Source organism: Pangasianodon hypophthalmus, chromosome 20 (genome assembly GCF_027358585.1).
Source record: "Pangasianodon hypophthalmus isolate fPanHyp1 chromosome 20, fPanHyp1.pri, whole genome shotgun sequence".
Lineage (NCBI taxonomy): Eukaryota > Metazoa > Chordata > Actinopteri > Siluriformes > Pangasiidae > Pangasianodon > Pangasianodon hypophthalmus.
The window spans coordinates 16,576,408-16,789,698 of NC_069729.1; the positions used below are offsets into that span (position 1 = coordinate 16,576,408).

General features: G+C 38.8%; 6 protein-coding genes across 14 annotated transcripts; 1 reads left to right on the forward strand and 5 right to left on the reverse strand.

Annotated features, from left to right (window-relative positions):
• Positions 1-1,889: 1,889 nt before the first annotated feature.
• Positions 1,890-21,818, reverse strand: lmcd1 (LIM and cysteine-rich domains 1). Its single transcript, XM_026932819.3, has 6 exons — positions 21,677-21,818; positions 14,583-14,671; positions 13,831-14,086; positions 10,448-10,783; positions 6,225-6,440; positions 1,890-5,363 (listed from the first exon to the last, which is right to left on the reverse strand). Exons 1-6 carry the CDS (start codon positions 21,701-21,703, stop codon positions 5,238-5,240), a joined length of 1,050 nt encoding a protein of 349 aa, XP_026788620.3. The 5' UTR covers positions 21,704-21,818; the 3' UTR covers positions 1,890-5,237.
• Positions 21,819-25,343: 3,525 nt separating this feature from the next.
• Positions 25,344-37,094, reverse strand: gmppb (GDP-mannose pyrophosphorylase B). 2 transcript variants are annotated; one of them, XM_026932948.3, is made up of 10 exons: positions 36,965-37,094; positions 35,750-35,969; positions 34,467-34,547; positions 34,000-34,048; positions 32,462-32,604; positions 31,386-31,544; positions 31,004-31,082; positions 29,780-29,907; positions 29,401-29,583; positions 25,344-27,101 (listed from the first exon to the last, which is right to left on the reverse strand). In XM_026932948.3, exons 2-10 carry the CDS (start codon positions 35,876-35,878, stop codon positions 26,970-26,972), a joined length of 1,083 nt encoding a protein of 360 aa, XP_026788749.1. In that variant the 5' UTR covers positions 35,879-35,969; positions 36,965-37,094; the 3' UTR covers positions 25,344-26,969. The 2 variants fall into 2 exon arrangements, with proteins under 2 accessions (XP_026788749.1, XP_026788748.1); XM_026932947.3 differs by having other exon boundaries at positions 36,828-37,039.
• Positions 37,095-40,674: 3,580 nt separating this feature from the next.
• On the reverse strand, positions 40,675-75,923 carry ip6k1 (inositol hexakisphosphate kinase 1). 4 transcript variants are annotated; one of them, XM_026932703.3, is made up of 6 exons: positions 74,905-75,923; positions 54,681-55,122; positions 50,963-51,167; positions 48,041-48,222; positions 45,846-46,021; positions 40,675-43,403 (listed from the first exon to the last, which is right to left on the reverse strand). In XM_026932703.3, the coding sequence occupies exons 2-6, from the start codon at positions 54,928-54,930 to the stop codon at positions 42,939-42,941; spliced, it is 1,278 nt and encodes a 425-aa protein (XP_026788504.1). In that variant the 5' UTR covers positions 54,931-55,122; positions 74,905-75,923; the 3' UTR covers positions 40,675-42,938. The 4 variants fall into 4 exon arrangements, with proteins under 4 accessions (XP_026788504.1, XP_026788505.1, XP_053083044.1 ...); XM_026932704.3 differs by having other exon boundaries at positions 66,911-75,923; XM_053227069.1 differs by lacking the exons at positions 54,681-55,122; positions 74,905-75,923 and adding an exon at positions 51,335-53,663.
• A 1,710-nt stretch (positions 75,924-77,633) lies between these two features.
• Positions 77,634-92,379, forward strand: ccdc66 (coiled-coil domain containing 66). Of its 2 annotated transcripts, none has more exons than XM_026932620.3 (19): positions 77,634-77,826; positions 79,148-79,206; positions 79,302-79,339; positions 79,424-79,778; positions 79,856-79,943; positions 82,033-82,139; positions 82,334-82,446; positions 85,191-85,313; positions 85,584-85,715; positions 85,927-86,150; positions 86,740-86,824; positions 87,479-87,640; positions 88,865-89,018; positions 89,108-89,200; positions 89,975-90,420; positions 90,508-90,545; positions 90,820-91,028; positions 91,689-91,810; positions 91,898-92,379. In XM_026932620.3, the coding sequence occupies exons 1-19, from the start codon at positions 77,816-77,818 to the stop codon at positions 91,991-91,993; spliced, it is 2,655 nt and encodes an 884-aa protein (XP_026788421.1). In that variant the 5' UTR covers positions 77,634-77,815; the 3' UTR covers positions 91,994-92,379. The 2 variants fall into 2 exon arrangements, with proteins under 2 accessions (XP_026788421.1, XP_026788423.1); XM_026932622.3 differs by having other exon boundaries at positions 90,823-91,028.
• An 837-nt stretch (positions 92,380-93,216) lies between these two features.
• On the reverse strand, positions 93,217-117,855 carry tasora (transcription activation suppressor a). The gene is made up of 23 exons (XM_026932619.3): positions 117,421-117,855; positions 110,235-110,380; positions 109,375-109,461; positions 107,761-107,833; positions 107,589-107,680; positions 107,372-107,503; positions 107,034-107,167; positions 106,904-106,935; positions 106,631-106,736; positions 105,446-105,549; positions 104,826-104,932; positions 104,528-104,600; positions 104,353-104,427; positions 102,776-103,384; positions 101,196-101,581; positions 100,647-100,773; positions 98,428-99,419; positions 97,323-97,445; positions 96,112-96,271; positions 95,862-95,970; positions 95,168-95,346; positions 94,853-95,005; positions 93,217-94,671 (listed from the first exon to the last, which is right to left on the reverse strand). Exons 1-23 carry the CDS (start codon positions 117,683-117,685, stop codon positions 93,491-93,493), a joined length of 5,445 nt encoding a protein of 1,814 aa, XP_026788420.3. The 5' UTR covers positions 117,686-117,855; the 3' UTR covers positions 93,217-93,490.
• Positions 117,856-122,879: 5,024 nt separating this feature from the next.
• On the reverse strand, positions 122,880-213,091 carry arhgef3 (Rho guanine nucleotide exchange factor (GEF) 3). Of its 4 annotated transcripts, XM_026932691.3 has the most exons (13): positions 212,845-213,091; positions 212,708-212,757; positions 191,930-191,996; positions 172,536-172,598; positions 138,074-138,181; positions 135,956-136,126; positions 134,893-134,955; positions 134,253-134,349; positions 134,044-134,120; positions 128,937-129,194; positions 128,017-128,187; positions 125,661-125,847; positions 122,880-124,604 (listed from the first exon to the last, which is right to left on the reverse strand). In XM_026932691.3, exons 2-13 carry the CDS (start codon positions 212,740-212,742, stop codon positions 124,321-124,323), a joined length of 1,581 nt encoding a protein of 526 aa, XP_026788492.1. In that variant the 5' UTR covers positions 212,743-212,757; positions 212,845-213,091; the 3' UTR covers positions 122,880-124,320. The 4 variants fall into 4 exon arrangements, with proteins under 4 accessions (XP_026788492.1, XP_026788494.1, XP_026788495.1 ...); XM_026932693.3 differs by lacking the exons at positions 191,930-191,996; positions 212,708-212,757; positions 212,845-213,091 and adding an exon at positions 176,745-176,943; XM_026932694.3 differs by lacking the exons at positions 172,536-172,598; positions 191,930-191,996; positions 212,708-212,757; positions 212,845-213,091 and adding an exon at positions 146,565-147,247.
• Between the last annotated feature and the right edge of the window lie 200 nt (positions 213,092-213,291).

Consider the following 213,291-nt stretch of genomic DNA (forward strand, 5'->3'; position numbering starts at 1 on the left):
CTATTGATAGATTTTAGCCTCCCATCTAATCTAACCAGACACCGCTGATGCTACCACCACCAGGTTTTAAATTAACGATGACGTTACCTGGCTGATGTGCAGTGTTTGATTTAAGCTAGCATTCAATCCAGAAACTTTGGAGTGATTTCAAATTGACATTTTGCAACTTTTTAATACTCAAGTATATATATTTTCCAGACAGGGCTTCTTCCATAAACATGCTTCTTTGTCAAACAACATAAATGCACCATCAGAGGTATGACAGCATGTCCATGAGGTCTGAATATGTTCCTTAAATGGGGTTTACAGCTACACTCCATTCATTTCCACAGGCGAGAGATACATACTAAAAGTGAAAAAGACTACCACTGAACAATGAAGATGATGTTCATAGCTCAAAAATTGTAACCACTAAACTCTTGACAGTTGGCATCACTGATAAGTGCCTTTCTTGTTCAATGATCTCATTTCCCAAATTTCCCCTTTGGGGATCAACAAAGTACATCCATCCAACCATCCATGCAACCATCCATGCATCCATCCATCCATCCATCCATCCATCTTTGATAGCTAGCTAGCTAATTTAGTGTATTCAGTGAGGCTTAGTTTTATATTTTATATTTTATGATGGACTGAACTATTTTCTGAGGCTCTGATGTACTCTCATTGCCGTTGAGATGTTTTTTTACCCGTCCAAAGATTTATGCGTCTCCATAATCAGAGCAATGACTTGTTTTGAATGGTGTTTTGCTCTGCGCGCAACATCAACCATAAAGTTGGACCTCACAGAGAGACAGATATTTATTCTCACGAAGTAACAGATGATTTCTCTCCAATTTCCTAAACAGGTGTTTGGGATCCTGAATAAATTGAGTGAGTTGGCAAGATGATCCATTGCACCTGATCAAAGTTAGAATTGTAATTACAAAAAAACTTTTGCAAGGCTCAGTTAATGAAATGCCAAGCTTTTTTTGGTGCTCTCTCAAACATAATAAAACACCATTTTATTTTCCGCCAGTCTGTTTAGTTACTCAGCAGGCTGGACAAGTTTGCTAATGAAAGGTCTAGATGGGTGTGTGCATGTCTGCTGAGGACAAAACATCTGGAGAAGGAACATGTTCAAGCAGGCACTGACAGAAACGATCACGCAGATACGCTTTTTATATATGTTTATCTTAATAAAAACATCTGTCAGGAAGTTGTCTGATCATAGACAAGATGAGGTCAGTAAACTAACTTGTAACTTATCTTCAGAAATAAAGTAATTACACTACAGCACTGATGATTCTCCATTTTGATTGGTTAGAAGATGTTAATGATTACAGCAGCTTTGACCGTACTGCCTACAATGTTTATAATAATGTGTTCATTATAATAGCGTTTCTATAGTAACAACTCATTCACAAACATTATGGTGAAGCTTTCGACAAGGAAAGGTTTATTTAGCAATTATGGAAGGAGTCTCCAGTGTTAGTGTTTTGTAACAACCACACAGGAAAGTCAGACACAGGAAAGTCTTTAGGATGGAGGGATTTGTGCTTTGAGGTTCCTCAGTAACGAGGCAAAGTGTTTTGGCTTATTAAAGAAAGAGGGAAAAAAAGTAAGGCTGGTGTGGGAATGACTGGTTATAGCGTCTTTAACATAAATGATACCAGGAACTTTCATGGACGTTTCATAACATTAAATGTAACTATAATAAAAAAGTATTAATAAAAATTATGATGTCATTTTTTAATAAACAGGGTGTGCTGCTATAGGAAAGTAATCAATGACTTAATTATTTAACTGCTATATAATTAGTAAATTAATGAAATTGAAAAACAAAATACAGTACATACATTAAATAGTAAATCGTGTATGAAACATAAAGAAAAACAATAAAGCCAAAATATATGTTGTGGTATTTATTCCTAGGTCAAGGAAATACATTTAAATATGAAGGCATTATTGTCAACCAGGTCAACTCGTTAGGAAAAAGACTCCTTAAAGAATCTTTAATAAGTCGAGTGCAAAAGTTTGTATACCCTTAGGACAAGATATATAAAGACAAAAAAAATTAATTCATAGCAAATAAATATTCAGATAGTGTAAGATAAAATATTAACAGTGAAAACATACAAAATTATACCAGTTCAAAATTTAAATTGTCCTTTTTGAATATGATACAAATATTCTTTAATAATTTGGATGTTTTCTCTATCTTTTATATCCTCGAATCAGCTTTTGGATCCACTCAGAAGTAGGTGTAGTATGGAACTCTGTAGATAAATTGTGAAATAGTTTTTATTTTTTCCCCATTCAAAAGCCATGAGGGGATGCAAACTTTTGTACTCGGCTGATATGAACAAAAAACGTTCTCAGAAAAAAAACTGTTGCATAAAAGCTTTGCATAGCATAATGCCGTTTTAAAACAAACAACACAAATCATTGCATCAATCATTATTACTTGGCAATGGACACAAACATCGCTTTCAGAATAGAATATACATGAATAGAATCTTTAAAAAGATTCATATCAGATATCAAAACTGAGATTTATACTTAAACAGTCAAAAACAAAAGATTTGATAATTGCATACAGAATAAAGCAGAACTTTGCTTAGCGTCCTTTATCCATTTTCCACTCTAAGGTCAGCCTTCCAGTTGATTTATTCAAAGTAAGCATGTCAACGTAATATCAAAATAATTCATCACCAGTTTATGATACTAATGTTCTCAAAAATATGCAACTACTCCCCTTTCCACTAGTAATAAAATCATTTAAAAGGTAATAAACTGATTCTACCTCCGGTATATCATACCTGAAACATCTCGTCCTCCTTTTACAATTTATAATCTGAACATTCCGTTTCTAAATATCAATTTGTACCTTTTTAACGACCAAACACATCATACAAATACACATCATCTTCATAAATTACAAGCACCAAACACTTTCTCCTTTTTCCTAAATCCAATGAGAAGACATTAAACCAAAAGGTAAGTTTTCACATCATTAATAAATACGAACACAAACAATCTTTGATAGCTAAACCTCTCTAGTTTCAAAGATCTTCCGTTCCGAGATGCCCTCAGGGATTGTGCACTAGATCACTGTGAAAGAAAAATAATCACACAACGTCGCCTCTTCGCGTCTACACTTTGTTTCTCTCTCCAAACGCATTAATCTTAACCATACGAAACTTAATATTCATAATAAAATAAGCACATTTACAGGAACTGGCACGTTTTCACATATAAGGCATTTATTTTCTCTCTAAAGCTTAACTGAAACATCTGTATAAACATTTAAAACAACGGCGAAATGATACAGGGTTACATTACTGCCAGAAATCCAAAACCGCTCAGGCTTGGACGCAATTCCAGTCCAGGACTGCTGTTTGTGGCTGGTGTTGCAGAAATCTAATGATTGTGATGGATTTTATATCTCAGAGAGAAATCAACATCATAGGCAGGGAAATAAAGAAGATTTCCTTCAACACACACAGAGTTTTACATTTGAAAGAAAATAGTTTAAACTATTGAAAATGTTCTATATTTTAAAGTTGCCACTTTATATTAAGCGTCCTTAAGTACTATATACTTGATGATGTACTTAAAGCTGTCCTATGTTGACCGTGGTTGTTGGTGCCAGATGGTGTGGTTTGAGTATTTCAGAAACTGCTGATCTCCAGAGATTTTTATGTCTATACAGTCTATACACTTTAAACAGACCAGCCACAACTGTGGTGAGCAGAAAAGCGTCTCAGAACACACAGCACATCACACACTGAGGCAGATGAGCTACAACAGCAGCACCATCGGGTTCCGAACAGGAATCTGAGGCTACAGTGGGCACGGCTGCACCGAAACTGGAACATAACGTGGCCACCTCAAGGATCTACATGTTAGCTGTTCTGAGATGCTTTTCAGCTCACTACGATTGTAAAGAGTGGTTATTTAAGTGACCATAGACGTCCTGTTACTTTAAACTAGTCTGGCCATTCTTTTCTTACCTCTCCTCTGACATGATTGTCTCACTGCATAACTGCATGAATGAGCACATGTACAGGTGTTCCTAATAAAGTGGCCAGTGAGTGTGTATTCAATCTCCTGTGTCCAAACATTTGACTATGTTATTACATTGAAGTAAATAAATCTAATACAAGTACTTCAATGTAATCATTTACACTTACATAAAGTCTTAGATAATTATTTATATAATACTTAAGGACACTTAATATGAAGCAGGGCCAGACACAGCGCTTTATACAATCTAACACTCTCCCATTGTTACAGGAATCCCAGCTCAGGCCGTAAGTGTCAGGGCTATGAAATATTTACAAACACACTTGCATGAAACGCCCTCACGCATTGGCCACGTTCACTCCATGAACTCTTATCCACGTGCTTATACGAGACAGGATCTGTTTTATCTCTGACAGCACCAGCAAATGGCGGCTTGTGAAACTCCAGACAACTCAGCTGGCAGAGAGGAAGCTGGAACCTTTCACTCTGTCCAGAACCACGGCCTCGCACCATCCGTCTTTAAAACAGTTAGCACTAATCGTTTTCTACGTCTCGCTCCCTGTTGCTGTTTCGTTGCTGTATCGGAAATTTCGATCTCGTCTGTCATTTCAAATGTGTCTGTCACCCAGTGAAGAAAAACAGTGTCACTTTATGTTTTGAACTCACAGTCTAATCACTGCTGGTTGTTTCTGACAAACCTCCAGCTCATCTGTGAGTCATCCATGCGCTCTCATGAGCTGCTTTAACCAGACGTATGATGCAAACAGGTCTCAGCCCTAAAGGTCCGTCCTGTTCATCACATCAGCTCTGGTTCTCAGCCAAGTTGCACCCATGACTGCATTATATAATGACATGAAGCATTAGTGCAGTATGGATTTTCTCTAAACAGACAGGCGTGGGTCGTTCTGTTTACTAATCCTCAGTAACTAAAACCGCTTTGGAGCTTTGGGTAAAAAAAACAAAAAACACCATTTTATGATAATACACTTGATGTCTGCTAATGAAAGGTTCACTCTCTTTACACATACACTTTTTTACTTAGATATAACTGCCTCCACTGTCTAAATTAATGGTGTGACGTCATTTCTATTCCTATTTAGAATTCATATATAGTAGGGAGATACAGTCTGGATGGCACATCAGGTCTGAAAAATTGGCAAAAACAATGTAGTATATCCAAACTGGCCTTCTGCTTCCACTCAGCAGGTTGGTTTAGTGGCTCGATGCTTTCACTTTTGGGTTTTTTTGGTGCAGCCACACTGAACGCGGAGATTCTGGCCACACTGCCAGCAGCAGAAATGCTCCTTATGCCAGGCCTGGCCACTTTCCTGATGGCATGTCTCTGAGAAGATCAGCTATATGAGTGCGAGAGAAAAGGGAGGACATGGGTTAGCGCTTCACATTTTTTCTCAGATTTCTAATCTAAGGTTAAAGGTCTTCAAGGCCCACTGTCCTTATCTCAATCTGCAACATGTGCGTAAACAGGACAGCCTGTCTTATAATGATAAACAATTGGAGTCAAATGGAGGCCAAACAGCTTCTCATTCTAGCCCAAATATGGTGACAAAAACTTCACAAATTAAAAATTCCTCACATTTAGTTGCTTGTATGAATGTGTTTTCAGGCACGTAACAATCCTATCACTTCAAAATATATATTAGAAAAGTACAATGTTGCTTTGGAATAAATTTGCAAAATTTCTTTATTTAAGGCTTCCATTCATGTTTTCTCATACTGGAAATTAATCGGAACAGACTGACTCAGCTGGTTCGCTTTTCCTAAAATGGCATAAAGTCATAAAGCATGTATAGATTGAAAGGAAGTGAGGTCAATTAGGGAGGAAGAGGGAGGTTTTTCATTGTTTTTTATTGCAAATGCTATTCACCTCGTGGGCAGCAGGGGGGTTCTAAAAAATTACAAACTGCTCCTTTAATTTTTTTTAATCTTTCCAAACACATAAATAACTGTGTTTTAGGGGAATCATATTATATATTTTAAGCATTTTCCAATCAAATAACTGTACTAGTAGTCAATAAATCAAAAACACATTGTTACCTTATATTTTTAAATATGGCCATATATAGCAATAATCACAATATCGCTAAAATTAAGTCATATAACCCCAGCACTGTATTATGAGTAAATACTGCTATCGGTAAAGCCAACATTAGTGTGATTAAATTTCTAATCTGCGTGAGAGAAGTCTGTGTGATTACCTCATCGCAGCCTGGACAGCGTGGCTTCAGACTCTGGCAGTAATGCCGGCCACAGAGCAGTGTCTCTTTCCTCCAGAAGTACACCAGATCAACCAGCGCCTCGCCACACTCCGCACACACAAAGCAGGTAGGGTGCCAGAGCCGCTCGTATCCCGCTCTCTCTGCGTACACGACGGGACTGTCCAGAGCTGCCAACTGCCCGCAACCGCTACAGTGCTGCAGAGGACAAAATAAGAAAAAGTAAAGAGATGAATAGCTTAAATGGGATAAAACTGCAACTAGAAAATAGGTGTACATGTACAATTCGAGAACATATAAGTAAATAAAATGTACAGAACAGCAGCCCAGGAAGAGCACAGAAGAAAACACAAATGAAAGAATGAAATGGTTCATGGGTTAATCAGCATTATTTCTATTCAACAGTCCCACTTGGCTCTGTAGAAGTGCTGTTAAACTGTATGTTTAAAAGGTTAAATTAGGTCCTCTTTCCAAATTTCCTGGGAGATAATCAAAGCCACATTGTCAGGCTAAAATCCCACAGGCCCCAAACAGAGCATTCCTGTTATGATAAAAACACAAATCAAGCACAGATGTTCTTCTAGATTTAATTATTTTCAGATCCGAAATGACCCTCCTCCTTAAAACAATCCTTCCTCAAATAAAAGTACGAAGGAAGAAGATTAGAACAAAGGCTTTAGGCACTGGTGAGGTTTTATATATATAATATATGACAAATTAACAGAAACCTGATATTTCTGTTATGCTGTGGGGAGAATTTATATTTCTATGATCCACTTATCCCCTTAGGCCTGGTTTATACTTCTGCGTTAATGTGCATTTGCTTCTTGCGACACAGTGAGGGGGTTTATGGGATTGTGTGGGGCGCAGACACATTTTTACACTCTTGTATGTGGTCCTACAATGAGCTAACTGTGTGTCGTGTGTATGTACAGCTCTGTGCATGAACCGGCCTTCGGGTGAGTGCTGGTTGGTTGGCGGTGGATGTGGCCGGTTGCATATCCAGAAACACTGTGATGAAACTATCCGGCGGGTTTAATCAAGGAATTCAGAGTAATATTGTTCCATATAGATCTATAATAATATTTTAAACAGTAGTGTTTAAACAGTAAAACAATAAAATAGGGGTAAACAATAAATCACATCCAGTACTTTTGGTCTTTTAGAGTTTTGAAGATGTGCTTGTGTTCCACAACCAAAATGTATCATGTGTTTGATTTGTGCTTCACACATGGGGAAGTGATTATGGTATAATGGACTTGTTTACAGAAAAACAGAAAATATCATTAAAAAAAAAATTATACTGTGCCGTGTGACTGTAAAGTGCTTTAATACGAACTGTAGCTCATTATGAAGGCCAATTTAATCCTGCAGGATCACACACTTTACTAACTTTCCCTTCTAACCCATCTCAACTCAAAATCTAAAGCAGCCAGCATTTTGTGATTGACTGAATTATGGATTCAAACTAGTTGCTCAAATGCAAGAGTCGCATGATGCTGCTGAATACACACAAGTGAAAACACTTCAGAAATGATTTCAGCGAGAATAACTGATCACACAAGGTTTCTTTTTTCAACCAGCACACCCATAGTTGCCTTCTATTTATTATTCCTACTGTGAAACATTGAACTCTCCTTCACTTTTTCAGTTTCCAAGACTGTTTTCTATTTCTCGCTCTTTCATAATTCTGTAAATTGACTCATGCAGTACTACCCCCTAGTGGACCTGCTCACGTTACACCCTATGTGAGCATTCGTGCACAACATACACATACAACATAAACATACACTCTCTGAGAAGTATATCTCAGCCCTTTGAGGAAGGGGGCACTGCAAATCAATTCAAAGTTTGTCTGACTGAACACCTTTATCCTATGATGAAATATTTTTTATCCTGATGTGAGTGATCTCTTCCAGGATGACCCCACCCACATCCACAGGGCACAGGGACTCACTGAATGGTTTGATGAGGATAAAAATGAGGTAAGTCATATGTTACGGCCTTCGCAGTCATCAGATCTCAATCATCCAGTACAGTTCCACAGACTTGCAGCTGTGCATTGAAGCTGTTCGGGTGGCTTGTGATGAGTCAACACAATCACTGAATTGCACTCAATGTCAGTTCTGGCATAACACTCCAACTAGCAGCTCAGCTGAGTTTTTGAACAAGTGTTCACTTGCTGATTGGCTTTTCGTGAGAAAAGATTGGCTCAGGATCTTGAAATCTCAGATTTCTATTTTTTTTAACAAAAAAAAAAAGCTTTGTCCAAAAAACACTTGGCAATTTCTGGAAATCCAAGAGTAGCAGTGCTCTCTTATGGTCAGAGGACCTCAGAGAACCCCCACACCTCTGCCTTCATTTACATCAAATGAGACTGAGCAAAGACAAAATTACGGTGACAAGACTGAACCCGCACTCGTTCATCCAGTGTGCCGTTTGCATGTGTTTTGAATAACAGTCGATCTACACAGGAAACTTCAATTAACCTTAAACGTTTTATTCATTCGCTCCATCATAAACCATGACCTCACAGACATGTAATTCCCTAAAGCAAAGAATCTGGGCATATGCAGGAAATGAATAGGAATGCCATGTAGCATTTTAGATCCGAAAGAAAGAACCACTGAGATTTTTACAGGCCTATAAATGTGCCCTAGCACAGCAAACCTAAGACCCACACTAATTTAGACAAGAACTGTAAATGGTAAATCACCGTCCTCCGTCTGTGCCAAAAAAAAAACCCAGCTTTTAAGAGACATTCTGTTCTCTTTATTCATTCAACTCAGTCATGTTTAATGAACCCTAGTCACTGTAAAGATCAAACTGTAGATCACTTTAGGTGCAGACTTTGGGCATGCTCTGCTGTGCTAAGCTAATACTCCTAAGCTAGAGAAGTAGCTCCATGATTGAATGTTAAATCTTTGCAAATAAATCTCAGTTTTAGGCTAAATTATCGCCTCAAAGTTTACAGTTCAAATCCCAGGACTGTCATTAAAATCAGTGGTGGGTGCTTGAGCAACTGTACACACACCCAACTACGCAGCTGTATTCTTGGATCATATCCTATATCGATTATAAGGCACAATGTCTGCCAGAACATGCTGAGCAAATCCTATTTTGGAATAAAAAAAAAAAATTGAGAAGTACAGCAATAAAGAAGAATGATTATGTCACTAAGTCATTATGCATAAGTCATGAACACTGAGATAAAATTTGGGTTAAGTCAGTTCCAGGCAAGCCCTGCATTTTTGTAATAAGATTACAACAATTAGGGATGGAGGACTTATTTGCATCAGTTCTCTGGGCACTATTTAGAAGTTAGTTTTTCTCTAAAGCAGAGATTTGCTTACTCAGCAGCAGGCTTCATAGCATAAGACACGCTAACAGATTTTTCCGTCATTTAGCTTTGGAGTAACATTTAGTTTATATACAAGTAAATGCAAAACAGGTGGCAAGTTAGTGTGCTTCTACACTCTATACCTTAACGTCCTGGCATGGTCAACCTGGCTTCATGTTCTGTTTTGTTTTACTTTCTTCAATACAAAATAGCTCTTAGCAAACCAAGACAAGACCAGTTTGCTTCAGCTAGCATGGAAGTGTGTCTGCTTCATATAAGGTAGAAGTGCTACGTGGATAATCATCCAACTACACATCACAGCAAAGGTCTAGTCCACGGTTTAAACTAATTTTAAAATATAAAGTTTGTTAACTGACTTTGGGCTCCTCGTCAGAGCACGGCTACTTATGTGCTCCATGTGTTTTTTTTTTCCTCTAGTATGTGGCCTTGAGGTGTAACACAAGCTTTGCATTCAGAATGACAGCCTAGCCATTCTTTTATTGTTTCTGTATTAAAGTGTCTAGCTACATACATATTTTAATTCCCAGAGCACCATAGTAAATGGCATAAGTCAAGTCCAGATCATAGGGCTTTGAAAAACACTGGCTGTAAATGTTCTTGGAATGTCTTGGGATGCTGACACTAGAAGTTTAACGACAGAGAGAGAGAGAGAGAGAGAGAGAGAGAGATTGATGAAGATAAATGATAAATGTTGGGAAACTTGCTGTCCAAGAATCTTGAACAAATTAAGACTTTTCCAGCCTTTCTAAAATGAAGAACTTGCATTTGTTTTTCCTACTTGGCACAAAGGAAAGAATAAAAGAAACAGTCTGCAAATGTGTGTGTGAATATCAGTCAAACTTACATATTCACTCTTCTTGCCGTTCTCTTCCAGTGTGCCGTTGGTGGTGGGCTCTGGGTTTGGCTGTTCTTTCCCATCCTTCTGTTTTCCACCGTTGTCTTTGGACATTCCTCCCTCTCCTGGCAGCGCTACCTCCCCCACTCCCAATGCCTCCTCCTTATAACTTTTCACAAACTGAGCCATGGCTTTGACTTCAGCCTCTGACAAGCTGTGACACTGTGACGGGTCCTGATCATAAGCAGGGAGTTGCCTCATCAACTGCCTGCGCCTGTACAGCGCCCCCTCTGTGCCCGCCATGGGCCGCCTTTCCTCCGGGAGAAGCTCCATATACTGCATGGCCTGGTGCGCAAACAAAAAATATCATGAATTAGGCTACAATTAAAATTAAAATGGAAAAGCTCATGAAAAACTCATCATCTTTCAATTCTGGATTTGTAAAAGCCCAACAAAACAAGTCCTACAGAACTCCCATAAGATTAAGCTAGTAATATTAGCTAGTAATGTTAACATTTACACATCATTAACATTCCCAAAAGGAGGACTAATATGAAATGTTTTAGACAGGCTAGCTATTCATACAGGAGAACCAATGGCCCTTCTTTCCCTGCTCTCTCTCTCCCAACCACCCAGGCTCACGGTAACACTGCCTCATTGTTAAACCCTCATTAAGTTTGCATTCAACAGCAGGAATTTAATATAAACTTTAAGAGCCATTAAACAGCCATTATATGACAAATAAAAAAATCAACTTCTTGGTAGTCCCAAGATTTTGGAAAAAAAAAATGTTTCAACGGCCAAATATGGAAACTTGAGGAAGCATAGGACAGCCACTCTACCTTTTAGTCCTGTAACATGGACATACAAATCTTTCACTGGGTCTAAAAAAATCTTATATATAAATTGACAAGGGCGAATGATGGGTTGAGCAAAATCCAGCCTGAAGAGAACTCGGAGGAGGAAGAGAGGAGGAGGAGTTTGACTGTCACAAATCCCCACTCTCAGTGTGAAGTGTGATTTTGTTTTTCATTCTCTATGTGCGGTTGTTTATTTTATGACCATGTGCCTTTGCTTTGGTTCCAGTCCTGTCCCTGCCCCTGTCTTATCATTGGTTTGCTTCCCTTATGTTTGCACCTGTTCTGTGTTCAGCTCTTAATTAGTTCAGTTATTTATATCCGGTTGTCTCCTTTCCTCTTAGCGAAGTCTTGCCAATCGTATTGTGCATTTCTGATCATTTTTTGATATTGCCTACATGTGTATGGACGCCTGCATTAAACTTTAACTGCGATTCTTGAATTGCCTATAATAAAGCCCGCATTGAGTATACACACTTGCGTCCTGCCTTTAACTGCAGGATACATTGACCAATTGGAGATTTAATTTTTCTTCCAATATTATGCCATGTGATTGATTTTCATTTTCATTCTCCTCCTCAAAATCTAAGTATGGTCACCAATACATAATTAGATAAGAACAGTTGGGTACAATGTAGGTTAAGATAATTCCATGCTAGTTCAGCAATCTCTTACAAAGAACAGTTGGACAAAAAAAATTACAATTAATTCATTTAATTATCCCTTGCCACTAGGTAAAAACCATTATTTATCTAAGAGAAGCAAATTTTGCTTACTCAGTAGCAGGCTTTTTAGCATAGTACATGCCAACAGCCTGCTCTGTGGCCTAGCTGTGGAGGAACACTTTAGTGGAGGAAATTTAGCAGTTGCCTCAAAATAAGTGGATAATTTGCATCCCTTTAGCCAGTTGGACATCTACACACAAACATTTGGTTTCTATATGTTAATTCAAAACAGGTGGTAATTCACTGTGCTTTTCTACGCTTTATACTAAACTCCTGAGACCATGGCCTGTGCCACAGTTGTCCTCTGGCATCGTAAACTTCTAAGGCCGTCTTTAAAGCAACCACAGATATTCCTGAACCCACTAAAAGAAAACATGCCCACTCTGTATAGAGACTGTTTAAGAAGAACAATAGTGCTACAGTTCTTTACTGCCTTTAAGTACTTTAGAAGACAGCTGTAACGAACTTGGAGAGACAATCCTAATTACTGCAACAAAAGCCACGGCACAGCACGAAGTAAGACAAAAGTCACCCTTTAGCAGTCATTAAGGCAGGCCTGGTTCAAATTCACACTCTGTAAACCATTGGAAAAACATGTTGATAGAACTTTTGGTCCTGTATAGACCTTCTCATCTGTCTTGAATAGGCAAACCATAATTCCAAGCGCCACTGCAGTGAACCTGCCAAACTCACTCTAGAGTACCCTAATATACACTGGGTTTCAGGAAAAGACAGGGGTACTTAGATGGCTGAAAAAACAGTCGGCCATTCCCCCGAGAGATGAAAGTTCTTTGCTTCGGCACACAGCGTACACGCTTCCTGGCAGGCCAGAGCGGAATAGTAAAGCTGAAGGCTTATTTCCAGATCTCCACCCCACCCAACAACAAAAACCGCATACGCTGCCTCTGGCAGGACTAATCACTGCATGAAAGTCAAGTGGAACACCAGAGAAGTCTGGCCAGGGCAAATTAGAGCCCTGTATAAGAATAGGAACAGTGACATCCAGCAATTGTGATAGAGAAAAGGTCAGGCTCATTCCTGCTTCGTAGACTGCCAGATTATTCCACTGATCAGCAGTTATCATTCTGTTCCCCTGATACCAAACAACTACCATTCATTCTTGTCTAGTGATACCAAACAACTGCTTCTACAGCCAGAGGATGAAGTTTTTAAGGGTTCACTACAAACAGTTGGAGCTTCAAATATCAGATACACACTATTAGATTTCTTCCTTCGACTGATGAGATGTAGGAACTTGAAAAGACCGGATAATCACATAATGCAATCTGTTGGAACACAATGAGGTTTATTTTCCACCCACATTCTTGACATTAATATCAGTGATTCTTCTTTTAATCCTCTTTGCAATGCTTTTACTATGAACTTCAAAAGAAAGGTTCATGTTTACCAGGAGCACCAGAGCTTTAAAGTAAAAAGAAGCCTAAATCTATGAGTGCTTTCAAATGAGGTTACTGTTGGTCTTGTGGGAACACAATATGAAGTCCAAAGAATGAATGTACCAAGATTTCTGCCAATCATAAAGCTCATCTTTCCCATACAGATTTTATTAGAACTATGTGGCTACACTTGAATGGTCTCTTTGAGTCTGTGCAACCTAACCATATAACTTGGCAGATTCATACACTCATATAAAAGAGTTCCTCAAGGGTTCTTTGGCTAGTTAACGCTTCTTAGATTTCTAAAAGGGTTTGACTTGGAGCCCTCTCCGTTACATATCTAGGTTCTCTCCACTCTCCCTTGGTGTAACTCTTAATCTGTATCAATATGAAACATTCTGGTGATTTCTCACCAGTTTTTGAGTCAGGCCAGGTGGGGCCCAGTCATAGGTGATGGTGTTGAAGGTGGGGTCTTTGCGAGACACCACAGGGTTGGTGATGATCATGCGGTTGCGTTTGTAGACCCTCAGGCCATCTCCACCTTTCACTTTGGTAGTCAGGTGGGCATACTTGGAGTTCGCCAACAATCGGCCCATTTTATAGTCATCGTCAAGGTCCGAGCTGGGTGCGTGGTCTTCTTGGCTGCAGTGACACTGAGTGCAAGCTTTTCTAAAGGAAGAAAAATATGGAAATTGTTAGTATTGTAACAAAAACGCATGTGAACATGTGACTGCTGAGAAAACAGAAATCTACTTGGGCTCTTTGGTTTGATAATGGATGTTTAGAAAAAAAATCAGTCATGATTTGTTGCTGTGAATTCCTATTTCATGGGCCTGGAAAGTACACTACTATCATGGACCAATCAACAAAATGCATTTTAATTGTGAACAGCTTACATAATGTGCACTTAGCAGAGCTCAGTGTATATCATATCAAGTGCAAAGCCCTTTTAAAAACAATACAGCAAGCTTCGACTCGTCTGCCTATTTGCTGCAAATCATCTTCAAGCTCAAGGAAATGTAAACAGAGACGCCCACAATGGCTAGCAACACGCTTGTGGTGAAGCAAGCGGAGCATTCCGCAAACATCAAGGGAAAAAGAGAATGGAGGGTTAGGGAGCCATGTCCTCATTTTCTTTACGTTTTTAGCAGAGAGAATAAATCACCTCCAGGAATGTGGCTGGAATCCAGAGCAGATCCCTTTACATGTCAGACACGCCGCACCCCTTCCCGCTGGCGGCTGCCCCACCGACATCTGGGAGAAAAAAGACAGAGGCAAAAAAGAGAGAGAGAAAAAGAGAGTGAGTATTTAGAGAATAAAGAGAAGGGTGTTCAGTGATCATAGACTTTCAGGGTTTCTATCACTAGCATTAAGATTATGGAGATACTGATATTAATCAGACTTTAATCATGGTTAATCAGACTTTTGAATATTTAGCTCACCTTTTTATGGTGTACATATTAATTCTCCACATATAACTGAAATAATCAATTTCATCAGTTTGAATTAAAAGATGAGCTCCATCTTTTATATGACACTTTTTTCTTCTATGAATGTTATGAGTTATGAGAGTGTGGAGTGAGAGCCTATAACCACTGGTGTTTCCTCTGAGTAGAAGAGGGTAATAATTTTCCACCACAATATGTTTAGAAAATCTAAATAGCAGACATAATGGGGGGCTCTATATTTCTTTCACACTGTCCATGCAGCAGTTTTCTTTGTACAGTGCTACTTTAATTTCAGTCTGAGTAAACCACCAATATGTAGACCTTTATAAGCTGTTGTAATGGCAATGTAGACTTCGGTTTGATGGACCTTAAAGGAGCAGTTTGTAATTTTTAGAGCCATCGGTTGCCTGCAAGGTGAACTACAATTTCTCCCAACCAACTTCACCTTGTACATATGAAACTACATATGCCTTATAGGTGATGTTCAGGCTCATTTCAGGGCCAGAAAACGTGGAATGTAAACCAAAACCTAAAACAAAGAATACAGCAATGCAGCACAGCAAATCACAAATGGTATCACGGTATGTTTGGAATTCCATGATTATGGGTACACTTCTAAAGATTACAAACTGCACCTTTAATAACAATGCCCCAACATAGACATGCAATAACACAGATTCACACTGGTGCAGACATACACACAGAATCTGTCTCCAAAGGAAAACACTGTGTGTCTCCCATGACTATGACATTGTGCATTAGCTAGCCAGTAAGGAATGGCTAAAGTACCCAAACATGGTACAAGTACACACTTGTCCCATTCACCTCTACAAATGTAATTACATGATCTACAGCACAGGTCTCTGAGAACTATACAACTTCTCTGGAACACTATGCCATCTCTTACTTGTCCTACATTTTAAACCAGTGTTTATCAACTCTAGTCTTAAAAGGTCCAGTAGAGTTTAGTGATTTCTCTGCTCAGAGAAAGATCTGTAAATACTTGGTTTAGTATGTGTGTTAGGGTAATCAGTAAACTGGGCTGGACTCCAGCACTGCAGGACTGGAGTTGATGACCCGTGCCCCAAACAAACAAGCTTTTTCCACAGATTACAAAATCAGGCCTTAAGGGTGTTTACTTGTAAATAGGACCTATCCCAGTGGCACTCAAGAGCGACAATGCAAGACTTATCCATTATTTGGTGTTTAAATTTAGCTTTTTTATTATTTTAACTAGACCTACAAGGCTAATGATGCTAACAAGTAAAAGAAGCCACCAGTTCTACATTGTGCAAATTGCATGTCTAAATAATCGCCATCTTAAATCCCTTTGTCAAGTTTTTCGGTATATCAAACAGACTTGCCAAGAAACATATAGCACTACCAAAGAACAGTAGTCAGAGTCAATTTTTTTTTCTTAGGAGCAGATTTAGCTAGGAAGTGTGGCCCAAAGCTTGAAGATAGAAGTGATTCAAATACTAGTTTTCTAAAATACAGACTTATTCTGATATTTTATGAAAGTTTATGTACAAATGGTTTTACTGACCCAAAAGCATCTTTTAAGGTGAGTGCAATGCTTAAACCAGTAGGTAAAGGTTTCTCTAGCTATATTAACTTGCAGCACCAGTGCAAATCTAAACGACTATAAACATGTCTTGGCTGATTGAATACATTTTGGGATAAGTAGGGAATTTTGTATATTTTTGGCACTTCCTTTATGGGTCTCGCTCAGCACTGACACTCTGGCAGTCCGTGGAATTGAACTCACAAACTTCTGGTTATAAGCACAGACCCTTAACTGCTAAGCTATGCCAAAAATAGCAACTATGTGCTAGAATGACACTCCATTGTCCGGAAAAGGCAAGTATGTGAGAGGACAGGTATGAGAGATATAATGAGGACATAGGAATGGGAGATATGTAGCAACAGCAGCTTAGAACATTGTCTCTCTCAGAGTCCATTTGTCAAATGGTCACTCAGTCAACATGGACCAAAGCCCACAGTCAACACATCACACCATAGCTATAAGATTTACAGTGCAGACACTGCGACTTAAGCCATGTGATGAAGTGTTAGGTAAAAAAAAAAAATAACATCAAAAATAGAAAGTGAACAAAACAACACTGCTTGTAACCATGGCACTAAAGCCCTGTCAAAAAGGCAGACATATTTATCTCATGATTCCAGCATCCTCATGCAACAAGTCAGTGTTACTAACTCGTATTGCACCCCCTCGACACACTCTGAGCCCCTGACATCTACTAACGAGTGACTCCTGAATAGCTATGTTGTTTAGTTCAGAGGTTCAGGTTTCCACTAAAGTACACAGGTCAAGTGGCCATTCATCACCCAGAAGTACAACAAAGAAGCTAAATGACTCCTGACTCAATCTCTGTATACAAAATAATCCAATAACAAAGTCATTAGTCATTGCTCACAAATGCAATTTATAAAGTCCGGAATGAACCTCACAAACAATACTCCATGCAGGCAATTCATACTGAATGTGTCATTTAAATAAAAGCCATACACTTGTCCATCACTCGTCACGCTGTTATCTTCCTTTAAAAATTACATCCCCATTTTAATAACTGAAGATTTATCATCCAAATGCACATGCAACATTCATTTATCAATGCACAGATATTTTGAACAATAGGACCAGTGCTACAATTTGTTCATACTGCATAAAGGTCAAGGTCAGAAAATTACAGCAGGGCAATATCACAACTTCATCATACACTTTAGTGTTTTAGATTCATAATTATTTGTCTGTCAGTAGGAATGTTTTCTTTTTGTTGATATTAGATATATTTCTTAGGAGAACCTGGATCCAAGCAAAAACCCTCCTCCATCTTCAATTTGTCAACTCTTCATGCAAGCAAATTTTGTTATTTAGGTCTTCCAACACACAATTAAGCCATATCCCAAATGTCTCCATATTCATTATAGTGAATTATGTCATAAATGAAAGGCTTTTATGCAGACCCCAAAGGTTATAATGCCACGAATTTAAGAAACATGTCTTTCAATAGACTTTAAGTTGACTAAAAGTAGAACATTTAACTATGTAAATATCAAAATCCAAATAGTATTAGAACACTGAAATTCATTCTGCCAACCACAATTGCTTGTATCTCAAATGTTCCACATACAGTTCAGCCATAAACCTCTCAATATCCACTGTTAAAGCCGCAGTGTGTGCATGGCAAACAGTCTGCTAACAGGCAAATGTTGTTCCAGACAGTAGAAAATTAAACAGAGAGAAAGCCAGAGTCAGAAGGTTGATGTTTTAGCCTAAGAGAAGTCATGCTGAAGCCCAGAGCGCTTTCAGAGAGCGGAAAGCACACAAATATGGGGATTAATGGGATATAAGCAACAAGCCGAATGAGGCAGGAGAATTAGCAAATCATTGACTTGAAAAACAAAAATGGAAATACATCATAATGCAAAATATCTCAAACGAAATGTAAAAAAACACACTATAAAATCCTGAAACAGAAAAACGCACCAAAATAAAGTATAGCATTTTGTATTTTGAAGACCCAGAAATATATTCTGTAAAGGCAACATGACATCAGCCACTTCAAGTTGAAAGTAACGTTAGCTGGTGATTGATAGCTAACACTAATAATAGCCATATCCTTCAGAAACATCGTAAATATTAGGGGTGTAAATCACAAGTTTCATGATGATAAGATCTAATATCGATTCTTTTAGCCAGTGATTCGATATTTGCCGATACCTCAATGACTGCCGCGATGCGATTTCGATTTGATCGATTCAGGGACCTGAGATCGATATTAAACAGTGTGTCTATTTCACACAATCAGAAACATTTCTATTAATTCACAGATGCAACCAAAATATATTTTGAAAAATTTATTGAGTTTTTTTCTACTACGAAATGCTACATATTTTGTGCAAATAAGGACCTGAGATGAACTTAAACTTTGACGGAAGTCCTAAATAAAGGTCCATATTAAAAATTACACATGCATCGACGTTTACGCATTGCATCAATACATCGGATCATTGATTATTTGATCGATACATCGATCTATATCGATGGATTGTTACACCCCTAATAAATATCCATTCATTTATACTGTTCCTTTGGTTCTGAAGTATTACTGAAGGAACAGTGAAGGTTCATCTGCTGTTAGCTTAACATAGCTACACAAGCTTAACATAGCTACAAGATCATAGCTGCTTTGCCACTGCACTAGCTAACTGCTTTGCTAGAATTCAATATGCTAGCTATTAAAAATGCATGATGAATAATGTATCACACATTTTACATGTAAAATCTGTTCAACGACCAGTAACAGTCATGGTAATAACATGTAATAACATGTTTGAAAGAACACATTACTAACTTTTGATTTTATCAGTCATGGACTTTTCACAAACAGAATATGCTAATCATTAAAAAGTTGATGCTAGCATGGAGTTCCAGCCATAAAGAAGCTCTGGTGCGAACATCTGCACTGAAATTCATTAAAAATGGAAAGGTGAAGTTGAGACAAACTAACATGATAAGGGAATATTTATTTATTCGATCCACTGTAAGTTCCCTTAATCATAAAACTCTGCAGGTTCCATTCACATGTCAGTCGTTTGCTGAGATAATGTTATTATACCAGCATAATGTTTGTATTAATCACACTTAGACAGATTTATGACTATTGTGTGCAGCTCTCTTCAGCGTCAGTACTTTTGTATTTGTATCTCCCTTCAGCTCTCTCAGTCCTACAGCTATTCTGCACCGTATGTGGTCTATTGTTGGAAACTTAGTAGAAGAAGTCATGTTACTGTCAGCTCTGTTAACAGCTCTGTACTTGGACTGGATCTCACATGTACCTTCCCTTTGAAAAAATAATTAAAAGCAATACATAAATGTAATACAACATTCTGCTTGAGAACACAGTGGCCACAAACTTAATTTAACCAACATCCAGAAGGAAGCCAGACAATGAAATTCACATTCACAGACATGGATCCAGCAGGACTTACTCATCCTGCCAGTTCATACAATCCTGCAAGTACGTTTTCAACCCTTCCTGCTGTTTCAGATTATTTCTCTTTTGTGCGTGTGTGTGTGTTTTCCCTGGACATAGTTCCAGAGCATTCTTTTGGATATCTAGCCTACTTTGCAACTAAAATTGACCCCAATGAGCCTGCTAGCTAAATCAAACATATCTTCATATCTTCATATCTGTATACAGTAGACCTATTTCATATGAATAGATTTTATTTTTATTACATTTTGTTGCCAACAGGCTGTTCCTGAAATGCACTATTTTAATCTTGCAATTCAGCTAGTTATCTAGTTATATATTTGTTAATTTGTTCCCCAGTTTAAGAGTTTTGAGTTAAAAATTGATTGAGTTATTGGTGCTCAGAGTTTGTGACTATTAACTGACTTAAAAAAAAAAAAAAAACAGCTAAGAAAATGCTAGGATTCATATTTCATTTAAAACCTTACCAGAAGCAAAACAAAATATATGCAGAGCTAATTGAGAAAATTGATATAGAAAACTTTATATGTTTAAAGGCTAGACCTATTATGTTAAAATACACTCTTAGGACACACCCAAATATATTGAAATTGGTTTTAATCACATTTGTGTTATATGATATCAATGCTGAGGACTCCATAAAACAACATATAAAAATGAATGTTACTGTTCCCACACTGTTGGCACCCATGAAGGAATGAGGGGTCCCTATACCTTAAATCCCAATTTATTTCACCATTACGCCAGCAAATAAACACTGTAAGTCCTTTCATGACCCACAGTAAGGAGCTGAATAAAGCTTAAGATTCTTTAAGACTCTTCACTACACATGCACTGAGTTCAGGAACTCTAAATTGGTCTGCGAAATGTGAATGCTCAGCATTTTTTTCTGCTGGAAACAGCGTCCAAACAGAAGGCTGAGACACACTGCGGTCAGTGTCCACTTTCAACTCGTCGACACACAATGAACAGGAGGAAAAAGTCAGAAAGGTGCTGCTGAAAAGTAGGAAACTATTTTAATTGGCCTGTCAAGAGACGCAGGCGAAAGTGAAGTGACCAGCACTGAATAGCCACACACCAGACTCATTAAGGTTGGCTGGACATGTATAAGGAGTAGGAAATCATTCAATGTCGATCTGATGAAGTACATAAAGGCAAGTGAAAACTGTGGAGCTGAAGCAGTTATAAATGCAGATAAATTGGAGATGTGAAATTAGGAGTCAATGTTATTGGTATGTGTACTCTACTGCTTGTAATATTACTATATGACATGATAATTCTAATTCAAGTGTGAGCCAGAACATTATATAACAACACTTATATAACACAATTAAGAAATATGCACCGAGATAGTTTTGTACCATAAATACACACACACATATACATATATACATATATATATATATATATATATATATATATATATATATATATATATATATATATATACATATATATATATATATATGTATATATATATGTGTGTGTGTGTGTGTGTGTTATTGTGGATATACAATATACATATTGTTTATCCATCTGCCTGCACTCAAAACTCTGCTTCTAGCATTTTCATCACTGTATAAAACTTCAAGAACAACCCTATTGAACTTATTGTATTTATACAACTTTTACCTAAATTAATGCTGAGAATCAAAAGTTTACCTACATTTGTAACCCTATATAACAAACCTATTCTTATTAGCTTAGATCTCATTTTTCAGGATGTCTAAAACATTAAGGAAACTTGCACAGCAAAATTAAAAAAAAAATGGAAAATATCAGATTCTCACCTTCTGCATCCCAGAAATCATATCCATTTTGGTGAAATTTTAATATTTCTAAAGTCCAAACAATTTCAACGCAATGAAGCCTCGGCGCTCCAGACAGCTCTGTCTCTCCATGTGGTTCACAAAGCTCTATTTAAACTGAATGGGGTCTGCTGGGAATCCCTCGCGCACTCCGCCCACCAATCACAGCAAACAGAACGCCGGCCAGCCAATCAGTGACGCCGCCGACTTCCGGTTTTGAACTTGGGCTCCATCCTAAAATTGCATACTACCTTACTAAACAGTGAGTGAAAATAGTACGCCAGCACTGCGTCCCTTACCTTTGCTAGGTTTTCCAGAGAAACTAAATAGCCTTCTACTGTACTAAATAGTGTGTTAAAATAGTACGCGAGCTCTGGTAACCATGGTAACCTATAGACGCGTATTATTACATACTATTTAGTATGGTAGTAGGCTTCAGTGATAGATATTTAGGCCAAGCCCATCCTCCAGGATGAAAAAAGAGAAAGCCATGACATCAGCCGTGGCCATGAATGTACGATATAAGCGTGGAAGAATGTACGACTCACATTCTTTTGTCATCAGTTACCTCCTGAACTGAGGGGAGGATGTTTCCTGTGTTCCGACTCAACACTTTCTTTTTGCCTTTTTAGGGAAGCGGCCAGGCAGAATGCATTAAAAGCGTCTATTACAGGGGAAATGAGGCCACTTGATTTATTTTTAGTATCACAAAATTCAAGATGAATCGGAAGTCAGCTGCAGGTTACGAGCCAGTGGTCTAGACTGCATAATAGATGAGAATTATTCAGAGGTCTGATACTTGGGTTGCCAAATTGGCAAATAAACTCCAGTGATTTGCAGCTCGTCAGAGTTTATTATAAAAGTAAAGGAAGAAAACACATTGGGGTGTGCTGTTATAGGAAAATAATCAGTGACAGGGCAGTATGATGTGTCTCGAGTTACTTTTACCACCCTGAAGTTGATTATTTTCCGATTAAAACATATCCCAATGTATGTAATTCTGTTTTGACAATAATTTTTCATTAAGTAATCTGCATGCCATGCTTTTTAGCCGTTTATAGTTACATTTAATTTTGTGGAATGCCTGCAAGTTCCTGTTATCACTTAAATTATAGCGGCTATAAACAGTGAACCACTTTTCTCTCTCTCTCTCTCTCTCTCTCTCTCTCTCTCTTTCTCTCTCTTTCACTCTCTCTCTCAAAGATATAAGATAAAAAACACAGCTTATCACATTACAGTGAAACTGGAAAGTGTCAACTCTTTCCTGAAGAAATGACTGAAAAAATACTTAGTGTTATAAAATGCTGACACTAGAGACTCCTCCATAAATATTAAATAAACCTCTCATTACAGCGTCACTGTATCAACATGGAATATAAATTTTTATTCTATTTATTATTAGCCTTCGACTATGAGAGTGAGTGAGTTGTTCTTATAGAAATGATAGCTTATCAGTATACAGGTGTAGAAGAGGAAAGGTAAGCGTGATAAAAGGATGTTCAGTATGCACATCTAAATAAAAGTCCTGGGATGAGTGTAGAATAGTCTTTATGATTACAGCAACAGTGCTTAGGTAGAAATCTACAGTATCCAGGTGAGATTATCCACTGACACAAAGACAGTTAAAGGCATAAACTGGGCAAGTGGAGCTATAAGTGATGAAATGAAATTTAAAAATACCATAGGATACATTTAAATTAGTAAAATTTATTCATAATTTCTGGAATAGATAGGACTTGACATGAACTGATTTTTTCTGCATTCACTAGGACATACTTGAGTCACAAGTCAATGAACAAGATGTTCAGGTTCGAGTCGTGAGTCATAAATTCACAGTCAAGTCACGGATCAGTATTAGTGACTCAAACGTGACTTGGGTAGCAAGTCTGAGAAAACATCAGTAGCGTAAACATGCCAGAAAGTGTGAAATGATAAATTGTGCTTAGGAAAAAGTGACTCTTGTTGTCCAAGACATCCGGTTCATAACATCACAGTGTTTAGCTACACAGTCAAGTTTTGGTTATTTATATAAATTACAGTAAGTCACACTGTGTCCTAAACCATCATCAGTTCTCTGTCATATCCCTGAAGAACCTGATGTGCTTTGAGGCAGATATTTACAGAAAAGATTTTGGGTTTTGCTCCAGTGTAAATATGATTTTTTGCAGAAACATTAACTAAAGGGAAATCCTTAAACAAGATTGCAAAACTGACTTATTTCCATCCAAATCACATTTCAACACCCTACCCAATTTATTGTTTATGGGAGGAAAAAAAAGTTGACCAAGATTGCTGTGCTAGGAAAATAATCAACAGTAGGGTGGCATGATGCATTATACCATTCCAAAGTTCATTATTTTCCAATAACAGCATGTTCCAACGTAAATCAATAAAATGCATCATTTTTTTATTTACTGAAGTAGATCATACCTTTAATGTAACTAGAAACAGATTAAATGTTGTCTCTGCTAAACAAGTTCGTTTCCCTTTTATCACTTATTTTACAGCAGCTATAAACAGTCGTTCCCTCACCAGCCTCTCTTTTTTCCACTCTTGAAGTTAAAAAGACAAATAACAATAACAAGCACAGTGTAAATCCTCTGTCCTGAAGACTTTGCCGTGTCGGGAAACTTAAAGTTACAGCTTTAGCTCTGACTGTTACACTGGAGACTCCTTACAAAAATTCAAAATAAACATCATACAGAAAACTTCACTATATAAGCAATCATACTTTTTTTTAACTGCTTTGGTGCAGCATCTCTGTGTAAGTCGTTACTATTGAAACTATACTGTATTAGAATGAGCACATTAATATAAACCTGGAATTACTGTCCAAGCTGCTGTTATAGACAATTAATCAACAGTCTCTGACCAATCACAACTGAGAATTTAACAGCACTGTGTTATAAACTAAAATAAATGTTGTATACGAGTTAAAGGCTGATATTTGCAGCCTGATGTGTTTAAAAATAGCCCACTTGGGTGGGAATCCGCTCTGTCTGGCAACACTGGCTGTGAATTTCTGTTAATGCTTATATAGACTCCTGTGGTTAACCAATAACTGGCCAGATTTTTCAGATGAGGCATTACACAGAAGCATTGAAGCTCAAAAGGAGGAATTTAGTTTCACCAAAACTGATAAAAAGCTTTTCTATAGCTAATTTAATAACCTCATAAGTTTCAAACAGCCATTCTTTGGCTACTACATGTTAGTAAGTGAGCCAGGAGTGATTAAAATCAATGGGCAAGTCCTAAATGACTGGTCTATTGGACACACAGTGCACTACCTAGGGTGCAGAGGTTATTATTTCATTCCGTTATGTAGTAAATGCGGCGCCATTTGGGATTTAGCTACTGATTTATGTAAATGTCAATATTATTGGCCATTTTTCAGACTTTCTCAGGATGTGGGTCCAATAAGGCTTCCATCCAAATGGTCTCAGGATTTGACTAATACACTGCTCTCTGCTTAGTGGCTTTTATAGGACTCTTGACTGCTTTTAACACAACATGGCACAGCAGAGTGCAGACACATTTCCAGGCTTATGAGGTGCATGTTGATGTATTTTACCCTGATGAAGACTTAATACCCAACATGTGGCAATATGAAAAAGATCATTATCTGACAGAGAAAGAAAGACCAGAGTGATTGCTCATATTGTTTATATTAATTCTGATTTTAAAAAATGCCATTAAAAGTGTTCATATTGTCTGGGCTGACATTTTAGTGGTAGCACTGAAGTACTTCATGGTCAGTTCAAATTAACATGATACATTCCAGTATTTGTTCAGTTTCATGTTCACTACAATCTCTCCAACAGAGTGCATACATGATTTATAACGTGGAAATAACTGAACCGTGATGAGCTCAGATAAAATTACTGCATGATTTTCCTTTTTTACTGTGGCTTCATCTGCTTCTCTTACTCCACATTAAAGGAATATTCTTTTTTAAACATTTTTTTAACCTAATCTCTACCTACTATATCTGCACATTTCTATATTTATTATAATTTATTTGTCCATTCTTTTTCCACAGCATTTTAATTCTTTTTAAAGCACTTTGCTTTCGTTGCAGTTTAAAAAATACTATATGATGAAAGCTTAATTTGTTTTTATTAATATTCCCTGTTTATTTTACCGTCACTTATAATGGATGTCTAAGGGCAGTTGTTGAATTGTGTCAATAAAAGTTTTATGCAAAACATCCTGTCAGAGTCAGGACTACTTTATCAGAGGGAAGCAATCTGAATTACCTTTTACTTTATTGCTTCAATGACAGAAAGTCCTCTTATGTCTGTCTCGTCCTAAGACTTTTACTCGGCATTTAATAGTTTGTAGGTCTGTATTCACGTTATACACTATAAGTCCTGTGTGTCCTGCACAGAGCCCTGACCTCAACCCCACTGAACACCTTAGGGATGAACTGGAACACCGAATGCACCCCAGGCCTCCTTGCCGGATATCAATACCTGACTTCTTGCACTCTTGTGGCTGAATGAGCACAAATCCCCACAACCACAGTCCAAATTCTAGTCGAAACCCTTCCCAGAAGAGTGGAAATTATTATAACTGCAAAAGAAGGACAACTCATTTTGGAATGCGATGTTCAATACTTGGGTGTCCACATACTTTTGGCCATTTAGTGTGTAGTCGCATGCCCTTAGACTTCCATTATAAGAGAATTTTGAGTAAACAGGTTCTTTTCCTAATACAGAGAAATGTGTTAGAACTCTTATATGTGGTAAACACATATACACTACATGCAGTGGATAGAGATTAGGTTGAAATACGCCTGAATATTCCTTTAACCTGGGTTACATGGATACTATGGCAACGAGTTGCAAGCTTTACTCAGCTCAATATGTACTATATGTACTGTATAGTACCATACATATACATTGCACAGACAAGCCTATTATTAACCAAAACATCTGTAAGGAAAAAGACAAATGAAGGAATAAGTTGCATAAGGGACACCAGCTCTCCCATTTTTAAGGCAATGTGACATTTGATCCAACCTTTGCCTGTTCATACAAGTCCTGTATCATACGCACAGGGCTGATCCAGAAGAACACTAGACAAACCTTCATCTCGACAGTTAAATACAGGAACTTCACCGCCCATCCTTTACAATACTTACAACATTGACCCTCTAGGACCCTCCCGTTTTGTTTTGGGTATTCTGTCCACACTAAAATTCCAAGCAACACCCCAAACCGTTAGTGCTCTCCACACACTCGGGCACAGAGAAGTACAAGAACGTATGTGCTTTCTACATGATGATGCGAGGCTCAGGCACAGAGTCTGTGATGGACTTGTGGGGCAGAACGTTAGCACCGTTGATGTAGAGCTCGTCGCTGACGATCACGTCCTCGCCCAGAACAGTCACGTTCTCCATCCGCACCTGAAAGAGGAACAGGACAGAATGGAGTCTCAACCAAGTTCTTCGCTTCTTAAATAATGTTAAAGCTGTCACTGAATGATCGAGCATGTTTACATGTACAATATAATCTATTAACTGAAAGGAAAACAAGTCCGATGACATGTTTATAAGTACATGCAGCAGAGAAAACTCCAGGTCTAATACTTTATGTAGTTATGTGTTGATTTCAAATGATTCAGCTCTTTGAACGGATTCTTTCAGGTGAAAGGAAACTCATATATATGAACCGATTTTTATTTCCTTTTTTGGATGCCAATTTACACCAGGTTCAGTGCTCAATATATACTCACTATACTCCCATGTTAATCAACATGAGCTTTCTTTGTCCCACAATCTTTATATCTACCCACTCCTGTCTGTCACTTCTTTTGATTTTTTTTTTTTTTTGGGGACTCACTGAACCTCAACTTTTATCTTGTAGCCCATCAACCTGCCAAAGATGAACCCACCATGACATAAAACCCAAATTTGCTGTACTTTTTTTCAATCTTGTGGTCTGTGGTGTTTAATACTTGTGTAGCTCTTTTCATTCCACTTCAGAAAGAATCAGACTACCAATATGCACACTGTTTTAATTAAATCTATCAAATTTCTTGTATCCGCTTTTATCCAGTATCAGACGTCATAGTATCTGTATAATACATGATCACTTAAATTAGATTTTTAGTGTGCATGTACGTTCCTTTACTCCACATGTATGTAGCAACCTGGATTTAATGCTACTGTCAGGTCAGTGAACAAGGTCAGCTTCCACAAACACCTCTTCATCTGGCTCACAGCCTGTTAAAAACAGTTATGTCACATGGCTTAATCCATAACTGTCTTAAAATAGAAGCTGAAGTGATAACACATGAATGGGACGCTAACATTAGCATGAGGCAGGTGCAATGCATAATTTAAACACAATAAAGGACAAGTTAAGACCATCAGGTGTGTGCTGCTCCTACTCACATCTAAGTTGACATTAAAGTCCCAGTGGGGGATCATCTAAAATATTAACAATAAAAACCCAACAGAATTCACTGATCTGACTGATCCTTATAAGCATGGCTCACTATTATAATAAGCAGGCTTGACTGACAGCTCTATGTCCAAGCCTCTCAGCGTGCTACACCAAACAGGACTACACACAAACATAGAGAATCAGGATTGTTCAACATTACTGGAACACCTGTACACCTGCACATTCATGCAGTTATTTAATCAAGCTATAAAATGATACAGATACAGGTCAAGAGCTTCATCAGCAAGGTGTTTCAGCCTGCAGACCCTCCGTGCACAGGATGTTTTTTGTTTCTCGCACCATTCTCTGTAAACTCTAGAGACTGTTGTGTGCTGAAAATCCCAGGAAATCAGCAGTTTCTGAACTACTCAAACCAGCCCATCTGGTACCAACAACCATGCCACAGTTAAAGTCACAGAGATCACACTTTTTCCCCATTCTGATGTTTGATGTGAACATTAACTGAAGCTCTTGACCTGTATCTGCATGATTTTACACATTTCGTTGCTGCTACGTGATTGGCTGATTACGTAACTGCATAAATGAGCAGGTGTACAGGTGTTCCTATTAAAATGGACAGTGAGTGTATATCTCATCCTCAGAAGCTCCACCCACAAGCCTCGGAGTGACTGATATTTTTTGTCCACTTTTCTGGCCACAAGCTTCAGAATGCTGATGGCTGAAATTTGATTGGCTTTCGCTCCCTGTGGAAGACACTTGCAAACTCTCAAAACTGAAAAAGTCAATGGACTCCTTTCTTATTTTTTTAAAAAAATGTGCTCATTTGTATTTACTGGCAAGTAAACGAGAATCTCATGTGTTTGCTTTGGGCAACACTAACAACAACATTGCTAATAAGCAGCTCCTTTATTTTCAATGAGACCACAGTCCCATCCTCTTGTTTCTGTTGGCTCACAAAACTGAGGCTCATGAATTCACAGGTCAAATGTCACCTAGATAAAGTTGGAGTTAAACAAAAGTTAAAGGCTTCCCCGTCTTGTGTCCTTTCCCCTTAACTCCCACATCGCAAATGCTACGACTAAACTGTAGATGTTGGCAAGAGATATTAGCAGAGTAATAGAGCATAGATACACCCTGCTTTGTAGGAGAACCTTGAACCTTTAGACATGATGCGTAGGTGCATTTTCCGAGATGGCATTAGTCATTAGATGGCATTGGTTGGTTAAAAAAAAGCAATCAATCCCCATAGACTCTGATAACAGTAGGGAGCTACAGAGTTACAGCACGAGTTCTCACCCATTGTCCTACAGAAGAGCTCCAGCCCACGATGCATGACTCAAGCCAGGAGTGTGAGCGGATGTGAGCTCCCCTCAGCACGGTGCAGCGTTTGATCCTCACGCCGTCCTCCAACACCACACCAGCGCCAATGGTCACATTAGGCCCAATTGTGCAGTTCTCCCCGATCACTGCCGTTGGGTCCTGTACAATAAAGTGTTCATTTAAAAACCCCTCAGTGGTGTTGTTTTGTTCAAAATGTAAAATGTTTGGATCAGACTAGAATAGAACAATGAGGCCATGCTGCCACCTAGTGGACATAAGACATAGTTTGTTTACAGATTAAAATCTGCACTAAAGAAAAAGACCACTTGCAGTCTGTAGTGTGTACTTTTCTTACCACTAAGACGTTGCCGAGGAAGCCGGGTCCAGTGCGGAGCCTCTCAGGAGCGTTCTGCCTGACAGACTGCAGGTACATGCACATGCCAGTCAGGAAGTCTTTAGGCTGACCAATGTCCATCCAGAACCCTGGCCCACACACACACACACACACACACACACACACACACACACACACGCAAGAGCAGGTTAACCAGATTAATCATGTGTGTGAAGTGCTTCAGTCATCCAGGTCATGATGAATATCTCAGTGACAGGATGATGTAACCTTGAAACTGTTTCACTACTAGACATTAAAATGAATTAGGGTTTGATCTTGGTATAGATAAAATAAACCTTTACATTAAGCCTTGTCTAAAGCAACGAAAAAAGTGGAATGAACAACTTTTTTTTTTTTTGTATTAATGGAATAAAACTTTAATTTGCACCATTTTACTCTTACACTAAATCAACCAAGATTCGTTAGTCCGTTAGTTTAGCACTGAAGGTACAAGGCTAACAGATAAAAGAAGCTTATAACCATCAGTACAAGCATTTAGATGTTGCTAAACCATCACAACCTCCTTTTACAATATATTGGGGTGTTTGTAATCTCAAACTGACAAGCTCATGTCATTCCTGACACTGGATGATGTATAGTTATGTATAAAAACCGAGAAATGACAACGTTTGGTATCCCTCCATACCTGTATCAGACTCAGGTAGAAGACATGGGCCTTAGTTTGAAGGCAAGACTGTACAGTAGAAGCGATTTAGATGATAATTTGGCTTCAGTTGGATTTATAAATTTGGTTTAATACAGACCTTTCTTCTATGTAATGGGCCTGTTTAAGTACAGATGCTGTTACTGAGCCAAACAATGCCCTTTGAGGTGCAGTGTGTATAATGCTAAACTGGGGGCCATACGCTTTTATTACTATTATTAGATTATTTAGATTATTATTATTATTGTTAGATTATTTAGATTATTATTTAGCCTCACATTAGTCATCAGGTGTGCTGCCTCTATGACAGTTTATAAATTGAAATTTTCATAAACTGAAAATATCCGTTTATAAATCAGAAAGATTTGTTTTCTTACTAGTGATTTCTGCTCTGTTTTGTCTTTATTTGTCTTACATTTAGGCAATATGTCAGGGCTGAAGGACTACACTTGGGTTAAGGGTTAAGGAGAACTGTGTAGATGGATGTTAGATAGATGTTAAGAGGGTGTGGGCTGATGTACCTTGAAGCTCCATGGCATAAAGCTGTCCCTCCTCAGCCATGACCGGGAAAATCTCCTTCTCAATAGAGGTGGGTCGCAACTGTGGGAAACCGCAGATAGTGAAATAAATAAGGAATAAGACACAGGATGTGCTGTTAAAGGAAAAGAATCAATGAGGGAGTAGTGTGATCTGTAACCACTAAGAGATTGATCATTTTCCAATCAAAGCATATTTTATTCTTCTTTTATATAAATGAATTCGTTCATTAAACACTTATCTTGCAGCTGGGACTGCTGTTAAAGCTACTTTTACAGAAAATTAATCAACACCTTCTGACCAATCAGATTTGATCATTTAACAGCACTGTGGTATAAAGTAACCTGAGCTGGGTTGCAGCCTGACCTGTATTCTCCTCAGCATGCTCGGGCTGAAGATGTACATTCCAGCGTTGATTTTGTTGGAGACGAAAACCTGCGGCTTCTCGACAAAGCGGTGAATGCGTCCGGTCTCCCCCTCGTACACCACCACACCGTACTTCGACGGCTCCTCTACTTTAGTTACCTGTAACATTAGCCATCATTTCATTTCAGAGTTACGGACAACTGATTAACTCAGAGTTAGACTCAAAGAATGAATTAAGATATTCACGTACAGAATACAGTTATACAGTAGCAGTTCGACAGTGCTATTTACCATAAAGTATACAGTATTAATATGTTCATCTAACATTCATACATAAATTATATATATATAAAGGAAATAACCAGTAAATCTATGTGAAAATAAGTAAATGCAAATATAAATTTAAAAAATTAAATAAATAAATAAATAAATGAACGAATAGGTAAATAAATAAATAAATAAATAACAGATTTATTTATTTTAATGTTTTAATGGAAAGGTCAGCCTCAGTGGCGAGGATTATCTGTTAAAATTTTCAGCACATGGTATGGCTCACAGAACATCTTATTCTGATGTGTGTTAGGGGAGGAAACAGTCCTTCCTACAGGTATGTCCAACTGGCTAATGTTTTTTGTCCACTTTGCTACATCATAGTTTTCACAACATTTAAAAAAAATGTGATCTTTTGTTGTATGATATTGTTGATTTTGTTGTTCTAGCTGTATGTTAGCAGAACTAAATATTCATTTCCAGTATCATGAAGTATTGATATGATCTTCTGCTACATCGCTCACTCACCACAACATGCGGACTCATCATTATTCAAACTCACAATCTCCCAACCAGGGTGAAACTATAGACAAGTGCACCTACTGAAGGTCAAAGTCAATTTTTGCCTCTGAGCATGTTAATTTGAAAATGATGCACTCTTTAAATCTGTGAGCTAATGTTTCAAATGTTCCTACCCAGCCTATGTACTGCTTAGCCACAGATGTCTCACTTCTTTGGGATTTCACCGATTTTGTTTCATTATGTGAAATTCAAACCTCTGAAATTCAGAGCAACATGTGACTTACGACAATGGTGCCCTCTTTGCCGTGGTTCTTGTGGAATTTAAGCATGTCCTCGAAGGGGAAGTCACAGATCACGTCACTGTTGAGCACAAAAAACGGCTCGTCGCTGTCCGTCAGCAGTTCACGAGCCAGAGCGAGAGGACCAGCTGAATGAGAACAGATACAAAAATGGTCAGTAAAACTTGTGCTCAGGGATGCACTGATCTCAATTATTTCCCCCCATTTTCAATATCAGAGATCGGGGGATTGGCTAGTACCAGATACTGACATCCTCATAACAACCTATCAGAGTTTCTACAAGCTTCTGGTGAGGCTTTTTATTCCTGCCATGTCCAATAAATATCTAGAAATCTAAAACTACATATCTTACATGCACATTATTATGAAGTAATGAAAAATTTCTTGTAGACGAATAAAATTCTTTAAAGTCTATGAAATTCTTAATCATAATCTGAAATTATGATTAGCCTAAATTCTATTATTCATATGTAGCCCTGATATAAGTAGCAGAAATATTTTTATACCACAGTGCTGTTGAATTGATTTTCTATAACAGCAGCTCTTAGAGAAGCTCCAGCTGCAAGACAAATCACAGATTTATATTAACATGCTCATTCTAGTCCATTATCGCTAACTTACTCAAGGACCTGCACGGTGGATGCTCCACATAAGCGGATTAAAAATGTGTTGGTATTTAATTGTTGATATGGTGAAGCTTTCTGTAAGGAGACGTTTATTAAACATTTATGGAAGGAGTCTCCAGTGTCAGTGCGTTTTTCACCACGTGAGTCTTCGGGACAGAGGACGTTCCAGTTTCACAGTAAATTGTGAAGCTGTGTTTTATGTCTTATTCAAGAAAGAGAGGCTAGTGAGGGAGTGAATACTTATAGGTGCTGTAACATAACAGGAACAGACTTGTTTCACAGATGTTCCACAATATTAAATATAACTATAAAATGGTAAAAATGTACAATATTCATTTTTCGATTAATAAATAAAGGAAAAGTTAGCTAATTGTTGTTGTATAAGTGCAATAAAACATTTCAGGAAGTGATATTACTGGAAAACAATCAACGTTGGGATGGTAACAGTAACTCCACCTACTGAATTTTCCTATGAAAGCATGTCCTTACTTATTTCATATTAGTTGAATTTAGAATGAAATTAGAACTGAAATTAGAATTTCTCCTAGAATAAATTTAATTGCAGATATTTTGAATTGAAGTTTATACTAAGTCATAACATTAAATTTGACTTTTACCCTGAAATAGCTTTCCACAGATGTGATGTTGAAATGCTGTCAGACAAGTCGTGTCCTGTGTTTATGGGAAACGTTTGTGTCACTCAAAATCACACACATTCACTGAATAAAACATCACTGAAATGATAATATATCAAAACAGATCCATTACTGATCTACAGGTTCAGGCCAACAGTGGCTCGGGTAGTGATACTCTCATACTGCTACTCGGATCTCACTTCTGCCCATAACAGCAAGTATTAAATGCAGGTTTTAGGCCCATAAGAGAGAACTGACCCACCTGTCCCCAGCGGCTCCTTCTCATGGGAAAGGGAGATTTTTATTCCAAGCTGTGGAGGACAGAACAGCATGTTTTGAGATTGTGATTTCCATACCTTGTTAACCTGAACAGTATGGACTCTTGTATATTAATAGAATCAATAGCAAAGCCATTTGTTTCATATTGCATTTAAGCAGATTTATATATTTGCATTTAAATATATTTATATATTTAGTTCAAATTATTTTCTCTTTGGTTTATTTCACTACGTCAAACTGCGTTTATTTCCACTTTCTTATTTGCATTTTGTCAGAATTGCCTGTAAAGCATTTTGCAATCTTTTAAAACAGACAGATACATAAATATATATCAAATATTAATTATTAGAAAACATACATTTATTTAATTTTTTTTCTTAATTTAAAGCAGCTTTTCAATTTCCTGCATACCTAAATTGCCTAACCATGAGACCAAACAAAGTGTCTTACTCTCTGTTCCTGTGCCCTCATCTCTCTTTCCAGAAGATCGGACATGTAGCTGACGGCCAGAATGACATGACGGACACCGGCCTGTGCACACACGCAAGAGAGACAAACATGCAGAAATTAATATGATCATGTGACCAACGCAGAGCGTTTGATCTCTTAGTAAAGACAATGTAGGAATCAACCAGAGAAAGAGGCTGTGCAAAGTAAACATTCTATTCAAGTTTCCCGATGATTCTAGAAATCAGGAAAATATAGATAAACAGTTCTCATAAACTTTAGTCAATATTCTAGGGTCTCAAGGCCCACAGATCTGCACAATTTCAGGTTTTCTCTACTCGCAACACACCTGATCCAACTTACAGAGGGCTCCATAATCAGTGCATGGGTTAGATCAGGTGTGTCGGGAGCAGGAAAAACCTTGAAACTCTGACAGAGCTGCGCAAAGCCAATCCAGACTCGTGTTCGGATGCTACTGACACACATGGTGGTTTAACCCTTGGGTCATTATTAGCCTGGACAAATCTCTCAAATGCTGCTGTAGCATTGAGCTACAAGGAGAACTCTGTTACTGGACATGAGCTTCCATGCTGCACATTCTCAGTTTCACAATCAATGATTTCAGCTCCCAGGTCATCCATGTGAGTGGATTTTAAGAACTGGTACACCTTGGTTGTTTAATATGACACCCATATTTATTATTTTGCACATTTAATGCACTGACTGATTTATTTTCATCATTAACAGTGTAGCCTAAAATGTATTGAAGCTGAAAATGTAAACTGTAGTCTGTGTATGGCTGTTAATAGTTCTGCAACCCCTATTGGTCACATGGGGTAGTGATGTCGATTGACAAATGTGAAAATATGAAAAATCGCATGCTGTGTGAAATTTCAATTGACTGTCACAGAAAGTACATCTTCAGTGACTGTCAGCATGATGCAATTTGCATTCTATGCATTTTGCAAGACAATAAGGCCATCATGTAACCTCTATAACCAATCCAGATAGCAGACAGGCTAAATATATGGTTGAGTTTATGAACATACAAATCAGTGGGAAACTCTAAGCAGCCATGATTGAAGATTACTTGATATTGCAAATGTCCCAGATAAACTTAACTACATCTGATGTACATTTTGGACCAACCATCACATCAAGGCTGAAATTTGTGCATCACTGTCAGTCCAGGGAAGTATGGCGTGGTGTGGGACGACTATTATTTGGCATTAGAAGCCATGTATATGACAAAAAGCACAGTTTTGTGTTGTAAGACTTGCACTGACCTTGACCAAGGCTTCCACCTGATGGAGCAGGATGGGTTTGTTGCAGAACTCCACCAGCGGCTTGGGCACACTGAGCGTGAGAGGCCGTAATCTTGTGCCGTAGCCTCCGACAAGGATCAGAGCTTTCATGATGGACGGGTAGAAAAAAATGTAGCGGTCAACTGCAGTCTGAATGAGCCTTGATGCACAGCAGCATCAGGTACAACAGGTATAACTGCACCTGTGATGGAGCAATAGGGGTGAGTCAGCAGTACATACATCCCACCAAGCCTTTTCACACAAACACTGCATAAGAAGCTCATTTCGTTTTGTAGTTGCCAGTATATTCAGAAAATATTTAAAATGGCTAATCAGAATCCAAAGAATTATACAAGTATTCTTGTTTATTACTTGTATACTCCTACTTATTCTAGTAGGAGTATACAAGTAATATGACTCTCGTTGTGCTTATAGACATTAAACATTATAAAATAAGATAACAAAGACAAGAAATTAGATAACATTGGTAATATAACAAGTTTGCTATGAAATAAAGTGGATACTATATATATACATAACTATTGCACTGTATGTGGAAAAAAATAATTGTACTATGAGTATTTTCATAAATCAGTAGATGAATTCCAAATGTAGTCAAAAACCCTACATTAGTGCACTACTCATAATGGCTTATACGCACTATGTAGTGCACTACACATAAAAATTAATCAATTTGGGATTCATCCTGCGACTTCTTCGTGAACAGTGTATTAAAATGCAGTTTCGCTGATTGGCGACTAAAACAAGAAGTGATACTGATAATTAATTACCAAATATAGACCAAAATGTTACTTAAAATACCAATTAAGTCCATTTTATATGAAATTAAGAATAAACAGTAACTTAATACTTTGCTAGTCAGTCCCTGAAAGGATCTTTCTTAGCATCCTGCAATGCTAAGCTGCTAAACTCAGTGCCTAGCTATAAACAAACAGGTATTACGACTTTATCCAAAACCGTTTGGATGGCAGTTTTATTATTTTATTAACTACAGAGGTGTTATAAATTAAGCCATGAGACAGAGAAGCATCTCACTCACCGACTCAGTCTAATGTTACTACTCGCTAAACTTATAGATCTCGTCAGATCTTCAGCTCTGTGAAGTTTTATTAATTCAAAGCGGATGATCTGCTGAACCCAAGACACACCCGGATCTCTGTCAAACTTCCTACCAACCTTAAACAGGTTTTTATTCAATGAATAAGCGCCGAGTTTCTTCCAGGATCCTGTCAAGTGGGCGTGGTCATGTGACGTCAACTCCTCGTAGCAGGTCGTTGGTCGCTGGAGTGTACCATTATCTGAGAGGGGAACTCTTCATTCATTCATAACACTAATTTGTGAATTATTATTTTAGATTTTCTTTGCAAAGAAATCAAACATTTAATATTACTTAAGGTTATATGCAATAGGCATACATAATATTCTGTTTCTCATGTGAAGATTCTGATATTGAGTACGCTGGGAATATTATGATTTTGTGTGATGTGTATATATTATATACATAAATGCATTTTTTTATAATCCATAAATTTAATATTTTTTAAATAGACATTTATGATGCTTTTATGAATGTCAAAATGTCGTTTATTTCTTTATAGATTGTATCTCTATCATCTTTATTTACTGAACTTATTTTACTTACAATGTTATACAAAGTTCTATACAAATATCTATACAAAGTTGCACAGTTTGTATAGATTTTAAAGAATATTTCTATTTTAATAAAGATTAATAAAGTTAATCTTATCTTGTCTTAACTTACCGTGTCTTTGCAAATTGAAAACAACAAAGACTCCTTGGTGAATTGACATTTTGTATTCAAGTATAAAAGGATGCCAGGTAATAATAACTAGGTCTTTGAAATTTAAAATGTTTTATTATTCTGAGTAAAGATCTCCTATGCATTTAACAGGAAAAGTATACTATTCCATAAATAAATAAATAAATAAATAAAAGCCCTTATAATATGCATATCAATTCATACCCCCTCCTCCTTTCCATAATGGTATGATCCACAGCCCTGATTTGGCCGCGCCCCATTCGTCCTTCTTCTTGACCAATCACGGCAGAACAACGTGGCCAGGAAGTAAAAACACAGCGGCTCCGTCCTGGAAAACGCTACTATGTTAAAAGTCATCTTGAATCAGTGTAACCTGCTCTCGCATACTACAGTGTTTACTCTATAGCGCGCTAGGATGCGGTTTAGGACAGAGCCAACGCTGTCAATGCGCTGCTCGCAGCAGATTTATTTCATGAACTTTATCCAACTATTCAAATAAGCGCGTTAGGCAAAAAATATACCATCATATTTATTTATCAGAGATTTTTTTAAGCCTTCCACAAAAATGTAGTTTTAAGACACATTAACCATTAAACATTAATTTAAGGAAAAACAGAAAAACAGTCAGGTCCATAAGTGTTTATTTGCTGTGACACAATTTTCGTAATTTTGCCTCTATACACCACCACAGTGGATTTAAAATAAAGCAATCAAAATGTGATTGAAGTGTAGACTTTCAGCTTTAATTCAAGGGGTTTAACAATAATATTGCATTAACTGTTTAGGAATTGCAGCCATTTTTTACTGTCATTCCATTTTCACAGGGTCAAACGTTATTGGACAAACTAACCTAATCATGAACATTAGGATTATTTTTAAATACTTGGAAGCAAATCCTTTGTAGTCAATGACTGCCTGAAGTCTGGAACCCATGGACATCACCAAATGCAGAGTTTCCTCCCTAGAGACGCTTTGCCAGGCCTTTACGCCAGCTGCCTTCAGTAAGTGAAAAGCAGCTCAGTTGGGTTGAGCTCATCAGACATTTAAGAACAATCCATTTCCAGGCTCTTGGGTTGCTTCTGCAGTGTGTTTTGGGTCATTATTTATCTGTACTGTGAAGTGCTGTCCTATCAGTTTTGCAGCATTTGACTGAATCTGAGCAGAAAGTATTCAGAATTCATCTTGCTACTTCTATCAGCAGTCACATCATCAATAAACCCCAGTGACCCAGTTCCACTGGCAGCCATACATGCCCATGCCATAACACTGCCTCCACCATGTTTGACAGATGATGTGGTTTGCCTTCCTTTTCTACCTTCCTTTCCTTCTCCATACTCTCATCATACTGGTACAAGTTAATCTTGCAGAACTGGTCAGGCTTTCTTTTTTAGTCTAATCTGGTCTTTCTGTTCTTGAGTGTTACCAGCGGTTTGCATCTTGAGATAAACCCTCTGTATTTACATTCCTGAAGGTGTCTCTTGATTGTAGACTTTGACAATGATACACCTACCTCCTCCAGAGTGTTCTTGACTTGGCTAGATGTTGTGAAGGGGTTTTTCTTCAACAAGGAAAGAATTCTGTGATCATCCACTTTAGTTGTCTTCCATGGTCATCCAGGCCTTTTGGTGTTGCTGAGGTTGCCAGTGCATTCCTTCTTTTTAATGATGTACCAAATTGTTGATTTGGCCACTCCTAAAGTTTCTGCTATCTCTGATAGGTCTGATTTGTTTTTGTCAGCCTAATGATGGCCTCCTTCACTTGCATCGATAGCTCTTTAGACCGCATATTGAGAGTTCCCATGAACAGCTACCAAATACAAATTCAGCACTTGGAATGAACTCCAGACCTTTTATCTGCTTAGTCTGTCATGAAATAATGAGGAAACAGGTCACACTTGGCCATGAAACCGCTTATCAGTCAATTGTCCAATTGCTTTTGAGCCTGCGAAAATGGCTGTAATTCCTAAATGGTTAATGCTATATTTTTTGTTAAACCTCTTGATTTAAAGCTGAAAGTCTACACTTCAATAACATCTTGATTGCCTTATTTCAAATCCATTGTGGTGGTGTACAGAGGCAAAATTACCAAAATTGTCACTGTTAAAATACTTATGGGCCTGACTGTAAATTAAAAAGAAAGAAAAAAAAAGCCATAGTGACTGGCATAATTTTTAATCCATTTATTTAATGACAAATCGTGATTATTTACATTAATAACTAATATAAATAGAAATAATTATGTAGCTATAACTGAATAATAGCTATAACCCCTCTGATAGAGATTAATAAGCAGTTCCATGGCTGTCATAGCATTTTAAATAAAAGAATTAAATAAAATGAGATCTCACTGCAAAAACTTTACACAACTTAAAACTCCAATAAATTAAAACTGATATTGTTACAGAAGGCTATATAGTTTCCACATTTGCCAGCAAAAAATCTTGATGTATAAAAGCTCAGTCTTCAACATAAACTTTACTTTTTAATTTGGTTGAATTCTTTGGTTGAATGTGTTATTTCACCAAGAAACAATGTGAAGTCTTCTGTAAGGAGATGTTTGTTTAACATTTATGGACAGGTGTGTCGACAGTTTGTAACAGTCCGGACTGACTAACCTATCATATGCAGATGTTCCCCAACATTAAACAGAACTATAAACGGATAAAAAGTGTCATTTCTAATTTATAAAGAATAATGTAATCGTCAGCAAATTGCTGTGGTATAACAGGAATAAAACACTTAGGAGAATAACTGGGGTGGTAAAATAACTCCGCTTTGCATCAGACTGCATCACACCACCCCACTGATTATCTACAAGAGCATACTCGAGTGTTTTATTCCTTACATAATGTGTTTTAGGGCACAGATCAGCGAATTTTATAGAACTGGGTGTAAACAGAGCCTCCTGTAACATTTGCCATGTTGGTTTAATTATCAGTCACTCCTACTCCTTCACACTGACACTATTAATAGTCTTGCCACAGTATTTCAAGACTAAATAGTATCAGTCTTTAAACATGCTCATTAGTTACTGTTTTTGAAATAAGATTTTTGATCAGTCTTCATTTTCTTATCAATGCAACGAAAAAAATGAGACAAAACAACAATTTTCTTAAATAAATGATTTATATAACTCACATTCAAAGATGTCATTTTTTTTTCTTAAAAAAATATCCATCCATGCAACAACAACAAAGGGAGGAATACATACTTTTTGGGGGATAATTTTTCAGCAAATTTTTTTTTTCTCTACTCGTACAATCTCACATCTATGGAGAGACTAAGAACATCCACCACAGAGGAGACCTGTTTTTGTTTTCTTCCCGACACGAAAGACAGCAACTTCAATTTTCCGCTAGTCGTGTGAGCGTTTCTTTCTCCTGCCCTGGCACAGAACAGACTTCCTGTTACACTAAAGAAGCCAGGAATCACACCCATCAAGCAGCAGCGTAATGATTTATGACCGCTTTTTAAACTTTCATATCCTGGTCAGCTCTCGAACACTGAAAGGCTGGACAAACATAAACCCTGGGTAAGTATTTACACACATGTATGTGTCGGAGAGCTGATCTAGATTTTGTAACAATGATCACAAAGCACAAACAGGACAGAACTCTAGACTTGTCTGTAAATCCTGGTTTGTTTTTTTCTTACTGCTCTTTGTTAAGTTTAAGTGTCTGCACAGCAAAACGGTCAGTTTTATTATATTATCACACTCGCAGTATTTATGCTTTGCGCTTGGACAACTGATTACAGTTTCAGTGTGCATTTCCCTTTACATGGTGATGTGCATGAAAATACAAAGAAAGAATGCTGAGTACATTCTCAACTCCGAGAGGAGAGGACGGAGCAGAAATGGTGGCCATTCCTGTGACATCCAGAGCAAGACAAATAATCTAATCTAGTCTAGACTCAGTAGTGAAGACCACTCTTGACTCTCGATTACAATACAAAGAGGCGGCACCGCTATAAAGGTCGAGGGTCACAATATCACAGCAATACTACACTGATAATATCAATACAGTAATGCATGTGTAGGACAACGCATTGCATCAGGTTACACAGAGACAACGATCTAGATAAAGGGGAGTCTGTGGTGTGCCAGAGAAAAGAAAAAGAAACTACTGATCACCAAAAAATACGATGGCTATAGTTCCATCTACACACACACTACACCCTAACCAAGTGGTGACGAGAAAGGGGACACGACGAGCAAAATGGGAAGAGAAGGTGGAGTCTCTAAATGTGTTGCTACATGTGCTGATGGACAGTTTACTCTGAATGTGTGAATAATTTATAAACAGTCCTAAAACCAGGAATAAAATGGCAGGAGAGGGTGGAGGGAGGAACTGAAGAACCATGCTGGATGTTTTTAGAACACAATCCAAATCTACAGTGCAAAAAATAGGAAGGATCTCTTTCAGCATAACCATATTTGAGAGAAATAAGAGAAAAAGAAGGTGTCTACGGATATACACACTGTCCCACAGACTACCCTAGGACTGGCAGTACTACCATAAACCATAAACCATAAAAGAAAGGACTTCAATACAAAAAAAAAAAAAAAAAGAAAGAAAAAGCAAAAAAATAAATGAATAAAATGCCAAAATGCAAGGCTGGCTCTAACTGAAGTGGATAACTGCAGAAATGATAACATTATTTTTTTTTTAAATAAAAAAATATATATTAAAAAGCATGTGACCTCAAACAGGATTTTGTTTGCACAGCTAGGCTGTGGATGGTATTTGATAGTACAAGGTGAGAATCACCTTTTTATTTTTATCAAGGGGGGCTGGTAAGCCTTCCACCCTTATTTTACAGTAAAGCTTTCATAACTGCTCCCTTTTCTGAGCCCCTGTAGGAATACTGCAGTAGGGATTTATTCCCCAAACATTACTATCCTCCACACACACACGTGTACACACACGCACGCGCCCTCCACCAACCCAACAATGTAAAGAGGACCTGACCCTGGACTTGCCCTGAGCTGTGGCTGCTTACTCTTATCTGACTGCAAAACCTCAAATGGCCACACGGTGGCGACGAATCCACAGGACGCGCAAAATGATCCCAGCTCCTGCTTCATGGAGCCATTCCTACCATATCTGTCCTTTCTGAAGGGGGGCACGAGCAAAGACCCAGCCAGAGGTCACCTCCAATTCCCACCCCATGAAAAGCTTCGTAATACCCTCGTGCTCTGAGTGCTGAGACGCAGAGGCCGTGTCTCCCTGCTTGCAGCTTGTCTTAATGTGTCACCATTTACAGAAATGTCAGTTTTGTCACTGCCACCATAGAGACAATACAGAAATAACTGAGGATGAGGGAGGAAGTGGGGTTCATAAGAAAAACTCAGAGGTGAAAGATGTTTTGGCTACTGGTTCTCCTCGCGGATCCCTTCGAGGATGTTGATGAGGCTCTCTAGTCCAAACATGTAGCCTCGGTCTGGCCCGTCGTGCACCGTCTGGTCATCCCGGAACCCTTTGAAGGTGCTGTGGGCAAAGTCTATCATGCGCACATCGATGCTTGCAGGGGGCGGGTCCAGGGGCAGAGACTGGCACCCTGCCGTGTCCTTCTCAGAGGATGCCTCGGCCCGCTCGGGCTCCCTGCCTTCGTAGATGATGAGCAGAGAGCTGGAGTAGAAGCGGTAGGAGGCTTGGCGCTCGAGCACAGCTTTGAGGCTGCGCAGCTTGCTCAAGATGGGCTCGAAAAGGTCCCGGCGCAGATCGGCACCATTGTGCATGAACTGGTAGAGCGCGTGGCGGAAGCCCTCAATTGACAGACCTCGGCCGTAGTACTTGTTGCGGCACAGATAGTGGCCTGTGTCCATCTGGTACACCTGGGACAAAAAGAAAGACAAAAGGAATAAGGCTCCAGTTCTCAAATACGAGTATTCACGTTTTATTTACTTACTACATTCAAATGCTTTTAAATATTAATGCCGTTCTAATTTTACTAAACCACTAACAGGATATGCAGGTCTAACTAGCAGTTGCACAACACTAAGCATTTATACTGCATAAAAAAACAGAAGGTGAAATGTGTCACTTTCATAAGCAAAGAACAACAACAAAATGATCCTTTCATAGGTTTATTGTAGATATCAGCATTTCAAGGTTTGTTTAATGGTTTTATTTATTCACCCCAAGTTCTGCTTTTTTTGCAGATGATATTAAGCTATATTCCTCATTTCTTCTTGTCCTTGTGCAGGAATAATCTTATTTAAGCCCCTTTAAGACAGAATTAGGCTGCCAACCCAATTCATTATGCATGCTCATTATGTAGGATATTGCATAACAAACGGCAAGGTGAAACCTACGTAGTACATTATATGCCCATTTCATTCACTGAAAACGAGAGACTAAAATAAGTGCCTGCTGGAGTTAACCATCTATGTGCAATATCATCACTGTTCGGACAGTTTAATTATTAAACAATATGTTTAATTATTATTGAATAAAATCACATATTTATTAACTTTTTAAATTACATTTTTCTACATAAAAATGCCCTATAAAAATACATCTAAGAAATAAAACATAGTATCTTATATTTTCCCCTCAAAATACAAATAATCCAAATATATAGAATAATTCAAATATATATTTAAACTGTGATATTCCTCCTCACAGCTCTAATTGACGGCTGCCAAATTTATAGGGTTGATGGTCTTTTTTTAAACCAGCCCTCATCACGACACAGTCGTCTTGGAGGTCAATTTCAGTGTTCCAACGTCACGGCTGTGTACACATTCATCAATCAACACGGTGGCGCAAAGCAAGGCATTAATTTGCGCTGGTTGTTTTTGTTCCAGGTCTTTCACTGCGGATAGAGTTATCGGAGTTAGACACTGTATCAGTCGGAGGAAAACAGTTATTCCCAGCTAGATAGAAGTGGACAGCTATAATGGGAACCACTTCACTCAGCCATGCAGCTTCATTCCTCACTTCACAGCCCCTTGTCATGGCTCTAGAATTAGAAAGCAGGAAAGCCATTAATGAAAGCCACTTCCTGCTTGGACGCCTGACCAAAGTGTACTCAAACAAGGCAGTGGGTATAACGTTAAAAGCTGTGTATGCACATTAAACAGGATGCACATTCTCTGTGCTGCTACCTAGAGACCGCCTGAAAATTAATGGTACATACATGAACAAAATCATAGTAGACACTCAAAAGCTCTGAACATAGATGCAAATACCACATTATACTGCTGACTAAAGCTGCAGTGTAAATATTCTCATGTTCCCAACATTCTTGTAATAGTTCAGTCAGTGTTGTGTCAGGCCACATACAATATACGTCAGCTAAGATACGTCAAAAAGTCATTACGCCCTAGTATTAGGCATCAAATAAGTCCGAGTTCACTGTGACAGCCTGGAGCCACAGCCAATCCATATACAGAGTGCGACAGTATTAGCATGTAAACAAAGCAAACAAGACTGAGAGCCTGAATGATTCTGATACTGTAAGAGGAAGGATTCAGGACTGATGGAGTTTTAGCTTTTTTCTTGCTGAACAGATATCTGTTCTCTAATTTGATAGGTAGCTAATGGACCGAGGATTATAGCTGATTTTATCCTCTTAGAGTTTGTATTGTAACGCAGTTCGGAACTGTTGAGTTTGAGAACTCGTGAAAGCCAGTAGTGACTAACAGGAGGTGTTTGTGAGTTTCTCCACATTTTAATATTGCAAACTTGAGTGTGCGTGATTCAAGCCCTCAGCTTGCAAGAGCTGTGTCAATTTAAACTCTAGCGAAGTTTGTAGCTAGCGTACCAACACTATCCACTTTGTGCAAAACAGCCTGGAGATTAGACGACAAAATACACAAAGAAAACAGAAACCAAAACTATCACATTAGGTGACTTGTTCGACTAGTTTATGTTTGGGCTCGTATGATACTAAAAAAAGAACAGTTTCACCACAGCAGGTGATGCATGAGCACTGCAGCTGGATCAGGCAGTCATAGTGAGAGCTAACATTCTGTACCTTAAAAAATTAACTCAACAGTGAGCAGAGTAATCAGGCCAAATTTTCCATCTCTTTTAATTAGAAGGTTAAGTGAAGACATGCACAGAAGAAGCAAAACCAGGTGCAGGAATACTTGTTCATGCAAATGTAGAATGCTGCTGGGACATCTACACAGTTACATCACGTTGCATGAGACGAAAGTTTACAGTCTGATTTTTGCATTGGCCAACAACCTAAAAGGCATTTTCTCAAAACAGACAAGCAAATACTTGGTGCAAACTGAAAGAAACCATGCACATATGGTCGTCTTTACCTGCATCCCACACACACGCACGCCCAGAGTGGCAGAGGTGCTCTGCTCACACTTCTTCATCTGACGAGCGGCCTTCTCCTCAGAGGCGTCGTCGCCGTGCTGCCGCGTGCCCATCTTCAGGTCCAGGATGCAGGGGCAGCTGAAGTGATGTACTACGTTCTCGAGGAGTAGAAATTCTGAAGAGAAGCTCAGTCAAGGAACACTTCCAATGGGGAGGTCCATAATAACAAGCACTAACAGACTCTGTTTTTGTCTGCATATTTAAAGCAAGGAATGACACCATTTAAGATCTGAAACACAGAACAACCTCTCTTATTGGACCTTTTCTTCTTTTCTTTTTTTTTTTTTTGCCAATACTGCAAATTCATTTGTTTTATGTTAACTAGTCAAATTTACAGCTTGCTAAAGTACCTGCTGCTGCATTTTTTTTTAACTACTCGAACGTAATACGTTTAACTTCTACCACACTGCTGCTAAATTCTCGATTCTGGCTCGTCAGATCATGTCGATTAATTTTCTTGATAGTGTTTCTATAGTAACAACTCGCACAGGGATAATGCACAAACTTTAAAAAAAACAGTGTAATTGCTTTTGTTTAATCAGCATTTTTGTAAGAAGTCTCCAGTGTCAGTGCTACTTGTAATCTTTAATAAATAAGAAATTGCTATAGTATAAGAAATATAAAACACTTTGGGACATGCTGTTATAGGAAAACAATCAGCTTCAGGGTGATAACAGTAACTCTGCTTTGTGCCTGGCCGCAAAATATCATCCTGTAGTTGGTTTTATTTCCTATACCAAATTATCCTCATGATCACAATCAATAGAAGTTTTTTGCTACAATATTTATTATGTATATTTTAATTTCACTCAGCCTCAGCTACCAAACTGGATTTAGTAAAACTTTTTGTGTGTATGAAGGCATTACTGAGAAATCTGATCTTGATTCTTAATATGTCACAGAGCTTTGCAGCAGGATAGAGCCATTGCTAACCCAGTGCTCCAATAGCCTAGAGCTTCATTTAGAAAAGAGAACAAACCGACACCCATTTTGGACAGCAAGTCTATTGTGTCAGATTTCTGGGGCGTGCTGAATAAATTAAGTTGCCTACTGCTAAATCCCAAGTGGCGCCTTCTGACTAAGTACAGGAAATTAGCAAAATGCAGAGTGATTACCTCGGTCAATTTCAGCGCTAGTAAAATCTAAACAAGACAGACATGAGTGAGCCAAGCGGAAAATCTAATCTGGACAGTCTCTAGTTTCTGCAGCTGTATGGGAGATTATTTTTGCTTCAGGGATAAAGTCAACTAGACAATGATGGGAGACCACCAGAAACACCTGAACTTGGATCCCTGAGCTCGCAGCCAAGTTCACTGACAGAGACAGAGAGCTCAAGCTCGAGAGTTTTTTTTTTTTTCTCGTCCCATTTTCTTTGTGATTACATTCAGTGGGACATGAGGGCACGATATTTCGGAGAAAAACAGAATAATCTCTCACAATATCTTTACCCTGATTTTAACCTCTGGAACATAGTTTGTTATGGAAACTACTGTGACACGATTCAGCACGAAAACAAGCCCAACCAAACAAAAGTTTCACCTTCAGCTGTATGTCCTCACCCCTTTTTTTTTTTCAACACAGCAGTGTGTCAGGGAACCAGTGAACCCTTTCAAGAAGCGGCTCTTGTAGCCAGCTGTGTTCAGAGTCAAACTATTATGTACTCAGTTGTGAGAGTTTACTACTGAACAGCATAAAATTAAAAAACAACCATGTAGAATTTTACAAGTTACAAGTGCCTCTGGTTTCGAGAATATATTTCATGGGCCAAAGTTAAATCCTTCAGCACATATATGCATGATAAAAAGCCAACAATTATGCGCAAGAGATGTTGTCATTTAAGTGCTGCTAAATGTAGGTGCATTAAAATAAACACCCCCACATAGTTCACACCTTATTTTAATAACAGTCACGTGAATAACTTTGTTCAAGTCGTTGTCGTGGTGACAAAATAATGCCGCCAGCCCCAAGCCCCTGACATTACTATTGCTTAGCTTGAGACGAGCAGCATTTTGGTTTGATTTTTCCAGACAAGATCAGATCTTTTATCATGGAATGGTTTCTTCTCACTTAACCAACCTGAACCATACCTGCCTCATAAGGAAAGACTGTTATAGCACACAGCAAAGCAGGATACTGTAGAGCTTCCTCTCCTTGGATTCAGAGCGCATGCGGCTGAGCTGCTGCTTGTGGCAGCGCAGGCTCCAGGGGTTGTGGCTGATCTTTTCTGAGCTCAGGCCACTGTTGCCATCCAGCATTTGGAAGGGCACGTCAGAGCAGATCTGCAAGTCCAAACGTGGACTCTTCAGCTCTTGCAGACTGACGACACAGAAAAGAGAAACTTGGTTATTCACAGCACAAGCTTGCTGTAGGCACAAGGTTAAGACATCAGCTAACTGAGTCACTGAATATCATGTTGCCTTAGTGACCATGTTGGATTTCATTGAAGACACTAAGCATTCGAACGAGGAATGAACAAGATGTTCAGTCAACTCTAATAAGCTTGATTTTAAATTGAAAAAATTATAAAACAAACTCCCAGTTATTTGCAGTGCAGTTCATATGCCAAGAGTATACTGATCCTCTTACTTTCTGGGTAACAAAAAAGCCCAAATTCCCATTTAAGGCATTTCAATTACACTTTATTACAGACAAACACAGGAGAGAAATATTTTCAGCTCAAATGTTCAATGTGTGTAGATTAGGGCTGTTCAAACACTAAGAAATCAGTGTTTGATAATATATAATAACCATAATTACTGAATACATACACTAAATGACCAAAAGTATGTGGACACCTGACCATCACACCCATATGTGGTTCTTCCCCAAACTGTGGCCACAAAGTTGGAAGCACAGAATTATCTAGAACATCTTTGTATGCTGTAGCTTTTCGACTTCCCTTCACTGGAACCAAGAGGCCCAAACCTGTTCCAGCATGACAATGCTCCTGTGCACAAAATGAGGTCAATGAAGACATGGTTTACAAAGGTTGGAGTGGAACAACTCGAGCAGCCTGCACAGAGCCCTGACCTCAACCCCACTGAACACCTTTGGGATGAACTGGAACGCCAACTGCACCCCAGACCTTTCCCTATATCAGTGCCTGACCTCAATAATGCTCTTGTGGCTGAATGATCACAAATCCCCACAGTCACGCTCCAAAATCTAGTGGAAAGCCTTCCCAGAAGAGTGGAGCTTATTATAACAGCAAAGGGGGATTAAATATGGAATGGGATGTTCAAAAAAAAATAAATAAATAAATAAATAATCACATATATGATGGTCAGATGTCCACATGCTTTTATATATAATGTATTACATATTCAAAGGCAAACATCTACATTATGTGTCACTTTTAGTTGCTCAGTATAAATCTGTAAACACCTGTAATACTCTAGATGTGGTATTCCTCAATTTCTAGCACACACTTACTGAATCACTCTTTCTGTTGCCAAATCTTGATCCATATTTCATGATGCATATAGTGCATTATGTAGGTTCTACAAAGCCATTAAGTTACAGCCTTTACAGTGAGCATAAATTAGACTGGGATTTGACCTATCTGTGGTGAAAGGGTTTGAAGAATGATTACTGTGTGAAGACGAGGTAAAGTGGGCAGATTTTTAGAGGGACCTCAGATTGAGTATGTAAAAACAACCTAAACATACAAACACATTAAAACATAATATGTTAAAAATAAACAAACATGATTTTTTATGACTAAAAAATGGCACTGCCTCATTATGATCTACTTTACTTAAAAAAGCAACATTTTTCACCCTCCATGGTATGTGCAATAGGAATGCAGTGTTTCCTTACTGCTAATATTTGCTCTCTGTGGCAATATTATAGTCTCAATAATACTCAGATGCATTTGAATAGTAATCTTTTAAATAATTAATATTTTGATGCAGTTTCATGTTTATAGCTCTATAACAGACTTGGTCCATAATGCTACTGTTACTACAGAGTAGGATTGTACGATTTAATTGTCTCTACACGATATTAGCCTGCCATGATATCCAGTGATGTTTTTCACTGATTGTATTATATTACCAGTCCTGACAATGTTAATGCATTTGGCATTGGAGCTATGCAATTTAACATCTGAGTACACTAGTATGATATATACAATTCAAAAATAGGCCAAAACAGCAGTATTTTCTGGAATAACTTTGTAGAAGTGTTTTGAATGCTCCAACATTAACTGATCCCACCTTCCCCCATCTCCCTTCCCCCTTTCCCCATCTCACATGCTCTCGACTCGGGTGCCCTCGTTTTCTGTCAAGGTAAATAGTGAATGTTGTGAGTTCATTAATGTAAAACAAAATCTATCAATCTATCTATGTGTTCAGCTAAGCCAACATTAGACATAAGTAGTTAATAAATATGTATGTAATATAGTTTTCTGTATTAAACTGCAGAAAATAGTCAAACATCTCTTTCAGTTTTCAGCCAAAAAACAAATAAATAGGGCAAAAAAATTGACCTAAAAAGCTTAAATAGGCCTACAGCGAAGTGTCAAATGTAACACTTTACAAATAATGTTAATAAAGGTGATAATTAGAAAGTGATTAAACATGCGGCTATCAGTTTTGGATGATTAAATCACGAACAAATACATATCACACATGCCTACAACATAGGGTGAAAAACCTGTCTGAATAGGCAGAACAATGACTTGGTTTTGTGTTATATTATTTTGATCATACTTGATCCATATTATATCACAAAACTAATTGCCTGACAGTATAATATAACCACTTAGCATAAGCAGTATGAAGTAATCAAATTATTATTAGCAGTGACTGCATACAATGCTTATTTCTTAATTAAAATGGTTTCTCTGTGTACTATACCCTGTAAGTTCATACCATTTTGAAAGAACAGTCTCAGCTCTGTGCATGTTCACAGACTATATCGATTTACAGTACATTCGTACTGCTCTACCCTGCAGTGAAAAGTGCAGTAAAATCACAGCACCACAACGAAGGTATGGTTGAACTGTCCACATTTAGCCCATATTCTGCTTCCTAGTGACAATATAAAGGCTTACGTGTCATTGGTGTCACTTTCGTGGGCCGCTCTTTCCTCTTTATGGTCACTGCTGGAGCGATGCAGGCTGCGGCGCGAGTGTTTCCGCCGCGGTTGGTCCCTCTCAGGCAGCTCTTCGTGGTCCAGTCCTTCGCTCTCCACATAAGGGTACGCCACTAGGTTAATGTAGCCATCCATGTCGCCCTCAAAACACACCAGGACCACTCCTGCATCAAAGATTCAATAACGTTAAATTATAAAAACAAACATGTGAAACCTTAAATATATGACCTTAAAGCAACAATGATTATTCAATCCAAATCTACCAAACAATTTTAGCACATTTTTTGAAAATCCAAAGATCACTGACCAAATTAAAATAAGACATGCTGACCGCTTTATTAATCTGCGGCTATACAACACCAAAAAGAAAACTAAAAATCTGGGTAAACTCTTAGAAAACTAAGGATATGAGCATTTCCCATGGTGATACAATACAAATTCTAAATATTTAAGACCTAATAATGCTATGGGTTTCAGAAAGAATGACATCCTCCCAGCATAGTCTATGTGACTAACTGGCTGTAAAGCGGTTTGCGTCAGTAGACGGAAAGGAGAGAGGCCCGGGTGTGGAGTGCGATAGGGAGGGAGTGAGAAAGAACAGAAGGTGCTACGAGGGAACAGACCATGCATCATCCAACTGACTCGCAGCTACTGGATGGCCTTTTTAGCTCTGTGATCCCTCCTTGGTGATGTCATCCCAGTTATTGGAGCTAATGAATGAAGACAGTGCTGATGTCAGAGCTTAGCAGCCTATATCAGGGACAGCCTGAGTGTGTGTGTATGTTACACTAGCAACCGCATCTGTTTATGAGACAGCGAAATAAAGCTCCCGTAGCACTGTGCTAATACGGGAAGGGTTCAGTTTAATGGGCATTAAGGATTTAGTATTGGCTTGCTTCTCAGAGGCCTTAAAGACACAGAGTCCCTGGTACTGTTTTTTCTCAGACGCAACTTATGAACTTAAACTTCACACATGCAGCCCACCACTCATATGGTTTATTTTAAGTACTGTGGGGATCAAAGGTCCAAGCCTTTCCACATTACAAAAACAAATCCAAGGATGAATGTGACACATGGTTCAAATTCTTGCTTTGAAGCACTGAATAATTTTGGAGTTTTCATCACCTCTTGTGGACGCTTTTAGAAATATAGATTAGTGCACAACTCTCTTCTATATACAGTGGCCAGAAACAGCATAATAAATAGGCCAAAATATATGTAGCATGTTTTTTCTTTGGCCACATTTCCATAACAAGGTTGATACTGACAAATGTCAGACAAAACACATACCAAAAAATACCCAAACTGACTCCATGATTGGATGCTTTTAAATGAAAACCAGCAGCCCCCAAACAAAACCGAAAACACCCAAACCTACCCACTTCCAAATCATGATAAACCTCAAAAGGACATCATTAAAAATGAGTTACACAGACAATTTGTGGCTTTAAGCTACAAAGCTTTTTGCTTTCAACCGAGTGTTTGCATACTTCTTATAGGATCCAATGACGTGGGAAGAAACATTGATTAAAAGGCAACGAATGAACTTAAATGACACGATTATAGATTTATTATAGAAAAATGGACAACTAATTGAAGTTTACAAAAAATTATATTTTTAATCTAATGTGTAAATAATAGGCTAGCAACATGATTAGCCTTTAACTCTGATACTTTTAATAGCATCCTTCTCTCCGTCATCATCATTAGAGGATTAAAGTTGGTCACATGTCAATCTGATGCTACTAAACTGAATCTAAACGTATCGTGTCGTAGAGTCAGTGGTATCGTCAAATATCAAATGGTTGCCTTCCCGAAATCGGATCATACCATGTCGAAGCCTGAGGTCTACACCCCTCTGCTTCACTATCAGGATCATGTTTCCATGACATGAACAACCATGTCTTGGAGAGAGAGAAGAACAAAAGAAAAAACGTTTTATGATCAAATGCAGAAGAAATCGGGAGTATGGCTGTCACTGTCATCAGACTGGCTGTAGCACTGGAGCAACACTTCAGCCATTGTTTGCACCACTGTTGTCCCTGCTCTCACTACAACCTCTGTTTATCTATTTATAGCTCTTTACACCATTTTACACATACCTCTAAGGTTTACAGGCGATTCTTCCAAGCGTGCCATCATGCATGAACAATGTTGAGCCTGTAGCCCCCAGAGCTGGCCCTATTTTTAAATCGGCTGTGTGGCCACCCACTGCAAGGGACAAATTCTCACGAATGGAAAAAAGCGTGAGCTGCAGTCTTACTCAAGCATGGACTGAAATAGGTGCCAAGAGTTTAAGATGTATGTATTTATTTACTCCAATCAGTGCACGAGGTGAGAGTTACTTCATGAGGAAGGCATGTTGTGTATCTAACACGGTAACGTCGGGGTAGAGGGGAGACACAAGCCAGGTGCTAAATGGGCTTTCAGAGACAAGCTTTGAGCAATGTCACGTACGCTTCCGTGTTAAGGACAAACAATTGGCACGGAGGAGGTTTACAAATCCAATAACACAATGAATCCAGGTGCAGAAAGTAATGGCCTGGATTTAGTTTGAACACAAACAGGGATAACCTATTATCATTGTGAAGAAGTGAGTTTGAAACGAATTAAACACTATGACACTAGAAAACTGGAGGGTAAAATGTAAAGTACATATGTCTGGGTTTCATTCCTTTTTTTTTTTTTTTTTTTTTTTTTTTTTTTTTTTTTTTTTTAAAGCCACATCACAGTAGAGCTAATTTCAATTTTCATAATATCTGTTTCAAATAACGGGAAAATAAATCCACATTAATATTTAGGATCCTGTGGTGCATGTTTTGTCGGGCTTAGTTTAGTTTTGGCTAAATGACCCTTGTGTCAAATGCTAATATAGGAAAATAGATCTAAATAAATGTGTTATTTATGGCATACTCAGTTTTTATGTGAAAATGCATCAATATTCTCTTTAAATATAACAAATAGAAGTGATATTGTAAGCAGTTAATTTACAACAGGAATTCATTCTTTTTCTGGTCAATCTTAAAATGGTATGGTCCTATTGGCCATGTTCAACAATACATGTGCAACACTGTGGTTACTCTTCATGTAGTGAGCATACACAGTAAGTATGCAGTCATTTGGAATTTTCACCTCCATGAGACTTATTTTTAATGCTTTTATTAGATACAATGATGCACCACATTAAGCTGTCACAAGGATGATGCTGCACATGAACATCTTCAAAAAAACACTAGGTTATGTAAGCTCTGGATAAGTCTGGCAGTTAACTCAGATGAATTTCACTCAGGTTAGAACGATCATATGCTGCTTTGTCTCAGCCGCCGTGATGCTGAATGTCAAACCATCTCCATGCAGTGCACCTGGCCCTTGCACTCTGTTTGCTGTGGTTGCTAAAGCAGAGCAGTGTCAGCCTGAACAAATCATAATGAGGAAGCAGTCTGAAATCAGGATTAATGGCTTTGTCTCTTCCTCTGTGTTTACTGCGACAAAAGTGCCCTTGATCCCATCTGCCTGTTGAACATCCTGTTTAAAAGGAAGCTAATTGTACCCTGCAGAATGGCTGTATGTGAGTATATGAGCAACAAGTTTGTGTTATATTTAGACTGAATTTTAACTTGGTTGCACGTAAAAAAAAAAACTATAACAAATAAATAACTGTAAATCTAAAATATTACCTTTGTATTCTGGTGTAAACTCCTTCATCTCAGGCGGCAGAGACTCATAAAAGCGCTGCTCGCGGCTGATGAGTGGCTTGCAGACGGTGTGGTCATCATAGCGCATCATGCTGGTATGGCCGCCCACCTGGTGGACAAAGGGTTCGAGCGGCACCCCTCCACCACGCCCGCCATGTCCTTGCCCCTGACCCTGGCCTGTGTCCGATGCATTGTGGTGTTTGCCCGTCTCCATGGTGTGCGGGACGCACATGGCGCTGACCGGCCGCGTGGTGCTGGGGGCATGGGCTCGGGCGCGCAAGCCGGGCGAGCGCGGGGCACACGGGGGCGGCGGCTGGGAGCGCACGCTGCCGCCGGGAGGGGGAGGAGCCAGCCCGCCGGCCACGCCCGCCAGCCAATCGATCCCGGCGCCAAGAGCGCTGGGACACGCCCTTACCGCTGCCTCCTAAAAGAGTGAGGGAATAAAAGTTAGTTCATGTAAAAAGAAACAACAATTTCTAAACACAGGTTTTGTTAACTGTGTTCACAAAACATCACCATGCCAACACAACACAACAACACATACACACAAAACAGATTGCCCAAGATACAACAAACAAATCTCAGCCAAATATGCAAAAGGCTCATATAAACACAAAATTGTATACGCGTGTCAAGTCGCTGTGGCAGACAGCACACAGCAGGCCACTCAGACCAGAACCCTTATTACATTAAGCTGCTCCTCATCAGAAGCACAAGCCGTCCATCAAACCAGATGTCTGGCATCAAAGCATCCCAGCACCGCTCCGGATCCAATCAGGACAACCCTTTTAATCAGACCGAAAATGTAATCCTTCCCAACCGGGTGATCTACACATGCAACTTTCATCAGTGGTTGTAAAAAGAACTGGAGACACTATAAGAGCACTCGGGAGGAGGAAAAAGTGTCTTGGCAAAAGCTCAGCTCAGTGGAATACGTGGAGATAAAGATGTGTATATACATGACTATACACTATAGTATGGTATCCCCCTATTTTATCTTGATGTACTTTATTACAGGTGTTAACAGTAATTGTGTAAGTTAAGAACTGATGCTTTGTGACAGAAATGTAAATTAACACACTTATTCTGGTTCAACTTTACAGATTATTCTAAGCTGAGTTCAGTGTTTTTCCTTGTTTCGGCAATTTTAAATGTTACACTCCTATTTTGGTTGTGCATCATGTCATATTCTAACTAACTCATCAGTAAACCTCAGAAAAATAAATACTGTTATGATAGCTGAGAGATTGTGATTGGGCAATCACCCATTGCTATTAAATGTTGTGTCCGATATCCTAAAAAAAGACAGGCAGGACTGACCTCAGTTCACACTTGCACAACAACGGCGGTTAATTGCCGGGACTGATCAAGCCGTACATGGAATTGCATTCCAGAAATTTCCAATTAAGCCTCAGTGCCAGTGTTAGTGGCTCCAACAGCAATGGGGACAAGTTGGCCTCTCACACCTGGCTCCTCTATTCCATATGACATTTGCTCCACCACGGACACAGCGCTGCTCGACTTCACATTCCTCCCAAAAACAGTGCACTATGTGCACATTTTACTCGGACTAGATTCCAGCCCAATATGTTTAACAGTGGCAAATATGAAGACCACACTTTTGAAAGGAAGCTGAATTATTTTTTCCTGTAAAATCATTAACTCAGGACACTGACTGGAATGAAAGACAGGTGGCTATAATGACTTGAATAAACAGGAGTTATGGATTTGCACACAAGACTCTGTGAGACAGGTTAATGAGTAAAGAAAGTAATGATGACAAAATAAGGATTACAGAAACACAATGAAGCACTGACTTGGATAAGCACCTCCATCCATTGCTAAGAAAATCGTTTCAATGATCGACAGATCATTACATATTTAGGCAATTAGTGCACATTCATGAGAAGCTCAAAAGGCTAAAATGATTGCATTCTATGCAAACATCAGACATGAGCTACCCATAACTTAGTAAACGTTCCTAATATAGATGTTCACAGATGTTTCAGATGTTCCCAATAAGCAGGCTTAGAGTGTGCAGGACTTCAATTACAATCATATACTGCTCATTGGGTGTACATCCTGTATAACTAGCACCTGTTATAAATTACTGGATATGACAAGAATCCTACCTCTTCCAAAAAATCCAAAGGAATTTTTGACAGGACCGTTGCTGGGAAAGGCAGAGGTGGGAGTGAGTTAAATTTTCAATCTATCTGACTGGATGTTTAAAGAACCTGCTGCACATATAGCATCATGGAGAGTAGGCGTTCCAAATGCTTTACATCCAGCCACCATGTGGTAAAACAAGGGAAGGAGGTGAGACAGCTGTGGGTTTCACAAATGCATGCGACAAATAAAATAAAAATTTCCCCACCAACACTGACGCACACACGCACACACACACACCCCAAATCTTGTCAAGGTCATACAGCACAACACAATCTAATTGGCATAGTGCTGGAATTGGATTGAACAGAAGAGCTGTAACAAGAGAAAGGTGACTTTGGCTCTAATCAAAATTCCCAGCACGGTTAAACCATTACTACCAAAAGGAAAGGCAGTTTACCAACTGATTTAATCAGGGTTAGAATTTCAAAAACAATGCACCCCTCCACTAAATTCTATCGTATTCCAACTTCACAAACGCAAGTTTGGACAAATCATAAATTAATTAGCCTAGCACACCTAACTGACCTGGCTACAGATTGGTAGCTAATATAAAGTAATAATGTATAGGGAGTTAGTTAGCTGGTTAAGTGCATCAAAACAGACTAAAAAAAGTGAATACATGATCGTTATCCTCTTTTAATAAAGCCTGACTAGTGTCATTTTCTCCTGATGTTTTATTTATAGCAAGAGAATTACATGACGGCTTTGTGGTGGTATTTTTGTTTCCACATACCTGTGTGTTGCTGATTTTAAATTGGTCCTTGGTTGTCCATGCACACTAATTAATCCAACCCTGAAAAAACCATTCTATAGTGAAAAATAGATTGTGCCTTGGCCTGTGTGTGTACCGCAGCAGGTGGTGGGATTGGGAACTAGTAGCTCTAGGTAGTAGCTATAGTTACAGCATCGAGGTATGCTGCGCTACAAACACAAACAGCCCTAGCAGCCCAGACATAAACTCTGCTTGTCCTGGGCACTAGGCTATTAAATTTGTCCAGCCATGAAATAACAAAATGAGCATAGAAAAAAAGGTCAAGGTACACTATACAGCCAAAAGTATGTGGACACCTGACAATCACACCCATATGTGCTTTCTGAATATCCCATCCCATCCAGATTTAGTCCCCCTTTGCTGTTATAATAACCTTCACTCTTCTGGAAGGCTTTTTTTTTTAGATTTTAAAACATGGCCGTGGGGATTTAACCATTCAGACTTAGTGAGGTTGGGCAATGATGTCAGGTGAGGAGGCCTGGGACATAGTTGACGTTCCAGTTCATTGCAAGTGTGTTCAGTGGGGTTGAGGTGAGGGCTCTGGTGCAGGCCACTCGCATTCTTCCACTCCAACTTTGTCAAACCATGTCTTCATGCTTTGTGCACAGGAACATTGTCGTGCTGGAACTAGATTTCCACAAACTTTTAGCCATATTGTTTAACTGACCTGTTATGAAACAGGAAAATCACTTAATAGCCCCAGCACCACCAAGCTGCCACTTTTGGGCCCTTGAGCAAGGCCTTTAACCCTCTCTGCTCCTGAAGTGCTGTATCATGGCTGACCCTGTGCTCTGACCCCAGTATCCTAACAAGCTGAGATATGTGAAGGAAAGGAATTTCACTATACTGTAGTGTGCATGTAACAAATAAAAGCTTTCTTCATTGTTGTGCAACTATCACTGGCATCTAAATAGTTCAGTGTCCTCAGATGATCTGTACAATTTTAAGGTGTTCCCAACCATAAAAGAGTCACTCAACCAGCTAAGCACAGCCCTGAAACAATGGTTGTATAGCAGGTTTTTTTTTGAGCTTGGCATAACAGCGACCTTACTTTGCCTGTGCCGTGAGAGCTGCTAAGTGTATGCCAACCATGACAAAATAACTGAAGCGCCTGCTCAATGTTAATGTCTGGAGAACATTAACAGAAGCTACATCTTCATCCAATTACTTTCTATCCTCACATGGCACTCAACCTGGGTCTACTTCCTCCATACCAAATGTTAAGAAGACGCAGAGCCATGTTTCCCGGCTCTTCGGGAATGCCCTTGAAGGTTGGAATGATTGGAGTGCAAACTTGGGGCAGTCCTTCCTCTACAGGCCTCATTTACCATCACAGAAAAATACCTGACCACTCAGTCAAGCCACGGTAATAGTGGCTCTATTTAGCACAAGTCTTCCCAATCCAGGTCTTGGAGTACCACTGGCCTGATACATCCTAATATTTTTCTTGCACGAGCACAGCTGGTCCAACCAATCATCTAAATTAATGGGCCATTCCAAAGGCCTGCTCCACACCAACCAGCGTGAATTCGGGTAAAATCACATTTTTTCATGTCCATTCTACATTTCCATCCACACAAAAAAATAGCATTTTCCACCTCCCCTCTCCAAAGCGGATATATCTGAAAATGCCGTTTTCACATTGTGGTGTAGATAGGCTTTTGGAAAATGCTGACATATGATTGTCATGTATGAAATGACATCAAGGTCATGCTTCAGACACCCAGTGCTCATGCCTAACATGCATGTTAGAGCAGGGAAATGACTAAAAGGTGCTCGGACAGGGAGTACACTTCAGGACTCCAAGTTTTGGGAACCACCAAATTACAAAGTTAGATCAGACACGAGATCATACATTGAAAGTTTACAGCACTCCTGACATCACTGAGCAGAGACTGAGTGTAACTGAATTAATCAGTGGCTAGAGACCACAGGCCACGTTTTTTTTTTTTTTTGCTTTTCCCACTCGTCGAGAATTCAGTAGTGGCTGCCTTTCTCTGCTATGCACTACTCTTGGTGTCAGCGTGGAAAAACCATTTTTGCAATCACAGACAGTAAAGACTACTACTAGTACTAATGGAACTATATATACTAGGCACAGTGCATTCAGAAAGGCACTAACCAAAAAAAAACAGCTTCAGGCTTGTGACGTGAGACTGGATATCAAATCGGCAAACTGTTATGCACTAAAGAACATCTTTAAATATTTAAATAAACGCTACACAGATTACAATCCTATCAGTTTCCAAAATTGCCTTATATAGTATCTTTAATGATTTATGACTCAAGTTTTATTTTTTAAACAAAGATTTTGCAAGAGGGAAGATGACAGTGATGTTGTACAGTAATTCATGTTATTATCAATGTTAAAAACTGAAAGTGAAAAAGAAGGCTTGGCCAAACCCTTGCTTCATTTTGCTGCAGGAAAACCCCTGAAAGCAAATCAATAGACAAGAGTTACACAGACCACACCAAAAAAAAAAAAAAAAAAAAAAAAACACAATTGTGGCAGGTTTCAAAACATCTTTTGCATGTGATTCTGTTTAAATGGCCAAACTCCACCACTATATCCTATACATCACAGAATCTACAAGGGCCAGATCCTACAGGCCAGAAATATTAAAACAAATATGACTAATGTATTGTACTGCCTTACAAAAAAACTATATTTTAACACCAAACGTGGAGAAAAAAAAAAAAACAACAACAAAAAAAATCTCTAAAAAGGACACTTATTTATGCAATCAAAAGTAAAACTGCTGCATTTTGTCTCTCAACCTGCACTGAAGTTCAGGTTCAGTTTCTCAGCAATGACAACTTTTCTTTTTGCTCATACCAACTTCACATAGTTTTCTAGTATATTGGTAATATCCTTTATAATTAACATTGCAATGTGTGTTTTCCCGGAAATTGGTTCAAACCGAACTATAAATGGCACGGATACAATCCACTATCAGAAAGCGCTTGACTGGATATCTGAAGAAAAATAAAAACAGATCCTATTCTGTAAACACAATGCACTAAACATAAAAAGGTTAAAGGTGTTTAAAATAGAAGTATATTCATCACCCTCACTGGGAGTAGCGAGGATTGATTTCCTTTATCACTAGCAAACAATCTTGTCAAGAGCATATCCTTCATTATTCCCTCTGAAAGCCTCTGTATTCAACATGAATCCTGGACTGAAAAGTACACCTCACAACGTAAACGCAAATGTTATTCATAAGCATGATAATTCGACAAACCTCAACTAAAAGAACAATGTTCATTAAAAGCACACGCAATGGAAACCTCAATAAAATCAATTATCCGATAGACTAAAAGGCATTCATTTAGACCACGATGAGAAACACAAAAGCACAGCAACCATTGTGCAGAACCCATGTGCTGAAATCAGGGGTGCTCCACTCCATTCTCTATGTCCATAATCCACACTCTCGTATTATTTAGTTGCTAATTAGAATCGCTGATATTCATTACAACATGCGGAGACTCATACACGTGTAGAACAATGCGCTTTGATGCCTGGGGCATATGAAGGGGAAAACAGTGCGACCCCGTTAATTTCCCAATCCATACTGACACACATGCGGTGACGCAAGCTCTCATTGGGCTATCGGCTGAAAACAAGGGGTATGGATTATACAAGACAAGGCCATTGGCTAGCTCTCTGTCACTCCCCTAGTCTGAGAATGATGCTCACGCTGAGCTGCCACTTCATTGACCTTCTCCTATATACTCTGGCATCAGCACTCATTCAGGTCTGCAATCAAAATATCATGGTTATAGATCTAGGTCCATATTTACTGATGCTGAGTTAAAGAAAAACCTCCTATAAATACTGCAAAACACGTTTTCAAAGAGGCTAAGGGAGCAGATGGGATTTCACACACCGGAGCAAGGCAGATGCCCATGGGTATATTCTCAAAACTTGACCTAAATACATCTCCTTTGTAGAATGCTGGGAAAATGTTGCTCATATAAAGGAAAAGCCTACTATAAATATTTAGTATGAAGTCTTGGCAGAAAAGCAAATTCTGCTCTCCTTACACACAGAGCTTGTTAATACACAGTGCTTTGGAGAAAGAGTTTTAACTTTAACGCAAAAGCTGATCTTTTAAGGCCATAACCAGGGGTTAAAAAGCAAACAGTCTTGCTCAGCGTGTGGGTTTCGAGTGACACATTCTCCTCCTGACTTAATCTTTTTCAAGATGGGCCTGCTGGACATTCCAGTGAGTGATTAGCGCAAGAGGAGAATCCCCCCGCCACCACCACCACCACCCAGACTCATATCCATCAACACTTCCATCTGTGATATCTTCATCACAAGTCCATGTGGTGAATTGTACACTTTGCTGCTCTGTGGGGAGCCGACGAAGACTGTATCAAACTTGATGGCCCTAGACTGGAGGAAAGCTGTTGGCTCATATGAGCACAGCGCAAACTCAAATATGTACTTACTTAAAGATGCATTAATCAATATTAGTCGTGCTCTAGCGGTTAAGTAGGTGAAGGTCCGGGGGGTGGAGCTGGACCCAATCCAACTCCTCCTACAAGCTTAACCATAACTCCAACCCCTAACGCTAATCTACACTGTACAACATGGAACAACACACTTAACACAAATTATCCAGCCTGAAACACAACAAGTCGTCTCCACCCGCTTCTGCAGTGAGGGGTACTTGGCAATTTTTTTTACTCCTTGAACCGACCTTCCATTTCCGCCCATGCATACAAAGCCACGCCCACAGAATCTACACTGGCCAGCAGCCATTTTGCCCAGTAGGCCATTCAACTGCTTGACAGACAAGTTATTACACTATAAACATGTGAAATTCAGTTCATGCTGATTTGCTGATGTGAATGAGCCTGAAGAGAGCCTGATGTGATGTTAGTGTCTGATCCTGACAAACTTCTACTGCTGTGGCTCCTTTTGCCCTCCGGAGCTGCTTGATGGAGTCTTGTGACTCACTATGAATGGTCCTACATGGATAACTTTAAGAACGCACTTTCCAGAAACAGGTCCAAGTCTCTCCGTTTCTTTAGTGGATAATCTCACATGGATACTGTAGACTTGTAAAGTGATGAAACTATTTAATACCTGTCTATGGTTAGCTATGTCGACCACATACTGAGAGATTTTATTTCACGTAATGAACTCAAAAGTTCTCCATTAGCCTCTACGGAAAACGAACTAGCCATATCAGCACATCTTTCAAGCAGAAAAATCAAATCGAGGTGAGAAATTACAAATGACAAATGGGTGGAAGGGGGCAGGGCTTCTAGGGGGTGTCAGTTAATATCGGAGAGATCCAAACACCTAAGCAACTGTCAATCATTCCAGATTCATATGTTGATTGGCTCATCTGACATTGTTATTAAGTGGGAAAAAAGACGACTGCTATTTTTGTCTATTTTGTACACAAAATAAGGGATAACTTGTACCAGCAAAACAGCTAAATTTGGAAGGCATGTAATTATTCTTTAAAGTCTTTTATGTATTTTCCAGGCTATTTTGCACTAGTAAGAAATGTTTAAAAAATTAATAAAAAAAAAAATCTACTATTGCACCTAATAGGGATCATTAATAGGGATCATGCCTACATTTGCAGGGAGTAAAATACGCACGAACAACCTAGGGAGCAATGTGGGGTATGCAAAGGGAGAAATGAGCTGCTACCATTTGTTCAGGCAGCACCCACTCGTGTATGACTCATTGTCCTTGCATCACAATCTCCCGAGGGAAGAACAGAACAGCGTACAGGAATGGAAGTAGTGGGAGGCTTAAATGTATAGATGTCATCCCCATCACCAAGCAGTGAATATCTTTCAGATTAATAGCCCTTACAAAATACAAATCCTGATTATGCAATTATGGTGAAAATTGCAGGCACTAGCACAGCTTTGAAATGATTTTCATTTCCTCAAATAAGGAACCTGATCAGTGACGATACAGCACGACACCATCATTGTGCAAGGAAAAGGAAAACATACTTGCGCTCTAAAACCTAATCAAGCCGAGTTGTGCGTGCAAATCTTCTTGATAACAGAAGCATTTTAATGAAGCGCTGCTCCATCAAGTGGCCCGGTATAATAAAAAAAAAACAGTCGAGGAGGTGAAACATCCTGCTTTTCTCTGAATAACACATGGAGCTCTCAGTCAAGCTCTGGCCACATGTGTTGTTCACACAGTTCATAAACACAAGGGGCCTGGCGAGTGATCAGTGCTAAAATAGAAACATGGCCACATGTGATTTCAGTTTAAGGGACCACCGTCATTAGAGCATAAAATCCTTCAAACACACCATGTATTTGTAGGAAGGGCAATTCAGCATTACACGGAACCATGTGTTCATTTATATTTAGAGGACCGACATCCCTTGTCCTAAAGTGACTTCATGAGCGAGTCACAATATTCCTTCAAACATCTGGCACAACAGTCTTCTAGGCTTGGCAGAAAAACAAACACGCACATGTTGACTAAGTGCCAGAACTTTAGACGTGTGTAAGGAACTAGACATCGCCCATTTCCAATCATTCAATTAGAAATGAAGAAAACAGGCTTCATTTCTGTACTTTATCCTGCCTATAACTATTAAACTAACTTTTTGACTACACTAGTAACGAGGCTGCAATTCCTAAAGGAAAGATTCCTTTTAGGAATCCCATAGTACATTGTGGATTCCCATAGTACAAATTTTAGGATACAAAAAGCAACAGAATAGTCAGCTGCTCATTTGATTCTTGGTCAACTGTGTTACATTATTAGCTCATGCCCAAAAATCTGGAGTCTTCTGCCCCTATGGACATTTTCAGGCCACTGAACAGTGTGACTTGGCAATAAATATGAAGCCAGAGCGATATGTATCCTGGTCTAGAGAGTGTGCTAGTTTCCCATATCCATGAAAGTAGAAGTTCTCTGCAGATTATCAGGTGTGACAAGCGCATGTAGTGAAATACTTGAAGTTTGAAATGAAATTTGATGCTTCGTGTTTGATGTTAACCTACTGCATTCTTCTCTCAAGTGAACTAGACATAGTTTGAGAGAGTTTATTTTAATGGAAGAGCACGCACCAAAAGACTAGATTTTATTTCCGGTAGAGAAATGACTTGAGCCAGACATTACTAAGTGACTGTGTTTTTACCAGTCAATGGTCTGCACTATTTGTAGCTTACTCGTGATGTCCTGCTCGGCTCGCGTGGCACCTGGGTGAGAAGAGTAACCTAGTTCTTGGGTATGGCACGGCTTGTGTGAAAGTGGAAACAGTGACAACATAGACAGTGACAAATAGCGCTGCCTGGCTATTTGTTTTCCGTTGTTCTGAATACTACCTGAATCTGGATATGTCAACCAGTAACCATTTAAGTTGCATTTGCCTTTTTAAAGTATCACCAGAGAAAGTCACTGTTTGACATCAGGTCAGATTTTGCACATTTACTGGACAAATTATGTTAATCTGTCCATTTTCATGTGGTACCCTTTGATGAACGGCTCTGAATGAGGTAAGGGATCTGATGCATACAAGGTTCACAGAGTATGTCTGACTGTTCACTAACCATACAACCTACAGAAATACCCCTGTAGCTAAAACAGCCTTCATTGTTTAATTTATTAGTGTACTTGCTCTAACACTATTGCTTATTCATGACTCTTCTTCCTACTGGACGTCTTGCAGCACTTGTATCACTGTCATGTCCTTTATCAGCTCCATGCCTGGATTGTATGTTGCCTGTTGTGTAAATTGGCAAACTAATAAATATATTATGAGCCTTACCCCAAACCCTAAAGACATTTCTCCACAACACAACAACCTAGTCAGACATAACAATCTAACTATAAAATAAATCACACCATGCTGAAACTGTGCTAAAAATACATGTCTACACAGTTGGTGTCTTGCTACAAACCAAACATTTTCCTTTAACTCCTGTCACTAGACCAATTCTCTAGGCCATGTGTTCAAATGGCATCCTCAGCATGTGTCATACAAAAGACAGGCCCTGAGATCATCCACATCTCAGAAATGACCTACTAGTAATGACTAGACAGAGAGAAAGCTCGATACAAAAATTATTAATCTCTGCTTTGTGTCTTAAGATTTTCCAAAGTACTTTATTGTGGACAGTACACAGCAAATGGGATTTAACACTTACATCACCTAACTCTATGACAGCACACAGCTTAGTGGCTATTTCTATCAGCTAGAGGAGGGACACGAAGAGAGTGTGTGTGTGTGTGTGTGAGTGAGAGAGAGAGAGAGAGAGAGAGAGAGAGAGAGAGAGAGAGAGAGAGAGAGAGAGAGAGAGAGACAGAAAGAAACAGCACGAGAAGTTCTTCACTGAGCTCCAGGTTGAGAGGGACGCTTCTAGGAAAAAGTTTTCCAGGAGTATGGGGCACCGCATTCCAGAGAACTAAAACACTTTTTTTTCCTCTTTCACCATAAAAGTGTCAGACAGATTCATGACACAGAGCTCGTGTATGAACTGAAGAGTGTCTGTAAGTCATATTTAGCAATGTTATCAGCTTAATTATAAAACTGAAAGGTGTACTAGAGAACCCAGAGAAAATACTAAGAGAAACACAGTGTATCCTACTTTTAAAGGGCTTCGGATAGCTTATAGACGAGTCATCTGCATCAGATCAATTTGCATCTTGTGTAGAAGATGTAAATGAGCTAAACCACAGACAATGGCTGAATGACCATAAACTGCAAGCAGCTCATGTTACCCCACGCTATTTGCAGATTGAAGCACTAAACAGTGCAGACCTCCCTCTGAACGTATACTTCAGAAATGATGGGAGGAAGATGTTTTGGGTCGCACTCAAATAAAAGTCAAGACTGTTGTCTTGACAAAACTAAACACACAAATCTGAAATAATTATAATTTAAAAAACAAAAAAACAAAAAAAAAAAAAAACAAAGAAATAACCAAAGCCATTAAAAACAATTTAATTACGATAAGCAACAAAATTTGGGGGGGAAAATAGCCAGTAACAAATCACACCTTTAACTTAAATGAGTATCCACACATATGAAACAGTCACAATGCAAGGTTGAAATGATCCAATACGTAGAATGTTGGTGAAAATCAGCGATTCATCATTCATAACCGTTTTCAAAACTACATTCATTAATGCAAAAGAAAGACTTTTCAAAGAAATGCAAAAAAGGGCATTAAGCAGAAATGATTAAGAAAATTTAAAAAAAATAAAATAAAAAAAAAAAAATAACAGCAGCAGATTTCTCTCACTCCTTTCAGCACTTACAGGGTGCGTGGTTAAATCCAGCTGCAGGCTTTCCCAAACATTGCACTCTCGTTCCTCCAGTGAGGATGCAGTGGGACGCTGTACACCACAGTCCAGCGTGGTTTGCCAACACTGGCTACTTGCTTCTCGTCTAACGAATAAGAAGGGTAATTTAAGGCTTGCTGCGAGCAAGGCTGTGCGTGTGAGATGGCTTTCAGGAGGGATCCTATAACACTGGTGCTAAATTATCTTAAAAAGCCCTCTCGGTTCAGATCTCTACAACACAAAGTTAAGGCCCTTGCAATGCAGGCCACTCCTCAGTCCTCAGCGGACAGGGAAAGTGCAGCTGAGAGTTCCAGCGGCTGCACTGACTGCTCGAACAGACTAACAGAGGGAGTGGTCTACACAAAGGGAGGGGAAAAGGAAAGCAGGGGCTCAGACTGAATGAAGTCGTGAGACGGACACAAGCAGGACTCAGATGAGCTCTCTAAGCCTCTTTCCTGTGGTGACCGTTCTGTTTGCAGGCAGGGATGTTAGATTAGAGTCTATGAGCCACTTTGGAGCTCCTCTCTGATTACCAGCTATGCAGCATTATAGAGCTAAATATAGTCCTGACGATCAAGGGATGAAGTGCAAATCGGGGTGCCATCAAAGCGGTCAAAGGGAGCAATAGTCGGTCAGATGGGGAGATCACTAAGTGCATTTTTTTAAAATCTCTTTTCCATTTGCAAAAGACATGAGCAAACACCTTCAGCCACTCAAAAACATGGGCTGAAAAATTAACCCAAGGAAGCTTTGATTCTGTTCATACCCAAGGATGAAGCCAAAAAAAGTTGTATATTGTTGGTCAATCAGAAAATAAATCAGATATGGTATATTTGGAGGATATTGCTTAATTAGGAAATGCTTACAATATTTGACTTACCCCAAATGTTGCGCTACGAGGCGCACCAGCAAAGTGCACACCTAAATGATCACATGCACCTCAATATGCAATACACCATTTGGCTAAGTACCACCATTAGTATATAAATGGTTTCTTAAAATAGCAAAATAAGTCTGCATTAAAAACTATTACACCAACCAAAGTAGGTACTTCCATCCAAATGCCTTCCACAATTCCGTGTTCAGACTTTGGCCTGAGTCTGATGCTCACACAGTGTGATAATCACTTGAGAAAGTAAGTAATCTGGCTTCAAGATTTCTGCTACCACTGTTTTCAGCTGTGGGACATGTTTCTGTATACATAAATGCTGATTATGGGGTTTCTGACACTAACAATTTCATGTGGATTGAGGCAGCTTCCCTTTACTTCCATGAGGGAAGTACAGGGCACTGGACTTGAGACTGGGGCAGAAGTTCACCTGCTAACAGGACAACGATCCTAAGCATACTGCCAAAGCTTCACTAGTGTGGCTCAAATCCAAGAAACAGAATGTGTTAGAATGGCCCAGTCAAAGCTCAGACCTCAATCTGATTGAGAATCTGTGGCAAGAATTGAAAATTGTTCTTCATTAACGGTCTCCACCCAGTCTGACAGCACCTAAGTGATTTGCCAAGAAGAATAAACAAAAATATCAGGATCCAGATGTGGAAGGCTGATAGAGACATTTCATAAAAGACTTCCAGCACAAAAATCACTTGCACCTTCAAATGTCTAAATCAAATGGTAAAAATGCCAATTGTCCATTTCCACTCATCTTCAGTGAGGACTTTATCCTGATCAGGGTCAAGGTGGCTCCGGAGCCTGTCCCGGGAATATTGGACGTGAGGTGGGATTACAGCCTGGGTGCCACTCCATAGCAGGGCACCTTGCACATGCTCATTCACACATAGACGCAGTTTAGTGTTCCGGGGAATACAGAGGAACCGAGGAACCCTGGAACCCAGAGGAATCCCATGAAAATACAGGGAGAACATGTAAAACTCATCAGAGACAGTAACCTGATCCCAGGGCCGAACCAGGGACCCGGAGTCATGAAGCAGCAGTGCTACCCTTTGTACCACCATGCTGCCTATCCCTTTATTTCCAGTGCCAAAAAAAAAGGCAAACCTGAAAAGCCAGATCAGTTAACCGCTCGACTACATTTGGTGTTAGGAGGAAATTGTTTAAAACCTATAAAGAAGAGATCATTTAAGTTTAAGAGAAAAGCTCTCACACAGGATGAACGCTGTCAGGTGTGAGCGCTCAAGGTTGTGCTAAAGCCATTTGACTGCAATCAGCGGTTACCACACGAGTCAACGTCCACGTACGACCCCTAAATAAACACAAGACCACAAGACACATTTAACAAGTGGTAAACAACGTGGAATCAATCACCACTTCCCTCGCTTACAACCTAACCACAGCCTGTCAGGAAGATTTAGAGAAGCTGATCCACCAAAAAGCCAATCAATTTCCGAAACGCATTCTTGTTCCAAAAGCCCAAACATGCAATCACGCATTCCTGTGGATATGTAGAGTAGATGCTTAATGACTTCCTGCAAAACATTTTTTTTCCAAATGGCTCAGATGAAATAGTTGGATGTTGTAAATCCAGACAACAATAAGAGCAAGGAAACCCTGGTCTGCTTAAACTTAAACCCATAGCAGATTTTAAACACTGAGGATAACTCTGAAAAGAACAGAGGATTAAGCAGGTATGCAAATATGGAAGACATTACATTATGTAACACTGCTGGCTTCAAACATTCATTCATTGTTGGAGGAAAATATTTGGTCTAAACACTGGGATTTGAGGTATGTAGTCATGTAGGGATCCATCTGCAATTCTTCACCACTGCTGACATTGCTTTCTATGTCATGTTCCCGTAGACTCAGCTCCAGAATTATTGGCCCTCTCGTTAAAGATGGTTGATGAAAAATGTCTTCATGTCTCGAGTCTCATTAAACATTATAGAAGACGACTCAGTGCTTGATGTCAATAAAATCATGGTAAAATTATCTGTAAGACAGTATCTGTGCAGTATCAGTTATATTCATGTGTGCTTCAAGTTGGATTGATTATAAGATTAAAGAAACACTCCACCTTGAGACACATTAAATATGTTTATGGTGAAATATTTGTAATGTGTTTAGTGATTGTGGTGCTACTTTCTCGTGTGATGCTGTATTTTCGTTACTCAGATAAGTTACCGGTAAGGGGACATTGCCAGTGAGATTTCAATGATTTGTGATAACAATCAGGTTTCACTGTGCTCCTGAAAACAAAAAACTCACTCACCATTTTCCAGTTATGGCAGAGACTCAGCTTGGCTAGTTATCTACGGGATCTACGAGTGCGATGGTGTTGATGGCGAAGTTAGCAAGAAAGTTGAAGGTATGGAACTTTATCTGTTTGAGAAGACTCTACAGATGAGGACGAGAGAGATCTTTGGTTTATAGTTTTTTTACCTTCTTAAAATCAATACACTTCAATTAAAGATTAAAATTAAGGGAATTACACATAAAACATTTTTCACAAATTATTCTTTAGCTGCCTGTATCACTGCTGATCCCTCATCAAAACACACTGTCATAAACCTGAGACAAATCAACAAATGACTACAAACAGACTTATGCTGCCTCAGCACTGAAGAGGCACAATAACAGCAGTGGTGGCCAAGAAGCCAACGAGTACACGGCTGCTATCAAGTGACTGTTTCAACAGCTATGCGTGACGCTGAAGAGAATCACAGCCAAGACCTGAAGCATGAAGGTCATCTCGTCCACGAAAGGAGAACAAATGAAAACAGAGGGCTCTGGGAAATACTTGCTACACACCCCTGGCCTTAACAGATTGGCAGCCACAGTCCTGCCAATGGCCATGTCCATGGTAGCTGGTAGTAAGACAGTAAGAAAAAAAAAGGGTGGGGTGTGGAGGCACTGACACCAGTGAGAGGATGAATATTCTCAGCATGCTAGTCATCCGGCCAGTGTAAAAGAGTTCACCAAGGTCCACTTTCACCATCCATGTCATGGCTCTATGACACAAAGGTTTAAGCGGCGTGGACATGATGATAGACAGGATGCAAACGCTCACAGTTTAAACTAGCAGGATAATCAGTGACCAATGTACCTCCATACATCTGATTAGGAATTAGGAATTACCTCATACGTTTTGGTTAAAAAGAAAGCACGTGTTTTTTCTGTCTTTATATTAGGTCATATTCTTCTACAGTAAAATGTCAGCAAATGGCTGCTTCACACTATACGATAACACGAGCAGTAAGTTTATTGCACTTCACACTATACAAGCTGATGCGAATAAAACTGTCATGAAATTATTTGACAACCTGTCAGATAATACCATTAAAGATTCTCTTGGAAAACATGATGGAGTTGTGCGACACAAAGTGGAGTTACTGTTACCTCCCCGGAGTCTCTTATAGCAGAACATCCCGAAGTGTTTCATTCCTCTTACACCACAAGAACTTGCCAAGATCCGTGAAACAAGTTAGTTCCTGTTATCACTTACATTATGATGGAAAACTGTTTGCGGTGTACTGACTGTCACAAAGCACTAACACTGGAGACTCCTTCCAAAAATACAGGGGGAAAAAAATTACACAGAAAACTGACCAAATCAACAATTACGACAACCTTTGAAAAATCTGTTTATAGCCCTCTTTTATTTGTGACCCTCCCCCAGATATTAAACACTTCCTGAGACACAGAATATGGTTTCGTGGAAAATACAACTTGCTAGAAACTCATTCCTCCTGTGGTAATGTTATTTGCTGTCTGGATGCAAGAGCTAAACTACTGTCAAAGCTAAACTACTGACAGCTTTGCCCCTATTGTTATAGAAAAGTAACCAATTTATCCTATGTTTTTTCAAAAAAATATATATATATTTACATGTAGTCTTTTGAAAGTGTCATTTCTACTGCTGAACAGCCAAAATAACCAGTTCACCTAACACAACACAGTAAAATCCAAAACAGAACCAATCAGAAAAATTCTGATAATAAAAAATACTCATCACACATTCTTACAATAAACAGGGTATGAAGTTGGTCTAGAAAAAAAAGTCTGTTTTACATGTGTTCAACTTAAGCTCAGTGTTTCCTCTCTGAGCTCCACTCCTCTGAGGTCTTCACAGCGTATCCTTGCAGTGTCATTGCGAGTTTATGGCAGTTGTCCAGTTTCTAAATCCTTTTGGAGACGCTCGGTCTGTTCCATTACCCTTTAGTTGGTTATGGTAAAAGATTCTGAAGTGAGAACAAGTTTTAAAAATAAACACCAATTAGGCTACGCTGAATTAACCAGGTTATGTCCGCTGCCGATATTAGTAGGTCAAAGTAGTATGTAGTACAATACCCATGAGAAATTCATTTTTTTAGCAAAAAATAAAACAGACAGGAACAAAAGAGTTTGACTGCCATTGAACGTTTGTGGATCTTAAAAGTAATCAATGAAAGCCTTAATAAAATGAGCTAAAAAAAATATTGAAATTTAGTGCACGCTGCTATCAAGTTATCCTAGTTATTTAAGTGTTATTATTAATTAAACTGTAGTGCTCATGCCAGATGAATGAACTACACCATCTAGTCTAATATGTTAGTGTTGTATGTGGTAGCATGTGCTTACTTTCTAATTACACTTTATGTAGTACTGTGTGTTGAACATATATATTCCTGCATGTGGCATCGGTTTAAAGATTACGTATTTCACCCTACATGTTATTACTGTATGTGATATAGGGCTGGGACAGTATTAAAAACTCGTTGTATGACAACCATACAATCTTATATCACAGTTTTTAGTAAATCTACTTCCATCCGTCCATCCATCTTCTGTACCGCTTATCCTACACAAGGCTGCGGGGAGCCTGGAGCCTATCCCAGGAGCCTCGGGGCACAAGGCAGGGGACACCCTGGACGGGGTGCCAACCCATCACAGTAGTAAAGCTACTTGTTAATTCTTATTTATATATTATTTTTCCCCTCTAATTTGGTCTCCTGCCAATTCCCACCCAGCACCCAGCTCTGCTCTATTGAGGTTTCACCTTGTAATTTTCTGCCTCCAGCCAGTAAAAGCCACAGAAAACGCCCCCTAACTTGAGATTTCAACTCGTTAACTTGGGGTGAACTTCTCAACTACCAGTTCCTTCCCCGTTCAGGAAATTACATAAAATCAACATTGCCACGCACACTGAACAGTGTAAAGTCCCCCGTCTCTACTTTTAAATGAGTTTATAGCAGAAATTGCTAATAAATGAATCTATAACACTGACCATACTAATCATTAACATTAGAGTTATTGATCATATAACTAACGCTACTCACTACTGTCTGCTGTTCTTTCTCTGCTGCAATTTCAGTCCAAAATGTTGCATGAATGTTTGAAGGTCACTATAGAAGAACAGAATCAATACCACTCAGGTCTGTAACTGTAAAAGTGAGTTTTAAGTAGCTTTTTATGAGCTTTACACTCTCTTACAGAGCAAACAAAAGACACACTTTCCTGCAGGCGTCCATGTTTTTTTCACACTTCGCACGTTGAACATGCCGAGTCGACAACATGACAACTTGCAAATGACCCTTTACAAGACACCACGAACGCAGCGCAAGACGTCAAGGCTAACTAACACATGGCTCCTCAGACACGTGATGCCAGCTAACCTATTCTTCCTGTTCTCACGTACCTTATAGCAGCTATAAACAGTCGTTCTCTCACCAACCTCTCTTGCAGATAACAAGATTAAAAAAAAAAAATCCACCGTGTCACGTTACCAGGAAAGCCGGAACGTTTCACCCCATCAAAGATTATAGATTTTTCTTTGTTAAATGACAACAGTTTTTAATCTGTAATGTGGAGCATCTGCTATACAAGTCCCTGTAAATGAGCTGTTACTATAGAACGACTCCTGCTCCTGTCCGAGCTGCTGTTATAGGAGACGAATCAACACCTTCTGACTCAACAAAATCAAGAATTCATCATACCTGCACACTACCGTGTGTTTAACAGACTACAATACAAGCCAACCCACTTCCATTTCTATCCTTTCATGGATCCTTTCATATGAAACGGTGTGCATTAAGATCTGAACTGAAACGTCACATTCACTTCATGCACACACATGCTTTTTAAAAATGCATGGATGTATAGGTCAAAGCATGGAGGAGGTTACACTAAAATAGTGGTAATTACACTGAACAAGTGTATAGCTGTAAAACACTGGAGAACTTTAACACATGAGTGGCTTAAAATAAAATACATCAAGCTATATCCTAGACCAGAGACCATTATAATCATCCTGAGTTAAAGATATAGTCATAAGCAACTCTGGATGTGTGTTAGATGCATTTGAAAAGCAATGTGTCTTTGTTTTTGTGTCTTACCTCATGACCCTTATCTGACTGAGAGTTCATGCATACAGCATCGGCTCACAAATAAACATACACAAACATCTACACAATGATCAACATCCAGGCTTTGAAACAAGACTGGATCTGTCTTAAAGATGGTCAATCTTTCACTGTTTAACCGTTAATATTTATCCTCAGCCCAATCCCCAACCCCAGAAGGCTGATATTCACTGTGTACAACGTGTACAAACCCAATCCTACAGATCACCTACATATCCTACTGTAAAAATAGCACAGCTAGCTCAGCTAGCACCTTACCTAAACCAGTACAGGCTCTAACAAAAGCAAGCAAATAAATGATTTTAAAAAATAACGGTTATTTAAAATAGAGTAATAAATTACACCAAATAACTCATGTTCCGTTTAAACTAGCATTTAAACAAGCTAATTAGCGCAAAGTTAAAGGACGCAAACTGTTAGCTAGCTGTGCTATTCCTTAAAACACTACTATATATACATATACAAGCAAAATGTACTCCCATTTAAATAGCAGTTAAATTCTAAAACAAATAAATAACGACAAAAAAAACATTATAAAAAACAAACAGGTGAACCGGGAATGAAAAACAAGCCAAGTTGCTAGGTAACGCTAGGTAACGAATCATAACCTGCTAGCATTAGCTACAGCAAACTCCATTAGCCAGCTAGCAGTATATACTCACTGTTTGAAGCTCTTGTTTTTGCTTGACTTCAGTGGTCTGAAGTTAAATATTATTAAATCAACCAGGTCCAAAAAAAGAAGAAAAAAAAACAACAGGTTTATTGGAGAGGTTGGTCCGAATTAAGTGCCGTGAAGTCCGGTGGTTTGCTAATGCTAACGCTAATACTAATGCAAGCTAGTCGTTACATTATATACCAGCGTTATTAAACATATGCCTGTGCTAAAGCACAATGAAAAGATAAATAGAGATAAGATAAGAAAATAACTTCAGCTGTAACAGTTTGGTTTTATTGTTATCTTAGCAACAGTATCTGGCATGATTAGCTAACTAGCTAGCTATTCTGAACAAAAAAAGGACAGTCAGTTTCCGCAGCAGGGAAAACATAACTGTAATTAGCTAAATACATAAATATAAATATATATATTAGTAAAATAAACTGACGAGTAAACTCACTATTTCTGAGAAACAATGTCTCATTAGCTAATTAAAAATGCGCTTTACTAATCATAGAAACCTGGCTAGCTAATTTAGTTAGCTATCTCCTATAATGGGTCGCATCCAGCTAACTGGGTTTTTTTGCTAACCGGCTACAACAACTAGAGAAGTGACAGCTAGAGAAGTTCTCATAACCAGAGTAGTCACTCAAGTATTAGCTTTAACATTAACTACAGCTAACTAACTAGCGACTCGGTTCCGTCCTCCGGCTCCTCCAGATCTGCCCCGTGGTTACACACTCAGCCTCAGCCTCCGGTGCTATCTGCTTATTTCATTTATCTCTAAATCTGCTAGGAGAGCTACTAACTCGTGTTTCCCCTAAACCGCTTTCAGCCTAACATCCAGCTTTGGTCAAAAATAAATAAAATAATAAATGCCCTAAAAGCACAGCAGCCCTGGAGCTCCAGGAGTCCTGACAGTGAAAGCTACATCGTCCTTCCTGCAGCAGCGGGTGAAGAGCAGCACGGCTCCGAGTAACAGCGTCCCGGTGCCCCGGTGCCCCGCACCTTCCTCCTCACTGAGAGAGCCGCTGCTGCCCTCCTCTGGGGCACTTCAGCTCTCACACACAACAGCTGCCCTGCTGCCGTCTGCTGGGGCACTTCAGCTCTCACACACAACAGCTGCCCTGCTGCCCTCCTCTGAGGCATTTAATCTCTCACACACCACACCTGCCCACCTGCCCTGCTGCCCTCCTCTGAGGCACTTCAGCTCTCACACGCAACAGCTGCCCTGCTGCCCTGCTGCCCTCCTCTGAGGCACTTCAGCTCTCACACACAACAGCTGCCCTGCTGCCCTCCTCTGGGGCACTTCAGCTCTCACACGCAACAGCTGCCCTGCTGCCCTGCTGCCCTCCTCTGGGGCACTTCAGCTCTCACACGCAACAGCTGCCCTGCTGCCCTGCTGCCCTCCTCTGGGGCACTTCAGCTCTCACACGCAACAGCTGCCCACCTGCCCTGCTGCCCTCCTCTGAGGCACTTCAGCTCTCACACGCAACAGCTGCCCTGCTGCCCTGCTGCCCTCCTCTGAGGCACTTCAGCTCTCACACACAACAGCTGCCCTGCTGCCCTCCTCTGAGGCATTTAATCTCTCATACACCACACCTGCCCATCTGCCCTGCTGCCCTCCTCCGAGGCACTTCAGCTCTCACACACAACAGCTGCCCTGCTGCCCTCCTCTGAGGCATTTAATCTCTCATACACCACACCTGCCCACCTGCCCTGCTGCCCTCCTCTGGGGCACTTCAGCTCTCACACACAACAGCTGCCCTCTGCTGGGGCATATAATCTCTCACACCACACCTGCCCACCTGCCCTCCTGCCCTCCTCTGGGGCACTTCAGCTCTCACACACAACAGCTGCCCTCTGCTGGGGCATATAATCTCTCACACCTGCCCATCTGCCCTGCTGCCCCCCTGCTACAGTGTACTACCACTACTACTAAAAATATGTATAATTAAAATGGTGTTCTATTTGATCAGTGCACTAATTTTATTAAGAAAGAAAGAAAAACTCTGAGTTGTGTTATAGCTTATTAATAGTGTCGTTTTAATATAATGAAAGATCTTTAAATTTAAATGGTGTCCAGTGTTATATGATGTATGATTCTTTTATTTAAAAAAAAATGCATTTCCCTTTAAATGAATGAATGAATGAATGAACGAACAAATAAAAAAACAAAGAAACAAACAACAACAACCACCACTACTACTACTACTACTACTACTAGTACTACTACTACTACTACTAATAATAATAATGGGACCCCCTACTGTTGGCCGCCCTTGTTTCACAGTTTATTGTGTGATTTATAAATAATGTTCATTTTCATTAATAACTTGACTATTTTAGCTTTAGCTGCTTTTGCCCATGTTACTGTGAGCCGGAGGTGGAATGTAATGTGTGAGGAGCTAACTGGCTACCAGAGGCAGAAACTCAGAGTATGTATTTGTTTAAAAATAATTGGGCCATGTGACTTCTATGCATGTAGCATGTATAAATTACAAGCTTTGTTTATTTAATAATTCAAATTTATTCGTTTTTTCCCCACAACCGGTTGGTGGAAGTTTAGTGAAGTTTCTTTTAGCGCCCAGTAGGTGCCAATAAAACGCCGACTGAACAAGAAAACAGCTAACAGAGACGACGAAGAAAAAGAAAGGCTTAATCCTTAATCACATATAGTGTACTACATAGGCTGCATAAGTTACAGGAGGAGTATTAATTACATACCCTATGTAGTGCACTTGGATAGGAGTCAGGGCGCTGTTTGGAATTGAGCCAGAGCGACGGTTATCCAAACACCGGTGTAGGTTGTTTGTAGCAACCGGAGTAGCGACACGACGGCTTAACAGCACTTTATGAATTTGGTGTTTATAAATATTACTGTCTTTTATGAAGCTCAATGTGTGCAGAATTAAATAATGAATCTGGGGTGAGTGTAGTTTTCATAGGGTTTGGTTTACGGTTTATTTAAATGAACTTGCTAGCTTGCTGTGTAAATGTCGGTGACTAAAACTGAAGAACAACAGCGTCGCATTCAGAGTTTATGTGTTTGTTATAATACTCTTATCTGACTTATTATAATTCTCTTATCTAATCTTATTTAATGTGTTTAACCGTGGTTAATGTGGCTATTAGCATAGATAGGTAGCTAATGTTAACACGGTGGTTATGAGTCACTTAGCTAGCTAAATATCCACATTAGATTAGATTAGATTAGATAGAGCTCACATAGAGACTGTTTGGGAATGAGATGAGTTTAATTTTTAAACTATATTAGTTATCTGAGCGACATTACAGACATTTTTAATCACTAGGCACAAGTCTTTAAATGTTCAAATTATTATTATTATTATTATTATTATTATTATTATTATTATTGCTTCATTTTTTTTTGTTTTATTTTTGACTACTTTTTGTTTCTTTGTTTCTTTAATTTTTTTTCTTACATCACAGTAATTCCCTTTGAATTGCATTTTAAATGTCTATATAACCATTATTATTTTGGTTTTTTTTTAATGTGAATATATCCTTATCACACCTCTCATTATTGTAATATATACTAAATGACTCTATAATTATAGACATATAAATGATTCAGAAATATGTGAAATCCTTTGCAAAGGAGTTTGCATGTAAAGCTTAAAACTTTGGGGAGAAACAGCTGTATCTATTTTCACTCCCTGTTTACTTGATTATGTGATTATTAGCACAGATCAATGTTCATTTTTGATCTGAAAAAGATTTTCTCTAAAGTTTGTGATTAGGAGTTCAGTAAGTGATTAGGAGTACTGACCCTGGCACCATGTCTGCTAGAGATGATATTTGTTTTGTGGATGTACTGATCCGACATTAGCCTGAAACACTGGATTTCTGATCTGAGCACTGATCTGACATGACAGATTTTGCACATTGACACAGGACACATCTTAAAGTCTTAATTCAATTCAGTTCTTATTGCACTTTTAACAATACAGATTCTCATAAAACAGTTTTACAGAAATCCAGATGTAGATTTAGATCCCTAATGATCAAGCCAGAGGTGATAGTGGTGAGGAAAAACTCTGTAAATGTTTATGATAAAGATGTTCAGTATGAGCGTATTGTGATTGAATCCTGTGCTGAGCACAGGACAGTCTTTATGATTACAGCAGCAGTTTTTAGTAATATCCATGTGAGATTATCCACTGAAGCAAGAGTGAGACTTGGACATAAACCTTGTTGTTTTCTTGTTTGTTTGTTTGTTTTTACAGTGATGGCCTGATGTTTGAACTTGAGAATGGGAAGCCCAAGCTCGTGTTAGCCCACTATGGTAAAAATAATTTCACTGATTATGCTCTTCAATTGTGTGCGCAGTTATGTAAATAGTATTTTAAAGATTGTGATTTTTCCTTTTTCCTACAATAGGTGAGTCAAAGGCCTCCAGCAAAATGGGATTTTGTCAAGTAAGTATGTGGTGCAGTTTTATTTTTTCACAAATTAACTGTGATAAGGACTGTCTAAATAAATAATGTTTGTGTTAATACCAGGTCCCTCAGAAGAACAGACCAGCGAAAGCCGCAGCCACCTCCAAACAGGGTCCTAAAGAAGAGGAAAGATGGCAGAGAGACAGGAAGTGCCGAGATGCTGGAGGTGTCAATCACGCTGTCAATGGCCGAAAGACCAAAGTGAAGAGCAGGACTGATCACTGCAGCATCATTGGGGTGGTCAGGCTGCAGTCAGAGAGCAAAACCAAGTCCACCAATGAAACGTCCAATGTCACAGAGAAGACTGTAAAGGAGAGCTTAGTGTGTTTAACTCAAGAACAACTTCAGCAGATCCTCAGCAGCATCAAGGCGTCAGGGCAAAATGTCCAAGACGACTCTACAGCTCACAACCAGAATGGTGAGTGTTTGAGTTGGTGAGTTTTGTAGATTATTCTGAGTGTAGCTTTGTGTAAACTGACTGTGTCTCACTAACAGGAGCAGCTACAAAGGAGGAAGAAAGTGAAACAGTGACTAGTGTAACTGGAAAGGACCAACAAATAAACTCACAAAGAAATGAGGAAAAGTAAGTTAAATGTTCAGTATCATGTGATGCAGACATTTTGACAGCCGGTATCTGATTACAAACTGAACTGATTAGGCTTATGTCCGTTTCACTACAACATGTAGCTTTCCAACAACTTCATCAAACTAGTAAAGTTTTACAAATCTTAAAAATCTCATTTTAATCAAAAAAATTGGCTTATTACACAACATGGTCTTTGCAGGAAGACAGAAAAAGCAAGGTTAAAAATTAAATAAAACATTTAAGTTGTTTTGAAATTTATGAAATTTGAGGTGTCAGAGTGTAAAACCCAATTCTGGCGAAAAACCCAAGCTTTTTGGCTGACAGAATTCAGCCATACCGACATTTCCCAGACTGCCACAGGTATTTTGTAGACATGGAGTCAGTTTAAAGTTAGTTAACCTTGTCTATATTAAATAATGAATTGTTCAACATGGTAGATATACACATCAAGCTGAATAGGAACGGATTGATTCGTAAATCTTTCGTATGAGCGTTTAAACAAGAACTTTGGTCTTCATGAAAATCCTGTAAATTTGGAAAAATGTTCACATTCTACTCATGCTCCTGAGTGTGTGTAAATTTGCACATAAGATGACTAAACCTTGACTTGATTGACTTCTAATCATATAATTTGCAAGGACTACTGCATTTTTATATCTGGAATATACTGTTGATTTTAAATTGTGTATTTTTAGTATGTTTACAGCATTTAGCAAACTCCCTTGGGATTTATAGAAGTGCTTTGGAGTCTCTATCAAAACAAGTCCTCATGCTAGTTCACTAGGTGAGGGACTAAGAATACATTTTGTGAAACCCAGTCATTTTATATTATTCGCATTAATTAAACAATATGAAAAATAAAGAAAGTGAGCCAACCCATAAATAAAAAGACAAATAAAATCAATCATTCAATTATGACAAAAGAAATGGTGCCGTATAAATGGAGGAGGGCGGTATGTCAGCGCGTAGCCGTAAGCCTTAAACAAATGCCTCAGCTGATGGAAGATTTAGCACTAGCTTATTATTATTAATATTATATATGATTAAATATTTTTATTGGAGTAGACATGAGTCAAAATAACTTCCACTTCTGCGTTGGCCACTATATGCAAATGATCTGTGTGGGGAACGCGCTTTGCACTTTACCGGTGATCAACATATGTACATGAGTGCAAAGAAATTCAGCATTCCCGAAACTTTGCAAATCTGGCAGAAAATTTTAGTTTGGCTTGGCTTACTCAAACATTTACACACAACTTTACTAAAAGATTAATAAATGAAGCCCCACGTTGTTAGACAAAAGCCAAACGCACATAGATGCCTATATTTTACCTTCATCAAGAAATCTTGATTTTACAAATGTCCAAGAAACGCTACACACACACCACCCCTTTTCCCTGTTAAGCTGTTTTCGCATGGCCTGCATTAGCATATCGACTCTTGCATATTATTATGCATTAATACTTATTATAAAAACAGATTGTTTTTTCATCTGCTCCTACAAAGTAAAACCTCTGCAGTGATAGTTTCCACATTTTGACCAGTCTGCATACTTAAAGGTGCAGTTTGTAACGTGTAAAAGTTTTCCTGTACCTATATCAATCGTGGTATTTTATTATTACAAGGTACCTCAGAAAATCTGTGATTCACAAAATGTAATGAATTAGTTTTCCAACCCTCAGCCTAAACAGTTGTGTGACTCTTTCTTTTTTCCAGAAAAGGCAAACCAGGGGACATACATGGTTTTAGGTGAAGGGAGTTGGGTGGAATGAAATGACTTTGCAATAATTTTATTACCACTGCAATTCAGCATGCAGGCAACACAGGGCTGTTATATTAAAAAATGACAAAGGGTTTAACAGCTGTAAGGTTTATATCATAAACCATGCTTTATGAAGATTAGTTTGATTCTGACTTCTGCCACATTCAATTTTCACCTTGCAAATTCATTCAAGTCACATTCTGTCATCTTATCTACATATACAGAGCCAGTTGGACAAAATATTGAGCACTCAGGAATTGATAGAATAAATACGCAGGACAGTGTAGGTGTATACATTTGACGTTCTCTGTTCTCTTGAAACAGAACCCTGAGCGATTCCACCCCAGCAGGCCTGTTCAGCACTTTTGGAGAACGTGAGCAGAAGAGAGACAAGCTCAAGGCTAAAAAAGCACAATGGAGAAGAGAGCTAGGTATTAAAGTGGGGTAGTGTCTGATTGCACAATCTGTACTAGAGGCCTTTGTGTAGAGACTGACAAGTCATTTAATATTAATCATGGCTTTGTAGAGAAAGCTGGAGGCTGACGTGATAAAGACGGACTGCTTCCTGTTGGAGTGGTTTAGATGGTGTGATGTGGGTCATTGCATGTTTTCTGTTGGTGTACAGACGAGCAGATGGCACTTAAAAAGCAGCAGAAAGAGAGCGCAGAGGTTCTGGCTCATAGTGATCAACGGAGAGGCACGGAAGCTGGACCGAGATCAGGTGACCAGCTCTCAGCGGTAAGCCATGATACAGAACCTTTTCTTTTTTCAGAGATGTGAAATATATTGAACATGTCGTAATTCTGAACAAATATTTAACCCTAAAACATTTTAGCATTTGGGTGAAATATCTTACTGAACTTCTTATACTCCTGTTTATACTTAGTTATACCACAGCACTGTTGAATTCTCAAATCTAATTGGTTTTCTATAACTAATTCTGATCACAGGTTTATATTAATGCACTCGTTCTAATACCTTATTGTTTCTATAGTAACAGCTCATTCATGGGGACTTGTATGTCAGAAACTCCACATAAACTAATGCTTATAATAAACAAATAAAAATGTTATTTAATGAAGAAAATGTATAATGAATCCTATGGTAAAACTTTTTGTAAGGAGATATTTAACATTTATGGAAGCAGTTTCTGTGGTTTGTAATGGTCAGTAGGTTTACTGCAATGGGAATAAACTACATTGGGGCGTGCTGTATAGATGGTGTGATTCATTAGCAAACTGCACATAGGAGGACAGAGGAGTTTCCACTTTGCAGTTTCTCTGTAATATGACAAGCTACTTTTTTTTTTTTTTGTCACATTAACTTGAAGAAAGAAAATATCAGGCTGCTGATTGAAAGTGTTTATTGTTGCTACAATGTAAGTGTTAACAGGAACTTACTTGTCTTATTGTCTAACATTAAATATAACTGATTAAAAAGAACAACATTGTTAAACAATAATTATAACATTGTAAACGTTGGCATATTGCTGTGATATAAAAGGAATAAAACACTTTGGGATGTAATGTTAGTGGAAAATAATTAACTTCTGTTTGCTAACAAATCACACCATCTATACAGCAAACCCCACTGTGTTTTACTCCTTGCAGAAATCCTTATGGTATATTAGGCTATATATAATACTATATTGTGATACTCAAAGGAATATTTATAGTACACAATATGTAAATAGTGTCACATGTACGTCCTGTGAAAAACAGTGGTAATGGTACTTTTAGTTTGTGTACAAAAATAATTAATTTAATATAGAAAAGGAGGAAACAATGAAACATACAAAAATATTTTTTAATGTCTAGTCAGCTGTCTGTTATTGTGTGAAACAATGGAGTGTGTTAGAACCCAGTCTATGGCTGACACTAATAGAATGTGTGTATGGCATGAAACTGTAACATTCTCACGATGCGACCTACATATTTTTGCCATAGAAAAAAGAAAAGAAAAAAAAAACAAAAACAATATTTACACTGTCACCAGTAAATGACATTGAGTAGGCCCAGACATAACCAGCTAACTTTTCTTTACCAAAACAACCCAACTTCCCTAAATCCCTACACTTTAAAACATACTTAACATGGGTGTATACAGACTGTACACAATAAACATTGGCAGAGTATATACGGTAAGGATATGTTAACTTGTAGTAGGTCAAATTTCACAAAGTCAAGCACGTCATACAATATAACAAGCGTCATGGACACATGACACACAGAAGAGAGAGAAAAACAACACATGCATACAACGGCATTGACAATCAGGTACACCGATCAGCCATAACATTAAAACCACTGACAGATGAGGTGAATAAGATTTATCATCTCATTACAATGGCACTTGTCAAAGGGTACGATATAGTAGGCAGCAAGTGAACAGTCAGTTCTTAAAGTTGATGTGTTGGAAGCAGGAAAAATGGGTAGGCGTAAGGCTCTGAGCGACTTTGACAAGGGCCAAATTGTGACTAGACGACCAGGTCAGAGCATCTCTTGTGGGGTGTTCCCGGTATGCAGTGGTTAATACCTACCAAAAGTGGTCCAAAGAAGGGCAACCGGGGACGCGGCGAAAGGGTCATGGGCACCCCAAGGTTCATTTATGTGCACGGGGAGCAAAGGCTAGCCCGTCTAGTTCATTTCCACAGAAGAGCTACTGTAGCACAAATTGCTGAAAAAGTTAACGGCATTGATAGAAATGTGTCATAACACACAGTGCATCATGTGGGTGTGGAAGAGATGGCACCAGGATGCACTATGGGAAGAAAACAAGCTGGCGGAGGCAGTGTGATGCTCTGAGCAATGTTCTGCTGGGTCTCATGTAGTCCTGGCTTTCACATGGATGTTACTTTGATGCGTACCACCTGCCTAAACATTGTTGCAAACCAAGTACAACCCTTCATGGCAACAGTATTCCCTAATGGCAGTGGCCTCTTTCAGCAGGATAGTGCACCCTGCCACACTGCAGAACTTGTTCAGGAATGGTTGGAGGAACATGACAAAGAGTTCAAGGTGTTGACTTGACCTCCAAATTCCCCAGATCTCAATCCGATCAAGCGTCTCTGGGATGTGCTAGACAATCAAGCCTGATCGATGGAGGCCCCACCTCGCAACTTACAGGACTTAAAGGATCTGCTGCTCATGTCTTGGTACCAGATACCACAGCACATCTTCCTGTGTCATGCCTCGACGGGTCAGAGCCGTTTTGGTGGCACAAGGGGGTCCTATACAATATTAGGCAGGTGGTTCTAATGTTATGGCAGATCGGTGTAAATGTACTGATGATGCATAGCCTATTTCAGAAACTGTCTTGTAACAGTTTATCATGATGTTGAAATTAGCTACATTGTGCAGTTCTAGGCTTCCTTCTGTATGTATGTATCGTGTTGCTGACTTTATGTTCTCAGGTGTACTTCAGCATTTCTGATTCTGTTGCCGGTAAAATTATATCTGTCTAAAGCAAATTTGTCTAAATAGGTGCAAGAGGACAGAATAAAACAGCCTGGCACAGAAATCGCAAATAACCGGCCACCAGCTCCTCAGACACACAGCAATCCAAAGCCTCTTCCGTCTGCTATCCGCTCAGCGTTTGTACTGGGGGTAATGTTTATATCATGTCCCTGCCAGCACAACATGATGTCACACTTATGTACAGTCTCCCTTTTAGACATAAGTGTGCAATTAATTATGTAAATGTAAGTGCATAGCATTTAATGCCATAATCTTTGCAATAGTAAAATGTATGATGGGATTTATATGAAGAGATTTCCAGGTCAGTCCAAAACACCAGTTTAGAAGTATGGTCTTGTCCTAAATGGCACCCTAAGCCCTTCCCTAGTAAGTTTTATGTTGTATTTGATAACTGGTTAGGAAGCTGTGCCACTGGAGCGGGCATTCAGTGAAGAGAAGAAAGAGCAGCAGAGACGCTGGTTGCAGGACATAGAGCAGCAGAGAGAGGAAACCAAACTGCGCAGGAAGCTGGAGAAACAGAGCCAGAGCCAGGTACATCCCTCTGTATACTGCAGTTAGTAAACTCTTGAGATTCAGGAGATCTGCATGATTTTATACATTGTGTTGCTGCCATATGTTTGGCTGATTGGATAACTGCATAAATGAGCAGGTGTATAGGTGTTCCTATTAAAGTGACCGGTGAGTGTATGTATGACTATGCATATTTATATATGCAAATTTTCATATCCGTTTCTCCTCTTAGGCAGAGGATCACGATCGCTGGGCCATGCACTTTGACTCGTTTCAGCGGCGTCTCCCAGTACAGCCTCCTTCCGCTGCAGAGCTTGATGTGGGCAGCTCCCTCTCCCATCACCGCTCCCCCTCTCAGGCTCTATCCACTGCCTGGGAAGCCATGAGCGCATATGGAGGGGACAGTATGGGCAGAGCCAGTGTGGACACCACTCAGGGCTTTCAGCCGAAGTCAAGGTAAGCAATAAGAACTCAAACATGTATTTACATGCACATATAAATATCATTAACATATACATAATATAAATATGAGATTTCTGCAATATTATGGACACATGGAGATGAGCTTATTCAAATGGTCTTGTAAACAGCCTTCTAGAATAACTAATACTGGATTAAAATGGTTATGGGATTTCAAGAACCCTGGACTGTCGTCTAATAATTGGGAACAGCTATACCAGATTGAGGTAGTAAACACCACAGACCTTATGTGCAATCAACAACCTCCTAAATAAATACTAGCCAATAAAGAGTTCCTTTAAAAATTCTTCAATGGTAGGTTTACTAGCAGACTGCTACGCAGGTGTAACTAATCATTTAATTAGAAAGAAATCGGATTAGTGACACAGTACATGTAAAAACTACTCATTTTCTAATAGTCAGCCTTTGTTTTTGTTTTTTTTGTTTGTTTGTGCAGTCTGAAAATCTCACTTTTCTGTTCACACAGCTCTAATAGTAATAAATCTTCTCTAAAAAATCTTCAGCATAGTTTCTATGTTGTGAAACCAATACCATGGAGAATTCTAAGTAATATGTTTTCCTGTAGCTACCTGCGTACCATGACAGCACTGCTAGATCCAGCTCAGATAGAGGAGAGAGAGAGGAAGCGTGTGAAACAGCTCGAACATCAGGTAGGCTTTAAAGAATAAACTAATCCTTTCATCTCAAGCAAGTGCTTCCTGCAAACATTTCTAACAAGTGAAAAGAAAGCAATTTCTAAATGAAACCCTGTTTACACCTCTGGTGCAGTTTTTTTTTTTTTTTTTTTTTTTTTCCCGGCACTGAAACCTAAGAATATATGTTTAGCAGTAGTCACTTTGGATTTCTACTTCAGTAAAAAGATCAGGACTCAAACACCCAAGACTGCAGTCTTCTCTGTAGCTGTAAGTGCATCAAAAGGACACGTGAGGTATGAATAATTGAAGATGACGAGTGTCAGTCTTTCCATTATTAGTAGATGTAAGTGCGGTCTGTGTTCCACCACCATGCGCACCGCTCTAACATCACAATATTCGAGCAAAGACTGCTACTCGTGGCTCACAGAAACTCGTGTTAAATATTAATTGTATTGTAGAGGGGAAATTTGCTTTGTATTATGAAGATTATGTTCTCCCTCCACCACCTTTAACCATGACAGTAAACAAGCTCAGAGTTAAAGGTTACACTTGCGTATATTTGTAGTGTATATACACACACTACAAATCCACTACACTAATCACAAATTGTATACATTTTTAAGTATTATTAATATTGGTGGATTTGTTTTACATCATGATTCGTACCAGCGAGCTATCGAGGCTCAGGTGGAGGAGCGGAGGCGACAGAAAGAGAAAGAAGCAGCTACTCGGCAAGCCATGGAGCAGGAGGAAGAGCGCCGAATCGCTAAAGAGAGGGAACTTCTGCAGCAGCAGTACCTGAGAGACACTCAGCTACAGAGACAAAAAGAGGTACAAAAGCCAGTGCTTCCATAGTGACAGTGTGATGGATAAACAGCATTTCAAAAAGTATAGAATAAAATCTAATATGTATTTGGGAAGAAAAGCTCTGATTGGCTCATGTTGGTCCCTTTTGAAATTTCTCTGCCTTTTCTGTGTAAGTCAGAAAAGGTTGGGAGTCCGCAATAATACAGTCACCTCAAGAATTATTGGCAAGGGAAAGGGAAAAAGGGGGGAAAAAATCAATTATTTTAAAATTTTAAATCCCATTGTCATCCATAATCATATGGAAAACCAAAGATCTTTCAACACAAAATTTAAAAGTTAAAATACTTGATGTGCACAAGTCACAAGCTATTTATATAATGAATATAAAAACTACATAAGCTAGTTATTAATACCATTAAGCACTGTCAGATCGGTAATTTTAAACAGTTTCAAAACAATTGAAAGTAAGGAGGATTGTGAGGGAGGAAAGATCACAGGTTAGTTGTCAGGTTTCAAATTTGACTATTAGATGCCACCTTCACAACAGCAAGCTCTTTGGAAGGGTTTCACTGAATAATGTGTTTTTGAGAGCAACTTGCAAGTGTCATTTTAACTGCAATTAGGATTGTGTTTTGTGGTCAGATGTGACAAAAACTGAATTTTTTTGGCCCTGTACAGCAGCTCGTTTGGCAGAAAGAGACTATACAGTGGCCCCAAAAAGTATTTGGACACTTAATCCACACTTTGAATTGTAAGAGTTTGACTGAATTAGAAAACAACGTAAAACCAAGTGTCATTTATTTTAAAGAAAGATACTCCAAGCACCATATTCAAGCAAAATATTTTCCAAAAAATGGATTATGTTTAAAAATATAAACATAATAGATATACTGGTCATTTGTTTTCTAATACAGTGAAATTCATACATTTGTAAGTGTGGCTTAAGTGATCAAATACTTTTTGGGGCCACTGTACAAGGAAAAGACCCCAAACCCACTCTAAAATATGGCAGCTGGGTTATTCATTTAGTTTATTTTCATCAAGGGTGACAGTAATTCTAGAGTGGGCTATACAGTACTCCATTTTTATTGGTGTTGGTCAAGTACAAATTTCTTCCATGTCATATACTAGGGCTTTAGAATTAAAATACCAATTGTCATATCCTGACCTGAGACAAATGCGTTTCTGTGCTTTTACTGATTATGGTAATAGGCTGGTAAAGATGACCTCCTGTTCATTGCATTTTAGGAGTTACAGTCACGCAAAACAGAGGAGCTGTATCTGAGTGTACAGAGGGCATCAGAGGAAGCACAGAAAGACAAACACCTACAGAGAATTAGAGACCTGGTGAAGAAAGGCCATGATGTTTCTAACCTGTTGCGGAGTGAAACTACCTCACAGGGTAGAGAAGCAGAATAATTACATTCTCTTCTTCTCACACGTTAAAAATCATCTACCATACTCAAACGCTGTTCTGTCCAACTATTACAGCATTGACCGGTCAAGGTTCAGAGAGTTTGACTACATTGGACACCATAACAGAGGCTCCACACACAGCCAAGAAAGACACCGCAGTTCAGACAGGTAACATATTTCACATCTATAAAGAGATAGTTTAGCAAAAAGCCAAATATTCACAAAATGTGATTAAAATTTTTTTCTTGCACTGGTGCTATAATGATAAGATTGCTATAATTAAAAACTACCAGTTTAGCATTGAAAGCTCAAACTGACATAGTAACTCTGACAAACACTCTAGGATACTTTTATCTATTTAAAAAAAAAAAAAAAAAAAAAAGGGCAAAAGACACTGCACAGCTAAAAGGTCATGGCCGGCATTTTGAAGCTGAATTGCATTCTTTATCAGGAGTTTGGAATCACCCTGTGCCAACACTAGACACAGGCAGGAGGTGTGTCCCAAATTTTGAATATGGAATTATACATTAGAGTATGTGGATGACATTATAGTTTATATTATCTTTTTTTTTGTTTTGTTTTGTTTTTTTTAACGAACTTTGGTATTTTATGAAGCTGTTAAAATGGAAATGACATTGCTGAGGCAAATAACATCTTTGTGGCGAGTGTGAGAGAATTTAGACATGCAATTTACATAATACTAAACTTGAGGCTATAGATCTGTTATTTAGATAGATAGATAGATAGATAGATAGATAGATAGATAGACTTTATTGATCCCATGAGGGAAATTCTTGTTGGTTACATTAGACTGGTAGCTCCCATGCAAAACTAAAGAATCAACCTTCAGACATGACACATCTCACTGATGGACTACATCTGTTTTGAGCCCAATCCTTTTTTTCTGCATCCTTTATATTGAACATTTGTGTTTGAAATCAGAAATAAATCCAGGTAGCCCATTCCCTGAGACCAACGGAGGCATTCAAACTACAGTTGAGTACAAGGCTCCTCCTGATATTAAAAGATCCAGACGTGAAGCCAGGCTGGTCGAAAAGAACAGTGGAAAGGAGAACATGTGCATGGCCATCAAAGGAGGAGATCCTTACGAAGCCTATGCCCGAACAGACCGAAACCAGGGACAACAGCAGCTCCTCAGGAGACCAGAGTGGAACACACAGAGGCCCGGGAAGGCGTTTGTTCCTGCGTCAGAGCGTTACCCTGCCGCCCTGCAGAGGCACAGGCAGGAGAACAGGATGCGCAGGCAGATGGAGCTCATGACCTTGGTGGAGCGGAACACACTTTCCAGAACGCCACAGCAAGCAATGCCTGCACGTTCTGGAAATCCATCTCGCATTCAGCGGCACTCGAACTCAGCTCATCAGAAAGTAAGCAAATTCAGTATATCCATGTAGTTGAGTGTGGTCATTATAATGTACAGGAAGGTGTTTAATTTAATCCGATGTTTGTTTTAGGATGGGGATTCACATAGAGTACAATCTGTCAGTCAAAAGTAAGTGATCACAAAAAATTTTATTAGATTTACTTACTCACCTGCAGAATGTCATTCCTGCCCCATTAAGTAATTAAATTGTTTATAAAGCTAGTAAAAGTTATATTACCCGCCATGCTTGATAATTACTTAATAATTGATCATTTAAATGTATTAGAAATCGTAGCCCTATATGGTCAAATCATTTCTAAACAAAACCTTGAATTTGGGGTAGATATAGTTCTATATTAAACATGTGTAATGCCTTTTCCCTCCATTTCATCACTGTCTCTAGCAGAGTTTCCTCGCCTCCTGTCCCTGCCGTGAAGCACAGGCTCCAGCTTCTTCCTCCATCCTGTGCAGGGGAACAGTCAGAGAGCTGTGGATGGCCTCCATCATCTGATTATGTCCCATACGTGCGCACAGACGAGGTTTATCACCTGGATCCTCTTGCCCCAATCTCCAGACCCGCCACACACGAAGGAACACAGAAGATACATTCAGGTATAGACTGTGTAGGAAGTAAGGAATAAAACACTTAGGTGCATGCTGTTATGGGAAAGTAATCAACGATGGGGTGGTGTGATTCATCCCAACATGAAGGGGATTTATGACCACACTGAAGTTGATCATTTGTCTATAACAGCATGTCCCAGTGTTTTATTCCTCTTATACAACAGTTACAATTTCTAATTTATTAGTTAATTTGGGTTTACATTTACTTTCATGAGACAAGTCAGTTCCTCTTATCACGGACATTTTTCTCTCTCTTAACCATTTGTAAGACAAAAAAAATGCAGCCTTTCATGTTAGAGAAACCAGAAAGTGTAAAGACCTCCATCCTCAAGACTTGCATTGGAAAACTTAGTTACAGTTTTACTTCTGATTCTTACGAAGTGCTGATGCTGGAGACTCCTTCCAAAAATGTTAAACATCTGACAGAAAATTCTGTCATGTTAACACATGGTTTTGTTTGTGTAAGTTGTTACTATAGAAACTATTAATATAATGCAGTTTGCCTTGTAGCCAGAAATACTGTCAGAGATGATGTTATAGCTAATATAGAACTAATCGACACTAATTAACTTCTGACCAATTAGGTTTGAGAATTCAATAGCACTGTTGTATACATTGCATTTACTTAAAAGTACCTGTGCTACTTAGATGTGAGCAGCAGCAGACAGCACACACCTCTGGTGCAGCGGGATCCTCTCCTACACCCTGAGCTGCTGAAGAGCACAGAGAGACAGCAAGCTATTCTCAAAGGCTTGTCTGAACTCAGACAGGTAAAGTGCAATGTTTTAGCTTGTCATTATCTGCATATCATTTACCTGCTCATTATTATTACATGACTTGTCTGGATGTATTTCCAGGGCCTGCTGCAGAAACAGAGAGAGCTAGAAACCAGCCTAAGTCCTTTACTGCAGGGGCAAAGCAGAACCCACTCACCAGCTTTCCAGCCCCCATGAGAGAACCACAAATTTCCATTCAGAGTATGATATACACCAGCACTTTACTGTCCACAGTGAACACACACTATGGATCCGAATGATTTCATTTCTGCAGCACCTACTGCAAATTACACATGCACTTTTCATTGACCGGGGTTGTTTTTAAACAGTTCCTAAAGGTAAATACCTATTTCTCTTTATGCTGATGTACTGAATTTAGCTGAACTGATAATTAGTGTGGTTAATTTTATTGGTTAAGGTATTATTTATTGGGTTGCTAATTATGACTGTGTTCACTTGAACTGCATTTATGACTTGATGAATTTGATGGTGAATTTCTCACCATTTTCAACCAGGTACTTTAAGGTTTTAATGTGAATTAAAGTATTTTTGACTTTGGTAAAGTTCGTGTGTTGCTTGGAGCATAACAGAACAGAGTAGTTTTCTAAACCTTTTAAAACTTAATTTTTCATCAACCAGCTAATAATCAGCATTATTTCATTAGTAATATTTAAACGATTTGACTGCAACGAGCCATGTTCTTTAGCTACCAATAACCAAACAACTGTGATTAATCAATCATAGCAACAACAGAAGATAGGAGACAGGGCTTACGCCTCAGTAATATAACTAGTGGGAGTTTGTTCTAACTCTCTTCCTGGAAACCGATTTTGACTTAATGCTGACCAATCTGCAAGTTAATCTGCAGGTTAACCATCTGCAGATATTTATTTAAAATGTAAGCTCATCTCAGAATTTGTAAATTCTTCAAATCATTAACAGACTTGGGAGGTTCTATAGGCCAGAGGGCATCTTTTGGCCAGTTCTATAAGAGAAGGAGTAATTTATTTAAAAAAATATATATATATACTGTAACCTAAATGATATACTATTAAAACTACTAACAACTGCAATCTTTGCTGTGTTTAAAACCAGTGCCAGCCTTTTCTGCAGCAGTGTATTACTTTAACTCAGTACGGTCTTTCCCAAATTCTAGTTATTTCTTCTTCAGTAAGCACTTACTCCTGTTCAGGGGCATGGTGTATTTGGATACTCTCCCAGTGAAATGCACCCTGGGTGGGAGTCCATCACACACACATTCACACCTAGGGGCACTTTAATCAACTACCAGGTCTGTTTTTGGGATGATGGAGGAAACCCACAGAGACACAGGGAGAACATTTTAAACGCCACACACAGTAACCCAAGCTCAGGATCACACTAGGGAGCCAGCACCGTCATTAACAATCAGCTGCTACAGTTGCTTTAATGCACTTCCTTTATAGCTTAAAAAAAGGTTAACATTAAAAGCAAGGCCGTAATTGCCTGTAGTGTTTTCCAAAAAGAAACATAATCCAGACAATTCAACAAAATTTTTAAATACAAATATAGGGGTCTGTACAAAATGTGAAATGATACAAGGACTTGCACATCCAGTAGTGAATGGTATTTAACTTTCTCAGTCCAAGAACGTAAAAAATGTTCAAAATGTAACTATGTACAGGCAGCGCTGGCTCACCAGCCGCCATAGCCTCCTCGAGGTGGAGGATGTCCATTGCCTTGGAATGCTGGATTCCCATGCAAGGCATAGCTCTGGATAAACTGAGTCCGGTGCACTTGTCCTAGTCCTACACCTGGCTGAATTCCCCACACGTTGGTCGCTGTCCCTTGCGCCAAATTGTTCCAGGCCATGTTACTGCTAGGTAAAAGGCTTCTTAGGCCTGAATGTGTGAATGTGTTGGCCACTGAGCTGTGCAGTAGCTGGGATCTGAGTCCCATAGTGCTGTTCTGAGGCGCTTGAGAAGCAGGCCACAAACTGCCGCTCTGCAGCATTCTGTCCATTGTGATTAAAGTATTCATCCCGTAAGGCGACCGTCCAGGCACTGGCCGTTTACCACCTCGGCTACCGTAGTTCCTGCTAGTCACAGTATTATCTGCAGACTTGGTGCTAGATGAGCTCGTAGTGGGCATCAGGTTTTTCAGGGTTCCCTGTTCTGATGCATCCTTCTCCTGATTCAAGCCACTGTCAGTACCACTGATGTTCAGATTTATTGGGGTTTCAGCAGCAATGTCACTGTCAGTTGTGCGATTCCAGGTAGGTTCTATGTCACTACATGAATTGCTGGTGGTCTCTATGACTACAGAAGCTAGCCCAGCCATGCCATCTTGTGTTCCAGTGCCAACCTGATCTTGAGCCTGTGACCCGATGACACGTTCTGAAGCAGACACAGTTTCTGCATGAATTTGCTCTCTTTGCCTGACTTCCTCCATTTGACTCATAGCCTGTGAGGCCGCAGCCCCTTGAGAAGCTCGAAATGAGGACGCAGACTGATTTGAAAGACTGTCATCTTCGGAACGGCCCTGAGGAACAGACGAAAGCCCATTGCTCTGTCCGAGGAAGCTTTGCTGAGGATCGGTCCTGAAAGATCCTGGTGATATCTGGCCTGTGCGGGAAGTTGCTTGCATTCTGGCATTTCTGAAATGGGAAATTACGTCTCTGAGAGCTTCAAAATCTAACTCCCTTGGTATCCCAGTGGTGGGTGAAGGTAAAGTAACTATCGTCGTTTTGTCTCTTACTGTATGGTCAGATAGAGAACAAGGATGTATGTCTGTACAGACAGACGGTTTTTCATCACAGGCAGATGTCCTGTCTATGGTGGGAATTTCAGCGCTTAGTCCCATGTCCTCTTCCCTCACTAAAGTCAAAAGCAACATTACATGTTAAAGATAACTGTTTAAAAAAAAAAAAAAAAGTGAAGGTCTAAAAGTGTACACAGCAATGAACACAAAATACCAACTTCAGCAAGTTATAGTTGTTCACCAACAGTTAAGCATAACAAATAGGATGTCATCTTTAATGGATTCATGTTTACTTACATATTGGGGATGTGGGACAGGAATGCAGATCTGTGGATGCTGGTTTGTCACCTGCTTCACCAATCAGACTGGCCATACTATACAAGATGTCATCAATGTTTGCAATAACGATGCCACTGTTAGAATAATGTGGAAACATCTCAAATCGACGCTCTGTTAAACAAAATGAAGCACAAGAGTTATACAAATTATTACACAAAAATCAGAGTAAACCTATCATAACTTGGCTACCTAACTTTCTTTAGCAAACAGTGCTTACAATAACAAATACATATAAACATATATGTATGTAAAAAAGATAAAAAATAAAGTCACCTGTGAGATATATTACATGGCGCTGCCGGATGTTCTGAGCCTGAAGCTTCACCAGACAGTCCAGGTCAGGTGCTTGGTGCGACGGAGCATCACACTCATGGTATGACAGAAACTCGACTATTTGTTTCTTGTGGTAGGTCGTGAGGAGGTTCAGTACGTTCAGGGCTTCACTTTTACACCTGAGGATACATATACAGTTCACAAACGTTACAGAATTGAGCATTTTGGTAGGTTTATTTTATGACAAATAGGAAAAAAAAACTCATGTCATAATTCTTTCTTAACATCATCTCACAATCTAGCAATGCTGAGAGAAACTTACAATGAAGTCTTTAATTACTGGCACCACTTCAGTGAATGGGCAAAAAAATAATAATTTATGGAATAAAAAAATGACACAATGGTTTAAATTTTAAAGTGAGCCAAAAAAGGTTTGACAGATAGTTGTTGACAGGGACAACTCATGTGATAGATATAAAAATACATAATCAGTTAAAAGTACCACTAAGCATCGGTTAGGTCCATAAAAGTTCAGATGTCTGATACAGTTTAAAAAACTGTCTGGAAGAAGATGCATAAGCAGTGGGATTAAGATATTTGTGGGGAAAAATGGTTTACATGTTTATACAAAGACCTCTATTAATCAGTTTAGTAACTTCACATCATATTTTAGTAATTATTTAGAATAACAAACCTGCTTTGCTCTTTGACCTTTTTGTGAGTTTTACAATGCACCCACCATCTCCATGGACTCTCAGGTGTGTTAAGCTCCTCAAGATATTGGAGAAGAGCCTGAAGTCTCTCTACAAAAATAAAACAAATTTTTCCAATACATTAGATCAGTGGAAACTTGTAGGGCAGCGAAGGTGAAGCTTCTCAATGTAGTCTGGTTTAAAAAAAAAAAAAGCCGCATGGAAGGAGTTTCTTATAAAATAAATCCTCACCCTGTGTGATGAAGTCAGGATTAAGGACAAATTCATCAGAGATGATGAAGCCGCCAGAAACAAACAGTTCATTGTAGGTGTGATTCTTGATGTCATCAAGACTGTCTACTCCAGCGAAGCTTACTGATCGCAGCTTTTTTAGAGACACTAATGCAGGAATCTGTGAGTACAAAAGGCAAGTATACAAAGTTTAAGTTGTTACTAATGCAAAATGAAGTTGTTACTAAAGCAATACCAATGTGATTACCAATTATGCACCACATGCATATCAATTATACACTCACTGTCCACTTTATTAGGAACAATAATGCACAAATGCACATTCATGCATGCACATTCATTAACCGTGGCATGATTGTTGGTTCCAGATGGGCTGGTTAGAGTATTTCAGAAACTGCTGATTTCCTGGGAATTTCAACACACAAATGTCTCTACAGTTTGGATGAGTCTGTGCCCATGATAGCCTCAGGTTCCTGTCCCTGGCTGAAAGGAGTGAAAGCCAATGCAGTCTTCTGCTGTTGTAGCCCCATCCACCTCAACGTTCGATGTTTTGTGCATGCCGATCCTGACAGCTCGAACCAATCTTGCCACTCTCCTCTGACCTCTCTTATCAACAAAGCGTTTCCACCCACAGAACTGTCACTCACTCAATGTATTTGTTTTTCGCACCTTTCCGTGTCAACTTCTAGAGATTTTTGTGTGTTGAAAATCCCAGGAGATCTGCAGGTTCTGAAATACTCAAACCAAGTCACAGAAATCACACTTTTTCTTCATTCTAATGTTTGATGTGAAAATTAACTGAAGTGCTTGACCTGTATCTGCATGACTTTTTGCATTGTGCTGCTGCCACATGATTGGCTGATTAGATAACTGCATCAATGTGCAGTTGTACAGCTGTTCCTAATAAAGTGGATGGTGAGTGTGTATACTGTACTATATAAATGCTAGGGCTGGGCCATATAGTATATAATTTAAGCAATATCACACGAGCAAGAGTGCTTTTATACTGAATATTAGCATGGCTGTGAATTCGGCTGTAGGCACGAAGCTGCTGGTAATCACAGGTGATCACAGCCGTGCTGACGTTCAGTACAACAGCACAACTGCGAGTACGATATTGCAAGAAATTAACATTGAGAAACTGACATGTCAGGTGAAAGATGGCCAAATATTTTTGCTCTGTCAAGGAAAATAAAGGAAGTTTATCATACCTTATGGATGTGAGCAGCAATGTCTATATTTTGGATGACTATCAGGAGTTTGTCTTGACTGTCCTTTTTCTCAAGAAAGGTCTGAGGATCGCACTCTGGATTGCCAAGCCTCGTTAAATAGTCCTGTAACAGATGCAAAAAATGATGCTGTAGTTAATTTACACTGAGTTGCCACTTTATTAGGTACACCTACTTTGTAGGTGCAACTACCGTATATGAACTCTGGTCTAACTTGCGCACAATTGACAGCTATCAATGGAAGAGAACCACTTTAAGACTACTGATGAAGAGAGATTATCTGGTTTTGGAATGATTGAAGGATGAAAATTTGGGAAATTTTCCAGAAAAACAACTACGATGAGTGAATCGTGATAACAGCTACCTTTTAACAGATGATATACATCAGTTTTGAATTTGAACCGGGGAGAATAAACACATATTTATCTGTTCATTTGGATTTCGGGGGCAGCATTTTCTTTTATATTATATATATATATATATATATATATATATATATATATATATATATATATATATATATATACACACACACATACATAAACACACACACACAAGTCATGTCCTCACTGAAAAAGGTAAATGGAATGAAAAACCTAGGCAAAAGCATCAGAGTATCACTTTGTGCACAGGTCTAGCTTATACTCCTGAAAATTACATGAAACTTTAAAGGATGATCAAGATAAAACTTGTGAAAATTTTTCCCTTTTGGACTTTACTGTCTCTCTAGCCTTATAGCTAGTCTCTGGTCTGATGAGTTGCCTTCAGCTAAATAATTTACATAAATGCATGTGATTTGCTAAACTGCAGCAAAGGATCTTTTACAGAGGCCGAGCTGGTTCATGTTTACAAGTTGGAGGATGATTAACACAAAACGTGATGGCCATGTCAATGTCTGTGCACTACTGTGCTGAGAATGGACTACCACCACCAAAATAATATGTAGTCAGCAAAATTCTGCACCTATAATGGTAGGTTTACCTGAGCGTATACACAAGTGTACCTAATAAACTGGTTACTCAATATAATCAGTAAAATGTAAAGCAGAAGGTATACAATTTTCCACTTATGACATAACAGGCTGTACCTTTATTTCCCAGCACACATCACTCTCCTCATCCACACAATGGATGTAGAAGTGGACGGTGTTCTTTTGCACATCCCTCATGATCTTCACTAGGTTGTTGATCACCTCAGGTTGTAGTTGACTAATAAGGTTGCTGATGGCAGCTGGAGCCGGTTCTATAGGTGTAGCCGCGTCGTTGTTTGTCGGCCTGCTGTTAGCCATGCTTTCTCCTGCATCCGTGATCACTCGACTGCTAATGGATGCGTTCGAAGTCTCGCCTTGTTGGGAGCCAAGCCTTTCACACATCACTGCGCTCTGTTCTGCCTGCGTTAGCCCATTTATAATTTGCAGATCATGCAAATGTTGCTGGTGGTCCTCTTTGGGGGTCGGAGAATTAAAGGTAATTGCGGGTTTCACTGCAGTGACAGCGCTGGGAGAGTGAGCAGGTGCATTAATGAGAGGAGAAGAAGAGACAGGAAGAACTTCAGGAGCTGAAGAAGAAACGAATGTCGTGCTATCCCGTCTATTCTTCCGGGGATCCAAGAAAGCACTTACGCTATCTCTGAATGAGTTAACGTAGCTGTGCACGGGAAACGGTGTGTTAAAATGCAAGACGTACTCAGAGAAAGGTACCATATGTGTCTGTGGTGGATTTCTCTGGGTTTGAGAGCTAGAATAGGGAATGTAGTACACACGTTCCTCTCGCAAAAGATCCTCGACCTCAGCGGAGAAGCCGGAGATTTGCTCATCGACTATGCAGTCAACACCGCTGAATGGTGTCCCTCTCTGCTCCTGACTATCAGAAACCTTTAGCTCATCAGAGACATCCATGTCCTGATCTTCCACTGAGTCAATCTCGGGTTCAGCCTCCACGTTACTGCTGTCAGGATGATCAGGAGGTGTGACATCCTGTGTCTCCGGACTGGTGTGAGTGGACACTGTGGGGCTTTGAATGAAACGAGGATCCTCGAGATTCCTGTCCCTTCTATGGCTGTATCTCTCAGTCTTCAGACCTGTGAAGGTATTAAAGCATTAGCTGTCAGTTGTGATTTTAAGATGTCAGCTTGTCTTAGAGCAAAGCTTTTAACAAAATTTAAGTACATCTTGTATAGTCTCCTGGAATTTAGGCAAATAATTTGGTTATTCACTGCATGTATACAAGTTAACTTTATTGCTTTAATATTAATACATACATTTGCACACATTACCAGACACATAACCAACTAATTTCTGACAACTCTAAGAATGGTAATTTACAACAAACACTTGCTAACAGATGCAAATCAATTGTGTATTCAACAAAGATGATCACTATAAGGCCAAAAGCATGTGGACACCACCATCACACCCATATATGCTTTTTGAACACCCCATTCCAGATTTAGTTCCCCTTTGCTGTTATAATAATTTCCACTTTTCGGGGAAGGCTTTCCACTAGATTTTGGAGTGTGGCTGTGGGGGTTTGTGCTCATTCAGCCACAAGAACAGCAGTGAGATCAGGTCTTCCACTTGAGTTCTTCCACTCCAACGTTGGCAAACCATGTCTTCATGGATCTCAATTTGTGCACAGGTGCACTGTCATGCTGGAACATGTTTGGTCCCCATGTTTTAGTTCCAGTGAAGGGAAATTGTAATGCTACAGCATACAAAGACGTTCTGTACAACTGCGTGCTTCCAACTTTGTGGCCACAGTTTGGGGAAGAACCACAAATGGGTGTGATTGTCAGGAGCCCACATACTTTTGGCCACATTGTTACATGTAATTCATGATGTTATGTACACTATGTCGTGTATGAGTACTACTAACCCATTCATTGACTTTTTGCTTCTAACTAACTATAGAAAATTGTAATTATCTTGTGTATGTAACACATCTTAGGTTTATTAAGGGAATATGGGGTGGGTGAGTGTGGGATTAAAGTTGTTTTTTTTTTTTTTATTTTTATTTGTATATTCACAGACTCTGGAGTTTGTCTTAAAGACAAATCACTTCTTGATGAAACCACCACATCAAGTCATTTACTATTCCATATAGAAATAAAAATGCTGGTTCTCAAAACAAGCTTGGGAGACTACAAGTAATAATGTTAACTAATACAAACTGAAAGAAAATATTTGAATAATTGTGGCCCTATATCTCTACTTCTACTTATAACATTTCCCTTTTTGCTGAACAATGTGCTGTTAGACCCTGTCACACCTTATATTAGATTAAGACATATTCAGTATTTTGTCTATACCTGTTATGGGAATAAGCACCCAGGGGATTGATCTCTCTCCAGGTAGGTTGTCACCGCGTTGTTGTCCATTGCTATCGGAGCATGGACTGAAAGCCTCCAGGCTACTCAAGCTACCAGCAGTTTCTTCCTAAAATCAGAAAATCCAGTCAGCTCAAAAAGAAAAAAAAAGTTAATTACGACCCTAGCTACAGGAGATATACAGTATTAGGGTTGTGTTGTTCTCATGGATAGTCACAGTGTATGATTGAACTTTTACCTCACCATTGAAAATGCAGATTAAAATGCATTTCTCATTATTACAGTCTACCCATACTTTTTTTTTATCCAATCCAGCCAATCCAGTGACTCTCTACACTGGTTCAGTATTTCCGACTTTAAAATTTTAAATCGTTGATGCATTTATTTCTAGGACACCCTTGTTTCCTAATTATGTCCACCTTTATGTCCTGATTTTCCTCTGGCTGAGATCCGTATGCAGACAACTCCACACGTCCATGTAGAGCAACTGAGAATGTAAAAATAATGTAAATACAATAAACAATACGGTACCTCAAGATCATTTTTTCCTTGTGCTTCTTGATCGTCGTCATCCGTGAATCGATTCCGAAGGTCAGTGTCGCAGTTGGTTGGGAGACCCAGGCTGGTCATGCTGTCCTGTAGAGTCTTTTCAGTGTCTTCACTGCTCTTTACCAGTTCTCCATCAGCGTTAGTCAAAAATGAGCTGCGTAAAGTTTTGTTTAGATTGTCCAGCATCTTGCTAACCAGTGCTACTGGAGTGTTGTCCTTCCTCAAGTCTGTATCCTGAGTGGTTTTGCTGAGCTTGTCCAGTAACTCCACAACCTTCAGTGTCCCCTGAGTCTTGTCCTTCCTGAGGTCAGTGTCTTGAAGGCCAATGCTGGTCAACACATCAGCCAGAGACTGACAGGACTTCTCAGCTTAAAAAAGGAGAAGATACAACTAATTTGAGTGGTTGAAGCTGTAAGGACACTGTTGCTAGGCAACTTTATTGCTTTATGGATTTAGCTAACTATCATGTATTTGGTTGGAATTTTATATTGACAATATAAAGACAATGAAAGAGACAGTAACCATCATTACTACAAAAAAATAAATAAATAACCCTTAACCTTAACTTAAACTTAAAATTACACGTGGCATCAACCATCTTCTAGGGATATTGCCATATTATGAAAAAAAAGTCAACTAAAGTCAACTATATGGGGAAAAAAATAGACTTGAATGCTTCTTACGTTAAAAATAATATAGGCCATGTGCTGCATCCCAATTCGCCTACTTATACTATGCATTAAAGGTATGTACTCTTTTTGTGAAGAAAAAAAACATACTTCTGAGTGTGTAGCAAAAGAGTATGCAAGTACTGGGACATACTAACACGTCATGTAACACAAGAGAACGTTGTTGTTGCCTAGTTATGCACACTGTAACTGTGAACACTCCTCGTTGCATTTCAGCTTTTTTTCATTCATTATTCCTTTAAAAATCTTTGGATAGTGCTTAACATTTAAGTTCTCACACTTAAATACTGAAGACGCATCACCGACATTACACTCGTCTGCCATGGTTGCAGGTTGAATTTGGCAAAGCAAACAGTCACAAAACTCCTTCTCACTCGTACCAGGAGTTGTTAGCTGACAAAGTGTCCACGGATCCACACTTCGAAAATCTACCAGAAATAGCAGACCATCCGGGTAGTTTTGGGATACTCATTTCAACATACTACGATTTGGGACACACTAATTCTAATCTCAGATACTGTTTAGGACGGATAGTAGGCGAATTGGGATGGAGCAAGTCTTTTGAGCTAAAGAAAGATATGCAATGAAAGTATTGACAACACAGAAATTTGAGCCGCAATGTTGATAAAATAAAAGAAACGTCAGCATAGATTAACTTTCCAATTATCAGCCAGCTCTGATGTCAACACTGGAGGTCTGAATTATTGTTAAACTAATATAAAATTCAGACTTTTGCAATAGTGAGTGTGGGTTGTTCATATGAAACACCAGTGAAGACAACCACAGAGCGTTCTATTTTTCTCTCAATACCTGCGTTATAATTAATTTCATCATCACTGTAATATCAGAATTTTCCTGCATATTTTTGCCTACCTTGACCTTCTTCAGGTTCTCCATTGCTGGGCGCGGCCATCCTCGAACACTTTGCACTTACGTTCTGCACCTCTTCCTCCAACTTCCTCTTTAAACCATGAGTATCCAATGGCACTTCTTTCTGTTTGGTTTCTTTCATTTTATTCATCTGAATGAGCTTTAAAAGTTCATTCATTCCCTCTGGGTCACTATGAGCCTGGGAAGTGTCTGTGGTCTCTGGGTAGGTACTAGACTCGAGAACACACCTGAACATCTCGACCATGTTCTTTGCTTTTTCAACAGGCATCGTGTACAGACCGGGGCTGTAAAAGTAGGAATGAATGTAGCTTTCCCATTTGAATCTCTGCCTTGGAGCAGGAAAGAGTTTCTCCCTGTCGTCCAGTTTGATGTCGTAGTCGAGTCGGACTCGCTGGATGGGTTTGGATTCGTGGAGGCTGCCGAGGTATTCGAGGGCCTGCTGCTCCACTCCAGCACTCAAGTTAGCTGGAGGGTTACAGCGCACTTTGCTGAGAGCGTAGTGGTATGCTGGGATGAAGCTATTCAGGCGTGGCATTACAGGGTCCTGGGGCACCGGGGTCAAGGGTGTGCGGGCAGTATGGGGTTCAGGAGCTTGAAGGATATAGAATATTTACAGAATATGTAAATATTTAACACCTTCTATTCAAATTATTTTATTTTATTGTAAGGATTGAAATATGGGTATTCTACTAAAAACATGTAACATTTAGCTAACATTTAGATTATTTTATACTGGTAAAAATAATGTCAGAATTATTATACTAAAAATATACTAAACAAATTATAACATGGTATCTCATGAGCAGTCCTCTTAACAAGATTAAAAGGATTCTAGTTAAATGTTACATAACTCAATACTCACATTGACACTTGTATGCCACAAATTGTATATATAGTATATTGCATCACACATGAAACTTGAGCCGCTTGTAATGTTATATTTGTAATGTGATTACAGTCATGAAGACAGCATGACAGGGAAATTTTTCTTTTACAAATTGACATAGTTTTTAATGTAACAGCATTATTTGGAGGACTGGTTTTATCCCTCAGGATTTGATTGGCTTGTGAAAAGCTGGTGGTTTGCAGTCAATCATAGAGGACTTATTGCCTCCTGCTGTAGCACTGGCACGCTCACGAGAGAAGTGGAAATGGAGGAGGCCATATTTATTTAAGCCTATAAATACAGCTGGAAACAGAGGTGGTGACTCGAATGCTGAAGCCAAAGTTTGTGCTCACCCCCGTTTTTTGTTCTTAACCATAACTTTACAGTGATGTAGGCAAAATTAGAGGCTGTTTAGAGGAAAGAAATAGTCACTGCGCTATAATGAAGATGACAGGCAAAGAATAATTTTGTCTTTTAAGTGATTAATACAGATGATTGGTGTACCAAGGACATAAGCTATCATGCTAACAAGAAAAGGACAGGTTGGTCTTTAATGTCATCTACTTGCATGATAATTCGTCACAGAGTTCCACCCCTATTTGACAGGTGTCAGTAAAATACACAAGAGTTTAGTCCATGATTATGATTTATCAATTTGTCGTTAAATACTTACAGAATTTTGACACATCCCGTGAATGGCGATAGATGAAAAGAGCTTGAGAAGATGTTTTCCAACCTGCTCTGCGTTCTTAAAACATAAAAACAGTAGGATATTTTATGGCATTTTTTTTTCTTCATTTTTTGTAAAAACTGAGACAGTTTTGTGTCAGTGAGAAAAGGCAACATACCGTTTGAGTTGGACATTTGGCCTGAAGACAGAAAGAAGAGAAAACCTTTGTCGTTCACCATATTCATCAATACCTGCACATTGTGGGTAATTTTCAGATTAGTGAAAAATCAGATTACGGTGAAATCTTGATCATTTGCAGTCAACAACACAAATGCACAAACAAACTGGAAAAGATTTAGGTATTAAAATATGGTCAAACAAAAATATTTAGCTAGAAATTTAGCTCCAAAAACCTTTGAGAAGCAAACTGTTACATTATTTAATCTTACATGTAGCATCACGAGACGGACACCTACCAATCCCTTTTTTTCAAGTTCCTGAAACAACTCAGCCAGGCCCTCTCCTGATTTGTTTTTCTCCGCCACAACCTCAAACAGACTGCAGTACATTCCACTCTTGAATACTGCACAACAAGACACATCATGGAAATTCCCCATATATCTCACATTTGCTTGTAAATATACATTTGCATTAACCAGGAACAGTCATAGAAGTCATAAAATGCAAAGAGAAGTATATGAACATGTAGCACATCAATGTAGCACAAAGTGTTTGTGGCCTGGACAAACGAAAATCAGCAAGTCGTTGGGCAGTGTTTCGGCTATGATATTTGGTGTTGTCTTTGGGCGGTGAATATGAAAGATAATGTCCGAGTCTGGCTAGCATCTTTATTTTCTCTCTACATGTTTAACCATGAGGTGATGGTGTGTTGTGCTATGACAGCTTTGTACTGGACTTTATTTTGCTTGGTTCTGTCAGCATTTCCACATACCCACGTTTCTGATTCTGAAAAGATTGTCTGTCACCCATGCATACTAATTAATAGTAAATAAACTTTCCACAGACAACTAAATTGCACCTCTCGTCCTGAGCATCTGCGTTACTGATTTCCCTGGTTAAGTATTAAAAAACTTACCTTCATGGCTGCCGGAGTAAAGGTCCCATGAGAAAAGTGTAGATGGAATTAACCCTTTTACTTGGTCCAGTCTCATGACTTTACCCAACTCCAGCCTGTCTGGTCTGCAAAATAAGTATTACAACATTATTTAATCACGCACAGTATGTGGATCAACACAAGAAAAAAATGCATATCAAGGGGTGTCAAACATACAGCCCAGCGATCAGGACCTGCTTTATAAAAATTCTGGCCCAGGAAATGAATTTGGATATGGAAATGAATCTGTGGATAACTGAATCAAGTGTTTTTTTGGGGGAAAAAGAGCTAGTCCCTTTCATTTTATTAGGGGGCAAAACAGAGCAATAAACTTACTGACATACTGACAAAGTGAGGTATTTAATTTATTTAATTTCTCATTAGCAACCTAAAGCTCTGAAATATGACCCTAATCAAGCCTGTTTCGGTTCTAGGCTGTAACACTACAAAAATTGGAAATGTTTAAATGGCTGAACACTAAATGGTAACACTATAATTTGGAAAATTAGTTTTTCTGGCAATGAACTGCAGTCTGTTCAGTGTAAATGATGAACATATTTAACAGGACTTAACGGTGACGTGTTGTTGATCTACTAAACTGATTTTTATGATCTGTCACACTTGATAATAGACAAATGCTGTGTTTGGTCTGCCTCAAAACTGGGAATTCGGAATTTGCAAATGTGTCAAATTACGACCTGAAAGTGCTCGAGCTACAAAGTGGGGAAAAACACGGATGCCTCCATGTTCATCTTTTGTTAGCAACAATCTAGCCAGCTTACATTAGTGATGATGTATATTATCTCCTCAACACAGTGAACTGTATAGTCAGTGTTATATATTTAACAAGCTAATATGTCTAGAGTGTTAAGTGATCTAAAGCAAATACTAGTATATACTCATTTAAATGTAAAAAAGTGCTACTTTGTTTACTGTTGCTGTGAGCAGCCATTTTGATATGACATCATATGCTGAACTTGGAGTTGAGGAGACCTTCCTGACTTTCCGTGTAGGAATTCAGAGAGTTTCTCCCTAGTCGGAGATGTGAAATTCTGAATTATGAGTTTCGAATGCAGCATAAGTGTTAATGTAGCCTCTTACCTAAAATGAGTTTGACACCTCTGGACCAATCATTAAAAAGAAGCTGCTGTGAAAGAAGACACTCACATCTTGAAAGGTAGAAAAGGTTGAGAAATGGAATGAAGGCTTGCTTGATACACTTCCCTTCCTCTATTCACAAAGTGTCCTTTCCAGACAGTGTAGCCATGTCTTTCTAAAAGCAAAAAAGAAAATTATAGGGGAGATTTAGTTTAATTGTGTAGTAGCACTTAAAAATGATAAGGTTTCTAAAGTGGTTGCAATTCATCTTAAAATTCTGCATGAAAAGCTAAGCACTACTGCACAGATCTGTTTAAATAATCAAATAACAAGGGAGCAGACCTCTACCCGTTCCTGATGGCAGGCTGTTGGACCTATAAATGGAAAAAAAAAAAAGAAGCAAAAAAATTTAACAGATGCCAGTTTGAAAATTAGATAATAAGCAAATGTGTTAATAGCGTATGTGGGATACCTCTGCAGAGGCGAGGCTTTGGGGCCCGCTGTTATAGCCTCTTTGGCTTTAAACTGAAAAGAAACCACAGCATATGGACACACATGCCTTGGCCTGGATGCAGGCTCATAATCCACATACTCATAGAAATATTGCTGTGAAAAACAGACAACAACAGATAGTAAGAGAGTTATTGAGGAATGCATTGATAAAATTATTTTTTACTGCCACATGAATGAAGTCAGTGGAAATGCAAACAGTAGTGTTATTTAAATATTTCTCTGCAGTAACAATTGAGCAGTGAATATATAGACACAAAAACACCAGAATAAGTGGAAAAACAAATAAAGTATTTATACCTGAGTAAACTCGAATGCCTTGTAAGACGTCAGGGATGTCACCCTGTTGGCATTCTTAGAGAAATGGCTGTCAAATTTGGGTGTAGGGTCCAAACCTCTTAACATGTTATCATGTATGCTCTTTACTTTACCCTGAAAACAAAATATAACACTTCTTAATCATGTTTAACACGTTTACGGGCCATAAAACCTGTAGAGTAAATTTTTGCATCGCTACCTTTATCACTTTAAAGATGATTATCTCTCCAGTGAAGCCAGGCTCATGGGGACTGGTTTGCAGCAAGTCGGAGAACTGACACAAGTAAACGCCTAAAACATCAAAAATAAATCATTAATTGTTTAGGCTTGGATTGTAATCATACAGACATTTCTAAATGCCAAAATGTTACCTTTAGTGGAATGTCCCAAAAGGCTCAACCAGCTGTTGCCAACTGATAAACCTTTTTCACAAACCAAAGGGACCTGGAAATAACACAAGAAAGTGTTAGTTGGTTGGTAACATGAGGTTACATGAGGTCTGCTGATCACAAACCTTCTTATTCTGAAACCTGAAATAAAAAAATAAAAAAAAGAGTCATTTAACCATCTTCAATCCAGTTAAAGCCCAAAAAAATTGCTAGCATTGCTTGAAGACTTGATGTCGCTATCTCGATTGAAAACAGCACAATGCAGGTTGGACATGCTACAGAAAGCTGAAAGATGTAAGGGACGACAGATAAAGAGGTGGAGACCCGATTCAAAAAATGGACAGCATAAACTGTCTAAAATTAAAGCTGCCCATGCAACAGCGCCAGAGGATTTACTAAGAGGAGCCAGTTACAACACTGAGACTGAGAGGACGCGTGTTCGCCCTTAATTCTTTCTTTGTATTTGTACTGCACTGATGTCTAGGTTATATTTTACATGTTGGTCCAGTCTGTATTTGCTTCCTATTTGAATTACATTAGTGAATTTCCTTAAGCTTCAGGCTAGACAAGCTGCGTTTGACTTAAGTTCGGACTTCCGACTCAGGGAAAATGCGTCTCAACTTGGAATTCCTACTCAATGTCCTTAACCTCGAGATCGGCATATGACATCAGAGAGACATTGTCTCACAACAGCAACACTAAGTTGTAATAAGTACCACTTCTCTAATTTGAAATGAGACAATAAGTATTTGTTTTACCTTATACTCAAGCTCAACATACAGACACAATAGTTGGTGAAGTCTACAAAAATTTAGGTAGAAAGGTTTTAAGAAGGTAAACACATCATGAATGTTAAAGATGACGCATATCACTAATGTTAGCTGGCTAGCTTGTTGCTAGTTCATAGACGTTTTGGACAGAGCAAACAAAAGAAGCACCTTTTTGTTGAGGCGTCCGCATTTTCCTACAAGTTCCGAGTAAAGTCAGCATTATATAAGCATCTGTACAACCACCTCAGCATGTCAGAAGGGCAAAAGCTAGAATCATCATTCTCTAGAATCATGGTTCTCAAATGGGGTTAAATTATTAATGTTACACTGGTTAGTATGCAAGTTGTTACTGTTGTTATCATTCTTATTAACCTATTAAACTCCTAAGACTCACTGATCATAAGGGGATCCATGAAAAGCCTTTTTTTAAACTGGAAATTGTTCCTGAAAGTTTTAAAAAACCTCAGGTGTATAAGGAATCAGCCAGCACCATTTGTCAATTTAGTCTATGGAACAGTTTAGGAACTAAAACACTCATAAAATAATTTATAGGTTGCCTGCGTGTGACTAAGTTGTCAGGTTTCATATAATACTGTGTAAAGCATTGAGTAAAACATTAATGGTGCCAGAAAACTTTTGCACGAAGCCATTGAAGAACAATTTTTGGTTCCATTTCAAGAACCTTTTGATGGTTGGCTCTTTCATACCATAAATGCTTAGATCATGTGTGGGAAATCATCATTTAATTCAATGTAGCAAAAAAAAAAAAACATAACTTGAAAGGTTCTTGAGGGTGACAAAACATCTCTAAAGTAGCCCCACTTACCTTGTCAGAAAGCAGGAAGCAAAAGGACTCCGCCAGTTCTTTGTCAGTGCGTCCATCCTGCTTCAGCTCTTTTCTCTTCTCAATGAACTGCATATAAACATTACAAAATTTTTAACCTCTAGCGTCAAAACTCCACTAAGTTTCACACTAACACACCACACATTCAGAGTTGGAAAAATCACTTTCATGGGACAAGCAAATTAACATGTCCAGTCTTTTTTTATTGTATTTGCAGACAAGTAGATTCAGTACACTGGAATTTAGAGCTATTTTTATATTCTTGTCTAACAACCAGAGAAAAAACATGCTCCCTGTTTACTTTCACAAAATAGACAAAAAAACATTATGGTTCCGAATAATGCTGTGTGCCTCCCTATGCACATCAGAAGAGGATCAGTCTGGCCGTCATTAGGATCTATAGTTACTACACAGATTAAATACCTTGCATGGTTTAGAGCCTGATCTTTTCAGAATCAGGAGCTCCAAAAGATGTACCAAGAAACACCTCTTTACAGAAAACCTCAGTATGTCTAAGTTTTTCTTAAATAATATGTTTAATATTCGTTTATTATTAGTCATAGATTATGTGGAGCGTCCACCATATAAAGTCCTGAATGAACTGTTACTATAGAAACAATAATGTATTAGAATTAGCATATTAATATAAACCTGTGATTTGAATTACAACCGGAACTACTCTCAGAGCTGCTGTTACAGAAAATGAATCAAAGCCTTCGGACCAATCAGATGTCAGAATTCAACAACGGTGGTTGTGGTATAAGGAAAAATGACTAACTGTGAAAGTGTCACCTTAACAGAGGAAACATGAGGCTAAGTGTTCTTTTGGTAAATGAGCTCACTTCTTTCTCCAGAGGCTCGGTGTGGACGAGGCGAGGTTTGGAGTACACAAAGTTCGCTTTTGAGGCAGGATCCTTGTAGCTAGAGGTGATTATGTTGAGGATTTCTGCAAACTCTCTGGACTCTGAGGACAAGTACTGGAACAGAGCTAAGGACAGAGACAAGACATTCAGTTAGTAGTCCATACTGGGTGAAATTACCTCTCTGAACTACACTAGCCAAAAAAAAAAAAAGATCCTGGGATACCTCCAGATTTAAACAATACTAGAGACAGGAAAAATAAAAACGAGTGAAATAAACTCACAGTCCCTAAATTAATTTACACATTAAATATTAATTAACACATTAAATATTAATTAACACATTAAATATTGTGAAATATTATATTTTGAGATAACAATGCAACAATTTGTGTAGAAGTGTATTTTTTAACTGTATTTAGTAACCCTACTAAAGTGAAACAAAATAAAAGGGTTTGAAAGACTTTATAGGTGGATGAAGCATTAACTACCATGTTAGAGTACTCTGGGGTCTGATTCCCCATACAAAGCAACAGATGACTTCATTTTCTATGCAAATGCACCACACGGAGCTGCAAGTTTACCGACAAAGGCATGACGATAAAATTTGATTTTTTTTTTCCCAAAATGAAAATTAGGTATGATGCTAACGATTAGCTTCAGTGAACTCCTTGGACTGATCTTAACCTCTACCCCTACAATTTCAGTTCCTACCTGCGTTGAATCACACTTAGAAATGGAAGAAAAGCCTCCATCTTGTGTTTTCCTGAGCGTACATACACTATACATATCACAACTTAAAACTGCACTGCGTACATCCAAAAGAGACAGATTTTTGCCCAACACTAGCACTAAAACATTTATGGATAACCTCAGTGACATCAATATCTTTGCAATCATAAAAAACCCTGAAATTGTAAATTTTACATTATTTTATAAATTAAATTAAAGAAGACACCTTTGTAATTATTTAGTTTATATTCATTTATCCTGGACTGACATTCTTCAACAGAGAAATGCTCTCTCTCTCTCTCTCTCTCTATATATATATATATATATATATAAATAAAATTATAAACATGACCACATGTAAGAACCACATAATTCCATGCATCTATTAACCCAAAGTTTTAATCAAATTCCTTGTCACAAAATCGAGAGGGTTTTCAATCATCAGATGGCACAGCTGTGTGGGTGTGATCTGACTACAAAAGTCTGATGGGCCTCAAACACAGGAAGTCCCACAAACCGTTCCCCTCACAGTTTACATCCTGTGTAAAGTAAATGAACCTGCATTTGACAAATGACTCAACACACCAAACCCCTGAAGTAGATTAATTTGTGATTGAGATACAATCTTTTAAAAAATGGATTGTAGTGTATTACACTTTAAAATAACCTTATCAGCTTCTATAATTACAGTCTCATCACAGGAAGTGAATGTACACTTGAGATTTGCAACTCAAGTGTGTTTCAGACTAAACAGATTATACTTGTGGCCTGAATGATTCTGGATTAAAATGACATTTCTATATTAAAACAAAACTGAATGTTATTATGATGTTATTAATGCACATCGATTTGTAATGTATTTGTAATGAGTCGTATTAAGATAGATTTCTCTTGAATAATCCAATAACCAGGCTATGTCTGTTTGCTTATCTCTCTCTCTCTCTCTCTCTCTCACACACACACACACACACACACACACACACAGCCAGGTCCGTAAGTACTTGGACAGAGACACAAGTTTAACACACAATTTCACCAATGGATTTGAAATAAGGCAATCAAGATGTGATTGAAGTGTAGACTTTCAGCATTAATTCAAGGGGTTTAACAAAAATATTGCATTAACAGTTTATGAATTACAGCCATTTTTTACATAGACCCTCCATTTTCACAGGCTCAAAAGTAAGTGGACAAATTAACAATCATAAATATTAGGATTATTTTTAATAAATGAATGCAGATCATTGACTGCCTGAAGTCTGGAACCCATGGACAACGATTCCTCCCTTGAGATGCTCTGCAAGCCCTTTACTGCAGTGACCCAGTTCCACCGGCATGCATGCACATGCCATAACATTTCCTCCACCATGTTTGACAGATGATGTGGTATGCTTGGGATCATGAGCCCTTCCTTTCCTTCTCCACACTTTTCTCTTTCCATCATTCTGGTACAAGTTAATCTTGCATCACAACTGGTCAGGCATTTTTTTCTGTTAGAGTTTTTGTTTTGTTTGTGTTTTTTTAATCAAAGTCTAATCTGGCCTTTCTGTTCTTGAGTGTTACCAGTGGTTTGCATCTTGAGATAAACCATCTGTGTATTTACATTCATGAAGGTGTCTCTTGACCCTCGACTGTGACAATGATACGCCTACCTCCTTGAGAGTGTTCTTGACTTGGCTAGATGTTGTGAAGGGGTTTTTCTTCAACAAGGAAAGAATTCTGTGATCACCCACTTTAGTTGTCTTCCGTGGTCTTCCAGGCTTTTTGGTGTTGCTGAGCTTGCCAGTGCATTTCCTTCTTTTTAAGAATGTACCAAATTGTTGATTCAGCCATTCTTAAAGTTTCTGCTATCTCTCTGATAGGTCTGATTTGTTTTTTCAGCCTAAGGATGGCCTCCTTCACTTGCATCGACACCTCTTTGGACCACACATCGAGAGTTCCCACAGCTACCAAATACAATTTCAACGCTTGTAATCAACTCCAGACCTTTTATCTCCTTAATTTGTCATGAAATAATGAGGAAACAGGCCACACCTGGCCATGAAACTGCTTATCGGTCAACTGTCCAATTACTTTTGAGCCTGTGAAAGCAGTAATTCATAAACTGTTAATAAACTGTTAATAAACTGTTCATAAACTCAGCATTTGGTGATGTCCATGGGGTCCAGACTTCAGGTAGTCATTGACTGCAAAGGATTTACCTCCAAGTAATAAAAATAATCCTAATATTTATGATTATATTAGTTTGTCCCATTACTTTTGAGCCTGTGAAAATGGAGGAACTCTGTAAAAAATGGCTGTAATTCCTAAACGGTTAATGCAATATTTTTGTTAAACCCCTTGAATTAAAGCTGAAAGTCTACGCTTCAGTCACATCCTGACTGCTTCATTTCAAATCCACTGTGGTGGTGTACAGAGGCAAAATTACCAAAACTGTGTCACTGTTCCAATATTTATGAACCTGACTGTATATATAAAACATTTCCTCTACCATGTTTGACAGATGATCTGGTATGCTTGGGATCATGAGCCCTATATATATATATATAAAAACAAATGGCTCGGCTATTGTATTTTCTTTCATTCAATTAAAGGTCCTAACTCATAGCTTCTGACAAGGAACAACAAACGAAAACTCCCCCTCTACTTGGGAATTCAGGACAGTCTCCTCAACTCCGGATTCAACATGGCTGCTCACAGCATTAGCAGCAAACAAACTAACACTTCATACGTTTAATCTATATACTGTTATATAGTATATACATGTATTTGCTTTAGATCAATCAACATACAAACATATTCGCTTGTGACATCCATAACACTGACTATACAGATTGCTGTTTTGAGAAAAAAGACACATCACTCATCACAGTTAGCTACCTCGTTGCTAACAAAAGACGAACCGGGAGGTGCCCATTTTCTTCCTCCACTTTTTAGCTGGAATGCACAGAGATTGAAATTGATGTAATTCTGAGCCCTGACTTCACACTTCCAAGCTAAGTCAAATGCAGCATAATACACTCTACTCAATCACAAACTTTTGTAAATATTTAAGGCAGACATTGGCTACACTGTAAATGTGTTGTAACTTGGCTACTCATGCTATAAATAGGTTTAGGTGCATGTCTGCGAGCAGCCAGCTATGTCTGCACTAATCAAGTAACTGTTTTAACTCAGTACTCTGTACCTGCACATGTCAAAGCAACAAGCAAACAAAACAAACTACATTCTTAAGCAAGAGATAAACTGGTTATGTTTACTTCATGAAAGATGTGCATAAAATTTCTCGTGATCAGACATCAGTGTTCTACAATAAAGTAATAAATAAGTCAGTGCTTACTGTTAGATTAATGAAGTTATTAGCATATATGTTCACATGGTTTTACTTTATTATCTAATTACATTTCGTTGCTGCTTCTCACATTCCTGAGGACCTACACTGGTCAGCTGGTCAGAAAGGTCATTCCTAACGCCAATTTCTACTTTAAGTGAACAATGGCTGTGTTACAATACTGTTCTCTTCCAACATTTTCTCTTGGGCAATCCTTGCCATCATAAGAGCTATTCTTAATCTTTAGTGAAGCTTGTTAAATGAGCCCTGTGAGGCTCAACGTAACTGTAAGCTTCAGGAGCAGAAGGCAGAGGCTAAACCCCGCCTCTAACTGCTATCAACCAATAGTAGCTTAGCAACTGTAACTAGGTATGTGGGCTTCTGTCAAGCTTTCAGGCTCTGCCATATGGCACATAACTGTCAGTGATTAAATCGAAAAACACTGAAACTCTCTCAGGAGATTGTTGGTCCCTGTTGACTTTTCGCTTTGTTACCTTCATTTATACCAAAGTGTGTTAGAATTCTGATTGGTCAGAATGTGTGCATTTATTTTCTATAACAGCACGACTTTGGCAGTAGTTCACAAATCACAGGTTACAATTAAATGTGCTCGTTCTGATATATTATTGTTTCTATAGTAACAGCTAATTCACAGGGATTTGTATGGCACACGCTCCTTATAATCTAAGACTAATAATAAAAAAACATTTTTAAAAAGTGTTGTTATTTAATAAAGATAACCATAATCTTTGATGTGATGAAGCCTTCTGACGTTTCTTTAACAGTTACAGAAGGAGCCTCGGGTGTTGAGACTTGTTCACTCATAGCGAGGATTGTGAGGGATTGACCGTTTCTAACATAAGCGGTATCAGGAACTGACTTATCTCGCAGACATTTCATAACATTACATGTAACTACCAACAATTACAATGTGTCGTTCATTAATAAATTAAAAATTGCAATCATTGGCAAATCGCTGTGGTATAAGCAGAATAGCACACTCTGGACTGTCCCAGTGTGGATTGGGTTTGTATGAGAGCACGGTCTGTCGTGTGTTAGTCCTTACTAACTGACCGCAGTACAAGTGATCTCCTCCACAAGGGGGGGATATTAACACACATCACTGGAAACTAGCTACAAAGTTTCCATAATATTGCCTGTGACAAATCAGTCACTGGAATATTTACAGATTTCACAATTTTATAAATATTGGCGTATGTATAAAACATGCCAATAACTAGTAACTCTTAACTTTTTTTTAAAAATTGCAATAATGCCAACATCAACAATGACGTGCAGAAATGCTCTATGTCAAATATAAACATGGAAAATTGTTCAATTTAATCAATTTTAAACAGCGTTTAAGAACAAAATAATTTGGGGTTGATTGTTTTACAATAACATCACATTCCAAACTGTTTTATTCCTCTTATACCACAGCAATTTAAAAAAAACAAAAAAAAAACAGTTTTAATATATTAAACAAGTCATGCTTATTGTCCATTTACAGTTACATGTAATGTTGTGGAAAGTCCACCATTCAAGTTATCACTTACGTCAGGGGTTTTCAAACTTTTTGCAGCCAGGGACCCCTTAACTGAAAAAAAATAATTCCACAGACCCCTTCAGTACAGATTTATTTCATGAACATTATTTAAATTTGTCAAGTAATATTTTATCTATTTATTAGAGCCATAGTGCTTTCTATTCCAGGACCTTCCATTGATCTGAGTTGCCTTTGGTGATTGGTTCCCTAAAAAAAACCAATAACTTTGATAATGTGGGTTGTGATTTCCGCCACGCTAATAAAATCACTTACACCCTGACTATGCTTCGGAGACCCCACTTTGAGAGCCACTGACTTATAACAGCTATAAACAGTCATTCCCTCACCAGCCTTTCTTTTTTTTTTTTTTCCCCCTCTTAAATTATTAAGAACCAGGAAAGCAGAATGTCTTGAAGACTTATTTGTGGCAGAAAATTTACTGACTGGTACAAAGCGCTGACACTGAAGACTCCTTGCATAAAAGGTAACTAAACGTCTCCTGACAAAAAACATCACCACGACAATGATTATACGGTTTTCTTTGTTAAACAGCACACATACAGGATTTGGACAAGCCTTTTTTTTTTTTTTTTTTTAAATCACGTCATAGACTGAGACAAGTAATATCACAATCTTGAAAGACTGCTGTAATCACACAATGTAAAATCAGCTTCAGTCAAATTTTACTGACAGTTATACCTCGACTCTTTCTGTTAATGGCTGCTGTATTATGTATCGTGATACAATTTTTCTGCCAAGTTGCCCGTCCTTATCTGATACTAGCGCTGTCGGAAATGGCTGTGTTCAACAGGTAGAAGCTCAGAACAAGGTAAATTGAATTGAAAGTGGAATTACCCAGGTGTGAAGAGGTGTGGCATGGCACCTGCTGACCTCCAGGGCGAGGAACGAACCCTATCCTTCTTATCTCGAATTATCGAATATTACTTTAGAGTGATAATATATTCTCATTCTTCCCAACATCTTTCTTCTAACAGAATATTTAGCCAATTTTGCTCACTTTTATTGACATATCTGTTATTATTGTCTCATAACTGATTTGAGGTGCAAACTTTAGCACTGTACTGTGAATTGTGATAGAATTTCTCTGCCACTGTGGTATTAGTGCTGTTAGTTGTTGGTTGTCAGCTGTTCAACATCTGAAAGCTCTAAACCAGATCAATAAGAACAGGGCTAAACATGGCGGAAGGTGAAAGCTACCACGTGTGTAAGGTAAGAGATGTGGCAACATGGCAACCGGTCACCTCAATCCAAACAGCTGGCTAAGCTGCATCTGAGGTTCAATGCTAAGTGTAACCTGGTCATCTAGCTAGTTAATTCCAGCTTAGCTACTTGTTTTGATTTAGTCGTGACGTCACGCTACATTCCTGTGTTACACGATGTCAACAAACCCTTAATGAGTGTTTTTTTAAGAGCAACATCTGGAGGATGGCTGAATAAAAACAGCACGTGACAGCCTCCATGTTTGTTCCGAGGTTCCCAAAAACCACAAACAACATCAACCCGCTAGAACCGTAAACACAAGGGCAGAATGAAGGCACCTCTCTTTTCTTTGTTCCTCCTCGGTATCTGAAAGTTGAGCCGCGGCGGTTCCTCGGCTAATCTATTAGCCACAAAAGAGGAACCGCGTTTCGTGTCTGAGCCTCTGACTCTCGGTGCGTCCCGAAATTCCGCCGCTGATTCTTCCTCACAGTCGGATCTCGGTTCGCCATCTTGGCTCGGCGCGTTCGCGGCGCGCGACGGCTCGAGCGGGTTTCCGGCGCGCGGCTGCGCTCTCTCTGCGGCTCTGCCACCGTGACAGTCCATTTCGAGGTTACTTTGCGAGCTCAGACATCAGTCTGTGGTCATCTGCGTGTTGCCCAAACCACAATGAACCCTTCCAGCGTGTCTACCCGCGGCACAAACACACGCTTCTCCCGCATTCTCTCAGCACGCGCCCGCCATGGCCTTAGCGTCGGGTGACGTCACGCGAGGGCGTGTGCGCGTGTCTGCGCGCCCCCTGGCGGTAACGTCGTGTTACTGCACTAAATACTCAGACAACACTGAACACACACCTGCTGCACTTTTCCCAGTTTACAACAAATTCACAATATTTCATTCAATATCATGTTAAATTAATGATTAAAAATCACAACACAACTTGAGTTTAGGATAATAAAATAAAATAAAACTTTATTTGATCCAAAAGGATATTTTTGTGCCAACTTTCTCAAGACAATACAAATAACAACAATGAGTAGATTTGATTTTATATATATATTTGTGTGTGTGTGCGTGTGTGTTAAAGTAGGTTTATATTGATATATATTGTTTTATTAAATCCACTCTTGGCATGTTTGATACAGCCTTAAGTGCTGAATATAGCAATTAAAATACAATCAGATATCTTCCTGTAAAAGTACAGGGCAAATATACACATTTGGAATTTAATATTTTGCTTGTATTTTTACATTTTACATTTACCTTTATACAGTGCTATTTATTATTTTTAATGTAATATATTGTTCATATAATAATTCAATTGTTAATTTATATATTGTTTTATTCATTACACTCTGACCTAAAATAAAGCATGTCATGTAAATTAAGTTGTTTTGTGTTGTATCTGTGAATACGTAATATATAAACAATAAGACATAATTATAATAAATAGTAATAATACTAAGAGTAGAGTATAAAATTTTTTGATATTTTATGTAATTTGATTGTAAGTATACAATAAAACCTTAACAACTACAACAATAATAATAACTCGTTAATAACATTTCCGAAATTGTCAAATAACTATTTCCAAAAACTTAGGAAAGGCAGGAAACTAAATAATAAAAAAGAAGAAAAACTGTAAATAGGCAGTATTTTATAATAATAATAATAATAATAATAATAATAATAATAATAATAATAATAATAATAATAATGGGTTTTTATGTTTTATAAAGGTCTTGTAATATAAAAGAAATGTGTTTTTTTATTTTGTATTTTATCTGATATAATTGCTTGCTCAAGCATTGTAAACATAATGGTATATAAGTAAAATGTATTATTATTATTATTATTATTATTAATTATTATTATTATTATTATTATTATTATTTGATAGAAGTGTTCTCCAAAACACTTTATAAACATAATGATATATAAGTAAAATGAACTACTCTTATTAGTAGTAGTGTTTTAATAATATGCATAATATATAATATATAATATATAATAATATACAGTTAGGCAGGTGGACAGGATGGTTGCTGGTTGTGTGGATCTGAGCTGCTCTCCTGAGGGAGTCGAGAGAAACCAGAGCTCTGACTCCTCATAGGGAAAAACCTGGCAGTGAAGATGAGCTCAGAGGAGCAGCAGAGCCATATGGTTTTCCCTCCTGCTGATTGCATCACGGCTACAAAGGTTTTCCCAGAGGGCTTTTCATGATCAAGGTCACCTGTCTGCAGGAGGTCAAAGTGTTCGATTTATGCACATCTAATAACCTATATACTACAGTACAGTATTCTGTTAATAAAAAGACAGAGTTCTGTCCTGCAGTATGAAAGGAAATTTTCTAACAGGCGTGTTACTGTAGCAGCTTAATGTCTGCATGTCAGTGGCACTCTTCATCAACTCACTTTGATTTTTTTAACATCAGCTGAACAAACAGTGTTGACAAAGACCTCGCCCTACTGAGGCTGGCCTGCGCACAATTGTTCCCAGTGGCACTAATTAACTTTACACACACACACACACGCACGCACACACACCAGACAAACAATGAAGTCTGATGCAAGCTCTCTACTTGTTATTTCCTATTTTTTATAGCAGACTAACGTGTTCATTAGCAAACAGATGTGCTAGAGTTAAACAGTTCAGTTTGCAAACTGTACATCCTCTTTAAACAACAAACATCCTCTCTCCCATCCCAGCTCTGTGTTCAGTCTTATAGCCAGTTCACCTCTTTACATACAGAAGAGCAACCATAATTTTATGTATAAAGTCTGAATACTGATAAACAACAGTAATATTATGCCAGCAAATGACAGGATTTTATTCTGTACACTATTGTTTTTATAGCCAGAACATTACGAGAATATTTACATGGCCACAAGAGGGCAACAAAAGCTTAGTCCACTTGGGTAGTGAGTCATTTCAATGATTCAACTCTATAGATAGAATTTGATTCATTTCTATCAATTGAGCAATTGAAACTTATAAACCACAAACAATGTGTTTCGCACTCAACACTACAAATCAAGCACAACACCACAGTGGAAAAGAATTAAAGCTGTGGTCAGTCATTTCATTTCAAGTGATAACAACTGTAATATTTGGCCAGGTTCTCCTCATATCCCGGCAGCCATCCATCCATTTTCTGTACCGCTTATCCTACACAGGGTTGCAGGGAGCCTGGAGCCTGGAGCCTGGAGCCTATCCCAGAGAACCTGGGGCACAAGGTGGGGGACACCCTGGACAGGGTGCCAACCCATCGCAGGGCGCAATCTCACACACATTCACTGTGGACAATTTGGAAAAGCCAATCAGCCTACAACACGTCTTTGGACTAGGGAAGGAAACCGGAGTACCTGGAGGAAACCCCCAAAGCACGGGGAGAAAATGCAAACTCCATGCTCACAGGGCAGAGGCGAGATTCCAACCCCAACCCCGGAGGTGTGAGGCACACATGCTAACCACTGAGCCCAGCAGCCATATATATAATTTCTTTGGATGCCCCAGGCTCTGTAAAAGGGATAAAAAGATCCAAGAAACTTCTCTACTGTCTAATTTTTTTTTTTACACTCATATTCCACATTTTGAAAGCATGGCTTTGAAGGGCTGCATTTTTTAATTTTTAATTTCCGAACACAATCTTGAACTAAACTGCATCAAATTCACTAACTGCTCCTTTAATTAAATTACAAAATTGTCAAAATGTTTAATTTGGATGTGCTTTTGATTCAAAAATTGATTCATCTAATCAACTTGTTTAAGGGAGTCATTCAAAAGGGACCAATTTGTTTGTGAATCGTCCATCACTACTCTGTAGTCACTTACAGATTAGAAACAATGGGAAGTGAGCACAAGCTGTTAAAATGAAAGGAAAATACTCCTTACTAACTAACAGTGCTACTGAATTCTTGAAGCTGATTGGTCAGAAGGTGTTGATTAATTTTCTATAACCACAGCTCTGATTGTAGTTCTGGCTGCAAGGCAAATCACAGGTTTATATTAGTGCACTAGTTGTAATAGGTTACTGTTTCTATAGCAACAGCTCATTCACAGGGTCTTGTACAGTGAATATGCTCTACATCTTCTAAGTGTAATTATAAATAGATTCAAACCATTTTATATAACAAAGACAAAACATATAATGGTGGTGTTTTCTGTAAGGAGAGGTTTAATTAATGTTTGTGGGCGGAGTCTCCAGTGTCAGCACTTTATAATGGTTACGTTTTCCTCCATGTGAAAGTCTTCAGGACATTACTCTTTTCACTTTCTTGGTAACATGACAAGCTGTGTTTTTTTGTCTTATTAACTTCAACAGAGTTGAACAGCTAAGTGATAACAGGAATTAACTTGTTTCTTGGACATTCCACAACATTAAATACAACTATAAATGGTCAAAAAGTATTACTTCTTGTTCATGAATAAATTAGAAATTGTACTCATTGGCAAATTGTTGTGGTCTAAGAGGAATAAAACACTTTGCACATGCTGTTATTGGAAAAGAATCTACTTCAGGGTGGTATACTCCACTTTGCGTGAGATGCATCACAAAACACTGTCACTGATTGTTTTCCAATAATGCGCGCCCCCAAGAGTTTTATTCTTACAGCAGTAAACAGACTGAACTTCTTATGTTAGTAGCTCTTCATAAATCTTTTTTTGGATTTAAACTAATTGTCAAAGACAAAGTATTTATGAAGCATGTATTATTAAAAATTTAAGATGGAATGCAAATTGTAAACGTTACCACACAAATTGTAATTCCTAACACATAGAAGCAGTTGTCAGTTCTCAAAGATAGGGCTGTTATGGTTTAAGAAACTGTAATGACCTTACCTGGCTCTGATTAGTTCATTTTTAAATATTTAGCCGTTGCCAGGGCACCAGAAAAAGGAACATTTCTGCGAGCACTCATACATTATTCAGCGGCTCATCTGAGCCTACAGCTAATTAACAGTGATAGATTTTTGTGATTTAACTTTTTTTTAAACCAGGATTTTCTTTTAATAGCAAGAACATTCTGATCCTGAACTTCTTATGTTAGTTTTTCTTCTTTGCAATTAATATTTGATCGTGTCAAATTGCTGCCTCAACCGAGGACACAGATGGGGGGTGTGATTACTTTCCTAAATAAATAAAGATAGCATATCCTTTAAGAAAACAAGAAAAGTGCTTAGGTCATGTCACGTGGTTATCAGTAACTAGGAATGTGAATTTTTTTGTAAATAAATAGTATTTTGAGCATTCAGAGGATGGAGTGTTAGAGAAAGCTTTACTCCATAGTTATTGCATGTCAAGTTTTCTGTGATGAGATGTTTATTTTATGCTTTTGGAAGGAGTCTCCAGTGTCAGCACTTTGTAACAAAGATAAAGCTGTAACTAAGTTTTCTGACATTGTTCTGACAAGTTTTCAGGAAGGAGAGCTTTGTGGTTTCTTGATGGTTTTCACATTAAACAATTAAAAACATTTAAAGTAAAAAGAAAAAAATGAGAGAACAACTTCAATGTTTATAGATCTTATAAATGATAACAGCAACTATCTAAACATAACAGTAAAGGAGTATATGTTGTTCTTTAATTACTAAAATTGTAATTGGCAAATTGGACATGCTGTTATTTAAAAATAATCAATTTCATGCCACGCTATCATTATTTTCCTATAACAGCACGTCCAAAAGTGTTTTCTTCCTTACATAACCTTGACTTGCATCCCCGTGCACAGACAACAATAAAGATCATATACCATACACACTCTTAATCTCAGATGAAACTGAAGAGATAAAAGAAACTGAAGTGTTTTAAATCATTTATTTGGTACTCATTACACACTTTCCAGCTTTCCATCAGTACACACACATACTGTGTTAACACAGTCATCACGTTTTCACGTGTATCCCTCCATATGGCTTTGCTTCCGTTCCCTCAAACCATGTCCGTAAATCCAATCGGATAAACCCTATTTCACTCACCTGCAGTAACACTTCCTGTTCTATGAGCACTTGAAATAAAAGAACAGCATAGTTAGGTCAAGTGAAAAATAAGCTATAAATAACCACACTACTGCATAAATTTTAATACATTTCTTTAAAAAAAAAAAAAAAAGAAAAAAATCATTAAAAACATTATACTGTATTTTGAATAATTTCTATAGTGGCAATGCCGATTCCTCAAACGTGGAACAAAACAACGAGACCCCACAGGTAAACTCACACAGGATTAAAACACTTTTTGGCAATGCTTTTAGCAGAGCATGATGCGATACACTGGCACACACACATCCACACGACACCTGGGAAAAAGACACTAGCTATGCTGAGCGGCATGGCACAAGCGATTACAACTTTACACCAAGTGAAAGCGTCTGCTACATTTTCACAAAACTGATGTTTCTGTTGTTTATTCTTTTGCTGGTTACCTGATGTTTCTGCCAAACAGGCTAATATTTTTTTATTTTCAATCAAAAGTGCTTTAATGAAATCGGCCTCTGTTTTCTGACTGGATGCAGCTCATCTAATTAAAACCTAGTCTTTGTGGGGAACAGCATGATGACTACAGCTTTTATTTAATTAATGTGGACGCAGTTTATCTGCGCTCGGACGACAGGATGGATACACATACACAAGACGTGTAGAAACACGCTCATCACAAAGCTGCAAGGTTTTGGCTTCACTCTCCTCACGTCTTGCTTTTGTGAACACGGAAAGCATTGAGACCTCGAGGACTTCAAGACTGGTCTCGAATAACTGTAGAAACGTCAGTATAACCCTTTAGGCTTTAAAACACTGTGAGCCACCAAAACGCCACTTCTTGATTGTCGTGAAAACATTCTTCTGGTCGTTTTGTCTGGGTGGTTATTGCAGACATAACACAGTACGTGGACATAAATATAACACACATCTTTCAACGTGGAATCTTTCCTCTCCTCAGAGGGCTGCTTTTAGTTCGCTCTATGAGGAATGACAAAGTAGTGAGTCCTCTTCACCCGAGTCCTGTTCAGACAACAGGAAACCTGACACAGTTTCACAGTTGGGAGTGCGACAGAATGCACCACAGAGAGAGACAGACAGATAGAAAGAGACATGAAAATAAAGTAGTGGCGGAAAAAGTAGTGCTCTCTCTACTCTGTGGCTTCTACTGAAGTACAGACGGCTTCTCCATGACAATACTGTACAGGTTGGCTTGGTGAGCAGAGATGATTGCAGATGTCCGATCACGTAACGATGACAGCGCGGCGTTCACACGTCCACGTGTGTGTGTTCCATCAGCTGTGTTCCAGCCTCAGCACCGGGATCGCTAGTGTCCATGCTACAGTCTGAGGAGTCACTGTCGCTTTGGTCCATACGCTCCTCAGTTTTGTCCAGAACGGGAGCCGTGTGCTGGGAAGGCTGAGAGCCGATCGCTACTTTAGCTTGCCGTATGCAGTTCAGCCACTGTTGCTTGTTGAATGTGTCACTGGCTTGGAAGGAGTGGGACTGGAGTTGACCTCCGCTGCGGAACGTCACCCGGAAAAAGTTCTTGGCTGGTTAGGAAGGAAATGGAGACGTTTGTTATAATGGGGTTTGAATAAAACCATCAATACACTTTATATACAGGAAAGTTGGGATGGAAGATTTCCTGCCTAGCAAAAAGAAAATTTAATTTTAGATCGATACAGTGGTTCTCAGCCCCGATCTGGAGGACTGGTAGCTATGTTCAAATAATGGATGGTTGATTCCAACTCTAAGATTGTCTCTCTAACCAAGACAAGGTGTTGGAACAGATATGTGGTCTGCAACAATTATTTTTAGGAAACTGACATTCGTGCATATTTATATCATTATGCAAAAAGCATGTTTACGCCACACATATGTCCCAATTACATCATATTTGAGCGCATGTCACCTAAACTATATGCAAAAATGTACAATTTTAATATCACAGTGTAGTCATTTGAGATCAGAACCAAAAAGTACTCGCTGCAGAACCAAAAGTTCAGGGGATGGAGCTAGATCTGATCCAAGTCCTCCTATGAGCTTAACCCCTAACCCATACCCCTAACACTAACCAACACATCACTGCACGACATGAAACAACACATTAAAAACACACTTATCCAACCTGAAATACACTCAACCCCCTAGACTTTGGCTTGACTCTGCCCAGCTCCACCCTAGTAGGAGGAGCTGGATCAGGTCCAGCTCCACTCCATGGACTTTTTGTTCTGTAGCGTGGAGTACTTGGGTCATTTTTGATAACATCCAGTAAAATAAGGGTTGACTTACTGCACTGGCATCCATTAACCAAAACAGTAATAAACTTGCTAGGCTAGTATAACCAAAGCACAGTCTAACATTAGCCAAAGTTAGTAAATGTCACAAAAAGAAACTTGAACTTTCTGCAAAAATGTTACATATTTTATGTTAAAATGTCCATGTTCTAATTTCTGTTCACTTAATAAGATTTCACTGGCAGAGTGCAGACATTTGCTAGCTCCAGCACCTCTTCACTGTGGTCTACAGTTATTATTATTATTTTTGTCTATTTATATAGGTTTTATAAGAAAACTCTCATTACTAAGACTAAATATGTAACTCACTCCTCTCAGTGTTGCTGAAAGCCCCTCTGATGGAGCCACCCAGGCGGATCTCACCGTCCTGCAGGTCCTCCCACTCTAGATCCCGCACCGGGATGGGCTGCCGGTAGAGCTGATAGCAGAGCTGCTCGTTATGAGTGACGGCCCGCGTGATCACCAACACGTCCTGGAACAGGAACACGTGTAGCTTCTGCATGGAGAAAGAAAGAGAGGGCTGTTACTGAACTGCAAGTGAAACTCTACCACACTAATTCTCTCTTACTTGTTCTCTTGGGTCTCATTAGATGGAAAAAGTTCAACATCATGGAAATACCAATAGCCAGATCAAGTTAGATGGAAAACAAAGCAGCAAATGGAGTATTATAAACGTTTCTGGTTAATATTTTCCCACCAGCTAAAGTGCCTTGTGATTAGCTGAGCTAATTAAAATACTTAAAATAATCTCTAGAAGAGGATAATGCATGTGTGTATGACTGAGGCTAACTTCACGGAAGACTGTTTAATAAATATTTTAGGGATGTGACACTGAAAATTACGTAACCTGTGAGTTACCATCAAAGCAATGCATAGCCCAGGGGCAGATTTGTTCACTGTCAGTATTTCCATTTTGATACATACTCTTCAAGCTATTTTGGTCCATTCAGATCCCATGAGCTTGAGTGTAATACACACTGAATTTGGAGAGTGACTCTGACGCTTGACCATGAAAGGAGGTGGTGTGTGTGTGTGTATGTGTGTGTGTGCGTGTGCACGTGAGTGTGTTTACGTGAAGGAAGCTGATACGCCTGCTGGCTCTGACTTACAGCAGGGGGTTCAGAGGAAATGGAGGATACACTGAGGGGAAACTTGACGTGCCTCCTACCTTATACAATCTTAGCATCACTGCAGTCTGATGGATGTGTTGATTATTTCTTAAAAGAATTAGATACTTAAAAATATTTAAAACAGTTCTTAAACAGTATTAGAGTTACACTTGGGAACATTCTGACCCCAGCAGATCTGAATATAACGGTACTGTTTGGGTCTACTGAATCTTTTTCCTTCCTGTGTAGTATTCATACTTTATTGGTTCATTGTTTAAAGCCCAGTCATGTTTCTCTACATGAAAGGCAAAGCCACTCTGTCTGCTCCTTGGCCACATTTTGATTAATGGCCTTCAGTTTATCTTTTCCTGTGATTAGCGTGTTTCCAGCACTGCCCTCTTATTTTTGTGAGCCGACACAATTAAGATGGAAGTCTCTTATTGGAAAAGAAAAGAAAGCCTTTGGATCAAACGTGAAGCAGAAACACGATGAGTGACAGGTGACAGCCTGAAACAGGCGTTTCCAATTAGCGTGTAGGAAGAGTAAACACGCCAAACACTAATTAGATTACATAGTGAGTGAAGGCGAGATCTCCCACAAGCCCGGGTTACGTTCCTCATTCAGCTTTTACAATGTGTGCTCTGCTTTGAAGACAGACCATAACCTCTTCAATAAATAAACTCCAATCTAGGACTGCCCGGTAATAGCCAAAATAATCACTCGAAACTGAAATCACAAATATTTATCATAATTATTCAGGCAATTTAGAAGCAAAATAGGCTAGTTAGTCAAATCTGTAAATATTTAAATCAATACATCATCTTTGAAATAAATAAATAACAACCAAATAGACAGTTAAAACAAATTGGAGCTCATCATTTAATGCATCAGGGTCAATAAAATCCAATATATAAATTTAGCCAATTACACAGTCGATTACGTTTCATAAAAGAAGTCGTCAAAATGTGATTAATATTAGCCATTTTATCCTTGACAGAGGTTGTTCATCACTCTTCATCAAAACCTTTTTTTTGGTTTTCATATATAACACTAAAAAGGGGAATCCACAGATTTCCCAGAAATCTTAACTGATCTTGTTTACACATGCTTGTTTCATTAGTCTTGAGTTGCAGGATCATATCCCTATGTTATATCAGATTCCAATCCAATGGTTCAACCCACGTCAGGAGGTCTGACACACATTTTCGCCATTTTATACAACTGTAAATGCATCTGTCTCTCCAAGCCCTACTAAACAACGAAAGCCCTCCCCGTATAGTACGTAAAATCGCATGTAGTCCATGACTGGCAAAGCTGGCGGCTTTAAGGAAATTAAAAACGGCACTCAAAATGATTATCTCTGATGCAGCAAGTGAAAATGAAGAACAAATCACAGGAAGTCAAATGTTATGAGCACGCAATAGAGCAATCATATTTCAATCTGGCTAACCAGAGGTGCATTTGACTACTAGTGTAAATGGTTACAATCTTGTCAGGACGCAATCCATAAACACACAGGTCTAAACAGGGTCTGTGAGTTTGTGAAGAATACTCACAGCTCCTCTGTTGTTCTTCAGCTCTCCATGGCAGCTGAGAATGCGGGAGCTGTCGATCAGGAGGTCTCTCTGGCTCTCCTCCAGGTAGAGCAGACGCTCTTTATAATAACGGCACTCTGACTCGCCCGTCTTGATGTTAATCTCAGCCACGATGCTCTGGATCATGTTGATCTGAGAGGGAAAACAAACTGGGTCAGATGGTGGCTATAAAACAGCAGCAAAACAATGCTTTTATTAGCAACAGAAAAAGGAAGAAAAACATTCAGATATAATCAGAAGGCTCCTGATTTTGTGTAAAAGGTGCAAAAGCTTGAACAATAGAAAAGAAGCTTAATGAACATGAACAGGTCAAATATGAAATTGGAACTTCTCATATCTGTATATGCGACCTGTGTTTCCATACACACACACACACACACACACACACACACACACACACACACACACACACACACACACACACAGTGGGGTCCAAAAGTCTGAGACCACACTGAAAATCTGGGATTTTCTTTTTATTTAAAACTAGAAATAAACAAAGTTTAAGAATTTAGAAAATTCTAAAACAAAAAAAGGAAAAATTCGAAGTGACTAAATTTGAGCAAATTTGTGACACTGACCATGTTAATTCCTTTGTACAAACGTGTGTTCAGGTCATGTGCTCAGATCATCAGGTTTTACACAAACTTGTGGAGTCATTAAAGCAAAAAGGGGAACATACCAAATACTAAGAAACCCTGAAATTCATGTAAATATTTTTGAGATTATACTTTTTATTCACATTATTGCTGATAATATCATTTGCAATGAAAACCTTTGTATTAAATTGAAAAAGAATGACAAACTGAAGCATTGTGCTCTCAGACTTTTGGACCCCACTGTGTAATATATATTCACTTCCCATGTGGAATGGTTATACTTACAGCCTCGTCCAGATGCTGGCGGTCCGGGTGGTCGTTAGGTGTGTGTTTGAGAATCTCACGTAGCAGCAGTGGATATTTGACAAGCCGGCTGCGTGGGATGTCCAGAAAGTTCCACAGGTCCAGCTTGCGACTGAAGGGCGACTCCAGACAGCGCTGCAGGAAGTCGTGCACCCGGTGGTCCTGCTTTTTATGGTCCAGTAAGGCTTTTGCGGCCACCTGGTTACTGCAGTAGCTGTTGTAGGAGTCCAGACAGGGCAGCTGGGCAGCAAGAGAAAAAAAATGGAGTAATGTAATAAAGCCGCTTTGCTATTCAAAGCTGGCGTCTGTTGTTTCTAAAGAGCCTTCGTAGATGTAATTTGATTTGCACCTATTTAAGGCATTCCCCATTGCAAGTTCATAGCCATAGTACTTTCAAATCATGGTGGTTTATTTATTGTCCCAGAGATTAAAGCTGCCACAAGGTTTAAAAGACAAAAACAATTTATTTTGTCTTTATGCCATCCATCTGGACTGGAAACTGAGAGCCCAAAAACATGTGCAGGTTAGATAACTAGCCTTTGGCTAAGCTTGAGTCTTACAGCAGACCTTTCAGCTGCACTTCTCCTCTCCTCTCCATAAGCCCAGGCCTGTCTCCTATAAAGCTCTGAAAAAATGCTACTACACCAGTGTGATGAGATAATAACCAGAGAGCGGCACACAGAAAGAAATGCCTTCAGCTGACTTGTAATCAGTCAGCGTTATGGGGACAGCTGTGCATTCCTTCAGCAGGTAAAAGGAGGAGCAGGACACAGTTTAAAAAAAAAAAAGGCATTTCACCAATGTGAGTGATGGACAGATATCAGATCAATCCCTGTGCATTACATTTTGGACACGTGGTCAACTCCCGGGTTGGATGCATGTCTCGTTTATGTATTTTGGTTCTTTAAACATCTATAAATGTTGTTTCTGATGCGCAGGCTCAGAAATGTTGATACTGTTTGGTCAGAAGTTGTTGAGTAGTTTTCTGTAACAGCAGCTCTGATAATAGTTCTGTCTGCAATGTGCTCATAATAATATGTTAGTTGATATGATGATGTTTTCTTTGAGTAGATATTTGTTTAGCATTTGTGAAGGAGTCTCCAGCGTTCAGGACAGGGAACTCTGCGGTTTCTTGGTAACACGACAAGCTGCATTTTTGTCTTATTAACTTCACGAGAAAGAAAAAAGTAAGACTGCTGAAGGCACAACTGTTTATAGCTGTTATAACGTAAGTGACAGATGTTCAACAACACTAAAGGTAACTATAAATGGATGAAAAGTACATTTTGGTCTTTAATTGCTGTGGTAGAACAGGAATAATAAACTTTGGAATGTGCTGTTATTGTAAAATAATCAACTACGGCATGGCAACAGTAACACCACTTTGTGTTTGGCTGCATCATACCATCCTGTCGTTGATTATTTTCATATAATAGCACATCCCAAAGTGATTTATTCCTTTTATAATTCACAATACACGACCCATAATCTATTAAATGTGCAATATGAATTTGTATACACTGATCAGCCATAACATTAAAACCACCTGCCTAATATTGTATAGGACCCCCTTGTGCTGCCAAAACAGCTCTGACCCGTTGAGGCTTGAACTCCACAGGAAGATGTGCTGTGGTATCTGGTACAGAGATGTTAGCAGTAGATCCTTTAAGTCCTGTAAGTTGGAGGTGGGGCTCCATGGATCAGGCTTGATTGTCTAGCACATCCCAGAGACACTTGATCGGATTGAGATCTGGGGAATTTGGAGGCCAAGTCAACACCTTGAACTCTTTGTCATGTTCCTCCAACCATTCCTGAACAAGTTCTGCAGTGTGGCAGGGTGCACTATCCTGCTGAAAGAGGCCACTGCCATTAGGGAATACTGTTGCCATGAAGGGATGTACTTGGTCTGCAACAATGTTTAGGCAGGTGGTACGCATCAAAGTAACATCCACGTGAAAGCCAGGACCCAAGGTTTCCAAGCAGAACATTGCCCAGAGCATCACACTGCCTCCGCCGGCTTGCCTTCTTCCCAAAGCGCATCCTGGTGCCATCTCTTCCACATCCACATGATGCACTGTGTGTTATGACACATTTCTCTCAATGCCCTTAACGTTTTCCACAATTTGTGCTACATTAGCTCTTCGGTGGGATCGGAACAGACGGGCTAGCCTTCGCTGCCCGTGCACATGAATGAACCTTGTGCGCCCATGACCCTTTCCCCGGGACCACTTTTGGTAGGTATTAACCACTGCATACCGGGAACACCCCACAAGATCGGCCATTTTGGAGATGCTCTGACCCGGTCGTCTAGCCATCACAATTTGTCCCTTGTCAAAGTCGCTCAGATCCTTATGCTTACGCATTTTTCCTGCTTCAAATTTGAGAACTGACTGCTGTGACTTGCTGCCTACTATATCCCACCCCTTGACAGGTGCCACTGTAACAAGATAATCAATGTTATTCACTTCACCTGTCACTGGTTTTAATATTATGGCTGATCAGTGTATGTATCTTTACAAATTGTAAAAAAAGAAAAAAATGAATTCCTGATACAAAGCTCCATTATACAAGTAAAAGAAAAACCGCTCTTTACTGAGGCCACCCTGTGTGAGAGAGCGAAAGCTTCTTCTGAGGTGAAGCAGCATTGAGAAATGTTTACACGGTTAGGCAATATCCACTTGATGAATTTTCCCAGCGCAAAAGGTCCCGCTGTGGAAACCCTTCTTGGACAGATGAGGGTTGAAGGAAATAGTCTGAGGTAACAGCTACATTCTTTAAAACGTCCTTCTCTGGCACGCATTGTTCTCTGTGAGGGGTAAACAGGAAAGGACAACCGTGTAGGACAGCACTGACCACCTTTAATAACAAGTGACGAAAGAGATGGACAACACAGATAAATCATAACCTGAAGCTTCGGTTTGGAAAAGGTCTGCAAAAATGAATATATGGAAAGGAAGCACAAAGCAATAAGTTTCAGAAAGGAAAATTTATACGTGACATGAAGTCACTCGTGTATATATGTATATATATATATATATATATATATATATATATATATATATATATATATAAAGAGAATAATAAATTGCATGATGTGGCAGTCAGACAAAAATGCCAAAACTTTTGCTCATCAAGAAATCCAAATTTTAGGAATGAAAGCCACCAACCCTACACACTTCCCGTCCATTCTATGATAAACTGGTATATGTTGCGTGATATATGGATGCAATAATTGCCCGTGCTCAAAATCAGCATTTTCTGCAACAATTATCACATTTTGAACCCTGAAATGATTTAATCATAATAAGCAAGTGTAAAATTTAGTGTGACTTTTAAAGCATGCCTTAAGGATGGATTCACAGATGCCGGATCTAATGTATGAGAAATCTGATGAACTCTACCAGAATTGCTATATCTGTTTGTTTTTTTTGTTTTTTTCCTAAAAAGCTTTCACAAGGCACTTCATAAAAGGTAAAGTGTTTGTGTGTACAAGAAAAAAAAGCTGTGCTTTGGCTCTCTACCATTTGAGTCGATGTTTATTTGCTTGCAAAGGGATCTATAATTACCACGTTGTTTCACTTGCTATGCGAACTTTTTTTTTTTTTTTTTTTTACTGAAAATGTGTTGACTAGAACTGGTCACTAATATACATAAACAAATTCAACAAATGACCATTTTTAATGCATCCTCACATCCCAATCATCGAGACAAACCATGCATTAAACCAGCCTCTTTACAAAACTACATTTGGTTTGGTTTGTAGCAAAAGCGAGACAAACTTATGTTTGGGCTACTTTTAAAGACTATCTCGTTTCATTTCTTAATGGAGCACTTGGAGAACAGTCAAATAAACCAGCTAAACACGGCAGGTCTGTCTAGCGTCACGTTCGAAAACTGAACGTGAAAGAGCGCTTGTTGCTCAACAGCCTGAACAAAAAAAAGCCGGTACATTTTTCCCGTAACACACATACATGCAAACAGACCTGAAGCTTTGAACAGCAACATTGGACAGGAGAGAGCTGTTGAGTGAGATTAATAGAGTGGAGCTCTGAAAGCAGTGACCACCCCCCAGCTCTCATCCTTTCAACCCCACACAGAGCTGCACTCTGTTTGAAACAGCCCTTATCAGCAAGTTTTAGGTCGCTGGTTAAAAGGACATCAGAGATTGTGATGCTTGGACGACCCGGATGATATGTAAACTTTATGAATCACGTTTTACCGAAAAACTGGCCTAGGGTCAAAAGACCTCTCTGTATCTGCACTTTTACACGGAGCTAACGCACACCGCTGACTGTGTGACTTATGAGAGCATTCCAAGTTCTTAATGATGGCACGATAACATTGAATAAATAAGCATCTCTGAGTGCTAAGAAACCAGCACACTTCAGTCCTCCCACACACTCACTGCTTGGAGAAGTTGCTACTCCTCCAGCCGAAGGCCAGGCCAAAAAACTCCATGTTACTGGCTGTACCAAGTTGAAATACAGTCATTTTCAGATATCAGGTCGGTAAATAACCAGTAAGTGTTCTAGCCTGTGTGGTTGTGTGTAAATATTCACATTATTAGGTGTGTTTCCACCAGAGGAACTGTTTTTAGTTTCTGGGCCATGTTTTCACATAAGCGGTGAGTCAAAGGAGTTGAAAAGTGTCATTTATATATACTTCTAGTGACACTGGTTGGTAAAAATAGATGCAAGGAACTGCATTTTAAACCTAATTTTCACACAACAAAACAAAAACAGCAAAAAAAAACTTCTTATATTTTAACATAACACTCATTTCACATAACTGCCATTGTTCTCGTTCAGAAGAGTTCCAGTACATTTTACGTCCTTAATATTTTGCCCAGAAATAGGGTTGCTACAGCAAATACTGCTGGATTTAGTGACCCGCTCCCTCTCAACTCGCCCTAAAATCATACTACAGCAACCTCACACGCAGGAAGATGTGACTGCACTGAAACCCCTTTGGCTCTTTAATCAGCTACTGCTGTAAACACGTAACATTGCTACCACTGCTGCTCCTTTATCATACATCAGAACAAAAGAACAAAGCATTGCGTACTAAACCACACAAATTTACATCTTACCCAGTTCACTAAAATGTGGCCCACGTGGTCTGTAGAGCCATCGGGTTTCCTGGCCTCTCTAAGGCGACTCAGCAGATCTACACAGCAAGACAGGAAGAGCAGAATTATGGCCAGTTTGGGGTTAAGGATTGACTTAAGGGTGCTGGGTTTGCACCAAAAAGAACAGCACGTCACACCGTAACGATGACAGTAACATTAGGGAGTCTCACCTTCGTGCAGCGGGATGAGAGAATCCAGGGTGCCGAATATCTGATTGAGCTCGTGTTCCGTCATGATGGAGAGCTTCAGCATAGGGTCATGGTAGGCCTGCAGTTACATCACATAAGTATTAGCCGGGCTCCAACTCTAGCACTTGGTAAAGCACTCTGGAGCTGTCTTAGCTGGGGTGGAATTATGAAACCGCTAAGAATATGACCCAGAAAAGCATGTGCAACTAAGGGTCATCTTATCCTTAAGAAAAACAGATCAAGTAACACTATGGAAAAGACACTTCAAAAGTACAGCGAGACAAAACAGAATTACATGATGGAATTTTGTAATGTTCAGATTTTATATATATATATATATATATATATATATATATATATATATATATATATATATATATATACATATATACATATACACTGTATATATTCTTATTTATATTAGAGGCTAACATGTCTGTAAGCGTGTTCTCGTGTGCTTCCTTGAATCCAAGTCTTCCCCTCAACCCCCCTATGGAGCGTGTGACTCTGTGAGCTGAGGAGTAATCGGAGCCAAGGTTCCCACAGAGGGGGTTTAACTCGGTGTTTATATGGTGCATGAAGTGAGGAGGAAAAGGCCACTAATTGGAAAAGCAGAGCTAACCTTTTTGGCCAGCTTGAGGTCTTCAATCAGGTCCTGCTCTCCTTGAGACAGCTCAAAAATGGCCTGAAGGAGAAAGAGGAGAGGCAAGCTTGGTAATGGCATTCAGAAATCAAGCCTAGAGGATAGAAAGCTCCCAACAATTGAAGGTTCACTTTATGAAAAGGTGCATGTCAGGAAATGATGAAGATATATAGATAAGGCAGCACAGGAATCATATGATTAATAAGGGGAAAAAAAGTTCAGAAAAACAGTTTTGTGTAATAAAATCTCATTTAAGCTGCTTTGCGTACTTTTGCATACTTTGAGTGTGGGATAGAAACCCCACAGGATCCTCTTGACCTTTGAAACACTGAATATTTCCCTACAGACAGCTGCTCCCTGTTATCCACACCGCATCCCTGAGACTTTGAAGTTTGTGTGGCCACAGAGACAGAAAGAGACTCGATCTGGAACAAAGGTGGGGGCGTGGGGTGGGGTGGGGGGGTGACACGAACGGGCCTCCCATGTTTCAAGCAGGACTAATTTTTACTACCAAAAAAGCAGTGGCTAATGCTTAGACAGCTACGATTACATGCATGGAAAAGTTAAAAGAACACAAGGGAGCAATGAGGAGAAGTTTTTAAAACCCTCAACGCCCTCCCCCACACACACACTTCAACAACTGCTTGGTTTCAGCCTACCGTGTGTTTTCCATGTGAACTTGCAGGGTATAATTTGTATGGGGATTAGTGAACTGGAACTCAGTGTCAGTGTCAGCCTCCAGGGTTTACTGTGGGGGTTTGTATGTTTCTGCTTTGTCTGCATTTCATCTCTATTTTTTTTTTTTTTTTTTTTTTTGAGAATGTCTTGTTTAACCGGCCATTAGGAATTCAGTGCTTAAAAAAAGAACCTTATTCTGTCTTGTATGAAAAAACAAATAAAAATATATTCCCATTTATTCACACGAGTCTCTTCAGAAGTTATAGGAAAACTACACTGATGAACCTAATGTTATTTTGAACAAACACTAATTATATTATCAGAATTTCTAGCTCGTTATTATTATCTTACTGCCTTGTCTTACCTCCTGCCTTTTTATCTCTTTCGAGGACAGCATCTGTCCCAGTCCTACATCGAAGGTCTCGCTCCACAGCTTGCTGTCTCTGCGCTTGGTGTTGGCCGCCGGGGCCTGTCTGCTCCATGGCCGAGGAGGCATGATCTCCGTCCTGCTTTCACTGCGGAAGCTGATGGAGCGCTGCAGGGACAGGTGGAGAGAGAGAGAAAGAGAGAGAAATGTGAAAAAAAATGAGGAATTGTATGTGGCTTTCACTTCAATATAAACACCTTTCACATAATATATCAACAGGGATTAGTGTTACAACATCTAATGTACTGTCTCCTCTACTGTGGTGATATAACTCATCATACATTTAGGTCACATTAGTAAGAACATGGTCTGATGTTTCGCAAAATTCTGGATGAATTTCTTGCTCATCGCAGCTTGGGCAACTCGGTGAGCTTAGTCAAAGACAGTACAGGATGCACATAAATCTGCAGAGAAAAATGTCCAGGATTGCTGCAGAAGGCTCATGCAAAAAATGATAGATAACATGAAGATCAAGGCTGAATGTTCTTTTCTGGTTGATAAACAGCCTGCTGCATCAAGCAGCACATTAATAACCAGATAACTATCGCAGTCAAGGAATAAATGGCTCTCTGTGTTTTGGTTTGGTTTTAACTCTCTCTGCCAGTTTGCTATGAACGTCTATCAAAACACGGCGCCCGCTTCCTCCAGCCTCACAGAACAATGGCACGAGTGAGGAGCTGGCGAGAGCCAGACGGAGTGAAAACACGGGAAAGCCTGTGATGAATCACCGGCCTGTTCTTAATGCTCCGGTCACACTCGGCACACAGAGACGCTCTCTGCATCCAGACGTGCAAAACCAAGCACGGCCTGTCTCATTTCCTGTCCCGGGCATTGGGCCTGCTTTTCCCAAGCCATACACTTTCCCACTTCTGTCGGCTTTTTCTCTTTCTCCTTTTCTTTCACTCCTCTCTGAGCCAGATGGGCTGGGGCATGCCTAACTTCTCCACAGCCCCTACTCAATCACACAGCAACAGCTGCTACCACAAGTCTGGCTCGAGGGCTCAAGCAGAGCTCAGCTCCAGAAACATAAAAAAACAAGCCAGAACCTTTGAATAATACAAAATTTAAAAAAAAAAAAAAAAGCTGGCCGAAGATTTCAATTTGCAATAATTAATGAGTAGCTCCTAGTAAGGACAGTAAACATGGAAATCCTACTAGGGGATGAACATGATATTCTTTATCATGTTTTATGTTACTATTTATTACTAAATATAGCCCAAACCCACCTACTTTCACAGGAAGAGGCCATTTGACTGACAGTCCAAATGACTAACCAAAAAAGTTTTGGAAGTATGTATACATGGAACTGTGGAAAGCCAGTCAGACTCCAAACTTGAAGATTTTTAGATACTCTATGGGCTGAGACTATGTTCACAATAGCAAGAGACAAAGTAATAGGTTCTATGCAGGTTTGCAACACCTGCATCCACCATGATTTACATAACAGCGACATCTGAAATGAGATTAGCTCAATTTTAGGGCAAATTACGTATGACATGGTGGTTCAGCTGGTATTGCTGCCACATCATAGCTCCAGAGTGAGTATCTGGTTCGATCCTGAGCTCGGGTTTTTGTCTGGCTGAAGTTTCACATGTTCTCTCCGTGTCCACGTGGGATTCCTCCAGGTTCTCTGGTTTCCTTCCAGCTCCCAAAAAAATGCCAGTAGATGGACTGACTACTCCAAATTGCCCATCGGCATTAATGTGTGTGTATGAATGCATCAATCCAATGGTGCATACAGGTTGTCTTATATTCCCTGAACTCCCAGCTGTCATGACTAGGATAGCGATTCTGATTCAATTGTGTTTGGCACGCAAAAATTTAAAGAAAACTTGTAACAGCTGCTTCATTTTTTCCCCAAGTTTTGTTACATTGTAAAAATGCATCCTGTAAAAATATAACATCTGTAAATTGTACAGTAACCTACCATTTCTTACTGTAACTTTGAAGCAGCTGGGCAGGCCACGCTCTCAGACACAACCTGGAGCAACACTAGCTTATAACTGCAAGTGTAGTACTGTACTGTGTCCACTAACACATAAACAAGTGCAGTACCTGCAGTGTCTGTCCGATACGCTTCAGCGGGGCAGCTTTCACCGGCGGGATGAGGTTAGCCAGCGACGTGACTCGAGACAGAGGCTTCGCTCGCTTGTTGCTAGGCTCCTGCAAACACACAGAACAATGTCATTAGGAAATAAATGTCACCACACAGTCAAGATGCCACATCCAGAGAGTGCAGAACAACCTTCTAGTTTATCAAATATACTGAAGCCTGTTACACTGCACAACTCTAAGTAGCCAGGTTCTTATTCATGCTTATGCCCTCAAGGATATGGGACGTTAGTTAGTCTAAATAGTGGCAGAGTTAAGAGACTCTCGGTGGGCATTCACGGCAAGGTCATAAACCCCTCCAAGGATGCTGAAGAGATGCCAGACACACCATGTCAGTCAGAAATCACTGCTCAAGGTGACCGACATTCACCGCATTCTGCTAATATCACTGTTTTCAGGACAAGGAAAGCATAAGCTAGGGCTGCCTACTCCGTCTTCACGTTATATTAGACATTATATTAATTTCATACCACAATTCTTAATTGTGGTTGGTCAGAAAGTATTAATTGACTCATTTTCTATCATTCAAATCATTTATATTAATGCACTTGTTCTAAAACCATTAGCGTTTCTATACTCAAAATTTACGAAGGGTCATGATTGGCAGACAGTCCATATGAATGGATTTAAAATGTAGAATCGTTGATATGGTGAAGTTTTTGGTGAGGAGATGTTTATAGCATGTTTGGAAGGAGTCACCAGTGCCAGTGCTTTGTAACAGTCAGAGGTAAAGCTGCAACCTTTGTAAGGTTTTTCTGACATGGAAAAGTCTTCAGGATGGATTTGTTTTATCTTATGTTCAAGAGAGAAAACAAAGAGAAAGGATGTTTGTAGCTGCTATAACATAAGTGATAACAGGAACCACCATTAAACACAGCTATAAATGAATATAAAGCATGATATATCATTCTTTAATAAATAAATTGTAATTGTTAATACATTGCATTGCATTTTAATCCTTATACTGTATATCTAATAAATTAAAAAAATGTATATTCTAATTCAAACAAAATAAGTCATTTATGCCTAAATCCTCCAAACAGACCTCATGAAAATCAGTCACTCCCTCACTCCAACATCTCAGTGACTTGGTTTTACTTATTCTCTTAGCAACACAATCACCCTTAGTGATAGAACTATTTATAGAAATCATGTTTTTAACTGCTTTGTTACACTGTGCGACATTACTGCAGCTCTTACATCAAGACAAGCGTCTCTCAGAGCCTTCTGCATGTCCACGAGTGTCCAATATCTAAAATGTCTGCAAGGCTTTTTAGCTGTCACTAATGCATGCAAATGTACAATTACATGCATGTTTTAATCACATAGAGCAAGCGTAGATATCAGTTACACCTTCCTAATAGGGAGCTCTGATTAGGAGTGGGTGTTTCGACAAAACTATCATCATGGAAAGCTTTTTCCAGTGCACGAAATGCATCGTGATACTCAGGTCTCGCAAAAGCATAAACGCCCGGAAAACATGAGTGCGACAAAATAAACTGAACTGAAATTCAACAAACTTTTTAAAACCTACTAAATGTTGTTTAACAAGGAAAATGAGAATACCAGCAAGCTCCAATCAGCTACTTATTACGAAGGCTGGGCAATATGATGATGTCATGTTGATATGGTGATAAATTGTGTCACAAACTGAGATAGCAGGAATCACAATATCTTAGATAACTTTTTTATCTATATAATAACAGTTATAAACTCTGACTGAAAGCAGCTTATTAGCTGCTTAGTTTGTTAGTTTGTTATATTGTGATACATATTGTGTATTGCAGAAATATCTTTAAGTACCATGATATGATATTTTCGTCATATTGCACACCCATAATTAAGTGTAATGGCTCAAAAATGTCAAGCAAAAAAATGGTGATGCAATTTATTGGTCATATCATATCGCCCATGCACAGATGCATACTTTTCTCTTTTATCCTGATGTTCAGAATCAATCCAGAAGCTCCATTAACGCAGTCCTAAATGGTGTTAAATGTCTGAACGTCTGTAACAACTCGAAAGATATTTGGATGAAATGTAGTAGGGTTTTGCAGGACTTAAAAAAGAAGCACACTTATCTTGCCAAACATTTTAGCAGTTGTAAAATAACAGCCTTGTACATATATCTTAGTGGGGCAGTCAATCCAACAGAATGAAGATGAACTGCAGCACAGATACACACCTGACATGAGATGCAAATCACGCTACCTTTATAACCCGCAGCCAACATGACCTTGTGCGTGTAATTTAGAAGATATAGAGCTGAATTAGACACCCAGGTCCAGGTCATAACTCACGACAAGCACTAAATCCTGACCGGGCTCTTTGCTTTAGCCTTGGAGTCTTTCCATACATATATATGTTTCCTTGAGTGTGTTATTAGCCTGTGATTTTTTTTTTGTCATTTGTAGCTTGTTAACACAACTCCTAAATTTTCCTACATTGAACTGATCAAGGAACATCATGTAACATGGAAAGGTCTGTTATAACGTAAGCATAGCTAATCAGTGGATACTAAAAAAAATAATAATCTCTGAGTAGTCTACCATGCATCCACAGTGAGGGTCAACTCTGGAATCCTCATCATCTTCCCCATTAAACAGGAAGACTGGATTCCACACAGAGCCACAGACTTAATCAGAAATTCCAGCTTTCCTAATTAGCTGTTTAACCAAAACGCACTGTGGTAGGACCACACCTTTAGAAAGACTAGAAGCATTTTAAACTGAGGCTTTTTAAGTACCAAAAAGTTCCTATTTTATAAATCAGAAGATACAAGAACATAAACTTTTACCTAGAAATCCAGACTCTATGAATATCCAAATGTAGAAAGTCGATTATGCATGGACTATATCTGCAGTTCCTGTTATCACTTACATTATAGCAGCTAAACAGTAGTTCCATCACCAGTCTCTCTTTTTTCTCTAAGTCAATAAGCCAAAAAAACACAGCTTGTTATGTTAAAGAGAAACAAGAAAGTGCACAGTCCTCTGTCCTGAAGACTTTCCATAATGTGGTGGAAAACGTACTGATTGTTAAGCACTAACATTGGAGACTCCTTCCATAAATTTTAAGTATTTGCATCCTAACATTAAAACATCACCATGTCAGCAGTTACAACATGTTTTTTTATTCTGTTCATTTTTAAACTTGGATTACATCAATCATTTGGCATTGAAATCCAAGCGAATGAGCTGTTACTGTAGAAACGATAATGCATTAATATAAACCTGTGATTTACCTTGTGGCTGAAACTGCTGTTATAGAAAACTAATCAACACCTTCTGACCAATCAGATTCGAGAATTCAACAGTGCTGTAGTATAAGATGCACCAACACATGGATTTTCAATACGAACTGTGAGATTTTCAGCATGTGTGTTTTAAATGAATGTGCAAATGGATTTAATCACAAAAATTATGTTTTATAAAATTTGGTTTTAAATTATGTACACTGCCTGTGAAACCACTTCAAGTTCAATCTAAAATAAATTCCATTTGAAAAAAAAAGATGCTTGCTCCATTTCCTGCGAATTTCCACTAATTTCACAAAATGAGATCATCTGATGATTGTTAAAAGGGGGATGGGTATGTTTGTAACAGCATGAAGCACAATCTGAGTTTTCCACTTATCTGAAACGTCCCATCTTTTTCCTGTCTGACTAACACTTTCATTGGGGATAGACAGAGAGTGCACAGATACGAACAGGATTCCTAAAATAGAACATAGAGCACTTGCTGTACTCAGGATACCCCATTGTTAAGCAATTCAACTGAGTCATTAAGCGTCACCCCCAACCACCCATACACGCACGCACGCAAACACACCCACACACACACAAACACACTCACCAGTTCCCAGAAAAGTTTTCTATTCATCACAATAAAGCCAAAGCTTATACTAGATTATGTTAATTATAAATTATGTTTAATTAAAATTTGATATTTTTCACTGCCTTTAAGACATTTTCATGAAGGCTTTTAGTTGAAGTTAAAAAGTGTAAATGTAAAAAGTGAAGTTCATTGTTTGTATCAACATTTTCTGAATCTTGTACTTTTTTAATTGAAAAGAAGAATTTTTTACTTAAAATTAAATTATTTCCACAAACAAGCACTTTACATTTACAGCATAGGAAGAAGCAGTGAGGAGCTTGGCCTCTAAGCTTCACCAGTTAAACAAATCAAAACTATTTAAAAATTCTTAACACTTTTCCTGGTCACTGTGCTATTTCATAGTGTTAACGTCTTCATTATTATTCTAAGATAGGAAAAACTGTAAAAAATAAAGACCTTCTATGAGGAGGTATCCAACCCTTTGACTGATAGTGTACATACTATTTTACAACAGCACAGCGGTGAGGCCAAACACTAAGAGAATTTGCCTGGAGAAAAAGCCTTTTCACTTGAGAGGGAAAGGATGCAGGAAGTAAAAATAGTATTCATCCCCAGTAGCGATTAATTCTGCTTTGTGAAAGCAGGTGAACTTTTACACTGTGAATCCATTAACCATCATGAACCATCATGGTTCAAAGATGGTCGTTTTCTTTCTGGGGGAAAAAAAACAGAGGAACTGCTAATTATTAAGAGACAGTTGCACTAGAGTTTGGCCTTTCTAGTTTCTTAAAAGTCGCTTATAATTTGTCTCTTGTAGTGACCGCTACTGTCATCACTTGTGGGCATTCACTGTCCAATGGTGTAGCAGATTAGCAAATTATGCTAACTACTAGCTACAAACAATCACCAGAGGCTACAACATTCTAAGCTTAATTTTTTTTTCGTAATGTCTCTATACACATTTAATGAGAGATCATATATGCTGGGATAAAATAAACCAGCCCCTCCAGGATTTTGTGATTGCTTAAATTAACGCAAAATCAAGCAAACTCCGCAACAGTCAGAGGAGCTTGCAATTTTTCAAAATTACCGTAGATTTTCTGCAGATTTGGGCCAAAACACGTTGTGTAACATCAGCACAATGTGCATTCAACCAAAGCCCTCTTCGATTCATGTGCGTCAAACATGAGTACAGCTATCATAGAAAGTGAGTACATATGTCTGGTCACTAGTAGAAGTTTAAAAGAAGAATCCTGTGCTTGCAATTTCACCAATTCAAGTAATTTTCTGCAAAAAAAAGCACAAAAAACTCCGCAAGTTGCTTCACAAAGTTTGAAAAAACCCGCAGCAAAATCAAGCTTTTTTGGCCACAACAATCACAAAAAAACTGTGAGGGACTGATAAGTCAGTGGTTACACATTTTGCCATGCTCTGTGTCATGCACATAGTAAATGCTCACTAGTGTGAACGTAGGAATAGTCTTCAAGTTAGAAAGAAACCAGCAACAAACTGTAGGCTCTTATTTTGATAAATTTAACAGTGCAGCATGCAGTGTAACAAGTTTTCTGTATACAAGCGAGTGGACACAAACAACCAGGACTACTCTACTCTTACGAGCAAACAGTAACTCTTCCACAGCAAGGCACCTGTGGAATGCTGCCTGGACTGAAGTTTTAATGCCCACCATAAAACTCTCCGAAACCAAGGGACACCTCGTATTAATGTGCGTGTGGTCAAACCGGACTTGTGCCCTGAAAAGCATTTGACTAATGCGTCCGCAGAAAACACTGCTATAAAAACCTTGTGACCAAGTCAAACAAAGCAGCAGTTTGGCACAGGATCGGGGTTCGAAACCATTCCGTGTGGTTACATGGATCACAGACGGGCTACCATATGTGTTTTCACGAGAGGTTTGGCCTGGCAACGCTGGTATTAACATGAAAGCTGAAAGAAGACGAGTGATTTTAACCAGGCTCTTTTTCTGCTGAAAGAGGGAGTCTAGCTCTGTGTGGGAACAGATGAATCATAGCAGCAGCTGGGTGGAACGCCACCAAAACTGCTATTAGCCAGCAACCGGGAACAAACTTTTATTTTCACACATATGTGCGAGAGATAAAGAGATTATGATGATGCATATATATCAACAGCTGACAACAAGGATGTTCAATGAAGCATAATTTACAGTGAAGAGCTCTACTTATTCAAGTGAATGAACAGGTGAAGAAGTTTCTAGTATTGGGTAATGAGGAAGTCTGTGTACTAAAAAGTTTCAGCCGAGGCTATATCAAGCTTTGTGGCTTCCCTTGCGATACAGTAGCAGCGGATGAACAGATCTGATTCTGAAAATGCTGATAAACACCGGAGGGAACTGAACATATGAACAGCTCTTTGCACAGTCATCACCCTGAGGAGATGTATTGTCATTGTGGTACACAACAAAGCTGTGTACAGAGTGCCACGCCATGACTCACAACATATTTGGCACAAACGCACGTCTAAGATTCTGTCCCTGGTGGATTACAATCACCACTTAGACCACAGCGCTGTTAAATTCTCGATTCTGATTGGACCGCTAATTCCCAGAGACTTGTAGGGTGAACTCTACACATAAACAGATTTAAAAAAAATTGTGTAATTGTTGATATGCTGAAGTTTTCTGTGAGGAGAAGTCTATTTAGCGTTTATGGAAGGAGTCTCCAGTGTCAGCACTCTGTAATAGTCTGAGGTAAAGGTGTAACGTTTCCAAGGATGGAGAGCTTTGCGGTTTCTCGGTAATATGACAAGCTGTGTTAATTTGTCTTTTAAACTTGGAGAAAGAAAAAAACAGAGGCTGTAGCGGAATGAACATTGAAAAAAAATACATTCGAGGGCAATGTAATGCGTTTATGTTTATCAGTTTCATGAATTGATACATACAAAGTTCAGAAACTTGACTTTTCAAAGAGTTCATGACACTTCATGAATAAGAATCTGTAAATGTTTTTGAAATAAGAGTCAGAAGAGTAGTGGCATTAGCTTGAGCAGATGTTTTGTAGTGTTAGCTAGCTATGTTAGTTTGCTATATTTAAATATTTTTCAAGCAGCTCAGTTAAAACAAGTGATTGAAAATAGCATTGTTATATACATTGTATGTATATAATGTATATATTCATTCAGCATTGAACAAGTATTACTGATTCTTTGCAGTATAAATAAAGTATCTCCTTTGTCGCCTATCTAGGCATTTTGGATGTAAATCTACAGATACACTTACGGCTGTGTTAAAAACATAAACCCACTGTGCATCGTTCAAAAGAAGGATCAATTCTTCAAATGCTGATGTGACTTTTTCACTCTTTCAGCTGCTTTTAAACTAGAGCCTTTAAACTAGATTATGACACTGTGGGCTGTAAAATCAATGTGACTGCAACACAGACAGACACACACACACACACACACACAGCTTGACTCTGAAAAGTTTTCACCCCATTCTTTAGTGGCAGGCCGGCTCTTCAGTGTAAAGTGATCCGGTGATCAGAGGGTGATCCCCCTGTGAAGGCCTCCGTCGGCGCACTCTGAAGTGTCTAACGACAAACTCACATGTTCAGACAGACGTGAGGAAGCTGTGAGTGCCTTGTGCACCAGCCCTATTCATCTACAAACATGTCCCACAACATCACACATGCCTGAGTCAGGCTTCAGTCTGAATACTAGTTTTTGTTTTCCATCAAGATTCAGGACAAATATGTGCCAAAGCAGCAAACAAAGCAATCTTTTCTTTTGACCAGTTTCTTGTTCTTGCTGACATTATCACACTCGATGATATCTATCGTGTACTGTTTGGTCGATTTTTGTCACACCTTTAGCACAAAGACTCTGCTGACTGATCAATATTTCTGCACGACGCTCAATCAATCAATCAATCAATCAATCGGACATGACACGTTCTGAGCATGTGAGACGTTCAGGTTCTGACGTATTGACTTCAAGAGACAAACTGGTGGAAAATACGTGGTCAAGGCTTTGAAACTGGGCCTTGAACAGCAAGTCCTGCTCTGACCTAAAGATGGCCTCTCAACTCCAGCTCACTGTAAACCTCAGTCCCACATGAAAAAACATCTGGCTCAGCTGGGTTCACACTGGCTCTCCCAAGTTAGTACTCAACTTGAACAGTTAAACAGGCATAAATAATATAAGCGATGTCATGATAGGGTGAGACTAACTGATGTACCTATTAAATGTTAAATATAACAAACCAATGCATCAAATCTGTGCACCAAATCTTACAACATAATCATTTCCTGAAATGCTGATCAGGCATAGCATCAGATCCATGTTTTTTTTTAAGAGCTGATTTGTATAAATCATTCTCACGCACGAATGCATTTAGGATCTATGCAAGAACATGCACAGTTATGTAGCATGCATGAAAATAATCATCATAACGATGCAAAATGAGCTCTTTTGTCATTTAATCGGTCAAACAAGGACATCATTTTCATTGATAAATATCACGCGCACGCGCCCGCACAGCGATTTATTTTTTATTTGCATGATGATTGTCGTCGTTTTCTCTTTTAACTACAGCCCACCTCGGCTTCTTTGCTCGTGCTGCTCACCGTCTGCACCTCGAGCGAGCAGTTCGTTCTCTTCACCACCAGGTAAAACGGGTAATCCTTGGCCACCATGCTGTCGCTCTCGGTTGCCGCGCCGCAGGGACCAGCGGCTGGATGAGGATGAAGATGAGACGGATGAGGATGAGGAGGAGGATGAGGAGGATGAGGAGGAGGATAGTCGCAAGCCGACCTCCCAGCCACGGTGCCCGCCAGCTCTACGCACGAGGAATCGCAGCGCTCCTGTGCACACACACCGGCCACGAGAGCATCCCGCGCGCGCCGCCGCAACTCGCCGCTCGCGACTACACGACTGACTGCCGAGAGCGAGAGCGCGAGAGCTGTGGCGCGTGCGTGTCAGGCTGTATGTGGGTGTGTGAGTGAGAGAGAGAGAGAGAGAGAGAGAGAGGCAAAGAGGCAGAGAGAGAGAGCGCGAGCGAGCAGTTAAAAACTCCTCCTCAGGGGTGCACGAGCGCGCCGCTCACTGGAGCCAGTCATTTCGACTTCTCCTTTCCTCTCCTACGCTGCACACACACACACACACACACAGCTGTGCACTAACTTCCTACTGCATGAAGTCTGAATGCAATACAAACATCCTCTAAAACGCTGAAAAAGATGAAAAGCAGCCTAAAGCCTAAATGATCATCAGTAAATATCATTTCCTCACGATAATCATCTGTAGCCAAAACTAATCATCTAAACTGTAATGTTAGTAAATAACATAGCAAAATAGTTCCATGACCATGCACATGTCTGTACTGAGTAACATACTAAGAACTGTAGTATGCATGGAATTTTTTTTTTTTAAAGCACACTTTTCCAGACCAGTTTATGAACGTGGGCGGGGTTTCATGCTCCACCCACACACTTTATAGACTTTAAAATATTTCTAGTAAATTCTAATGTACATGCAAAAAAAAAAAAAAGTTTTAGCTTTCAGCACACACATGTAAGTCACATGAATGTCAATATTTTCTACACAAATCATTAATAGTATCCATTTCCACCTTATGGCTCGGAAGTGGGCGTGGCCAATTTACTTAATTGGTGAATGTAGGTTGGCACCTAAATTTCCTCTAGTGATCAAACTGTTGTAAGCTTACACTTTGGTTTAAAGTACCTAAAAGGAAATTTCCTCCCTGAATGACCTGCATATATACTTATATACGTATAATTAATGCGTGATCTTCAATCAAGCGAAGGATTTATGTTATGATTAAATTCTGATTTTGACTTTCATTGACAAGTTGGTCTTTTTCCTCGATGCTGTTCGACTACCTTCTGATAGTGGTGCAGCAGGATTTAGATCTTGTTTAATCTGTACCGAAAGAAAGTGATGCGGCCACGCTTTAGCCCTTTAGTCTCTCCAGCTCTCTCACCTCCTCATCAGAATGCTCTGCTCAAACAGTTCATCTTCCAAAGCTTCAACTTTCATGCTAAACCTGCTGTCAATTCCATCAAGACATCAAGCTATCAAGACATCCATGTCAATGTCATCTAACTAGCCGAGCTGAGTCTCTGCTGTAAATTGGCACAACTGCGTTATAAAACTGCAGTGCGTTCTGGTACTGTGAGTGCCGAGTTTGAATCAAGCACTACATTTACGTTGGATTTCTCATTAATATGACGTTGAACGTCAGTGAAAGATAGTTTTTAGGCGGTGCTGTGGCCTCAATAGGTTTCAAAAGCCAACAGCTCAACGTCAGTAACGTTAACAAGCAATTTGATGTCAAACTGTTAAAACACTTGGTCAAAATGTCCAAACATAAACAGTAGCCCAGCTGCTCCACATGTAGATGGAACTGTTTGCCAAAACACCGTGTCCTGATTGTACAACAGCTGAAGAGCTTTTGTTTGTAGCAGAAACCATTCGCCCCACCATTTCAATTTCCACTGTTAAACTGACACAGACTGTTTGGACTAGAGCATACACACGTCTTCCGGCTGCAGAGTCTAATAACTTCAGTGTGTGCAAGCTGGAGAGTGAGACAGACAGAAACCTAGGGAGGGAGAAGAAATAAAACTTGTGTCCATTCATTCACCATACTGTCTTTTTTCCCTCCCCAAGAAAGATCTCTTCGCTGCCTTAGGGCAAAACTGCACTCTGTGCCAGTCGGGGTGTTTTTTTTTTTATGATTTGTTAACTGTTGAGAAGGATTGAAAATAATCCCTGTCCCCAGATAGCCCTGCACGGGAGCTCCCGCTCCAGCCACAGGCAGCAGGAAATCGGTCAGAGTTTTAAGAGCCTTTGTTCTGGCCTGAGGTTCCTGCCATTGTGCAGATATCAGGCGTTGGGGAAGTGTGCTGTACTTAGTCAGGAGTGTGTAGGAGGAGGTCAGGCTTGGTCGCTGGAGCCCCCGGGCAGCTTGACGACTGTAAACAGCCAGTTCTGACACTCTGTCACTCAGACACCCTTGCACAGACAGCAAGAAACAAAAGGCACTTGGACCTGACCTGAGGACAAAAGCGAATTATGGGTCTCTGGATACTTTGCCGACTCTCGGCTGTGATCCAAATCCATTTCCTGAGCAGGGTTTTGTTATAGATGTACTGCTGTTAATCTGAAACTGCTTCACCAGCATCATTGGTGGGACCTAATTCTACATAACAACCAGCATATATGATTCAGAATTACCTTGCTGCATTCCTTGCTGCTTTGGCTTTCAGTAATAATCCCCCACCGTGGGCAAACTTAACCACACTGACAAAAATCCCCTTCACAGAAATTGCTGAACTACTTTGTTAATTTCCATTACGGCGAAAAAAGCTGCATTATGGTTAAATACTGTGGTCGAGGTTTAGGTTTCACAAGGAACCTCGCATTTCTGTTGCGTCACCTTTCACTTTCCAGTCAGACATACAGCTGAGCTATATGTGTGTGTGTGTGTGTGTGTGTGTTGTGGGCAAGTGGAACTTGAGCGACAGTGTCTAAAATTAAATGATGATGTTGCAGAGATACCATTTCAAAAAGCCTTGCTTATGATTTATCAGATGTTTTCTGAGAAGTGCCATGAAACAAAGAAAGTCTGGCGTGTTCAAAGTTCACAGCGGATTTTGGTTATTTACAGGCTGTCCATCACACAAAGAATATGTGAAAGCGCATGTTTTGTGGTCGCCTGTTCAAACAAAATGACGACATGCTCCAGCAATCTAATTGTTGATATGGTGAATCACCAGATTTTCTGTGAGGAGATGTTTCTTTAGCGTTTTTGTAAGCGTCAGTGCTTCAGAACAGTTAGAGATGAAGCTGGAACTTCAGGAAGGAATCTTTCGGAAGGAGTATGTTGCACTTTGTGGTTTCTCACTAACATGACAAGCTGCACTTTTATCTTATTCACTTAATTCAGGACAGAGGGAGAGAAAAAAATGATAGGCTGTTATAACATAGTAATAACACGAACTAACTTGTTTTGAGGACGTTCAAACATGAGAAATTAACTAATATCTTCGATACTTCACTAAGCTACTACAAGTTTTAGAAGAGACTGTCTGAAAAAAAAGAAAAAAAAAAAAAAGAGTTTTTGCTCCCTTTTTTTAAATCGATAATGGCCAGTTGCTGAGATGAGCGGTATTATCTGGAGATGTCGATTTCTGAGAGTGACTTTTCGGAGCTACCTTGCCCTCTCCTCTCCTTTCCAAAGTCCCTTTTCTAATTCATGTCGTACAAGTTTTATTCAAATTTAGTAAAAGTATACTAATGTATACATGGAGATAAGTACACTAATAAATAGGCATCTTCTCAGGCTTTGTGTAATGGTTGAAAAAACAGCTAGGAAAATATTCAATATTTTTTTAAAATATTAAAATAATTGTTGTTGTTCACTTCTTTCGGCTGCTCCTGTTAGGGGTCGCCACAGCAGACCATTGGTCTGCATATTTGATTTGGCACAGTTTTTACACCGGATGCCTTTCCTGACACAACCCTCCCCGATTTTATCCAGGATTGGGACCAGCTCTGGGAGTGCATTGTCGTGTGTAACCCCAGTGGCCGGAGTTGGTTCCCTGGCCGGGAATCGATCCGGGCCGCGGCGGTGAGAGCGCTGTGGCCTAACCACTAGTCCTCCAGGGACCAAATATTAAAATAATTGTACTTCGTAAATTGTACTTTGGAGTCTATTTTTGAAAATAAGTCAGAATTATGTCTGAAACGAGTGTAGAACTAAAGATAGTACACAATTTGTATAGACAGCATTACCTCATACACTAAAAGTACATTTTAAAAACGTACCAAAGTATACTATATTTTTTGCAAGGGTTGTTTGGAAATCGAGCTTTAGTAGGATTACAGGAAAATGCTGGATGTTCATGGGATCATCATTAATGGCATCTTGGCGTGTCTTGAGCAAATGACTGCAGATATCTTCATGTTCAACTGAACCACTATTAAGCATCTCTTCTTGTCATACCCCAGTTTAATCTGTCTGAATTTATGGAAAAAAAAAAAGTAATCTACGATACCCTTATATAATCAAAGGGCACATGTTATAGGATGACTTCATTCCATGATTTATTTTTGGATCCTCCCTATGAAACACAAAATGAAACAAAGCTACAGGGTCATAAATGCAAAGCATGACTTTTCTCTAAAGGCCGAGGTCAGGTTTGATTTCAGTGAGAGGGTATTGCTAACCTTGAGCTTCCTCATGTGGAAGTTGTTCTGGTTTTAGTAGCAGTGCTGTAATGGAAGTGGTTGCTGGTTTAATTAATTACATTCCTCTGCTCCTGAAAGTAAAACCTTGTGGTTTGCCTGCTCTGTTGATAAATACAAAGAAGTAAAATGAAATGTACAGTAGGTGCATGAACCAATAATGCAAGTTGACTAAAAAAAATAAATCTTTTGATGTGAAATACATATAAAATGGTATTTAAACAAAGATGTTTAAAAGATTAGTTGCTAAAAATAAGGAGAAGATTTAAAAAAAAAAAAAAAATACTCAGGGGCCAAATAAGGAAACTGAGTTACATAAAGGTCTGGCGTAAATACAAACATGCATCAGATCTCCAATGGAGAACTATTGGCTTAGTAGGTAGATGTGGAAATGGTGTGTGTCCACATTGAGGAACTAAAATCATCTTAGCAGTGATGCGAGTCAGTAAAAGTCGTAAATCTTGTGTAAATCTGACGTAGGATGAGTTTTCCACTTCACCAGCCTGACAGTGAAACTGCCTGCTCCGTGATCGGCTCAAATCTAAATGCTTCAGTGGTTAGAGCGAGAGTGTGCGTGTGTTGGAGACAGAAAAAGATCTGTGTAGAGGAGGGTACAAAAGGAAAATGCCAATTCCTTAAGGACATTAATTAGAGGCACAGCATGCAAGGAAGCCACATTTAACTCTGTGTGATCACATTACATTCAGGCTTTGTGGATGGAGGAGTAATGTGGGGATGTGCTCCATATGTGAGCTAAATACACAAACAAGGGCACGAAACCTCAACCTTTTATTATTACATGGTTCAGCAAATTCATGACTGCATCTGGACTAAGGTCAAATTCTGAGTTTTTTTTTGGCAAAAAAATGGGTTACTATTATTTATGTCAAGCAGTTTTATACCAAAAAAAGTATTTAAAAAAGATAAAGTTGACGTTTGTATCAACTCTGCGCTTAAAATCAATGTCTTAAAATCACAGAACTGTGAGATAAAATGTTCTAGTCCATCTATCTAGTGAGCCAACAATCAATAAAAACCACTAGAGATTTCTAGTGGTTCCTAATGGATTTACATGTGTTTCTGCTGGTCTGTAAAGATAGTACAATGGAATGGGTTATTCCTAATGGTTCCCGATGCCTTACCTATTTTTATTCTGATGGTATTCATCTAATCATGAAACAAGGACCTATTGGTTTCTGAGTAACCAGAAAATCCCAAATGGAAATCCTACAGGAATCTGATGAAAACCATTAAACCAAATACATTACATTACTAGAAAATATCATTTTTTTAAAAAAAAAGTTTGATTAATTGATTAAAATGTTGAGTATAAAAATCTAAATCTTGACATGCCGTACCTACTTCGAGTTTAATGAAAGTCAAAACCTAGAACTGTCAAAAAGAATTCGTTAAAAAAATCGTTAAAAACCATTAGAGATTTCTAGTGGTTCCTAATGGATTTAAGTGTGTTTCTTGTGGTCTATTTAATGGAATAAGTTATTCCTAATGGTTCCTGATAGCTTATCTCATTTTTTTTTCTGATTAAAGAAGGCCCTAATGGGTTCTGGTGGTGTTTCTAATAACCACAATACCTGTAATGGAAATCCTACTGGAATGTGACTGAAACCGTTAAGCCAGTTCTCATTAAAGTCCGTTAAATGTCCTTTAAATCACTGAAAGTCCATTAAACTATCAGAGATTTTTTTTTTTTCAGAAATTGATTCCAAGGTCTGGAGTTCTTAAAACGGCGATTGGTTAATACTAAAAAAGGCTACGTTACCAACCATGTATTATGACTCAATTTAGTAACATGCACACACGCACACACGCACACACACACACACACACACACACACACACACACACACACACAGTGTTTGTGAACCAGTTAGCATAGCATAAGCACATAAAACAAGTGGCGAGATAAATGCTACAATACCAAACAAGGTAGAGTGTCTATGAATGAGCTCTAATGTATATTATCCTTCTTCTACAAGTCTCCTGTGTTAGCTACAAAGTGTGGTTGACAAATTAAAGGGGAAAAAAAAAAAACAGGTTGTGCTCCGTTGTGCTGTGGGGGCATTTACTTATTGTCCTGGCATAGTTTGAGTTCACTTGTCCCCTTTGAGGGATGCATCACTACAAATCAATACAAAGTTTTTCTGACTGATCGCCTTTATCCTACGATGAAAAAATTCTATCATGATGGGAGTGGTCTCTTCCAAGATGACTCCGCCCCATTCACAGGGCAAGATGGTTCGCTAAATGGTTCAACACAACTGAACACATATGAGAAACGACTGAGGCCTCCAGTACAGTTCCAGTGACATTTAGAATCGACGCCAAGGAGCAATGAAGCTGTTCTGGCAGCTCGCGGTGGCACTTTAATGTTAGTTTTTTCCTTTAATTTGTCACCCAGCGATAGACTCAGCATGGGACCCTACTGGGAACCCCAGAGGAAAAGGTATGTTTGACTTACATGGCAAACAACATAAACGATACTGAGAGGTTGGCAATCTGCTTTGTGTCTGCAACCTGTGGAGCACTTGGATTGCTTTCTAATAATAGTCTGCCTCAAAGCCTGGGTGGTCTATTAGTATTTGATTTCTAGTCTAGATTGGCCTATTAAAAGCATAATCACTAAAACAGCTAGTGTTCAGTGCATGCCACTATAAAATGTCATATTTGTGAAACATTGTTTTTTGCCTTGATTTAGACCTCAGTTTATTTTTAATGAAATTTATATAGAGAATATTAATGTAGCATCACAAACTGCATGATATGTACTTAGAAACCCAGCAGCATACCACAGAAATAGAGATTAACAGTTGCTGTATTCTGTATTTTTATCAGAAGATAAAATTAACCGTTCCCTCTGGAAGTCGTTTTGTCCTAATCGTGACGTAATGTGGCGGACAGCCGGGTCTCTAACTGTAATTACACTCTAATTTTTGTCATACAGTCTTTTCTTATTTATTTACCAACATATTCGACAAAAACTGTTGTATTTATTATTCTCCCTTTTCTGTCCAAATAGAAAATATATTGTTGATGTTCAACAACATTATATGTACACTACATCACCAAACATATGTAGACACCTGACCATCACACGCATATAGAATGTCTCTGTATGCTGCAGCTTTAAGATTTCCCTTCACTGGAATTAAGAGGCCTAAACCTGCTCCTGCACGGCAATGTCCCTGTGCACAAACCGAGGATCACGAAGACATGCTTTGCCAAGGTTGGAGTGGAAGAACTCGAGTGGCCTGCACAGAGCCCTGACCTCAACCCCACTGAGACCAGGCTTTCTCACCTGAGCTCACTGATGTTTTTGCGACTGTGGTCAAATCCCCACTTTCCAAAATCTAGTGGAGGGCCTTCCTGGTAGAATGGAGGCTGTCATAGCAAAAAAGGTGGGACCGACTCCATATTAACGCCAATGGTTTTGGAATGAGATGTTCAGCAATCGCGTATGGTTTTGATGGTCAGCTGTCCACATAATTTTTGGCATACAGTGTCATAAAATGGATAAATGCATAAAAAATTAAGAGCAATAATGTGGCAAATTGCTGTGGTAACAATAACTCCACTTCAAGTCAGGCCACATCACACCACCTCGTCATTGACTGCTTTTTCCTTTTTTCCAACAGCACGTCCTGTTGTGTTTTATACCTCACATAATCACGTTCTCTTCTGCAATCATGAATCCGAATTGTGCTTTATTGCATGCAGTTACACATGCAATTCATTTGACTTTGTTATCAAGCTCTTAGTGTACCTGCAAAGTACAAGCATTATGACCAGATGACGACGAGAGTGACAAGAATAATTCTACAACTGTGGAGCTCACTGTTCAGCTCTATACTCTCAATAACAATAACACATCTTCCCAAAGCCCCAGAGACGTATCCACACTACTACAGAGTCAAGTGTCCTTTAATCATAGCAAGGATTCTTTAGTTAGTGGTATTCCAGTGAAATTTGGTTTAAATGAGAGGTCTAGACTTCAGTTTAGAAGATAATAAATGACAATACGGTGCAGGAGGAAGTGACCTCAACCACACCAAAGACGAGGACATTGACATGAGGTAACTCAGTTGTTTAAGATACAGTAATAAAAGTTGAAAAGCCGTACCCAGCGGCTCTCAAGTGGTTCCCATAAGCTCCTCATGTCTCATCCAGATGACCCTGTGAACTTCCTTTATTTACATAATTGCACCACTCAATCTATTTATTTGACATACAAGGCCCATATGATTCAAAAGCTCATCACATTCCATGACCAACAGATTTCAAGTTAGACAGTCATGTGTTTAATTTTCCTCGACCTTGATGTGGACATAAGAATGAGTCAGAGACCCTCGGCATTACGCTTGGAGTCATAGGCACATCATCACCGAGCGTGCATTAATCTGTCCCGTTCCGACGGCACCTACAGACACACTCAGGCCAAAATCAAGACACAATCCACAAGACCTTACGTGTGTGGAGGTGAATTCAACGATCACAATGCTTTATCATGTCTCATGATAGAGAGTTCATTATCTGTCTCTAACCTTTGAAGTTTGTTCATTTCAAGTTCTCATAACCTGCTTATCATCATAAGGATAAAAAAAAAAGTTTCAAATGTTCAAAGGTACGTAATTACAGGCAGCTGTTCAGATCAGCTGAAAACAATAGGTTACAGAAAGATAACTTATCAAGGCATCATGGATATTATGATGCACTGAATAATAATCCAAGTTCCATATCAGTGTATGATCTGAAACCTGTGTCCTCTATTCTGCACATGCTCCTTATAACAACCAGTGTTTTCTTGCCTGTAACACACCTGATTCGGCTCATAAATGGCTGTACAACTCTAAGCAGGAGTGGGACAATCTAGAAAACCTAAATGCGAATGCTCTAGTCTATAACTATTTATACCACAGTGCAGTTTGATTGGTCAGAAGGTGTTATCTCTAACAGCAGTTCTAACAGTAGTGCATCTGCAAATCAAAGGTTAATTATTAATACACTCGTTCTAATATGTTACCGTTTCTATAGTAACGGCTTATTTGGGACTTGTATGGAGGACGCGCCACATAATCAAAGTCTACAAATAATAAATGGATTTTTAAAAATGCATTGGTATATGGAAAAACATCTGAGAACACGAGATGTTCATTTAACATTTATGGAAGGAGTCTCCAGTGTTAGAGCTTTGTAATGGTCTTGAGGACAGAGGCCTCAAGAGAAGCTGCGTTTTTTTTTCTTATTAATTTTAAGAGAGAGAGAGAGAAAAAAAAAGAATATCCTGAGAGAACAACTTTTTATAGCTGCTATAACGTATGTGATAGCAGGTCCTAATTTATTTTGCGAACATTCCACAACATTAAATATAACTGTAAATGGATAAAAAAAATATCATAACATTATTTAAAAAATAGTTAGCGTGGGCAAATCACTGTGGTATAAGGGGAATAAAACACTTTGAGATGTACTATGAGTGGAAAATAAAGGGCAACTTCACATTGGGTCGTATCGGACCACCCTGTCATTAATTATTTTCCTATCACAACACACCCTCTGAGTGTTTTATTATTTACATGTTGCGTCATATGAGTCCCATATGCAAAAATAATTAATAAATTAGATAAAGATCAGGCTAACAAGAGAACATAGCTAGCTGCACCACTGAAAAGGTTAAAAAAAAAACAAACAAAAAAAACCCACAGTCACCTTATATAATTATAATCCGTATTAGCATAATTAGCATAAGTAGTCCTGTACCACTGTTAAAGTTCCAGTGCCTAACCTTGAATTAGAAAGTGTGCAAAATTGCCACACTAAAATCTAACCAAGAAATGGTAATATCAATTATTTAGTTGCCATGACAACAAAATCACGATTGAAATAATATAGTTAAAAATGGTCATTTCTTTGCAGCAATTAATAAATGTTCTTAGGAAGAAATAAGCATTTAAAAGCAATAAAAACCTGTGCATCTTAACTTGTATGTAATTGTTGCATATGTCTTTGTGTTGTATAGATGCTGAAGGATGTCATTTTGGATGATAAAGCATGTCCTCGGATTCAGGCGTGCATGTTGTAAAATCCGCCATTGTTGTGCATGATTACATAATGATTCGACTCGTAAACTGGAGGAAATAGAGGTGCTAGATCTTAGAAAACAGCAGCAGCACTCCAACTGTGGCAGTGGAAAAGGGGTAAGAGAGAGAAGTGTGTCACTTGATCTTCGCTTTGTTTGATCTTAAAAGAAGTAGAGAACCGCTATAACCTGCTGGAGCTGGCAGGGGCCAAAACACGGCCTGATGACGTCAGCACTACATTTTCTCTAAAAGGGTGAAAGGGAGCAAAACACACCTTTGATGTAGCAGAATGAAAACAAAATGAAGCTTGTGGGCTTCAAACCTGTGATGTGCACCAGTCAGGATTGAAAAACCTATGATTACTTGTGTACGGGTTTAATTTTTCTCTTGCTGCATGGACACTGTAACGTGGCTATTGAGAGATGAAAAGGCCAATAAACACCTGGCGCATCAAACAACCATCAAAAAGAAAGAGGCTTGCGCAGAGTTAACACGAATAGACGTTGCAATTATAAAGGTTTGCATTGGCATTTTACTAACGAGTAATAAAGACAAAACAATGCTATAAAGGAAATGTTAAAGGGACAGTCATAATAAAGATTTATAATTTTAAACAAGTAATTAAAAATGTAATAATCAAAACAGGTCTTTAAACTGATTTTAAAATCAAATATTATATCAAATAAATTTTACTTTTATAGTTCATCACCTCCAGGAAAACAATAAAAATTTTTGATGACTCATCCTGTACTAGTCTTGTGTTCGTCCAATTAAATGCGTTCTAGAACGTATATGTCCCACCCACTGGGGTGTGTGTTGCTCTACAGTAGCAGGTAGTTAGCAGCAGAAAAATGGTTCATTGGTGCGTTTTTTACTGTGCGTCTTCCTGCATACTATTTCCTTTTCTGACTATTATGTCATTCTGTGTCATGAAGTTTATTCATCTGGAAGAGGGCGGACTTGACGGTTTTCAGAGGAGTGTTTTACCAACTTGGGGCTGGAATGTAGATGCTATGTCAGACTGATTCCGTCTTTATACATCACTAAGAGTAAGTAATATAATTTTATCTACCTGTCAGATGCGTCTGATTTCTCACAGTGACGACCCTCTGGCTCGCCGACACCACTGCTACCACTGATGGTGTCCCTCGGCTCAAACACATATGACATAACTCCAAAATCATACGCCATCAATCCATATTTAGCTAGTTCTCTAAGCTACCGTCAGGTTTGTTTAGAGTCGGTGGGAACGTGACGTATCACGAATACTACTGGCTGTTGGATACTACAATACTACACGCCATCACTACGACATCCTGTTTCGAAAGTGAATACATCAACATATGGACTCAAATCATGGCTCTCAAGCCACTTCATGGGGAGTTTAATAATAATAATGTACAGAGAGCTCTATGAGAACAGATAAATGCTATAAACCCCACCCATGATCTACAACCCTTAATATTTCTTTATTATTCACAACACTGATAAATCATAATTGTGAAGAGATGAAGAGTCAGGGAAAGAGGAGAAGAAGAAAAGAGAAGCAAAAAACAAAAACAGGATGGTTTAGTGTCGTGGAACTGGTCACAAAGGTAGAGCTTGCTTTATTGATATTCCTTAATCTTTTTGAGGTTAACTTCAAAGGCCAGCGTGAAATGTCAGCAGTCTGTTAAAATCTGGGTCAGCAGGACTGAGCTGTGTCACGTCGCTTGCTCTTATCTCTTACCTCTCACCTCTACTGCATCGGGTTTCGTGAGCTGCTTTAGTGGACATACACTTGTCTATCTAAGAGATGTAGTGTTTGACACTAAGAGGCCCGTTTCTATAGGCACACATGCATCATCAAGCTTTTAGCCAGATATCAATTCCACAAATCCGCAGACACTATGGAAGACAGAGTGAATTTAAACAACACTATTTATGTAAGAGTGGTGGATTTCTTATCTACATTAGCTAGGCTTGACATAGTATAAAAATCCCGACAGCCTCGGGAAGGGAGGAGATAAAGTCTCTTTCATGGTATTTGAGAGTGAGCTGCTCATTTTACAGCATGGCATTAAATGGAATTACAGTACTTAAAAATGCACTTATAATGTAGCTATATATCAAATCTATATTTGATAATATAGATTAGTTTTAGCATGTAAATTCTGAATAAAAGGTGCTAAATTTCCTTTTTTTCAGTTTTAACAAACATTTTTGTATACAACCGATTCAGGGAGTCTTATACATATACATATATTAGCATAGTTCCAAAAACACGCTTTGCAAATTATCACCATGGTACACTGAAAGTTACAGCTACACCTCTTGTATGCTAATCTAGCTAGCTAGCTAACTTAGTTAATGTTAATGATTAAAAAAAAAAAATAAATCTCTGCTGTTATGGTATACTTTAAAAACATGCTGCAAGCATGACACTGCAACCCGAGACTCTGAAACCGAACTTGTACTTGCGTGCTAGTTTACTAGTAGCTTGCTAACTAGTCGACTATATACTTGTAACGGCAGGATGATGTGGGTGTTTTAAAATTGCTCTTTTTTTTCCACTGCAAACGTCAAGCGAGTTCAGATTGTCTGGATGATGTGTTATTTTGGAGGGAAGAGTTAACGTTAATGTTAATGTTAGCTAGCTAACATTTGCTTCTTGCCAAGCTACATTAAGGAAATAGTGAATGAAAGTCTGGTGTGGTCGTAACTTAAAAATTCTGTTCCATTTTGTTGTTTTTTTATATACATTGTTGTTTTGTTTTCTACTGAAGTACATATCTTATTGTCTTTCCAGTGTTTACAGATTTGCTTCAAGACAGAGGACTTTGCACTTTCCATTTTCTCAGCAACAAGACAAGTTGCGTTTTTTTCTTTTGCTTTGTTTAAATGTCAAGAAAGACTAACGAGAGGCTGGTGAGGAAACGACTGTTTATAGTTGCTATAACATAAACAATAACAGGAACTAATATGTTTCATGGACGTTCTACAACTATAAGTGTAACTATAAAAGGTTAAAAAAAAAAGTATCAGTTGTTGTTTTTAAAATACAAAATTGTTAGTGTGGGTTAATTGCTGTGGTATAAGAGGAATAAAATACTTTGGTGTTTTATGATGTTATAGAAGTATAAAATGCTAACTTTGGGGTGGTTACTGTAACTTTGCTTCGCATTGGACTGCATCACACCACCCTGTCATTGATTATTTTCCTATAACAGCATGCTGCAGAGTGTTTTATACCTTACATGACGCATCATATGAGCTCAATATGCAAAATAAACTTAAAAATTAGATAAAGATCTGGACTTATTTTACTGTATTTATTGAGTTTGTTCTGACTGCGGCTTAAAGGTATAGAGATGTTCCTTAGCCATTTAAACATTACTGAGCTTTGAAAAGATGTTAAAATGTATTACTTGCTCAGTGGTGCTTCATCTCTTTAAGAGGAAACACTAGAAAATTTCTAAACATATTTCAAAGCGTACAGTGCACTAAAACAGTGACTCAATACAAAATAAATGCCAGGGATTATATTAGAGGATGATTTACTGGTCTGCTCTGTGTCTCATGATGGCAACGTCTGAACTTTCTTGGCTGATACTAAAGCTGAGTATGTGCACAACGTCATTTAGAAGAAGACACAAGAACACAGATTAAAGCAGCTGCATAGCAAACACATTAGCACTGCGGCACTGATGTCAATGACCGTCACAAGTGTTAGTCAGGTCTGGCTGGGTGTACAGAGGTAGAAAGCTCAGGATAATTTTAAAAAAAAAAAAAAAAAAAAAAAGAAAAACTTTCCCCCCTCAGACACATGCACACATTCTGACAGGGCCCCTGGTGTTTATATTGCCGTCTGCTTCCCCCAGGGTGTGTGATGAGTAACATGGTGAAACCCTCTCACTCTCGCACGCTAGGTCCAGGAATGCAGCCTCGACACTGAAAGACACGCTGCAAGCTGGCAATCTCAAAGCTGGCCGTTTCCAGTCTGCACTCAGACTCAACTTATCCAAGTTTATGCTGCTTATGCTTGACCCGAACGTGACCGGGGGGACACATCTGAATGTAGTACATCTAACCTAAGATCCTGACAAAAGATGTGAGGTCAGTGTGAGCTACAGACCAGTCAGAACACGTTTTTTTCTACTACAACTCTGTCCTTTTAATGCTGAAACAGGAATAGTGGACAGGTCGTTAGTTTATGGATCTGTTAACTAACAGGATAATAAAGTGCTGCTACTGGTGGCTGTGACAAATAACACAGACATTTATCACAGCCACCAGTAGCAGCACTTTATTGTACAATGTCAGTGGATTGCACAACTGGATGAACGTGATTTAGCATATAAACGGACCTTGTGGTTCTTGGTCAGACTCTGAGGTTTGCCTTTTGTAATTCATGTCCAAACACAACACAACACTGTTACACCTACATCCCAGGATGCACGGAGTCAAATCCGTTTAGCGCTGTTGCAGTGTCACGGTTATTTATGGCGTCTAATCTGGTAGTACCTCATCACTGACTTTTTCAAAATACAGATTTCTGCATTTACATCAATTCACATATGTTTTTTTACTCAAGTGGATCTCATCCCTTTTTTCCCTCCAACCCTCTCCTCTGGACTCATCCAAAATCATACTATAGGAGCTTCCATTTCTCCCTGCATGGAAGCGGTTGCACTGAAAACCCTTTAGCTGAGTTATCAGCTACTGTTGTATACGTTGTTACATCGGTACCTCTGCTGCCCCTCATAGTATGTTTGTAACTTTATCATACACGATGGCTATCAAACACACAGAAGAACATGGCAATGTTGATCTAAACCAAACAAATTTCTAGCTAATCAGTGATGCACACTTCCAAGCTAGTTAGATTGTTTTGGGTTTTTTTTTTTTGTCTCAGCATGCCCCTTTTCTCACAGCCACTATTTCATTCAGTTTATGATGACAACGTGACAAATACTTTGAATGATCTGTAAACTCACTGGATCTCAGTGCCATAGGTTTATTTGGAATGGCAGGTTAAATGCCAAAATAGTCACCATGAACTCTAGTAGAATTGCACACAGTCGGTGAAGAAGTGGGCTAAACTTGACAGGAACTCTCTCAAGACTCTGGTGAGATCCTTAGCTGATAGGATTGAATGGATTCTCGTACAGTTTAAACAGAATGGAATCATCGGCATTTACAGTACGAGTTCAGTATTTATCGATGACCCTCCCCATGCCTAATCATGTGCCACTCCTTCCTGCTTTCAGCAGCGTTCCTGTTACAGTTCTGAGAATTATTTTCTTTGAATGGGGGCCCACACCCGGGCTTTTTACATAATGCCAGCTAATTTCAGGCTTCCTCCAAGGCAGGGCGGTCCAGAGCTCTTTCTCTTTTCAGGAAGACCACCTCTGACCCACCTGTCCCGAAATAGAGCTCGTAACGTGCAGTCAACAACCATCAGAGAGAACGCAGGTCACTCTTCTGGCTGGCAGCAAATCAAGATACGTTGTTTTTGACATGTTCAACAATGCTTTTGATTGCTGTGTTTTCCAGATCATGTGGTGGATCTGTACATACTGTACCAGCAAAGCATACACAATAGGAAGATGTTTCCCAGAGGACAACCTCCAGGTGAAAACATTTCATAATTGCTGTTGTGGTTTAAAAACTTGAGCAGGCTGCGTGCAGCCAATTTGGATTTAACTCTAGGCCTATTCTTTTGTCAAAAAAATACATACATATTGTTAGTCATATTATATTTTCAATTCAATTTCAATTTTTAAAGGACATTGTCACAAAGCAGCTTTAGAGAAATCCGGATATAAAATTTTAATTTATCCCTCATGAGCAAACCAGTTTTAGTCCAACTAAAGGAAAACTAAATATTTTAGTCCATTTTTAAAAGAAGAATAGGTTTTAAGAGCAAATGCATTAATTTTCAAATGCCTTAATGTCAATCTCATTCGTTGTTGTGCATCAGCTAAACAAAATCTATTCTGATCTTGTAGAGGCGCATTTAATAGCGGTACTCCTCTGAAAACATTGAATAAACTTGAAAAAAGTCAATAAATGCACCCCATTTGAGTGAACTGTTTGGGTGCCATTAGTTATACTAGTTGTAGCATCATATTAGCAAGAAGTGTTAGAAAGATAAAACATTTTTAATATAAAAATAACATCAATATAGGCAAAAAAGGTTGTTAATGTTACCAAAGCCAATTTAGATTAGTCACAGTTGTTAGCTTTAAACTGTAAAAACTTTACAATCTCAAAAAAAAAAAAAAAAAAAAAAACAAGCTTACATCCGTAATAATGACTCATTTCCTTCTGTAATCACCTAAATTATTTTTGCAAAGTGTGTGTGCAATGATGAGGAAAACATTTCCTCTCCATCCAGTAAATCATTTCTGACATTTTTGTCAAGCTTTTAATTGTTGAAGCAAATGTCATTTTATTTTGTGTACAATGAAAAGGTGTCGATCAGCATCACCAACAAAATAAACTATAACTCAACGTGGAATATATTTCCAAAACAAAACACATTCACTCTACATTAAACAAGTACAAGAGTTAAGACTGTAAATAATCAGACATATCATATGTCAGTGCCACTTAAACAATGAGTGGAAAATTACAGGCAGCGTGTGACACATAAGCACCACTGGAGCTCTTTTTGTTTAAACAAGCAATCAATTGCACATATGGTAAGGATTTAAAGGGACTAGTTCATTCAATGCAGATGTATTTGCTTTTTGGTACAAATCACTCAATATGGAAATTAGGTTCCTGTCTACATCAATACATTATGCATAACACTAATAGTGTTTTAGGAGCCTGAGCAGTGAAACCTCTGTGAGCATCTTATAAATATTCTAAACTTATTAAACAGAATGAATGTATTCTTGAGTAAGGCAAATTGCGAAGATCGTTACATTTTTGGGAAAAATAGCTTACTCTGCATTTAAACCAGCAAGCCACAGGTAGCTTGTGTAGCTTGCGGCTGTGTAGCGACTGCTACGTCTATCACTTGTGGGTGTGTATTGTCCAGGAGAGCAAGCTACTAGCTCCATATACTCGCCAGAGGCACCAACAATCTGTGGCACGCTTTATTTTTCTTCATAATGTTTCTATACATTTTTAATGAGAGCTCAGATATAACAGGATAAATTGAAACCACGGTCCATTTTTGTGTGTCAAACAGTAAATAGGAACTAATTGCAGGTAGGAACGTAAGGTGACTGAAGTGAGTGGGGAACTGAACAAGCGTAAGACCACCGGAACCATAGGATTGGTCCGAGGAATCATCTGAGGCAATTGTTCAGATTTGTCGCTTTACCATGTTATACCAAATTTGCATACAGTTGAGAAAATCTCAATTCAAATGTCACTTGGCTCCATGTTGCACACATACATGGAAAATAAAAGGCCAGTAACTTTTTTTTTTTTTGCTTATTAGCATAAACACAGGGTTAGTACTCAAATTCAATAATTCTAACATGCTGTTTGGTCTGACAAACTACTGGATGGTCGTACTTCCTTTGCCAAGCCTACCAAGGCCATTAGTTACCATAGTGGAGATCTAAAAACAGGGTTGCCAGGTCTATATGACATAACCAACCCAAAGGACCTTCAAAATAAAAACTATCCCAGTGGATGCAATTCCAAAACACAAAATCCCTTCCCGAATTTATTACTAATCTATGTATATTCATAAGTACTATTCAGACATAACACAAGTAGCAATTATGATCTATTTGCACAGGATATGCAATTTCTGTATAAATCACAAGCAGTGGGACTGTTCATGATGTATACATGGTCATCACGCTGAAAATTCTACACATTCTAGATGTCATTTTAATAAAACCTGATTCTTTTGATCTTTATTTATTGATCTTTAAGTGCTTGTTATGGTGGCTTTAGTAGATTACAACCATGATACATATGAAACATGGATCTCTGGAACATGCATTTAGATGCTGTCTATATTTTATTATTCCGCAATTTAAACTCAGAAAGTACTTGATCTTGGTGAAAGACGATTGAGATAAGAGCGAGTGCTTTCTGGAGTATCTCCATACTGAAGTAAGTGAGCAAAGCCTGTTGCAAAACCGCACTGCAGTTTAACAAAGTAACAAAATAAGATACCAAAAACAAAGATACATACATGTACTGTTTAAAAAAATCCCTCCAGCTTACATAATTTGCTTGCAATACATTAATGTAATTAACCTAATGTATGCACAATGTTGAATCACTAAGTTGCAGACAAACAATAATTATATATAAGTAAATATGTATGTATATAAAATTGTGCATAAATATAAGTTTATATATAATAAAACTTTCTCCAGAAACTAAAAATAGTACAAACACTTAGGAAAAATGGACCTGGCAACTCTAAAGAGCAGCTGGGAAATTTCAATGAGTAGTACTGGTGTACAAGTTGCGTAACATGTAATGAGCCATGGTGCAGCTATACAATATAAAATAAATAAAATAAAAACGTAATTTGCTAAGTATTCATTGTGAAGAAACTCTCCTGAAGCACACGATGACTTCTAAACTGTGGTTGGTCTCCTTGTCCACTTAATGTTAATGTTAACTACACTCTGGACCGTTTTAGAGACTAACATCCCACTGCACATTATAAATAGTCTTAATTGTGCGTAAATAGTCCTAATCTCTGGGGATAAACAAAATCCTATTTTAGCCACAGTTATTTCTCACCTAGTTCATTCTGGCTGCTTTTAGAGTTTAAAATACGCATGCCATTCTGATGTGTTATTTCCGTTAAATCACTGTCCCTGTACAATTACAGCCATTTAGAGTAGCCATTAATCTGACATGGTGCAACACAGCTCTATCTGGCAGTGACTGAGTTCCACAGAAAAACATAAGATCACGTAAGACGCTTAAAAAAAAAACAAAAAAAAAAAACAGGCCTCCCACGATCCGATGCGAATTTAATCAGAAGTGAAGGTTCTTGGTCATGGTTAAAGCCAGGTTAAGCTCCAGAGGATGATGAAGCAGAAAAACCTGAAACGACTGTTTTTTCTTTAATGCAAACAAAAACAGAAAATCAGCATTAACCAGTGGAACAGTTGCAGTGTAGGGTCCACATTAAAAAAAATGTTTTTTTCCACAGATTGCCAAAATTCAGAGATTAATCATAGGTGACAATCTGAATAGAAAATAACCATATTTAGACCATTTGGAGGTGAATGATTTGGCAGGACAACCTAATTTAGACAAATAGCCCTAACCCTGGTTTAAGTACATTGAGTATAAAATTATGATATCAGAGCAACTAATTAGTGTCTAATCCCATGTCCAAGAACTAAACTTTATCACCTGCAAAAACAGCCGATCACTGATTACGATCATATCCGCAGATACGTGAATTACACATCTCCTACTACATAACCTGCGTGCTTCAGTTTTTCAGTCTTTCCCTTCAGCCCTCAGTTCACACGAGACCTCCAGATGTGGCTGAAAGACACCTGAGAATATTTAATAGCAGAAATCAACAAAGTGGGCGCTTTTTTTTTTTTTTTTCTTATTTTGCTTTGCGGCCAAGTCGAGTGTGGAAGATGAAATTCAGAGCTGACAGTGATGCAGGTGGGAGCCTGTTTAATGACCCTCTGACCTTTGGCTTTCACGCAGACAGAGCAGTGGTACAGTCCAACAGATGTTCTGCATATTGACCTCCAAGATCTGTGCACATTTTTCCTTATGTTGATACCAATACGCTCATTTGTATAATAACAGTAGCTATGATTAATAGTAATTACCGAAGTACACGGGGAAAACTCTGTTTCAAGAAAAATATCATTAATAATTTCCTTCAAAACAAACCATTTTTTCTGCGTGTGCCAGCGTTGTCTTAGGCATGATTTCAGAAGGCATTTACATGCATCTGTCTCATCTCTTGCAATTAAATTAAGAGGCCAATCTGCCGTGACGAATGCACCGATAGCTGCTCCAGCTGCTTGACCTGCATTTGTAAAAGGCCAACAATAGCGATCAATATCTTGTTTTTCCTCATGGGCGGGTTTACAAGCGGCCATGTGAGAAACAGCAGTACTGGCCCACTTTCCACTTGGTTTTCCCAGCAGTATACCGGCTTTATCAATATCAGCAAGGCTCTACATTGTGTTCTACAGCTAGTCACTAATCCAGCTGAACACATGCCAAACAAGCACGTGGCTGTACTCCTTCCTCCCCCCTTACTCAGAGCTCACCTCCGCTCAGCCTTGGGCACAGCTAAAGAAGTCTGACACGCAGGTACTTTTACTGTCATGGAAACAGGGTGAGATCATACAAGAGTCTGGTGTTTATTCCTCAGAGCAGATGATGCTAATTTAGTGTACACTGTGGTTTAAGGATTAGTCAGTAATTATTCATGATACTAATAAGAAGGGATGTATTGATACTGATACTGGTATTGGGAAGAGATCCAGTGCTCACCTACTCATAAAAATGCTCTGAAACCAATATCCGATACCACGTGACGTTAACCTTGTATATGTGCTAATGAACAGGTGACATGAACTCACAGCGATCTGGATGTATTTCATGATTAATGATCAAGGCAAACTGTGATGTTACAAGTAAAGTAGTAAAGTAGTAAAGCAAGAGTGCAGAAAAACTGTTGCATGTGAGAGCACTTCACTTCTGCGAGCACTAAGCACTGAGACACATGCATTCTTTCACCAGGGTCTATACTTTGTTTGCAATTTTTAATAACCACACTGAATGCTCACTGAAACTGCTCTGCTTCAACATAAACAGAAAAAAAATGTTCCCTGATGCCCCTCATTTCTTAATACTAAATAGGTTACTCATTTCCATATCAGCATCAGATTTGATATTGAGAAGTACCAACATGTATTCATACTCGATCTGAAAAGAAAAAAAAAAGGTACCATTGCATCCCTACTAATAACAAAAGATTTACTAGTATGATAGCAGCAATTATAATAAATTTTTATAATAAATATAGAGGTAGGTATGTATGTGTAGTTGAAAAGTATTAAATTAACTGACAACATCTGCCAGCAGAATATTGACTTTGGATAGAAGAAAATCTAGAAATTGGCATTAAATGAAAGCCTACACACCAAATGCAGGTAAAAATGAACACTGGGGTGTTAAATTGCCGGCCAGTTTGGTGCGTAATCTTTAGTGCTGCTGCTTGAAAGTGTGTTCTAAGATCTGTGTTTGAAGTACATCTCCCTTCTTTCACTCAGCTTGACCACTTTAGTAGTACGGACATGTCCTGAGTCTCTGTCAATCAAGTAATTATTCAAAAACCACAGTGGCTCTCAATTTGGGAGGAAAAAAAAAAGACACCTCTGAGTAGTTCTATTGCTCAAGGCTAATTTTGCTCCAAAGAAGACAGGAAAAAATATTTACTCTTGAAATGTGATACATTTCTGAATAATTGCTGAATTTATAATTCTTAACATATAAGTCTAAGTATAGAGTTACATTCGGGTGGTGGTGTTTTAGTTTTAATGACTGGCGAAACTTGTTCAAATAGACACAAACTGAGCTATAGCTAATTTCAAGCCCTAGTTACAAAAATAAATTACTAGAATTGAATCAAAATAATAAAAAATAGTGTGCTCCTTTTTCCCCTGTGTGTTTTTTGCTTTTTGACTGCATTTGCTTCTTTGCACATTTTTCACATGGATAGAGAAATGTCGAATAAGTCATACACTATTGGTCAGCTGGAATTTGGCGCAAGAAGACCTTTAACCTTTAACTACGACCAATCAATGAACCCCAGCATATGGGCCAACATGGCAGAATGATCTGAGCTGAGCAGAACACTATCCTATGACTATCCTGTCCCTAGCCTGTATTTATAGCTATCTGTATATGTTGTTGCACTACATATACATTGTTACCCTTAATAAATCCAACAAACAGTTTGAAAGCCATAAAAAATCTTCTATGTAAATCTTCTTGAATGTTTTATAATTTGGTGCTGCCTTGTTTGTGTATGTGCACATGCTAGCTAACAAATTTTGTGGTAGCTAACATGCTAGCAACAAATCTCACACCAGTGAGGTAAACATAGAAGATACAATGATATTAATAATCATCAATGATATGTTAACTATACGTAATGATATGTTACCTATATATTTGTTATATACCGTCCACAAACAAGACAGTAGCTAATTATAAAATGGTAGCTAATCATATGTAGATAGGCACTGCTGATGGAACTGCATAAGTATTTACAGTATAGTTCAGACTGGTCTGCCATGATGAGTGAAAGAACATGGTTCATTTAATGGGCGAAAGGGTTAAAGGATATACCAACTTTAGTACAGAAAAGTACATTTACTGTACTTTTATTACATCCAACTGAACAATTATTCAGTTCGGGTCACTGTGATATAAAAGTCTGAAACCTTTTTTAATTTTTATTGTTACCACTGACTATTCCTATTGTGTCATGATACAATAGATGGTTACAACCCAAGGAAAAGAAAAAGAAAAAAAAAACACAAAAAAGTTCACTGATGAATCATGACCATGTTGTTAAAGGAGTTTCAGTACTAAATTTATGATCCGAGTCATCCATACCGGTAAAGGAGGAGAGCAGTGATGTGAAAACAATAGACAGTCACATCCCAGTTCCCAGCACTCATCATGACACTGAATCCTCTCCCAACTACAGGAGAACACTCAGAAAAGCCATTCCACCGAAAATAACCTTCCAAATTCAAGCTTCTGCACTTACAAAGGGAGCCAGACTAGGGGGGGAAAAAAAAAGCCTTGGAGCAGATTCCAAAAGCATTTGTGTTGGAGCATGGGCATGTTCAGTGTGCTCTTAAACACAGCCATGAGTTCAAGGCCTACAGTTTTCATTATCAAGCCCATTTGTCTGACATCACATTGTGTTCTTTATTGTCTGTGCAGGCTGGAAAAGTGGGAAAAAAAAACGTTGCTGAAACCATCAGGGTATACATAATCACTGACAATAAAACGCAAGAGTGAGAATGGAAATTAAACAAGGACATCATTATTCCAATTGCTGCTAATCTAAATGAATCACCATCAAGCTGAAGTAAATGTATGCTCTGCTTTTTTATCCAAAGCAATAAAACATCCAGGAAATCACAGACATGAAGCTGACACTTCAAGAGTAATTTATTCTAATGTGATGGAAAGTGTAGATAGATAGATAGATAGATAGATAAATTGTCCAATAGACAGAAATACAGACAGATAGACTGACAGACAGACAGAGAGCTGGATAAATGATAGACAGACAGATAGTTAGATAGATCAATAGACAGAAAAACAGACCTACAGACTATTACATACACAGACAAATGACAGACAGACAGACAGACAGACAGAGAGTCAGGCAGATTAATAAGCAGAGAGAGATGACAGACAGGTAGACAGACAGACAAAGAGATAGACTGATTGCAGACAGACAGACTGACGGATAGATATTTTGATAGATGGATAGATAGATAGATAGATAGATAGATAGATAGATAATGTACACTATTATGTATAACAATCATTATATAACACCACTGTATATTTAGTAAGTCATTAAACTAGACTAAGTGGTTATAGATCAGGTGTGACTGTTTTATATCACAGTTCTCTCCACAGGAGGTTAATCAAAACTAGCGCGCTAGTCTTATAGATATAATTAGGTGTGATGAGAAAACACACTGGACGCCCTCTAGTAAAGCCATGAAATAAATGCACTGCACTTCATCCAGCACAAAGCTAAACCCTAAACCTCAGCATGAGCTAAATTAAAAATAAAAGAAAAATAAACAGTCACCATATTTGGTTTGAATTCTTGGAATCATTGTGCTAACCTACTTTATGCAGGGTACACACGCAGGTCTGTTTGTGAAAAAAACTAATTTGTGACTTGAAAGTTCAAATAAATAAACCCAGAGAACTTCAGAGAAATTCGAAGCCAGTACTCTAAAAGGGATATTTAGCCGTTCTCTTCATGGTAGCTGTGTAGATGCATATTAATTCTCAATGCTGTCAAACACTAAAAGTGCAGGAACCTAACACAGTAGCCATTAATATATATAATGATATGACACTATGCATACTCTACAATTATGTGCCATTTAGTAAACGGCCTTGGCACAATAGACAGGAAAAGAAGTAGGCTTGCAAATTGCCTGACCTTTTGGAAAATTAGACTCGACATATGTCGCCTAATAGCTGAAGTACTGGAAGTCATTTTGTGCAGGATATAGAGTGTAAGACTAATAGCGCTCTATGTTTTCTTTCACCAGCCTTCCTGGAGATTCATTATATCCCACGGACTGGAGAAAGCAGTGTGAGAAGATGTGCAGTGAGGTGAAAACATACGGCACTTATGATCAACAGATGAGATGAAAGTATGTGGTGAGGTCAGAGAGTCCATGCGAATTTATTTCTAAAGCTAACCTTAGGAATTTTAGTACTTAGTTAAAAAGAACCAGTAGCTAATTTCTAATGAATAAATTACATCTGCTATTTATCCACGAGTTAAAACTTTTATTATCGGATAATCAGATTTTTCTACAATTCAATGTTACAGAATGAAATCTTAATTTAATTTAAGAATTTTATTCAGTCTCAATTGTAGAAATCATTAGAAATCAAGAGTCAATAATAATATCTGTTACCATGCACCTGGCAATGTGTACATAGGTGTTAGATGTTCATTAAGTATGAGGCATGCTGTTCGAGGAAAATAATTGACAACAGTGTGCTGAGATTGCCCAGAAGTTGATTATTTTCTAAAAACAGCACGTCCCAAAGTGTTTTCTTCCTCCTATATCACAGCAATTTACCAATTCTAACCATTATTTAATTATTAAACAAAAATGTCATAATTTTTTATCCATTTATAGTTATTTTCGTGGTTGTGGAACGTCCACAAAACAAGTTAGTTCCCATTATCACTTGCATTATAACAGCTACAGTATAAAAAGTCGCTCCCTCACCAACTTGAATTAGTCGTTACTATAGAAACGATAAGCTATTAGAAGGCATACATGAATATAAACTTGTGATTTGCAGCCACAACTACTATAACGCCTGTCTCTGTCCAATCAGAATTGAGAATTCACAGCGCTGTGGTAAAATTTTTTGTAATACAGCCCCAGTTATAATACCATCAGACAAGTTTCAGCGTGTCTCACTCAATCAATAACCCAAATAAAGTGCATCATAAAGAGCACTGCTCAGACTTACATTGATGTCCAGACTGCAGAGACTGAGCGAGTCCACATCCCTTTTCCTTTGCTTCCTCTTTTTCTGTGAAGACAAGACAAGAAAAGTGTACCAACATTATATACTACCCAAATCCTGAAATATGTGAATATAGACCCTTGATTATGTTGTTCTCTGACAGACACATAATAACATTATTTTATCCTGATGGACTTTGGTGACATTCACCCACATACGAAGCACGATCGAGGCAGATTTCAGATTCTTAGTTGCATTTACAACAAGAGGTCCCTCACTCGGTGTGTTTGCAGTTTAACTGCTTACCCAGAATGCATTGTTATATAACAGGAATGTGTAAATGAAAGCTGATGAGTATTGATTACATGCAAACCAGGAAAGAAAACACATTCCAAAAGACACAAACACATCAAGACATACTTGAGAAAATTACACATTTGGTTTCAATTAATACCAACCTACTGAGTACATTACGCTCACAAAGCTTTAAATAAATATGTACAGATTGGACAGTGGCGGAACATTTGACAACTCCAGCCTTGTCAGAACCATGACGTATTTTGTGGTAAGCGCTGACTGTAAATTTTAACGATCGCTCACCATTTTTTAGACCCCCCATCAGGACGGGCTCTAAACCAGTTGCTATTCCGATCGTTAATAGAGCCGTTTATTTAAATTGATACCATCCGCTGTTTTCCTTGTCTTGGGATCTTGAACAGCACAAGGATCTATTGTTATTGTTGCTCCTTAACTGTTTATTCTCCATGACAACCAACGTCTGAATAGAGCTTAATTCCGGCATCCTGCTACTACTCGAGCCAAACAGCTACACCGAGGTCAGCCTGAGGAGAAAAACAATGGCACACGTGAAGCAAGGAAAGCCGGTTAGTAGTTATGACCTAAATGCAACCCTGGTGGCATACATTTCACAGGTATGGGCTGTAGAAGCTGGACTTCAACCATAATGCCAGGAAATCCATGATTGTGTATTTGAAGCCCAACAACAACATGGACGCATTGTAAGCAGACATCTTAGTGTTGGGTCTGCAAAGTTCATGACATTATCAATGTCTATAGGCTGCAAAGATCAGGGCATGCGATCAGGATAAGGTTGGTTCACTTCTTCTCTTTAACCTACACAAGACAGGAAATGTTTCATGTGGTTCAAGCTGCAAGGCTGCATGTACGATGCTGCACACTCTCCATTCTCATACTGAAAATAAAATACTTAAAATGAAACCAAATGTTGGTTTTGGGGGATGACCGTGAATGAAAACCGTTAACCTGTGCATGTGGCATAAAGACAGTAGTTACTCAACACAAGTGAAAGTGAAGTGAAATGCAAAGCCACACTACCATTCAGTCTTGCTCAAGCACACATTACAGGAACAACAGTCATATACTTCCAGGTGGATTAAACACTAAACAACACACATTCCAGCCTAGTGAGCTCACGCTAATCGCACTGCAGGTGTGAAATGATAAGAGCTGATTAAAAAGCGGACGGTCTGTAAAAACACGTCCCGTTTTTGTGCATCCTTTGGATTCAATATTTGACTCATGACTTTCTGCACATTACACATCTGTGTACGCTATGCCCAGAAGCATCTTCGTGATTCCCAGCTCTTCCCTTGCCACCCACCGGTAGCTCACACACAAGCACTCAAACACAGCAGCCAAATTCTCTAGCCAGAGGGAAAGACTGGAAGACTGGAATCAAGAGGGGCTGCAGAGGCTCAATCCTAATGAACGACTTCCATTTAGACAAACACGCATTCCTCCAAAGAGCTTGAGGGATGTGGCCCTGCTCCCAGGGATCAGTTTCAAGAATCCTCCACAATTGAGCACATATACAGGTCACCTCCCACAGCCTTTTAACACTCGTTTACCTCCGTTTTATCGGGACCAGATGGATTCAAACTGTAAATGACTTGGGGTATAAAGTCAACTAATGGCACTCCTGTGATTTTAATGGAACATGGATCTTCCATAAACATAAGTCTTTGTGAAAAGTGGAAGAGGAAGTCAAATATCTTTCCAGTAGGCAGTAGGCCATATTTTGGTCTTTGCAAAAATAACAATCCAGTCATGAAGTTAAAAAAAATAAAATAAATACCAGTGCTGTTAACACTTTGTAAAGATGGCACCAGGCTCTGGGTTTCCTCTTCCCCAGACTTGGGTGTTACTTTAAAGGATTAATGGGAAGTAGTAGCTCAGTGGTTAAGACATTGGACTTCTGATCGGAAGGTTGAGAATTCAAATCCCAGTACCACCAAGCTGCCACTGCTGGGCCCTTGAGCAAGGCCCTCAACTGCTCAGTTGTATAAATGAAATAATTGTAAGTCGCTCTGGATAAGGGCGTCTGCCAAATGCCATAAATGATTAATCATGAGGGTGAAAAAGACAAGGGCTGAACAGGTATAGTAAACTCTTCTTCCTTTGGGTTAACAAACCATTTCTCAAAGGGCAAGGAGTTCTCTTGAACTGAGTGGACACTACCACACAGCTTTCAAAAATCTCAGAATCGCTGTATTATGTGGCTTTTATCATCTGTTGTTTTGCAGAACAATACACAAGCGATTGTAGATGAGGCACACACTACACAATCTTTCACCTGATGAGATCCCAGGTGAAGTTCTCCTGCTTCCCAAATCCTGCTTTCTCACAAAAATAAACACAAGACTTGCCATCTAGGGAATCTGTCAAGAGCAACTGATTATGGTGGTTATTTCTGTACTATTAAAATAGAAAAAAGAAAAAAGAAAAAGAAAAAATAAGAGAAATGTGTGGAAGGAAGGAATGGGTGGGGAGACACAAAAAGAACTGGATGTATAGTGCTATTAAGAAAGGTAACTATTTTTATACTGCGCATCACCAGGAATCACGTCATATCTGTTTTTGCTGTTCCTAACAACCACTTAGGTATGACATGACAATTTACAGAAGATTATTGTGCTTACATTTTGCCCTCACACACCCACAAAGAGAGCGATTATATCTCTCGTCTGGCCTAGGATGGATGGATGGATGGATGGATGGAGACACCCACACAAATAAAAGACACAAATGGATTCTAGGATCTGCTGCGCATGACAGCAAATGAATTCGATTTCCTCTCGGACTCTCATTGGTTGTTTTTCATTGCTGCACTTAGTAAATGTCGCAGAGATGCTCACGCTACAAGATTCATTCTACACGAGCAGTCGCAGATCGCCAAAATTGGGAAATCGGGGCTAAAGTCGTATGGTGTGTATTCAGCGTAAGGCAACCCAAATCAAAATTTAAATCTTTTGCCTCAATCATAGGCCTCTAAGTAGAATATGCGATATGGATAAAATATTATATTGCATCATATTGCAAGTATATTATAGAAATGGACCCTTGATTTGATATAGTTTTATGTTTGGCAGTTATATGTTGCCATCCTGATATGTTGGTCAGGATGCTCTCAACTCACAACATTATTCTACTGAAAATTAGTACGTTAGTCCTGAAAAGCTAATACTGAACAGTAAAAGACTATTCTTTATAGCAAGTATGTAGGAAAATATTGAACTAGAGTCCCTTTAGTAGCAGGCAGTGTTGCTGCCGTACAGGTCTACAGCATGGGTTACTGTCTGTTAGAGCTGAGAGATAGACAATATAATACTGACATTATGATAAATTGTGTCACAATATACTTTACTGAGATATTGTCAATAATGTGAAATTTTTATTTTAAAAAATTTACTTAAATACTTAATGTTAAAATTCTAAAATTGAAAATTTTTCTATTTTTGTGTTAATATTTTTTAAATGAATAAAAAAAACTTTTATGTCTTGCTAAACATCCCCACTATAAATGAAAGATGATGCTGTTCACTCGTAATTGGGTCATGCATTTGATTCTTCAACCCCAGGCAGCAGGTTTGTGCAGACGCCTCAACAGAGGTTCACCCCCCCCACCCCACCCCCAAGCCCCCCGCCCACACAAAAGTTCGTGAAAGTTCGTGTGGGTTTGATGCAAAGCATTCAAAATTTCATTAAAGAATACTTCACAAACTGCAGTCCAATTAAGGATGAGAGGAACTAATACATTTTTCAAAATTAACTAGCAGTTCAGTATTTCTAACAGTATGTATTAATCACTAACCTCATTGCTAATTCATATCATAGTGATCACTAAACTCATTACTAACTCATATCATAGTGATGCACTGAGTTCACACTCACCCTGTGATGCACAAAAAGACAGCACCCCATCATCAGGAACTACTGCAATGTTCCTCACTCCAAAAATCACCACGAATTCCCTGTATTTCCACAGCGGGCCCCAGACACCGAGTCTTAAAGCCAGCGCAGTTGTCACCCATCAGCTAACCCAGTACACAGTGAGGCGGGAGTGTGTCTGAGAGGGTGTCTGAGAGCACACAAAGGAGACGGGCGCTGTGTGCAGCAAACAGGATGTGCGAGAGGGGAAGCTGCTATATCGGGGTAGAGTCACACTCCCAGACAACCTGACCGGTTTTGTTTGTCAAAGGGCGAGTGGCGTCGGGGAAAGGCATCCTGAAAAAGAGGGAGATTTTCTCCCTCAAATGAGAGCACAAAACTGGCTGGTCAATAGTATTACATGGATGTAAGCCTTTATTTTAAAAAAAATATACATATTTTATTTGTTATAGTTTGTAAAGGATGTACTCATCTAATGCTTGGTATCACGGATAATGGCAACCTGAAATGCTGGTCAGTTGATGTAAATTTTAGTAATCAATGGACCAGCATTTCACTTATTATGATTATTACTTAATTTCAATTATATATATAAGAGTATATATACAGTATGTGTGTATGTGTGTGTGTATATATATATATATATATATATATATATATATATATATATATATATATATATATATATATATATATATATATATATATATATACATACATACATACATACATACACACGGACAGCCTGAAGATCATTGGGATTGCTGGGGATGGTGCCACTTGGGGGCCATGGAGATGGCTTTGGGATCTCATATGCGGAGTTGTACTGTGATGGCTTGGGACTGTGATTGCTGTGATGGCTTTGGGGTTGCCACGAGCAGCTTTGTACTCAGGACTCCATCAGTGGAGAGTGGATAGGTTTAACAAACGGCACTTCTTGTGACTGTGATGAATTTACTGGTTGCGCAACTGCACTATTTGTCTACACAGTACACAGTTATAGAAGGGAATTATTTATAATTGCACTATCCGTTAGCACCCAGATGAGGATGGGTTCCCTTCTGAGGTTGGTTCCTCTCAAAGTTTCTCTTCACCCTACATGTAATTCCAAATACACCACAGTATATTGCAGCTAAAATGTTCCCATATAACACATTTGTTTTTGATTTTGCTTGGGTTTGTGAGAACAGGAAACGGGGAAATCCCTGTGAAACACACTTCCTGGAAACAAACCGGTTTCCTGTTAGCACTTCCTGCATACGGGCGGTATGGAGGATTATCTGATTATCAGCTGTACACATGAACATACACACGAATTAGGACTCAGCAAAATGAAGCCATCAAGCTAGTGGTTTGTGGTTCGCTTGAAAAACTGTCAGTCTCCGCAGTAGGTGTGAAGGGAGCATTTCACGGAGTGAATGGTCTGGTAAAACCACATGTTGAGTTTACTGAAATAAAACTTCAGACTTCAGTATTTCTAACTTCAGGTCATCCACAGGGCAGAATTTCTGTCTTTCTGAGATGTTAAGACACTAAAATATCATATCTAGGTGGAGGAGGACTGTGTATGCAAAAAGTACAAACTAAGCCAGCGGGGAAATGGAACAGTTGTAAGTCAAAACATGTTTCTGTTGGTTGAACCCTGCAGAGGTGCAGAGGGTAATAACCTCTGAAAGCCAGCATGAGCACAGAGATGAGCTGCACATTTTGAATACTTATTACAGCCTGCTGACATTTCACATGTAGCTCGGGAATTGCCTGTGGAGATGCTTTTCATCACTTCTCGTGACAGGTACTGCATATGCAGAAAAAAAAAAAGGTTCTGTTCGGGCAAATACATTTACAAATGAGGTAGAATTGAAGGTTAAATATTAATTATTTTCCTGTAGACATAATCGCTGAGATACGATATGTTTGTGTGCAACTTCTTAACATCACATTTCAATATCAAATGACTCACTTGTGAGCTTTAAGACAAGGCTGGGCTAGTCTTGTGGAGAAAAATTCAAAATAATGATATATAAGCTTGATCTAAAAGCCTGCATCTTAATTTATGCTTCATCTTTGGCTGAACTACCACCAAGAGGAAGAAGACAGGAGCTTACATTGCCATCATAGGATGCTGGACCTCACTCTCACATAATGGATTTCTAGCTGTTACTACTGACTTTGTCACTGAATGTGGCCAAGAACTCCTTACAAGGTGCTTTTCTGCTCCCTGTGTTTGACAGAGTCGTTATTTGAGTTACTGTAGCCTTCCTGCCAGCTTGAACCAGTCCATTCTCATCTGACCTCTCTATATAACAAGGCATATCTGCCTGCATAACTGCCACTCGCCGGATGTTTTTTGTTTTTCGCACCATTCTGCGCAGAATCTGTGCAAAATCTCAGGAGATCAGCAGTTTCCAAAATACTCAAACCAGCCCGGCTGTCACCGACAACGACAGTGAGATCACTGAGATCACATTTCTCCCCTCATTCTGATGTTTGATGTGAACATTAACTGAAGCTCTTGACCTGTATCTGCTTGATTTTATGCGCTGTCCTGTGGCCATATGATTTGCTTATTGGATAAACTGCATCAATGTGAAGGTATACAGTTGTTCCCAATAAGGTGAAGAGTGAGTGTTTATTACTAAGGGTTATTTCTACTGCTTAATTTATAGAAGGTAAACTATGGGTATAATTTGTCTTCATAAAGGCCATAAAAAATTACTGATGGTCTAAAATCTAAAACACTCCAGTAATAATTACATTACCGCACCTGATAATCCGGCACTGTGCAAACGTATGCTGCCTTTGAAATTTCAAGCCTTTTCCTCGCAGTTAACTTTAGAGCTATCAAAGCGCTGCCTTGTAAAGCAACTTACATATTAGACAGCATTTGCAGCAAGGCATCGAAGCCTTCTGTTTTGGACACACCCTAGAAACAACAAAGCTTACTCACCACTAACTGTTTCAAACAAAACTCTTAAAGATGTGGCACATTTTTAAAAATCCAGTCAACATATCTTACCATGAAATGCTTATACTCGGAGGTGTGGCGAGCCAATCAGAGTGTACACCACTTCACCAGCTGAGTGTACAAAAGATATGACACTCCATAGCCATAGGCAGCTGAGCCTAACTTGAACATAACTGCCAAATGGTTTATTTGTCACATCATGCAACCTGATACACTGTATTTACCCCATATTTAAATTTGTCTTCATTTTGTTTCTGAACACAATGAAAAATGATGCCCTAAGGGTCCATTCGCAACTTCTCCACAATTCCATATGGCAGCCATCTTGGCAATTGCTTTGGTTGTACTCCACATGAAATCTACATTGTTTCACTTAGTCAATTATCGGTGTGATTGGGGGCCGTGCAATCGTTTCCAGGTGTGGAGGCATCAACAATCTACCCACGCTGCCTCTGTTTTCAAACACATACAGCATATGAGAAGATGGATAAAAGAAAGATGTCGAGTGACGTAAGGTAGAAGAAAATCTTAATATCCGTTCTAAACTCTGATAACAAAGTCATTCTATCCATCATAAGGTGTAATATGATACCTAAATCCGAAGCCTGGGAAAAACAGCGTGATGCCCCAGTGTCTGTTCAGTCATGTATGGTTATGATTCGTTAGAAAAAAGAACAGGCTTACACTTCACATAAAGGCGCAAATCAGTGTACTGGTGCATTGATTTGAGGTTAGTCATCAACCCCAGAAAAGATGATGTGGTGGTACCCAAATAGTACATCTTTTCTACCTTTAGTATGTGCATGTAGTTTACCTTTACAATGATTTAAAGCACATAATTACACCTTAAGGAGTAAATTAAAGCTTTAAAATGTGCACTGCATGCAAGTCAATGATACCCTTGAAGGTACCATTCAAGCGACAAGGAGAGGTACAGTTTAGTGCCTTTTCAAGCTTGACATCACAAGCAACATGGCCAATGTGAATATAGAAAAAGGATAAACAGCTGAAGAACAAACCAACTCATGTTTGTTTCTGGTTTCAAGAAATTTATTTTCTCTGACTTGCTTCATTGTGCTTCATCATGCCTTGCAGTGCAGTGGGGCCCAGTCGGAAATTATGCACAATGCTATGGCGGCAAGGTTCATACAAGGTGAATCTTCCATGGAAAACAAAAACGCATTTCATTATGATAACAAGCCTCATTTCAAGCATTACTTTCACGCTCCGCACGTCTTCCGAGTCACATCTGTTTCTTGATGGTTCAAGTTTTGAAAAGGGAATCTGTACAGAGATTATTAAGTCAAAAATATAACATTTTAATGCATTCATAAGGTGCAAATAAGCCTTCATAGAACCGCGCTTGTCAAGTTTATTTCAGTTCAAAGGTATTCAGTTGTATTCTCCACTACAGAGCAAGTAATTCAAATTCTGTCAGGGATGCTTCTTCTTTTTCATCTGCCTTAGACTCCAGCAAGTGCTCACATGAAATGCTGGCAAAGAAAATCAGGTTTTTATTATGGTGTTTCTAATGTTCAGAGGTCTCGACTGGCCTTATCTCCAGCGCAGGCCTTTGTTAAAGATAGCACTAATTCCATACCAGTCGCAGCAACTTAGCTGCTAATTCACAAGACGGATGACAAAGTGCTCTTGCCTTTGATGGAAAGCCAGACAGGAGGATTGGACGGCCGAGGTTCAAGAAGGATCAGATGGAAAAGCAGGTCCTGGGACTGCCTGTTACAGCTCTCATATGAGAGAGACTCCTGCCAAGAATTGTTCTGATCAGGAGAAAGGAAACCAAAGCTTACAAAGTTCACAGGCCGTCTGACCCAGATCGAACTAATCTTACCACTGATTGGCCAACTGTAGACACGAATAAGAGGTCCTGGGTTGATGCCAAGTTTTAGATATTGAACATGTGACTAAACAATTTGAAAATTCGGTGTCAGATATTCTAAGAATTTATAAATGTTTTCTTCATATACCTTAACTATCCGAATATTTAGTCTGATCTGGAAAGCTTTAAGAAATTTAAATCACAGAGTAAACCAGCTTTATTACTGTATAAACCAGTTTGGAACACTTTCACCAAAATATTTAGCAGATCTTTCATTTATCCCTTCTTGCAAATCCAAACAAATGTTCAAGTAAGCATCAGTGAAAGAACTTTTTTCCCCCAAGATCTATCTGATATGATCGAGGTCAAGTCACCAACGTAAACCAGCATCAAGTCGATGGTGTTTTGGTTTATATCATGCTAAGACAAAGAAGAACTGTGTTTTGCTTATTGACGGGGGACAGAAATGTTGATTAGCAGTTCCTGACTGAGGACAGCTCAGAAAAGGAACCGAGATTTAAAAAAAAAAAAAAAAAAAAAACTCACCAGGGTAAGAGACAGGGTGAGAATTTGCATGTAGCTACTCCTCAAAAGCAGGGTTGGGTAGAAGCTAAGAAACTGGATTATGTATAGAATTTTAAAAGTAAACACAGTCACATACTCGACTCGACTCGACCCTGTTTTCTCAAGGCCTTACAAACATATTTAAATGCATTGTATATGAACAAATGTATAGATGTATAGAATGTATAGAATTTTAAAAGTAAACACAGTCACATACTCGACTCGACTCGACCCTGTTTTCTCAAGGCCTTACAAACATATTTAAATGCATTCTTACCTCATAAAACGTTGGCAAAGTACGCTTCTGGAATGTTTTAAAGAATGTCATTTTAGTTTTTAGCCATGCACTCTCATTTTATTGACATGGACACTTTAACATAAACTTACCAGTCAAACAAGGTCCGTTTGAAACCTCACTTTAAACTTCAGCATTCTCCAGTGTGTGAACGCCTCTCTCATGTTAACTCGTTCTCTTGGTCTAACAATTTTCTTCCACGCAATGCCACGGCATGTTTGTTTTTCTTTTCTTTGTTCTCGTCAAACTACTGTTATCAGGAATGGTGGTTTGCAGGAGCCGTATTAATTCACCAGAAGGAGCCTCCACTTACTTTTCTGTAAAAATATGTCTTATGTCACACCTGCGCTCTTCAAAAAGGGTTTTGTGTTGATTCTCTTGATAGTTAGGAGTTCTTAGCTGTATAAACAGCTTCTACTTGAAACACTCTCTGATAATTAACTGGAGAAACTGGAGAATTGCATCTTTAATAAACTGGTATTGGCAAAACTATCCCACGTTGCCTTAAAAACTGTATTCAAATATTTTAAGGAAATGAAAGACCCAGTTAGGGTCTTTTATTATGCTAAGAATGTATATAAAGGGTATAAAACTCTAAGCTTACCTTCAGAGAGTAAGCAGGCATGGGTTAAAACTGATTACACCACAAACGAATTAAAACAAGTGTGTAATTATTGATGTGGTGTTTTCTATGAAGAGCTGTTTATTTATCATTTTATGGAAGGAGTCTCCAGTGTCAGCATTTTGTAACAGCAGAGTTAAAGCTGTAACTATGTTTTCTGAGAAGGTCTTCAGGATGGAGGGCTTTGCGCTTTCTCGTTAACACAACATTAGATGCAGCTATAAATGGACAAAAGGTATGACGTGTTGTTCTTTAATTAATAAAAAATTGTTAGCAACCTGGTGTTATTAGAAAAATAATCAACTTTTGGAGTGTTAACGGTAACTCCACTTTGCTTTGGGCCGCATTGTCATGTTCTATTCTTTATATATCATATGCATTTCACTATTTAACATTGGAAGAAGTGTAACTTAACATTATTAGGGCCAACATAACCACATTTTTTTTGCATGACTCCAAAATGTGATTGATATTTCCCAAGAACAGTTTTCTCCCCAAACCTCACCATAGGACAGCCAGGCTTTTTAAAATTATTTGTAAAATTCCACCAGCAGCACATCTGATTCAAATTAATCCAACAGTGATTAGCTAAACCAGTGTGCTAGTGGTGGAATTTCACAAATACACTAGTAGGATTGGATGGGAGTTTGAAATACGGGAGTGAAACCCTGACACTGACATTTAGACGTCATAGTTTTCTATCACAAAAATGCTGTCAGCAAGTAATAGCCCATCATCATCATCCTGGGGTTCTAATATGTGATGTTCTAACTGTTATTATGAAACTTGAGGGCAGGAAATGAAGTGAACGACCTACTTGCATTTCCTTAAAGCACCCATGAAACAGCTTGAGGGCCGTGATTTGATTCTGAACGTTGAAGCATTACATTTGATAAAGGAAGTCAGACAGGGAGTGTGTCGAAGGGGTTGATGGATTTTCACAGGCAATAGTCTTCGTGATACACCGCACCTCCCAACGAATACAAGCTTTAAATATGATTTGTTTTCAATCGTGTAGGATTATTCACTGCCAATTTATCATGTTCTTTATCCTGGAGAATAGACTTCCAGGCAACACGCCTTGGATTGGTACCAGGCCGTGGCTTGTTTAAAGGAAAAGAGTAAAGGCTAAATCATCAGAAATAATAATTTCATCTTATCACAGAAATTATAAACTGTAAAATATCAATATTGGGAAGATCCACATTTTTGTCATTTTTCGATTATGCAGTATATACTGTCTTATTTTTGTCTACAGCACCAACTGACTCATACAAAAAGCTTTAAAACACTGATTTTAATTTCATGGGCCAGAATGAAACCCAGTCAAATCCTCGTTCAGCATCTGGCACCAAGCTCAATGCTTCAAATGTGAGAGGAAGTCTTATAATTAAAGAAATGGTCTTGTAGAACATCTTGCGGCCAGTAAATCACTTTTCCGAAATGCACAGCAGATTGTAAATAGCCAGCGCCAGTGTGGCTGCAGACTGTCATATCTGCCAAATAGCAGCCACGACTAATAGCTGATTGAACACGAAGATCACCGGAAACAGGTATGGCTCTTGCCTGGTAGGAACTGCTGTAGATATGAAAACTGTAAGATAGATCTGTGTAATATTTTCTGATCTGTGGCGGAAACAAGTTTCCATAGTTACTGTGTTAGTTATGATAGCCATTCTGATGATAAGGTGTTATTTTAGGCATAAACAGAGCACAGTGCTTTAAATACTTATGCTAATAGGAGCAATGAAATGCACTGATAGCTTTTGATGCTGTCCCTTTGAAATGCTACATTTCCAGCTGACATTTCTCAAATGTCATTAAGAACATCGTCAAAAAATGTAAACAGGGCAAATATGCTTAAGGGAGGACTGAGATCTGCCAGGAGACTCGTATCAGCTTTGTTGACTTCTACAGAAATACTTTGTACATGTTCCTACAGGTTACTGCGATGATACACTGAGACCAAGTGCCATTACTGACCTCCAGTATAAAATTCTTTGAAATATGGCCTTATATAAATATGCCTGAGGACTCGCTGACCTCATGGTCCAAGCTGCGTAGTAAGAACTAGAGTGGAATTAATCATTTCAGTTGGTTGGTTAGTTGAATTTGATTTGGTTTCACAAATACAAATTTTCCATTTTCTGTGAAATGTAATCAGCATTTGCATCTCCCATGCCAAACAAATGCCACCTGCAACCTATAAGAAATGTTCGCAGCTGGCAAGTTCAACCTTTTATACATTCTTTTAATGTTATTTAACATACTAGGTTTTTCCCCCTCACAAATGTCATTAAATAATTCTGGGAAATTCCCAGAGTAAAATCAATCTCACAAGGAAAAGAATGTTAACCTTGTGTTGGCCAGTTTGTCTACTAGTGTAACAGATAATTACAAGGATTCTGCAAGGGTTGGTTACGGGTTCTTAGTGTCTTATAGGTGTGCTGTTTGGATTAAGGCAAGATTAAGGCTACAAGGGAATAGTTTTTTTTTTTTTTTTTTTTTTTTTTTTTTTTAAGACAACACATATCAATTCATCTTACATACATGCATACATACATACATACACACACACACACATACATGAGACCTCATCTAATTCAATATTCATACTTAAAAATGAGTCTTTGGATTATGTTTGGATTAAAATTTCTATTTTAATTTCACTAGGAAGAAACTCTCCAGAAAAGTTAACCAAGAAAACACCACAGAAGGGGGCGGAGCTATATCTTCTTTAAGGCTGCTACATTTCAGGTAGAAGGTAGTAAAATTTTCTATCTATCTAACATGTCACACATTTAGGGTACCCCAGCGAGACAACTGAAAAATAGCCCTAGAGTTAAAGAAAGTTTAAGAATGTCATAGGACACAGTGAAAATTACTTTAGTTAGCTCTTAACTTCTGTTAACTTCAGAGAAATCCAACACAACTGTACGAGTGGAGATCCCACATATGAATGTAACATTTATAATAGATGGCTGAAATGTTACATAATGTGAAACTAACTTGATTAATGGAGGTTGGAGGTTGTGTTTAATTTCACAATCGACTGGATAAACCCAGTGGAGGACACAGAGGCTTCCCCTGCATGTTACGATTCTCCATTTGGCAGCAGCTGAAGAGCCCCTACTGCTACATTCAGGTTCTGTTTGTTCACTCAGGATTCCACTGGTGTTCAGAGTGTGAGGTGCCAGGCCCCGGGCGTGTTTATGTTGGCAGCTATAGCCAGCAGACTGTGCGTCTGTGGAGGCAATGAAGCACGCCAGTGAACGTCAGAGCGATTTGTAGAGGGAGTGAAGTGCAGCCGGGTTTGAAACATGACAACATTAAACGCTGATCTGAAGTCAGGGTGTTAAGCAGGATTAATAGTGGGGTGTGGGACTGGGTGTGAGGTTGGGTGTGAGGTTGGGTGTGGGTGTGGGGCTGGGGGGTAGTCGGACGGGTGGATACCAAGTCCTCCTGTACTGTAGATCAACGTAAAGGATAACTATTTATATCCCTTAGGGCTGATTTATATCCATAATTGGAAGTTATAGTAGTAAACCATTCTTTCATGTTCTTAATGATTTCAGTGGCTACAATGTTAGTGTACCTCACAATTTAAAAAAAAGAAATAATAAAATAAATCAAAATCTGCTTACTGGTCCTAGGAGTGTAAGCAATTATGACATTTTATAACTGCATGTCTTGCATTTCCATCAACTCTCACTACAACACCTCCTTAAACATAATATATCTGTATATACTGAACACTGCAATTTAAATGGTCAGTGAGATGCAACTTATATGGCTAACTATAGTATAGAAAGGCACATTTATTTTCCAAACTTATTTCTTTATAAATCTAAGAACGCTTTCACATATGCAGTGTTTAGACTGTTTCTAACACTGGTGTGTTTTCCTCCTTCCAGTCCGTTCGAGCTGGGCACAGCTATTGAAGACTGTCTAAGCGAGGAGGTCTCGGTCCGGTTCCAAGCAATCTCTAACGTGGTTGTAGTTAGAAAATGATTTAAGGTTAAAGTTTTCAAACTTGGCCCGAATATTTGAGTCTGCTTTGGATCCATTCTGAGCCCGAAGTACTTCCAAAGCTCAGATCTCTAGCCCAGTTTTATATGGCACCTCTATTACGTGCTATAAAGGTACATCAGTCCAGGTGAAGCCTTTCAGTCAAAGTTGTTCACTTAGTTACTTGTGTATGAATGCTTTGCTTACTGTGTATCACCAAATGACATTATGTTTGTTCAGCACATCATTGCAGTGCTTTTTCATTTCGAAACTGTTCAAAACACTGCCATTTGGAGTGAGGACATATATTTATGTAAATATATGTAATGTCTACTGTAGTTCTGTGTTTTGTTTTATGTAGCACTATGGTCCTGGAGGAACGTTGTTTCATTTCACTGTGTACTAACTAGCTGTTTATGGTTGAAATGACAATAAACCCACTTGACTTGACTTGTTCTCCACCAGTGTTCAGCAGAACCGAAACCCAGACCACTGGCATTCAAACCTTTCTTCAAGACAGACTGTCCACACCTTTGTTCTATCCCAACTGACAACTAACTGAGTAGAGAAATAGTGGACAGTCTGGAGGGCTTTGAGGACTGTTTTGAGAACCAGTGGACTAGAGAATGGTTTCTGGGTTCAAAACCACGTTTTCACACTCGGACAGAACTCTCACGCGAACGGCCTCAAGTCTGGCAGAAAAGTTCAAATGTGAAAACGCACTTAGTTTACTTCTTTACGTGGTACATAAATATGATTTAGAAAATATTCACATCAACTGCAAATAAATAAAAAATAAATAAATAAACATTCCTGAGATTGCATAATCCTTAAGAACAACCCAAAGTTATCATAACTCGACAGTAATGCCATATTCAGTTCCACAAAATCAATATATGCAAGGCCTTGTGTATGACAAGAAGAGAGATAACAAATGATAAAACTGCAACAACATTAACACCGAAGCCAAGAAAGAGGTTTAAATTGTGCTTTCTCCCTAGATAGCCTTTTTATCTTGTAAATCTAGAAAAGTATCTTTCTTGGGCTTTCCTAGAATAAACACTTCTGCACATTAATGTTAAGTCTTGTGGTTATTTTGATGTATTGGAAGCCAGAGCTCTCGTTTCCTTCTCGCTTATCTTAGAAAAACCTCTTACTGCACAGGCATTCTTTACACTTTTAGTAATCGCTGTCCTTACATAAGGCAAATGACCTAATCTGATTTTGAACTACGGAACCACTTTAAATCTACCTTTAAATCTATCTTTGCTCTTTCAGATACTAAGTCATAACCTGGCACCAGCAGCACAGCAAATCAATCAAATCCGCAGGCGCAGGCCCACGTCGCTCCACTGTCGATCTGATTTGGAGAAAGTGGCCAGCACAGCATTGCCATTATCTTCTGAGATACAAAAAGGATTGAAAACTAATGAGTTTCCAAATGACAGTGCGGTCTTGATCTAAGTTGAAGGCGGGACTGCTTTTCAAAATAGCCTTCTGTACTCAATACCACACAGAGTTTATTGGCATGGCAACTCTGACAGTCTCAAACAGGGAGGATGAATATTTAAGGAAACTGCCAAGACATGTCTGATGTCTGCAATTGCTTCTTTAGTTCTGCCATAAAACTACAAGACTAATGTAAAACTTATAGGATACATATAGCTGACAATTTAGGATTGTGCCTCAAGCATCACGTACTTGTCCTGGACTAGACCAGTAATGCTATTTGTACCAAAAATATCAGAATAATCCACAAGTTTAAAAATTCATTCATCAGTAACCACTTTATCCAGTGGTTCAGTGCATCCAGAGTCTATCCCAGGAACACTGAGAGCAAAGCAGGATGGGATACCAGTCTATCACAACCCACTACTTGTGTTTAAATGCTTTATGTGTGTTAAAAAATACTTCCATGTCCTTTGCAGATCAAATCATTTTCCCTGCTAAGCAACAGGCCAAGATGAATCAATCACTGTCATCTATACATTTAATTAAAACAAATCCCTGACTGCTCTTTTCAAATCAACTGAAGATCAGTTCTTGGATTCAGAAACAACTTTTACACTGGACCAAACAAGGTGCAGTGCTTGCAAAACTGGCATGTGCAAACTGGCATGTTTTTGGGTGGAAGAAGGTTGGAGCGACCCCAATATTCCTAAGGAAAGCTACATGGACACAGGGAGAACTTGTGATACTGAGCACAATCAGGAACCTGAGACTGAACCCCAAACGTGGAGCTCTGATGTACCAAAACTACACGGATGTACCCCAGTGATTCATTAATTCTTCATCAGCAACCATTTTATCCTGATCAGGGTCACGCTGGATCTGGAGCTTATCCTAAAAACACAGGGTGTGAGGTGGAAATACACCTAGGGCAACCTAGCAGAGGCAATCCACCTACCAGGATGTTTTTGGGAGGTGGGAAAAAAAACAAAGAACTCAGCGGAAACCTACACAGACACGTTGAGAACATGTGAAACACGGCGCAGGCAGTAACCCCTGCTCAGAATTGAATTGTATTATCATCTCAATCACTTCTAAGATTCCAATTCCACCTTCAAACATTAGGCTGAAGCTTGTTTTTGCTAATGAAAAGAAGTCTAATACTAAACTGTGCTGAGGGGAAAAAAAAGCCTAATGTTTTTTTCTACATGATGTACGTCCTTTCCTATAGGTATCTGTGTGTCACGCAGTGTCCGAAAACCCAGCATGAGATGTTTTAGTGGGAAACAGCAAGCAGATGAAGACTTCATGTTACTCTTACATCCACAACAACGACTAACAAAGTGACCACTGTCTTTTACTCTCAAAAGCCTGGGTAGTAAATAGCGTGTGATTCACACCACTCATTTTCCTGAAATAGCAGGAATAGCAGGAAAAAGAGAGAGCATGTACTGCTCAATACTTTACATAACACAGTGCAACAGGAAACTAATTTTTTTCCTCTTAGTGACCTATTGTAGGATTAAAGACTTGTGTCAACACCAATTACAACCATGTTGTTAACTATACAAAGAAGCTGTCCAAAGATGCATGTTTACTTCCTCCTGTCAGTCATGTTACAGACATCTTCATCCTCATCTTCTCTGCTCAGAAACACAAAAAAAAACCAAGTGTGTAATGGTCAGCGTGGATCTGCTACAAGTAACGAACGACAGCAAAAGAAACAAGTAAATCTAGAAGCTTGTTCTTGTTTCCAAGATAGAGAAAGCACAAGGGGGATGAAGTCGGATGCCAACTTACCTCCTGGACAAGTGAGTTAATGTTATAAACCGGTAAACTGTTTGAATCAATGACTGCAGCAACAAATCGGTAAAGGTTAATGTTTTACACTGTGCCATTTCAGAATTAGATTATTACTTATCAAACTATACGAGAGAGCCTAATAAAATCTATAATTCTTAACCGACTGCAAGATAACGTGTCTTCTTCATGTCAGATTAAATCATGAAGATCCTCTAACAATAAACCGGCGATTAAAGACGTTTACTACGATTCTACTTACATCATCGATCAGCGTGATCCAGGCTTAAACAGGAACAAGCCCTTGGTATAATAGAAGCAAAGTTATGCTTAGAGAAAACATGTTTTAAACGGTGAATAAGAAAAGTTTGGAGCTAGAGGACAACATGGAATGCCCATTCTTCAAAGTAACCATGAGGTAATAAGGATATGTTTTCTGTGTATTAGCATCTTACTGGATGAGGAGCCAGACATAAAAGCTGGTACAATTATTTTAGTTAATGTGAGTGTTTTAAATGATCGCTTGCTCAAATAAACATTTCATTTCATGTTTCTAGTTTGGTGTCATCCTACTGGTGGTGTTTAGACGAGCATTGTAGCAGAGCTCACACTGAGATTTTAATGAAAATACTTGATGCCGTTAGAACTTCTGCCTCACGACTAAATCAGTGTCAGCAAAAATGGGCTGAGAACCATACAGTGGCTCAAGCTACATGATGTGTCAGCATTTCACATGTTCATAGCTAACTGTCTTATAACTTGCTTGTAAATTGCTTAGCCTGTTTGGAAAACAGCTACATATTTTGGGGGGAAAACTGGGGAGGTTGTTTTGGGTCTGGACCAGGTGAAGTCCCAAGAGACCACTGGTGTACTGATCAAGGTACATTAAAAATATAGGTTTTGTATCAGAACTGTGCATTGGAAGTTTCCAGCCAATTTTATGCACCTGGATCAATAATAAGTTGCAAACTTGCTCTCTTTAGCCGTTCTGAATCATTTTGGTTTCACAAATCAGTAAGTGATGTGGAGTATCAGTGTTTTTCCTTTTAGTGAACTTTGTTTTAGCTGACTGAGTAGAATAAGATGACGGAAAGTTAGCTAGCTGGCCTGGTATGGAAGAACTCCTCAGGCTACCAGGGATTTTGGGGATACAGGGGCATGGATGGAAGGTGGTGTCAAGGACTTGAAAAAAGTTTTTGCTGTTACCACTAGAGGCCAAACATTATCTAATGCACCTTTAAACATATTTTTTATATATTAACCTGGCCTGGTTTTCATCTTTACATCTATCCATTCATCTTCAGTAACGGCTTTATCCTGGTCAGGCGCGCTGTGGAGATCTGGATCCGGAACACTGGGTACCACTGGGTACCTTCACACACTTCCTCACACCTGGGGCAATTTAGCATAGCTAATCCACCTACAGCATGTTTTGTGGAGGCTGGAGGAAACCCATACAGACACAAAGTGAACATCCGAAACTCTACAGACAGTACCCTGAGCTCAGGATCATGATTTTCAGTAATGTTCAGAGATTTGAAGCTAAATTATATGTAAAGCACTGAGATTTTAGACTCAAATTGAAGAGTACTGTGAAAATGATTGCTGTTGGCCTTCACTTTGATTTCTACAAGCACACAGAACTCACCCCTGTGAATATCCACCTCTCCGTCGATGAGAAGAGAGAGAAGGAGCTCTTTCTTTGCAGCATCGGCCTGCAAAAGGTACAGACAAAACAGGAAGTCATGTCAAAACATGCTTTTGGTCACATTTGCTTCAGTGTTTAAGATCACAAACCAAAGTCGATGACTGAAATCCTCAGTCATTCTGCTTTAAGAAGCACTTGAACCTCAGGAAGCCAAAAACACTACTGCTATTAGCATGCACCTTTGATGCTAATGGACAGAGAGGAGGTTCTACTGTCTGTGAGGTTGAAGGGCACGTGGGCTACATCAAAAGCCCACAGGAATGATCCATGTGTTTACACACACAAAAGCTTCAAGTCTGCAGAAATTAAAGATGGGTTCGAGAAGAGCTTGGTGCAGACTTTGATGTTATAGGGGATGAACTTGGCTCAGTGTGGCTTGGCTTGGCTTGGCTCAGAACATCAGCGTGGGTTTGACTCAATAACATTTCCCGAAATAAAAGACATTAATATAGACAAACTAAGTTCCATCATTCTTCAGTCATATGACCAAAGACGAGAGTTTATCTTTTGCTATGATTAAACTGGAGGAGGTGTGCAGTTATGACTGCATTCTTCCGAGCTATCAGTGCAGAAATACTCAGAATTTTCCCTCAGCTTGTATGGAGTGGAATTTATATGTAATATATAAGGCGACAAAAAAAATTTTTTTGCTTCGTCACTGGTTTGATTGATAATTATGACCATCTAAGACCATCCATGCTGACACGATGATATCTATTATACCACAGCGCTGCTGAATGCTTGATTCTGATGGGTCAGAAGGTGTTGATTAATTTTCTATAAACAGCAGATGTGAAAAAGAAAATCAATTAATTAATGTGCTCATTCTAATAATGTTATTGTTTCCATAGTAACAGCTCATTCACAGGGACTTGTATGGCTTGTAATAAATAGACTTAAGAAAACAATGTTATTTAACAAAGAAAAGTGACTAATTGTTTATATGGTGAAGTTTTCTATAGGGAGATATTTATTTAACATGGATGGAAGGAGTCTCCAGTGCCAGCGCTTTGTAACAGCCAGAAGTAAAGCTTTTCCTGTAGGTTTTCATACATGAGAAAGTCTTCAGGACAGAGGAGTTTGCGCTTTCATTTCTTTTTAACAACCACAAGAGAGAGAGAAAAAAAAAGACAGAGTCTGGTGGAGAATGACCTTTTATAGGTGCTATAACATAAGTGATAAGGAACTAACATTAAAATCTAGCAAACTATAACTACAAATGGATAAAAAGTAAAATGTACATTTTTTAATTAATAAAAATTGTAAGTGTTGGCAAAGTGCTGTAGTAAAATAGGAATAAAACACATTGGAACATGATGTTATTGTAAAATAACTACCTTCGGGGCAGTAACTTCGCCCACATCTCTACCTCATAGTTGGTTGCTTTCCTATAACAGCATGTCCCAAAGTGCTTTATTCCTTACATAACACACACTAATTCCTCACATGGTGGGGATAAAAGACTGTTTCTTATCCTTGTAAGGGAAAAGGACATCACAGCCTACAAACATTCATACAGTAAACTGGTATCAATATGAATTTTCAGATTCATATTGATACCATTCACAATACTTTGATTTAAAAGAGCAGAACAGTGCGATGTCAACTAAATTAAGCGCTGTTTAGCAGTGTTTAGCAGTGTTTTCAAATATACAAAAGTGTTACACACTATTTATCCCTGTTGTACACTGGATTTACAGTGCACTCTGGGTAATAATACAGCGAACTCTCCGGAAAATAGTTTTTACACAGTGCTAAATGACATCTCTTAACACCCAACACCCAAACCCGACGTTTCCTCGGTACTTTGGGCTAATCTAAAGTGATGGAATTTTGTTTAAGAAAGATATTAGGTAAAACAAAATGCGTTCATTTCCAATATCCAGTGAATTGATTCCATTTCTTAGTAGTGCAGTCAGGCTTTTGGCTCTTACTGTAGCAGCGAGATCGATTAAAGTATTCATATATCCGTCAATCGACACAATCCAGACAGCGTATTTACTACTGTGAATAATATCGTCTAACTATTCCAGACCTTGACTAACGTTTTAGGTGATGACAGAGTGTGTCACTCACGGCCAACTCCACTCCCCACGGCTTTGCAAATACACAACACGTTTGAGGAATGCCTGAGAGAGATGGAATCTTCCAAAAGAGACATGGAAAAATATACAACCATCCTGACATCACTTTCAAGCATCTGACTAGTAAATAGAAAAAAAAATGTTAATAAATGAGCAAATGAAACTTTCATACAACTGCAGTTAGGCTTATTCATTGTGTTGTTCACAGCACTCGGGTTAATAGTGTATTTAATTGCTTTTAAAATTGCTGTTTTGAAGAACAATGGCGTCAAAAATTTAATAATATAAAAGAGAAAAGCCATCAACGCTACATTAATGACTCTTCGTTGACACGTTATGGCATCATTTTAATTACACAACTCCTTCTAACACTCTTATTTTATCCTTTTTACCAGTCCGAGTGGATTCATATTTGGTCACACTCTGTTTTCACCCACACACACACACACACACACACACACACACACACACACACACACACAAACAGTGCAGTAAGCTCAGAGACCTCAGCCTTCCAAAACACAATCACTTCGGCTTGCTAATCCCAGCAGGAGCTTTTGTTTAAGTTCACATTCCGCCTGAGGAGAATCAGTCGGCCTGTTTATCAGCGTTTGAGGAAGCCCCCCCACTGAGCCACGGCGCATTATCCCCCTTCCTGATGGAGTTCTTCTGTAGATCTTAAGCTGTTTATCCCAGCCCTTTGTGTGACAAACCAACTAACTTCATCCGACTCTTTTCTCCTGTTACATCAAACGGAAAAGATGCTATGGGTTAAACATTCTCTTGGGGGAAAAAAAAAAAAAAAAGACATTTTGCATTGCTGCAGTCCTGATATTATTATCATTACTACTCAACTATCACTTTTTTACTGTTAAATAATATTAATAATAATACTTTTGATTCCTAGAGTACCTTTCTCGGGGTCACTTTAAGGTGAAAACATACCTTACATAAACATAAACCTTACATTTATACTAAAAGACTAACAGAACTAACAGAAGCTTTACATGATGACAGTTGAGGATAAAAATAAAATCTAACTAGAGCAGTAGGATGAGGGGTGAGATGGAAATACCATCCCACAGGTGAGGGGTGAGGGGTGAGATGGAAATACAATCCCATAGGTGAGGGGTGAGATGGAAATTACCAAAAATTAAACCAACCTTTATGCATAGAAAAAAGTTATCATGCAATAATACACCAAAAGAGCTATCTTCATTTCTCCTAATAAAAACAACAGATGAGCCAATATGACATATGAATCTGTAAAGATTGACAGAACTCTCTCTTAGTCCTCTCACATCAGTAACATCCTGCCCGGTGCCCTCGTCTCGACTGATTTCTCTGCTTTAAATACATGCAGTATTGTTGAGGCCTTGCTTTCTGTCAAGGTTAATGAAGAATGTTTTGAGTCCACTAATATGAAATCAAATCCACTGACCATTTTCCACCGTGCTTTCAGTTTGAGGCCAAAAAGAGGGGGAGAAAAAGAATTAAATAGGACAACAATAATGTGTCAAGTTTTTGAAAAAGTGGGAAGTAGCCCTCATGGGGAGTTTGAGTACATCTGAACATCGATGAAAATATTGAGGAAGGTTTTCGGCTCAGCTTTAAAATATGGAAGAATTGAGTATAAAGCATCGACGCTTGTGGTTCCATGGGATCCAGGATTTTTAAATTTAGTTAGTGCCAATCACAAGCCACCAATATATTTATTATTCAGTTCATATAGCTATTATCATGTTTGATCGGCCCCTCGAATTCATAAAATAAATCAGTACTGAGGGTTTTTAGTCTCAGTGTCAGGAGTACCATTGTGGCTAACAGAGAACATTGTCAGGATGATTAGCAAAGTATTTGACAAGAAGGTTAGGTTAAAAATGTAATGTGCTAAAAGCCCCCGCTGCAACAAACGTTGGCTTAACAAAAAGTTTGTTCTCAGTTAGACAAAAATTAACATTAATAGTGTTAATGTTCCTATACATGGAAAACTGTTGCAGCAAAGTTGTTCACAAACATTCTCAGAACCAAAGATTTCTAGAACCATAATGTTAAAAAGTTGCTAGCAGAGCTAACATTCTACAGATTAGCATTTCGTCATACGTTTCTCTTATAATCTGCTTGCTTGTGTTAGAGCAGTGCTGCAGTTGTGAAATCCTGGTTTACTGCCCTGCAATTACTCAAACAGAGATCAGTAATTAAACCCGAGGTGTTATTCACTGCATAGTCATTTACAGGCTCTCGCATTTGCCAATTTTCGCAGTGCGATTTGCACTAATCTGTTATCTCTGAGACACCTCGTCTTCCCCCAGTGTCTGATGATGAAGCTGGCTCTTCCCGCTTTATCTGCACAATCCTCTTTCCCGCAACCTTTAAAGGTCACGATCTGGAACGCTGGCTTGATAACTATACACTGACCAGGGACCAGAGAGGATGGTGATGCTTGATAAAAAGGCATCCTCAGATAGCCAGTCTGGGGGTACACACACACACACACACACGCACACACACACACACACACACAACATTTTCATTCCCTGTAGCTCCTTTCTCAGTCGGTGTAAAGTTATCAATACGCTGATGCAGACGAATCGATAAATGGTTGCCATAAATACAGCACTGTTCATGTTCCCCCTCTGTTCAGCTTCATAGAACGATGGACAATGACTTCAACACATTTCCCTGAACTGAGAGAAGAACAGAACTCGAAATTCACTTACAACAGAAGTCTAAGGCCAGTTCGAAAGATTAATCAGAAGGTATTGATTCATTTTCTATAACAGCAGCTCTGACAGCAGATCCAGCTGCAAGACATATAACAGGATTATATCATTGTGCTCTTTCTGTTTACATTATCGTCACTATATTATCGTTTTGAAGGTGTCTAATTGCTGATATGGTGAAGTTTTCTGTGCATTTATTTAGCATTTTTTCGAAGGAGTCTCCAGTGTTAGTGCTTTGTAACACTTAGGTAAAGCTCTAACAAAGTTTGGAACTACCGTCCGAACCGTGCTGTTGCACAAAAATAATGTACACCTTCTGACCAATCAGATTTGAGAATTCAAACTCGCAGTGGTAAAAAGGAAAATAATCAATTTCAAGGTAGTAACATGGAAGTGACACCGCTTTGCATCAGGCTGCATCACACCATCCCATCGTTGATTAGTTTCCTCTAACAACACACTCTTTCACTGCTCATTGGGATAAAATTAAAATCTGCTCAACTTTTCACGCCAGTGTTAGAGCAGGTCTTACGAAAAGTCTTACCAAAGCTGTTCTTATGTAGTTTGATTCAACATTCCATGAAACAATACAATAAAAAGTAGTTCCAATTACTAATGCTTTCCCAAAAATTTTGTGGTGTCCATGTGTGATTAGATAGAGATGAGGCATAAGTATATATGCTTCCGTCTGAAGAAATAGTTGTCATGGATGGTTTGGAGACGGATACAAGTGCAGAGCCTTTAATTAATTGTGAAACACTTGAAAAAAGGTGCAACAAAAACACAAACTAGACAAGCGAGGAATGGCATGGATAAGACAATAAACAATGACGCTACATACAACAGAGGCTAGACGAGGAGTGCTGTACAAACATGACTTAAATAGTGATCACTGTGCATAAACGTGGTTCAGGTGTTCATGATCATGTGACTTGGTGTGTGACGGAGAACATGGGGTGTGCAGTGGCTGATGGGTGCTGTAGTCCCGCATCACTACCGGCGCTAACCTGTCAGTAGTCCCATATAAAAGGTTTTGAGCTACTTTGCTGACTTGGACTGAATAATTTCTGAAAAAAAAACAACATATATTTATTGGTAGAATTCAACAGGTCCTCTGTAATAGACTGGCATCCTTTCCAAGGTGAATTCTCCTGCCTCCTTCCAGTGGTCTAAGGATAGGTCCCTGGATCCACTGTGACCCTGACCAGGACAAGGCAGATGTAAATATGTAGAAATGTCTATTCATAGTGATTGCAAATACTCTGCGATGAATAGACTTTAGACTAAAAAAAAAAATTGTTGGCGCAATCCTTAAAAGTGAGAAATGGAAAATAACTAAGCGATCAGATAATATTAGGACAACCTAAAAATTTGTCAACATGAATCATCACAAGCTGAGGCCTGATGATCTGGACTGAAACACCACCAGAAAGCTGTTCATCCCTGTAATCAGATCACAACATTGAGCAAGCTCCTTGAAACAAAAAAAAATTCAAATGTAACAAATTAGGATCCAAAGAAGTGTTAAGTGGCTTCACCACGGTTCCCTCCATGCAGAACAATAGAGTCGATATTGAGAGCAGCGACTCAAGAAAACAACTGTGCTGTCCTGGACCCCACTGAGACTCCTGAGCTCAGGAAATGACCATAAATGGACTGATCCACCTACAGCCTGCACTGTAAACACCAGAGACTAATATGCACTTACAGGCCACACTGCGTGCTGTCATACCCACTTACCTTTGTGCGCTTGGGCTTTTATTCCATCGTGTGATTTGGCCGAGGTGCTGTGTAATCAGCTCTCGAGTGTAGGTGGTTAACGCACGATTTCACCCACTCGAGCCGAAGTTTGTTTGCTCCGTGCACTAAGGAGACGTGAAAATGTATTTCAAAAGGAATTCATAACAACACACGGGTCCTAAAAATCGCTGGCAGAGATGACGAGAGCAAAACAGTGATGACTGAAAGTATTTTTGTCTGTTTTGTTTGAAAAGGGAGAGTAGCACAAATCCTTGTTTAGGCACCAGGATTAACAAAGGCTTGTTTTTGTCTGTCAATGTGCTCTCCCTCCTGGAATAAACATCTTTTCCCCTCACTCTTCCTTACATCAGGAATCCCCCTAGTGGTTACTGAACTGCAGTCTGAAGAAAATCCCACTGCAGAATTAAATTGTACAATTTTGGAAACACCTCACTTTGGTACATTCTGTTCTGTTTTTTTACAGGCCTCATGGGTTTCCAAGTAGTGAAGTAAAAAAAAAAAAAAAAGAAATCTCTGCTAATAAATCTTGTACTTTCATTACAGGCTATGTGAGAAACATTCCTGGACGGCGTACCTATCAGGAAGCGTCATGTGCCACACAGGAAGAAAAGAGGGTGACCAGACGTCCTGTATTTTCAGGGAAAATCCTATATTTCAGTTTCGCTGCAATTCATAACATATTCTTATAAATTGTGCAACGTACTTCAGATGTTTTCTTCATTACTGGAACACGGCAGACTGATACACTCATTACATGTACACTTTTGAGATACAGAATGATATTTACTCTATACATGTTTGATCACTAAAATATATTCAAATATTCACACCCTAATATAGTCTTTTAGAGGTTACCTCCATCATTAGTTTGGCTCAGGAAGCTGCCATACAAGATACACCTAATTGTGATTATTGGTTAAATTGTCTTTCTAGTCTGATGTTAAGTGACTTTAATAATTAAGGGGGTGTGCTGTTCAAAGAAAACAATCAGTTACCAGGATGGCGTGATGAAGCAGAATCAATATTACCATAGTGAAGATGATTATTTTCCAATAACAGCATATCAAGAAATGCTTAATTCCTCTTATATCACGGCAATTTTCAAATTATTATAATTTCTATTTATTAAAGAATGAAATGTACTTTATAACTGTTTGTGGTTACATTTAATGTTGTTGGATGCTGACAAAACATCCTAGTTCCTGTTATCACTTACGTTACTGCAGCTATAAACAATAATTCCTTCACTGTCTCCATTTTTTCCTCTCTCTGCAGTTAATAAGACAAAACGCAGATTATTATGATCAGATGAAAACTATGCTAAGTAATAAATAAAGTGTGTATGTGCTGGACTATGAAATATTTGCTTACTTTAAGGATATGATATTTTAATGTCAGAAGTGAGCTTTAGGCACACGGGCAATAAGGAGAGAAAGAACCATATATCTTACACGACAAAATCAATGTTCTTCATTTCTCCTGTTTCCTCTCTTCATTACTGAACATTTTTCTCTACTCATTAATAAAAGTTCTGAATGTTCGTTTTGTCTCACAATATTTCGGCACTGAGTCTCTATTGAAAACTCAAACCTGAAGCACGACTTTATTCCAAAACCAGGCCGCAGTTCTGCTGTGGGAGAACATGAAAGCAGAACCCGGGTTGCATGAGAGCAACTGTGTGTGTGGATGTTTTAATTTCAGTCAGAAAAGCCAGCAGAGATTAAGCGAGCTGTCCTGTAATTATATACTCGGCTCATGAGAAAGCCCTCTGCGCCTCGAGCACACTGTAAACACTGCCACATGTGAAATCGGCCCAAAGAGGAACAGACGCTCAGCACAGCCGTGTGTTAGTGCGAGAGGTTGCTCGATACATTTCTATTCGATACACGGTGTGTGTCGATATTATGTCCCAGGTGAAGAAAGACGCTGCTGGATCCTCTTTGGGCCGATTATCTTGATTAATAAACAAAACAAACAGCAGGTTTTGCTTATTAATGAGCAGCGTAAGCAGAAATGCTGAGCAATATGTGATGGAACTAAACAGATAGATCTGGGATAATGTAAAATATTGCTGCAACTAACTATTATTTTGGTAATCAGTTAAGCAATCAATTAGTTAAGAGTCAACCCCAAAGCTCCACACACTGAAAATAATTCGCCTGTGTATGCTGACATTTATTTTGACTTTGTCTGGTTGTAATTGAACAAATCAGGCATCGAAATGCAGGTAAGAACCTCCGCCAGCTAAGTGATTAATCAGTCGATTTTTTTAATGATTTTATGATTAATTGATGAGCGAGCAGAGGTTCTTACGTGCATTTCAATTCCTGATTTGATTCATTCCAACCAGACAAATTCAAAAAGGTGAATATCTACAGGTGAATCATTTTCAGTGTGTGTATGGAATTGACTCCAAAGCTTTGGGGTTGTTGTAAATTTGTAAAGTTGTAAATGTTTGGAATCAGTGAATCGACTCTTCTTGGGATCGACTCTTTTTTTGGGATTGACTCCCAGCACTTTCGATAAGAAACAAAAACTGAATGTTTACTTGGTGACATGATGCTGCCGGGTCGAAAAATTAGTTTAAAAGCTAACTGATTCAAATTGCTTCACTACTTGTGGTGTGAAGTGGCACAACATGCTTCATGAAATATACCAACTAGTCACTAATGGAAATTTTTTTGCCAGATGTTATTTTCACAATAATTTTAGAATGGCTCAAATATTTACCCCAGTTTACAATATGGTTATTGTATTTTATTAGACTTTTATCAGACATGTGTATTTTTCCTTATTTATTAAAACTAAAATAAAAAAAAAAGAATTACAGGATTGGTCTCCCAGTGTGCCTTCAGATTTGATGAAAAAAAACAAAACATAATGCTTCTTCCCAAACTGGACAGAGTTTATCTTAAGGACAAAAACTCCCCGGAAAAATGGGACAGATCATTTAAAGCGTCAGTTATAATAATTATTGCATGCATGTTAAGTTTTGCAAAGTAGTGTGAAAGTGATTGTTGGTTTGTGCTTCAAAGCTTTTAGAAGCTGACATTATAAAACAGAGAAAACTTTTCACTCTGCAGTTTCCATCATGGTTTTTTAACTTTCATTTTTTCAGGTGAACGGTCAAAAAAAAATGCAACACATTTGAGGTTTTCTTCACTGAAGAGAACAAGAGAACAGCATAAAGCTGTTTCCTGAACTCTGGCCTTTTACCTGCAGAGGAAACACACACACACACACTCACACATACACACACACACATACACACACACATACACACACACATACACACCTATTTCCCCTGCACACCTTCGCCTAAACCAAACACGAGTTGCCGTGACAACAATAACAAACAAAGCTCCTCCTCCTTTTTTTTTTTTTTTTTTTTTTTTTTTTTTTTTTTAGTCTCTTTCACAAGCCTGTCATAGGGCTAATTAACGGCACTGAAGCACAAGAACAAAATAACCGTCAATCCTGTAGTCATTAATTTCTGAATCTCATTAATCTCTTCCTGACTTCTCACATAACATGTCTGCGGTGACGCCAGACATTTTTCTGTCTTCATAATTAAAGGGGAATTCTGCAGTGAAATTAATATTTCACGTTACTAAGGGATAAAACACAATGTGGTGTGCTGTTATAGAAGACGTTATCAGGGGCAGGGTGGTGTGAAGTGGCCCAGTGTGAAGCGGAGACACTGTTACCACCCCGAAGTTGATTATTTTCCAATAACAGCAAGTCCCTAAGTGTCACAGCAATTTGCCTAAGATTACAATTTTTATTTGGAGCAGATGTTTACAGCAGATCTACTGAGAGTTACCAAAAGCCTGCTCCCAGCTCATCTGTTGTGTCTGTCTCACACCTCCTTTGTCCTCTCTAGCGATCTGTGTCTCCCTCTGTTGGCAAACTGTGAACACTGGAACAAGCTTGGTCTCAGTCTCGGCAAACACAGGAATTCACGCAGCTCACTAAAAGTACCGAACTAACTTACGCAGGGCATTTCTGTGAAACACAGAGAACTCAGTATGAAAGTCATTCAAAGTGCATATGGAAAATAAAAAAATTTATAGAGGGGCTCCATTACCATACACACTGTAAAACGAAAGATAACACAGTGGTGTACAATAAAACGTGATGACTAAAATGTAATCACAATTATTTTGCTGAATTATAAAATCACAATTACTTATGTCAAAATATAATAATAATAATAATAATAATAATAATAATAACAACAATAATAATAACAACAGCAACAACAGATTTTGTGGAATCTCTCAAATTTCTTTATAAGTAATAAAATAAAGATTTTTAATAGTATTATTTCTAATAATGATTTATAAAGATTAAAAGATATTTAAATACTACTACTACTACTACAAATAAATAAATAAGTAAATAAAACTGTGATATTATTATTATTATGCTTTTTTTTAACTGCATTTTAGTATATTTTCAATCAAGCAAGAAAGCAAACTTTTCTTTCATACTGTACTTTACTTTGGTACTTTAACCACTGCTGCTGAGCGTCATCAGAAGGAAAATAAATGTATGATAACTAACATTAAATAGCTAAAAATTGGGTTAAAATTCTGAGTTAATAACATTGGGTGTCATCATACTATTAAATTATGGTACAGCACATTAATGCTGACTAACTGAGTCGACTTTGTGCAAACGTCTTCTCCTTAATCATGCAAAATACAAGCAGCATGATGATGGCATGATCACATGCACAACCTGTGTCTCGAAAGTCAACACCACACGTTTGAGGCATGAAATCTCTGAGTGGATCGGATCAGAAAATGGCGAGGGTGTGTGAGGGCATCACGAGGGTGTGAGATGTTCTTCGCCCTTTCTAAGAAGTAGCTGCCTCGCTGGCGCTCAAGTGCCTGTGAGTATAGGCTGTATGTTTGTGGAAGAGAAAAGCAGGGTGTTTATGTGCTTTTAAAAGATTCCCCAGGTTTAATCCGCTTAGCAGGTTTTTACATGTCAGATCCTTAGTCAGCTGATTTTCCAATTTGAAACCCTGCACTTTTGTGAGCAGAACTGTTATGCTGTGCCTGTGGGGAACTGTTATTTAACTGCTGTTTAACTTCTCTTTTTCCTGCTCTGAATGCGAGATGAAGTATATAAGGGCAAGTGTAGGCTGATTTGGGTGATGGCTGTATAACTACTTTTGGCTCTGGGTGTGTGTACATATGTTAGTCAGTGGCCGTGTGTGTGTGTGTTTCCCTATCAGTCTCGTGGGACTGGTTGCTCACTCTTTCCAACTACATCAATGTTCCACTAAGCAGAAAAGAAAGCCTGAGCCATACACACACACGCACACACAAAATGGGAACCAGCCAAATGTCCCCACAAGGTCAAAACTTTTCACATCCTTGTGGAGACATTTGGTTCCCACCAACATATAAAAACATGCCCACACACACACACACACCCACACACACAAAATCCCAAGCCCAGCGACGCACTGACAAGCAGGCAGCACGAGACTAACCATTACATCATGCAGCATGACACTCCACCCCACGAGCTCAGCTCATCTCAGTCAAAACACAGCAAAGTTCTACACACACATCTGCAATATCGTATTCAACATCAAGTCCTGCTTTAGTTTACCACAGTTTGCTTTAGTCAGGGCCACTGTTTTACTGAAGCTATATCATGTCAAATATAAATACATTTCAGCGTCGTTCCATGACACCCGTAGCATGTGTGTGATTAGCAGGAGCAAGAGGTTTAACACGTTTTCCTGTACTTAGGAAAAAAAATGGAAATTGGTAAATTTACTGACAACTTACTTACAATAGCAAGTGATGAATTCAATCAACAGACTTCCATGCAAAACTAGTATTTATAGAACAGGTTTATGAATTATTCAATAAAATGGACTTGGAATTATGGAATTAATCAGAGAGACTTTGACAAAAGGAAAAATCTGTGGTTACGGATGTAGTTGTGTGGACCACAAAACCTTGGGGAAAGTATACGTAAACTGAGCTATTTTTTATAATATTGCTCCAGTGATGGAAATTTGGATAAACCTCCATGAGAACAGCTTTGCTAAGACTTTCTCTCACGTCTAAAACCATTCTTTTTTGTGTGTTGTGCTGTAGTTTTGAATTCACATTATACATTCATGTGGCAGCAGCACAGTGCATAAAAATCATGCAGATACAGGTCAAGAGCTTCAGTTAATGTTCACATCAAACATCAGAATTGGGGAAAATGTGATCTCTGACTCTGACTTTGACAATGTAATGGTTGTTGGTGCCAGACAGCCTGGTCTGAGTATTCAGAAACGGCAGGGATTTTCACTCACAACAGTCTCTCTAGTGAGCGGCAGGTCTGTGGCCGGAAACTCGTTGCTAATGCTCTTTACAACCATGTTGAGCAGAAAAGCATCTCAAAACGCACAATAAACCTTGAGGCGGATTGGCTACAACTGCAGAAACCACATCGGTTTCCATTCTGGTCAGCCAAGAACAGGAATCTGAGGCTACAGTCTTGTTTAGTGTGACAGGTTTAGTAGAGAGGAGAGAGTATTTATTGATACCCAAGGGTAAATTTGGTGTCACAACAGCCATAACACAAGAGCAACCAGGAAAACTAAGACTTAAATGTTCACAAGACTTTAACAGAGCACAACAAACTCACAATATACCACAAAAAAAAGAAAGAATAAAAACATACCTATAGGTTATATGTATATGTTAGCCTGGTGGAGGTAGTGTAGTGGTGTGGGGAATACTTTATTAGCACACACTGGGACCCTTCATACCAGTCAAGCTTTGTTTGAATGCCACAGCCTATCTGAATACTGTTGCTAATCACATGTATCCCTTTATGGGCAAAATTTTATCTTATAATGGCTACTTATAATATATATTTTATCTTATAATGGCTACTTCCAGCATGATAATGCACCACGTCACAAGCACAAAGTCATCTCAAACTTGTTTGATGAAGAGAGCACCTTTGGGGTGTGGTCGAATGGGAGATTCAAAGTATGAATGTGCAGCTGAAAAATCTGCAGCAATCATGTGCCAACATGGGCCAATATCTCAAAGGAATGTGTTCAACACCTTGTGGAATCCATGCCAGGACGCGACGTTTCAACAAGTGCCTTAGACATCTACTGAAAGTAAGTTTGTAAGTAAACATCTTTCTATTCTTTTCTCAATACAGGGAAACATATCAAGATTTTTGGTTTCTAGTATAATTTTGTCTTTAAACTTCAGGAGCTAAGGTATAATGGGAGAGAAAATATTTGTTGTCCAAGATGGCCGCCCACCACCCACATTAAAGTTTTGTTCATGTTTATAGATTACAGTAGGTCGCACTGTGTCCTAAACCACATCAGCATGTCTGTGTGATATCCCTGTATTTTATTCTCCTTTGCATATTGCGGCCAACCACACGGTCAGTATTGTGCGTAATACCGCTAGAACAGTATCAGATACCAGATATTAGACACAGACATGTAAATGTTAACAGAGGCTGAAAAGATAAAGATAAATATGAGAAGATGATCAGGGAAGACATGTTTGATTTGAGCTATAGCTACCAGTTTATCATCGGGCAGAGGGTGTGTAGCTGATTTCTACTCGATCAACATGACCTGAGGTTGATGCTGGTAAAACCTTTCAGCTTTGTGCCATCCTTTCATCTATTTTTATGTAAAAGGGCGTCAAAAACAATAAAACGTCTATTTAAGGCATGTGTATGATGATTTACAGAACACTATAAGCTTTCTTGACTTGTTAGAAACATTATCAGTAGATGCCAGACACCAAAAATATCTTGGCTGATCAAATATTTGGAGTTAATTCACAATTGTTTTGCCAAAATGATGCTTTAAAGGACTAAATCTACATGCAGTACTTACATTTATAATCTGCTGACAAGATTTCTTTTTTTTTTTTTTTTAAACAAGGCCCTCTGCTTCATCACACCACCATATGACACCAACAAAAATCCTGACATGAGCAATTAATGGAATTGTTTTGACCTGGATAAGTTATCATAACACGGTTAAGCACTGTGTTCAGACAACTTCAACATGATCATAGTCCAGTAGTCACGTCAAGCGCATTTTATAACCCAGCTATCAGTTCTGGCACACGCTGTATCAGTGTCTGTGAATGACATCTGAGACGTCTGATTACGTGAATGACGTCTGAGAGGAAATAAGCCTTTTTGGGACAAAACATATGCAGCGTAAGGAAAAGAAGTGTGTCACTGATGACAAGGCAACGTAGGCAAAAATCCACCTGGTGGTTTATGACAGGCTTTTTCATCACAGCTGAGAGAGCGTATGAGCCACAGTGTCCGTGTGGGATAACAGGTGGTGAAGAGAAAGGGAGAGAGAGAGAGAGAGAGAGAAGCTTACAAGTCTAATCTAGGGACAGCTGCAGATCCCAAATTAGAGAAATGCCAACATTATGAATGGCATTGACAAAGTGTAGGAAAGGGTAGTTTTAAATTGAACCCTCTTACAAACGAAAACTCTGTCTCCTCATAAATCCTTTGATTCCTTCAGAGAACGTTTCTAGATTTCATCTTTTGGTCTAAGAGCACAGTAGATCACAATATGAGGAATTAACAGTGTATGCATTGTGTTATTTTTAGCTCTGTTAACAAAGAGCCTGCAAAATTTTTAAAATTTCAATTATATGCAAGGTATAAAAAAATTTGAGGATGTGCTGTGAATGGAAAATAATCAACAACAAGATAGTGTGATGGCACCCAACACAAAGCACAGTTACTGTAATTACCCCAAAAATGAATTATTTCCCGATAACAGCATTTTATTCCTCTTAATTCGTCAACAATTTGCCAACTTTTTATTAATTAAAAAACGTCATACAAGTCCCTGTCTAAGTTATTATAGAAATGATAACATTTTAGTATAAATGCATCAACATAAACATTACAGCTGAGAGGTGCTATTATAGAAAATTAATCAACACCTCCTGACCAATCAGAATTGAGAATTCAGCAGTTCTGTAGTACAATTTTATTTAACATCCATTAAGAAGTTTTTAGTACAGAAAAGGTAGAAAAAACCTTTTTTTTAGCACAAAACAATATTGCCAGGCACTGTATTGCTGATACCCATGATACTGCCACAAAAATGTCTTGTGTACAGTTTATCAATATTGTATCACAATATTGGTATCTTTATGATTTGGGAGATTAGGTTGATTTATTGGTTCTGAATGAAACCCTGCAACCGAGTTGCTGCACTTCTTTAACCATCCAAAAACCCTTGAGTATTAGAGACACCCTAACATGTAAAACTGCTTTACAGAGCTCTCTTTACAGGCTCGGGTACACTGAGCGAATGAATGTGGGTCAGTGGTAATCTACAGTAATAAAGATCGTGAGACATTGTGTTCGTGATCCGTGCTGCAGATTAGAGAAGAAACTCTGAATCAGTAACCCTAATCTTCAGCATGCTTTATTGCTGGTGATCTAGACTGGCTTCCCACAAGCCTCTAGCACAGAACATATGACTAACATCTCATCAATATGATGCTATATCTGAGATACGCTCACAGTGTAGAGATCATTACGCTGAATTTTAAGCAGAGCAAACAGCAGTAGTGCTACTATGTGTTCGCATAAAACACGGAAGGTTTACAGCTTTTTCCTGCATGAAACATAACGCAGCGGTGTGCTAATACGTGCAAAATGCACTATATGCTCAAGACAATGTACTCTGAGATTCAGACAATTTTTTTTTTTTTTACAAGCATAGCACATAATAAATAAACATAACAATAAATACATTTTTGTCTTTATGAATTTTCAAGTAAGTGTAAAAAGCATCCCATTGAAATGATTCGACTAATAAAATATATTTAAGTTCAATATATTTTAAGTGGTAGTAGCTTATTTGACTTTTTTTATGGATTCGAGACATGCAAAATTGTAAAACTGACATCAAGGACAAACAAAACAAAAAAAAAGCCATGCAAAATTAAACAGTGAAAATAATAGTGTATATAAGCTCCAGAGTTGTGCAACAGAATAGCGCTTGCCATATCACAGTTCAAAACCCAGCAATGCCACAGCCATCTGTGTACGGGTGAAATGTAATATTTTTAATTAGCAATGAATACAATATTAAAGGAGTAAAGATGCAACATACATTAATACGCAATTGCTTTTCCTTTAGATTAAGTCAAACAATGAATTCTTAAAGGTTACACTCAGTTGTGATGACCTCCCACAGATGATGGACCAACTGACATCAATAACATGAATTTGGTCCTTACGCTGAATGATCTGCAACACTTTTGTGGCAAAAGGAGCCTTGGTCCATTTTTTTTGGTTCCAGAGTGTAGTCTCAAGAAGCTCTACATCTCTACATAAGAACAGATATAACCCACAGGACCTGAATTAACCACTTGCTCACAGCTTAGCTGTGGTGGCTTTACTTGCACTTTCCTATGAGAACTTTCCCTGCGTCTCCACCATGAACTCCTGCTTTCACATCCTTGTACGCTTTTGCTATGAAAGCTAGTATTGATTTCATAAACTGCTCTGTCTGATGTTACAAGTTCTTTACTGAAGACATCATCTTTCATTCACAGAATAGGCATGGATGTGAAAATTCAAAAACATGAGAGCCATTTCCACTACTATTTGTAGCTGTTTTTCGTGTTTTGTGTCACCCTGTGCCTCTCTCCTATTGGTGGATTTTTAGATAAGGGTCATAGCAGCGGTCAAACTTTTGAAGCTGGCAAAAAAAAAAAACAAAAAAAAAAAAACTGAACAACCTCTGACTCCAAACATCCACCCAAAGTGCTTGTAGTTCTTCAAAATCTACTTCCACCATCAACATGCGTCTATAAAAGGGGGTTTCCCTAGGATTCAAACTGGGAAATCCATTCTACTTCAGATTCTACAGAATCTACCATGCCAGTGAAATGAGATGCAAGTGGACATGCATCGATGAGCATTTTTTAAAAATTCTGACTGGAGTTTCCCTTTAGGAACTTTTAAAAATTTACACGATCCGCCTGGTAAAAATTACACTGGGTATTCTTCTAGGGTACCTCATTTGGACACTAACCTTCCATAATGAATTTTGGGAATTTATATTCCAATACAATAACTATACTGCACTATACAGTGGATAGTGTGTGATTTTTTTTTAACTTCACAAGAGGAAATTGTGGAATCCCCGCCATTTGTACTTGTCGTGACTTTCACTTTCATGATGTCCCTTTGGTATTTCAGAAACATCACCTGATTTTACTTTCGAATTCATACAAACAATTCGGCACTATTATTTAAGCAGAAAAATAACACGGAGAATGCCAGAATTCTAGCAGTTTACCACCCATAATTCCAATTTCAACGTATTTCGGGACATTCCCCCAAGTATTTGTGTAGAAAACTGTGCATTGGTGTATAAGACAAAAAAAGTGCAGCTTGTCATGTTACTGAGAAACTGGAAGTCTTCTGTCTTGTGGAGAATAAAATGCACTGACTGTAACAAATGTTACATGAACATCTCCTTAGAGAAAACTACACCATATAAACTATTACACATTACTCTTGTTATGTTAAAATATTTTTTTTTGGATTATGCAGAGCTTCTGCCATACAGAATGTCAATTCGCTACTACAGAAACAATAACATGACAATACAATACAATGAGTGCTTTAATATAAACTTTGTATAAACCATGATAGAAGTTTAATGGTGTGAGAGAACATGAGTCAGTATATCTTTCATCATATCAAGCTATGTGATGCGTGGATAAACAGTAATATAATACTGATGGACTTATACAAGTCCTGAGAGCGAGGCATTCAGGAGACACAGTCACGAGCAGAAAAACTTCTCTGGGTGACTGTTTGGCTGTGAATTCATGAAACAGCCAGAGAAAACTTCAATAATCCCACCAAGCAAGAGTGGAACGAGGATCAGGCCTCACTCGTCACCCGAGCAGCTCCCCAGTCACACCCGGTTAAAAGATTATTCTGAACACATTCAGCTGGGATTAGTACTGGGCTTATCAATGAGCACGCTCCGGTGCTTCTGTCCCAGCACTGGGGTCACTTCAGCTCAGCCAGAATGACCAAAAAACTTGGGTGTACTGTCCAGAGAAAAGGCCTGAGACATGCACACTTGTTGATAAGGCAACAGGTGAACAATCAACCCAGATCACACATGTGACCTCGAGGCTTACAAGCTCATCATATCTACTGACATGAGCCAGCCTTCTGCACGAGACATATGCTGTAGGATCTAAATATAAACGAGCGTCGTTTTATTTCATATCTGCTTTTAAATCAACTGCGGAAAGTTGTCTATGATAGAGATAAAGCACAGAAGAATTTTTAAATGGTTTGTTCTTCCTAAATAGACAATTTTTTATTATACAGCACTAAAGTCATATTTGTCCATGAGTCTTAGGTATGATCTTAGATTGTAATGGCAAGAATTAGGCTCAAGGTTTAAAAGTATCACAGCAGAAGGATGGCGTGATACCCCGGCACTACGTAGCCAGCAAACTTAGCTAGCAATAGAGAAATTGTGGCTGCTGTAGTAGACAGGTTTGAGAAGTTAAACGAGACTAAGACGATGTAAATCGAGATTCAGATATAGAAATTCCACTCATATCTATGGGAGACAAATGCGAGCTTGTTTACTAGCAGTGAGCTAGCTCCGTTATCTAATATTAACATAATATTACATTATGTAGGATGGCAGGAGAACAGTTCCAAATTGCATATTCATGTATATTTATAGATTTTTTTATGAGGATAAAGGTAAATGATATCATTACTACGGCAATCTTTTACAATCTTGTCAGGTATTTTCACTTCTTCAGTGTTCACCAACTACATAGTTACTCTTAATTTAAAGTAGGTGTTTATCGCCGTGGTACTTTATCATTGTTCGGCTGCTGTTTCGAGATCAGCAAATAGAAATATTGTGTTCAGGTGAGTCTGATTGTGATGTACACCATGTATTATGAAAATATACTTATCGAAAGTACTGTGATATATTTTTGTAATATCGCCCACCCCTAAGGTTTAGCCCATTTTAGTAGTAGTTTTTGCATTTTTTGGGCACAGATTATTTTAAATGTGCATTAGGCAGGATAAAATGGATGCGCATCCAAACACAAACGAGCATTTTGGACCAGAAGTCAGTTTTCCGAACATGTTTTCTCAGCGACTTAATGCACTTTTGCGAAGGCCACAGTTTAATGTACTGTTCTTTTTTTTTATTATTATTATGTTCTACGTATCTTCCAGGTTATTTGTACACGTAAGGAATAAAAGAAATTCGACTATTGCACCTTTAAAGGTATATGATATATTTACTTAGTTAAAGTGTTTTGTGGTGGTCTATAATGAGATACAGGGTCAAAGAACCATAACCACAGTGACCTTGAAGCCTACAATTAGAAACACGGTGAAACATCTATCACAGGTCTCCAGCTTTCCCTGGACAGTGAACTCTGCTGAATAATCCAGCTCACAGAGAAGCGGCGTTTCACAAGGTGATGCTACGTTTGCTCCTGTAGAAAGCCAAGACAGAAATCCCAAACATCTGAGCTGATGTGTGTGTGTGCGTGTGTGTGTGTGTGTGTGTGTGTGTGTGTGTATGAACAATCCCTGGCTCTAGAAACCATATGAGAAGACCTCAGAGGAAAAACAAATGGTAGATCTTGATCTAATGTGACTTCGAATGGGTTTGTGGTGCACACATGCTCCAAAACTGGGTGTCTAGTGATGTATTAATATGAACTGAAAAAAATAAAATAAAATGTAATCATGAGGAGCAATAACTCATGGCTGGTGTGCAATTAGTTTGTGATGGACAACATTTAAGGACATTGTGCTTCAGCAGTGATTCTGATATTGAATGTTCATTCTTTCTCACTTTCATTGGATAACATTTCAATTTCAGTTTCAAAAAAGTTTTATATTTATTTATTTATTTATATTTTTACTTTAAAATACAAGAAAGTGACTTTAGACATGAAGAGATCAACTATTTCACTTTTTTTTTGGTGGAAAATGTACTCAGGTTTGAGTAACTTGATCCTGTTTATTATCAATGCAATAATCATTTTATTTTCAAACAAGCTAGGAGGTATTTTTCTTACCCGGATACTTCATGGCTTCCGACACCCGTTTGCATGGAAGCAGGATTTTCCTAGTATGAATGTGAACAGGAAAGGATTAGACATCCAGTTCAGCTCTCCAGAAGACTATAAGCGATGAGCCTGGGGGAAATGCTCACCACAGACAGCCCACTTAAAGATGTCCTGTCTAATTAAACGTCTGACGAGGCTAATAAAACAGTATATAAACAAAAGTTGTCGTTATAAAAACCGGAAACTTTACACTGGTGTTATTGTTTCGGCTACTTTGCTTCTTCTTCACTTCTTTTCCGCAGTGTTGCTAGACGCGTGCACGCCTCAACGCGCGCCGCCGACACAAGAGGCGGAGTCTCACTCACAAGCCCCGCCCACAATGAGCCTGAGGTGTTACCACAGACAGTCTACCTAAAGATGTCCTGTCTAATTAAATGTCTTCCACACTAAAAAAGGAGTATATAAGCAAAGTGTGTTGATATAATAACCCGAAATTTAACATAGCCTACCACAGAAAATTCACTTAAAGATTTCTTCTCTAAGGAAACATCTGACAAACTAAAAAAAAAAGATATGTAAATAAAAATTTTCGA

Excerpts from the sequence above, each read along its gene's own strand:
- lmcd1 (XM_026932819.3), bottom strand. The coding sequence starts at position 21,703 with ATGGATATGATTTCTGGGATGCAGAAG. Across the intron at positions 14,672-21,676 it reads TGATTTCTGGGATGCAGAAG|ATGTCGGTGGGGCAGCCGCC; the intron begins GTGAGAATCTGA and ends TTTTTCTCCCAG. Across the intron at positions 14,087-14,582 it reads TTCCAGCCACATTCCTGGAG|AAAAGCTTGCACTCAGTGTC; the intron begins GTGATTTATTCT and ends TTCTTCCTTTAG.
- gmppb (XM_026932948.3), bottom strand. The coding sequence starts at position 35,878 with ATGAAAGCTCTGATCCTTGTCGGAGGCTACGGCACAAGATTACGGCCT. Across the intron at positions 34,049-34,466 it reads TGAGGGCACAGGAACAGAGA|CTTGGAATAAAAATCTCCCT; the intron begins GTAAGACACTTT and ends TGTCCTCCACAG. Across the intron at positions 31,545-32,461 it reads GCAAAGAGGGCACCATTGTC|GTAACTAAAGTAGAGGAGCC; the intron begins GTAAGTCACATG and ends CTAATGTTACAG.
- ip6k1 (XM_026932703.3), bottom strand. The coding sequence starts at position 54,930 with ATGTGCGTCCCGCACACCATGGAGACGGGCAAACACCACAATGCATCG. Across the intron at positions 51,168-54,680 it reads GTTTACACCAGAATACAAAG|GAGTGGTCCTGGTGTGTTTT; the intron begins GTAATATTTTAG and ends TCTTTGATGCAG. Across the intron at positions 48,223-50,962 it reads GAAAGTGACACCAATGACAC|TCTGCAAGAGCTGAAGAGTC; the intron begins GTAAGCCTTTAT and ends CTGTGTCGTCAG.
- ccdc66 (XM_026932620.3), top strand. Across the intron at positions 86,825-87,478 it reads TGAAACAGCTCGAACATCAG|CGAGCTATCGAGGCTCAGGT; the intron begins GTAGGCTTTAAA and ends GATTCGTACCAG. Across the intron at positions 91,811-91,897 it reads GCTTGTCTGAACTCAGACAG|GGCCTGCTGCAGAAACAGAG; the intron begins GTAAAGTGCAAT and ends ATGTATTTCCAG.
- tasora (XM_026932619.3), bottom strand. The coding sequence starts at position 117,685 with ATGGACTGTCACGGTGGCAGAGCCGCAGAGAGAGCGCAGCCGCGCGCC. Across the intron at positions 104,601-104,825 it reads AACTTGAAAAAAAGGGATTG|GTATTGATGAATATGGTGAA; the intron begins GTAGGTGTCCGT and ends CACAATGTGCAG. Across the intron at positions 104,428-104,527 it reads CCAAATGTCCAACTCAAACG|AACGCAGAGCAGGTTGGAAA; the intron begins GTATGTTGCCTT and ends TTATGTTTTAAG.
- arhgef3 (XM_026932691.3), bottom strand. The coding sequence starts at position 212,742 with ATGCAAACGGGTGTCGGAAGCCATGAAGTATCCGG. Across the intron at positions 191,997-212,707 it reads GGAAGCCATGAAGTATCCGG|GCCGATGCTGCAAAGAAAGA; the intron begins GTAAGAAAAATA and ends TACCTTTTGCAG. Across the intron at positions 125,848-128,016 it reads TGAAGAACAACAGAGGAGCT|AAGCTACACGTGTTCCTGTT; the intron begins GTGAGTATTCTT and ends TTCTCCATGCAG.